General features: G+C 45.5%; 3 protein-coding genes, 1 long non-coding RNA gene, 1 other non-coding gene and 3 pseudogenes across 7 annotated transcripts; 1 reads left to right on the top strand and 7 right to left on the bottom strand.

The window, feature by feature from the left end:
* Positions 1-9,625: 9,625 nt before the first annotated feature.
* EIF5 (eukaryotic translation initiation factor 5) lies at positions 9,626-17,769 on the bottom strand. 2 transcript variants are annotated; one of them, XM_066629331.1, is made up of 12 exons: positions 17,693-17,769; positions 17,349-17,562; positions 15,480-15,759; positions 15,196-15,277; positions 14,575-14,747; positions 14,083-14,194; positions 12,828-12,973; positions 12,520-12,678; positions 11,851-12,012; positions 11,585-11,749; positions 10,670-10,807; positions 9,626-10,010 (listed from the first exon to the last, which is right to left on the bottom strand). In XM_066629331.1, exons 3-12 carry the CDS (start codon positions 15,549-15,551, stop codon positions 9,921-9,923), a joined length of 1,299 nt encoding a protein of 432 aa, XP_066485428.1. In that variant the 5' UTR covers positions 15,552-15,759; positions 17,349-17,562; positions 17,693-17,769; the 3' UTR covers positions 9,626-9,920. The 2 variants fall into 2 exon arrangements, with proteins under 2 accessions (XP_066485428.1, XP_066485421.1); XM_066629324.1 differs by lacking the exon at positions 17,693-17,769 and having other exon boundaries at positions 17,349-17,660.
* On the bottom strand, positions 13,741-13,864 carry LOC136638404 (small nucleolar RNA SNORA28). The gene has a single exon (XR_010793624.1). It is a non-coding gene; the product is annotated as a small nucleolar RNA SNORA28 (small nucleolar RNA).
* A 62,696-nt stretch (positions 17,770-80,465) lies between the features above and the next one.
* On the bottom strand, positions 80,466-80,583 carry LOC136637729 (5S ribosomal RNA; annotated as a pseudogene).
* A 484-nt stretch (positions 80,584-81,067) lies between these two features.
* Positions 81,068-105,371, bottom strand: TNFAIP2 (TNF alpha induced protein 2). 2 transcript variants are annotated; one of them, XM_066629305.1, is made up of 12 exons: positions 105,315-105,371; positions 99,092-99,473; positions 96,570-97,188; positions 94,807-94,921; positions 93,088-93,210; positions 91,942-92,042; positions 91,726-91,824; positions 90,176-90,308; positions 89,426-89,548; positions 85,835-85,990; positions 83,714-83,835; positions 81,068-82,570 (listed from the first exon to the last, which is right to left on the bottom strand). In XM_066629305.1, exons 2-12 carry the CDS (start codon positions 99,456-99,458, stop codon positions 82,429-82,431), a joined length of 2,100 nt encoding a protein of 699 aa, XP_066485402.1. In that variant the 5' UTR covers positions 99,459-99,473; positions 105,315-105,371; the 3' UTR covers positions 81,068-82,428. The 2 variants fall into 2 exon arrangements, with proteins under 2 accessions (XP_066485402.1, XP_066485410.1); XM_066629313.1 differs by having other exon boundaries at positions 105,090-105,370.
* A 37,310-nt stretch (positions 105,372-142,681) lies between these two features.
* Positions 142,682-182,023, bottom strand: EXOC3L4 (exocyst complex component 3 like 4). The gene is made up of 12 exons (XM_066624171.1): positions 181,567-182,023; positions 178,893-179,553; positions 174,780-174,897; positions 169,322-169,447; positions 165,868-165,968; positions 163,265-163,360; positions 154,092-154,203; positions 147,623-147,757; positions 145,201-145,353; positions 144,136-144,257; positions 143,609-143,754; positions 142,682-142,686 (listed from the first exon to the last, which is right to left on the bottom strand). The coding sequence occupies exons 1-12, from the start codon at positions 182,021-182,023 to the stop codon at positions 142,682-142,684; spliced, it is 2,232 nt and encodes a 743-aa protein (XP_066480268.1).
* On the bottom strand, positions 175,285-175,405 carry LOC136637230 (5S ribosomal RNA; annotated as a pseudogene).
* A 22,475-nt stretch (positions 182,024-204,498) lies between the features above and the next one.
* On the top strand, positions 204,499-272,345 carry LOC136652357 (uncharacterized). Its single transcript, XR_010794563.1, has 3 exons — positions 204,499-204,595; positions 205,770-205,841; positions 271,939-272,345. It is a non-coding gene; the product is annotated as an uncharacterized lncRNA (long non-coding RNA).
* On the bottom strand, positions 223,644-223,759 carry LOC136637346 (5S ribosomal RNA; annotated as a pseudogene).
* Positions 272,346-288,358: the final 16,013 nt, after the last annotated feature.

Below are 288,358 nucleotides of genomic sequence, written 5' to 3'. Positions count from 1 at the left end.
GCCGGATCCCAACCCCCATCCCCGGGGCAAGCAGAGCAGCTTCAAGCTGCTCTGCTCTCCTCGGACTTGCGCCACCTCTGGAGGTGGCGCAGGTCCGAGGAGACCCCAGGGGCACACAGCCCTTACCCACGGGTAAGGGGAAGAGCTTCTCCTTGCCCGTGGCTGAGCCGCTGATCGCTGAAAACCTGCGTTGGATGCAGCGCAAGCCTCCTGGCTTGCCTGCTCCAGCGCAGGTTTGGATTGCGCCCTTAGTCATTATTCCTTGAGATGGAAAAAAAAGAAAGAATTGAACATGCTTAAAAAAAAATTAAGAAGTTACTCAGAATTGTTCCAGAGCTTCAAGATTTCCCCTTCTTGCAGTATTGCTGTCAGCCTCCTATTAGTACACTTCAGTTGTCCCCCCTCCCCATTTTCTGCAAAGAAATTATAAATTGTGATTTAAGAACTGCTTCCAGGTTATATAAATTATCACTACATGTTTTGAACAGCCTAGAAAGTTTCTTTTCACCTAAAGGAATATGGAATGTATTCCTGTGATGTGCAAGAAAAAAAAAATTAGCTCTGGGCAAAAGATGATTATATATTTTGTGGGAAGAAGGTAGTTTCTTTGGAAGTTATTTTCTCTGTAACTCTAGTCAGCAATTTTGTTTTAATTGGTAGACAGAAAAAAAGAGAGAAAGAGCGCAAGGGAAAAGAAAGAAAAAGAAAGAGAAATGTCCTTTATCAATTCACATGCAAAGCCTCATGATCAGTGGCATGGCTAGACAGGGGTGCAAAGCACTAAGTTTTGCTGGGAGTCTTACTGCAGCTCTGCCAAGGTGTCACTTCACAGCTCAGAAGCTGAGAGGTGATTGTAGATTCTCCGGGAAAGGGACTAAGGTCTGGATCATCACCTGAACATTGTGGTACAAAAAGGCCAACTTTTGAAGCCCACCTCTGAAACTTTAACATCATTTTGATTCACAGCCATTGGCAAGGTAATTGTTTTTGTCTTGAACACCATCACCTGCTAATTTCTGCAGATCAAACATCGGTCTAAAGCAGCAGAGCAGTCCACGCTGGGCCTTTCTTTCCTAGCAAGTTGGCAACCCCAACAAGGTTGCTCACAAGAATGCATGCAGGAAATAAAAAGAACACAAGCGATCTTTTAAAACAATAGCGAAACTCACTATTAAGAGTTAGTTATGGCAGGAGCCTTAAAACTACATAGGCCAAATGCCGTACAGAAGTTTTTATAGGATTAACAGCACAATCCTATGCATGTTTACTCCGAAGTAAGTTCCATGGTGTTCAACAGGGCTTACTACCAGGAAACGGCATATAGGATTGCAGCCTAGTTTATTTCCAACATTATACAGTACAAAAGCGTTTTTCAAACTGTGGGTCAGGACCCACTAGGTTGTGTTTTCCGGAGGCGGAGTGTGATCACCCCACTCTCACTTTCCCTGACCTGTGGAGCCCTGCAGGCACTCGTGCCCGGCTCCCCGCAGCCAGGGACAGCTGCTGCAAGGACTGGAGGGTGCACGCCAGTCCCTGCAGCCCTGTCAAAAGGGGAAGAGGAGCAATCGCGCACTGCTTCCGGTTTAGCGGAGTGGGGCGTGATCACTCCATTGTCACCTTCCCTGACCCGGGGAGCCCTGCCAAAGGTTGTGCAGGGCTCCCTGCACCCCCGGGGGGCTGTAGGGGGCTTGGGCAAGTGCACCAAGCCCCTGCAGCCCCCGAGCGGCACGATCCCCAGGATCTGCCATCTGCCTCCTCCCTGCCTCCTGGCTGCCCCTGCCCCTTAAGGGTAAAGGGACCAGGACCCTCAGGCTGGGGAGTCACAACATCCCAGTTTGAATACCACTGCCTTTAACCATTGTATAAAAGGGGGAATTTGAGCAGGTGCAGCTTTTTAAACCCTTCCATGTCAAGTTACATCTGCAAAAATTCCCTCTTCCATACAATAGTTAAAGGGATAGGCACTCTGTCCTCCATTGTATCTGGTCACTCTGTACAGATCTGTACTTTTAACAGGCTACTCTGTGTATGCTTTAAACAATAATAATAAATGGGACTTATTACTCCTGGGTAAGTGTGGGTAGGATGGCAGCCTAGGATTGTTTAAAAAAAAAAATTTAAAAATTCCTGCTTGATGATGTCACTTTTGGTCACGACATCACTTCCGGTGGGTCCTGACACATTTTCTTTCTAAAAAGTAGGTCCCAGTGCTAAAAGTTGAGAACTACTGCCATACAACCCTGAAAAGGGAACTGCTCTGCTTGTATTGTACTGTGAATACGCATGCCCCCTAGTGGTTTCCCAGCAGTACCACACCATACATTTTCAACAAGTTTTTCATCTCAAGCACATAAGAACCATTCTGAATCCAGCCAAAGACCTATCTAGTCCAGCTTCCTGTATCTCACAGTGGCCCACCAGATGCTGCAGGGAGCATACAAGGCAACAAGACCTGCATTCTGTTGCCACTTCCTTGCTTCTGGCATTCTTAGGTTCACTATCTTTTGCTCTGAAGAGCTTTGCCATTGCTTTTGGCAGAGTGTTGTGGGTGTGCTTCACCCATTAGGATAGCTGCTCCCAACCTATGGGTTGTGACCCCCCCAGTTACCAGTTCATCCATGGGGTCAACTGAAATGGCAGCTCAGGCAGCAGTGCAGCTCAGGCAGCAGTTTGGTGGAGAGTGCCCTTCTCTGTTCACTTCATGTGCCTCCACTGCTTCTCCTTCCTGGATTGAAAAGGAAAGGGTGGTAGAGAGGAAGAGAACATAAGGAGGGGTGGAGAATGCTGAGCTAGAACATTGGTGAGAGTGGTGCACATCATTTGACATCTGCTTCAGATGTCAGGAGGTCTTGGGCAGGTCCTGGATAAACATTAGCATCCACACAAGCCTGCAGATAACACTGCTATTAAAGGTTCAGGAGCTTGTTGAAAAGATGGCAACCCTAATTGTAGTATGATGAATCAAGTGGCTGTAATATATACCACCCATGCTGCTCTATGCAATTACTCCTTTTTTTCCAGTGAAAGATACTCCTCATTTGTGTGTTAAACTAAAGTTCCTGGCCAAATATGCTCACTTTTTAAATTTGCATTGAGGTTTTACTAATCTGTATACGATTCATGTAAGTGGTCTTTCACTGCACACAGAAGGTATCACAATATATGCCTATATATATTTGTTTTTAATATATAGATCAGTGTTTCTCAAACTGTGGGTTTCTCAAACTAGGTGAGCCAATATCAGGTGAGTCCCCATTTGTTTCAGTGTGTATTTTATTTTTAATGTTAGATTTGATGCTACCATGGTATATGATTGCGATTACGGAAATGTTACAGGTCTGTACTTTTAACAGGATACTATATATACATTTTAACAATGATAGTCAATAGGGCTTACTCCCAGGTAAATATGGATAGGATTGCAGCCTTTGGGATGTTTGGGGAATTTTTTTTAAACAGATCAGCAACTGCTTGGAAGAGTTAGATGGGTTCTCCTTTATTTTAAATCATTTTAAAAGCTTATTGTACACTTTTAATTAACTTAAGATTTATTTGATTTTGTTGTATGGGGTATTAAAACTTTATGGGGTTTTTTAAAACTTTCCTGCTTGATGATATCACTTCCAGGTAAATGACATCACTTCCAGTGGGTCCTGACATGTTTTGTGTCTGAATTTTGTCTCTGAATAATCAATTTCAAGATTTGTATAAATTATGACAGTGTCCATATACAACTACTTGCTTTCCATAATTTTTGTCCTTTTGCTGAACAATGGAAGGATAAGGTGCTATGAGGAAGTCCTGTCCTTTAGAAACCCAACTCAGCCTCATTCTTAATTCTAAGATTTTTCCCCAGCATTGCCCAACTACTTTCAAAGCTTTCATCACAGCAATCAGGTCTAGACACTGGATATTTGAAAGAAAATTAACTCTGGATTTCTTAGGATGCTTAGTTTAGTGTTCAATGTATAACATTATGCATTTAATGGGGTGAATGCTTAATGACAGACCTGCCTAGAACCTGTACCCCTACCCTGTTGAATTACAGACAGCTGTTAATTCTACAGGTCCAAGTTCTTCTCTCTCTAGTGTGTATTCACTTTTATAATCCAGTTTTAAGCAATGCAAAGGTTGCAGACGGACTGGTCTAAATATTTCTTTATGGCATACTTAAATAGCTTTTAAAAAGCTACTTAACTTTTTTAAAAAGTTGTTCAATTTAATGCTTTCTTCTCAGTTGACAGAATTCTTTGAAACTCCAGTCAGTTATAAGATCTGAAGCTGATTCATCTGTGAGTCATATCCGAGAGCTGAAGAAAACTTCAAAGAGGTGCAAACGAGAACTTTTTCCTATTTCTTAGGCAGATGTTTTCCATTTTTAGGGGATGCCACAGTAGCAGGTCCATTTCTTAAACGATCAGCAGCAAGGTGGCAGTACAACCCACCACATGGATCAGATATGTGGGGCCAGAAATGGAAGGATGACTCACACACACACTTCCATGTCAGACAACATCATCTGATGAAAAATTCTGGAGGATTCAAAGGCTTGATAAAGATGTTGTCTTTTTGATTGGTCCTAATAAAAGGTATCAAGAGACAGTAGTGTTTGGTTTAATTCTGAAACAGACACCGCTGAAAAAGCGAGGGTGTCGTGTGTTGGCATCCTTCAGTCTCGGAAGACTATGGTGTCACGCTCTGAATGGTGGTTCTGGAACAGAGTGTCCTCTCCAGTGCGCGAAGCCTGGGTAAAGTAGGTATGGAGGATAGGCTGTTACCCATGCAGCAAATCCCCCCTCTCCACGTCACTGAAATGGTCCAATGGAAAGGCAGAAGCCAATACAGTTGGTTCCAGCGGCGTCGCAGGAGTTGCCAGAACGTGACTGTGTTCAGCCATGAACTGCCTTAGGGACTCCGGCTCCGGATTTTGCCTCGAGGTTGACTCCTGAAGCCTTTCTCATAACTGGATGTAGCCACAAGGCAGTGGAGGTTTGGGATCAGAGTTTTCCTTCTCTCAGATGAGCTGCCTTCCTAGGCTAACGAGTCCCATCTACCCGGTGCAACAAGTGCAACACCCGATATGTATAAATAGCACTCGGGAGCTACATGCACCTCTTTGACATGTAATGTGCGGTTCACGGAAATATGTAGGCTGAACTATTTTTTGCATCACATTTCATACAAAAGGTAAGTAAAAAATGTCCAAACTTTATTATTTCCTGGTATATACTGAGAGTCCACTGGATTAAAATATAAGTTTAATATTCATAGTGAGTAATAAGAATTTAAAAGCCACTTAAATATTGTGGCTCTCAAACATCTGAAGTTTATTGTATGTGGCGCTTATGTTAATCAAGTTTGGCTACTCCTGCCATATAAGCATGGTTCTGCTTATATACAAGGAAAATTGAAATTTTCTACCCAAGCAAGCCAAATCGTATAACTCAACATGCTAAACTACATGTTAAATACACAGCCTAATCCTGAGCTGCCTGGAACACAGGGCTGCTGCGGTGTCAAAAATGGCTTCAGCGGCATCCAATGTACAACCAGGCAGCCTCCACCGGCTCCTTGGGAGAAGGGGACTTTATCGCCTTCCTCCAGGTAAGGAAAGTAGCCCCGCAATGGGGCTACTTGATTCTGCAACAACCCTTGGGCTAGTGCAGAATCAGAGAGCTGAGTCGGGCCACTGAGCTCCACTGGTCCTGCCCTGCTCCCTCCCCATGCCCCCTCCCCGCTCCCCCACCTCTCTCTCCACTACCCAGTGGTTCGGGCAACTGCTAAGTGGCGGAGAACCAGTTATCCCCTGGCGCTAGCTGGCAACCACTGGAGCTCAGCCGGTGCTAAGCCCTGCAAACACATTGGTGAGCCAGCACACAATGCATAGGATTTGGCTCACAGTCTTTATACACCAATTCGCTATGAGGAGCAGAATAACCTTCTACCTCTCGTCATCTGCAACTCTGTTCTTATTCTCCGCAAATACTATACCTGTCCACTCGGGGTGGGGTGGGGGCTCCAGCTACAAGCAGACAGCTGGAGGACAGGTTGCAGGACAGTGGCCTCCTCATAGCAAAGGGAGCACTAGCACTGTTCAGGGGGAAGTGGAAAAGATGCCTAATACCAGGAGGATGGGCAAAGCTACTGAACTCTGCGACCCCACTACTGAACTCTTGAGGTCTCATCACTGGGCTAGCGACCTTCAATACAAGTCAAGAGTCAGCATGCAGTTATCGAAGATATTGTCATTGCCACAGTTTTCAACACTTTGAGGGATATCCAGCATGAAATAGGGTATATTGCTATCACCCAGCCCCAGACTGCAGGTTCATACTTTATAATGAAAGGTGAAGAAGGTCCCCTGGAAACTAACCATGTTTTTTCCATAGGCTCAATGATTCAGTATCCACTGTTTTCCAGGAACCTAACCCTAGTAGATTAACAAGAATTGACCATACGTCACTGGCCTTTACACTCCAACTAGCTTCAATAAACCATCAGGATTATGATGAGTAGTAGGGGTACTTTATCCCTTCCCTCACCTATAAGTCAACCCCACAGATAAGTCGAGGGCAGGTTTTGAGCCAACAAATCATGGAATTTTCTATGGCCCTTGGATAATTTGGGGGTTAAACTTAGAGGGGTGTCTGACTATAGTTTTGTCTGATTTTACCCCAGGCCAGATCCTGAAAAATAACCTACCACTAATTGTTACCCAAGAACTGTAGCCTCTAATTTATTAAAAACATAGTAAAAGATCATAAGATACATTTTTATTCTTTTTAAATTCTGGTCTTCACCACGTTTTTGTAAACACTATCAGAGTAAGTGCACTGTAAACAACATACCAGTAGAACAGCGGTTCCCAACCTGGTATTCATGTATTCCCAGGGACACTCAACAGGACCTTTAGGGGTACTTGAAGAAGAATGGAATAATGGTAGAAAATGGTCATGCTCCAGAATGCCTTGCAAGGACCAGCAAGGCAGGAAGGGAGGTAGCTAGCTGGCTTTGAAAGCCCCACCAATAGCTAGTTTTTGGTCATTAATTCATGTATGAACCAGTGATTGAAAACCAGCACAGTAAAAAAGCTGAAACATAATATGGAAAGTGATCAATCACCCAGAATTTCTCAGCACACTTCTGGTGCAGAACAGTGCAAAGGCAGTCTTCTGTTCCTCAAACAGATAAATAGAGAAAACACTGTGATGAATACCATGAAGTCTGGGTTTTCATAGAGAGGAGATGAGGGCTTGTATTATTACAAACATTTTGCTAATATGAAGGGCACAATTTATTATTGCCAAGGGATATGCAAGTGAAAAAGGTTGGGAACCACTGCAGGAGAACCATGAATCAAATCCACCTTTAAGGTGTCTGGTGTGTTAAGCCAGAAACTCTACATACAACATACAACCCATAACACATAACTAAGTGTGCAATTCAATTCACAACAGATGCAGCTGCATATATTTGCAACCCTTTTTACTCAGAAGTAGACCCACTGCTTTCCATAGGTGTTATTCTTAAGTAATGCTGCATTGAATTGTAGCTTCAAATGGAAAGGGGATCCCATCCTGGTGTTGGAAAAAAAAAAAAAAGACCTCTGCCAAATGCAAAGCCTTTGCAAAAGGGAATCAGGTTGCAGCAGCAAAAGGGAATGGAGGGGAATAAAAGGTTAACTTTGGCTGAAACCTCCCAGGAAAGTAACTATAGCAACTAACCAACTGCCTGCCTAAGCTTAGTGGAGAAAGGAAACTGTTCAGAGTTGAAGGACTGCCCTCTGATTGACCCGGAGATAAGGCAAAGTGAGAATTGGAGCTTGATTACTTGGCAAAAATTTCATGTACTTTACCTGAGTATCTACATAAGTTAACTGACAGTAGATTTTCTAATTGTCTTTTAAATAATCATGCATTCAGGAAATCCTATCAAGGGCTTGTTGCATAGATTTGCTGCCTCCAGCATTTCTCTAGCCCTTAAAGGTAGGGTCTCAGTATTTGGCTCCTGTTCCAAAGCAAAAGGAAAGAAGCTTCCTTTCACGAAATATTCACGAATGGAGATGTTGAGTTATGAATGCAATGGGAGGATTGAGAATCATGGATATGGGATTTGTGGATGGGGGCACTACTGTCCTGTTCCTTCTTGCTACCAATTTACCATTCATTCTAAATGAGGTAAGATATTTGCCACTTGGCAAACAATGAATTTTTTGAAGAAAAAAAGCCGTGGGATGGGGGGGTAGGAGAACACATGCTGAGATTTAAGCTCTCTTCTATTCAGTTTGGAAGCATGCATTATCTTGATCTTATCAACCTATCAGCTGTTATCAGTTGCAAGTGACCTTCCAGACAGGATTGCTGCTTGTGGGGGGGAGAAAGATTCCTTTGGCAATTCCCTCTGCCTTCTCTCTAATTCCCTTGAAATCTGCCACTGTGCATTGGATTAGTTGCTGAAGAGTCTATAAAATTATTTACGAAGAGAAAGGTATACAACAGTCCCATCAGCTGCCTTAGGATGCCATGTTCTGATGTGGGAAAATTGCAGTTTCAGTTATTTAAAAATACTTCAATTATAACTTTAATACACTTTATGAACAACAGCATCTGAACTGTTTTACTTGACCACCAAATTTAGCCCCTCAACCAATTTAAAAATAACAATTACCTTGAACTGAGTTCAGATTGATGGTTTGACTTCCTGGGTTTGATTAATTTGGGTGGTATTTGTTACTTACAACTTTTTAGTTACTGTGCCAGTAATTAACATACTTAACTAAGGGAGTGGGATGGTGAAGTGAAAACATTGTTACTTTTTCTATGCACTTTCCCCCTTCAGAACTTCAATATGTATAAATAAAAGTCATAAGAACATAAGAACAGCCCCACTGGATCAGGCCATAGGCCCATCTAGTCCAGCTTCCTGTATCTCACAGCGGCCCACCAAATGCCCCAGGGAGCACACCAGATAACAAGAGACCTCATCCTGGTGCCCTCCCTTGCATCTGACATAACCCATTTCTAAAATCAGGAGGTTGCGCATACACATCATGGCTTGTACCCCGTAATGGATTTTTTCTCCAGAAACTTGTCCAATCCCCTTTTAAAGGCGTCCAGGCTAGACGCCATCACTACATCCCGTGGCAAGGAGTTCCACACGCTGAGTAAAGAAATATTTTCTTTTGTCTGTTCTAACTCTCCCAACACTCAATTTTAGTGGATGTCCCCTGGTTCTGGTGTTATGCGAGAGTGTAAAGAGCATCTGTCCACTCTGCTCACCCGCTGCATTATTTTGTATGTCTCAATCATGTCCCCCCTGAGGCGCCTCTTTTCTAGGCTGAAGAGGCCCAAAGTCAGTTTAACATTTTCATTAAAGTGTCTCTAAATACAGTTTAAAATGGAAACTGAATTTATGATTAAACCCAGTTTTAATGGAATATGCTAGACTGTGACTCTTAACAGAATCAGGATAAATTAAATCAGGGCATATCTGCATAGCCCCACTCTGTTCTTAGTCACAATGGAATTCAGGAGTGTTGGGATGTATGCATGACAATTATCATGCATCTTTACTGCCCAGAAATTCTAGTACCACTTGGCAAATAAGTGTCAAACATGACAATATCTGAAGATTCCAAAACCAAATCCTTTATTTTCACAACTGTATAAATGTGCTCCAAGTATTTGTCCAGGACAAGTTTAAAAGAAACATGCTGTTTAGCAAACTTGGATCAGTTTGCTGGTATATTAACGCCTCTCATCTGTTAAGCTTAGTTACAATACCAGTCACGGTAAGATACATTTGAGTTCAAGAAGTGTAGCACGATGTTAAGCTATTTCAGCTTGTGTACACATGTTGCACTTCTGGCAAAAGATACAGAGAGGTATGAAGTGTAACACTGGAAACTAGATTGATTCACTTTAAATAGCATCAATATCAATGTCATCATCCTTGTTTGCAGGCTTCACAGTTTCAACTTTAGGTACACTGGCTGTGTTGGAGTACACCACCTGCAAGAACAGAAAGTTTAGTTAAAATCTTAGCATCCTGTTTCCCAAAATGGCCCACCAGCTGCTTCTAGGAAGGCAACCAGCTGGCGACTGCATACTTCTTGCCTGTCACTGCTTTCATACAGCTGGTAGAGGCAAACTATTGCTTTCTAAAAAAATCTAATACACTGATAGACCTGTTCTCCATGAAATGGCCTTGGGCAGATTCACACCATTGATTCCTCCAACTTAACACTGAGTATACTGCATGGACAGACAGTCACTATAGCATTCATGCATGGAGTAGTAACAGGAAAGTCGTATTTAAAACACACAGCTGGCTTAAATAATATTCAGAGGTTGTTTTTGCATTGTAGTCAGACTCAGTAAATTAGAGGCAAGAGAACACAAGGCATGAAGATTGTCAAGACATTTGCCTCTCGTGCTAGAGATGTTGGGTTGAAACCCCACAATTCCAGTTTATGCCGATACATCCTTTTCTACAAGATTTTGAAGACGGCTTACTTGCAGAAAGTCAAGTCAGAGCCAAGAAGGCTTGAGGCAAAAGATTAAGACTATTACTTGCTGCTCGGACCCCAACATCAGAAACTTTTAAAGGCAAGTTTCAGACACAATTCCTTACCTGAACATTAGTTGCTGAAGATGATCTTTAGTCTTACCTCAATATTTTCATCTTCGTCCTCTTCTTCCTCATTACCAGATGATTCTTCTTCAGCTTCTTTCAGCCATTTAATGAACGGCTCTGCTTTGACACGAATTTCTTTGGCAAGCTCTTTAGACACATATTTCTTTGAGGACTATAAAAGAAAATACATCAATATGAGGAATTTATGCATGGATTATATAGATCTAAAAGTTTCCTAATGCTGCTATGACTGTTTTCATAGTATTTTGCTGGGTTTTTTGTAAGGCAGTTTGGTCACCCCGTTGGGGTGAGAATCAAACACCTACAGTTCTAGACATTACCTACCATCTGGTTATCACAGAAACTGGCACCAATTTTACACGCAGGATACCATTAGGTTCATGTAGGACTGTTGGTCTCAAACTTTTTAGCACTGGGACCCACCTAGATTTCACCTAACCTTTAGAAAGAACCAAGTCACCATCAAGGCGACTCACTGGTGGGTCCTGACACATAATTTGGGAAATGCTGCTGTAGAACATTCAGCTATTTTCACCATCAGATTTGTTAGTTTCTATAGGGTCATCAATGAATTTGCCCTTTTGCTCGCATCAAGAAACTATGAATGCCAATTCAATAAATCTCAGTACTTCAGAGACCATCGTGCAGTTCATACCACCAAGATCTTTTCTTATTAACTTTTGCAACTTTATTATAACCATGACCTTCATTCATTAGTTCGATGCAAATTTCTCCACGTCCCCCTTTTAGTCAACATTTATTCTGTTCCCTTCCCTTTTGTGATTTCCTGGGAAATCAAATATGTCTGCCCAATTAAACTTATATTGAGCTATTAAGGCCTCAAAATTTCACAGTGCAGGCATAGACTTTATGGGCCTTTATCTCAGTGGAGAAAGTTAAGACAGATTACAAGATTTAGAGTACAAACCTTTTCTGCCCAACTCAGAATGACCTCTTCTTCCAGAAGATCTGCATCATACATTTCCTTCAGGATATGTGGAATTTTAGAAATCAGTCGAGACTGATGCATAGCTACCACACACTCCATGCCATGAAGAAGATATCGCTGAGCTTTCTTGTTATTATGGCAGAACTATGGAGTGAATCAAAACAGATTAGAGAAACAGGTATATTTGCACACCTATTAGACAAAATACTAGACAGTTTATTATGACCAAAACTTGTAGCACTTACACGCAAGAAATGCCGCCTATATTTTTTTATCTGTTCTCTTATCTTATCATCAAATAGGACTTCAGTCAAAACCAGAGGGCCCATAGCTTTGACATCTAGTCTCTCTGCTTCTGCAACAATATCTTTGTCAGAAGTTTCTATGACACCTTCTTCCTTCTTTTTCTAGAAGAGAAAGCAATTTTGATTAAAATCTTACCTGTCACTGTATTTTCATCATCCTGGTTAGTATCAACTTAAGCTACTAAACTTTGTTACAAATAAATGGTTGCTAACTTTCAATGTGAGGTAGTTAAAGAGCAAGACATTCTGTGGTGGCCATGGGACTCCTGGAACACCTCCTTTCCTGTCTGAGGCTAGTATAGTTTTAACCCTATTTTCAGGTACTAAGTAGAAACTACTTCACAGGATAGTTATCTTTTCTATTAAAATAGAAATTTGTGCTAGTCACACATTTGCAATTTTCATTTTATTGAACTTGCTTTTAATGTAACTCACTTTACTACAATATAGTGAAAAATGTAGGTATACATTTAATACTAGTAGTTCAGTTATCAGATCTGGAGTGCAACAGTTTGTCTAATTATGAAGTTGTGTCACTTCAGTCGACAAGCAATATAGAGAAAAAAGTAATTCAGCAGTTTTGACAAACTGATTACCAACATACTTTACCTTTACAAAATCAAATAGTATGTTGACTCTTTCTTCAATAGTTCTTTCTAGGTCATCAGTCAGCGTGAGGACTTTTGCATGATCACTGATTTCATCCATTCTGCGTCTCTGAGCTTCTTCAGTTGTGTCTTCACCCCAGATCTCATCATCATCATCATCCTAAAAATTCAGAAGGTTAGCAGGAAAGGCCACTTTCCTATAGCAACTCACACACATTTATACATTGGCACTATACATTACTTGCCAAGGATTTTGATATTTGCCACCAGTCAGAAATTTCAGGCACTCTGTAGATCAAATCTACTTACCCCTACATTTGGAGGACTAAGCTCTTCTGGTGGTGCCGACTGTGGCGATGGCATCTCAGTATTGGACACAGAACCATTCTCTTTATCTTTGCCTTTTCTATTCTTCTTGTCTTTCTCTTTCTTGCCTGCACCAGTGTCACTGCTCTCTATAAATATTAAAGAGCCTCCATTCAATGTCCATTTTTGAATCAAGCTGCACTTGAACATTTGCCAATTGCAAAATTTGCCAATAGCTAGCCAACACCTCTGAAAATGGCTTGTGAAGTTCTACCTGCCTATGGGAATCATTCAGCTTTACAGCCAAGGCTTTTAAGCAGGTAATCAAATCCTATCTGGAATTGTTTTGATGAAAAAATCCCCCGAAGAACTTTACTGTGGTATTACACACAGCAAGATGTGTAGCAGTCATTTTACGAAACAAGGCAAGTTTTTCAAGACAATATACCGGTTTAACATGCATACCTTTCCCCCCTTCCTATTAAAAGTGGCTTCCTAGTACCGTTTTGAAGTTTATGAAGCAGCAGGTTCTACAAGACAAAATAAACTTCCCATGCTAGCTTTGCACTGTTATTGAACATGTAGCGTAAACCAGGGTACTGTTTTTGCTAACAAAAGTCTTCAAACAGCAAATACATTCCAAAAATTATCAGTCTCATTAAGTGACATTACTCAGCTATTGCTAACCTTGCAGCATCTCTCTGCTGCACTATAGCCTGGAACACCAGCAAAACCTGGCTAGTCAAAACCTGTAGTATATATTTATGCTTGTATCACAAAGGTGCATAAATTTCGTTGTGCTGTAGCACAATGACAATAAAGTTACTGTTACTACTATATGGAAACAACGCACAGCTGGAAGGCAGCCACCTTATGTCAAGATGGTTTGCTCATGGTGAATACCAGCAGTTAAAAAAATGTTAGAGCCTATATAACAGATGACCTCATCTATAGAGACCACTGGAATAGGTTAGACTACATTTACTATAGCAAGCTTAAATTGAGGCAAACAATTAGGTATTTGCCACAGAGTGTTGCTTGCATAATTGAAAGATGGTAGCTGAATAGTACAGATCAATAAAGCCACTTGTGCTGCGCTACTTTAACCCATTTCTGCCCAGCCCAGAGATGTACACATTTGATCCCTGTTGTGTATATGCAGCATTGGGCAGAAATAGCTTAAACAATTTATAGACTTCAACAACGTTGCCTTCTTTACAGATCAGCACCAGAAAAGAAATAAGCTACAATCACTTACCAGGTGGGTTTTTGAGGATGAACGTGCAGAGTTTATGGTTTGTGTCAAGCATGCCTCGATAGCCACAAGCTTTGCAAGAGTTCCCAATAGTTTGTTTCTTAGGATTGACATGCTGCCAAAAGAGATAAATAATTAATGTCTGCTCTCTCCTAAAACTTGGAGATACAGAAAATAAATGTCCTTCAATTAAAGATCAGCAATACCATTTACATTTGTAGATTACCTTCCCCTATGACCAAACTTAGGTAAAGACCAAAGATAGGTAAAGTTGCTGAACTGCATGCCTTTAATTAATGTTCTGGGAATATCAGTTGGCTGAAATACAAGTTGCTGTGTATCATATAAGAATGTAACATAACAGCCCTGCTTAATCATGCTAGAGTCCATATCTAATCCAGCTTCCTGTATCTCACAGTGGCCCACCAGATGGCTCAGGGAGCATTCAAGACAACGAAATCTCTGCATCACAATATGGTTAAAAGCACCACTTACCAGATCAGTTTCAGGATTCTCACATTCAGGACAGAGAACAAATTTTTTAATGAACCCATCCAACATGTCTTGTAGCTTATTCGCCTCATGAGATCCATTGACAATGTAACGGTCATTCTTAATATCAAACTGGGTCTGCGCTCCCAGCTCACAACCAAAAAATTTGGTGGGATCTTTCAAAAGAACATAAAAAAGTCACAATTTAACATTAAATTCAAGTACCTCAATATATTTGACTATAGAACAAATGGATTAGAACAGGCCTGACTAGAATTTTATTCAGTACGCCTTGTCTTGCACTTATCTGATGACTAACCTTGAATCCTCTACACATACACGAATCTCCTCTACAAACAGTATCTACACATTACCACAGTAACTCCATCTAAGTGTAGTGAACTATCCACATTAACCCATTTTTGCCCAGCCTACAGGTGTACACATTTGATCCCTGTTGCACATTTGAAACGTTGGGCAGAAATGGCATAACTACACAGACTCCATTTTAAGCACAGCATCCGAGTTCACTGGACTGTAGGCTCTGCCAAGACTAGGCTCACTAACACTAGGTGTTGCCAAGCTGTACACACAATTGTGTAGTTTTTCCTGTAAAAAACTTACACGTAGGAGGCCGATTAAGCGCCTTTGCAACGTCAACCATGTTGACTATAACTGTCTTTATCCCATTTCCTTTGCCTTCAACCTAGAAAGAGAAATTAGGTTAGATGCATTAATTAAATCCAGTGCTAAAAGTGACATTTTCTACTAACGTCATCTTCTGCAGGTTTATTCAGAAGCACCATCATATGATTTGAAAGAACCTATGGATTGCAATGCAAATGCCAGATGTTTTAAACTGTACTGAGATTCAGTGAGGGTGTTAGGTTAAATAGCAAAACAGTTACCTTGGCAATCAGACGGGGCATTTTGTAGCGATAGAACTGATCCGAAACACTGCGGTTGACATTGACAGACATTTTGGCTTATTAGTGGCTTTATCAATAAGATGGAGAGATCTTTGATTGCAACTTTTTGGTATCTTCTGTCTGGAGAAGACGTGATGACATAAACGACTGCAAGAGTTCTCGGTCTCTGACATGAAAAAATTTTCGCCACTGAGGCTGTGAGGTTCTTGCTTGTATGCTATATTTCCCCAATACAGGTACCAATGGCTGCGCAACAGCTCTAGAGAAAACAAGAATGTTCTAGTTTTAGCAGCATTGCAGAAACATTTGTGTATTCTGACCCCATGCCAGCAGAGAGGACTTGAAAAGCAGTCTTTTCCTAGCACTTCTACTTAGTGTCGAGTATGACTAAGCTTCCAAGTACTCCAGGAATACTAATGGTAGAGAACAGAACAGGTACTCTTTAGACACAGATTCTGCAAGCTCTTCAAAGTTCATTTTATTTATTTATTAATCTCCTGATCATCTCGCTTTCCAGAAATGCAGATTGAACACTGATTCAAGACAGCTGGCAAAGCAGACACAGAAGAGCAGCATCTGCTTCAGAGACCCCACAGGAGCCCTTATCAGGAGCATAAAAAAAGTCCTGCTCCATCAAGCCAAAGGCCCATCTAGTCCAGCCTCTTGGGTCTCAGTGTCCCACCAGAGGTCTCAGGGAGCACCCAGGAGACCCACATCCTGCTGCCCTCCCTTGCACCAGGCCTTCTGAGGGGAGGTGGCACAAACCCATCCTGGCTTGTAAGCGGTGATGGGCTTTCCCCCCAGAAATCAGCCCAATCGCCTTCTCAAGGCACCCAGGCCCGATGTCACCCCCACATCCTGTGGCAGGGAGTTCCGCAGACTGTGTTCTAACAGCTCCTCCTGAGGTGGGGTTCAAGGACTGCCCCCCACCACGTGACCACCTGTTCCTGCAGCAGCGAAGACAGAAGAGCCTCCACTCTCCACTGCAGAGCGGCGCCAGACCGCCCGCGGAAGCGGCACTTCCTCCCCTCCCCCCCTCTCGGCGGAATGACTCAGAAATGCAGCAATTAAGCACTGAGTCAGCCTCGGAGGAGCCTCCGCGCACGCGCCGCGCCCTCTCCCTGAGTCCCGCCCGGAGGGGGGAGGGAGGGGCGCGCGCCACGCTGCGGGTTTAGGAACTGCGCCACAGAGCGCGTCCTCCACCTCCGGCCCCGCCCCTCCCCTCCCCACATCACGAGGAAGGAGGCGCCCAGGGCCTGGCGGCCGCCATCTTATCAAGCAACGCGGGGGGGAAGGGCCCCTCCGTCGCCTCCCCCCTCCCCGCGGGGCGCGCGCGCCGCTTCCCCACAAACGGCCCCCCCCCCGAAAGAGGCCGACCAACGTGGGAAAAGCGGCGCCTCTGTGGGGTTCCCCTCGGCCCACGCCCCGGTGGGGCTGACTAACCAGGAGCCCCCCCCCGCCCCTTTTGGCGCGAGACCTTCGCGGGCTGGAGGCGGCAGCCCCCTCACGGGGGGCCTCCCGGTCGGGGCTCCCCCATGAGAGGAGACCCCTCCCCCTCCCATCGCCGCACAGCCCCCACCCCCTCATAGCACTCCCCCTCCCCTCCTCTCAGCCCCCACACCTGCAAACCTTCCCATCGCCTCGCACCCTCATAGCCTTCCTCTCCCCAACCGCCTCACAGCCCGACATAGCCCCCCAACCCTGCTCCCATCCTAGCCTTCCCCATCCCCCACACAGCCCCCTCCCCCATCGCTTCTCAGCTTTTCAAACCCTCCCCAACACTCCCCTCCCCCCGTCGCCTCACAGCCCTCCCCACCACCCGTAGCCCCCCGCCCCGCCCCCACTCACCGTTTTCGTCCAATACAGACATAAACCCAACGCTGCTCGCCCCGGGCTGCGACGAAGCCGACTTGGTGCGAGAAAAGGACGGCGCGGCTGCGGGGGGTGAGAGCTCTTCACTGAGACGGCCGGAGGGCGAGGGCGGAGCCGCGGCCGCCGGGCGAGGGGAGGGGTCCGGGCGTCCTCGGGCGGGCGGATCAGCGGGGGCCAGCCGTGCCGGTCGCTGCCGGGAGGGAGAGACCAGTCAGCCCGGGCAGCATTGTTGGGCGCGCGCGCAGCTGCGCAGCTACACCCTGCTGCGGCGGCACGAGGGTGGGGGAGGGGCGAGCCCGCAATGGCCGCCGAGCACCTACCTCTAGAATGTTCTCGCTCCGACTGAGCCGCGCCGCGCTGAGGCCGGGATCAATCGGCCGCCCGCGGCGCCGCGCCGTCGCCTGATTGGCTCGCCGGCGGCCGTCCGTCGACCCCATTGGCCGCGCACCCGCGTCACTCATCGCGCCTCGCCCGCCTGCCCCTCCCCGCTCCAACGCCCAGCTGCTCCCGAGTTCCACCAGCGCCCAAAAGGACATCTCGCGTTGGCGAGGCCAAGTCTCGCGAGATTTGGGCGCTGAAGGGAATGAGTCAGTGCTTGGCTGAAGATGGGGAGCTGCTGAGCATGGCTTCGAGAACATAAGAACAGCCCCACTGGATCAGGCCATAGGCCCATCTAGTCCAGCTTCCTGTGTCTCGCAGCGGCCCACCAAATGCCCCAGGGAGGGGGGAGGGGTGAAGGGGCTTCACAAAGGAGCAACCCCTTCATATATGTTCACATGTGTGTTATACACGTTCATATTAGGTGTGTGCGGTGGACGAAGTGCTTTTTAAAGGACTCCTGTGGGGAGGCTCTGCCTCACCTGCCTCCCCCCCCCCACGTTCCTGTCAGGCTGAGGCAGACAAAGGTGCTTGGGCGAGGCGCACACAGCAGTGGTGCTTTTCGAAGGACTCCTGTGAGGAGGCTCTGCCTCACCTGCCTGACCTGCCTCCCCACCCCCAACACATCCCTGCTTCAGTTCCTGTCAGGATGAGGCAGACAAAGGTGCTTGGGTGCATCACACAGCGGCGATGCTTTTTGAAGGACCTAAGCACCCACAACCCACACGCGGACGTGTAAAAACCCCTCTGAAATGTAGAGGTAACATAAACATCTATTGGGTAGACAGTATATCCTGTTGTTTTTGCTCTAACGTCAAGCTAATTTGGCAGCCATTTGATTATTTCATTTGATTATAATATTTCAAATATTATTTCAAGCTGAAAGGAGGCAGCACACAAATGATTGCTTCACATAAAATTATGACACAAAGGGTGCAATCCTGACATTAGATCAGGTCTGGTGCAATCCTGACTAGCTTAGATCAGCTAGTCACGGAGCCCACCAGAGGACAGGTGACTCTGGATTTAATTTTGTGCGGTACGCAGGACCTGGTTAGAGATGTAAACGTTACTGAGCCATTGGGGAACAGTGATCATGCTGCGATCCGTTTTGACGTGCACGTTGGGGGAAGAATACCAGGCAAATCTCTAACAAAAACCCTTGACTTCCGACGGGCGGACTTCCCTCAAATGAGGAGGCTGGTTAGAAGGAGGTTGAAAGGGAGGGTAAAAAGAGTCCAGTCTCTCCAGAGTGCATGGAGGCTGCTTAAAACAACAGTAATAGAGGCCCAGCAGAGGTGTATACCGCAAAGAAAGAAGGGTTCCACTAAATCCAGGAGAGTGCCCGCATGGCTAACCAGCCAAGTTAGAGAGGCTGTGAAGGGCAAGGAAGCTTCCTTCCGTAAATGGAAGTCTTGCCCTAATGAAGAGAATAAAAAGGAACATAAACTGTGGCAAAAGAAATGTAAGAAGGTGATAGGGGAGGCCAAGCGAGACTATGAGGAACGCATGGCCAGCAACATTAAGGGGAATAATAAAAGCTTCTTCAAATATGTTAGAAGCAGGAAACCCGCCAGAGAATCGGTTGGCCCTCTGGATGGTGAGGGAGGGAAAGGGGAGATAAAAGGAGACTTAGAGATGGCAGAGAAATTAAATGAGTTCTTTGCATCTGTCTTCACGGCAGAAGACCTCGGGCAGATACCGCTGCCTGAACGGCCCCTCCTAACCGAGGAGTTAAGTCAGATAGAGGTTAAAAGAGAAGATGTTTCAGACCTCATTGATAAATTAAAGATCAATAAGTCACCGGGCCCTGATGGCATACACCCAAGGGTTATTAAGGAATTGAAGAATGAAGTTGCAGATCTCTTGACTAAGGTATGCAACTTGTCCCTCAAAACAGCCACGGTACCAGAAGATTGGAGGATAGCAAATGTCACGCCTATTTTTAAAAAGGGAAAGAGGGGGGACCCGGGAAACTATAGGCCGGTCAGCCTAACATCTATACCGGGTAAGATGGTGGAATGCCTCATCAAAGATAGGATCTCAAAACACATAGACGAACAGGCCTTGCTAAGGGAGAGTCAGCATGGCTTCTGTAAGGGTAAGTCTTGCCTCACAAACCTTATAGAATTCTTTGAAAAGGTCAACAGGCATGTGGATGCGGGAGAACCCGTGGACATTATATATCTGGACTTTCAGAAGGCGTTTGACACGGTCCCTCACCAAAGGCTACTGAAAAAACTCCACAGTCAGGGAATTAGAGGACAGGTCCTCTCCTGGATTGAGAACTGGTTGGAGGCCAGGAAGCAGAGAGTGGGTGTCAATGGGCAATTTTCACAATGGAGAGAGGTGAAAAGCGGTGTGCCCCAAGGATCTGTCCTGGGACCGGTGCTTTTCAACCTCTTCATAAATGACCTGGAGACAGGGTTGAGCAGTGAAGTGGCTAAGTTTGCAGACGACACCAAACTTTTCCGAGTGGTAAAGACCGGAAGTGATTGTGAGGAGCTCCAGAAGGATCTCTCCAGACTGGCAGAATGGGCAGCAAAATGGCAGATGCGCTTCAATGTCAGTAAGTGTAAAGTCATGCACATTGGGGCAAAAAATCAAAACTTTAGATATAGGCTGATGGGTTCTGAGCTGTCTGACAGATCAGGAGAGAGATCTTGGGGTGGTGGTGGACAGGTCGATGAAAGTGTCGACCCAATGTGCGGCAGCAGTGAAGAAGGCCAATTCTATGCTTGGGATCATTAGGAAGGGTATTGAGAACAAAACGGTTAATATTATAATGCCGTTGTACAAATCGATGGTAAGGCCACACCTGGAGTATTGTGTCCAGTTCTGGTCGCCGCATCTCAAAAAAGACATAGTGGAAATGGAAAAGGTGCAAAAGAGAGCGACTAAGATGATTACGGGGCTGGGGCACCTTCCTTATGAGGAAAGGCTACGGCGTTTGGGCCTCTTCAGCCTAGAAAAGAGACGCTTGAGGGGGGACATGATTGAGACATACAAAATTATGCAGGGGATGGACAGAGTGGATAGGGAGATGCTCTTTACACTCTCACATAATACCAGAACCAGGGGACATCCACTAAAATTGAGTGTTGGGCGGGTTAGGACAGACAAAAGAAAATATTTCTTTACTCAGCGCGTGGTCGGTCTGTGGAACTCCTTGCCACAGGATGTGGTGCTGGCGTCTAGCCTAGACGCCTTTAAAAGGGGATTGGACGAGTTTCTGGAGGAAAAATCCATTATGGGGTACAAGCCATGATGTGTATGCGCAACCTCCTGATTTTAGGAATGGGTTAAGTCAGAATGCCAGATGTAGGGGAGAGCACCAGGATGAGGTCTCTTGTTATCTGGTGTGCTCCCTGGGGCATTTGGTGGGCCGCTGTGAGATACAGGAAGCTGGACTAGATGGGCCTATGGCCTGATCCAGTGGGGCTGTTCTTATGTTCTTATGTTCTTATGACCCATTTTCCAGCACCGACATAAGGGCAATGCAACTTCGAGGTAAGGGAACAAACATTGCCATACCTTGAGGAGGCCTCTGTAACTGCCCCCCAACTGCAGGATGCAACACATTCCCCAGTGGCACAGCTATGCCAGTGCTGGAAAGTGGGTTAGGATTGCACCCATAATATAATAAATAATGTTGGGTGGGTCATACTGCCATGAATTATAGTTAATTAAAAAAGATTGAGCTCTGTTACCTGACTGCACAGATCCCCCTTTTCCCTGTTCTCTATATTTGAGTCTCCCCTTCCATTCATTACTGTTGTCCTCTCTTTCAACTTTGTCTCTCTTCAGCAAAAAAAAAAAAAAGCATAACCTTTCTAAAAAAGCATAACCTTGGCTCTGTTCACTGTGGCTGCCACCTGACCTGTAAATCAGAAAGGCTATTCACAATAGACCCCGTAGTTTATTTCTTCAGGAGGTTTCTTGAATTACTGGGCCATTAATCCCTGTTATTTATTATAATTTTATGAGAACTGAACAACCTGACCCAAAGTCACTGACTGCCTTGGTCACCATTGCCTCTGGGGCATATGAGAGTTTCCCTTCTGGGGCAAATAGCAATCAAAGGACTGGAGAGGTGTGATCTGGATTGTGACTGTGGATTGTGAGCAAAGGATTATGGGACCAATCCAAACGGCCCCCACACTGGCTCAGCGGCAGCACGCAGTATTGCAAACGTGCAGTAAGGCCATGTTTTGCAAACATGCAGTAAGGCATGCCTGCGACACTACTGAGCTGGCAGCGCAGGTGCAGGTGCAGATGCTGGCTCAGTGCGAGCCTGCACTGAGCCAGCACCGGGCAGAGGAGCGATGACTGCCACCCACAGCTCCAGGCAAAGCTCGGAGTGATGAGGAGGCATTGTGGGGGAGGGCGCAGAGATGGTGGTAGTCCATGCCATTATAACCTATCCCCCTTCCCAGCCCGGGAGACCCATTGGGGATGTCTGGGGATTACATGGGGTAAGGGAGCATAAGCTCCCTTGCCCCAAGTAGACCCCATCCTGCTCTCCAGCCCCATGGGATGCAGCAGTAGCCATTTTGGCGCCACTGCAACCCTGGGCTCTGGAAAGCACAGGATTGAGCTGTAAAGCCCCCTCTTATGCTGTAGTCCAAATCTGAGTGAAGTTTTCTCTGATTGGGGCCAGAACAATATTTTGCAGGTAAAATGGGAATTCAACCCTAAAGACCAATTGCGTAAATATGTCCAGAACATATGCTGGGTTCTTCTGAGATTTTATTGCAGTAAATAAATACATAAATAATATGATGGTATTATTTGTACATACCAAGGTTTTCACAATTTTGGCCACTAGTGTCAAGCTCAGCTTGTTGCTCCTCTAAAGGTTGTTGCCTGGTGCAACTGCTGCCCCTTGCATCCCCTTAGCTATGCCACTGCTCAGGAAACATAGCAATCATGCAGCAATGAATTTGAAGGAGGATCATGGAGAGGGCAAAGGCAGGCTTTTGTCAAATCTGAATCCCACCCTCCACCCTGAATTTATGTTAGGAAAAAATAGTCACAGAACAAGACATTGCCCAAGGATCTCAGTTCTTCTGGGAAGTCCATATGGAAAGAAGTTGTCTGACTTGCATGTCTCTTTTGGTTTGATAGAAAAAACAGAGTTAATAAAAGAGATAATAAACAAGACATGTTTCTTATCTGTATGGAAGACACATAAAAATTAGGCTATTATATGGCTGTACTCCATGGCACACTGATGAAAAAAATGAATTTGGCCATTGCTAGAGAATGTGTGTCTGTCAAATACGCATGTGGTTCTCTTTGAAGCAAGGGAGGTTTGTAAAGAAAAGACACTTCGGGATATCTTAACATGCTCATGAAATGTGTGGTAAAATCAGGTGGAGAAGGGGAAGAATTTCAAGCAATAAGTTAAATTGAATCCTGAACACTTCTATCAGGAAAACCTCTTTGCCGGGAAAGCTGTTGCTGAGTGGCATGGCCTTTGCTGAATGTCTCTTTCACTTTTGTAATGCAACCCTTCTGGTTAATCAATTACAGTTGTGATAAAATGCGGTACTGCCAGTACCATTTTATTGTATGGAACAAGGGGAAATTGCTACCCTAAATTTGCTGCTGGTTGACACAAGAACAGGCTATCCAAAATAAGATTTAGCAGTGCTGGCACTCAGAGTCAACCTTCATTCTACAGTGTAGTGAACTAGTATTAAGTTAAAAGAGCCCTTCTAAAATGTTGGCCTGGCTGCATACCACAGGGACAAATCAGAATGAGCAGACTCTGTAAAGTCTGTTGTTGCTGTTTTTTATAACGTTCACGCAGAATAGACAATTACATAAGTAATTCTGGTTTTGCAGTACTAGCTCACCACTTGACTTGGTCAGAATAATGTAAGAAGCACAACCGCTACAGCTCAGTTCCCCTAGTGCAATGCAGTTCCTTTCCTTTTTAAAACATATTTATAGTGTGTGTATTCAAAATTTCAAAGCAGCTATTCTACTGCAGGGACATTTTTCTGGAAGAAAATCCAACATTAAACCTCTACTCTTCACGGTCTAGTTATCTTCACTGGGACTCGGTCTTGTATTTTAGTCTGGGTTTTGCTGGTTTAGGACACCTGGACTGCACGGGAGTCCCATGCCCAGCAGGGAAGGCCTGCCAGAGTTCACAGCCGTTCAACCCTAACCTGCCCTGGAATAGGCAGGCCAACTGTCCTGTGCCACATGCAGTGTAGATTAGGAGGTGAAAGGAGCGCAACCTGGAGTAAGGGGATTTATGTCCCCTTACGGCAAGTAGTGCCCTAGCTGCCTCAATGGGACTACTTGGACCTGTGCCAGTAAAATCACTGTTAACACCAGGCTGCTTGGGAGGGGGTTAGGACATGACCCAAGTGCCGAAGGCTGGTTCCACCCCCCTCCTGGGCCCAGTCTGCCCACCAGCTCGTCCGTTGTCTGTCATTCCTGCCCCAAAATGCCCCAGTTCCATCCTCCCCCAACCTCTGAAACCCCCCTCACCAGGTTGGCACAAATATATCTTCCCCCCAGCTTAGGGGATGGATTTGGCCTCTATAGACTGATAGGTGTCCTTACGCCAGTCCAGCCAACTCCTGAAGAGGCGCAAACGTGCCTTACAGCACCTTTGCAACACTCCTGGGTCGGAGCAAGAGACTTGCGCCAGCCCAATGCCTCTTCTGGATTGTGCCCCGAGTGCACCTGCCCTGACTTGCGTGTGTGGCACAGGTGCAATAGGTCTGAGCTCCCCAGTCCCAGCACCTGGTGAGGGCCTTTGACTCCTATTTACAGGAAAATCTCCCAGTGTCTTCCTTCCTGCCCTCTTCTCCAACCTCTTGCACCTTTCTTTGTCCCCAGCTCATTTGTTTATTTTCTATCCAAAATAATAAGCACAGTCAGGAACATATGGCAAGGAGGGGGAAAGGGAAACAGAAATCCTGGTGATAACAGGATCTGTGCTCCTACTGGCACGCTCAGGTGTCCTTCTCTCCTTTCAAGTTGGCTCCTTGAAAAATGGTCTGGCAAAAAAAAAAAAAATGTTTTATCCCTCCCCCATGGATTACCTACCTGAAGGACACTGAAGGATAGACAATGTTAAGGAGACTGAGAACATAAGGGGGGGTGCTCATCATGCATCTTGGTACCCAGCATGCTAAACTGCAGTCGATATTGTTACATGGTTGTGACCCTATTCACTGAGCTGTGAGTTGTTCCAGGGGCATAGCATTACGTGGTTCAGGCTTCCTTTGGAGGAGAGAAGGAATCACTTAAACCTTCATTACTCCTCTCAGGTCCCTTCACTTAGCTTTTGCTATAGTCTCTCCCAGGTCAAATCTCATCTCAGACTCTGCCTCCTCCTGAATCTCCAACTCACACTGACCTTTGTCATACGAACTCAGGGAGGAGGGGAGGAATCACTTATGCCTTAGCCACTCCTCTCCGGCAGATGCACTCTCAGGGCCCCAGTGGAGGCTTCCATTCAGAACCATGATGTAGTTATTATGAAGCATTGCCTGTCCTGGTTTATTTGCTTAACAAGAATACTGGCTGGCCAGCATTCCTGACCGATAACTTGTTGCAATATTAAAACCATTTGCCAACACTCTGTATTGCTTATCCAGCATTCTATCCTATCACTCCAAGAAACAGAACTCTGGATGAGGTTATGCGCTAGATCAGGCCCAACGCCCATCTAGTCCAGTGTCCTGGATTTCACAGTGGCCAACCAGATGCCTCTGTGAAATCCACAAGGAGGAATTAAAGGCATACCTCTCTCCTACACTTGTTCCCCACAAGTGGTGCTCAGACATATATTGCCACTGGATCTGGAGACAGCCCCTGTTAAATGGTGCAGCATGGAGCTTGGCAACCTCAAAGATTGATGATGATGTGTGACATCATTGTTGAGTTTCGAGAGCAAAGATGTAACACACTGCCCCGGCACCCAGAACACTGATGTCATAACATCATGTGACACCATGACACGTGATGTCACTTCAGGATTCTCCCTGGAGGATGGGTGCTGGCTGCAGTGGCTTCACACCCCCATTCCTTCTCCTATGAAGTAGTGCCTCCTCAGTACCTCCTCTGTAATTAGGACAATGCCTGTGGGGCAGTCATGCACCCCCCCCCCCATGGTTTAGCTCCTGGAGCAAGTGATCCTCAGGCTCTGCCCTCCTTACAACTCTATTTCAGAAACAGTGTTGGGACACAATCACGATGCCATGCACCAAAAGAAGGCATCTGTGTGCTGACATGGACTTTTTACAGGGAACACTGGGGACAGCATACAGCCATCATTATTACTAGCTATTGATAGATAAGGAAGCAGGGCTGTGAAGAGAGGAGCAAGTTTGATCCTCAATTACACAGGGTCACCAAGGCGAAGGAGTAAGTTTAAAGCCGAAATCCCAACCAACTTTCCAGCACTGACACAGCTGTGCCAATGGGGCATGTGCTGCATCTGGCAGTTGGGTGGCACTCATAGTGGCCTCCTTAAGGTAAGGGAATGTTTGTTCCCTTACCTCGAAGCAGCATTGCCCTTATCTTGGTGCTGGAAATTTGGTTAGGTTTGTGTCCTAAGGCTGCAATTCTATGGATACTTTCCTGAGAGTAAGCCCCACTGAAGACAATGGGACTTACTTCTGAGAAGACAAGCATAGGATTGGACTCTCCTCCATGATAGAATCTCTGAGTGCACCCTTTTGTTTTCTCCCATTTCAGCAAATGCTTACTATCTATCCATAGTCCATGCATCATAATGCTGGGCATTTAGCTAGTCTATATCCTGTCTATCAGAGCTTGCTGGGGCATCCAACAAAATTGCTAACCAATTAAAAAGCAAAACAGGGATACAATTAAAAAAAACCCCAAATTCAAGCATCTTTAATGGGAGAAAACTCTCATTAAAGAAGGAAATTACATTGCTTTGCATTGCATTGTATTGCATCAAAAACTAGATGAAAATGAAAACTAATGTATAAGAAAAACACTATCATACAAAAAGCAAAACAAAAACAGCAAATGAAAATGTCAATTAAGTCCAAAGAAATGCACAATGTGTTATATTTTAAATTTGTTTCTATAGATTTTGCCTGGCACATGTACTTCTTGTAATAAGACTTTTCTGATTCAACAGTTTGACATGTTTTGCTTTCTACTGATACAGTTTTTTTAAAAATGGTGTTTTTGTTGCATACTCATGCTGCTGCCTCATGCCTTTTTTCCTTTCTCTGCAATCTGGGAGGTTCTGAGAAGGAGGGAGAGGAGGATTTTGCCCTGGCTGAACTTAGCTGCTGCAGGACATAGTGGAAATGCAGAACTATTTCATAATGAATCATTATGTGACTGGACCAGGCTGCCAGATTCTTTGCATGATTTACTAATTTGTAGCTCAAATATTTTTTTCAGGCTTTAGGAATTCGTTTCCAAATTGAAAACATGAAAGATGCTTCTAATAAAATACTGAAGATGGATTTTTGTCTTTTGGTTTGCATGCTGCAAAACGACACGCATCCCAGTATGCAATATTTTAAGAGGAGGAGACTAATTAATGGAAGATAAGTTATTCAGAGGCCCATTGTCTTTAGATGATATTGATTGTGCCACATCAAACCTTGGGCTTATTCTCCCTCTCTTCTCTGCATGTGAGGGGAAGAGATTAATAGTTTTAATTTTGAATAAAACACAGTTTCCTGTTACATCTGACATAGAAAACTGTGGTTAGATCAAATAAACCAGTGTTAAACAGTGGCGTAGCTAACAGCCCAATCCTAAAGGCAGAGCCACAATTGGATGCAGTGGCATCAAAGCGGGTACTGCTGCATCCTGCGGGCCTGCAGCAGCTGCCAAAGGTCTCCTCAGGGAAGGGGAATTTCATTCCTTTGGGGAAAGTCCCAAGCTCTTCAATGGGGCATCTCAAGTCTGTGTTGGCTATTTTGGCAGTGCAGAGTTGAGAGACTGTGTTGGACCTTCTGGCCCAACACGAAGTTTAGGATCCAGCGAAGCTGTTCTCCACCAGTCCTACCCCCCCCTCCTGCCCCAGTTCTTCCTCTGCTGCATTCCACATACTTCCCTCCTCCCCAATACTACTTACCACCGGATGGTGCTACTGGAGCATTGGCCAACCCTCCGAGTGGCTGGTGCTGGCTCAGTGCCTATGGCCCCTCCTTTCTGGGTGCCACAGATGTGACTTATGGCACAACCATACCACTGGCACTAAATAACTCAGAATTGGGCTCTAAGGCATCTGCTGCTCAGGGTCATAGAAAATGTTCGCAGTCCCCATATTGCAAAATTAAAATTAAGAAATTTTTTTTTTAAATCACAATATGTATAGTGTTTTTAACACAATGTCTCTTTGGTTGTAAAGAGGAGGCTGAAGTAAGGAGCAAGGCCAAGTGCTGAAAAAAATATCGGGCATGTGGCTATTCAGTGACCTATGTGGGTCACTAGGAAAAAGGCACTGACCATTTGGGGGGGGAGTAGAATAGGGAGTAGAAATGGAGAAGAAGAAAAGCAGAAGGGGGGCAAAGTGGGCATTTATAAACAGCAGGGAAAACCAAGGCGAAAGTGGGAGATGGTTCAGAGATTTATGACAGGAGATACACCAATGTGGAGAAAAACGATAATCAGCTATCTTGAAAGGAGCTGCTTGGTGGGATTCCAGTTACATATATGTGACTGGGTTGCTAAATCATGAGGGACGTGTCCAACCCTGTTCTATGCTTCCTTAGCTTCTTCCTTGGCCCACCTGAGGGGGCCTTACATGTCCCTACAGGTGTGCAAAGTGATTCTCACCACATAGTTTTTCTCTTTATCTAGGGCGCAAGCGAGAGTCAGTTGTGGAAGTGGCATGAGCCCTCAGTGTGTGCACATAACGCACATACAAACCCTCCCTTATGCGGAGTATCCTAGGAGACTCAGGAAGAGACATCAGGAAGAGACAATGTATCATTGACACAGAACTCAGCACTTGTAACGGAAAAAAGTTTCCAAAATAGTACACAAAAATTATAAAGCAGCATTTAAAATAACATCAATGGCAACAACGATGAATTTAAACCTTCTCTGAGCACTTGCACAACAGCAGTGACTACGAAACACTGAACAATAGATGGGGAAAAAAATGGCACTGTGCCAAAGCTGCAATATTGCCAGGCAAAATGAACAGAAAAGGCATAGCTAAAGAGAAGTTCATACGGATTCCCCTAGGAGGGGACGGAGTGTGCTAAACTGACTTCAAGAGAGACAGGGTTCACCACCAAAAAGGACTTGCTCCTGGACAAATCAGAATTTAAACTCTGTAATCGATGGAATATGGTTTAGTGCTGATGGACAGAACTTAATGTCCAGTGGTGGTGGTGGAGGTCATACCAAGAACAGGGATGGCATCTGGGGCCAGCCACATGGGATACTAACTCATTGGAGGGCTCATCTGACTGATCACTGAAGACTCAGTACCCTATGGCAGCAACAGTGAATGGGACCAGAGTCAGGTATTGTCCCAGAGCCCACAGCAAGCTGGTACCAGACATTACCAAAGAAGGAGTTCCCTTATTTATTCTGGATCCAGAGTATTCCTCTTAAGCAGTGCCCAAATGGCAAGGCAGGGCAAAGGAGACCTAGCCGCCCTTTAGTCTTAACATAGCTACTAGTTGTAGAAAGGCTATGGCGGGGGGTAATGATAGTGCTAAATTTGGGCAAGTCAGGAAGTGGGGCTTGTGAATTCATTATTCCCTCATTCTCTCATAATTCAAAAATAGCATGTACTATATGCATGTGAAGTACTGAACATAATGCAGTTAAAGTGGTAATTTCCACTTATGTTTGAGGAGCGTTTTTTGGTTGCTTGTTCTTCTTTTACTCAGTTAATAATTGATTTGAAATATGGATTGTACTATCGTGCAGCTCACTTATCCTGCACAAAGTGGCTGGGACCATTTTTGTCTTCACAACAAAACCCTGTGAGGGAGACTAGGCTGAGAGTGAGTGACTGGTTCTGACTAAACCAGTGAACTTCATGACTTCTGGAGACTCAAATCTGAATTTCCCCAGTCCAAATTCATAACTTTGTTTTTGACATCATGCTGGCTTTCCTTATTGGCCTCTAAGTTTCATGAATTATGTATGATATTCTGAAGAACTGACTTCCACTTTAGAGCACAAAATTGCAAAATGCTTAAAAGGCTCTCTATGCCATTATAGGCATGACCATGTCTATCCAACCTTCCTCCATTTCCTCTGCTCTTTTTCTCTCTATATGCAAACAGAGTTGTATTTACCATGGTAACCAATCCATTGCTATCAAGAAGTCTCTGGAAAATGCGTAATAGATGCTGAACTTTGTTTCTAGATACACTTAGATGTAGCTTGGACAAATCTGCAGTATAAGGGGTTCTAAAAATAGGATTTTCTTAGGCAGAGGCCAGGTTTTGCAGTAACAACTTGCAGAGGCGGTGCATATTTTAACAGAAGTCAGGAAACAGCAGGCTTGTTCATATTTCACAGTTCAGGGTGCAATAGCTATAATCAGGGAGACTTGGGTAGAAGTGCTTTGCAGCTAAAGTGGACCCGCTCCCCCCCACTGCATTGGCATGGGTGCGTCAGTGCTGGAAAGTTTGATAGGATTGGGACCCTAATTTATCATTGTATCAGAGTTCTCTATGCACTGAAAAGCGGTGTATAAATAAACAGCAATAACAACAACTGTGTATGCAATATGAAATCATTTACCCTGACCTTACTTACCTTGACCATATGTAGATCATGTTCAATATACAACAGACAGACAGATAATTTAACATGGTCTACATATCAGAATAATGAGATGGTACATAAAAACATAACAGCCCAGCTGGATCTGGCCATAGGCCCATCTAGTCCAGCCTCCTTTATCTCACAGCGGCCTACCAAATGCCCCAGGGAGCACACAAGACAACAAGAGACCTGCATCCTGGTGCCCTCCCTTGCAGCGGTAGAGATCTGAGGTGGTAGAATTAACTGTACCACTTCAGACTGCAGGTGTGGAATGCTATTTTTGACTACCCCCATGATAAAAATAATCCCTGCTAATAAAAAGTTAGTGCATTGGGGAGAGAGAATGTAGCTCAGATGACTTCCTGAATGCTTGTGGTCAGTTTATAAGTTTGTTTTTAATATGGAGAATACTAAAATATATAATATAATACTTCTCCACTTTAATAATTTAATAAGTTAATAATTTCTTAATATAAGTTAATAATTTCTCCACTTTACAATTCATTCTACACCCCAGAACTCTACATCGACTCTTTCTCACCTCCTTCTGCTGCATGTGTAGTGCCAGTGGGGAAGAAAGAGGGAGAATAATAGCAATGCAGAATGGAACCTGGAACCAGTGGGAACAAATTAATGCTTTTTACCAAAAAGTTTCAGTGAAAGACTTCTAGGTTTTTAAAAGCCATTTCTGCCCAGTATTGAATATATGCAACACGGACCAAATGTGCACACCTTTGGGTCAGGCAAAAATGGGTTAATTAATTTTAACAGGTTTTTTAACCTTTTTTTGTATTTCTGATAGAAACGGACTGACTTGGTTTTCAACCTAGACCTGTACTTAATAAAGAAAATAAAATCTTGCCAGCAGTGACATTGAAGCATTGGAAATGTGTACACTCTTGTCAGCAAGAACGGAGATGCATGACAACTGGAAAGGAGCCAGGGATTTGTCTTCTCCTCTGAGTTAGAATTGTGCAGATGAAATCTGCATCTGAAGATTTCGGCCTGAACTTGGAAAATTCAAGATGTACCTTTTAGTGGCATTATTTAGAAGCTAGGCTGGAAAAAAGCCTGATGTGTATATGATACTGAGTCTGAACATGAAGGGTAGTTTTATTATTTTCATAGTTTGGTTTTTCAGTAGAGTAGGCAGCTGAAGTGTACGGACCAACAAATTTAGTATCACATTTGGACACATCCTAGCAGTGGCATAGCTAGAGGGGGTGCAAAGCACTAAGTTTTGCAGGGAGTGTGCAAGTTTTTCAGCGTGGTGTGCAAGCAGCCCCTCCCCTTTGGAGCCATTCCAGGTGGAGGGAGCAAAATGGAGGCATAGGCACACCTCAGTGAAGCTCCCTGCAAAACTTAGTGCTTTGCACCCCCTCTGGCTATGCCATTGCACCCTCATAGCAGCCACAGTCAATGTGGAGACTGAGGGCCCAATACTATCCAACTTTGCAGCACCAGTGCAACCGCAATGCAGCCCTGAGATAAGGGAACAAATGTTCCCATACCTTGAGGAGGCCTCTGGGACTGCCTTCCCACCACCAGATACAGTGCACACTCCATTGGCATGGCTGCACCAGCTCTGCAAAACTGGATAGGACTGGGCCCTTAGTCATCTGCAGGCCAAGTCAAGCCTGGAAGCAAAGCTTTTTTAGTCCCTTCCCTTTTTTAGAGTTTCAAAATTCTGCAATTCTCCAGACTTCTTTGACTACTCAGAAACTTCTCTCTTCTTTGTAGGTGTTCCTGTTTTAATGTATAAGAGACAGAGAGAGTGAATATCACTTTGCAAAGTTGAGTACCGCATTAATACATTTTAATACAGCGAGTCTTCCCCCACCTTTGGACAGATCTTTTATTAATATTGCCTTGATTAAACTTTAATTCTGCTTAATCATAGCTTATTTTTTATGTATACTCTATACCACTCCAATTATAAGAATAACCACACTGAAACCAAGATAGTCTTCAAAAAGATAAACAATAGTGCCTTTCCCTCTCAAGCCCCATTGATTAAAATTTGCCTTCTCCTACTCCTCAGTGAGTTGCCTGATAATCTTACTGCTGAATCTTACAATAATTAACTTATTAAAACTTACAGCCTTAACTTTGAACTGTTCAGAAACGGTGCTTCTGTTGTGTTCTTCAGCTGTGCTCTTACAGCTGGCTTTTGCCTTATCTATGTGACAGATTTTGGCCGGAATTATCGAGACTTTCAGAAGGCACTAAAATGGTCTGGCCTTGTCGGATATGACTGCTGGAACTGAAGATTATATACCAGTAATCATGAGTGTGTGAAAGTAATACTTCAGTCTTCCAGAGTGCACAGCGCTTGGAGACAAGGAGAATTTTAACAAGAACCTAATTTAGGGAGCAGTTTATTTGATAGTTTGATCACATTCTGTCCTGAAATCCCAGAGCAATATATACACTGTAAAAACAAGAAGCCTAAAGTACCACTGAAAATATAAAAACAGACTGTTAAAAAGATCTAATTTGTTAATTTGCCTTTTAGAAATCTAATATGTGGAATAAAGTCTGCCCCCAATCCACTTCCCCTCTTCTGTGCCCCAATAGCATGGGGGGGGGGGGAACAGTAAGTTTTGCAGGGCATCTCAGTGCCCCTCCCTCTTGCTGTTGGAACATCTCCTCTGCATTGCTCATGCTGCCGGAACAGCTCCAACAGTGATGGGGAGGGACAGTTTACAGGGTGTGTTGAGGTGCCCTACAAAACTTACCATTTTGCTCCCCTCTGGGAACAGCCCTCCCAATATTTTTTTTCTGGTGCTGCTGGTTCCTGATCCTAAGAGCACCCCCCTTATTTTGGTCCAAGGCAGAACCTTTTTTCTGGGGCACATGGTGGCTGTTGTGCGAGAGGTCCAGATCAATCATGAGCTGGAGGCAAAAAGGTTAAAGCTCCCTCCCTTCACAATAATCATGTTGTTTGGCCATTTAAATGCTTTTAAAAATTCATGGAACAGAAGTTATTTGTGACTCTTGGTCATGATAGCCAGAAGGAACTTGTACTCAAACACTCTACCTGAATACCAGATGCTGGGAGACAAACAATAACATCATAAGGCTCAACACCTTCACTGTTTGTGAATGCCCAGAGGCACTGACTGCTGCTGGAAACCAAAAGTTGAATTTCATGAACCTTGGTCCTATCCAGCAAGGCCATTCTTACAGTCAAAACGAACACCCTATACCAGTGTTTCCCAAACTGTGGGTCGGTACCCAGTAGGTGGGCAGCAAGCCAATTTCAGGTGGGTCCCCATTCACTTCAATAGTTTATTTTTAATATATTAGACTTGATGCTACCCTGGTATATGACTGCATCTGGGGAAATGTTACAGACCTGTACTTTCAACAAGCTACTATGTATATTCTTTTAACAGTGATAGTCAATGGGATTTTCTCCTGGGTAAGTGTGGGTGGGATTGCAGCCTAGGATTGTTAAAAATTTTCCTGCTCGATGATGTCACTCCTGGTCATGACATCTCTTCCAGTGGATCCTGACAGATTCTCATTCTAAATAGTGGACCCCGCTGCTAAATGTGTGAGAACCACTGCTCTATACTTTGCAGATATCAAGGTGTAGGGGGCAAAAAGGGCTAAAACATGAAATAATGCAAACATCTCCATATTATTAAGCTTTCCAGAGAACAGATTGTTCCAGATGATTTCAGCAGTCCTGAAAAATGACTTCTGTCCATGCACCTGAAGAAAGGGTTTAGGAGCCCTTTCAGTGCAAGGTTTGTTGTCAGCCTGCTTCTGTTGATTAGTTCTTTCCTCTTTATAGCCTCTCTCTCTCTTTCTCCAGTACTTTGGTGAGTGGGTGGCTTCTCATTGTGTCCTCTGGCAGTGTGCGTGGGTGTGGATGTTTGTCCTGCTCTGATAAGCAGATTCCTGGTCCTTCACCTCCCACTTGCTCCTTCTTGTCTTTGAATTCCTGGCTGTCAAGCTTTCTGATGGGTTGTGATTGGCTCAGAGCCCTTTTTATGCCATGGTACAAAATCAAGCTCTTGGGTCTTTCCAAGCTTCTGAATTCAAGCCTAACTTTTATTCCAGAAGGAACAGCAAAGAAGACCCATTCACCTGAGGAGTTGAGGGGGAGAGAGAAGCAAATAAAATATTGAGCAGATTTTTGCACATATAAATAAACCAAACGATTAAACAGGCCTCTAAAAATAAACAGCTGACACATCCTCCTGGAGAAAAGTAAATGGCCTACTTTGCAGTTTGTTACCCCAAACACTTACCAAATAAAAGCCTGTGTGAGAAAAGGCTATTTTTATCATGGTGTTTGTTATCAAGTTCTGTTACAGCCTTTCTAGAAAACCAGTTTCCAACAATTGCATTCCTTTATCGCAGTTTCATTCTAGTTAAGACACTAAGGCCCAAATCCTAACCAACATTCCAGCACTGGCATAGCAGTGCCAATGGGACCTGTGCTGCATCCTGCAGGTGGGTGGCACTTATAGAAGCCTCCTTAAAGTAAGGGAATGCTTATTCTCTTACCTCGGAGTTGCATTGCCCTTATGTCAGTGCTGGAAAGTGGGTTAGGATTGCACCCTAAGGGCCCAATCCTATCCAATTTTCCAGTGCCAGTGCAGCCATACCAATGGGACATCACTGCATCCTGTAGTGGGGAGGCAATCACAGAGGCCTCCTTAAGGAATGGGAACATTTGTCACCTTACCTTGGGGTTGCGTTGAAGCTGCACCAGTGCTGGAAAATTGGATAGGATTGGGCCCTAACAGTCCAATCTGCTATGCATGTCTTCTCTGAAGTAAGTTCCATTATGGTCTATGGGACTTACATCCAGGTAAATGTAGATAGCAATGGGCTGTAAAGCTCCAATCCTATCACTCACTAGTGTACAACATGCAGCCACGCTGCCATAGAGCACTCTGCATGCTATGGTGGTGGGGAGCAGATAGCCCAAGAGAGGTTTGTGAAAATATTTTTTACTTACACCTGTGTAGTCTGCCTGGCCAGCCACCAATGGTTATCCTTGGACTTATGCCAGCTCTTTTGCTGGTGTACATTCAAGGAAACACTTGGGGACAAGTCCAGGTCAGGAAGAAGGGATAAGATCCACTGCCACCAAGATCCTCCCTCCCCACCCAGAACTACCCCCAGTGCAACCTGCTCCCCATAGTGATGCTCCCCTAAAGTGCTCCTCCCCCACCTTGCATACTACTTACTACTACAGGTGGAGCCTATTTATCCACGTTAGTTCCCTTCCATGACTCCATGCAATTAACAAAAACCAAGTTGTGCTAAATTCCATAGAGTTATGCAAATACACTGCAGCCTGACACTTCCGGATGGAAGGAAACTAAGGCAGCTGTTATCAATCCCCTCCCCTCTGCTTGTACTCAGCCCTCCCCATTGCCAGCTGCCTGGCTTCTTTCACAGTTGGGATGCTGATCTTTTAAGAGTTCAGCCCTATGCATTTCTACTCAGAAGTAAGCCCCATTCCAGTCAATAGGGCTTACTCCCAAGAAAGTGTGGAGAGGATTGTAGGCTAAATCTCATGCTTTGCTTGGTGGGAAGGCTTGCTTGTGTCCGTGATAGCCTGCACCATGGGGGGGGGGGTGGGATGCTTGTGTCAGTGATTGCCTGCACCATCTCAATGGGGGTGGGGCGAATTTGGCAAACACTCCCTGGGTTTTTTAAAGCAATCCCCTCTGTTGCTACCACACCTACCCCTGTGTGAGTGCTTCACCTTGCTGCATGTGTTCTGGCTACAGAGATTTTTGGCCCCCCCCTTCCCCTCTTCAGCCTCTTTGCTGGCTCAGGGGCTCCAGGAGTGTTACTGTTCCTTTGCAAGGGGAACCTCTTCCAGGGCTCCAGGGCTATTTCCCTGCCTGGACGAAGCAGAGCCTTTTTGCAGTGTTTTGGGCTGCCTGGGAATGGAGTGAGACACCAGTGCAGGGCAAAGGAGGCAAAGGTGTGTGTGACTTTTGGTTTGTTGAGACAACTCCACAGATAAAAAATCTGTGGATAAATAGGTTGCATCTGTACTACATGCTACTTATTACTTACACCTTACTACTGTGTAGTGTCTGTGTCTGGAAGCTGCTGGCTTAAGCTTGGAACCTTTGGCTGTTAATGCCAGGGACCCTCTTTGCCTTTTACCACATCTTGCTGTGGCTTTTGCGACTCCATAAGAGGACTTACTGGAGAGGATCATGAGATCCGCTGTTGTAGACCCTCCAAAAGATTCCACCATAAGGCTACAATTCTATGCATGCTTTCCTGGGAGAAAGCCCCCTGGTTACACAATAGGAGTCAGCATTACTTCTGAGTAGACATGAGTAGGATTGGCTTCTGTATTTTGTATTGTATTGGCAACCTTCAGTCTCGAAAGACTATGGTATTGTGCTCTGAAAGGTGGTTCTGGCACAGCGTCTAGTGTGGCTGAAAAGGCCAATCCGGGAGTGACAATCCCTTCCACACCGGGAGCAAGTGCAGTCTGTCCCTGGTCTGTCTCCCTGGCTATGAGCCTTCCTTCTTTGCCTCTTAGTCTCAGACTGTTGGTAAAGTGTCTCTTCAAACTGGGAAAGGCCATGCTGCACAGCCTGCCTCCAAGCGGGCCGCTCAGAGGCCAGGGTTTCCCACTTGTTGAGGTCCATCCCTAAGGCCTTCAGATCCCTCTTGCAGATGTCCTTTTATCGCAGCTGTGGTCTACTTGTAGGGCACTTTCCTTGCATGAGTTCTCCATAGAGGAGATCCTTTGGGATCCGGCCATCATCCATTCTCACGACATGACCGAGCCAATGCAGGCGTCTCTGTTTCAGCAGTGAATACATGCTAGGGATTCCAGCACGTTCCAGGACTGTGTTGTTTGGAACTTTGTCCTGCCAGGTGATGCCGAGGATGCGTCGGAGGCAGCGCATGTGGAAAGCGCTCAGTTTCCTCTCCTGTTGTGAGCGAAGAGTCCATGACTCGCTGCAGTACAGAAGTGTACTCAGGACGCAAGCTCTGTAGACCTGGATCTTGGTACCAAGGATTGGCTATATGTTTAAAAAGTGGTTTAATCGATTCAGATACCTCTATTTGGTTTAGATGAACTTCAGGCAGAATAATATCAACTTCTTTTGCTTGCCATATTCCTCTGTACAATGATTTTATCTTGAGAATATTAATCTTTTGATTTTTGAACATTTAAAAGGTGTTTACAAACAAAATATATATGATTAAAAACCCAGGAAAATTAAACCAAACATGAATCAGGCACTTGCAAGTTGAGCAACTGATTTCTTATTTATGACTTATTTTGAACCTGTTACCACATCACTTTGTGCATTTATGGGTTTGGTTCCTATTCACAAGAACCTAGAAATTGTAGCTTCACCCAAAAAACCTCTCTAATCCATTTTTTGTTTGATTTGGGTTTGATTCCCTGTCCTTGTTCAGTGGTTCCCAAACTAACTGTGGTCATGGTGCCCTTCTTTCCTGGAAGTCTTCCTGGCTCTCCTGTTGTCATCTTGGATCATGTGAGAACTTGCACAATCCAAGATGGTGGTGCTTGGGAGAGCAGGGAAGAGACCACCAGGGACATCCTGTGGCTCCCTTAGGTGCTGTGGCAAATAGTTTGGGAGCCACTGCTCTAGCTGATAGGACATTTCTAACTCTCCTATCAGAGGCCAAGGGGAGTCATTGCCAGTCATTTCCAGATAATTCGAGGCTAGGCAGACCAATGGTCTGACCCACTATGAAAGAAGCTTCCTATGTACTCCACAGCAAATCATACCATGAAGCTGCCATGAGGGTTCTAGTGCACACATAGTGCAGACATGTGTGCTGTATTGCACACATAGAGTAACATTTGGTGGAGCACTCACTGGAAGTGGTTATCCAAGATTTCAAGCAGAGATTTGTCCCAGCCTTGCTCACCGAGCAGGGATTTTCAACCCTTGGAGGGGCAAGGGATTGAACTTGGGACCTTGCTGAAGAAAAGCATGCATCACTATAATCAACACCTTCCCTGACATATTACTTGTACAACAAACATAGCTCTGCCGTTTCTTCAGTCTGTTTCCTCAAGGTGGTCCATCACCATTAACAAGGCAGCATCTTTTCCAATCATGGGCACAAATCATACAGACTCAGAGATGATGGGAAATGAATGTTTTTTGTTTGTTTCTGGACCATAATGAAAAAACTATTCAACGACAAATGGACGTAGCCTTTTCCTTTTTCAGAGCTGAAGCTTGGTTTTTAATTCTGTATTTAAAGCTTTCAGGCAATGTGAATTTCTGACTTTACTGAACTGTGGGGGGACATTTTCATCCAGGCGGAGAATCTAGGTCAGCTGTTCATAAAAATAACCCAAGTATTCATTGAACAAAAGATTCAAACCTCTGGCAGCCCAGGGAGATTATTTCCCCTCTCTACTTTCCTTTGCTTTTAAAAAAGTTTCATCATTATTGGCTCACAAATTTGACATCTAATTTGTTGTGCGCAACCATTACCTTTTATGCGAATGGGGTTGTCACAGGAGCTGCTGACTCAATGGACACCAAGGCAAAAAAAAGCCCAGTAAAAAAATGGTTAATGGTGGGTTTGCATGTGAGCAGAAAATCAGTTCATTCATTTCCAGGAGGAAAAAAGATGCAGCCACAGCCAAAAAAATAATCCATTCAGCTGGCAAGTTAGAGGAAGACTCAGTTCAGATTGTCAGCGTTTGGGGGGGGGGGAGTGGGTTCTTTTGCCTGTGTTCTGATGGCATAATGGGAATAAAATGAACCTCAAAGCTGTGTGGGAAATAACTCCCACCTTCATGATCTAATGTTCTGGAAGGTGTAAAGTTTCTGAGCAAGGTGTTGATCACAGGGTGGAAGAGACAGCATTTTGAGCTCCTTCTCACTCTGCTTGGGTATTTAAGCAGGACCAGTCCATTCATGGAGCTGGCGTGTGGTCGGTCTGTGGAACTCCTTGCCACAGGATGTGGTGCTGGCGTCTAGCCTAGACGCCTTTAAAAGGGGATTGGACAAGTTTCTGGAGGAAAAATCCATTATGGGGTACAAGCCATGATGTGTATGCGCAACCTCCTGATTTTAGAAATGGGTTATGTCAGAATGCCAGATGCAGGGGAGGGCACCAGGATGAGGTCTCTTGTTATCTGGTGTGCTCCCTGGGGCATTTGGTGGGCCGCTGTGAGATACAGGAAGCTGGACTAGATGGGCCTATGGCCTGATCCAGTGGGGTTGTTCTTATGTTCTTATGTTCTTACAGCAGAGTGGCAGGGGGTGCCCACCTCTGACTGCCCATCCACCTCCACTGCTCCTCCTCTTCCCACTTGCTGGACCGGAAAAGGAAGAGGGGATGCAAGGGAGGGCACCAGGATGTAGGTCTCCTGTTATCTGGTGTGCTCACTGGGGCATTTGGTGGGCTGCTGTGACATACAGGAAGCTGGACTAGATGGGCCTATGGCCCGATCCAGTGGGGCTGTTCTTATGTTCTTAGGGGGACAGAGCAGAACAGGAAGTGTGGAGGACAGGCGTACGCTCTAGTTTACCACTCTACTCTCTTCCACACTCCTTCTTCTGCTCCATCTCCCTCTTTGTTTCCCAGTCCAAGAAGTGGCAGGAAGAGAGGCAAGCATTTCGTTAGGTAAAGCAGGTCTTAGGCTGACTCTGAGTTTAAGATTTAAGTAACATCTTTAGGGCCCAATCCTATACAGCTTTCCAGCATTGATGCACCCGTGCCAACAGGGCATGCGCTGAATCCTGCAGTGGGGGGGGGGCAGTCATGAAGGCCTCCTCAAGTCCTCCTCAACATTTTTCCCTTACTACTGGTCTGCATTGTGGCTGCACTGGTGGTGCGGGAAATTTGGCTAGAATTGGGCCCTTAGTTACTAACATATTTTGAGCATATGAAGCTTCCTTATACTGGGGTCTAGCCAATCTTTGTCCACTAGAAGCAGACAGGGGTCTATTCCCGAGCCTTACCTGGAGGTGCCAGGGACTGAACCTAAGAACTTCTGCCTTCAAAGCACATGCTTTACCACTGAGCTAGATGGGAAATACAAATATCTAGATTTTATATGGGACTTTCAAAATTTTAATTATGTTTATATTTAAAGACATATTTTTATTCCACCCTTCCTCTAAGGCAGGGGTGTCCAAACTTTTTGGCAGGAGGGCCACATCATCTCTCTGACACTGTGTCGGGGGCTGGGAAAAAATTAATTTACATAAATGAATATATTAGAGATGGAACTTATATGAATGAATGAAGGTCTTGCAATAGCTCAAGGCCTATAAAAGGCCTTGCACAAAGCAAGGCCAGCTTTTCCTTTGCTGCCGCTGCTGCATCACAGATATGAAACTGCAAGCAGTGGAGTGAGCCCTTGTCCCACAGCTCACTTGAGAGGTTCAACAGTTGGTCGTCATGCTGAGAGCAGTTGCATCAGGCCAGCTTGGGCTCCAGCAAGTCTCCGGAGGGCCAATTGGAGACTGGGGGCTGCCTGAGGGCCGGATTGGGAGTCCTGGAGGGCCGCAAGTGGCCCCAGGGCAGGGGTTTGGGCACCCCTGCTCTAAGGCATCAATTTTCAACCTTTTCCATCTCACAGTACACTGATAAGGCACTACAATTTTCAGGGCACACAATCAATTTTTTGACATTGACAGGGCATGTCTCACTGTGGGTGGGGGGCCTGCATCCTCCAATGGCCTTACTAATAAACGACCCTCTCCTAAACTCCTGTGATGAACTTGCAGATTATTATTATTATTATAACAGTATTTATATACTGCTTTTCAACTAAAAGTTCACAAAGCGGTATACAGAGAAAAATCAAATAACAAATGGCTCCCTGTTGCAAAAAGGCTCACAATCTAAAAAGATGCAAAAGAACACCAGCAGACAGCCACTAGAAAAGACACTGCTGGGGTGCAGATCATTTATGGCACACCAATGTGCTATGGCACACCGGCTGAAAATTGCCGCTGTAAGGAATTCAGGCTGGTATTCATGATCTCTCTGAGTTTTTATTCTTTCTCTGCCAGAGACAAGATGTTGTCCCTCTTTCACTGTTGCAGCTACCACATCTTGATAAGACTGAGCCTTGAAATACGTACATAAAGCTTGACTTACTTGTAAATGGATACAGTATAACTAAAAAGAGGACAATTATAAAACCCCATTTTAAAAACTCTGCTCATGGGACAAGAAATCCTGGCATGTTCACAATGTCGTTATCTGACATGCTCCCTTTTCTTATGAATTCCTGTTTAGACATAAAGCAGTTTCTCTTTTAGGCGGATATTGGGCAGAGGCTAATGTTAAAGAGTCTTTTGTTACTGCCAGGGATCAGTAGAGTGAAATCAGCTCTGAATTGGTAATTTATTTTCTCTGTCACCCTCCACAAGGGATGCTTTGTGCTCTGGTGAATGAACAGACCAAGCAAGGAAGAAGTTGGCAATTTGAATTGCACCGTCAAGATTTTACATATATATAAAGTAAAAAGGTGTAAAATTCCTGCTATTAGAAAAAATGATATTTTTAGCAAAAATATTAAACTTAGCAAATGAAATCAGAAACTAAATTAAATCAGGTCTTTCCAATATGATGCTTTTGTTCTGTATTGGCAACCTTCAGTCTCGAAAGACTATGGTATCGCGCTCTGAATTGTGGTTCTGGAACAGCGTCTAGTGTGGCTGAAAAGGCCAATTTGGAAGTGACAATCCCTTCCACACTGGGAGCAAGTGCAGTCTGTCCCTGGTCTGTCTCCCTGGCTATGAGCCTTCCTTCTTTGCCTCTTTGCCTCAGACTGTTGGCCAAGTGTCTCTTCAAACTGGGAAAGGCCATGCTGCACAGCCTGCCTCCAAGCGGGCCGCTCAGAGGCCAGGGTTTCCCACCTGTTAAGGTCCAGTCCTAAGGCCTTCAGATCCCTCTTGCAGAAGTCCTTGTAGACCAGCTGTTGTCTACCTGTAGGGTGCTTTCCTTGCACGAATTCTCCATAGAGGAGATCCTTTGGGATCCGGCCATCAGCCATTCTCACGATATGACCGAGACAACGCAGGCGTCTCTGTTTCAGCAGTGCATACATGCTAGGGATTCCAGCTCGTTCCAGGACTGTGTTGTTTGGAACTTTGTCCTGCCAGGTGATGCCGAGGATACATAGGAGGTCAATTTAATTGGGTCCCTTCCTTCCCTGGAGAGGGCAGAGTACTAGAATCTTAACATGGTGCCACTTGTAATCTCTACTAAAGCAGCATCATATATACATACATGTACATATATATGTATTTATATAGTATAAATACTCTAGTATAGTATAATATAGGTATTTATATACCACCTTTCTGGTTTCTTTTTTAGACAGCATCAGTCCACCCAAAGCAACAAGATGCACTTTATATCTTTAAGCAGAGGCTTGACAAGCACCTGTTTGAGATGCTCTAGGAGAATTTCCTGCTACAGGCAGGGGGTTGGACTAGATGACCTTTTACGTCAATTCCAACACTATGATTCTAAGGTTGCTTCTTTCCTGTTAGAAATTGGCAACCTTTTCCCAGCCACCTCCAAACTCATATTGTTTTTCTTTCTTCTGTTCATGTTCAAACTGTAAAAAAAAAAAAGTGTTTCAACTCCCAGTGGTCCAGGCAAGTTGGGTGTGACATGAATTCCAGTGGTTTAGATTAGCCAGTAATTATCAAAAGCCATTATTCAGGACTCTTTTGTCTGCTGTCACATGCCAGGCTACAGAAAAGGCTAGAGATTGAGTTTCACATTGCATAACCAAAAGAGCATTTTCATGACAATAGCTTTGACGGACTGCATATCAAGTAAAACATGTCTGTGTTTTCCAAAACCAAATTGTGAAGGCCAATTCACATGACCCCTGTCAAGTGGCAGTATGTACATTGAGTCCTTGTTGGAGCTGGCCACCTAGCAAATGGTTTGATAGGTTGTTCAATCTCCTTGCTTGACTTGTCCACAAACATTGGTGTAATGTTGATATTTTAGTGCACTATGTGCCAATTAACAAGCCGACCATGAATTAATCATATGTTGGTTTTGCACATGGCCAGCTTCAATAACAATTTGCTTAACTCAAACATCACATGTAGCAACTCCAAGCTGTTAAAAAATCATGGAATGAAAAACATCTCCAAATGTTCTTTTATTTGTTAATGATAAAACAGACACATCTCATACACCGGGTGCCTGATTTTAATTTCATTACTGTTTTCCTGTTCTTTGCTGCATTGAGGACTACAACTTTTTTTCTAGTGGATGAGCCTGTTACCGTATTGGCTACTGGGACACACAAGCTCAGCCCAAGTGCATCAGAGCCAAACCAAGTATTCTGGCCCATATAGGCTTTTCACTTGCACTTTACACTTTCAAACTATCTTTAATTCTTAAATTTATATCCTACTTTTATTTTATTTATTATCACATTTAAATACAATCCTTCTTCCAAGAAGCTCAGGGCACTGAGCATTGTTGTTTCCCACTTCCTTTTATTCTTACAACCATCTTGTGAGGTAGGCTAGACTGAGAGACTGGCCCAAGGTCATCCAGTAAGCTTCACAGCTGAGTAGAGATTTGAACCTGGATCTAAAACCAGGAAGTTGCACATACCCATCACAGTTTGTAACCTGTGAAGGACTTTTCTTCTAGAAATCTGTCCAATTCCCTTTTAAAGGCATCTTATGTTCTTATGTAGGCCAGACGCCATCGCCACAGCCTGTGGCAAAGAGGTCCACAGACTAAGTACACACTGGATAAAGAAATGTTTTCTTTTGTGTGTTCTAACAGCCCAATCCTGAGCTGTCCAGTACCCAAAGGAGCAGCGGCCCAAAATGGCTGTCACGGTATCCAATGGCCGCTGGGCGGCTGTAGCCAGCTCCTCAGGAGAAGGGGACATTTGTCCCCTTCACCTCAGTGAGGGAGAAGGCCCTGCAATGGGGCTACTCAAGTTTGCATTGGCTATTTAGTCAGTGCAGAGCAGAGTGGCCCCGTGTCAGTGTCCTTGCAGTGGTGTAGCTAAGGTGGTGCAGGGGGTAGCCATTGCACTGGGCAATAAGCTTTAGGGGGGCAACAACCTGAGCATGACACTAGTGGCCAAAATTGTGAAAACTATGGTAATTTTTGAATAATACCATCATGTTATATACTTGGATTCCTGTGGCTTTGTTAGCTTTTTATATATATATATATATATATATATATATATATATATATATATATATATATATATATATATATATATATATATATATAGGCCGTATATACCTGAGGCCGTAGAAGGCACAGCCTCCCTGGCCTTCCGAGTGGGGTGAAGAAGGCAGGGGGCAAGGAAGGCCCCCTCAATCCCCCCCAGGTATGCCAGTGGGAGCCGGTAAGTTCATGCAGAGGGTTGGAGAGAAGTGGAGGCAGAAAATGGCAGACAGTGTAAGGAACCAGGAGGTGATGGGGAGGGGAAAGTGGATCAGGACAAGGAAGGGAGTGGTATTAGAGGCATTAGTGCAGACCCCCTTACCCTGGGGGCTGGGGGCTAAGAATAGGCCCTCAGTTTGGCTGTACTTGTCGTAAGAGGCGACTAAACAGCCACCGGGTAGATGGGACTCGTCAGCCTAGGAAGGCAGCTCATCTAAGAGAAGGAAACTCTGACCTCAAACCTCCACTGCCTTGTGGCTACATCCAGTTCTGGAAAAGGCTTCAGGAGTCAACCTCGAGGCAAAATCAGGAGCCGGAGTCCCTTAGGCAGTTCATGGCTGAACACAGTCACGTTCTGGCAACTCCTGCGACGCCGCTGGAACCAACCGTATTGGCTTCTGCCTTTCCATTGGACCATTCCAGCGACGTGGAGAGGGGGGATTTGCTGCATGGGTAACAGCCTATCCTCCATACCTTCTTTACCCAGGCTTCGCGCACTGGAGAGGACACTCCAACTTCGCCATACGGCGTCGGCACAACACGGGAAGCAGCAGTTTACCGGTTATAAGTCTTTGCTCGATTGGCGTACAGCATGACGCCAGGGGCTGCTTCCGACGGTGGGAGAGATCATTGCATCTCATTGGGCAGCTACCGCCTGCCTTAAGCTGGGCAGTCCCCAGCCAGTAAGGTGTTGCCTCGCCACGGTCCGTTAACCTCATGGGGTGCGTGGGGTTTAGGGTGAAAACCGACAAGCGGATCGACAACTCTGCACCATGCAACAGAAAACAGAAAACTACTGCCCTAAAGCTGGGCACCTGGAACGTTAGGACAATGACACCTGGCTTCTCTGATGACCTGCAAGAAATAGACGACGCACGCAAAACAGCTGTCATCGACATGGAGCTGAGCAGACTGCAGATGGACATCGTCGCCCTTCAAGAGACTAGGCTGCCAGATTCCAGATCTGTCAAGGAGAGAAATTTCTCATTTTTCTGGCAGGGAAAACCACCAAACGAAACCAGGGAACATGGCGTTGGCTTTGCGGTCAGAAATACCCTGCTGAAATCCATCATCCCACCTACTGTGGGAAGTGAAAGAATTTTGTCCCTGCAGCTCCAGTCATCAGCAGGACCTATCACTCTCATCAGTGCTTATGCACCAACTCTGTCGTCTCCAGCAGAAGCCAAAGACAAATTCTATGATGACCTGGCCACCACTGTCAAGAAAATCCCTGTAAAAGAGCCATTGTTCATCCTCGGCGATTTCAATGCTAGAGTTGGTGCTGATAACAGTTCATGGCCCACTTGCTTAGGTCAGTTTGGCACTGGGAGGATGAACGAAAATGGCCAACGCCTGCTAGAGTTTTGCTGTCATCACGGTCTCTGTGTCAGCAACACGTTCTTCAACACAAAGCCCCAACATAGAGTCTCTTGGAGACATCCAAGATCAAAGCACTGGCACCAGCTCGACCTGATCCTCACCAGACGCTCCAGCCTTCCCAGCATCAAGATCACACGCAGTTATCATGGTGCTGCCTGCGACACTGACCACTCCCTGGTGTGCAGCAGAGTGAAACTGCAAACAAAGCGACTGTATCACACGAAAAAGGAAGGAAGACCTCGCATTGATACCAGCAAGACCCGGGATCAGAGAAAAGTGGAGGAATTTGCACAAGCGCTTGAGGAATCTCTTCCAGGCCCGGCCGACGCAAACGCATCCAACAGATGGGAACATTTCAAGAATACCGTTTACAACACCGCCTTGTCCATATTCGGCAAGAAGACCAACAAGGCGGCAGACTGGTTTGAAGCCCACTCTGAGGAGTTGACACCAGTCATTGAGGAAAAGAGGAGAGCTCAAGCAGCATACAAGGCCTGTCCCAGTGAGCGCAACCTGCAGGTCCTCCGAACTGCTCGCAGCAAAGTCCAACAGACTGCCAGGAGATGTGCTAACGACTACTGGCTCCAGCTCTGTTCCGAGATACAGATAGCAGCTGACACGGGCAACATCAAGGGGATGTATGATGGTATCAAGCCGGCCCTAGGTCCAACACAGAAGAAAATTGCCCCTCTGAAGTCTGCCACAGGCGAGGTCATCCAGGATCGGCCGCAGCAGATGGAACGCTGGGTGCAGCACTACTCTGAGCTATATTCCAGAGAAAATGTAGTCACCGAAGAAGCACTGAACAACATTGAGTGCCTGCCTGTGCTGGAAGAGCTTGACAGTGAACCAACCCTAGAAGAACTTCACGTGGCCCTGGACTCCCTTGCCTTTGGCAAGGCACCTGGAAAAGACAGCATCCCTGCTGAAGTCCTAAAATGCTGCAAAGAGATCATCGTCACTGAGCTGCATGAAATCCTCTGTCTCTGCTGGAGAGAAGGTGGAGTACCTCAAGACATGAGGGATGCAAACATCATCACGCTGTACAAGAACAAAGGTGACAGGGGTGACTGCAACAACTACCGCGGCATCTCTCTCCTTAGCGTTGTAGGAAAGCTGTTTGCCCGAGTTGTACTAAAGAGGCTCCAGGTACTTGCAGAGAGCGTCTATCCAGAATCGCAGTGTGGATTCCGAGCCAACAGGTCCACCACTGATATGGTATTCTCCCTTAGACAACTGCAGGAGAAATGCAGGGAACAACGACAGCCACTCTTTATAGCCTTCATGGATCTCACAAAGGCTTTCGACCTGGTCAGCAGAGATGGCCTCTTCAAGATTCTCCCCAAGATTGGATGTCCACCCAGGCTCCTCAGCATCATCAGATCTTTCCACAAGGACATGAAGGGCACTGTTGTCTTCGATGGCTCCACATCAGACCCTTTTGACATCCGAAGCGGAGTGAAGCAGGGCTGTGTTCTTGCACCAACCTTGTTTGGGATTTTCTTCGCTGTCCTGCTGAAGCAGGCCTTTGGAACTGCAACAGAAGGCATCTATCTCCGGACCAGATCAGACGGAAAGCTCTTCAACCTCTCCAGACTGAGAGCAAAATCCAAAGTCCAGCTGAAATGTCTGCGTGACTTCCTCTTTGCCGACGATGCAGCTGTCACTACCCACTCTGCCAAAGATCTCCAGCAGCTCATGGATCGTTTTAGCAAGGCCTGCCAAGATTTTGGACTGACAATCAGCCTGAGGAAAACACAGGTCATGGTTCAGGATGTGGACTCACCTCCCTGCATTACAATCTCTGAGCATGAACTGGAGGTTGTCCATGACTTTGTGTACCTTGGCTCAACGATCTCCGACACTCATTCTCTCGATGACGAGCTAAACAAGCGCATCGGTAAAGCAGCTACCACGTTTTCCAGACTCACAAAGAGAGTCTGGTCCAACAAGAAGCTGACGGAACATACCAAGATCCAGGTCTACAGAGCTTGCGTCCTGAGTACACTTCTGTACTGCAGCGAGTCATGGACTCTTCGCTCACAACAGGAGAGGAAACTGAGCGCTTTCCACATGCGCTGCCTCCGACGCATCCTCGGCATCACCTGGCAGGACAAAGTTCCAAACAACACAGTCCTGGAACGTGCTGGAATCCCTAGCATGTATTCACGGCTGAAACAGAGACGCCTGCGTTGGCTTGGTCATGTTGTGAGAATGGATGATGGCCGGATCCCAAAGGATCTCCTCTATGGAGAACTCGTGCAAGGAAAGCGCCCTACAGGTAGACCACAGCTGCGATACAAGGACATCTGCAAGAGGGATCTGAAGGCCTTAGGGATGGACCTCAACAAGTGGGAAACCCTGGCCTCTGAGCGGCCCGCTTGGAGGCAGGCTGTGCAGCATGGCCTTTCCCAGTTTGAAGAGACACTTTGCCAACAGTCTGAGGCTAAGAGGCAAAGAAGGAAGGCCCATAGCCAGGGAGACAGACCAGGGACAGACTGCACTTGCTCCCGGTGTGGAAGGGATTGTCACTCCCGGATTGGCCTTTTCAGCCACACTAGACGCTGTGCCAGAACCACCTTTCAGAGCGCGATACCATAGTCTTTCGAGACTGAAGGTTGCCAATACAATACGGGTCTCCCAGGTGGGTCGCAAGCCAATTTGAGGTGGATCCCCATTCATTTCAATATTTTATTTTTAATATATTAGAATTGATGCTATCCTGGTATCTGGGGAAATGCTCCAGACCTGTACTTTTAACAAGCTACTGTGTATATTCTTTTCACAATGACAGTCAATGAGACTTACTCCTGGGTAAGTGTGGGAAGGATTGCAGCCTATGATTGTTAAAATTTTTACTGCTTGATGATGTCACTTCCTGTCATGACATCACTTCTGGTGGGTCCTGACAGATTCTCATTCTAAAAAGTAGGTCCAGGTACTAAATGTGTGAGAACCACTGTTATTCACAATTTGATGCAGAATTTAATTCAGAATGCAGTGAAACAAACCACAACAAATTATTCTATCAAAAGGTATAGGTGCAATCTATTTATCCACAGATTTTTTTCTGTGGATTTGTCTCAACACTAATGGAGTGGGGGAACTGAAAGTCACAAACACCTTTGCCTCCTTTGCCCTGCACTGGCGTCTCACTCCATTCCCAGGAAGCCCAAAACACTGCAAAAAGGCTCTGCCTCACCCAGGCAGGGAAATAGCCCTGGAAGAGGTTCCCCTTGCAAAGGAACAGTAACACTCCTGGAGCCCCTGAGCCAGCAAAGAGGCTGAAGAGGGGAAGAGGGGGCCGAAAATCTCTGTAGCCAGAACACATACAACAAGGTGGAGCTCTCTCTCTCACTCACTCTCACTCACACAGGGGCAATCTTTTCAGGATTGTGCCATAAATCTCTAGATGGTGGAGGCAAAAATGGTCCTTGTGTGATTCTGGAAATTATGGCAATTCTTTGACTATTAATGGACAGAAATTTCAAGAGCCTGTATCTAGAACTCATTATACAAGCCCTGTTACAACAACCAGTGTGGTATGCTGAAGAGGAGGAGAGCAGATTAGGTCCTCTCCACACAACAGTTTATTGGAAAAGCATATAGGCTACAATAGGTTTGGTGGTGCAATCCTGCTTCTCCCCTTCCAAGCTGGTTGATTATACACCCAGGAATTGGTCACATAAACAAGCTAACTGTAGAGTGGAGCAAAAATTAGAGGAGACACTTGAGTGCCATCTAGTGGCTAAAAAAAAAGAGGGATGGAGAGTGAACAATAATTTCATTAATATATATGTATACAGTGTTTCTCAAACTTTGGTTTGGGACCCTCCCAGGTGAGTTGCGAACCGTTTGAAGGTGCGACCTCATTCATTTCAATATTTTATTTTTAAAATATTAGGCTTGATGCTACCATGATATGTGACTGCATCTGGGGAAAGGTTACAGATCTGTACATTTAACAGGCTACTTACTCTCTATACACTTTTAACAATGGCAGTAAACGGGACTTACTCCTGGGTAAGTGTGGGTGGGATTGCAGCCTAGGATTGTTAAAAATTTTCCTGCTTGATGATGCCACTTCCAGTCATGACATCACTTCTAGTGGGTCCTTGAATTTTATCAGGGGGTACAAAGGTTTTTGAGGTTCCTTTTGGAGGAACAAAGGTTCTTTTGGCTCTTTCCATTCTCCATTGGATCATAATTAGATACGATCATTGAATGAGAATTTCTATGAATCCTACTATATCAAACTGTGTAGGCTTACCCGGAATGTGAATGCTAGTCTTCATACAATAAATGCAAATATTTTCTGAGATCTCAGGAAATTTCAAGGTCCCCTCCATTGGCTCCCAGACACCTTTTTAACTCGGGGCCAGGTACAAAGTACTCCCTTCCCCTGCCCATGGGTCCTGTTGTGATCAGAAAATGTAAGAGCCCAGGAAATTTTTTGGCCCTCTCCTTTGGTTCCTGGGCCCTCTTTTTGATTCTGGGCCCTGGTACAAATTCACCCCCCCCTTTACCCTCCTCTCATGGGCTCTGCTTGTTGGATCAGGCCAAAATGCCCTTCTAGTCCAGCATTCTGTGGTCCACTAGTTGTGTCTACAAAGCCCACAAGCAGGAGAGAAAAGCATGCCCTTCTTTCACGCTTGCTCCTTGCAACTAATTTTCAGAGGCACAATGTTTCTGATCCTAGAGGCTAGCAAACGGCCATAGTGACTAGTGACTTCTGCTCTCCAGGTAAACCGAGAGATCCCAGACAATACTGACTCAATGACACTCAAATGTTCATGAACCAGAGGAGAGTGAGAATGAGCCTCTGAAAGGACACACTGCTGAACATATGTGCTGAAGTGGCATGCTCACAACACACTGTTTAGGGTGGGATTCTCCACTATTTGCCAAAATAACACAATGAGGGAACATGGGCTTTTCTCAAGGTCAAATAACAAAGAAAACAAAGTACGAACTGCCACTCATCATAACGTTGAATTAATTTCGCAACTTTTGATTTGGCTCTTGTTTTACACTGTTGACATATTCAGTGGCATAGGTAGCGAGGGGTGGGGGCGGCGGTCCACCTCAGATACCAGCCTTGGGGGGGTGACACCACAAATGACCCAATATCGCTAACACCATGGAGGGTACGAATAACCCCATCATGCTATCTACCGTTGAATGCAGAATTTCCAGCAGAATGCAATGGAAGAAACCGGGGTAAAATATCTCCTTTCCATCAAAAGTTATGGCTGAAAAACCGGAAACAAAAAAAAATGCATGGAGCCCTATGGAATGTGAAACCAAACCCTATTGCGCGTAGTCATACTCGCAAGTAAGTGAACTTGCCTTAGTCTGTTGGAAAGGGCAGGCTGAGAGGAATCCAACGATACCAGAATGGTTCCTATCCAATGAAAGCAGCACCCAAAAAACACTCAAGAAGGAAGTCCCTCCCTCCAAGCTGAGCCCCATGGATAGCAAAAGTAAGCCACACTGTTGTGTTTATTCGCGAGTAAGCAACCGTGGCTTGGCTCCTGGTCAAGTCAGGCAAAGGGGAATGCAAGGCTAGCTGCATGGTCCCCATCTGATGAAAGTGGAGCTCAACAAGTGCTCCAGAAGGCAGCACCCCCCACAAAGGATAAACAGAGGCTTAGGCTGGTAAGGTCAATTTTTATTTGTTTTTAGACTTGTAAAACCAGGTGGGTCCTGATAGTGACATGCCTGAAATATAAGACACTGAACTGGGCACTGGGGAGGGCTGAAAATCTCACTGATATTTTTTTTTTTGGGGGGGGGGGGATGTTATTGCAGGCAGGCTGCAGAGAAAATTCACTTGGTGAAACAGGGTTGGCTTTCCCTTATTTAATTATCTGTTTTTCTCTAATTTAATTATTTATTTTATTTTGCTTAATGATGCCACTTCCAGTCATGACATCACTTCCGGTGGGTCCCGGACAGATTGTCATTCTAAAAAGTGGATCCCAGTGTTAAAAGTTTGAGAACCATTGCCAAAACAGGACAGGCCAATGAAACATTCTTGGGGGGGGGGGGTGTGACACCCTAGTGACCAAAATTCTGGAAATCATGGCTTTTAGGAATAATACCATCATGTTATATCCCATTTGATGCAGAATTTCATCCATTACTTGTGGGGAAATATTCACTGCATTTATTTTCTGGCCCATCCCAGAAACATGCTGCATCTCTCCCCACCATGGTGCTTCTTGCCTACTATTAATGTCACCTGTACTAGGGATCAAACTTGGTCCAACCAGGTGGGCCTCACCTGACATCACTTTTGCACCCCCTTGAACAGATACTTTCATGGTTTTAGGCCCCAATCCTGCCCCTAGCCACCAGCTCCAATGTAGCCATGCCATAAAGGTAAGTGTTTATCCACTGTTGAGTCTGGCTGACCCCCTGAGAGGCTCATGCTAGGGAGAATAAAGAGAGGTGTATTTTGGCTGAAAGCTCTCCATCTCCATTGCTAAATACCCCTCTTTCTTGCCACTTTCATTGGAACCCTCCTGCCTGTGTGGGCTGCTGCAGGTGTTGTCTCTCAGGTAACTCAGGAGAGTGGACAATCAAAATGAGCTGGCAAAGTGTCCACTAGGTGGTGCTCCATGATGCACATAACCCTTTCCAGCTTGAACTGCAACCTCAGCATCAACATCCTGCTCTGCTAACTTTAGAATAATTGTTCATAATTTTTTTTTTTTTTAAAAGGGGTCAAGCTCCAGAGAAGCAAGTGAAGAAATCAGAAGGGCCAGAGGAAGGTGAATGGTCAAAGTCAAGCAGAGGTCAAGATCCAAGCGCCGCAACAGAATATCAGGAAGACCAGAATCAGGAAATCAGTTAAAAACAGATCCAAGACTGCAGTCAGGAAAAGTTAACAGGGCCTGGGTTGATTCCTCACACGAGAGATGAATGACGAAGGGCGCAGTTCTATCCAACTTTCCAGCGCCAATTCAACCGTGCCAATGGGGTGTGCACTGCATCTTGTAGTGGGGAGGGGCTCACAGAAGCCTCCTCAATGGGATGTTTGTTCCCTTATCTCGAGGCTGCATTTTGGCTGCCTTGGCACTGGAAAGTTGCTGGTTCCTGAGAAGACACGGACAAATTAGCCAGCCACTGCAGCCAATTCTTGCAGCTATAGAGGTGGCCCCACAGCTGGCTGATCCAAGCGGCCACCTGATGTGGATTACATCAATTGCAGATTCAAGGGGCTGGTAGATTTAGGATACCTTTCATCCCAAGCCTGCCACCGCCATCTCCCTTCAACCTGCTACTATGCAAACTGCAATGACCTGCTTCCTGCTTGCTTGGGCAAGAAGCAAATCATTCCCCTCTTTACTGTACTCCCTGCACACTGCCATGAAACCAGAAGCCCCACATGTCTGGGTTTCATGGCAGTGCACGAGGAGCACAGTGAGGGTTTTGTTTTTTTGTAGTGCAGAGGGGTCATGCCGCCCCTGGGTGGCACAAATGTAAATCGCCCAGCAACCTAATACACATCGGAAAGCAGGCCACCACTGAAATCTAAAATGCTGCTGTCCTCATTTAGATGGCACCACTAAAGGAGAAGCATCCACTGGTCCCATGGCAACATAGGCAGTCCGTCCCCCCTCCCCAGCCACAGGGACCTTGCAAACCTATTGGGTAGCCCTGCAAGCTGATCCTTCTTTGGTGGTGCCATTATATATGTATTTTTTAGTCCCCATCATCCTGCTGGTGAGAAGAGCCTGGGAAGGGCTGACCTTATGTAGCAGATTGGTGGCAAGATGTCCATCTTTGTTTGCCTAACTGCCACCATTGCCCCTTCTTCTTTTTCTGTTCCCTGGATTGGAAGAGGAAGAGGGAGACAGGCAGGAAGGAGAAATGTGAAGGGGAGGAGAGTGAATTTACTGAGTGAAGATACTGAGAGTAAGAGGAGCAGAGGCTGGCACATCCTTGGGTAAAGGAGATGCATTTGGCATGCTGCCTCAGGCATCAGGTGGTCTTCTGCTGGCCCGGAGCATGGGAATCTGCCATGGAAAGAGGAACATCCACTGATGCTTGCTGTTGTCCAGCAAGCTAGCCAGGGCCTAGGAGGAGCTCTTTAAAGTGCATTGGTGCACAGGCATAAATTATCCTTCCTCAGTGGCAGCATCAGAGAAGTGTTGACAGGGGAACTTGCTCAGCCAAGCAGCCAAGCACTGTCATCACCTCTCCTGCTGTCCTTCCCATCTACATTCAGGCATCCTTGGAAGATCTTGGGACATGTTGTGGTTGCTGGAAATCTGAATGAAACTACTACATATGCTTTACAATCCAATGCTCTGGGGCTGTAAATGTCACACTGCTGCTAAATTCACTGGAGACAGCAGCTCAAATGAACATAAGAACAGCCCCACTGGATCAGGCCATAGGCCCATCTAGTCCAGCTTCCTGTATCTCACAGCGGCCCACCAAATGCCCCAGGGAGCACACCAGATAACAAGAGACCTCATCCTGGTGCCCTCCCTTGCATCTGATCTTCTGACATAACCCATTTGTAAAATCAGGAGGTTGCGCGTACACATCATGGCTTGTACCCCGTAATGGATTTTTCCTCCAGAAACTTGTCCAATCCCCTTTTAAAGGCGTCCAGGCTAGATGCCGTCACCATATCCTGCGGCAAGGAGTTCCACAGACCAACCACACGCTGAGTAAAGAAATATTTTCTTTTGTCTGTTCTAACTCTCCCAAGACGCAATTTTAGTGGATGTCCCCTGGTTCTGGTGTTATGTGAGAGTGTAAAGAGCATCTCCCTATCCACTCTGTCCATCCCCTGCATAAATGGCCCCAGCTTTGCGCACTGACCCACCAACAATGGACCCTGCCTTTTTCGGAGGAGGTTAGATGCCAGCAGGAGCAGTTCATGGGTGGTTTGTGAATGGTTAGGGGTAGAGAAGGTAGCCAGAAGGGATGGATCCTGGTGGAAACCATAAATGCTGGGATGCAGTCCCCTTTTGCAGCCTGACATGCCCCCTTGCTCTCCTCAGACTTATGCTAGCAAAATAGTTAGTATCTGAGGAGACCTATAGGCAACCAGGTGGCCAACCTCTTGCCAGATGGCCACCCCCCCCCCCATAGCATGACCATAGCTGCATACTATGGGCTGATGGGGGGTTAGGGTCAGTGGTGGACCTCCCATTATGTTTGATGGGGCAAATGCCTGAGCCTCTAGGACCCCACAGAAGCCTCTCTGAGGCTCCTGATGGGGTCAGAAACTGTGAGAGAAAGAGAGAGAGAGAGATGCTGTTAGAGATGATATGCAGTTTGGGTTAGCAGAAAAATAAAAACAGAAGCATGTGCAGTGTTTAAAACCACCAGATATTCAAGAAGTCACGTGATTTCTTGGAAGCAGTTGACTTTCTATAGTTGGCTCTGATGCAAACTATAAATTACTCCCAAACACTTACAAGACTAGTTCTGAGTCACTCTTGCAGGCGATGAGGTTTTCCGCAGAGCACTTTTGAATTTCTATTGCTCTCTCTTGCTTTTCAGGCTTTGCAAATTCCCATATTGTGAGTTACTGGGGTGGACGGGGGACACGACTGTCAACATGATATACACCACGGGAGGCCAAACTTACTTAATGTAAGGGGCTCCTACGATAAACTTCAGATATTTGAGAGCTGTAAGAGAGATGTATGAGAACTTCAATATTTAAAAACATTTAAATTCTTAATAATATTTACTCACCATGAACATTAAACTTGTTTTAAACCAGAGGACTCTCAGTTTATAGCCGGTAAATAATTATAAAGCTTGGAAATTTCTTATTTACCTTTTATATCAATTGTGATGCAAAAAAGGGCTCAGCCAACATATTTATGAGAGCCGAGACATCAGATGTCAAAGAGCTACATGTGGCTCACAAGCTGCAGTTTGGTCACTCCTGATATATATCTTTCTGTAGCTGTTGTGAGGTCTCCAAGTTCTCAGAAAAAAGAGTGGGTCCTGCATGCCTGAAGTCAGTTTTGCCCTATGTTTGTCACCCTGAACTCCTCAAAGCCCAGCTGGATCATACCGTGTGTAGACTCATCTAGTGTAACATCTTGTTTCCAAGAGTTGCAAGCCAGATTCTCTAGGAAGTAGTGAGCATTTTGCTTGTTTTCTAAGCTGATCTAAAAGAGGTTGAGTAAGGCTAAAGCTGGACCTTCCTATTTAAAAGTTCCTCCATATAAGCAGCCCCTTATTGCCCCTGCAGAGTAGTACAAAACAAATGCTTCTGTGGAGACGTGTTAGATTTTGCTCTTTAGCTATGTGGGGAATATAAAGCAAAGTCTAGTTAGTACATGAATACTGCCAAGTCAGTCACCCAATGTGGATACTTTCTGGTAAAGTAAGATGCCAGAGCTAATCACTGGCTTCCTGTGCCATCCAAATAGCATCTAAGGAATAGAATGAACCGCTTCTTTTCAGCAGTGAGAGTGGCCAAAGCAAACAAAATGCACCCACAAAAAGCAAACTTCCAGTGACTTGTGTGGCTCTTTCTGTTCAGGTCCCTTCTTTATTTTATTGATTTATTTCTCCACATTTTTATACTGCCCTTCCTCCAAGGAGCTCGGGATGATGTACATAGTTCCTTCCCTGCTTTTGTTCTCACAACATCCCTGTGAGGTAGATTAGGCTGAGAGATAGTGACTGGTCCAAGGTGGCTGAGTGGGGATTTGATCCTGGATCTTCCTGGTCTGTGTCCAACTGCTACAACATCTTGGCTCTCTTTTGATGCAGGCCTATGTTTTATTATTATTATATTTGCAATGTGGTCAAAGGGCTTTTTGACTGTTGCTTTTATTACGATCAGTCCACCTTTCTTTGAAGGAGATTGCAGTGTTTCATGTGGTTTCGCCCCTTTCTCTCGGCAACATAATAATAATAATAATAATAATAATAATAATAATAATATGTGTGTTTGGCATCCTTCAGTCTCGGAAGACCATGGTGTCACGCTCTGAATGGTGGCTCTGGAACAGAGTGTCCTCTCCAGTGCGCGAAGCCTGGGTAGAGTAGATATGAAGAATAGACTGTTACCCATGCAGCAGATCCCCCCTCTCCACGTCGCTGAAATGGTCCAATGGAAAGGCAGAGGCCAATACGGTTGGTTCCAGCGGCGTCGCAGGAGTTGCCAGAATGTGACTGTGTTCAGCCATGAACTGCCTCAAGGACTCCGGCTCCGGATTTTGCCTCGAGGTTGACTCCTGAAGTCTTTTCCATAACTGGATGTAGCCACAAGGCAGTGGAGGTTTGGGATCAGAGTTTTCCTTCTCTCAGATGAGCTGCCTTCCCAGGCTGACGAGTCCCATCTACCCGGTGGCTGTTTAGTCGCCTCTTACGACAAGTACAGCCAAACTGAGGGCCTATTCTTATCCCCAGCCCCCAGGGGATGATGATGATGATAATAATAATAATAATAATAATAATAATAATAATAATAATAATAATAATAATAGTACAGGTATTTATATACCGCCTTTCTTGCTCTTTATTCAAGACTTTATTCAAGGCAGTTTACATAGGCAGGCTATTTAAATCCCCGTAGGGATTTTTACGATTGAAAGAAGGTTCTATCTTTCAAAAACCGCAACATTCAAATGTTTCTTTCTGATCTGGTTTCACATTCTGGCCTCCATACTCCCACACTCAGAGCAGATGGAATAACTCGGCTCAGCTTGTCAGCTGCTTCAAGGTCGCACGGTGCCGGTGGCCTCAAACTGGCGACCTTGTGGATGTTATCTTCAGGCAAATGGAAGCTCTACCCTCTAGACCAGGGGTGTCCAAAGTTTTTGGCAGGAGGGCCACATTGTCTCTCTGACACTGTGTTGGGAGCCGGGGAAAAAAAGAATTAATTCACATTTAAAATTTGAATAAATTTACATATGTTTACATAAATGAATATATTAAAGATGAACTTATATGAATGAATGAAGGTCTTGCAATAGCTCAAGGCCTATAAAAGGCCTTGCACAAAGCAAGGTTGGCCTTTCCTTTGCTGCTGCTGCTGCATCACAGATGTGAAACAATAAGCAGTGGAGGGGAGCCCTCATCCCACAGCTCACGCGAGAGGTCAAACAGTCGCCCTCACACTGAGAGCGGTTGCGTTGCGCCAGTGTGGGCTCTAACAAATCTTTGGAGGGCCAGAGACTAATTGGAGACTGGGGGCTCCCTGAGGGCCACATTGAGAGGCCTCAAGGGCTGCAAGTGGCCCCAGGGCCGGGGTTTGGGCAGCCCTGCTCTAGACCAGACCTCCTGCCCAGACCAGACCTCCTGCCCTTTCTGAGACAGTTAGGCTGAGACAGTGATTGGCCCAAATCCATCCATTGAGCTTCATTAATTGGAACCTCATTCTGGTCATGTCTAGGAGGCTTTCTGAACCTCAGAGAGGGACACATGCCACCTCATGTTTTACGTCTGAAAACTGCTCCAGGTGGTTTTCTGAGCCTGTGATTTTCAGTATCCACGGAGCGTCTGGGAATGGAACACCCGCAGATTAGGAGGCTCTACTTGTACCTGCTAACTAACTAACTAACTAACTAACTAACTAACTAACTAACTAACTAACTAACTAACTAACTAACTAACTAACTAACTAACTAACTAACTAACTAACTAACTAACTAACTAACTAACTAACTAACTAACTAACTAACTAACTAACTAACTAACTAACTAACTAACTAACTAACTAACTAACTAACTAACTAACTAACTAACTAACTAACTAACTAACTAACTAACTAACTAACTAACTAACTAACTAACTAACTAACTAACTAACTAACTAACTAACTAACTAACTAACTAACTAACTAACTAACTAACTAACTAACTAACTAACTAACTAACTAACTAACTAACTAACTAACTAACTAACTAACTAACTAACTAACTAACTAACTAACTAACTAACTAACTAACTAACTAACTAACTAACTAACTAACTAACTAACTAACTAACTAACTAACTAACTAACTAACTAACTAACTAACTAACTAACTAACTAACTAACTAACTAACTAACTAACTAACTAACTAACTAACTAACTAACTAACTAACTAACTAACTAACTAACTAACTAACTAACTAACTAACTAACTAACTAACTAACTAACTAACTAACTAACTAACTAACTAACTAACTAACTAACTAACTAACTAACTAACTAACTAACTAACTAACTAACTAACTAACTAACTAACTAACTAACTAACTAACTAACTAACTAACTAACTAACTAACTAACTAACTAACTAACTAACTAACTAACTAACTAACTAACACAGATGGTATGCTAGGTCAGTTGTCTGGGGTGCCTGTTCTAGTCCCTTGCTACTGGCCTGGCCAGAGGGGCAATCAAAAGAACCCCCCATTGCATCCAGCTGCTGTCAGCCAAGGTACAGGTAGGGTCTTCCAATGAGGTGAGAGAGGACCTGCGGAAGGCACCTTGCTCATGCCAGTTTCAGGTACGCCTTCATGTCAGTTTCAGGTACTCCCATATGTGGGCCATGAGTCATCCTCACTCATCTGGATCTAAAAGTGGGATTAAAAACAGCTCCCCTATACCTGGAGCTGGCTCTTCCCATATTGGCCAACCAGATGCCTCTGGAAAAACTAGTAATGGGACATGTAGACAAATACCCCTCTCCTGCAACTGGTATTCAGAGACATCCTGCTCCTGAACCGGGAGGCAGCATGCCACCAGTGGAGGTAGTCACTGATGAATTGTTCCTCCTCCATAAGCCTGCCTAATCCCTCTTTAAAGGCATCTAAATTAGTGGTTGTCAGCACATCTTGTGCCAGGGAATTCTACCCATTAACTATGTGCTGTGTGATAAATAACTTCCTTTTATCTATTATTATTAACAGTATTTATATACCGCTTTTCAACTAAAGTTCACAAAGCAGTTTACAGAGAAAAAAATAAAATAACTAATGGCTCCCTGTCCCAAAAGGGCTCACAATCTAAAAAGATGCAAAAGAACACCAGCAGACAGCCACTAGAAAAGACACTGCTGGGGTGAGGTGGGCTAGTTACTCTCCCCCTGCTAAAAAGAGGAGCACCCACTTGAAAGAGTGCCGCTTACCCAGTTAGCAGGTGTTACTAACAGGGATAGCAGGGATCTATCCTGAATCTCCAGCCAGCCAGTTTCATTGGATGATCCCAGCTTCACCCATGTGTCATTTTAAAAGCTCATTGTTAAATAATGAGATATACCTCTGGCTGGTTTTTTGCTCGTGAAAGCAACCTGATTCTGGAATGAAATCTGTAGAAATTAAAAAAAATAAATAAAAGTGGGGGGGGGAGGGCTGGCTTTCAATTGAAATGTCATGTATTTCTTAAGTATTGGCACTTTCTACCTGTCATCAGTTATAGGCTAAAATTCATTTTTATTTTACTTTATTCACCTGTTTCTCAAGCTAAGATCTGAGGAAATATTCCTCCTTGTTTAAGGATCATCTTGAGTTTTTCCTTGGAGGGTGGATTCTGAGACTTGAAATTCCTTCTGTGTCAAACGCATAGGAAGATGCTTTATGTTGGTTTCTGGTACTCCCCTATTTGGACCAACAAGTCATCTTTACCATTTGGATCTAAGGGCGCAATCCTAAATGTGCCCTGGGCTGGTGCAAGTCCCTGGCACTGACTGGCCTGGGAGGGTTGCAAATGTGCTGTAAAGCATATTTGCACCTCAGTGGGAGAAAGCCGTGCTGGCGCACAGAGGTGTGCCAACCCACGGGGGCCAGATCCAGCATCTGTGGTGATGAGGAAAGGAAAGTCCACGCTGGCTGAGCTCGGCCAGCGTGGGGGTCTGGGGGAGCCTGGGGGGCGTTGGGAGGCCAGGGAGGAGGCGTTTTGAGGTGGGGGAGGGCAGGTGGGCCTGTGGGCGGACAGGGAGCAGGAGGTGGGGCCAGGATCTGTCATTTATGCTGGACCAGTCCTGGGCTGCTTGAATCTGTGCCACCTGTATAAGTGTCGCAGATCTGAGTAGCCCCATTGGGGCTGCTGCAGTGTTACCCTGGGTAAAGGGAACTTTTCCCTTTGCCCCAGGCTGGCCTACAATAGCCCCAAACCTGCACTGGATATAGCAGAGGCCTGTCGGCCTGCCTGTTCCAGCTCAAGTTAGGATTGTGGTAACACAGGCTTCGGCTGTCTTGCTAGCACTCTGGCAGCACTCTACTCTGCAGGCCGCCAGAGTGTGCTTTCGGGTCATTTTTTTGGCAATCGCTGTCTGTGCAACAGGAATTGCATGCTGGGAGGGGGAGCAGGGCTGGGCTCAATCCTCCCCCAAATCTCATAAGGGGAGGGCTGGGAGCAATGGGTGCTGAGTCAACCTCAAAGACATAAAAAATTATGCAGGGGTTGGACAGAGTGGATAGGGAGGTGCTCTTTACACTCTCACATAATACCAGAACCAGGGAACATCCACTAAAATTGAGTGTTGGGCGGGTTAAGACAGACAAAAGAAAATATTTCTTTACTCAGCATGTGGTCAGTCTGTGGAACTCCTTTCCACAGGATGTGGTGCTGGCGTCTAGCCTAGATGTCTTTAAAAGGGGATTGGACAAGTTTCTGGAGGAAAAATCCATTACGGGGTACAAGCCATGATGTGTATGTGCAACCTCCTGATTTTAGGAATGGGTTAAGTCAGAATGCCAGATGTAGGGGAGGGCACCAGGATGAGGTCTCTTGTTATCTGGTGTGCTCCCTGGGGCATTTGGTGGGCCGCTGTGTGATACAGGAAGCTGGACTAGATGGGCCTATGGCCTGATCCAGTGGGGCTGTTCTTATGTTCTTATGTGCTGTCAGAGTGCAGTTAAAACATGGCAACTGCCCTGGGAGTGGTGCCCATGTGAAAACTTATGAACTTAGCTCCTGTTCTTGTGTGTGAAATGTCACCACGGGAAGTTCTGTGTGTAAAGAAAAGCATCCTGGGTCAGCAGGACCTCTTCCTGGGTTTCGGCCGGCTAAAATTAAGTCCTGCTGAAATGAAATGGAAGAAATATAGCACATTCATTCTGTGTCTAAGTTACAGGTGCCTTTCCTTGGAAGAATTTACAATGTTGGCATTTATTTTATGCCATCTAGGTTCCCCCCCTTTCTTTTTTGTAGTTAGAAAGACTCTTTCATCCATCATCCATTCAAAGACTTGAAATCGGGCACCTGACCTTTTCAAGTAAGTATCAGAGCTGGGGAAACCCCTTACCACCACCCTGATCACGGTGCACACTTTTGGAATCACCAGACAATACATCTGTGTTTCTTTCTCAAATATGTTGAAGAAAAGTTGGAGTTAACTAGAAGGTGGCCTCCATATATGCCCCAAATGGCTTGAGGGCCACTTCTGCCTATCACTTTTCCCATAGAGCTGTGCGATGTGTTTGAATACCACAGTCGAGTGAATAGAGTCCATTACAGGATCCTTTCGACCTGATTGCCAGTCCCCTTGGAGGAGAAAACCACAGTTTCTGACTTTGTGTGTTAATGTCATCCTGGACAGGTTCGGAATGTGAAACGGCTCATAGGACCTGACCCTGGGTTTGTGATAGATCATAATTAAACCTTGCTTGAGTGGAATGAAACAAAAGCATTCTTTTTCTCTATGGAGGCACCCACCTTGAATAAATTACAACACTGGCTGTTATTCTGTGCCACCTGTTGTTTTTTTAAAATTTTCTTTTTGCAGTTAAAAGGATCTTTATCACCCTTCAAATGCTTGAAAGCACCAGAGCTGCCTGACCTTTTTGGAGACTGGTGCATTGCTGGTATCAGTGCCAGGAAGGAAATGTGCCCTCTCCCATTCACAGTCAAGAAAATAACGGAATTTCTTTCCCAGCAAGAGGAAAATGAAGTGGTGGCACAGAGGGAGCAGGTGAGGGACCAGATTGCTTGCTCCCTTGTCTCCTCATTATTGTCATTTCCTCTTTCTGCAACAGAAATGCGCTGCAGGTGATCACTTGAGATGAAAGCAGGCCATCTGCTTGGCAGGTCCAGTCCAAAGCTCCCCACTCCCAAACCTGAGGCAGCTTGATGAATTGCTGCCACATCTCCTTTGTATATATGTGCACCCCCTTTTCCCTTGCTTCTGTAATTTGGAAAAGACAGATGAGAGTAGATGTGGAAGTGTGTGGAGGGCAGAAGAGAGTGAAGGGCTAAAGCGTCTTTTGGGATACACTCTGGGTCACCACTCAGCCTCAGAAGGCATTTGAGAGGCACTTCCACTTTCTTCTGCAACTTCCTTGTGTCTCAGAAGGCCTCTAAGAGGCACTTCCAGTTTCTTAGCAAACCAGAAGCGCCTCTCAGAGGCCTCTGGGAGGCCGTCTGAGGAGCAAGGAAGCTGTGGAAGAAACCAGAAGTGCACCTCAGAGGCCTTCTGTGGTGTGGGGACACTGTGCACGGCTCAGACCACCCACGGAAGTGACTGGAAGGCATCTGGAGATTCTCTGTGGGTTCTCCAGCTGCGGGTTCGGGACCCTCGGTGGTCAAATTTTTGAATCTGTGGATAAAGAGGACCCACTGTATGCAAAAGAGCGGCTCACGGGAAAGGGCATTTCATTGTTGACCTGACCAGGAAACAGTTCTGACCTGAACCTGACAGAAAATGTGTGGCACTGTTTGAACAACCTTGTACAAATGAGGTGTCCATTAACTAAAAGGCAATTAATTAAGGCTATAATTGCTTCCTGGCAGCACGTAACAGTGAAGGTGGCACTGTTGGCTGTTCAAACACTTGTTGGCTCAATGAGATGTCACTCTGTTGCTGCTTTAAACAATAAAGGCTACCCTACTAAATACTGATAGTAGTGTAGATTTATCATGGTTGCAGTATTTGCAGCAAAATGTTCTTTGTGCTGCAGATATTTGAATTCTATTTTTTGTATTGAATTCAGCATTAAATTTTCTTTCAATAGATATATAAACATTTGCATTTAGTGAAACAACATTTCTTAGAAGCCTGCAAAGTTACAAAACATGAGATTTTCAAAGTTTCCACAATTTTTACCGCTGCTGTACATTGAAAAGTGAGTTTGACAACAGCACTGTGAACCACCTTTTCATGCATGTGTGTATGGGCCCTTAAATTGTGTTTCCTTCCCTTATTTTGAACAAATGCTGTAATAAACTGGCTTGTGAGCTCCACCAAATCATGTGAAACCCACTTTCTCTTGACGCTTTCCTGAATCGCTGTGGTATGGCTGTGAATGTGAGTGAATTCTTTGTGAATACAACCCTTTAGCCCCCATACCTATAATAATTATGCCTAAGCATTTATAGTTGGCAACCTTCAGTATTGGAAGACTATGGTATCGCGCTCTGAATGGTGGTTCTGGAACAGCATCTAGTGTGGCTGAAAAGGCCGATTTGGGAGTGACAATCCCTTCCACACTGGGAGCAAATGTAGTCTGTCCCTGGTCTGTCTCCCTGGCTAAGAGGCCTTCCTTCTTTGCCTCAGTCTGTTGGGCAAGTGTCTCTTCAAACTGGGAGGCCTAAGCATACAATTAAAATAATTGCTTGTTGATTCCATTTACTCCTGACTCCATTTCTCTCCTCCCTTCCTCTCCTGCCCTCTGTTGCCTCCTTTGGGTTGATACAGGTTGAGTATCCCTTATCCAAAATTCCAAAATGTTCTAAATTCCAAAATTTGTGTCTATTTTTGTTGTTATTGTTTATCAGCTGATACAGGTACTCTGTTGATGCTACTGTGCTGCTTAGTTACTCTGAACACATTTTTTCACTGTCTGAATGGTATGTCATATTTTTTACTGTTAAGTATGTATGTGTGAACAAGACTCTGGTCCCAAACTCATCACATTATGTATATGCAAATATTCCAAAATCTGAAAACTTCTGGTTCCAAGCATTTCAGATAAGGGGTACTCAACCTGCAACTAGATCACAAGTCCTCCATAAAGTGGATCATGTATATAGATAGTGAACTTTGTAAACTGCTCTTGTTGAAAAGTGGTATCTGAATATTCTTAATAATAATAATAGTGCTCTTGAAATACATACATACATACATTGTTGTTGGCAACCTTCAGTCTTGAAAGACTATGGTATCGCGCTCTGAAAGGTGGTTCTGGAACAGCGTCTAGTGTGGCTGAAAAGGCCAATTCGAGAGTGACAATCCCTTCCACACTGGGAGCAAGTGCAGTCTGTCCCTGGTCTGTCTCCCTGGCTATGGGCCTTCCTTCTTTGCCTCTTAGCCTCAGACTGTTGGCAAAGTGTCTCTTCAAACTGGGAAAGGCCATGCTGCACAGCCTGCCTCCAAGCGGGCCGCTCAGAGGCCAGAGTTTCCCACTTGTTGAGGTCCACTCCTAAGACCTTCAGAACCCTTTAGTATACATACATACATACATACATACATACATACATACATACAGAGATGGGCAAATCAGTTGCGGCTTGACTTGAGCCCACCTCCTTTAACTTGACTTGAAAACAAGTCCTAGCAAGTGGACTTTCCGAGTCACCCAGAGCGTTTTGAGGACTCTAAAAGACTCAAGTGCAGAGTCTTTTCCGTAAAATAGTCAGTGGGAAAAAATGGAGCTGCTTCCGGGGTGTGCATGTGTGTGTCTGAGTTCTCATTTAGTACTCCCCTGATGTCCCATCCCATTTGTAAACAAGCCAGGAGGGGCGAGATGAACTGCGTGAGAGCAAGGACAAAAGCAGCAAGAGGGAGGAGGGTCACATGCAGTAGATGGGAGGTTTACCAGTATAACCCAACACTTTGCAGCTCTACTCAAAAATAGTCCCATTGTGGCCGGCCATTCAATGAGCCTGCTGGAGCCATGTCATGAGTTTCTCCTAGATGGCTAGGAACCACCTCCACCCCTGCCTTCTCCCCTCATTCATCCGGGGGGAAAAGCCTTCATCCAATGATCATCAGTTTCTTTAGAGATGGACAAGAGAGCCCCCACCTGCCTCCCCCCACCTCCTGCTTGATGCAAAACCAAAACATTAACCTTCCCTGCCTCCTGGCTGGAACTTCCCTGCTGCTCACCTGGTCTGAATGATGACCCTACAAGATCTTTCATGCTGTGAAAAAAGTAAGCAGGCATACCCAGACACAGATTCGAGTCTGCATGAATGGGGACTCAGTACTGAGTCATGTGACCTAAGACTCGAAGCAGTGCTGGAGACATTGACACGCCTGACTTGAGTATACATGTGTCAGCAAAAAACATGTTTTTGTGACTCAAACTCGAGTACCTGTCGAGTTCCCATCCCTACCTGCATCCTGCAATTATGTGGGTGGGCTAATCATGTCAGTTTTCCTTCCTGGATTTTTCCTCTAGGAGGGAAAAAAAGACTGCACATTATTGATCTCGCTCATTGTATACAATGAATGTTGCTTCAGGTTTGGGGAATATTTTAAGAATCTTATAGAAGGAAAAATATCCCTTACTGTAAGTGACATTGGAAAACCCTGCATGGATCTCTCTAGAGTCATCCAACTCTGAAAAATCCCCACATTTCCAAACTGCAAACAACACTGGATGAGCCAAATGAATGCCTGGCATGATGAAAGATGTGTACTAACTAAACAAAGGGGCTTTCTTGTCCAAGAGAGAGCAAAGAGACTTTGTTTCTTTAACATTTAATACTGATTATCCTCAGTGTTGTCTTTGTATTTCTGTGGTCATCACAGTGTTGTGGATTGCTGTTACTTGTAAATATTGTATACTGGCAACCTTCAGTCTCGAAAGACTATGGTATCGCGCTCTGAAAGGTGGTTCTGGCACAGCGTCTAGTGTGGCTGAAAAGGCCAATCCGGGAGTGACAATCCCTTCCACGCCGGGAGCAAGTGCAGTCTGTCCCTGGTCTGTCTCCCTGGCTATGGGCCTTCCTTCTTTGCCTCTTTGCCTCAGACTGTTGGCCAAGTGTCTCTTCAAACTGGGAAAGGCCATGCTGCACAGCCTGCCTCCAAGCGGGCCGCTCAGAGGCCAGGGTTTCCCACCTGTTGAGGTCCACTCCTAAGGCCTTCAGATCCCTCTTGCAGATGTCCTTGTATCGCAGCTGTGGTCTACCTGTAGGGCGCTTTCCTTGCACGAGTTCTCCATAGAGGAGATCCTTTGGGATCCGGCCATCATCCAGTGCTGTTACTTACTCAGCACTTAAAAAACAATTTAGAAGAAGAATGTGTCAGATTTAAAAAAAAATGTTTCCTAGCAGGAAAAAACTTCCTTAGCTGCACGAAGGAATTTTTGTGGCCAAAATTCCTCAGACTTCGTTACACATCCAGTATTCTGAGGCTGGGCGACCTGACCAGATCATGTATTGGAACAAAGATTCCCAAATTCTATGCAGGGAAGCCAGTTTCCACTTTCCTCTTTAGTGCAAAAAAACATTTCCTCTCCTTCCCAATGATGAAAAGAGGGCTCGGTCCTTTTCAGATTAGCTCAGCCATTTTCTCTAAGGGTAGGGAAACACCTTGACATTCTTGTACTTGAGCAAATTACACAAGTTTAGCTTCGGAAAACAATATTGCCAGGAACAGCAAGAATCCTACAAAGATAACTCTGCAATTCCTGGGATTTTGGCTAGATCCCAAATTGCAGACTAAAACCAACCCAGCATAGGCTATAATATATAACAATAAACGCAATAACGGAGCAAGACCCTCTGTGCTGAGCAGAATGCATGGAGGGACATAGGAGAAGGTGATCCTCCATGACAGGGGTGCTCAAACCCTGGCCCAGGGCCATTTGTGGCCCCCTTGGGGACTTCCAATCCAGCCCGCAAGAAGCTCCTAGTCTCCTCTGGCCCACTGGACACTTGCTGGAGCCCATGCTGGCCTGAAGCGACTGCTGACAGTGCAAGGGCCGACTCTTTGACCTCTGGCATGAGCTGTAGGCTGAGGGCTCTCTCCACTGCTTGCTGTTTCACATCTGTGATGCAGCAGCGGCAGCGAAGGAAAGGCCGGCCTTGCTTTGCGCAAGGCCTTTTATAGGCCTTGAGCTATTGCAAGACCTTCATTCATTCATATAAGTTCCATCTCTAATATGGTCATTTATGTAAATTTATGTAAATGTATTCAAATTTTAAAAGTAAATTAATTCTTTTTTTCCAGGCCCCTGACACAGTGTCAGAGAAATGATGTGGCCCTCCTGCCAAAATGTTTGGACGCCTTTGCGCCACGAGATCAATTTCAGGCTGCAATCCAATCCATACTTTCCTGGGAATATGGCTTCTTGGCCACAATGCTATTTACATCTGAGTAGATATGCATAGGAGACTATAAAAGAGGGTGAGCATTTGAGCTCATGCTCTTGCGCATGTATTCTTTGATTCTGGGGTGATTCCATAAATAAGCAATAGGAAGGAAATGGTTAAAGATGGCCTGTCCTTCTGTCAATGTGGATTAATTCAGACTTTAAATTATTTACTTAATGACAAGATAGTGGGAGGGGGGCCATTATGTGAAATGGCCCCAAACCGCAGTGAGGGTTGGAGGGCCTATCGAAGCTTTTTTTCCTCTCTACATAGTGAATTGGGGTACATGTGATTGGGCTGCAAATGACACAGGGGGTTAAGCACTAAAGCCCACCAATTCCACATGCAGTTTCAGGCCATTTCATATACCACCCCCCCACTTTGTAGAGTCAATAAATAAAGAATCAAAAGCACACACCTGCATGCATACCTGATTTTGCCTCCACCGGTTAACTTTTTGCTTTAATTCAACAAGAGCAATTCCCTTCTGTACATGCAGCCAATGCAGAGATGCTCATAGCTGGTCCTGTTGAACAGACTGGTTACATCTTTTGATGCCAATGGTGATGTCTAAGCCCAGAAACAGAGCTAAAGGGGGGTGCAAACAGGCACATTTAACTGATGATTGTATTCCCCGAGAGATTGGCTCAGCTTCATTCTTGACCCTCTGCATGCCTGCAATTGCATCAGCTCCTAGCTCTTCTTTCAGCTGCTATAATAATGGGAATCACATTTCCATTATCCATGAAATGTGTAGCCTGGGACAGCTGGTAGTGATTGCAGAGAGCAAATCATGCCTTGTGTGATTTGTGCCTTGTGTGAACCCTTACTCTTGTCCAAGACCCTGGAGAAAACTGAGTTCCATGTTCCTGCAGACTGCCTCTCAGATTGCATCTCCATTTGTCATGCTTGGCTTTTATGCAGTTGTGGGCTTTGGCAAATGTGCTGTGTAGTCAGCAAGAGCATAAGAACATGAAAGGAGCAAGGGTGGAACGAACCAAAAGGCCCCTTCATCCCACATCCTGTTTCCCACACATAGGGAGTGCCAGAGGAGGGGTGAGAGGAGGCTAGTGACCACACTCTCTCCCCAGCAAGACGTTCACCCTGATTACTAGACTCCTGTGATTACTTGAAGGCACTTTTCACATTCCCAGAGTGCTTTTATTTCGTATCATCTATCAATGCAAACAAAGAGTAGTTCCTCGAGGACTGTCTGTCCATGACAAAATTGGAGTTGGCTAGACAAAAGCACTAGGATTTAGAGAAAATATGTTCAGGATGGGTGAGAGTCTTCATCTGATACTGTTATTTCTCTTTCAGAAATCTAGGCACTGGGACAAAGAGCAACCCATTCCTAAAATGCTTGTTCTTTGCCCACGGTGGCCCTCTGTTCACCAGACCCAGAGTGGCCAGCCAGATGCATGAAGAATGCCTACTAGGAGTCCAAACCTATTAGCTCTCAGAGTTCGTGCAGAGTTGGCACCGGTGCTGGTGCTGGGTGTCACAAATGTGCCCAAAGGTATGTCTGCAGCACCTGGAGAGGAGGGGCCACTGGCACTGAGCCTCAGCGCCCTGTGGAGGGCCAGTTGGCACTCCTGCAGCGCTGGCCAGCGGTGAGTATTTGTGGGGCAGGGGGAGGTGGGGGTGGGCAGAGTGCAGCTGGGGAAGGCGGGGTGGGGGGAGGAACTGAGCCAGGATGGGGGTGGACCAGCAGAGATCTGCTCTGCCATATCCTCGCTATTGGGTTGCAAAGCCTGCACAGAATTGAGAAGTCCCATTTCGGGGCCTGGGGCTTTCCTTGGGACAAAGGTACCCTTCCCCCAAGGAGATATCCAGCGGCCCCAGTGGTGCTGCTGGATGCAGGGGTAGCCATTTTGGCACCACTGCACCTGGTGGAGCTGCAGGGGATAGGATTGGGCTGTCAGAAGCATGACAGCAGTAGCCCTCTTCTGCTGTCTCTTTTCTCTACTCCCAGCAACTGGAATTAAGAGGCATACTGAAGTATACAGGTATACCTGCAGCTACTCTGGCTGCTGTTTTTTTTTTTTTTTTTCTGGGCACAATTCAAGGTTCTGGTTTGAGAAACCATTAAGGCTTTTCATGGCTTGGGATCATGGTACCTGTGGAACTGCCTTTTCCCATATGAACTGGCCTAACTCCTGAGATCATTTTTGGGAGGGCTCCTCCAGATGGTGCCTATAGGTGAGGTTAGGTTGGCTTCTGGTTCTAGAAATAGGCTACTTCAGAATGCCAGATGCCAGGGAGTAGCAACAGGGAGCAGGTACAGTCAGTTCTCTTTAGATGTGAATTCACTTATCTGTGAATGGCAGAACTGCTCCCTATTTCTCATTATCTGTGACTCTATTCTCAATATCCACAAGTACTGTGCCATACAAGCTGAAAGTTGTTTGGATTGGGTATTGGCCCATGGAGAATCTTTGGACACCTTTGTGTCCACTTCCAAATTTGCCCCACTATCTTGGGCACCATCTTGAAGACTCCCGCAGAACCTTCACAATCCTGGGGATGATGAGAGGCAGATGATGAGAGGTCTCAGGAAGGCTACCTGAGGGCTGTTCTGGGACTGGGACAAGCCCAAGGAAGGAGCCAAGAGAGAGGTGGAGGAGGAGGATGGGTGAAGCAGCCTCTTCTCCTTTGCTGAACTCTCAGGCCTCGTTGTTGGGCCAGCAACCTTCAATGAGTTGAGGGATAGCCAGTATGGAGAAATCACCATCGCCACAACTGTCAATGCATCGAGGGATATCTAGCATGGAGGAGGACGCATCAGGTGTTGGAGGTGTTGCTGAGCCCCAATCCCATAGACTTCAAGATTCAGGTTCATAAAGTTCATAGAGTGTCTGGTGCAGAGGGTTCCCTAGAACCTAACCCTATTTTCCCCATAGGCTGAATGATTCATTATTTCCTAATTCGGCATCCATTAGGTTTTCCAAGAACTTAGCCCTAGTAGATAATGAGAACTGACTGCACCTTGTGTGCTCCCAGAGGCATTTGGTAGGCCACTGTGATATATAGGGAGCTGGACTAGATGGACCTTTGGCCTGATCCAGTGGGGCTGTTCTTATGACCTTGCTCGACGAACCTGCTGCTATTTTGCCAAACTACTCTAGATTCTTCTCCTATTTGAGGTTTACCCATAGTCTCCAAGATTGTGCTGAGGCACCGCAGCACTCTCCAGGACCAATATTTTCCTATCCATTGCTATGTGTAAGTTTAGGTGTCCTCTCCCTTCCTCACCAACAGCCTTCATAGACATTCCAAGACTCAAGAGTTCACAACTTACTCATTCTGCAGAGAGTTGATTTCCTTCTCACTTAAGGCCGGATGCCATATTAGACTGGCGGTCATTAGTTAGCTCTGGCCTAGTTACACAAATATCATCCGATCCTGTAGTATATGTTTCTTTCTAAAGCTGGGCTTTCAGCTGGATATTCCGACGTAGTTCTTTTGCTGGAGCAACAATGAACAATTTGAAGAAGTGAAATACGAGACGTGTGAGAAGGCCCAAAAGAGCAGAGCCTGTTGCTGTAGGGGAAACTGTCCAACATTTAATAGAGAAAAAGAAGGCACAGTTCACTTCAAGCAAGTGCAAAACAGAACGTACACCGAATGGGCAAGCGTTTGTGTTGGCAAAACTGGCATGACCTGACACAGAATTTTGTAGTTTGTAGCTTCTGTGCCCATCCCCTTGTGCTATTAATAGTTCCAAGAGTCATTCGTAGTCAAGTCATTTCGAAAAGTTTCTGGAGGGAGGGAGGAGATGGGTGCCTGCCCCTGTTCCTAGCCACATATGAGTCCCAGAAGGCATCAAACTGGATGGTCATAAGAACAGAACATGGTCCTCTGAGCATGTGCATTGCAATATGCAAATCAAGTGCAGCAGGGTTGGCTTCTTGTGGTTTGCAGCAGAGGAAGAGCCTGTACCTCAAAGCACCTGAGTCTGCATGCAAAGCACATGTTTTGTGTGCAGAAGTTCCCAGGTGTGTGCATGCTCTCTCTCTCTCGCTCTCTCTCTCACACACACACACACACCAATGATGGTGGTTGCTTGGTATTCTCTATGAATTATTTCACTGTTTTAAAAAGCATGCAATCCAAACTGTGGACCATCACCATCAGGCCACGTGGTAGCAGGCTCCGAGCATGAATAGACTATGCACACTCCTGAGGAGGAGCCAGGCCAAGGCCAGGCCAAGACCTCTTGGCACCTGAGTGTTGGGAGAGTTAGAACAGACAAAAGAAAATATTTCTTTACTCAGTGTGTGGTTGGTCTGTGGAACTCCTTGCCACAGGATGTGGTGATGGCGTCTGGCCTGGACGCCTTTAAAAGGGGACTGGACAAGTGTCTGGAGGAAAAATCCATTACGGGTTACGAGCCATGATGTGTATGTGCAACCTCCTGATTTTAGAAATGGGCTATGTCAGAATGCCAATGCAAGGGAGGGCACCAGGATGAGGTCTCTTGTTATCAGGTGTGCTCCCTGGGGCATTTGGTGGGGTCGCTGTGAGATACAGGAAGCTGGACTAGATGGGCCTATGGCCTGATCTAGTGGGGCTGTTATTATGTTCTTATGAGATGTCATGCCTAATATTGCCCCCCTCTTACACAGTGAGGTATCAGCCTCTGCTCCTCCCACTCCCTATATTGGAAAAGAGGGGAGAAGAGTGGGACAGGTGGGATAAAGCATCTCTTGTCTTCCACATTTTCCCTTTCCCATCTTCTTTCTTTTCCTTTTTCAATCCAGGAAGTGGGAAGAGAGAAAAGAGCAATGGAGGCAAATAGGCAGATGGAGCTGAGCTCTCCCTACCAGTCTGCTGCTTAAGGTGACTGCCTCAGTGGTCTCATTGAGACCTGAGTGGGGCCACTAGATACATATATGTGGGGGCACACATCAACCTCTCACTGCACATAATGGCTGGTTGCACTGCAGTGTGTCCAGCACTATATGGCAAAGGGAGAGCGTGGGGAGTGATGGGAGCCTCCTGTCCAGGACGTTGCTCAAGAGAGCCCGTTTTTGTTGAGACTTTGCGTATCAGACCAGGGATTTTCAACCCATTTCACCAGCAACTGAAACCAGGAAACAGATGCATGTAAACAGGTGCTCTTTTGAGTAAGTTTGAGAGCATGTGTGGGAAAAACACACTAGCAAAATAAAATTAGCAACAGAGCCATAAATATCACAGTGAAAACTTTGATTCAACCTTTGCAATAGCACCCAGAAGACGACCTGTTGGGGTCCTTGTGCTACATGCTGTACAAAAAAGTTTGAAAACTTGCCACTCGCATCCCTAACAGAGATAGGAAAAGTGGTTGACATCAACTATATTATATATAAGATGCAATATATGGAAACCAACAAAAATAATCTCACATTACTGATGATGATGATCATCAGCATTACCTGTACAAAAAGACCAAGGAAGTACAAAGGCTTTACAAAGGCTTATTAGTCTTTAGCGCTCTTTGTCTTTATAACTCTTCCAGGAATAAAAAAGTCAACTCCCTATAAATAAGCTATACAACCAAAGGTACGTTCTCCTCTGATGTGGTTAACAGCATAGGAGGTATAGAATCCCCTTTGCAAAATTAGACCTTTGGTCACAGCATCTATTCATACATATTTTGGTGGAGATCCAGTGCAGTGAAAACAAAAAGATGAAATGAAATGCATGTTTTGGATCCTAAAAGGAAGGTAGCATCATGGAATGCTGACAGGGTTAAAATTCACCAACTGTTACATTGCATGATGATAGCTTAGTGGCAGAGCTGATGCTCTGCAAGCAGAAGATCCCAGTTTTAGTCCTGGGAATTTTCAGAAAGGATGGCTTCCAGCCAGTCTACACAGTGATGTGTAGGACGGACCAATGTCTGACTCTGTATGACATATCTTCCTAGGCTCACAACTGGAAGGCTACGCTGGAATGTACAGAGGTGAATTTTTTCAGTTGGCCAAAGTTGTATTTGTATACAGCATGAACAATTCAGTACCCTCTGGAAGATCAGGAGATCACCGGGCAGGTGATGTGTTGACAGCTATTCCCATGCTTTGACAGCTGGTTGACAGCTCTGGGAAGGGCAGGGCTAGTGTCTGCAGCTGTAATCAATTAAGGCCAATGGAGACTTTGATGGACATGGACTGAAGGGGTAGCTCACAACTGTGCCTTAGGATGATGATGGGACTCTGCGTGAACTGAAGAGATGGCTCACACCCAGGAAAAGTGAATGCACCATTCTGCACCTTTTTTCCCTCCCTGCGCCACCCTGCCCCACACTGCTGGCTAGGGAGGGATTCAAACCTCCAACCTTGTGCTCCACAGCCCAGCACTCTCTCCATTGGGCTATAGCAGGGGTCGGCAACCTTAAACACGCAAAGAGCCATTTGGATCCGTTTTCTGGAAAAAAGCAAACCTTGGGAGCCACAAAACCCTTTTGACATCTAAAATGAAGATAACACTGCATATATAGTTTGCGCTCCCCTCTTATAGGTCCCAGTTATATAATACACTCCCCTCTTAGAGGTCCCACTAAAAATCAGGTCCAGACCCACAGTTGGAGAACAACAGTTTTAGATTGTGCACAGGTGAACTGCTTGTGAAGGATACTGTCATTCTTTACTGTCATTTACTTCTGAACTTCTGTAAATGCCTTTCCACACAATACTACCTCTGAACAAGACCACTTAGTACTACTTAACACTGTACACAAAAGTGCTCCTGAACAAACAAGCTAAGATTTCAAAACTGCATAAAATAAAAGGCATACTAACAGTGATTACTTCACAACCATGAAATATGCTTTGGTGCTACATATACAGTATGTTACATATACAGTATACAAACATATACAGAATACCATCTGGTGCAGGGGTCTCCAAACCCCTTTCAGGTTTCCAAGTGAAGGAAATGGAGCAGTGAGAGTGTGAGTGAGTGACGGGGGAATGCTGAGTGGGGAGTTTGAAGGCTGTAATCCTGTGCACACTTTCCTGGGAGCAAGCACAATGGGACTTACTTCTGAGGAGACACACACAGGATTGTGCTCTGAGCTGGGGAGGAGGAGAGAGCAGCTGCATTCAACTGCTTGCTTTTGCCTTGGCTCCCTGGGGTCAGGGCTGCTTGTGGGAAGGGGGGGTCATCAGGGTGTTCAATGGGACTTACTTCTGAGGGGACACCCACAGGATTGTGCCCTGAGCTGGGGAGGAGGAGAGAGCAGCTGCATTCAACTGCTTGCTTTTGCCTTGGCTCCCTGGGGTCAGGGCTGCTTGTGGGAAGGGGGGATCATCAGGGTGTTCAATAGGACATACTTCTGAGGAGACACCCACAGGCTCGGGCTGCGGCTCCGGCAGGAGGGAACGGGCAGCAGTAGGGGTGGGGGCTCGCTCCGCCAGTCGTTCGCGCTCTCTTCAATGGGGTGCAGCTGTGGCTCCAGAACGTGCAGCGGCAGGGGTGGGGAGCTCCTCCTCGGCGGAGGAGCCGGTTGAGGCTGCAAAACTCCTCAAAGTTCAGTCCCAGGCAGGCTTTTTTTTTTTTTTACCTTTTTTTTTAAGTCCCAGGTAGGACTTAACCCACAGTTAAGCTCCTGGAGTGAGCCCCCTGCTGGAGGCTGTGGGTAAAGATTGAAGGTGGGTCCGACTCCATAGAATCTCTATGGGTTAAATTATCAGGCCTGAGGAGTGATGTAATACTGGAAGGGGACCTTGAAATGAGGAAACAGATCAGGGAGGTGACAAGGAGGGACAGGGTTGTAATCATGGGGGACTTCAATTATCCTCACATCAACTAGGTCAATTTGTGTTCTGGTCAAGAAAAGGAGACCGGATTCCATGACATGCTAAATGACTGTGCGTTAGAGCAAATAGTCATGGAGCCCACCAGAGGACAGGTGACTCTGGATTTAATATTGTGTGGTACTCGGGACCTGGTTAGAGATGTCAATATTACTGAGCCATTGGGGAACAGTGATCATGCTGTGATCCGTTTCGACATGCACGTTGGGGGATACCGGGCAAATCTCTCACAAAAACCCTTGACTTTCGCCGAGTGGACTTCCCTCAAACGAGGACACTGGTTAGAAGGAGGTTGAAAGGGAAAGTAAAAAGAGTCCAGTCTCCACAGAAGGGGTGTCCAAAGTTTTTGGCAGGAGGGCCACATCAGCTCTCTGACACTGTGTCGGGGGCCTGGGAAAAAAAAAGAATTAATTTACATTTAAAATTTGAATAAATTTGCATAAGTTTACATAAATGAATATATTAAAGATGAACTTATATGAATGAATGAGGGTCTTGCAATAGCTTAATGCCTATAAAAGGCCTTGTACAAAGCAAGGCTGGCCTTTCCTTTGCTGCCACTGCTGCATCACAGATGTGAAAGAGCAAGCACTGGAGGGGGCTCTCATCCCACAGCTCACACGAGAGGTCAAACAGTCGCCCTCACACTGAGAGAAGTTGTGTTGGGCCAGTGCGGGCTTCAACAAATCTCCAGAGGGCCAGAGGCTCATTGAAGACAGGAGGCTCCCTGAGGGCCACATTGAGAGGCCTCGAGGGCCGCAAGTGGCCCCCGGGCTGGGGTTTGGGCACCTCTGCTCTACAGAGAGCAAGGAGGTTGCTCAAATCAACAGTAATAGAGGCCCAGCGGAAGTGTATACTGCAAAGGAAGAAGGGCTAGACTAAGTCCAGGAGGGTGCCCGCATGGCTAACGAACCAAGTTAGAGAGGCTATAAAGGGCAAGGAAGCTTCCTTCTGTAAATGGAAGTCTTGCCCTATTGAGGAGAATAAAAAGGAACATAAACTGTGGCAAAAGAAATGTAAGAAGCTGATACGGGATGCTAAGAGAGACTATGAGGAACACATGGCCAGCAGCATTAAGGGGAATAATAAAAGCTTCTTCAAATATGTTAGAAGCAGGAAACCCGCCAGAGAAGCGGTTGGCCCTCTGGATGGTGAGGGAGGGAAAGGGGATATAAAAGGAGATTTAGAGATGGCAGAGAAATATTCAATTTGCAGAGTTCTTTGCATCTGTCTTCACGGCAGAAGTCCTTGGGCAGATACTGCTGCCCGAACGGCCCCTCCTGACCAAGGAATTAAGTCAGATAGAAGTTAAAAGAGAAGATGTTTCAGACCTCATTGATAAATTAAAGATCAATAAGTCACCGGGCCCTGATGGCATCCACCCAAGAGTTATTAAGAAATTGAAGAACGAAGTTGCTGATCTCTGGAATACGCAACTTGTCCCTCAAAACGGCCACAGTGCTGGAGGATAGCAAATGCCACCCCGATCTTTAAAGAGGGAGGACCTGGGAAACTATAGGCCAGTCAGCCTAACATATATACTGGGAAAGATGGTGGAATTCCTCATCAAAGATAGAATCTCAAAACACATAGACGAACAGGCCTTGCTGAGGGAGAATCAGCATGGCTTCTGTAAGGGTAAGTCTTGCCTCACAAACTTTTTAGAATTATTTGAAAAGGTCAACAGGCATGTGGATGGGGGAGAACCCATGGACATTATATATCTGGACTTTCAGAAGGCGTTCGACATGGTTCCTCACCTGAACCATGAGGCTACTCACCAGAAGGCTACTGAAAAAACTCCACAGTCAGGGAATTAGAGGTCAAGACTTCTCCTGGACTGAGACCTGCTTGAAGACCAGGAAACAGAGAGTGGATGTCAATGGACAATTTTCACAATGGAGAGAGGTGAAAAGTGGTGTGCCCCAAGGATCTGTCCTGGGACCGGTGCTCTTCAACCTCTTCATAAATGACCTGGAGACAGGGTTGAGCAGTGAGGTGGCTAAGTTTGCAGACGACAACAAACTTTTCCGAGTGGTGAAGACTAGAAGTGATTGTGAGGAGCTCCAGAAGGATCTCTCCAAACTGCAGAATGGGCAGCAAAATGGCAGATGTGTTTCAATGTAAGTAAGTGTAAAGTCATGCACATTGGGGCAAAAATTCCAAATTTCACATATAGGCTAATGGGTTCTGAGCTGTCTGTGACAGATCAGGAGAGAGATCTTGGAGTGGTGGTGGACAAGTTGATAAAAGTGTTGACCCAAAGTGCGGTGGCAGTAAAGAAGGCCAATTCTATGCTTGGGATCATTAGAAAAGGTATTCAAAACAGCTAATATTATAATGCCGTTGTACAAATCGATGGTAAGGCCACAGCTGGAGTATTGTGTCCAGTTCTAGTCGCCGCATCTCAAAAGGAAATAGTGGAAATGGAAAAGGTGCAAAAGAGGGCAACTAAGATGATTACGGGGCTGGGGCACCTTCCTTATGAGGAAAGGCTACGGCGTTTGGGCCTCTTCAGCCTAGAAAAGAGACGCCTGAGGGGGGACACGATTGAGACATACAAAATTATACATGGGAAGGATAAAGTGGATTGAGAGATGCTCTTTACACTCTCACATGACACCAGAACCAGGGGACATCCACTAAAATTGAGTGCTGGGAGAGTTAGGACAGACAAAAGAAAATATTTCTTTACTTAGTCTGTGGTACTCCTTGCCACAGGATGTGGTGATGGCATCTGGCCTAGATGCCTTTAAAAGGGGATTGGACAAGTTTCTGGAGGAAAAGTCCATTACGGGTTACAAGCCATGATGTGTATGTACAACCTCCTGATTTTAGAAATGGGCTATGTCAGATGCAAGGGAGGGCACCAGGATGCAGGTGCACCAGATCTCTTGTTATCTGTTGTGCTCCCTGGGGCATTTGGTGGGGCCGCTGTGAGATACAGGAAGCTGGACTAGATGGGCCTATGACCTGATCCAGTGGGGCTGTTCTTATGTTCTTATAGATCAGAGGAGGGGAACACTTGGACTCTGCTGGAAGAACACAGAGAAATGGAGGTGGATGTTGAGATTCTGCCTGACAGATCTGCATTGGATCCATGTGAGGACAGACGTGGGTACGCTGCTGGATTGCCCCTAGACCAGGAAGATTCTGTTGTCCTGTGCTTTGAAGCTGCTGTACTTGTACTAAGCTGAGTGAAGTTTTGGGGGAAGAGAAAGCCTCTGGACAAGAGGAATTGCCAGGTAGTGTTTATATAGCAATAAATTCAGTTAATTGCTCAAACTGATAAGGGTGTTCTGTCATTCCTTTATATACTGCCGCTGCTGTTTCTGGAGAAGGGGAAGTGTTAATTAACCAGAAAGTGGGCATGGGAAGGGAGATGGAATATTTTGGATGGGACACCTTCTCTGTTTCGCCTTCCAGTTTACATTTTAAAAAAATGATGTTATGGAGAATTGTTTACAGCTGAACACTGGGATATTACTGGCTTATGCTTATTTGATGCTCATGTTTGGCCACCCTTTTGCTCAAAAAGCCCATTGGGCCAAACTTTTGTTGTCCTTCAACATTTCCAGAGATATAAAATGAAGCTTCCTGGGTGACTTTGGGCCAGTCACCTACCTCACAGGGTTGTTGTGAGGGCAAATGAGGGAAGGACCTAAGTACACCACCCTGAGCTCCTTGGAGGAAGGGCAGCATAAATATGTGAAAAACAAAATAGATAATAAAAGGCAATTAACGAGGTTGTGACTTAATTCAGTGCACTCTGTAATGGAAGATAAGATGCCTTAATAGATTACATATACCACACACCCAAATCACACCCTTCTCTTACATCCTGTAGATCACAATGAAAGCTTTGTTGGTTGGCCACATGCAACGTACAGTATAGTTAAGCCTAGTGAAATCAGTGGCCCTGAGCACATCAACTCCTGTTTTGGATTGTAGAAACAACATCCTGATTCTGGCAGATATTTGTGGGGGGCCTAATTTCTTTTGCATGGCTTTGAGTGCCTGGTTAAGCAATTCAGTCAATTTATATGCTGTGAGGGGAAAAGGTGCAGAAGAGGGGGAGAAAATGTGGGTGGCAACCTTCAGTCTTGAAAGACTATGGTATAAGCCTACAGCATCCGGTATTCCCAGGCGGTCTCCCATCCAAGTACTAACCAGGCCTAACCCTGCTTAGCTTCCAAGATCAGACAAGATTGGGCATGTGCAGGGTAACAGTTGCTGGGGGTAGGGGAGGGGAGAAAAGCACCACTGCTTAATGGATTTCTCTGGCTTGTCACTGAGCTTGGGAACAGCTGTGGAAAACAAGACCTGCAGGTGATGGTTTAATACCTGTGGTGGAAAAATCCAAATTGCATCCTCTGGAGATAAAAAAAAATAATGACAATTAGACACTTTTCGTGGTATCATTTTAGTGGTATTTGCTGGCTGGGGCAGCTGCTGCACTCTGCCAGCCCTGGGACAGAAAGATGTGGATCTCATTTTATTCTGCTGCACCAGAATCTGGCACATCGCTGAAGGCTGCAGCAGAAATCACCACTGCCAGGTATCTGTTTCCACTTTACTTTTGATCAACTGGACAAACAAAACCCAACCCTTTCCATTCAAAATATGTCCCTTAACTGGTGCTGACTTTCTCTAGTGGGGGGGGGGGGGGGGGCGCAGAGTGTCCAGTGATGGTAAATCAGTTACAACTTAAAGCACACAATATGAAAACACACATATATTTTAGACCAAGGTGTCTTAACACAACAAACATTCTTACAGTCTCCATGACACGATAGTATATACAGAGGCACGCTCACATTTACAGCTAATTTTACACAGATACTAAAAACAGTATTAACATTTGTCATCTGCTTTTTGCCCAAGCAGCTCAAGGCAGCTTATATGGGGTTATCTCCTTTGTTTCTCACAACAACCCTGTGAGATAGGTTAGGCTGAGAGGCAGTGGTTGATCACAGCTAAGCAGAGATTTGAACCCAGGTCCAAGTCCAGCCCTCTAGCTCTCACACCATCACACTGGGTGTCATCAAGGTAAATACCGGCTTGCAATGAATACACACTGCTGTGCAAACAATATTTCCATTTGGTTTTCAAAGTCATTTGTTTAGAGTCCAGAAGGGCGTTTCATTCAAAGAAGTGCTCCAGGCAGTTTTTGCTTAAAAATCACAAGTGGGGTAGATGCCTAGGTGCTATTAACAATCCATCTGTTCTTTTTGTCTCCTCCTCCAATTTCACAAAGGGGTTATTTTTCTCTTAGACATATGAATCTCTTACATATGAAAGGTGGAGTCCATTTTCTGTTAAGTGCTTTAACAATACCAAAATGAAGGAGTCTTTTAACATTGTGTCTGTATCACCCATATAAGATACCTTGGAGAGCATTTACCCCCATTTTATAGATGGGGAAACCTGAGGCAGCAAAGGAAATTCTTAAGGCAGCGATTTTCAGTCTTTTTCATCTCAAGGCACACTTGCGAGGTGCTAAAATTGTCAAGGCACACCATCAGTTTTCTTTGAAATTAACAAGGCACACCATGGTACTGATGAGAGGCTCACATCCCCTACTGGCCCTACTAGTAAATGACTTTCCGCCAAACTCCCTTGGCACATCTGTAGACCATTTGCAGCACACTAGTTGAAAATCACTGGTTTAAGGCCTTGCAGGAGGTTGGTTTCTGGCAGAAGAAGCTTTACTCTGCTGTTTAAGACCTTGAGCCACGCAGCCCAGGGATGGTGGGGTGCCTAAGCTATTTTGGAGAATGTGCTGGCACTGTGGATGCTTTGCAGGCAGACCCAGGTTCAATCCCTAGCATCTCCAGTACAGCTAGGAAAGACCCTTGCCTCAAACACTGGAGAGCTGTTACCAAAGCAGTATAGGGTCTGTTCCACTTCTTACTTTTAGTAAATAAAGAATAAGCCACTTTTCCACAATCAGCACCAGTTGAAAACAAAAATTTTGCAACTAAGTGACTCTATCGGGCCATAGGCAGTGGCTGAATTCAGGTCACCCATAACTGGCAAACTCTCAGGCTAAGCATGCAACATTGGACATGCCTGTTGCAAGTGTCTATGAAGCTCTGATGGTGGCGAACAAGGATATGGGAAGGAGTGTGGCATTTACGCGGATGTCCAGCACACTCAGGATGCTTCTTGACTCACTGCTGGATAGGTTGCCTTTGATGTACAAGATGGCAGCCAACTGCTTCTTGCTGTAGAATAGAAAACATCAACCGTCAGTAACACCATCACAACATGGAAGGAGAAGAGACATCACAAAGCACAACCTGACTGTCAATGAATGTTCCCCAATTACAGAAAGTAGAAAGGTAGCAGTGTGCTCAGATGTCCCAGATGCAGCAAAGGTAGCATGGAAATATGATATAAACAAGGAAGCAGCCTCATTCAGCAGGTTCAGGAAGGGTGACCTGCATGATAATTGGGCTCTCCCATATCTTGAACTATGATCAAGATTTGCACATTCTCTCTTCTGTTATTTGCAACTATGTATGTTGTTGGCATCCTTCAGTCTAGGAAGACTATGGCATCGCGCTCTGAATGGTGGTTCTGGAACAGAGTGTCCTCTCCAGTGCGCGAAGCCTGGGTAAAGTAGATATGGAGGATAGACTGTTACCCATGCAGCAAATTCCCCCTCTCCACATCACTGAAATGGTCCAATGGAAAGGCAGAAGCCAATACGGTTGGTTCCAGCGGCGTCGCAGGAGTTGCCAGAACATGACTGTGTTCAGCCATGAACTGCTTCAGGGACTCCGGCTCCGGATTTTGCCTCGAGGTTGACTCCTGAAGCCTTTTCCATAACTGGATGTAGCCACAAGGCAGTGGAGGTTTGGGATCAGAGTTTTCCTTCTCTCAGATGAGCTGCCTTCCCAGGCTGATGAGTCCCATCTACCCGGTGGCTGTTCAGTCGCCTCTTACGACAAGTACAGCCAAAGTGAGGGCCTATTCTTATCCCCAGCCCTCAGGGGACACTGAGATTATTTGCAACTAATAAGTGCTTATTTCTGGACATCATCTGCTTAATGGCAACACTTCCAGCTTAATGATGTCACTTCCAGCCCACAGCTAGTGCCATGAATGCTATTCGTCCTGCTGTAAGAAACAGGTTTGACACCCCTGCTCTAGACTCTGTACAGATGACAAGTGCACTGGCAATTCAGTCTGCCTACTGCCATGATTTCCTGGCTGGGTTGCACAGCTACCAGGCAGTCATGCTGTGGCATGTATCAAACAGAGTGGGTGATGGTGGTGCACTGGCTGAAATGGTGGTGCGTAACTGACCCCCATAACTGTGCTATGCTCATTGCAAGTCACTCTACACGTTCTTTCGCCCATACCTGATATCAGGATATTTACTGGCAAGTCCACCAGCTTCTAGCATGATGGCATTTATGTCTTGGAGCCTGATTATTTCAGCTAGACTCGGAAGGACAGAATCCAGCCACACAGCATTGGACCCCTACAAGAGAAGGCAAAGCATCATATTAAATAATCCATCATGCAGATTCTTGAAGAGTATACATTCTCCCATCCACACACTCAAGGGATGCTCCAATATAGTAGCACAGGGATGGAAAGGACCATGATGTCTGAATATTGCCCCTTCTCTCAAGGCAGAATTTCCTCTACAGGCTCAGTACTCATATCCATGGTATCGAATCAGCTTCATGGCAGGGCAAGGAAATTTGAACTCAGACTTGCTTGGTCAATCCTTTACTTCTCAGATAGGGTGGATACTTACCATTGTCTAGTGCTTTCAATAGTGAGAATATCTTTATTTTTTTAAATAATGTTTAGTTACTAGGAAGGGTAGAAATGGGTAAGAGTCTTGGCCAGTGCCTTGTTTGAACCAAGTGCTCAACTTACACCAAAATCCTCTGCAATGCTCAGGGGTTTCACGGCAGATCAATGAAATCCCCGGGGGAGCCATAGCCCAGTAGCAAAGCATGTTTTGAGCACAGAAGATCCCAGGTTCAGTTTCTGGTATTTCCAGGGAGGGTTGTGAAAGACTCCTCTCTAGACCTCTACAGGCAGTGAAGGCAATACTAAGCTAAAAGGACCAAAGGTCTGACTCAGTATATTGCAGCTTCATTTGGTTATATCTGTTGGAGTTTGGAGCAACTCCTTCTGCTGTCCAGAGGTGGCAGGATGCTGTCCAGAAGGGGTTAAGCCATGGCCCAGTTACCCTACTCTTTATTACCTGTCCTCTTCTGTGACCTTTGTGGGGGTATGGCCCAGACCCTATAATCTTCCCCACATTCTCTCTTCCTCTCTGACCACTGAACTGTTGAGATAGCACACAGCAGGGCTCTGCTGGCTACGCCATCTTGAGCACATGGCATGCAGGGTGAGGCAGCTTTAGGGCCTTGCTATCTTTAAGTTAGCTGAACCTCTGATCATAATCAGATGCTGTAAATATGCTTCTTATGGAACTGTGAGTAAATGACTTCATTTGCAATTTCAACAAGCCATTATCGTTTGTCTTTTATTGATTAGCAGTCAGCCGGGTGTGGGAGCTTCCCTGGGTTGATACCCAGCAAGGGGGGGGAGGTCTGCTGCTGAAGCTACTCTGCTTCCCCCCCCCCCCCAAAAGAGGAAACCACTTTTTAAATTCTTCCAACAATATCCTCTGGGTTCCTTAGCAGGAAAGGAATGCAGAAAGAATTCTAGGAAGGAAGAAAGCTTGAGAAACCCCTTTTCAGAGGAATATTCATTCTGATATTTCATAATGTTTCAGTTTTCCCCAAATGTCTCATGTCTGCCACACTTAATTTTTGGAAATTTGGATTAAAAAAATTTGGATTTTTGTCTCTCGGAGAACCATGACCTGTAAAAGCACCTAGTACTGCAATCTTACATCATTGTCCTCCAACTGAACCAGCTCAAGCTGTGAATATGCATGCAAGAAAAAAAGACCTCAGGCTCCCTTCCAGGCAGATGTTACCATTAAATCCAGAAATATGACATCTAGTTTGACAAAAATATGCTTGCTAAAATGTGTTCACTGTGAAACATTCCCTTACCTTGAGGAGGCCTCCATGACTGCCTACCCAACTGCAGAATGCAGCACATGCCCCATTGGCACAGCTACGTCAGGGCTGGAAAGTTGGTTAGGATTTGGGAATTGGTGCTCAAATCAAATTGGGCATAACCCACTGGGATGAACACACACACACACACACACACACACACACACACACACACACACACACACACACACACAACCCTCACAAAGCCACTTTTGGTTTGACAAATGAATCGGAAGTGGCTTTCCCCAGTATCCACAGCATTTGCAGTGAGTCAAATCTGCACACACTGGATCTGTGGATACACTGTATTTCACTGGGGCTTATTTCCAACTAAACAGGATTGCAGCCTTATACATACAAATGGAGCACCCTACCCAACACCTTCACATCAAGGCTCTGTTCCGACACAGGGCAAGTAATCAGACTTACGTTCGCCGTGCAAAACGTGCGCAAAGAGGAGGCATTTTTTCGGATGAGCTCAGCCAAATTGTTCTGCAGATCTGGGGACTTCAAGCTGACTTTCTTCCTCATAAGTCTTGCAATGTATTCCTGGATCAAGTGGAGGTGAATTTTCTCCATGATAGCCTGTAGCAAAAGAAGCAAGCAGTTAATCCTCCAAGATCAGATGCAGGGTGAGGACAAAAACCACACATTACCAGTGTAATAAAAATGCTATGTCAAAGACTTTCCTAACTCATCCAACCAGATTTTCTTACGAGGAAGTGGTTTCTATGGCCTGTGGACAGATGTTGAGCTATGCCAGAAACAGGGCCTTTCTGGTGGTGGCACCTGCACTATGGAATTCCCTCCCCTTTGAATTGAGAGCAGCTTCCTCATTATTAACATTCTGGTGGGGCCTGAAGACTTTTTTATTCAGGAAAGCCTTCAAGGCACTATAAGGGCTGTTTTATTAAATTTATAAATTATGTCTTTTACTGCGTGCTTTCAGTCTGCTGCTACGTATTTTATCTTGTTTTAATTGTTTTTAAGTGCTTTGTATTTTTAATGTTTATCTGTTGCCTTGCGTTTTAACTTGATTGTTAGCCGCCTTGAGTGCCCTTTGGGGAGAAAGGCAGAATACAAATCTAATAAATAAATAAATAAATAAATAAATAAATAAATAAAGCTTTACAAAGTGTTTTCAAAGTCTGTTCCTAGGAGCACTGGAATTCCTCAATGAGAAGCACAGTGATGATGGAGGAACCTTGTTCATCATTGCCAGTTTTCATCTCCTGCGGTAATGATGAGTGCAGTGGACTGCATGCCCACAGTCTGTTTTTATCAGCAGCTCTGCGCCAACTCTGGGTCAGGACCCATGAGTTGGGTCGCAAGTCAATTTCTGGTGGGTCACATAGCACCTAGCTCAGCAGCCATTGAAAATGCAGAGCTGAAAAGGCAGGGTGCAGAGCTGCTGGGCGGGGTGGGCTCCTGGTGGTAGAGAGGTGCTTTGCCCTGAATAGATAGGAAGATGGGATACTGGAAAGGGGGGAGGGCGGTGTGGTTGGAGAAGGATCCAAGCCTGCGTTCTGCTTTGACTTCCAAGCTGGAATGTTTGGATTCTGAGCTATGCAAAGTAACAGCATGAGTGCGCTGTGTCATGCTACCTTTGGTTGATCGTGGCTTAGGTTTGAAGCCTAAATTGATAGTGTTACTTCCAGCTATGACATCACTTCTGGGTTAATGACATCACTTCCAGTGGGTACCGACAGATTGTCATTCTAAAAAGCAGATCCTGGTGCTGAAAAGCATGCTTTATGGCTGCTTTGCAGCAACCAGTGCCAGTGGAACAAATGTTCTGCCAGCAGGTCAGCCTAATAGGATTAGGTTGTTGGAGGGACTTTGAGGTCATCTAGTCCAACCCCCAGCTCAATGTAGGCAACTACAGCACTCCTAACAGCTAGCTATTCAGCCTTGCTTGCTTTATTTGCTGCAGATTATTTTTAATTAGTAGGAAAGTATTGATCTTTGGTTTGTACTTATTAATGTAATGTACAGGGTGACTTGGGATAAACTAAACCAAGTATCAGGTATTTCAAATGAGTCCTGTTCTAGCATAGTCATCTATTTAAAAAGGGGGGGGGGAGAGAAGCTGTATGAATCGTGTAAGCTTTAATTTTTCTTATCATACAGCAATAATTTTGGGAAAGCGTTTTAGAAACAACAAACATGATTATTGTGAATGTGACTATGATGAACAATGTATCTGTTCATTTGAGGAATACTCAATACATTGAATAAACTTGCTCCATGCGGGAGTTCCTGCTGTTTCCCAATCAGTTCATACAAGGATCCGCATTAGTGCAGTAGATTATTTTAAGAACACAAAAGTAGGAAGTTCAAACAAATCCTTCTCTTGAGAGTTTACATTGGCTTTATGGAACCAACACCAAGTGATACATTTCCAAAGAAAAAGAAACTCCTGTGATATGATGAGAAAATCTGGGTCTTCTGCCAGAATAAATAAATAAAATAATAAAACTTTATTTTTATCCCGCCCTTCTCCCTAACGGGACCCAGGGCGGCTAACAACATATTAAAAAAAACAATAGATTTTAAAAACATTAATACAAGCAGATAAAGACATTTAAAAACACACTACAGGGCCATAAAAACAGTAGTCAGATTAAAAGAGTAAAAGAGCAGATCACCGAGGAATCAAGCCTGTAAAACTAAAAGATGTATAAAAAAGTTAAGAAGGCCAGAAATCAGAAGGCTTGTTTAAACAACAGTGTTTTCAGGCCTCGCCGAAAGCTCTCAAGAGAGGGAGCCATTCTCAAGTCAAGGGGAAGGGAATTCCATAATGTTGGTGCCACTACTGAGAAGGCCCTATTTCTTGCAGCCGCCCCCCGGACCTCCTTGGGTGGCGGCACTTGCAAAAAGGCCTTCTCTGATGACCTGAGATGGCGAGCCGGATTGTACGGGAGTAGGCGGTCTCTAAGATATCCTGGCCCAGAGCAGTATAGGGCTTTAAAGGTCAAAAAGCCCTATATGAGGTCAAAAAGCCCAAATGAGAATATCTCATTTGGCTCAATAGAGCCACCTCTTTAGCTATCTCCCTTGACTAGCCTTGCCTGGCTCTAGATTGGCTGAACCCAGTTGTCTTTTTTCTTCCATCTGTGCTCTTGACCTTTTCATTCTATCAAGATTAATAGCTGGACCAAGTCCAGGAATTCTGGGTCTCTGATAAACAAACTGGTAGCATTTGAAAAGTATGGAGGGGAGCAATGGTAAATGGGAGTAGGGTGCTCAACTCTTCTGGAACCATTTAATTACGTGCACCTGTTTTAATTATTGTTTTTAATTGCTATTTTTGTATTTTTAATTGTTGTAAGCCACCTTGTGTGCGCATGGGGCAAAAAGGCGGGATATAAATTAATAAAATAATAATAATAAATAATAACCTAGTAGCATAGCTATGGGGAGTGATGCAGTAAGTACTGCAGGCACTGCAATGTGCCATGTAAGTGGCCCCTTGCACTCACCAGCAGAGGGCAATGATGGTAGCACTGAGGGCAGCAATGACGGAGGGCATCGATGTTGGAGGACAGCAAAGCACAGCATTGCTGTCGCTGCACAGAATGGCTCTGAGGGCGAGTGGGGGGGCGCTTTCATGGTGCATTGCAGCACCTGCAGTACTTACCTTTCTGCCCACCTCTAGCTATGCTACTGGACTTCCTGACCACCAGCTGCTCGGTCTTTTCTGGACTGAATTGTTGTCTACATGCCCTCATCCAACTGTGCCTTTGTCCAGGAAGCAGAGGAAGGAGCTTTGGGTTTCCTGGAGATAAAGGGTCAGACTAGATGTTTGGCAGAGACCCAAGTCAGGAAGCCAAGGATCTGTGCCAAGTTGCAGGTTAGGGTCTCTGCCAAACCTCTGAAAAGCAGTGGATGCAGGGAGCCATTTCTCCTTTTCTCCTGCTCACGTACAGTGTCTCAGGTCATAGGACCTGGCTGTGAAAAATCCTAAAGTTGGGCTCCAAAAAGCAGACGCTGCCTCCTTTTCAAGAGGCCTTGGCTTACCTGGCGAAAGGGATCTTTGAGAGCCTTAAACATGGTAGTGTGGGAGCTGGTGGTTGTTATGATGTCATCCATAATGTCAGCACAAGAGAGCCATTTCTTCTGAGTGAATTTTTTAAAAAGAGGCTGAGGAAAGTCAAATAAAATACTTAAGTACATCAACCACTGGAACATTTCTGAAACATGTGTTCCCCCCTCCAGTGGTGTAGCTGGATGGGATACAAAGCACTAAGTTTTGCAGGTGTCTGAACGCACTGTGCAAGTAGCCCCTCCCCTTTGAGTCATTCTGGGCAGGGGGAATGGAAGCAAATGCCTCCATTTTGCTCCCACCACCTAGAATGACTCTGAAGGGGAGGGGCCAACTGCACAGTGTGTTCAGATGCCTGCAAAACTTAATGCTTTGTACCCCCTCTAGCTACTCCACTGCTCCCATCATCCTTTTTGGGTGAGCATGTTTAAAAGAATACAGAAAGGAGCCGAAAGATGCTCAAGGTGCTTTGCTCTTACATCATTGTAGAGGGAGAAGGGGGGAACCAGCACACAATCTTTCCATCCATCTTTCTCCTTGTGCATTCAGTTCATCACAACATGTGGTTGGCAGAGGGCGAGAGACAAGACAGACCAGGTTCTGGATGCTGGGCTCTTTTCCTTTCCTTCCTCTAACTATCTGGGCACTGTTTTCCTGGGAGCTACAGACTTGCCATCCCTGATATATAGCAAACCAATAGGTATGTAGTATATTTGCAACATTACCTGCAACTCCAGGAAAAGGCCTTGAAGCAAAACATCAAACCCAGCGCTCTGAATAGCATTAAGTGTGGCAAAAATCTTCTCTTTGATGTCATCCAGTGCTGATGTCTTGGCAGTGCTCTTTTCAGTATGGGTTCTGAAATGAAGAAACGTGAGAAGGATATAGTTTTTCAACATGTGCTTCAAAACTGTTGTTGGATCAGGCTGTTAATAATGTATTACTTGGCAGGGATGCAACTTAGCTTATTATGCAATGGTGTTTTAATTGAGATCCAGTCTGGCTATGGCTTTTACTGCTACTGTTTCCATAACTATCCAAGTTAACTGTTTAAATAAAGCATTTAAGTAACTGCAAGGCAGCCCAATCCTGAGCTGCACAGAGCGTGGGGCTGCCGTGGTGGGAAAATGGCTGCTGCAGCATCCAACATACCCTGGGCAGCCACTGCCACCTCATTGGGTGAAGGGGATGTCCCCTTCCCCAGAGTAAAGGAAGTAGCCCCGCAATGGGACTACTCAATTTTACAGCCGCTCTGGAGCTGCTGCAGAATCAGAGAGCTCTGTGTTGGGCCGCGCAGCCTGACATGGGGCTCAGGATCCAGTGGAGCTGAGCTCCACTGGTCCTGCCCCCTCCCTCCCCACTCCCTCCCCCTGAAACACTTTCTCCCTGCCCTCTGCCCACCCTCACCCCACCTCCCCTGCCCCAGAACGCCACTTCCCCACCTCCCCCCACACCCTCACTCACCTCTCCACCTCCCAGCGGTCCAGGTGACCACTGAGCAGCGGGCCAGCACTAAATCCTGCAAATGTGCCTTACAGCACGTTTGCGCTCCAGCGGTAAGCTGGCGTGCAGAGCTCAGGACTGGGCTCTAAATTTGCCCACCAGGAAGTGTATTTGATTGTCAGTGACTGACTCGAAAATCACAAAGGAAATTTAGTTTAGATATGAGGGGGAATTTCCTAACTGTAAGAGCCATCTGACACTGGAACAGTCTATAGCTCATTCAGGATCAGACTATCCCTCATTGGAGGTTTCAGGTTGAGGCTCTCACAGATGCTGTAGTATTTGCCTGAACTGAGCAGGGGTTAGACTAGATGACCTCCATCAAGTTCCAACTCTAATTTTCTGTAATTCCATGGCAGCCATTTTCAACCACTGTGCTGTGGCACACACTGGTGTACTGCGAATGGTCTGCAGGTGTGCTGCAGGAGTTGGGGGGGGTCATTTATTGGTAGGGCCATTGGGGAATATGAGCCCTCCATCAACAGCATGGTGTGCCTTGTCAATTGTCAAAAAGCTGATGGTGTGCCTTGACCATTTTAGTACCTTGTCAGTGTGCCGTGAGATGAAAAAGATTGAAAATCACTGCTCTATAGCAATGATTTTTTAAAAATAAGTTTTCTAAAACATCTGGTTTTGATCACTGGCAGCAGAAACAAATCTGGTTATCTAAGCTAGATAAATTCTTGAAAGAAATCTTTTTTATGTACATGTACGTTAAAGCCCTAACCCAATTCAGATATTGCAAAATGATAGCACGTAATTCTATTCTTACCGAAAACTGAAACAGTTGTTAATATTTGCAATGATTGTCGCCTCAAAATGTTGGCGCTGCTTGTTTTCCTTCATGAAAATTTCAAGTTCCTTCTTGTAGCTAGAAGCACAGTGTGGGGAGAGCAGAGGAGATGAACAATGATCAGAACCTATGCATCTGAATGCATGAGTTTGCCCACTATACAAAATGTATTCTTGCAAGAACTTGCTCTCCTACCTTTGCAAAAATGTGAAGAGTTCATCCAAAAGTAATGTTGACATTTGTGAGCCCAGATCTGGTGCAATGTCTTTTGCTCGCGTTCGTCCTCCATCAATAACCTGAAGCATCAAATATCAAAGAATCAATACTGCAACTCCTGATCCAGGATTTTCCAGACCACTAGCATTATATATTCGGTAACTAAAATATTCTACTACTATTCTCTGACCTTTCAGCTCCTTTTGGATACTGAACTTTTCAGCCCAATCCAGCTCAGAGTTAACCATGCTTAATCCCACTGTGCAGTCCTATGCATATCTATTTTGTTCGATAGTTCTTACTCCCAGGTAAGGGAATGTAGGATTTTGCTGTGAGTTGTGCATTGGATTGGGGGCTGTGTTTATACAGTATAACAGGGGTGCCCAAACCCCGGCCCTGGGGCCACTTGCAGCCCTCGAGGTCTCTCAATGCGGCCCTCAGGGAACCTCCAGTCTCCAATGAGTCTCTGGCCCTCTGGAAATTTGTCGGAGCCGGATCTGGCCCGACGCAATTGATCTCAGCATGAGGGCGACTGTTTGACCTCTTGCCTGAGCCGTGAGATGAGGGCTCCCTCCACTGCTTGCTGTTTCACGTCTGTGATGCAGCAGCGGCAGTGAAGGAAAGGCCAGCCTTGCTTTGTGCAAGGCCTTGAGCTATTGCAAGACTTCATTCATTCATTCAAGTTCACTCATTCAAGTTCATCTTTAATATATTCATTCATGTAAATTTATTCAAATTTTAAATGTAAATTAATTCTTTTTTACCCCAGCCCCCGACAGAGAGCTGATGTAGCCCTCCTGCCAAAAACTTTGGCCACCCCTCTAGTATAACAAGACACATGAAACATTGTGATGGGAAAAAGAAGGAACTTCAACTTCAAATAATCCTGAATTAATTCAGAATTTGAACCCAGGCCCTCCAGTTCCAAGAATCTGGACTCTGATTACCTCATTGCTTTCCCTACAAAACTACCGGCATTTGAACTGAAAACTGAGAAAAATTAACATTTAAAAAATCAGTCAATACTCTTAAGATATTAAGGTATAATTAAGCACCAGAGATGCTATGAATGCACCAGAGTTCCTTATGCATAAATTTTAAATATCCAATTGCTTATTTTATTACCTGAATAGCATCAATCGGCAGTTCACTGTGAAAATGGCCACCCAGTTTCTCTGGCTCTCTCCCTTTTGACCACTTTGCAACTTCGGCTTGTAAACAGTTGGCCAGAAGGCGTTTAGCAGAATCCTTAATAGGACAAGGAGAAAACACCAAAACAGAAATGAGTATTAATGTGAAGTTAGCTAGCTAGTACTCAGTGGTGTCACTTGATGCTGTGTATGCGCAACCTCCTGATTTTAGCAATGGGTTATGTCAGAATGCCAGATGCAAGGGAGGGCACCAGGATGAGGTCTCTTGTTATCTGGTGTGCTCCCTGGGGCATTTGGTGGGCCGCTGTGACATACAGGAAGCTGGACTAGATGGACCTCTGGCCTGATCCAGTGGGGCTGTTCTTATGTTCTTATGATGGGCGCAGGGGTGCTGACCGCACCTGATAGCACCACCATGAAAGGGTGACACTGAAGGTGCTGCTGCTAGTCTCCAAAATTGGCCTGTTCTTGCAAGAGGATGGGGCCAGAGCGAGTCTGGAAGGGGCAGGGCCATGGAGTGACATCACTGGTGCACTGGGAATGGGCCCTAAGACTTGTAATTTAAAGCTTTTGGAGATGCTCATCAGTCTCTCTGCCTATAGGAGCTGCTTATCTGTGGGCATCTCCAGCCCAACTGGGGGAAGGGTCGCAATGCATTTGATGGTATAATTGTCTGCAAACAACACTTTTGCCTTTTAAAAATTCTGCTGGAGAAGCTGTTTGAGTCCTTGCACAATCCCAGCTGCAATCTCAACCAACAGTCCTCCCACCCTACTTCCACTTTTCTTCAGCTTGCATATTAATCGGTTTTGGCTGGTGTATGGATGCAATGAATTTGTTTTAGGAAGGACAGACTGTGTACCATTAGTTGAAAATGAATATATGAGAAATGTTCATTCCAGCATATGTATCATTGAATTCGGTGGAGTTTATTCCCAAGTAAATGTACTGAGGACAGTATTGCTGTGACAGTCAAATGGAAATGACCAGTTGAAGCTGCCTTATTTTGAGTCGGACCATTGGGCCATCTGGAGTAGTCTTGGCAACAGCTTTCCACCAGCTTGGGACCTACTGCCTGCAAAGCCTATACTCTACCACTATGCTATGGCTCCTTTACTAAAAGAGAGGATGTATAGACTGGGACAACTTCTGGGTCTTTTCAACAGAAACCTGACGCTCCACCAACTGAGCTATCCAAGCTCTATTATTATTATTGACAATTGACTTGCAGAGTGCTTGGGGAACCTCCATGGTGCAAGACACTCCATCCCACCATTACTTCAGCACAGATCTCTGGCTATGGCAATAGTACTGAGGTTACAGCAAATGTAGTGAAAAGAGGAAGGTTGATGTTCGTGCGGCACCCTTCCCTTCCTTCCCCTTTTCTTGTTTTTGTTAGTGAGATCACCACCCCAGTGCCTTCCTTCTTCCAAATCACTCCCCTGTCCTAGCAGAAGAGGAAGGAGATGAAGAGAAGCAGCATGGTTTTTGCCTTCTTTCCTCCACAGGCCATCTAGGGGAAGAGTGATGGGTGTGCTTCTATGCTGCATGGAGAACTTGCACTGAAGCGGCCCATTTCACCCCAACATCTCCCACTGCTCAGCCACAGATGTAATTGTCTACACAAGCTCTTATGTAACCAGGATTGAATAAATCGCTAAGTGATTGAGTAAAGAACAAATAAGGCTCTTACTGCTTCATTAATCAAGTATTGCTCTTCAAATTTTTTGACTTGTTCTTCTGGCAAAAGAGTTTCTAGGCTGGATTCGTTCAGCTCATTCACTAAAACTGGGTGATTTCTTATTTCACTGAAATGAGAAAAAAGGACCATGTATTCAACAGCCATTTCAGTTCAAAGTGATCACTTACTCTAAATAATTGTTCAGAATGAAAAGCAGATGTGAAAACTGATCTACAGGTCCAGCCTATTTATACATGGATTTTTTATACACGGATTTAACAACAACAACAACAACAACAACAACTTTATTTTTACCCTGCCTTTCTCCCCGAAGGGACTCAACAGGAATGGCCCCTGCAAATGAGAAGGAATGTGCTGATTCCTGGAGAAGGGGAAAATGCACCCCTTTAAATCAGTTTAAAAAACTGAACAGTCCTTTAACAATAGCCTCCTTAATGAGAGAGACAGAGGGCAGCTGGCTGACAATCCATCAATCCTTCTCTCTCCAGGTGACCCCTCCCTTCCCCCTGAGCAGGTGAAAGGTGATCACTTTGCATTGGTGAAGGGAGAGACTGAGTGAAGAGCCTTTCTAAGCTCTTGGAGGAGGACTGATCACTGGAACAAAGAAACTTTGTTTTTTTAAATTGATTTGCTATAGTGCATTTTTTTGCCATCCATGTGAGTGCTTGGAATGGAACCCCTGGGAATGAGGCTCAACCTGTATTTTCAAGCCATAGCATACTAGGATCAAATGTGAAAACCACCTGCATCTTGTAGCCAACATTTTCCATTTCTGTCTTGTTCACAACCTTCAACAAACAGTAGATACTGGCAAGTTCTTTCATGAAAATTCAAGATCAATGTTTTGCACTAGTTGCTGAAACACTGGTAAAAAAGGGATTTAAATTGTTTTAGAGACAGTGGGATTAACCCACTTTTCACAGTCAAGAAATCTGATAATACACTTGTTCAAGAAAGGATCAGTTTTCTTTGAACAGGTCAATGAAAAAATGCTTGTTTGAATACCCATATCTTGCTTTTGTTCTGCTTGCAAAAACAGTTACAGATGTGCAGGTGTAGACATTTTCAGACTTGCCCTCATGCCAGTCTTTGCTTAGTGAGCTATCTGAATAAAAATTATAACAATATTCACTGCCATCAAAGCATTCATATACAGTAGGGGTTGGTGGAGACACAGCAGAGAGCCGCCCCTAAACCCTCAGCACCCTAAGTGGCAGTGGTAGTGCTCACTACACCAGTGTTTCTCAACCAGTATCACTAGTGGTACTTGAGATGATGTCTGGTGGTACTCGCAGGATCCCTGGACACCTGTCGCCTGGCAGTGAGACAACAGACAGTGGTAGGAGGCACAGCTCAGTGGGTAGAGCTTCAAAGCATGCTCGAAAAAGCCCTCCCATTCACCATGAGCCTCTTATTACCTAATCCATGCATGTCTACTCAGAAGTAAGTCTCATTATAGTCAGTGGGGCTTACTCCCACGAAAGTAAGGATAGGATTGTAGCCTTATTGGTGTATGTCATGTTGCATCTGGCCTCTCAACCCAGAAGCAACTGGTGATGACATCGTTACCAGTTACTTCGGGTAGTAGTTCCAATAGGTGGACCATGCGAAATGGTACAGCAGAGGACAAATGTTAAACCCTGTTCTACACCATCAAGAGGTAGGTGGGGTTTCATAGGAAGCCCAGAGCAGAGGTTGGCCCCCAGCAACCTGTTTCCAGAACTGGTGCAGAAGCTGGGCAAATGACTACTTACTTTGGATAAAAATTCTGCACCCAGGTGAGGAGGAGATGAGTGTCCTTGTTGCCCAGCTCAAACTGAGCAATTGCTTCCAGCTGACCAGAGAAGTAGTGGTGATAGTACTTTGCGTAAGTACTGCACACCCTAAAATCCTGGGGATAAAGGTGTTTAATATGCTGTACCACTGTGATTAGATCTGATTTCATAGTCTTGCCCATGTGCAGGAAGCAGTGAGCCGTCGTAGAGAGCCCCTTACTCTTATCAAATGGGGGCTCTTTCATTCGCTCGGCTACAGACGCCTGAACCGTTTTTCTCCACTCTTCCTTCCAGTTTCTGGGTCGGGAACAGCCAGCTTTTCCAGATGCCTGGAACGTCTCATCCTCTTTCACCTGTTCTTGTATCGTTTCAACTGCCTCCTGCAGCAACTCGGGTTTTGTCGATGCTATGGTTATGGATGAATGGATGATGCCGAGGAGCACTTGCTTCAAAAACTCATACAGGTCTTCTGTCTCTCTAGTCCTTTCCTCTTCACTTTTGATACCAGAGTCACAGTAAGTATCTTTCTCCATGGCAATGAGATGTCGACTGGCTTCGGAGAATTTCCTGTTCTTAATAAGCTCTCTGATTTGGTCCACTGGCAAAACAAAATAAGAATATCTTTGAACCAACAGCCTTGGGATTCTAATTATATATTTTTTTGTAAAATGCCTAGACATTGACTCAACAGAAGGGTTCTTTTATAAATCTCTGTACCTCTCCCCAGAGATATTGCTTGTTACTTGCAAGATCTTGCAAGGTGACTTGTTCCGAGGTCTGCTGGCCACACGGGAAATGCAACCCAGGTTCATACCCAATGTTATATCTGCTGCATCAGTTCCTGGTGCAGAGCTCTTGCTGGCCTCTAGCATGAGGAATTTGAAAACACAACTCTATGGCACTCCTGAAAGGAACTACAATGATTACCACATCCCTGCACCATATTAATGGGTGCTTCCTGGTTTACTTCCTGATATTAGCACTGGGAAAGAGCTGTCTTGAAACATCCTGAAAAACAGGCTCAGTCTGACTCCAGCATGACTTATTTCTTTGTGAGAGGAATCCCCACCTACACTCTTTTAAGAAGGAAGAAGATCATGCAGTTTTGTAAACCGCAAAATGAAATGCATGCTGCTCTTCACTAACTGACACATCAGAAACCTCACAGCCATGAGCATGTTTCTCTTTACAGAGATAACTCCTCTAGAGGACTCCTCTAGGACAGAACAACTCATTTCAAGCATGGGCTATGGGGTCACAAACACTGACAGTCCTGTGTCAATTTCTCCGTTTATGAAACAGGAAAACTAGTCCAGTTCATTCCATGGTTTTTTGATGTCACGGTAGCATGCATTTCCTTTATGTCATTGTCTGTTGGAATGACATCTTGGGGGGGGGGGGAGTTGTATTAAATATTACAAAGGATGAGAAAATACAATGGGCTACCATTTTCAGGTGCAAGCCTATGTTCGTCATCCTGATAGTCCATCTTTCCACTTGATAAACTATTCAAAGGCAACTTACAAAATAATAGATCACTGTTTCTTAAACTCTCTTGGAGTTTAAGGATAAGTCTTTGTGGGGGTGGGGAGAACAGCAGCGACGTGATCCTGAGGCAGAGGGGCTTTTTAAACATTAACTTACCTGCTGCCAGGATCGTGGGGGGTGCAGGGAGTGATCGCGAAACCAGAAGTGGGTCACGATTGCTTTTTTTACTTTCTACAGGCCGCGGGGAGTCCTGAGGAGGGCTCAGTGGGGCTCCCACACCCCAGCAGCAGGGAGGAGATGTTTAAAAAGACCCACTTCTCCTGCAGCAGCATGATCCTGAAGATCGCATCAGTACCTATCCCCTGACCCTTCAAAGGAAATGGGCAGTGGTTCTCCATCATAACCACAACTGTAATAGAGAATTATAGCACCAAATACAGGGTGACCTCCCCCCCAAAAAACAGAACCCACAAATCTTTGAATAAAACTGTTAATTTTAATTTTTCTTTGGAAAGAACATGACTTTTATGCAAAGCGACCAAGATTTGGGGAATAATCGTACACAGATTGAAGTTTGAGTCCAGTAAGTTTCTTGAAATTTACTGGACCTTTGTAGGATTTAATAAAATTTTTATGGGTTCTGTTTTTTGGGGGGGTCACCCTGTAGTACTAATTTCACTGTTGTTGTTTTTTTTGAAAGCAAAGCAGGATTAAAATGTTTTATGATAAGAATCTTAAGAACAATCACCAACATTAAAAAATTAAACAGCAGTAGAAATAAAACAAAAACCCAGGATGACTGATCCTGCCACCTAAAAGCCGCTAGGGATGGTTCTCTGCAAATCTCCCAGGGACAGAATTACAGAACTGTGGTGCTACCACAGAGAAGGCCTTCCCTCCATCAGTCGATCTGTCATCAGTCTGAAAGATGAGGCACCTAGAGGAAGAGGGTTTTTAATTGATGGGCAAATGCTTCGGGGAGTGTGTGGCCCTTCTGTGTGATCATACTGTACCTGTAACTGGCTTGAGTTCTTCTTTGGGAGAGGCCCTCTCAGTAACCACTTTTTTGTGTTTTCCAAATGAGATGTCAGCAAAGGGAAACATTTTCCACAAGCCTTTCTTGTGCTTCTTTGGCTTCAAGGCAGAAGAGCACATTCCGTTGATTTCCACAGAACACCCAAGAGGGCATCCAAGTACAGGATCCTGGCTGTTGCTTTGAGTTTTCATGCGGTCTGTTGCCTGAGCCTCCTCAGCTGAAGATTCAAGCGACAGGGAGTCAAGTTCCGACTCGGATGACGTTGATGGCTTGGAAGATGCTTCACTTCCAGACCTGCTCTCTTTGGGAGGGCTGCTGAGGAAAAGGGGCATCGTTTTTATCATCTTCCGCCTTTGAGCCTGCAAATCACATTAAGTAAGAAGTTGTCAGTCTCTAGAGTACTTGTAGCCAATTGGCAAACAGACATCATCCCAAATCCACCATCTGGTAAAGCCTTTATTTGAACTAACCAAATAAAGAAAACTTGTAAGCAGCAAGTAGTAGAGTTATCCAGAGCTTGTCATCAGTTTGGATGTTAAACAAAGGGAAAAGCAAAAGAGGATGGGTGAAGTTGGGCATGGGGTGAAAGCCCAGTTCTGTACAGTTCATAACTAGGGCGACCAGTACAAAGTGGGACAGAGTGAATATAGACCTTTAACCAGGAAAAGGGAATTTTAGCAGGTGCAGCTCAACATGGAAGGGTTTGAAAACAGTGGTTGAAGGTGGTTAAACAGTGGTTAAAGGTATAGGCACTCTGTCCCCCTTTGTATCTGGTAATCCTAGTTATAACAGTTTCACAGTAAGCTTATGCAAGTTTATTCAGAGGTAAGTCCCACTGTGGTCAACAGAACTTACACCAATGTAGGCATGCCTAAGACTGCAGCCTTCTCCCACTCCCCCTCATCTTTTGGAAGTACTCTGACAGTTGCGGGACAGGGAGGATGGAAATGTAGCAATGATTCAGCAACATGTGAGCCAGCATTTACAGTCACAAGGGCTGCTTTGGAATACGACTTTTCTTTTTAAGCAAGTCCACATTTTGGTTATTTCACTGGTAATAGAAAACAGGGAAATCTTGACAGGCTTCTTAAAGGAGGGGCATGCCTCTTAATGCTGCCTTAGTCATGTCATAAAAACACTGGCTCTATAATTTTCCAAGGCTCCTCTTCTGCTGGATCCTGTCCCCCGTGTCAGGCTCAGAAGCCTGACACAGGGCTTCCCAAGTTTGCACCAGCAGTTTAGCTAGGCAGACACAAGAAGCCCCATTGTGGAGAGTGGGGCTTTACTCGAGGTAAGGGGACTATTGTCCCCTTCCACCATGGAGACCTTTGGTAGCTTTCCAGGCCCTGCAGGATACAGTGGCAGCCAATTCAGCACCTCTGTGACCCTGTAACTCTGCACCAAGAAGCATAGAATTGGGCTGCCCACTCAAACTGCAACCCAAGGGTGCAATCCAGCCAAAGTGAAGCGGGACCACTGCTTTCAGTGGGCAGGAATTCTTGTTGTTTGAAAGAAACCTGTTCATGAACAGTAGTTCTCAAACTTTGATTTTTGGAGCCCTCTTAAACAGCGTCTCAGGGAGACTTGCAGGCACTTGCACAGAGTGGCACAGTGCTGAGTAGATGGTGGCCATTTATGGTGTACTTATGGAGCCCCTGAAGGAGTCTCAGGGAGCCCCAGGGCTCCTAGGAGCACGATTTGCGAAACACTTAAATCAGCCATTTTCAACCACTGTGCTATGGCACATTGGTATCCCATGAGCAGTCTACAGGTGTGCCACAGGAATTTGGGGCAAGGTCATTTATTAGTAGGGCCAATGGGGGATATGAGCTCCCCACTGGCTGCATGGTGTGCCTTGTCAATTGACAAAAAACTTGATGGTGTGCCCTGGCAATTTTAGAGATGAAAAAGGTTGAAAATCGCTGACTTAAACAGAAGGCTTGTGAAATGTTTGACACATCCCCACACCTTTAGTGATGATGTAACTATGAGGCAATCTTATCCTGCTTTATCCATTAGGAAAATCCTCCATTGCATTAAAAAAATGTAATTTTAAAAAGCAAAAAAAAGGATACAAGAATATGCAGCTGCCATTTCAAGATTTTCATATACAGACATTCCCAACCTCCTAAGCAGCCCCTTTTGAAAAGTCATTTCTAAATGGAGTGGCTGACTTGCTGGAGCATGGCACACCTTCCTCCTTTCTGCTCTGTCTGTGGTCAACAAGTATGATCCGATATGGTTATCTTGTTCTGCCCTGTGATCAGTGGTATAGCTAGAGGGGGTGCAAAGCAAGAAGTTTTGCAGAGAGCCTCAATACAGCGTGCAAGCAGCCCCTCACCTGCGAAGCCATTCCGGGCAGGGGGAGCAACACCTCCGTTTTGCTCCCCTGCCTGGAATGGCTTCAAAGGGGAGGGGCTGCTTGCACACTGCAGTGAAGCTCCCTGCAAAACTTCATGCTTTGCACCCCCTCTAGCTACACCACTGCCTGTGATGCTATGAAAGCTACATGTACTGTCTTCAGTGATGTTTTATTTTACAGCAGATTACAAAGCACACTCTCCCATTTGCCTCCTGTACTTTGTTTTGTGGTGCTATTAGATCACTGCCTTTTTCTGGAGTACAGGACAAGTGTCGAAGGCTTCAGAGCTGTTAAGACCTGACCAGGCATGCTGCAATTTGCTGTTTCCTCTTATGGCTTTCATTGCTAAGCTAACTCACAATCACAGCTCAACACCCCCTTATCATGGAATACTGCCTCCTGGGAATATTTGCATGTGCAGAAGCAGATTGTCATTTACAAAACTTGCAGAATAGTAGAAATTCCCTAACTTCTGAGTCACTTTCCCTGAAATCATCAAGAATCCTCCTATCCAATGCCAGAATTTAGGCTAGTTCAGTGACCATATAAACAAAAATATGAGACACTGCCAAGTGCTGGTTTTGATTTTTCACAACATTTATGCAAAGGAAGAAACCAGCTTGGATTAGGAGTTTGTAAGGGCACCCAATTATTATTAATTTCTATTGCCCATTCCAGCATACAGGTTATTTTACAGGTTTTTTTTTCTCCTGATAACTCTTTTGCAGAAAAACTGTTTGGCTGAGGTTGGTTATGTTCCTGCATGAGACTTCAAGGACTTTAGAACTGTACATAATAGTAAAATGATCATTCATATTACAAATGCTTCTCCTTTGCTTTTTCTTCCAGATGAACAAGGATCCAGGCATTTCCCCCATGTGAGGCTTAAGCTGAGTAGTGCTAAAATGAGCCTATACAGTGGTTCCCAAACTATGGGCCCACTGGTGGGTCATGGACTGATTTTTGATGGGTTGCCAAAGGATAATGGACAGATCAAATAACTAATTGACTCAAGCCCTAAGGTTATTTAAAAAATAATAATCAGATATTGTAGTTGCTAATTACCTTTCACATAGCTCATCTCCTGCAGTTTGCAAGCATATGTAAATACAGGGAGATAAATGTGTGAGGGTCTTTTTTTCTGGATATCATTACTTATATATATTATTTCTTTCTTGATACCCTTTTTAAAAAGTCTGGTAAGCCTAGGTGGGTCCTGATAGAGTATCATTTTAAAAAGTGCGTCCTGGTGCTAAAACATTTGGGAACCTCTGGTCCGTAGTATAATGTACATTATCAACATTGGCCAAGGCTGCAATCCTTAACACACTTATTTGGGAAGAACTAACACACTTATATTGGACTAACAATGAACATATCAAGTTGCCTCATACTGAGTGAGATGATTAGTTCAATTAACCCAATATCAGTTACACCAATAGGGAGAAGTTCTCCGAAGTCCCAGGCAAGAAAAGCTTTTCCCTGAACTGCTTTAACTGGAGAAGTTGAAAATCCTCCATGCAAACCATACACCCTCCCATAGAGCTACAGCCCCACACTACACCCCACATATCCATGACATCAGGCTGTAAAATGTTCATTCAGTTTCTTGCCTGCATCCTCACTTGCAATCAAAACATAGACACATGGCATAAATAGCCCAGAAAAGCAGGTGCATTCTTTAGTTTCACAAGTGAAAAATGGCACAATCCAATGCATGACTACTCAGTGGTAAGCCCCATTGATTTTAATGCGGTTTATTCTCGGGTATTCTCGCTGTATAGGGTTGCAGCCTTAGACTTTAACAAAAAATAAACCTAGAGAGGCTCAAAGTCTATGAGCTTCACATAAGGAAATTGGACCTAGGGCAATTGTGAGTTGGGCTCAGATTCAAATGGGAATCTCCCAAGTCTAACAGACTTTCCATTGAATCATGTCAGATGTTACAATAGACATTTCATTAAAATATCAACAATGCAATGACAGTCATTGGAATCCTTATGACTTATCCAATCGGCATGCATTGTCATTGATATTTGGAAAGTCATTAGACTGTTGGCTAAGTCACACATGCATGCTTATCACCCACTGACTGCCACATCAGTGGTGACCTGCACACAAAAATGTGCCATCACAGGTTAACTGCTTTCAAATCACCTGCCCTCATGCTTTCCAAACACAGTGCTTCTCCAGCATACATTCATGCACTCATCCCTAGCAAAAGCAAATAAAATGAGATCTGCATAAAACCTCCTGCAAAAGTCTGTTGAGACCTCCACACACCTAAAGTTTGTCTCTCCTGAATTTTTTCTTTTCTAATTGACATCTAGCCTGCAGATGCCTTCAGTTAATTCTAATAAAGGATGTTACCAGATCCTGCTTTGGCTTCCCCGTTCAGCAGCAGGATTCAAGGGATGCACACTGATGTGTGCCCCAACTCTTTGCCAAACCCCCTTAAGAACATAAGAAGAGCCCCACTGGATCAGGCCAAAGACCCATTCAGTCCAGCTTCCTGTACCTCCCAGTGGCCCACCAGATGCCTCAGGGAACATACAACACCTGCATCCTGGTGCCCTCCCTTGCATCTGGGCATTCTAACCTACTTTTGAAATCAGGAGGGTGCACATACACATCATGACTTATAACCTGTGATGGATTTTTCCTCCAGAAATCTGTCCAATTCTCTTTTAAAGGGATTCAGGCTGGAGGCCATTACCACATCTTGTGGCAAGGAGTTCCACAGACTAATTGCGCGATAAAGAAATACTTTTTATTCTATCCTAACTCTCCCAACACGCCATTTTAGTGGATGTCTCCTGGTTCTGGTGTTGTGTGAGAAGGAAAAGAACATCCCTCTGTCCATCCTCCACCCCACCAACAAATGACTTGCAAAGATGCAGCAGTGCCGAACACTGACAAGCTTCTGGAAACTGAAAGGAAATGCCTGCTGCCTGTTTCCCATTTTGTTTTATCTGCTTAGTTCCCCTCATCCTTTATTTGGAAAAGAAACTGCCTCGCTCCTTCTGAAGTGCCTGATGGCCAACTGCATAAAAATATCCTTCCCACTGCTACCCCAAACCTGTCCACCTGCAGCACACTCTGGTTCAGGGCTCAACAGCATGTTGCGGGGGAGGGGGGGCTGTGGCAGCACCAGGGCTACAGTGACTGCTGCCCTGGGAAGCATCCCTGGGTGTGCTTGGAGGCAGTGGCGTAACTACAGGGGGGGGCAAAGCACCAAGTTTTGCAGGGAGCCTCATCTCCGTATGCAAGGGCCCCCTCCCTTTCAGAGCCATTCCAGGCAGGGGGAGCAAACCAGAGGCATATTCAGGCCAGATGCCATCACCACAACCTGTGGCAGGGAGTTCCACAGACTAATTACGCACTGGGTAAAGAAATATCCTTTCGTCTGTCCTAATTCTCCCGACACACTATTTTAATGGATGCCCCCCTTTAGCTATGCCACTGCCTCCAGGAGCACCCAGGGATGCTTACCACCACCTCGCACACTGCAGTGAGGCTCCCCACAAACTTAGAGCTTTGCCCCCCTCTAGCTACGCCACTGGTGGAAAGCATCCCCGGGTGCGCCTGGAGGAAAGCACAGGTTCTGGCTGACCTGGTGCCGCAGGACAGGTGTGGAGGCCAAGGTGGGTCCGTGGACCTCCTTCCCAACAAGGCTCCTCGAGGCTCCCCCCTTTGGCTTCCAAGACCTGGTTGCTCCAGCTGGGGGGCTTCCTGGACGGGGCGATGGGGAACTCGGGAGCCCGGGGTGGAGGATCAGACCCTGGAGATGAGCCCCGGGAAGGGGGCCTGGGACTGGTGGGGCGAGGGCAGGACTCACAGGCGTGCGGCTGTTCCGGACGGGGCCAGCGCTCTCCTCTTCCCCGGGCGAGCTGTAGGCGCTGCCTAGTTACAAGAGCGGGCGCAGCGCTCCGCTCTATATAGCAGGGAGGAGGAGGGGGGAGGAGGGACGTTTTGGAAACTCCGCTGGGCAGGAGGGGCTGGGAAAGTCTGAGCACCGCAGTGGGGTTTCCGAGGGTCGAGCTGGGCTGGTGGGAACAAACTCCCCCCCCCTTTACCCACCTCTCATGGGGGGTCCCTTGGCCACTGACTCACTGATCCTTGACCCAGATTGAAAGCACTAGGCCGGTGGCACTCACAACTTTTTGGCACCGGGACTCACTTTTTAGAATGACAATCTCTGGGGTCCCACCTGAAGTGACGTCATGGCTGGAAATGACATCATCAAGCCGGAAAATTGTTGACACCCTCATGCCAACCAAATCAAATCAATCAATTAATCAGTCAATTTAGGCTGCAATCTTATCCACACTGACCTGGGAGTAAGCTTCATTGACTATAATAGGGCTTACTTCTGAGTAGGCATAGGACTGGGTTCTAAGGCTGTAATCCTATCCACACTGACCTGGGAGTAAGCTCCATTGACTATAATGGGACTTACTTCTGAGTAGGCAGGCACAGGCTTGGGTTCTAAGGCTGTAATCCTATCCACACTGACCTGGGAGTAAGCTCCATTGACTATAATGGGACTTACTTCTGAGTAGACAGTTTTAGGCTTGGGTTCTAAGGCTGTAATCCTATCCACATTGACCTGGGAGTAAGCTCCATTGACTATAAAGGGACTTATTTCTGAGTAGACAGGCATAGGATTGGGCTTTCAATAAATTAAAAGTTTGCAACAAGTATAAGTTTAAAAATGTATTTAAAATAAAGAACACTCCTAAACAGTGGCTGATCTGTTTAAAACAAATTCCCCAGACATCCCAAAGGCTGCAATCCTGTGTAAGCCCCATTGACGATCATTGTTCAAAGCATATACACAGTAGCCTGTTGGAAGTACAGACCTGTAACATTTCTCCAAATATAGTCACCTACCATGGTAGTATCAAGCCTAATATATTAAAAATGCAGTACACATTGAAATGAACAAAGACCCACCTGAAATTGGCTCGCAACCCACCTAGTGGGTCCTGACCCAGTGTTTGAGAAACACTGCGCTAGCCCTCACTAGCCCTCATCACATGTTAGGATGTATTCATGAGGGCCAGGATCATGCATGCTGCCCACATTCTGATGGTAGTTTGTAAAGAGTGCATGTGAATGGTTGGCAACCTTCAGTCTCGAAAGACTATGGTATAAGCCTACAGCACCCGGTATTCCCAGGCAGTCCTGGGAATCCAAGTACTAACCAGGCCTGACTCTGCTTAGCTTCCAAGATACAACTGACTCTTTCTCTGGCTCTGTGCAAATGTTCAAACCACCTACACTGAGGGGAGCAGGACTGAAGGAACAGACCCTCTGCCTGCAATATTTGCACATTTAGCATGTGGTCTGAACAGACCCTAATAGGCACAAACTATGAACACCCTGCAAAAAGTAAAGGCAGGGATGGGGGGTGCTATTGCAACCCCTTTTCATTGTACTTGTATCTACTGCCCACTGTTTGAAGATCTACATGAGAAAGCCCTGTATACATACAGTTGCACACATGAAGACTCTGTGCCCCTTTTTGAGGGTTCAGCTCTCTGGCATTGGAAAAAAAAAAAAACATTGGAGAAGGCACAGAAGTGCATTTTAAGGGGATGGGCTTTGTGGAAGGGGACCTAAGCATGGAATATTTGAAAACTGCCTTTCTTCAACTAACCACAGGAAGAAGGTGAGCAACTTGTGGGGAGTGGTGGTGGAGGATCTGGCTGGAGGCCTCCCCTGGTTCAGCGGAATATGGAGAGCTCAGGAGCAGAGTTCTGCACCCCCTCCATGTATTCATCCTAATGTAATGTATTGATAATGCATCAATGTGTTATTAAAATACTGTGCATTATGCATGTGAACAGGGCTACAGCATTCAGATAATGTAATTTAGATAATGGAGATAATGGACAAGCTTCCCTCCCCTGGGACTAGTTCTATGACTGTTTATTCTGACAAGCAAGTCATCATCGGACTTTTTGTAGTCATGAACATTCATCTGTGAAAAAGCCCTGTCTGGCTGAATATGATCACAAGGGTCATAAACAGTGGTCGGGGGCTGCACTTGGTGGTTCTTAAGGAGCATCCTCAGTAGCAGAAGTCACATGAACACAGATGCCAGCGTGGGGATTTCCCATATGTGAGGCCTGGGAATGGAGGTATTTGTTAGTGATTTATGTGCTTTTCTGCTTTTCTGTGCTCATGTTTGATAGAATGGAAGGTCCCAACAGCCTCCTGAGATTCCCCTCTGTTTTTTCATCCCAGTTCTATAATTAATTCTTTTTAAAAACATGATTGAAGAAAGGAAAAGGTAAACAAGCACCAAACATGTCTTTATGTATTCATTGATTTAAAATGTTTATTCTTTACTGCCTTTCACATAACAACTTCAAGATGATGTACATCTGGAAAATGCTGCATACAGTAAAAATGCAGTCATCATCATCATCGGCATCCTTCAGTCTCGGAAGACTATGGTATTGCGCTCTGAATGGTGGTTCTGGAACAGAATGTCTTCTCTAGAGCGCGAAGCCTGGGTAAAGTAGATATGGAGGATGGACTGTTTCCCATGCAGCAAATCCCCCTTCTCCATGTCGCTGAACTGGTCCAATGGAAAGGCAGAGGCCAATATGGTTGGTTCCAGCGGCGTTGCAGGAGTTGTCAGAATGTGACTGTGTTCAGCCATGAACTGCCTCAGGGACTCCGGCTCCGGATTTTGCCTCGAGGTTGTCTCCTGAAGCCTTTTCCCTAACTGGATGTAGCCACAAGGCAGTGGAGGTTTGGGATCAGAGTCTTCCTTCTCTCAGATGAGCTGCATTCCCAGGCTGACGAGTCCCATCTACCCGGTGGCTGTTTAGTCGCATCTTATGACAAGTACAGCCCAACTGAGGGCCTATTCTTATCCCCCAGCCCCCAGGGGTGAAAAATGCAGTAAAATAAACAATATAAAACATTAAGGGAAAGAGAAATGTAATTGCAATGGCAGCAGAAAAAAGCAACAATGAATACAAAGACACTGGAGATGACAAGCAAAAGGCAATCCAGGTCAAAGCAGCAGGCAGACATTGCCAGGTAACTGAAAAAACTCAACTTGATGGCACAATCCTATATTCAGCCTGTGCTGGTGGAGCACATGCTGTTACGTGCTGTCACAAACATGTCATAAAGCATATTGTGACAGTGCACATTTAGGTAGCACCGGTAGGATGATGATGATGATGATGATGATGATGGATGATAATAATAATAAATAGGTATTTATATACCGCCTTTCTGGTCATTGGATTACTCCTCTGACTTTATTCAAGGCAGTTTACATAGGCAGGCATTTCTAAATCCCTCAAGGGGATTTTTACAATCATAGAGGTTCTCTCTTTCAAGAACCAACAACATTTCAGAATGGATCTTCCTGGTTTGGTCTCACTGCTGGCCTCCAGTTCTCCCGTGCAGGCTGACAAGCAGCTCCATCTCTCACATGGAGGGCAGCCAACACGCTTCTTGCTCACACCAAGAGCAGGTGGAATCACTCAGCTTGTCAGCTGCTTCAAGGTCTCACCATTCTGGAATAACTATGTAACATACTATGTTACTATGTTAACATAGTATGTTAAAAGTAAAAGCAATCAAAATGTGTGCTTTAAAAGTGCATGTGAGTTAATGGGCCAAGGGCGCTATCCTAACCCCTGGGTTAGGCCGGCACAAGTCACTTGCGCTGACCTGGGTGTGTTGCAAACATGCCATAAGGCATATTTACACCAACTTAAGAGTTGGGGAGGCCAGTACAAGGAGTTGCGTTGGCCTCCCTGTGCTAGATCCAGGCTTGGTGAGGTATGTTTGCGTCAGTCAAGTTCGGCTGACGCAAGGGTCTGGGGCAGTGCATGGGGAGGGCAGGGAGGAAGTGATTCAGGGCAGGGGAAGGGCAGGTAGTGGGTATTCCTGGGGGTAAGTGGGCGGGGAGTGGGAGGTGGGGCCAGGATTCGGCGGTTATGCCGGATCCTGTCCCCTTCCCGGGCAGCACAGAGTGGCCTCTGGCTGCTCCATTCTCCTCGGATTTGTGCCACCTCCTGAGGTGGTGCAGATCTGAGTAGACCCAATGGGACCGCTGCAGAGTGACATAGGGTAAGAGGAAAGTTTTCCCTTTGCCTTGGATTGTACCAGTTCTGGCCCCAAACTTGCTCTGGATACCATGTAGGCCTGCCAGCCTGCCTGTTCCAGCGCAAGTTAGGATTGGGCTGTAAATGGATCTCAGCACATTTTAGTATAAAATTGCATACAAGACTAGAGTAGATGACCCTGGCATGGGGTCAAATTGGGAGCTATTGGTCCAATTGACTTAAAGCAGGCACTGCATTTGGCCACCAGTGAGTTCATGGTAGAGAGTAGTGTCAATCTGGGGGCTTTCCTGATTCTTAGTTCTGTTTTTAGCTGCTAAACCACACCAGCCCTCATACAAAGAAGAAAAGGAGGCCATTTCTGGGGCAACTTAACATAAATTACATAATAAATTTCCAGTTGCATCAGTTTGGAAATAACAAGAAAGGTAAAACTGATGTGATCTTTTGTAAGCTGCCATGAGTGCCCTTTACCGGGACAGAAAGGTGGGATATAAATTCTATAAATAAATAAATAAATAATTAAAACCAAACCAGGAAACTGGGTATCAAAGAGAGAGAAATGGAATGTCCAGGCTTAAAAATAGGTGACTCAGAAGAGTAAGGATGATTTTTTGAGTCTGGGTGTCCCTGAGATGAAATTCCCAATTCAAGTTCTGGCTGTGGACATGGGCCCAGTTGAAAGGCACTCACTGCGGTTGAGAAGGGGCCAAGCATTTCAAAGATTTGCTTAGCTCCACATTTGTGAATGGATTTTTGCGAGGTGGGGCACTCTGCTATTTCATGCCTTCCAGTGGCCCTAGTTCAACTATACAAGTATGAATGCCATGGGTAGGCACAATGCCAGTGTTGCTTCCTCTCCTTGTGCCTTTTCTATTCTTATTCTGAGGTTGTGAGGCTGGAGGTCTACTATGGGCTGTGAGAGCCATGTCCTCCTGTATGGGGTGGGTGGGGCCAAATATTTCTGACTCATGTCATGTTTTCTAACTTTGTTTGAGAGTGATAGAGAATAGATAGTGAGAGAGACAGAAGAATTCTGTGAAACTCAAAAGTTGATGTAGCCTTATGGCAAACCTATGATTGTCTGGTAAAATATATCTTTTTTTTTTAACAGCTTTGTATCTTTAGAGGTTATTTAAGGCCACAGCATGCTGCTCCGCTCTATATACATGCATGGGGGTGGATTGTACAAACTATTCCATGTCACTTGGTTTAAATAGTAAGTAGCATTCTAAATCACATGAGAAGAGATGGTATGGATAGCTCCCCCCTCTTAAGTATTCAGATCAAAGTAGAGCCAGATTTTTTTGAGGCAGAGAATACAAATTGTGTGACTGGCTAGACTAGCTGATGATATCATTTGAACCAGCCCATTAATAGTTAGTGGCGGTCTTCTGCTACTGGACATGGAGGTTCCATTTGACTGTTAATCTGAGGACCAGCGTTTTGGGCAGGTTGGAAAATAGCTGGAGAAGTCTGTTGCCTTTCTTTCTTGCATATATTCTTCCAAGATAATATGTCTGGTTACTCATGCAAAGAGGATACTGACCTAGAAGGAAAGTTGGCTTGATCCAGTAGAACCCCTCCTATGTTCTTAGGTTCATCAGTACTAGCCTTTCATCATCTACTAGAAGCACGAATGCCCTCTGGGACACCAAGTGCCTCTGGAGCAAAATGCCAGGTAAGGCACTGTGAGTTTAGCATCTGTGCGAGGAGAAGGGGAAGGCAAGATGACCTCTGAGTTTTGGAGAAGGAGAGGGAGGACTCTCTGAGTTGTGAAGAGGAGAGGAGGAGGAGAAGGAGAAGGTAAGTGTACTCTTTCTCTTTGTCTTCTAACCTTAAATCAACCTTAGATCAGCACTGAAATTTAGCTTTACCTTTAGCTTAGCTTTACCTAAATTAGCACCTAATCTAACCAGAGGGAGGGATTCTAAGGTCCAGCAAGTTGGGGCACAGGAGCTAGGTGAGGGCAATAAAAATAAATACGTAAGTGCGTACAGAGGTCTACTCTGAGCAGGAGCAGAGTCCTACTTGTGAGTAAGAGCCCAAGGTACAGGCACTTGGAAAAATGAATAGAGCAGGATAAAGTGGAAAGCAAGTTTTTCTACTTGGATTAAATTAACCCTATACATAACCCAAGTTAAACTTAATCTAAGTTAGAACATAATCTAAAGGTTCAGCAACTGTTACCCTGCACATGTCTGATCTTGTCTGATCTCAGAAGCTATGCAGGGTCAGGCCTGGTTAGTACTTGGATGGGAGACCGCCTGGGAATACCGGGTGCTGTAGGCTTATACCATAGTCTTTCGAGACTGAAGGTTGCCAACCAGTAAATTAGGACACAGGATCTAGGTGAGAGCAATAAATAAATAAAATAAAATAAAATAAAGGTGCACACTTAATAAAAGCAGGATTTTAGCAGGGCTAAACAGGATTTAAACCTTAGTATTAAGTTCTACCAAGCCAAAAAACTCTTAAACCAGTGCAGTTTAAACTCAAATAAAAAACCAGCTTGAGGTTAAAAAACAGTCCAGCCTCAGAGAACTGAAGTAGGAGGGTAAGAACCTAGGAAGGGCCAGTTTCCACCCAGCCAGGGCAATTTAGCATAGTCATTGTCCTTTAGGTCATAGCAATTGACCTTTAGGAGTTAATAAGAGCCCCATTAGGCAAATCCAAGCACCTCATTCAGGGAAATCTCACCTGGGAAGACCAGCCCCTTTTCAATCAGCAAGGAGGGAGGGAGGAGGAGCTAGCTAGGAGTATAAAGCTAGTGCCTGCCACCTCGTGAGCCTCTCTGCAGAAGTGCACGTGGCCTCTGGGACACCCAGTGCCTCAGGAACAAAGTGCCAGGTAAGGCACCGCGAGTTCAACAGCAGGGCGAGGAAGCCAGGACCCCAGATACTGCCCTTTCTCTTCCCTTGAGAAGAGGGCTGCTAACCAGTGTAGGGTTTTTAAGTACCCCTAAATAAAAACAACAAAAAAAAGCTATGCAGTCAGACCACCAGCAGCAGGGTGGGGGCTATCCAATGTTTTGCATCGAGTATAACATGCATGACTATATGCCACTGGGGCATAAGTCATGGGTGTGTCCTCGGTGCAAGGAGCTTCAGGGACTCAGGGAACGTGTCTGCTCCCTTGAAGCCTTGGTGGCCGGCCTGGAGAAGCACAGGAAGGCAGAGAAGGACCATGGGGAGACTTCCGGGGACAATCAGGCTTTGTCCCAACCTCAGGCGTGCAGCTCCTCAGCTGCCCGGGTGGGAAGTCTCGGGACTGGAGGACGTCATCCTGGAGAGGAGGGAAACAATCCCCTATCCAAACGCGCTCAGGATACTCCTCGGTGGGAGGGAGGTCAGCGGCTTCTTGTAGTGGGGGATTCGATTATTAGAAACAGAGAGAGGGGTTTGCGATGAATGTGAGGACCGCATGGCGACTTGCCAGCCTGGTGCGAAGGTTGCGGACATCACTTCTCATCTAGACAGGCTGGTAGACAGTGCTGGGGAAGAGGTAGCGGTTGTGGTGCATGTCGGCACCAACAACGTGGGCAAGTGTAGCTGGGAGGTGCTGGAGGCCAAATTTAGGCTATTAGGAAGGAAGATGAAAGCCGGGACATCAAAGGTAGCGTTCTCGGAAGTGCTGCCTGTTCCACGCGCAGGGCTAGTGAGGCAGGCGGAGATCAGGGGTCTCAATGCTTGGATGAGACGGTGGTGTAAGGAGGAGGGGTTTAGATTCGTTAGGCACTGGGGAACGTTTTGGGACAAGCGGGGCCTCTACAAGAGGAACGGGCTTCACTTGAACCGGAATGGAACCAGACTACTGGCACATAACATTAAAAAGGTGGCAGAGTAGCTTTTAAACTGATCCCTGGGGGAAGGCTGACAGGAGCCGAGGGGCATCTGGTTCGGGACTCCTCATCCCTATTGGACGAGGATGGGGAAGTTAGAGAACAACAAGGTAAAGGCAGAGTAGGAGAAGAAATTGGGAATGGTAGCATGATGGGATGTGATAGACGGTTTGGCAGAATGAGAGGAATCAGGGACAAAGGATCTAATAAGCAGCCCATCCTGGGGCATTCCATGTACAGATGCTTTTATGCAAATGCCCAAAGTCTCCGAGCAAAGATGGGAGAACTGGAATGTCTGGTGACAAGGGAAAACATTGACATAGTGGGCATAATGGAAACCTGGTGGAATGTGGAGAAACAGTGGGATACTACAATCCCAGGCTATAAACTCTACAGGAGGGACAGGGAAGGGCGTGTTGGAGGTGGGGTGGCCATTTATGTTAAGGAAGGGATAGAATCCAGCAAAGTAGAGATTGAAGGTGGGTCGGACTCCATGGAATCTCTGTGGGTTAAATTACCAGGCCTGAGGAGTGATGTAATACTGGGGGCGTACTATCCTCCTCCAGACCAGAAACCGGATGGGGAAATTGAAATGAGGAAACAGATCAGGGAGGTGACAAGGAGGGACAGGGTTGTAATCATGGGGGACTTCAAGTATCCTCATATTGACTGGGTCAATTTGTGTTCTGGTCACGAAAAGGAGACCGGATTCCTTGACATGCTAAATGACTGTGGCTTAGAGCAGCTAGTCATGGAGCCCACCAGAGGACAGGTGACTCTGGATTTAATATTGTGCAGTACTCAGGACCTGGTTAGAGATGTCAATATTACTGAGCCATTGGGGAACAGTGATCATGCTGCGATCCGTTTCGACATGCACATCGGGGGATGCATACCGCGCAAATCTCTCACAAAAACCCTTGACTTCCGACGAGTGGACTTCCCTCAAATGAGGAGGCTGGTTAGAAGGAGATTGAAAGGGAAAGTAAAAAGAGTCCAGTCTCTACAGAGTGCATGGAGGTTGCTCAAATCAACAGTAATAGAGGCCCAGCGGAAGTATATACCGCAAAGGAAGAAGGGCTCGACTAAGTCCAGGAGGGTGCCCGCATGGCTAACCAGCCAAGTTAGAGAGGCTGTGAAGGGCAAGGAAGCTTCCTTCCGTAAATGGAAGTCTTGCCCGAATGAGGAGAATAAAAAGGAACATAAACTGTGGCAAAAGAAATGTAAGAAGGTGATATGGGAGGCCAAGTGAGAGTATGATGAACACATGGCCAGCAACATTAAGGGAAATAATAAAAGCTTCTTCAAATATGTTAGAAGCAGGAAACCCGCCAGAGAAGCGGTTGGCCCTCTGGATGGTGAGGGAGGGAAAGGGGAAATAAAAGGAGACTTAGGGATGGCAGAGAAATTGAATGAGTTCTTTGCATCTGTCTTCACGGCAGAAGACCTCGGGCAGATACCGCTGCCCGAATGGCCCCTACTGACCAAGAAATTAAGTCAGATGGAGGTTAAAAGAGAAGATGTTTCAGACCTCACTGATAAATTAAAGATCAATAAGTCACTGGGCCCTGATGGCATCCACCCTAGAGTTATTAAGGAATTAAAGAATGAAGTTGCTGATCTCTTGACTAAAATATGCAACTTGTCCCTCAAAACGGCCACGGTGCCAGAAGATTGGAGGATAGCAAATGTCACGCCAATCTTTAAAAAGGGAAAGAGGAGAACCCAGGGAACTATAGGCCAGTCAGCCTAACATCTATACTGGGTAAGATGGTGGAATTCCTCATCAAAGGTAGAATCTCAAAACACATAGATGAACAGGCCTTGCTGAGGGAGAATCAGCATGGCTTCTGTAAGGAAGTCTTGCCTCACGAACCTTATAGAATTCTTTGAAAAGGTCAACAGGCATGTGGATGTGGGAGAACCCATGGACATTATATATCTGGACTTTCAGAAGGCGTTTGACACAGTCCCTCACCAAAGGCTACTGAAAAAACTCCATAGTCAGGGAATTAGAGGGCAGGTTCTCTCCTGGATTGAGAACTGGTTGAAGACCAGGAAACAGAGTGTGAGTGTCAAAGGACAATTTTCACAATGGAGAGAGGTGAAAAGTGGTATGTTCCAAGGGTCTGTCCTGGGGCCGGTGCTTTTCAACCTCTTCATAAATGACCTGGAGACAGGGTTGAGCAGTGAGGTGGCTAGGTTTGCAGATGACAACAAACTTTTCCGAGTGGTGAAGACCAGAAGTGATTGTGAGGAGCTCCAGAAGGATCTCTCCAAACTGGCAGAATGGGCAGCAAAATGGCAGATGCGTTTCAATGTAAGTAAGTGTAAAGTCATGCACATTGGGGCAAAAAATCAAAACTTCACATATAGGCTAATGGGTTCTGAGCTGTCTGTGACAGATCAGGAGAGAGATCTTGGGGTGGTGGTGGACAAGTCAATGAAAGTGTCGACCCAATGTGCGGCAGCAGTGAAGAAGGCCAATTCTATGCTTGGGATCATTAGAAAAGGTATTGAGAACAAAACGGCTAATATTATAATGCCGTTGTACAAATCGATGGTATACCTGGAGTATTGTGTCCAGTTCTGGTCGCCGCATCTCAAAAAGGTCATAGTGGAAATGGAAAAGGTGCAAAAGAGAGCAACTAAGATAATTGCTGGGCTGGGACACCTTCCTTTTGAGGAAAGGCTATGGTGTTTGGGCCTCTTCAGCCTAGAAAAGAGACGCCTGAGGGGGGACATGATTGAGACATACAAAATTATGCATGGGAAGGATAAAGTGTTTAGAGAGATGCTCTTTACACTCTCACATAACACCAGAACTGGGGGCATCCACTAAAATTGAGTGTTGGGAGAGTTGGGACAGACAAAAGAAAATATTTCTTTACTCAGCGTGTGTTTGGTCTGTGGAACTCCTTGCCGCAGGATGTGGTGACGGCATCTGGCCTGGACGCCTTTAAAAGGGGATTGGACAAGTTTATGGAGGAAAAATCCATTATGGGGTACAAGCCATGATGTGTATGCGCAACCTCCTGATTTTAGAAATGGGCTATGTCAGAATGCCAGATGCAAGGGAGGGCACCAGGATGAGGTCTCTTTTTATCTGGTGTGCTCCCTGGGGCATTTGGTGGGCCGCTGTGAGATACAGGAAGCTGGACTAGATGGGCCTATGGCCTGATCCACTGGGGCTGTTCTTATGTTCTTAACTACAATTCCCAGGAAGCCTTGCAGGTCTCTTGTTATCTGGTGTGCTCCCTGGGGCATTTGGTGGGCTGCTGTGAGATACAGGAAGCTGGACTAGATGGGCCTATGGCCTGAACCAGTGGGGCTGTTCTTATGTTCGTACTAGCTGTGTGGTGTTTTCTGCCAACTTTCCCCATTTAGGACCCCACTTAGGACCAGTATGTACATTATTTCATCCCTAAGCACATGATTACTGGTAGTGAACTCACTTCTTTGCAATGCTTGGCTTTGAGCTGATGTGCAGTTTTCTGAAAATTCTATTGGGGTCATTTCGCTTGTGATGACAGTCTATTTCCGTCGATGGATATAAAAATGCAGGCATGAATGAGTCCTTGGACCATATCAGCACAGCACTTATTTGTGCATTTAGCCTGCCAGCTCCTTGGGAAAGGGGTCTCTCTCTCTCTTGTTTATGAATCTGCACATTTCTATGTACACTCATGATGCTGTATAAATCTATGTTTTGAACAGTCAAAGACAGCTTTGGATCTTTCATCATAGAGAACAGAACAGTACCAATTGATCTGGTGTCTGAGGCAGTCCCAAATTCCACCATCCACAATCAGAACACATGTACTCCTCCCATGGCTGCCTCACCTTCTATGCTGCTGGTGCCTTTTGTAATTGCTAAGCAGAGAGGATCATGGACACAGAAGAGGTAAGTAAAACTTATTTTCACTTAGCTCCCGTTTGCCTTCACCCCACAATAGGATGCATCTTGTGCCTGGCCTGGATGCATCGACTCAGGTAGCCCCAACTAATCCTTATCAAGTAAAGCAAATTCTTCTTTCATGTTGTTTTCAGTCTCCATGTTTCGGGTTTTCATCCAAGGATGCTCAGCTCTCTGTGTCTTTCCCAGGTTCAGTGCTCTGAAAGCAAATCGAATGCCAGAAATTTTCCACTCATCCCACCCTTGTACTTATGTCTAAAACAGCCAATGTTGAATTAAAGCAAGAATCGGTCATTATATAAGACAACAATAATGTAATAATGGATGAAACAGCTGATCCCTTAACTGGGATCATATGTAATATAGTAATTGATTATACCGTGTAATCATAAGAACAATGTACCTATGTGTATATTATTATGAAAGCCAAAATCAAACTGTGACAGCATGCACTTTCTCCTCCCTTATTGGAATTTGCATGGGTGGAGCAAAAATTAACTATTTAAAGGATTTATACACTCCCCCCTCCCACAGTACCCAGTGCCCTGTTCGCCTTACAATATTCATTAAAATACAAAGATGATAAGGTAAAACTTAAAAAAAACAAAACATTAAAGTGTAAATAAAATGCAATAAACTTTTTTATTTAGGGACCTTTTTATTTAGGGAGGCCTTTTATGCTGACACCAGGGGGCATGGCGCTTTTTGAATGTATTTTAATTTGGGATTCAGGTTTTTATTGTGTTTTATGGTTTTTAATGTCTTATATAGATATAGATATAAAATGTTTTTAACATGTTTTTAATTGTGAGCCACCTTGAGTGTTCTTCATTGGATAGAAAAGCAGGATATAAATTTCTAAAATAAATAAATAAATTAAATAGCGCATCTTGCTGATAACAGTGAGAATGATTTTCTAGTTATTTTCCTGATACTTTATCTAACGTTGTATTTTAGAAGCAATGAAAAAGAAGAAGGAAGGTGACACAGCCCTCCAATCTATTTCTTGTTTTGTTCCCTGGTTAATATATTCTCCGCTTCGTCACTCAAAGATTAGTTCTGCTTCTCCATATTTTCAGGTGCAAACAGTAAGCAAACAAACATTTTAAACTTCGTTATGGAAAATCCCAGAGGGGGAAGAATAATCCTTCAGTGGAATGTTCAAGCAATTAAATTTATTTTTCTAAGCTTTTTTTTTTTTTAAATAACATTAAATCCAGAGAATGAACAAACATTGTGAATGAATGTTTGTTTTTTAAAAAAAGTCCTCAGGATTTCATAATGAGTTGGGTGAGGTGCACTTTGTTTAAAAAGAGAGAGAGAGAAGACTCTTTGTTGATGGGAAATACGTGTCCTGCAGTGCTCCCACATCCATTGCCTTTAAGTCATTTCTGCCCAATGTTCCATATATGCAACAGGAATCAAATGTGTACACCTGTGGGCTGGGCAGAAATGGGTTTTAATCTGCTGGTTTCCTAGAACTGGAGTTTTTTAAAAGGGAACTATTGAAATCCTAGGGAAACTAGTATTGTTTTAGATGTGATTTCATCTGTGAGCTTAAAAAAGAGGAAGAAAAATCATTGCAATTCAAGAACATTAGAAAGAACATTTTATGATAGATAATGAGAAAATCCCCCACCCCAGAGGGCTTTGTTATTAAGGAATTGTGTATCCAGGTGCTGCTCTCTAATGTTTCAGTAGAATAATGTCAATTCATTATTTATTACATTTTCATTCAGCTTTTCTTCTGGGAGCACAGAGAAATACACACAGTTCCATCCCTGCCCATTAAATCTCCACAACAATCTTGTGAGGTAGGTTAGATGGAGAGAGAAAACTGACCCAAAGTTATCTTCACAGCAACTGGAACTGAAGCCTCTTCACTGAAGTCTGACACCCAACTGCATTGGCTCTCCAGTCTCAGTTCCAGATCGGCTCTGCCTCAGTTCCACACTAAGTACCAATTCAGCCTCAGTAAGACTGTAACATGAGACTGTTCTGCTCCTTGAAGTTTGAAATCCATTTGTGAAGTATACCATTTGTATGGTTATGCCCAATACTGCTCTTATCTTCTCAGTGGAAGGCACACCTTTGAACAAATGGGATTTCCAGTGGTTAAAATAATAGGAAACCGTGATCCCCCTAGGAGAGGCTGTGCTCCTTGCAGCCAGCCTAGATAATATCTTTAACTAAATATAGTGATTCCTGAACCACACGTCAAAACTTCCAGGTTCCAGACTTCCTTGGAAGGAAGGAAACATTAGGATACAACCCATTGTTCTGGAGTGTGTCTGCAGGGTCTATACAGTTCCTGGATTTCACACTTGCTTTTTAACAAGCCCTAAGAGCATATTGGCTGCGAAAGCAGCTTCCACACATTTTGCAAATACTGATGGCAGAGGGTCATGGTGCCACAAGCATGAATTCTTCCTTTGACCCAGATTTCAGGGCGAGGGTGTCAGGCCAGCTGCGAATGTGATGGCTTCCCTTCAGCCCAATTCCAGAACGCTGGACTTGAGGCTGAAATCATGAGTCAAATACAGCAGCACGTTCCGAGAATCCCATGTCTGAGGCCCAAAGGCACAAAGACTGTGCAAGATTTTTGGCAAGATCAGCTGCCGGTATATATCCTCAGCCACCATACCTCTCTCCTGCTCTTTCTGGTTCCCCCTTTTCCCTGTGTTTTTGTGTTTGTATGGATCTTCCCTTTAGTTCTCCCTTGTGCATATATGTATCCCCTAGTCTCAAAAGGAATGCTGTGTTCTAAACAGAAGAATGAAGAGTTGAAGATAAGTGATCTGGACATAGAGACACTGGAAATGGTCTCTTTTCTTCCTGGAAATGGGGTGGTTTTTTCTGCAATGGGGCATGGTGAGAGACTGCTATCAAAAGTACTTGCTTGTTTGATTTGTTTTAATATTAGATTCAGTAAAACAATTAACAGAAAAATGATGAGTCCTTAGATAAAGTGCATCTGTAACAGCGCAATCCTATTCCCCACTATTGGTGATGATGCAGCTGTATCTAGTGGTGGGGGAGGGGGTGCTCTGGAGGCCTGGAAGAGGTAAAGAAAACTATTTCCCCTTCCCTCTCCATAGGCTTCCTGATGGCCTATGGGTCTCTTTGGACCTATGTCAGCTATATAACTGGTATAAGTCTGAGGAGGAAAAAGGGGTAGGATGGGTTCAATAAGAGGGGATAGGATCCTGGCAGAAGTCACTCCCACTGGGATCAGGTGCAACACAAAAGACTATTGTGTGGATACACATACAATAAAAGGAAGGGAGGATCAAAGAGATAAATGTACAGCAGAAAGAAGGGAGAATAGAAAATGTGCACTGCAATAGTATGAGCACAAGGTGCTCCCAGTGACAAAGCATCTTGATAATGAAGCCCCTAGGGCAGTGTTTCTCAAATGGTGGGTTGGGATCCAATAGATGGGTCACGAACTCTCTTAGAGTAGAATGTCCATTGTCTTGCCAATGGGGCTTGCTCCTGGGTATATGTGGGTAGGATTGCAGCCTAGGATTGTTAAAAATTTTCCTGCTGGATGATGTCACTTCCGGTCATGACATCACTTCTGGTGGGTCCTTACAGATTCCCATTCTAAAAAGTGGGTCCCAGTGCTAAAAGGGTGAGAATCACTGCCCTAAGTAAACAGGTGAGTTAAGCAACTGTGTGAGTTGAACAGCAGGACAAAGAAGCCAAGGCACCAATAACCCCCATCTGAGCTCCCTAAAATAAATTACAGAAATAAAATACAAAGGAAGATTTAGCATCCATGTAAACAAGCTGCAAAAGCCCCAAAAGAAGCACAAAACAAACAGAATTTGTTATGAAGGTAGGAGGCACATGGGGGGGATGAATGCTAAAACAATTCATATAATGCATGCAGAAGTTCAGATTAATGTGAACAGAATTTATTCATTAATACCATAATAATTGGTATTATCATTGCTCTAGAATTGATCTGGAAATTTGTACTAAACACATCCAGTTGCTGCACAAAGCTAGGTGGGCAAATTATACATCTAGAAATATTCTGGTTGGCCCTTTCAGTGGAATTTGGGCTGAGAAACATGTCTTTCCACACTAGAAATGTCACCTTCCCTTTTGGTTGGCTGCCCAGAGTGGGTTGGAGGTTAAGTACTATAACTTTTGTGTGTAATAATCTGCTAACTAAAGGAAGGGATTAATGTCTTCCTCCCTGATGGGACTGATAATGATAGGAAAAGCCGAAATGACTTACTTAAAGTAGAGCCAGATAATAATGCAGAAGTTATTCTCAGCCGTCCCACTGTTCTCAGTTGTCGCCTAAATACGGAAGTGAAGGAGACATGGAGCAGCCTGGCATGAGATCTACTTTTTCTATGTTTGTTGACATTATTTTGTATAGCTTTATGCATGAGCTGTGCAATGGTAATTTGTGTTTGTGTATGCAGGGCTGGCTGAAGACTGCCTGGTGCTTGAGGTGGAGTGCCAAACACTGTCCCTCTTTTTTGGATGATGTGCCAACCCTTACTCCTCCCACACCCTGTACTAGAAACGGAAGAGGAGGATGGTCTTTTAGTGGAGGTATGGAGGAGAGAATGGTGGGCTACACCATAAAGTGTTCGTTCGTTCGTTCGTTCGTTCGTTCAATCAAATTGAGTATTTAGAAAACAAAATTGAATAAAGTATTTTCAGTAGAAATAAAGTCCAGTTTCTAGCCAATTCTAGCCTAGTAGTAGTAGTAGTAGTAGTAGTAGTAGTAGTAGTAGTAGTAGTAGTAACTTTATTGTCATTGTGCTACAGCACAATGAAATTTATGCACCTTAGAGATACAAGCATAAATATATACTACAATTCCAACAATCACACTCTACACATTCACCCACATTCTATACAACATGCATCATAATATAAAAACAGTATAACAGACCATAATGCCCAGGAGCATGGTAACAACTATATCGCCTTATTCAACGTAATTATGGCTGTGGGATAAAACCATTCAGGAATTGTGTGGTGCTGCTCTAATAGTTCTGTATCGTCTACCCGAAGGCAACAGTTCAAAGAACTTATGAGCCCGATGGAAGGGGTCTCTCAGAATACTATGTGACTTCTGCAGACAGCGAGATGTATGCATGTCCTCCAAAGCTGGTAGATGAAGGTTGATGATGTGCTGCGCGATCTTAATAATTCTCTGCAGAGCTTTTTTGTCCCCTGCAGAGCAATTTCCATACCACACCAAGATATCATAGGTTAGGACACTCTCAATGGTGCAACGATAGTAAGACGCAAGCAGCTGCAATTTGTCTAGTCTTTGATCATCTTCTATGATACTCTAACTTGTCCCTCGTATCCTAGAAAACTCTATCCGCTGTTCCGATTTATGGAGCTGCTATTTACTCCCTTTGCTTGTGTCATTTAATGGATCTGAAATGGACATTGTCAGACAATTACTAACGGGCAGGAATGAGGCTGTATCAATTAATATGGCTAAATTTCTTCACCATGATCATATAAGAATTGTCACCAGAAGCTGTGCTTAATTAATGTATGATGTGGATAATTTTTTTGGACGATTATTTGGGTTTTTTGTATATATGCCAATAAAGATTTGATTTGATTTAATTTGATTCTCTAACTTAATCAGAAGGTTAAGTCATCATGTACATTGCAGTCCATTGTCATTAGCGAGTGTGTTGATTTTCAGAGACAATATGGACTTTTGCCACAGACATAAGAACAGCCTTGCTGGATCAGGCCATAGGCCCATCTAGTAGAAAGACCAGAAATTACTTCCAAGACATTTAATATTAAATGCATATGCATGAAACGGTGGTGTGTTTGTCCCTCAGTCATTTCCACGGCTGCCCTTGAATTCTCTCTCTCTCTGTCCAGTGATGTAAACAGCATAGCTTAGTTTCCATACTGGGGGGGGGGCTCTAAATTTAGAGCAAGGGAAATGAAGTGTTGACTCAGAAGGTCATCCAATGTTTCTGAATCGAGTTACAGGAATCCGACACAGGTTGGGGAATCCCACCAGAGGCATCAATGTTCCCAGTAAGGATATAATTGTCCTTTGGAGATTTCAGAACCACAATGCAAAAGGGACAGAGAGTATGTGAGAGAGTGAGAAATGCTGGCAAAGACTGGAAAGAGTTGCTTAGCAATGGGAGGGAACCTCAGGGCTGGTTTGGAATACACATTTCCAGAGCCCTGCAAGCCTCTGGGATTGTTGATTGTAAGCAACACATTCATTATCTTTGTCCTGTGGGGCACACAGCACTGACAGCCTGAAATATGCATAGCGTTTGGGGCAGCTGACTAGGGGAGGTGTTGATGTGCCGGTGCTGCTGAGATAGGATGGAGAAGGAGGAGGAGGCAGTGTTGGGGCAGATTCCCAAGAAGGTCAGTCTGGAGGCAACTGCAGGCCAAGGTTGCTCTCTGAAGAAGGAAAACATCTGAATGGGAGGAGGACGCAGGTGGGCAGTACCGCTGGCCAGCAGAAAGGAAGGCTGGTAATGGAAGGGGAGCAGAGGAGACAGAGGTGGACAGGTGGACATCTCCGGAGCAAGATTTAGGGCCAACCAAGTGGCACAATCCTTTGTTTGGCTTCTTGAAAGGGATCTTGAGGCCAAACGAGCGTTGGGTTTATTAACAGAACCCACATGAAACAGGCCAGGCATAAGTAGACAAGTTGGAGCCTGTAACCTCTGACATCACTGCATCTCCCTTCATGAAATGATCCAGACCTGGAGGTTAGCTCCCCCCCCCCCCATTGGAAAACTTCCTGTAATGGTCTGCTAAAATTGCAGCAAGCTAGTAGATAGACGTGGGCAAACTTGTCACAAAAATCTGGATAATCATTTCTGAGTGTCAGAATATACAATGCGGCTTCCCACCCCTGCTAGTGCTAAACTAGGCTTGAGTGCATGCTCCTATTTTCTGGTTCCTGCCTATTGTAAGGTATGGCCCCCATTTGTCCTTTGGGACGATGTTGGGGGTGCCATTTACATTTTTGATGAACATAATAATCAAAAATTATTCAAAAGGTAATTAGTTTGTGGAACTCTTTGCCACAAGAAGTAGTTGGCATCTTGCCTGGATGCCTTTAAGAGGGGATTGGACAGATTTCTGGAGGAGAAGTTCATTACGGGTTACAAGTCATAGTAGGTATGTGCAAGCTCTTGGTTTTAGAGGCAAGCTGCCTCTGATTGCCAGATGCAGGGGAGGGCACCAGGCCACAGGTCATGTCTGTTGTCTTGTGTGCTCCCTGGTGCATTTGGTGGGCCATTGTGAGATATAGGAAGCTAAACTAGATAGGCTTTTGGCCTGATCCAGTGGGGCTCTTCTTATGTTCTTACGTGTATCGCCTTTGAATATGAAGGGTCCATTAACTATCATGGTTAGAAGCTACTGAAAGGACTATCATTCATGAATTTGTCTAAAGCTAGTTTACACATACACTTTGATTACACATAGATAACAATAATGTTTGTAATGGGCACTTACTATGGCTGTAGAAAGACCAATGAGTTATCAGATTAAACCACAGAGCACCTAGATTTGTTAAAAAAAAATAATATTTTTACCAAGGGGCAAACTTCAGAGAATCTTTACAAGACCATGAACTCAGGTTTCCATCTTGGAAACCTTCCTAGCTCATGACTGTAATAGTTCTGGTTTTAGTCTATTGAAATTAAGCCTCCTGCCACTATTGGCCAGCTTCTGTCTTACAGAATGCTTACAAACATTCAAGAGTGTCCAGGGCTTCATCTATGAAATTTGCCTGAAGCTGATTTGGGCTATATTAAAGTAGCGCTTGAGTTGTAGGGGAAAGGGTGGCAAGGAGGGGGGCTTAATGAAATCAGTAAACCTAATTCCTGGCTTCTGCCAATTTTAGTCAAAGTAGCCGGCTCCAATAGCCTTCTTAAAACAGTAGCTAAGGCGACCATCACAAAGTAACACCAAAAGGATGTTTGCTTCTGTTTCAACCTACACTCCCTTTCTGGGAAGGCTTGCCTGGTGCCTTCTTTCGTTGCCAGGCCAAGACATCCCTGTTATCCCAGGTTTTCAATGCCCCCTTATGGCTTTTGTCCTCCAAAGAAGTTTTAACTGCTGCTAGTTGAATACTATATAAGTAGATGTTGCTGCTTTTCTTTGTTTTTATGGCCGCTGTTTTCCGGTGATATTCTTGCTTTTTTAAATTGTATATGACATAGTAATTTTTTATCTTAATGAAAACTTTTTTTTTAATCAGAGTGCTTTTATTTTGTGCATTGCCCTGGTATTCTCACTGGCTACAAATTTGTAAAATTGAAAATAAAAAAATAAGAAGGGGGTCTGCTTCCTGTAATCTGAGCTCTGGGTAAAGCACACATTTGTTTGATGGTCTTTTAAAAAACACATTGCTTTTATTGAGACAGTAATTTCTTGACAATAGACGGGGAAATGTTGGCAGTGTGTGTCAGACCTTTGTAGCATACTGGGTGCCAATGCTTAAAGATAAATAATATGAATGAAAGTCATCATAGCAGGAAAAACACTTTTATCGCCAAAGAGTCCTGCTCACAGCAGAATTTATAAACAAAAGCAGCAACTTCTCGGAAGTTTCCGAACATCTTTTTTTAAAAAAAATGAAATCTGTTTCCTTTGTTGAAAGTTCCAGGAGCTTCACAAAAGCCTGTTGGAAATTTCTCAAGACTGTGCCTGGCACAGAACTCATATGCAAATTTCCTTGGGATTAAATCATGGGCCCCTTTCACTGAGCTATGAACACTCCCCAGCGCCTGGGGGATAACAGACTGATTAATCAAGTGCCCACACCATGCACATAGTGGTGTGTAAATAATTTGGGGCAACTGTAACATAGCTTTCTTGCTTAATCACCAAGCAGCTGCTCGGTTAAACGATGGACTGCTGCAATCATTTCAACGGAGTGAAAAGTATGTGCTTTGGATCAAGTACTTATAGTACAAGGGAAGCATTGGCAAGGCTCACAGAGCCCTCAGCAAATCCCTACTGTCATGACTGTGTAGAGCATGTGCAATTTATACCTTGCTGGGGCCTGGGGAATTTACAGTGTCACTGTGCTTTCTCTAGGCAGAGGGAGATGCTACATCTCTGCTGTGAGATTACTCTCAGTGCAGGATGGTGTAGTGGAATAGTAGTGGAAGATCTGGCGAGGAGGTAGAGTGTGGTGTCCACAGTGCCTCTTGCTCTAAGTGAATGCACGGTTAAAGCCCAGGTGGTAGCTGGAGGTGTGCTGCACAGCTGCAGCCACTAGAGGCTAAAGTGAGCCTGGGAGCATATAAACAGCACCTGGAAGAACTAGTTGGTGGGTTGTAGAAGGAGTGTAGGTTGGAGGCAGGAGAGGAGACTGCTTTACTTGGAATCTGTGGACTGGAACTGGACTCTGACTTTTGTTTGCTGCACTGGTGAGTTTCACAAGAGAAACTCATCAGCCTTAAGCGGGCACGAGGCTCAGTGGAGTGGGAATCAGGTGTTACAGATGGATGGAAGAGGGAGAGGGAAAGCAGCTTCCTCCATTCACCTGCTTGCCTTTGTTGCTACTGTCACTGGCATGGGTGGGCAGGAAACCCACTTGTCTGGATGCTCCCAAAGATCCTAGAAGATTCTGGGGAGCATACATCTTGGTAGTGACAGAGTGACTGCTCAGCTGAGTGTATCACTCTGCTGCTGCCACATGAATGGGGCAGTGGTAAGTGGGCCCTTGGCAGCCAGTAGCCCTGCTGTCAGTGCCCAAGCTGGCCAACCTTTGATGCTGATTCTGGTTGTCTAAGAACCTGTACATCATGCTAATTCATGTGAAGTGCTTTGCCCACTCAGAAAGGACTGTACAAATGTTAAGTATTGTTATCTACTTGTATGTCACCTTTCAGCCCTAAAAAGAGCCCCTCATTTCAATAATTTAAAATACAGCAAAATAAAATCACACAAAATAAAAGCAATTGCAACTGAACAAAGAACAAGAGTCAGCTTAGACTACAGACTCAAAGAAGAGGGAACCCAGTCTAAACCCTAAAGAGGGAAACCTTCTAAACCAGTCATTTTCAAGCACTGTGCAGTGGCACACTGGTGTGCCTTGAGTGGTCCACAGGTGTGCCACAGGAATTTGGGAGAAGGTCATTAGTAGGGCCAATGGGGATGTGAGTCCCCCACTGGCAAAATGATGTGCCTTGTCAATTATCAAAAACCTGGTGGTGTGCCTTGACAATTTTAGTGGCTTGTCAGCATGCCATGAGATAAAAAAGGTTGAAAATGGCTGCAAAATGTCTGATTGAACAAAAAAAGTGTTTGCCATGCAGTGAATGACCCACAGTGAGGGGACCAGGCAGGCCTCACAAAGTAGGGAGTTGTGTAACCCCAGTGCCCAAACTAAGGAGACCTACTACAAATATGCACAATCGCCTTTTGTGGAATAGAGCTGGAAATACTAGACCCATCACCCATTTCCATTCAGGAATCTTCTTGCTAAGAATATGTGCTCAGCAGCTTTTCATTCACATCTGAGGTGTGTCCATGTGTGAAGTACATCCAGAAATGTGATCTACTTGAGGAAGCTGGGTCTGTGTGTGAATTGCCATTGTGGATCGGAAAGCAGGACTTTGGAGAAATGATCTGACTCCACCAAAGGGAAATTGTGAACATTCTTTTGACATACTCATTTTTTGCCCAGTTAACTCCATTAACCACATTACATTCACCCAACTCTCGCAGTGGTTTGTTTGTAGGTCAAACAAATGGTTGAGTAACTTCCTACATAATGATCAACCCACACAGAGAGGGGTCTAATCTGCCGAGACGGAATGGGCATTTCGTGTCAGCGGTTGTTCTTTAGTCCATAAATCCACTGAACTCAGATGACTGAAGTTTTGTTACTGAATTCTTGAAGAATGAAAATGGTTTCTGCAGGTTTCTAACTTACTCATCTGGGAAAATTGTCACAATCTCTGTGATGTAATTTCTCATTAACATTACTGAATTTATATCTAGACAAGCTCATTGCTGATCCCCCAAGTGTGTAATGTGCACAAAGAAAAAGGGCACACAGACTTACAATAAGTAGAGTCTCCTTTGGTTCAATGGGAGATATTTAAGCAAGTGTTGCGCTCTTCCCCTGACATTCACAAGATGTGAAAATGTGTAACTCTACCTTTTGACTAATCCATTTGATTAATTCCAAATTGTCTGGTTTTTTCCCCCTAGGCTGCAATCTTAAACTTACTTACTAGGGAGAAAGTGGCATTGAATGCAGAAGGGATGTCTTCTGAGTAAGCATGTATAGGATTGTGCCATAAGTGACTTAGGATCATTCCAAAGTTCATATTTCCTATAAAGAATTGGGCTGCCTGGATGTAGAGTGTTAATTTCGGTTCTGACTCTACCCTTTGACAAATTATCTGGCTCTCACCTCCTCAAATATGTAGTCCAGCCATTTTCAACCACTGTGCCGTGGCACACTGGTGTGCCGCGAGTGGTCCTCAGGTGTGCCACAGGAATTTGGGGGAAGGTCATTTATTCATAGGGCCAATGAGAGATGTGAGCCTCTGTTGGCAGCATGGTATGCCTTGTCAAAAACCTGATGGTGTGCCTTGATCATTTTAGTGCCTTGTCAGTGTGCCATGAGATGAAAAAGGTTTAGTATCTTTTCTAGCTTGTTATCCTTTTTCCTAATTTGTAATTTATGTGTGTTTCTGTATGTAATGCTGGTTTTTTTTAGCATAAGATAGTCACTGATCAGCAATTTATTGTCCGTTCTATTTTGATTTCCTTACATTAGCACAAAAAAATGTCTTTGCAATGGTCAGGGCCAAACCTGACTTTTCAAAACCAAAGGAGGCCCCAAGAATACAGTTTTGCACAGGGCAGGCTCTTGAAACTTCACCATTCATTGCTACTGCAGTGTACTTTTGCATTTCAGAAACGATAGCTAAGTATCAGCTAATTCAACATGAGACTTGGGGCACAATTCTAACCAGGTCTACTCAGAAGTAAGTCCTATTGTGTAAGTCCTAATGGCACTTACTCCCAGGAAAGTGAGGTTAGGATTGCAGCCTTGTACTCATTAACAGCATTATTTCAGGTCATCCCCTGGATTTCTTCTTGGATTTCTTGGGCAAGTCATTTTCTCTACTTCCTGGATCTACTTCCTCCTCTGTCCAGAGAGCTCTTGTTAATTCTCAAGTTCTTGTTCTTTCATGATTACCTAATGTTTTTGCAGGGTCAGGAAAGTGGAACTTGCAACATCACTGCAGCCCTTGTTACAATACTTTGGGACTTTATGAAGTAGTGAGGTAGCACAGAAGTGGTCAGCTGCCATTTCTCACAGCTCCTTCCTTATTTCTGTATGAAAGGACCACTTGATATGGCAGTCATTCTTGAACAACCACTATATTGAGCGCTGTGGAAATTCACAAATCACTAACAAGTTGACTCTCAGTGGCATAGCTAGAGGGGAGGGCAAAGCACTAAGTTTTGCAGGGAGCATACTACCTGCTAAGTATGATTTCTGATCACTCTGCTTGTATAAAGCACATGGGAAGGCTAAGAATAAGGTTTACATAATAATACCTGTTTCTACCACTTATTTCAAGCGTTTCAAGCTTTACATGAAGAACCTCAGAAATCTCGACAACAGCCCTGGAATATATATATGACTGGGTATACTCAGTCCTCAGGTTTTGGAACTAAAAAACTTTCTGACTTGAGAAGAGGTTGAATTCAACCATTTGCAGTGACAGGGCTGCAACATTCAAGGATTATCATACTGCTCACAGGACTTGGTGGTTATGATTGGCAGAGCTGATCATATAGTTTGTTTATCTGCCTATTGGTGTTTTAATTAACAGTCCAATCCTATCCAAATCCCCCTCTGCTGACGTAGTTGCACCACAGGAGTGCACACTGCACTCTGTGGGGATGGGCGGTCTCAGAGGTCTCCTCTAGGAAATGGAACATTTGTTTCCTTGCTCAGAGGTAAGCCTCCATTGCCCTGATGGGTCTACTTGGACCTGCACCACTGGTTCTGCTGGTGCAAGTTCAAACGGATCCAAGTATGTGGATCAAGGCGGAGGGATAGGATTTCAGCAGAGCTGCTGCCGCCAATATCAGCCCTCCTTACGATCCTCGATACACCCTGATCTGCGCCCCATTCTGCCTACCCCCTGCACTGTTCACCCACTGCCAGCCACCCGTGCCAATTTACTGGAGCTGGGGCTCCCACAGAGGCCACTGATGCCCGTCTGCCGCTCCTCTCTATGTGCAGCAGTGGCTAACCTGCACTCCATGGAGTGTCACATTTTGTGACCACCATAATGAATGTTGCATTGCCGAAACACTATTTCTGGTGACACAGCAAGCCCATAAGATTGGGCCGCAATTTTCTAGCTTGTAATTGTTGTCGTCGTCATCATCACTGTACACAGGTGCTTTACTGAATAAGACAACGAAGAGAGAAGTTACTGGGAACGAATTTCTTCTTCTCTGTTGGTGAATACTGTGGTGTGTGCATGTGTACATTAGTAATAGAATTCCCCTGCCATACAGCTGAAGAAGGGAGTGTGCTTGTATAGTGAGACAAGCCCTCTGTTTTTGTTCTTGAATACTTTTTAGTAAACACTGGTGCACTTTAACTTTTGCCCAGTCAGAGGTGTCATCCAGTGTGGTAACTCATGATGGTGTCAGCTCCACAGACCTGTTCCTGTGCTCAAGTGTCTGCTCAGATCATTGCCTCTTCCTCCTCTCTTCACTGTCTGTGGCTGCAACAGAGTTCCAACTTGACATGTGCCCCCGGCAGGTTGCACGTACCACTTCAGCTCAACTGACACCAGGGCTATAATCAAAGGTACGTCTCAAATAAGGCCGGCTCCTTCATGTGCGTTGCACATCTGCACATTCCATCACTGATAGCACCACCATTATAAGCCTCCATGGCCTTGTCCCATTTCTTCACTTTCATAATCAAACACATATCTGCCTATGGTCTTTGGTCAACCAGTTCCCTCACCCAAAGGTGTCCTGTATCTTCAGACACTGTTTCCTTTCCCCTTCACTGCCCCTTACGCTTGGATCCAATTCCCACAATGCCTCTGTGATGCAATCTCCTTTATTCCATTAAATCCCTTTCAAAACTCACTTTTTCCATGAACACTTTGACCTCCCAGTCCCCATGCCACATTGTAACTACCTGTACACTTAAGTAAGCGTGCATGATAAATAACCCCATATTCTACTCCACTTTCCCAGCATCCCCTTCCCACTCTTTCCTCACTGGTCTCTCTCGAATGTTTATCCTCAAAACTCTTGAGTGTGACTTTTCCAGGTAGGGACCTTTTTTTCATTCTTCAAGTGCCACGTACATGGATGTCACTAAAAAATAAATAATAACAAAGCAGTTCCATCATCATGGTCTCCCAATCTTTTGACATACCTTTGAGGGTCTGGAAAGGACAGGGCCAGGAAAAAAACAACAGCCAATTCTCCTAAGGTGTAGAGAACTAAGAAAAAAAATGTGGTTGAGAGGGGGCATGTTAGCCTTGTCCTTTGCTTTTCCAGCAACTAGCTTGAAAGCAAAAACAACGAAGCGAACAACAGTGTTGTCTGCGGGCAACACTAGCAATGGGAAAGAGAACAGGTGGGTCCCCTCCCTGCCCTGCTCTGCCCTCCACTGTGTTCATAAAATTTAGCTAATTCCGCCACAGAACCATTTCATTTCTTCACCTGTCCTCAGTCCCCACTTACGTAAAAGGAATATCGTTCTACTAGAGAGGATAATGATATTCTTCAATCAATTCATGATCAACACTGACAAAACAAACATCCCAACAATGGGGAGGAAGTCTGTTCTCACCCAAGCGCATGATTAAGAATGGGCTCTGAGCTAACCTATGGTGATCATGCTCATCTCTGCTTTTGCAGTAGCTCAGGGACTATAAAGGCTTTGACCTTCCTCTTTCTCATGAAAAATCATTTTTGTTGCCATCAAGATAAATGTCATTCTGTACTAACTTTATTATACCCATCGGAAGGGCAAAACAGTGATTTGCTTTTGAGAACAGACTGTTCTGAAGGTTCACCTCTTTTGTTTATGATTTTAATGCTTCTAATCAGTTTCATGAAAACTCATTACGAGTGCAGGTCAAGAGCTTTCAGAGGAAATAGTACTATCAGCATTAACAATCTGAGCATTGCTTGTACAGCACTGGAATCAATCAGGCTGCATACTTGTAAATATAGTTCTTCCAGTGGTCTTCTGTGCAGACCATATTCTGAGCTACATGCCTATGCTGGAGAACACAAAATGGCACAATTCAGCATGAGATGGTATAAATTCATCTAGTTCTTTGCCTGTACACCTTGGCCTGGATTTCTATGCCAGTCTCACCCAGCCTAACAGGGCATTATAACTGTATATATGAACCCACATCATTCAAATGAGCACTATGGAATAATTATGAATATTCCAACTATCAATCCAGGACACCAATATTTGACACACTACCTAGTAAAGCAGGACCATCTGTGGGAAAGTTGGTCATTATCATCAGGTCATCATCTTTGGTCATCATCATTGCAGCCTTAATCCATTTTTGCCTGGCCCACAGGTGTACACATTTGATCCCTGTTGTGTATCTGCAACGTTGGGCAGAAATGGTCTAAGTAAGGTGGCTGAATGCAAAGGAGGGCAGTGGGTCCTGTGCCTTTAATAGTTGTGTAGCGGGCAAATGTATCAGCATGTATGCACTGCTGAAACAGAGACGCCTGCGTTGGCTTGGTCATGTCGTGAGAATGGATGATGGCTGGATCCCAAAGGATCTCCTCTATGGAGAACTCGTGCAAGGAAAGCGCCCTACAGGTAGACCACAGCTGTGATACAAGGACATCTGCAAGAGGGATCTGAAGGCCTTAGGAGTGGACCTCAACAGGTGGGAAACCCTGGCCTCTGAGCGGCCCGCTTGGAGGCAGGCTGTGCAGCATGGCCTTTCCCAGTTTGAAGAGACACTTGGCCAACAGACTGAGGCAAAGAAGGAAGGCCCGTAGCCAGGGAGACAGACCAGGGACACACTACATTTGCTCCCAGTGTGGAAGGGATTGTCACTCCCGAATTGGCCTTTTCAGCCACACTAGACGCTGTGCCAGAACCACCATCCAGAGCGCGATACCATAGTCTTCCGAGACTGAAGGTTGCCAACTGACTGAGCCGGCAAAGAAATGTTTGCTTGTTTGGCTTGCTGCACAAGAGGTAAAAGCTGTCACTACCAAAATCTCCCTCCCAACGGTACAGCAGCCTTGCCACCTCTCGTCACCATGGGAACAGAATTCACTTCTGCTGAAATTCAGGAAATCCTTGTCTCAGCAGGTCTGTCACAATGCAGGCAACTTTTTTATCCATCAATGATGAAAGACTTGAGGAAACTCCCTGAGAAAAACTCTGTGCGTATGCATTTTCTCTCCAGTGAGAAGCCATTTTGGAAGCTTTTCTCCAAAGTGCTTGAAAACAAATTTGGAAATCAAATATTGTCCCATTTCTTTACCTCCGTCCAGGCTAGAGAGGCTTGCCATTTGTCTCCACATTGGGATCACTGTTACAGGAGTAGTTACTAAAACGAAAGAGCAAGGAACCGCTGAGTGTCTGCTATATAATCCTTGTGCATCGCAGATGGTTCTGGGGCATGTTCTGGGCAGAGATGGGCAACCATCAAAGTGTCCACCCCGAAACACAATTGCACTCCTTAAGCGTGAACTGAGACTGTAACTTAAAACACATGCAACAGTGTTCTGAGACTCAGCATTGCACGGCAAGTAGTTTTCTTGAAAAGCCTCACCTGTCCATTATTTCTTATTTTCTTCTTGTAAGTTTCTAGGGCAGCTCAAGATACATAGGAAGCTGCTCTGGACTGAATCAGCTGTTGGTCCATCTAGCTGAGTATTGCTGTCACTGACTCTCCAGGATCTCTGGCAGGAGGTCTGGTCTAGAGGCTCCGTTTGCCTGAAGATATCCGAAGTTTGAGGCCACCGACACAGTGAATGGCGAGACCTTGAAGCAGCTAACAAGCCCAGGCAAATTATTCCACCTGCTCTTAGAGAGATGAAGGACCTGCTTGTCAGCCTATGTGGGAGGAATCTGGAGGCCAGAAAGTGATAACAGACCATAAATGCCTGTATTATTATTATTATTATTATTATTATTATTATTATTATTATCTCAGACATGCATTTTTCTCAGTCCTCCCTAGAGATACAGGGAATTGAACCAAGGACTTTCTGCGTTCAAAGCAGATGCTCTTTCCCTGAGCCTTTCTCCAGCACACAGTCAAAAAAAGCAACTGCGTTAGAGTGAAAGGCTTAGATCTCAGAACCACATTCAGAAGGAATTTCCCACAAGGAAATGTTCCCAGGGGCATTACTAGAGCGGCACAGAGGTGCAGACCACACCAGGTGACACCACTGGGGGAGTGACACCAAAATGACTTGTGCAGCAAGATCCATCCAGTCCTGGGAGTGCCACAGTCAGCAGCTGGTCTGTAAAACCAGCTTCGTTCTCACAAGAGAAGGGGGATGAAGCAAGACCGGATGTGCCATGGGGGTGACACTGTGAGCGTACAGGGTAACATCAACCCTAGTTATGCCATTGATTGTTCCTATGCCCTCCTTTTCACAGCAGTTCCCTGTGCTCCCCATGGTTTCTTCTGTGCTTGGGACATGAGTGCTGCAGGGGCAGGGAGTAATTCTTCCAAATCAAGCGGAGGCACTCTCCATGCACTTCTGAGTAAATGTATGCAGCATGAGTGGCTAGGGCTGTAACCCTATGCACATTTACCTGGGAGAAAGCTTCACTGAATTCAGCAGGACTAACTTCTGAGTAATCATTTCTGAGCCCTACTTCTGGTCCAAATGTTTTTATATCTGTTGTTTGTGGTATGGCATACCGAATGGTCTGAACAACACAAATCTTTGCTTTTCTGTGGTCTTCTTTGTTTTTCCTTCCACTACACTTACCATACATTTTTGTGTATAAGTTGATCTCATGGATAAATTGAGGGCAAGCTTCAAGCCAAAACCAATGATCCATGGAAAAGTCGAGGATAGAACTTGGGGGTGTATGAAAGTGTTTGAATGGGTAATTTTGTCTGATTTTACCCAAGGCCCAAATCCTGAAAAAAAACAACTTACCAGTAATTGTTCTAAAGCAGCACAGAGAGTGGAGCTACCAGTATTCTCCGAACAGGAAGAAGTTGAAGGGGGGGTCTTTACTCAGCGTGTGGTCGGTCTGTGGAACTCCTTGCCACAGGATGTGGTGCTGGCGTCTAGCCTGGACGCCTTTAAAAGGGGATTGGACAAGTTTCTGGAGGAAAAATCCATTACGGGGTACAAGCCATGATGTGTATGCGCAACCTCCTGATTTTAGAAATGGGTTATGTCAGAATGCCAGATGCAAGGGAGGGCACCAGGATGAGGTCTCTTGTTATCTGGTGTGCTCCCTGGGGCATTTGGTGAGCCGCTGTGAGATACAGGAAGCTGGACTAGATGGGCCTATGGCCTGATCCAGTGGGGCTGTTCTTATGTTCTTATGAAGGAGGTTATTCGAGTTGTAGGCTTTGTGAGGAATATAGTACAGGGGGCCCTGTATCCACGCATTCTGTGCCTGCAGTTTCACTTCACAGACTATGCCCCCCGCACCCTCCAGAGCTGAAGGAAATGCTACTTCCCTGGCCCTTACAATGCCATTTAAAGGCATAAAAATGTCACTTCTGGTTTTACGGAAAAACCACAAGTAGTGTTTTATTTGGACTAAGTTCTGAAGCCTGCAGATGCTGTGGGTGGATGTGTGTGACCTCTGTGGGGCTCAGAAGAGCCTCTGGAGGGTGGGGATGTCCCATGTAACTGCAGTTTCAGGTATCTGTACCTGTACTTCCATAGCTGCAGCTCTCACAAAGACTTCAACATCCACACAGTGGCGTCGCTAGAGTTTGCATCATCCAGTGCAGGATGCCAGCACGTTACCCCCCATGCAGTGGGAGGGGCAACACCGCAGTGGTGGGCGTGGGGATGTACCATCACTCCGCCCCCATTGGTTTTTTGGCTGTACCTTTTGATAGAACAAAGATAGAACACATTCTGCATGAAATTACTCATTGATTGGTATATAACATGATGGTATTTTTCCTCTAAACTGTGATTTTAGTGATTTTGGTCACTAGTGGTGTCACACACACACCCCGGTGTTAACTTACGAACACCTTATTGCAGCAGTTCGCAAACTTTTAGCATTGGAACCCACTTTTTAGAATAATAATAATAATAATAATAATAATAATAATAATAATAATACAGGTATTTATATACCGCCTTTCTTGGTCTTTATTCAAGACTTTATTCAAGGCGGTTTACATAGGCAGGCTTATTTAAATCCCAGTAGGGATTTTTACAATTGAAAGAAGGTTCTAACTTTCAAGAGCCACAACAAATTCAGATGCTTCGTTCTGATCTGGCCTCCATCCTGGCCTCCATCCTCCCACGCTCAGAGCAGATGGAATTAGCTCGGCTCAGCTTGTCAGCTGCTTCAAGGTCGCACGGTGCCGGTGGCCTCGAACTGGCGACCTTGTGGATGTTATCTTCAGGCAAATGGAGGCCCTACCCTCTAGACCAGACCTCCTGCCCACCAGAAGTGATGTCATGGTCCAAGTGACATCATCAGGCAAATTAAAATAAATAATTATAAAAAAATTAAAGTAAAACAAATAATTAAATAAGCAGAAGCCAGCCGTGGTCCACCAAGTGAATTTCCCCTGTAGCCTGCCTGCAATAACACCCCCCCTCCAAAATCAGTAAGTTTTTCAGCCCTACCCAGTGCCCAATTCAATTTAAGAACTTCTGTTTAAACCAGATCATTGGCAGGATCCACCTGGCTTTGCAAGTCTCCAAAAAGTTCACCGTATCAGCTGAAGCCTCTGTTTTGATCCTTTTGGGGGGGGGGGGGAAGCTGCCTTCTGGAGCATTTGTTGAGCTCCAGTTCCATCAGATCAGGACCATTCTGGTGGCTTCACATTCCCCTTGGCCTGGCCTGATCAGCAGCCAAGGCACGTTTGCTTACTCATGAGTAAACGAGACAGTGAGGCTTAGTTTTGCTTTCCATAGGGCTCAATACATTCATCTGCTTGGAGGGAGGGACTTCCTTCTCAGGTATTTTTGGGGGTTGCATTCATTGGATCAGGACCATTCTGGTGTCATTGGATTCCTCTCAGCCTGCCCTTTCTGATGGACTAAGGCAAGTTCACCTACTTGCGAGTAAATGCGCGATATGGCTGTTTCACTTTCCATAGGGCACCATGCATTTTTTGTTCTCCAGTTTTGTGGCCATAATTTTTGATAAAAAGGAGATATTCACTCTAGGTTTTTGCATTGCATTCTGCTGGACATTCCACATCCAATGGTATATAGCATGATGGTATTAGTCCTAACCACCGTGATTTTAGTGTGTCAGCCCCCAGTGCGCATCACCTGGTGCAGCCCGCACCCCCGTACCCCCCCCAGTGATGCCACTGTTTTTTTTCACTTGCTTCCTGTTTGGGGAATACCAACAGTTATGCTGTTTCAGAACATGGTAAAATAGCTCCATTTTTCCCTGCTTGGGCTACTCACCCATGCTGCTTCTTAACCCAGCACCCCCACCTCACCAAGCAGCTGTCTTAGAATCTCTTTGAAAAGGTCAACAGGCATGTGGGTGCGGGAGAACCCATGGACATTATATATCTGGACTTTCAGAAGGCGTTTGACACAGTCCCTCACCAAAGGTTACTAAAAAAACTCCACATTCAGGGAATTAGAGGGCAGGTCCTCTCCTGGATTGAGACCTGGTTGAAGACCAGGAAACAGAGAGTGGGTATCAATGGGCAATTTTCACAATGAAGAGAGGTGAAAAGTGGTGTGCCCCAAGGATCTGTCCTGGGACCGGTGCTCTTCAACCTCTTCATAAATGACCTGGAGACGGGTGAGCAGTGAGGTGACTAAGTTTGCAGACGACACTAAACTTTTCCGAGTGGTGAAGACCAGAAGAGATTGTGAGGAGCTCCAGAAGGATCTCTCCAGACTGGCAGAATGGGCAGCAAAATGGCAGATGCGTTTCAATGTAAGTAAGTGTAAAGTCATGCACACTGGGGCAAAAAATCAAAACTTCACATATAGGCTAATGGGTTCTGAGCTGTCTGTGACAGATCAGGAGAGAGATCTTGGGGTGGTGGTAGACAGGTCGATGAAAGTGTCGACCCAATGTGCTGCAGCAGTAAAGAAGGCCAATTCTATGCTTGGGATCATTAGAAAAGGTATTGAGAACAAAACTGCTAATATTATAATGCCGTTGAACAAATCGATGGTAAGGCCACACCTGGAATATTGTGTCCAGTTCTGGTTACCGCATCTCAAAAAGGATATAGTGGAAATGGAAAAGGTGCAAAAGAGGGCAACTAAGATGATTGCTGGGCTGGGGCACCTTCCTTAGGAGGAAAGGCTATGGTGTTTGGGCCTCTTCAGCCTAGAAAAGAGATGCCTGAGGGGGGACATGATTGAGACATACAAAATTATGCATGGGAAGGATAAAGTGGATAGAGAGATGCTCTTTACACTCTCACATAACACCAGAACCAGGGGACATCCACTAAAATTGGGAGAGTTAGGACAGACAAAAGAAAATATTTCTTTACTCAGTGTGTGGTTGGTCTGTGGAACTCCTTGCCACAGGATGTGATGACGGCATCTGGCCTGGACACCTTTAAAAGGGGATTGGACAAGTTTCTGGCCTTTTTCTGCCATTATGCCATTCTTTTTCAAGTACCCCTAAAGGTCCTGTTGAGTGCCCCTGGGGGTGCATGAACTCCAGGTTGGTAACCACTGTTTTACTGCTATGTTGTTTACAGTGCACTTACTCTGATAGTGTTTACATAAAGGTGGTGGAGACCAGAATTTTAAAAGAATAAAAATATATCTTAAGATCTTTTACTATGTTTTTAATAAATTAGAGACTGTACAGTTCTTAGGTAACAATTAGTGGTAGGTTGTTTTTCAGGATCTGGCCTCTAGTAAACTCAGACAAAACTATAGTCAGACACCCCCCCCCCAGGTTTAACCCCCAACTTATCCGAGGGTCATAGAAAATTATGTGGGTTTTGGCTCAAAATCTGTCCTTATTTGTGTGATTGACTTAAAGGCGAGTCTCTGCAGTGTATTTGAATTTTCCACTTGGTGCTTCTTTCTAATTTCATGCCCTGGGAAACATGGGGTAAAAAGAGACATGACAGTAATTACATCTCTATGTTCGAGGTCCTGCTTGAGTGAATAATGGTCTAGTTTTCTTGTGACACATGCCTCTTTCCTTTCCTGTGTTCTCACACATGACCTGTTACTTCCTGTGTGCCCTTTCCATTTGACTAAATCAAACACACTTGCACTGTTTTGCCTCTTCCAGGTTCATTGCATTCTTGAGCACCTTTATATGCATTTTTTAAAAAAAAGTGTTTTCAGGATCACAAGTCAGAGAAGAAAGCAAGGACTTCCTTTTCAGGGTCACATGCTTGTATCCCATGTGTGAGAGGAGCTGTAAGACTCTACTTACCCTTTTGCAGGCCACATCCTGACCTACTGAACTTCCTCCACTGAGAAGTATAGTATGCTCATGAATATCAAGTGCTATGAAAGCTCTCTCTCTCTCTCTCTCTCTCTCTGTTGTTTCACTACAGATCTTTTGGTGTGCCAGAATATTATTGCAAGAATCCATGTTCAGCAAAATCATGTGGTGAGGTCCTTGCTGGAATATACCAAAGTGGAAGAAGGACTAAATAGTTGAATGCTTCATCATACAACAATCTAATTAATCTTAATCTCCTGGTTCTAGAAGTAGGCCGTCTCTGAATGCCAGATGCAAGGGAGTTGCAACAGGATACAGGTATCTTGCTGTCTTCAGAACTCCCCAGTGGCATAGCTAAGGGGGTGCAGAGATTAGCAGGTGCACCGGGCAGCAAGCTGTAGGGGGTTAACAAGCTGAGCTTGACACTACTGGCCAAAATTGTGAAAAAATTGGTATGTACGAATAACACCATCATGTTATATATCAACAGAAAGGTAATTTAATGCAGAATGCAATGAAGTAAACCGCACTAGAATATCTGTATTCTATCAAAAGTTATGTCCAATTATCCAGAAAATGAAAACACAACTGCCTTATGGAACAAAATGTGGATTTTCATAACTCAAAACTGACCTATGAGACTGATTGTTCTGAGAGCCAATGAAATGTTGTTATGATACAGCAGAGAACCAGTAAGGTGTTAATATGAGTTAACTCTCATTTCCATGTATCATAATACAGTTATCCTGCTGAGTAAAGAGGCATTTTTTCAAATGGTGCTCCTCTTACATTTCGCAAGGGGCGAATAACTGTCCCTCTTCACCCCAGCACAGTGTCTCTAACCAATAAGGGGTACATTTTTTATTTTCTTAATTTAATTTGATTTTGTCATGGGGGGGCTACAAAATGTTCTTTGATCCCAGGTAGCAGATAGATGCCTTAGCTAAGCTACTGACGGGGGTGGAGGTGGGGTGGCGGCAGAGCAAGTGGGTGGCAAGTTTCTGGGAGGAGGAGACAGAATTTTCCCCAGTTTTCACTTTTTTAAAAGCCAGGGTGTGACATCACTTCCGGGGCATCATTTTGAGCTCAGCACCAGGCTACCCGATCATTAGCTACACCACTGGCTCTTCTTATGATCTTAATTAAAGGCTGCCCACAGGGCACAGCAGTGACAGGCCAGAGACCATGCAGAGGCAGAGAGGTATATGAATGTTTCTTTTCCATAGCTGACTCTACACCAGCATGGACCTCTTTGGGTCCACTCAAACTGCTTGAGCTCTTTATGTTATTTATTTTTCACATTTTTCCTACCGTCCTTCGTGCCCTGGGAGGTCTACATGGTTCATTCCCTCCTTTTGTCCTCACAACAACCCTGTGAGGTAGGTTAGGCTAAGAGTTAGTGATTAGGCTAAGAGTTAGTGATTGGCCCAAGGCCATCCAGGTTGCTTCCTGGCTGAGTGGGGATTGAACCTGGATCTTCCAAGTCTAAGTCTAACTCCAGAACCAGGACACTGTTTATATAAGTCAAAGTAGAAGCAAGGGGGGGGCATTTCAGGGCCAAAAAGGAAGCGATCGGTGGAGCCATCACAGCTGATACTGGCCCTCTGCTTATCCTCAGAGGCCTCTAGCATCGCCCCTTGTCCCCTCTGCTACCTTACCAGCTCTGGTAGATGGGGCCTTTGCTGCTGGTGAGCACTTGTGGCTACCACTGATTGCGCTGGTGGCTCGCTAGCTGGTGCTCGCTAGCTCTTTGGTTGATCATCACTTCCATCAGTAGGCTGGCATTCCATTGGTGGGCAGCCCAGTTAAGTCTGGGCTGTAAATTGTGGAGGAGAAATAACTCAATAGAAGTACACGCTCATTAGTATGTATAAGCATACTGCCAGAGGCAATTTTAAAAAAAAAATATATACAGAGGCAATGAACATGCCAATAGATAATTGAAACAGGATTTATTAGTCTAATTAAGACACAAGCAGGATTTTGAAGCAAGCAGAATAATACAGAGTTTACACCACTTCTGCCACTGATGGTACGAAGACAATGGTGGACAAACTTCGGAGGGTGGTGTGTGCAGCCCCTTATATGTTTGTCTGCACTGATAGTGGGCTCAGATATTTCTTATATGTGCTTACATTTAATAATAGCCATGAATACATAAATATCCCATTTAATTAGTAAAAAACAGAAAATACGTTAGAGAAAAAAATAAACTGGGTCCCTCCACTATAGCTGCTGGACATTATATAGTGCTTTCCAAGATGAGATAAGCAGGGGTGGGAAGAAGCCTTAACAAACTGTGGGGGCACTTCCAAGTGCCAATCCATGCTTGGGAACACTAACAAGGCTTAAAGGATGAGCCCAATTAAGGGATAAGAATAGGATAAACAGTGCCCTTCAGAAGCTTCTACCAAGCAGAGAAAATATAGCAGAGCAGGCTGCTAAAAGAGGCTCTTAAAACTTAGAGGACCCTAGAGCAGTGGTTCTTAAACTTTTTAGCCCACTTTTTAGAATGATAATCTGTTGGGACCCACCGGAAGTGATGACATTAATCTGGAAGTCATGTCATGGCTGGAAGTATTGCAGTCTGGTCTAGAGGACTGAGCCTCCATTTGCCCAAAGATAACATCCGAATGTTGCCAGTTCAAGGCCACTGGCACCGTGAATAGCGAAACCTTGAAGCAGCTGACAAGCCCAGCTGAGTTATTCCACCTGCTCGTTAGCCTGCGTGGGAAGAATCTGGAGGCCAGAAAGTGATAACAGACCATAAAAGATCCATCTGAAATGTTGTGGTTCTTGAAAGATAGAACCTTTCTTCAATTGTAAAAATCCCTGCAGGGATTTAGAACAGCCTGCCCATGTAAACCGCCTTGAATTAAAGTCTGAGGAGAAATCTGACAACCAAGAAAGGAGGTATATAAATGCCTGTATTATTATTATTATTATTATTATTATTATTATTATTATTATTATTATTAATCTCTGTTGCCTGGATGCATCCGCTGGGGGCTGGGGATAAGAATAGGCCCTCAGTTTGGCTGTACTTGTAAGAGGTGACTAAACAGCCACCAGGTAGATGGGACTCGTCAGCCTGGGAAGGCAACTCATCTGCGAGAAGGAAAACTCTGATCCCAAACCTCCACTGCCTTGTGGCTACATCCAGTTACGGAAAAGGCTTCAGGAGTCAACCTCGAGGAAAAATCTGGAGCGGGAGTCCCTGAGGCAGTTCGTGGCTGAACACAGTCATGTTCTGGCAACTCCTGCGATGCCGCTGGAACCAACCGTACTGGCTTCTGCCTTTTCATTGGACCATTTCAGCGACATGGAGAGGGGGGATTTGCTGCATGGGTAACAGTCTATCCTCCATATCTACTTTACCCAGGCTTCGCGCACTGGAGAGGACACTGTTCCAGAACACTATTCAGAGCGCGATACCATAGTCTTCCGAGACTGAAGGATGCCAACAAATGGATGCTCTTGGTCCTTAGGACAACAATCTTATATTCCTGTTAAAAGAATCTCAAGGAGAAAGGCTGGCAGAACAGACAATACCAGGCTAGATGGACAAATGGGCGAATTTGAGGCCAGGTCACATGTTTATAATTTTGTGACACAAGGCTCTGCTTTTTGGCCAATTTTTAAATACATTGGATGGTATTTGGAAGTTCAATTTCAGCAAAGAGTCTTTTGTCAGAATTAGATTCTGATGGTTTGTCCATGTGGTCAGCGGTGAATTCTCTCTTGCTTCGCCGCAGTCCTCGGAGGGCAAGAATAGCTATGATATGTTCCTTTCTGTAAAATGCAAGGAAAGTGAATTCTTCATGAATTGAGAGGAAGACAAAAATGCACAAAATGAGATAAATGGTCTACTCTGAACTTCCCTCAATTCATCCCCAAATTGTCAAAGGCCAAAAATAAGCATGAGTGGAAACCTGGAGCATGGGAAATGTTTTTGTCCTGTCTCTATAATCTGGGCAGTTGTAGGAATGTGACTACACCTATCAAGTCAAAACCATTTTTCCCTGTCTAGTGAGAATCAAAGATTGGCTGCTCTGTGTTTGGAACACCTTATTTTACAATCAACCAAGAAAATATACACATACATATGTAGAAAGAAGGAGATCACAATTATCCAAGTTACAGCCATTTATATCAGACCTTAGCACAACCTACCCAATATCTGGATAGTCCCGACACAAGTCCTTGATATGGTCTTTGATTACATGCTTTTTCTTCTCCCCAAGGATTTTAGCAATGTATGGAATGGCAAGAGAAAGCCATTCAGAACTTGAACCCTAAAAATGTGTTAGAACACATGGTTAGCTTTTTCTAATCTGGATTTAAGTTGCAAGTAGTCAGGTCTCACAAATACAAATGTATCACTGTGCAATTTTAAAAAAGTGCTTGTAACCGTGTGTGAGCAGCACTACTAAGCATGCATAAATCAACTGTCAAGGGCCCACCCTTGGCCTCTGCAGTTCTCTCAAACAACCATTATGTCCTCCTGTGACTCACCGTGAATTTTTTTCCATTTGTGCTCTCACCCAAAACTCATAAAGCTTTGGTGATATCCCTAGATATAATGGCTATGATTGTTCTTAGTGGACATGATGTATCCACGTTAAGAATTTTTAAGTCCAGCTGCTTTCAGTGTGAAAGAGTTAAAGGGTTTATTGTGGCACCAGACTAGATGTGACACTGGAGATTCATGCTTGGATTGCCCAACTTTAAAAATTTTTTTTAAAGAGCAGTTGAGGGATATTCCAAATTGCATGAGGGGCATGTGTGCATGCATCTAGTTCCTGGTAAGGAGGACACAGTAGGCAAGACATTAACCCTTTCCACACACAGTTTCCTTGTAAATCCTCTCCAGCAGCTATTTGCTCCATTACGGAAAACAAATGGGTAAAAGAAAACTTGGCTCCCTTGGTTTAGAATTTTCAGGGACCAGAAGACATAGAACTGGCTAGCTAGTTCAAATCAACTATAGTCCACTGTTTCTTGCTCAAACAATAGAACGTTATTATCTTGCAAAGCATATACCATTTACACTAGAGAAATTTGATTCTGGCACCCACAATATAAGCTTTAAAAAACACTGTTTTGACTGGATGCAATCTTAACGGCCACAAAATCTGGAACTGATTCCTTCCTTGGGTCTTTTGCTTTAAATAGCAGACGGCAGTTTCACATCAATCCAGTTATACACCAGGGAAACAAATAGCAGCATGTACCCACCAGGACTGTCATAGCTTGGTCTATGGTTGCAGCTTCTTTATCCATTATTTTGCTAACCTCTCTCCGTTTTGTTTTCCTCATACGGCTTCCTGGCTTGAGGATTTGTGTGATGTATGCCTTAATCACAAATCTGTGAGCTTCATTTAGAAAATCCTGCGTACAAAAAAGCCACAACAGAACCACTAGTTGGCCAGGATGCAAAGGCAGAGCAAGTGCCACAAGACATGGGGGAAATTGTGTCAGTGTTGTGGTGGGGAATGCTGGAAATCTGTACTGTAAATGTTGTGCACTGGCTGATTGGTGAGCTGACGTTGCACAGGCACATGGTATGTCAGGCTTTATTCATGCCACTGTAAGCTTCTCTAATGGGGATTCATAATGGCATGCTGAAAGTACAATCTGCTGTGTGGCACACCAGCACAAATATTCACCATGTCAAAGACACTGTTTGATGGTGACTGTGTGACCCTAGTTCACCAGAACCTCCATTCTTCACACAAACTTGTGGCCCTAGTTCACCAGTACCTCAGATCTTCACACAAACTTGCGATCCTAGTTCACCAGTACCTCAGAGTTTCACAGAAACTTATGACTCTAGTTTACCAGTACCTCAGATTTTCTCACAAACTCGCTATGAAAGTACCTTCCTGAGCAGCTCAGACTCAGGTTTATGACTATTTCAATATGAAAAAGTTATTTTAAAAGAACTTTTGACAGTGCAGTCACAGCCTTCCAAACATACATGTTTTTTTCTTTTTCTTTTCTTGACAGAAAGTTGATTGGGATTGGGCTGTTGGGCTGCAATCCTATGCAGGCCTTAACCTGCCAGAACTGCACTATAAGTACAGATGGCATGAAAGGCAATGTGTCATTTGGAGCAACTGGGCTGTCACCACTAGGTATGAGTGGTCCTTGGCCGTCCCCCAGTGCCGGTAGGTCAGTGTGGAGGTGGGAGGGAGATGGGAGAGGGGAATGCAGAGGGGATTAGTGCAGAACAGGGGGCAGATCATGGCCTGGAGCCAGCTAAATTGGTGGTCTGAGCTGATCTCCAGTTCCAGCACTGGAGGTTTACCTCTGGGTAAGCCTACATATGTTCCCTTCTCTGGAAGAGACCTCCGGGACTGCCTCCCCCCACAGGAGACAGTGTGTGCTCCAGTGGCATGGCTGCATTGGTGAGGGAGGGAAAGGATAGGATTGGGCTGCCTGTTCTTGTAACTGGTTTAGTTTTTAGCATCAGCAACATCATTGTAAACTATCTGAGAAGTTCCCTTCAGAACCTTGCACAGGACTGAAGTTATCTTCTATCCATCTTCTAGCCATGTTCTGTATAAATAAGGAGGAACAGCAATGAACAAGGAGAAGGTATGTGATTACTCACCATCTCTGTCCAGAACGATCCATGATTATATGTTCATACATAGCCTTTTCAGGAACAAATATATGTTTATGGCTGTGCTGAATGACAAGCTTTGGTGCCGCTTACTTTAAATTTAGAACCGTTAAAATAATGAGACCTCAGCTGGAGCAGACAGAGCAAGAGTTCATCTAGTTCTAGTCCAGCAACAGTGGCCAGTCAAACAGTGGCTTTCACAGAAAACAAAAACCCTAAATGGGACATGATGGCAGCCAATAGCCCTTTCATTGTTTGTCCTCATCAATGGCTATTTAGAAGTACATTCTTCTATCTTGACTATTTAACAGTCTTGGCTACCATCCATTGTCACAGCCAGACCTTATAGAGGAGGATATTGCAACCTGCCACCATAAATCCTGGGCTGTTAGTGTGGCAGTTGCTATGCTGTTCTGCAGGTTTTGGCTGCCAGCACAAAGGCCTTGAAGCTACACATAGGCAACCCCAGCCTCCAGAACATCCACTGCCCTCCATAGTCACTGGTAAGTTGGTAGTGGGGACATATTGGGACAGGGAGTAAGCTGGGGGTGATTCTGCAGGGTAGACTCCCTCCCCCATCCTGTTATACTGCACAGAGCCATGTAATGGTAAAGATAGTGAGGAAAAGAATAATAACAGGCCTACAAAATGGAGGGTCAGAAAAGTTTTCCCCAAACTTTATGGTGGTTTGATATGAATTTGGGGTGCCAATTCCAAAAATGGCATCTGTTTTGCCCTATCACACCTAGTTTTGGAGATATAGTATAGCCTCATAAGTGAATGGTTCAAGCAGCTTCCTCATGAGGAAGCCATGGTGTAGGCTTCCTCATGAGGTAGCTGCTTGAACCATTCACTAAAGAGGCTATGCCGGGTCTCCAAAACTAGATGTGATGGGGCTAAACGGTTGCCATTTTTTGGATCAGCACCCCAAATATACCCAGGAATTGGTGTAATGTTTAAGGAAGCAAAATGTGTGTTGGCCTTTGTAATTAAGGCTAAATCGCATTTGCTTCTTGTTAATCATGTATTTACCTTGTGAAAGGGCTCCTTCAGATGTATTAGGTGTTTAGAAAAATCCTCAATGACTAACAGTATTTTCTTAATGAATGACTCAGGAGATTCACTACTTAAAACCCACGCTCTGCTTCGAATTTTCTTAAACATTGGCTGGAAAAGAAAGCAGACAGAAATACAGCAGTGTTATTCAAAGCACTGATTTTGGTTATCATCTTCTTGACACAGAATGGCCAGGAAGCATCCTAAGGGCGACTTCAGGTGTGCCCAAGGGCTTGTGTGCCACTACTAGAATGTTTTGACTTTTTTCTTTTGAACAGCAAATGCGCACATCAGAAATGGCTTTGAAAATCTCCACCATCTCAAAAGCAGTTTACTATTCAACTTGTGGGGCTCCTGCTGAAGAAACACAAAGCCAGAGCCCAGGTGGGTGTATGGAAGCCCATGTGATAATATGGAACAAGCTTGTGGGTCTTTCAATTCAGGTCTGTATCTACTAAGCTGTTTCAGTTGAACCCAAGAACATGTATGTGAAATAATAGAATATTCATTCATATTGACCCTGATACCATTCTCTTCTCCTGTTATCTCCCACATGTCTTTTTGTAGATTGTGAGACCCTTGGGGCAGGGAACTGACTTCTGTTGTAAAGCACCATTCACATCAGGGTTGTGAACTCTTCAGGTTTGAGCTGAATCAGTATCAATCTGCAGGCAACTACTGAAAGCAATCCTGGAGATTTTAGCAGAGCCTCTAGAACAGGGGTCTTCAAACTTTTCGGCCAGAGGGCCGCATCAAATATCTGGTGTGGTGTGGAGGGCCGGAAAAACAATTTAAATATAAAATTAAAATAAATAAATTAGAGATATAACTTAGATGAGTGAATTAGGGCGCAATCCTAACCAGCAGTTATGCTGGTATAGGTGGCCCTGGAGGGTCGCAAATGTGCTGTAAAGCACGTTTGCACCTCCTTAGGCAGGAGCCGCATCGGCGCATCTGAATGTGCCGATGTGCGGACGGAGGCAGAAACCTCCGCTGTGGCTCCCACGCCGCTGCTTGTGTCGGTGCGAGCACGCAAAAGTAGGTGTAGGGGGGCGTGGGGAGGGAGCGTTACTGGGCGGGGAGAGGGCGGGCCTGGGGATGGGCGCGCGGGGAGCCAGGGCGGGGCTGGGACCCGGAGGTGGCACAGGTCCGAGGAGACCCATAGGGGCACGCAGCCCTTACCCATGGGTAAGGGGAAGAGCTTCCCCTTGCCCGTGGCTGCGCCGCTGCTTGCTGCAATCCCACGCCTCCTGGCTTGCCTGCTCCAGCGTGGGTTAGGATTGCGCCCTAAATGAATCAATGGGCTCATTCATTCAACCTCTCTGACCCTCAGAACACCCTCCAGACACAATCAGAGCACAGTTCTGGTTATGTTCAGTTGAGTGGGCCAGAGGCTTTCAGATGACAAGAGGTTGGCCGCGGGCCAGAAAGAGACTTGCTGCCAGCCGCATCTGGCCCCCAGGCCAGGGTTTGGAGACCCCTGCTCTAGAACAGTCATTTTCAACCACTGTGCCATGGCACACTGGTGTGCCACGAATGGTCCCCAGATGTGCCACAGAAATTTGGGAGAGGATCATTTATTAGTAGAGCCAATGGGGGATGTGAGCCCCCATTGACAGCATGGTGTGCCTTGTCAGTTGTTAAAAAACTGATGGTGTGCCTTGACCATTTTAGTGCCTTGTCAGTGTGCCATGAGATGAAAAAGGTTGAAGATCACTGCTCTAGAAGTTACAGGTACATCATGTTGAAAGAAAAAAAATCTTCAGGACCAGATTCATTCACAGTTGGTGGCCTGGCTTTTGCAGTTCCATCGCGCCTCATCTTATGCAATGATCACATTCCAGAGTCAGCACTTTGTTCCTTGTCGGAGCCAATGGTCTTGGTGTAAGGCAGATTCTCATGTTGAGATCTGCTAGTTAGTGTGGGAGCAACCAACACAACCTACATGAAACTGTTTTATGTGTCATTTTCACATGGGATGCATGCAAATGTGCAACTAAAGCTCATATAATGCACTTTGCACACAAATGCAACCTGCAGCTTTGGTTCCTGCATTGCATCAGGAGCGGCGCTGCTGGTACAAGATGGACTTGTGTCAACTTTGCTGAATGAAGTTGTACATTCTATATCCCAACCTTACTCTGCACAGTGGTCCTGCAGCGACCAAGAATGCTAGCATATCCTTTGCCAGCAAAAACAGTGTGCTGTTGTACATTTAGCGTAAACAACCAAAGTGCAGTGGGCCAATGCGTATGTTATGTTGTCACCACAAACTGTTTTTCAGATTTCATTTTTGCAGATCTCAGTGTACTGATAATATTTACAGCAAGAGAAACCACACGGCAGGAGTAACAACCTGTAATTCTTGCTGTTTTATCTGCAGATTGGAAACTAGCAAGGGAAGAGTCTGGTTTTCTGGTATTGAACCATTTCTTAGAGCTTAATGTTAAGGAGTTCTGCTCCGCAACCTCCTTTTCCTTCCCATATGTGTGCCAGCATGGAAGACACTCCAAGTTCTGGCTGCTAATGAGAGGCGACTAAGAAGTGGATAATGCCCTTCATGCACTAACAACCCAATCCTATCAGGCTAGTTATGACAGAAGAACAGAGTTCCGTTGTCAGAACTGATCATATGGCAACATGCACAGTGTGCCACCGGTGACCTTTTTAAAGCTATCAGCACAGGTGGTGGCCTGCTGCCGTAATCAGAGACCTGCTCCAGAGCAGGTAAGCCGTTGCAGGAGGCAGATTATGGGTGGGGAGGGGGAGGAACAGGGCACTCTGGGAAAGGACCTGATGGGTGGATCCAGTGGCAATGGTGCACACAGTATCTTATCCCTTCTTTTGAAAACCTCCCCACCCCTTTTCCCTCCTCAGACATTTTCCATGAAAATAAGGGGCGTATGTCTGGGGTGACCCATAGGCCACCTGATCAATGCAGGAAACAAAGATGCAGGTTGCATTTTTGTGCAAAGTGCCTTATATGGGCTTTAGTTGCACATTTGCAACTAAATGCGCACATCCCATGTGAAAATGTCACGTGAAACAGTTTGCACACGTGTGTGATTGCCACCCCCGTCACAGCACACACTGTGCACTTTTTTTTAGTATGGCTGTATTGGCGCTGGTGGTGGGGGATAGGACTGGGGCCCTACTGACTGATCCTGCTGTGCATTAACCATACTTCTATACTGTCACTGCAGAAAAGTTTACAGCAGCTGGTACAAAATGATGGGGTCATTGTTGTGCCTGTAGTAAAAATTTCAGGCCAAGGTCTTTACACCAACTGTCCAGGTCTAGCTTACCTGGCAAGCAGTGGTCCCCATCCTCCACTGCTCTGCTGAGACTTAGCCCTGCAGTGGCTGCTGTGGGTGTGCCAGAGGTGAAGTCCCAGTGATGCACAGGAGAGGTAGAGACACCGGAGGAGCATATTGGTACTGGAACTCCCTTCCCCAGCTATATCTGAGGCCAGCCTTGCTAAAGAGGGACAGTCCCGGGCAGGTAGCCGCCAGCACTCCCTCCCAAGGCTTGAGCTCCAGGCACCTGAGCACTTCGCCATGAACCAAAGTTCTGAGGTCCGGTTGGAACCCTGCCCAGCATATGGGACCTGGACACCACCAAAACATTACGGTTGTAATTTTTTGCCCAAAGTGAAAAGCTGTGATTAGATTTACGATGTTTAGAAATGAACTTTAAATCACATTACGACAACAGCTTTCACAGAAAAGAGGATGTACTTTTGGGTATGCCTCAATAAACATTTGCAAAACTGCTTCAAAAACACGCTAATTAACTTGCAGTTCATGCTCCACATCCGTCTATAGAGGAGACCAGGTGTCAATAGTAGATCCAACCCAGGAAGTAGTTGCAGATGGCTGAAGAACTTATGTCACTGAGCAAATTTCAAAGGTTTTTACTTAATAAAATTAAGAAAATAAATTTGATGGTTATAGATCCAGCTGTGAGGAATCCAATAAAAGGAATTAAGATAATTTTGCATCAGTATCTAAAATACATACAGATGATTCAGCATTATCAGCAAATATAGCCTGCATACAGATACCCAGTCACCAGACCTACCCTAGTAGTACACACTGCCCTGCCTGCACTGACCTTCTCAGAATTTCTTGTTTACCCCATTCAGGATTTATCTCTTAGGAACAACTTGACCAGCTTACAGTTGGTGCTATCAACCCTAGTATAGGATAACCTAGCCTATACTAAAGAATAGCAAACTTTGGGTCATGACCCACCAGTGGGTCATGCCAAAATTTTTGGTGGATCATGAAATTGGTAAGCTGACAGCTGACAATGAAAATGTATTGAGCCCTATAGAAACTGAAACAGAGCAGTATGTGTATGTTACCTTCCGAGAAGGCAAAAATGCCTTGGTTCTCTCTGAAGTGCAGGCCCAGGGGAGTGCAAGGTCACTAGTATGGTTCTGATCTGATAAACGCAGGCCTCAACCAACTCCTGAGAAGGGAGTCCCCCTCCCCCAAACTGACAAAGAAAATGTATTGAGCCCTTTGGAAAGCTAAACTGAGCCACAGGTGCATGCTTACTTGCAAATAGGCGAGTGTGCCTTGACTCTTATAGAAGACCAAGCGAAGGGGAATGCAAGGCCACCAGAATGGTCCTTATCTGATGTATGTGGAGCTCAGCAAACACTCCATAAAGTGCCCCCCACCATAATAAAAAGGATACAAACAGAGCAGTTGGTGAAGTGAAACTTATGAAAAAAAAATCTTGAATACCTAGGTGGGTCCCAATAAAGAGTCATTTTAAAAAGTAGGTCCCGATGCTGAAAAGTTTGGGAACCACTGATATAGAAGTATGGTTAACACTCGGCAGGATTCTGAGAAGAAAATTCTCTTCACAGGTCTTTGACCAGGTCTTGGAACACAGTAAGCTGTCCTATATTTAGCACTCTCTATTCTGTCTGACAGAAGCTCTCCTAGGATGCAAAGTGTAAGAACATAAGAAGAGCCCCGCTGGATCAGGCCAAAGGCCCATCTAATCCAGCTTCCTGTATCGCACAGCAAATGCCCGAGGGAGCACACCAGACAGCAGGAGACCTGCATCCTGGTGCCCTCCCTTGCATCTGGCATTCTGATATATCCAATTTATAAATGTGTTTCCTATAAGAGCCAGCCCCACACCAATCTCCATGTTTGAGAGGAGGAGGCAGTGGCAGGACACCCTCATCTTGTGCACATGCACATGCAAGTGTGCACGCACAAACCATCCTTGCTGCTGCCAACATCTCCTCCCCCCCCCCCCGCATCCTGGAAAATGCTGCAGGCCACCACCTACTTCTTCCCCTGCACACTCTTCCTCTTCTGCTAGATTTCAAATAATGGAATCGGAGACAGAGAGGTGGTGGAGCAGTAGCAGCTGCAACATAGCCAGCACGGGAAAGGAAGCAGGCAGCCTGGCCAGGCAGAACCCAGTAGAGACAGCCTGTGAGCAAAGGACACCCTTTGCCAATCCACCACTTGCAGCCAGCCAGCCTGCCATCTGAGCCCCATTTCCCATCACCTGATTTTTTTTTTTTTTCAACTGGAAGTCATGGGGATTGAACGGGGATCTTGTGTATGCAAAGCACGTGCTCTACCCCTGAGCTGCAGCTGCTCCTTTATCAGCAGAATCTGCACAGCATAAATAAGGCCTTTCAGGGCTCAGCAAGGTCAGGGGCCCTTCAACCTTCGCAACTACAGTCCAGTGACAGCATCTTAGGCAGCATGTCTGCAGGAACAGCCAGTGGCATAGCCAATGATCATGTGGCCCTGTGCCAAGTTCAAAATGTTGCCCCGGAAGTGATGTCACAACCAGACGTGACATCACGCCTGGGCTTTTTAAAAAGTGGAAATTGGGAGGAACCCACCTCCTCCCCCCAGCAGCTCACCACCCACTTGCTCTGCTGCCTCCCCCCAGTCAGTGGCATAGCTAAGGCATATGCCTGAGGTCAAAGATTTTGTAGCCCCCCCGCATGACAAAATCAAATTTAATTAACTAAATAAATAAAAAGTTATTGGTTCCATACTGTATCATATCAACATCTCATTGGCACTCAGAACAATCAGTCTCCCAGGTCAGTTTGGAGTTAAGCAAATCCACTTTTTGTTCCACAAAGCAGTTGTGTTTTCCTTTTCTGGTTAACTGGCCATAATGTTTGATAGAATACAGATATTCCAGTGCAGTTTGTTGCACTGCATCCAGCATTAAATTACCTTTCCAATGATATATAACATGATGGTATTGTTCATACATACCAAGATTTTTACAATTTTGGTCACTAGTGTCAAGCTCAGCTTGTTGCCCCCCTAAAGCTTGATGCCTGGTGCAACTGCTACCTCCTGCACCTCCTTAGGTACGCCACTGGGAACAGCTACTGTGATGTCTGAACAACTGGATTTCACCAGAGTCCTGCAAATGCATCTCTTACCTGTGTTTCCAGTTTTAATTGATTGAAAAAACATTTCTTGTATCTCAGTATCAGACCATTCAGGATCTCCAGGTCTTTACAGTTGGCATTAAAATTGGTTTGTAATCCCATCCTGTAGTAAAGAAGCCAACATGCTGATAAAATTGCAATGGTATGGACAAATCTACACAGCCTGTGCCCCAAAGGAACCCTGTATTACATTCCTTTTATCAATCAGTTACAGTGTACTGCTATTTAAGGCAGAGTATCAGTCTAGGAACCCGGAGATGAATAATTTTGCTCTAATTTCAGATTAGATTCATAATATGAAGATGGTCAGAGTCAGGTTTTTCTTTTGGGTCCAATCTGTTAATTTTGGCACTGGCGATTGCATTTTCCTGATCAAATCCTCTACTAATACAGCTCTCTTCAAATATCCAAACTGATTTGGCCGCCTCTGTCTTAATTCGAAGACATGATGGGCAGGAGGTCTGGTCTAGAGGGTAGAGCCTCCATTGCCTGAAGATTAACATCCACAAGGTCGCCAGTTCGAGGCCACCAGCACCGTGCGACCTTGAAGCAGCTGGCAAGCTGCAGCTGAGCTGTTCCATCTGCTCGGAGCGTGGGAGGATGGAGGCCAGAATGTTAAACCAGATCAGAGTGTAACACCTTGAATGTAGTGGTTCTTGAAAGAAAGAACCTTCTTTCAATTTGTAAAAATCCCTGCGTGGATTTAATAAGCCTGCCTATGTAAACCGCCTTGAATAAAGTCTTGAATAAAGACCAAGAAAGGCGGTATATAAATACTGTATATTATTATATTATTATGATGTATGCTTGTTGAGAAAAGAAGGGGATGTTTAAAACTCAAATAGCATATTCCTTTAGCAGTTGGCAGCCTGATGAACTGATTACTGCATATCAGCGTTAATTAGCACAGAGTAAAGGACATACATATATGTCTCTGTAATTTGAAGGAAGAGAAAAAAAGACACATTGGAAATAGGGCTGTTGACCAAAGGAAGAAATTGCATTGGATGAATCATCCAGCTTTTAACCAATTAATTGATTGACTACATGCAAATAAATTTTCATATTTCAAAACTTCACTATAGATGCCTTTTAAGATACTGAAGAAATCTACAATTTACAATCCACTCGCAATATACAAACTATAGAGTGAACATTCCCTACAAAAGGAAAAGGCCATTTTTAATATTTTCCCTTTTCGTTCCTTATTATACAAAGGGTTTAAGTTTACTAGAACACCACAGTCCTATGGTGGTGATGGCATCTAGCGAAGATGCCATTAAAAGGGAACTGGACAAATTTATAGAGGAAAAGTCTATCCCAGGTTACAAGCCATGATGGGTATGCGCAACTTCCTGATTTTAGAAGTGGGCTATGTCAAAATGCCAGATGTAAGGGAGGGCACCAGGATGCAGGTCTCTTGTTGTCTTGTGCGCTCCCTGGGGCATCTGGTGGGCCACTACGACATACAGGAAGCTGGACTACATTGGACTTTGGCCTGATCCAGCCAGGCTTTTCTTATGTTTGTATGCTCGAATGCATGTCTACTCAGAAGTAAAACCCATGGAATATAATGGGGCTTACTCCCAGGTAAGTCTGCATAGGATTGCAGCCCAAGTAGAGAGAAATGGAGCTGCTACCCATCAGTACACTCTTCCACTTCCATGTAACAACTACGAACATACAACTTATGTTTGTCCCGACTTATGGAAGGCTGAGTCAGCCATTTGTGCAGGCATGGTCTATCTCTCGCCTGTTCTTTTGTGCCTGCATGAAAGCACCACTCCAACTTACATTGGTTTCAACTTCAGACAAATATCTGGCACTGGACCTGTAAGTCAGGGACTCCCTGCACACCCTGTTGGCAAGGCTGCATCAGTGCTGGAAAGTTGGATAAGATTGGGCCCTAAATATTCCTTTAACTCTCAGCTTCACTGATTAAAATGTCCCCTCAACAATTACTCAAATGAGCTGATTAATGTGCTGTTACCCTCTTGATCTCCTCCATGGAGAACTCGTGCAAGGAAAGCGCCCTACAGGTAGACCACAGCTGCGATACAAGGACATCTGCAAGAGGGATCTGAAGGCCTTAGGGATGGACCTCAACAGGTGGGAAACCCTAGCCTCTGAGCGGCCCGCTTGGAGGCAGGCTGTGCAGCATGGCCTTTCCCAGTTTGAAGAAAAACTTGGCCAACAGTCTGAGGCGAAGAGGCAAAGAAGGAAGGCCCATAGCCAGGGAGACAGACCAGGGACAGACTGCACTTGCTTCCGGTGTGGAAGGGACTGTCACTCCCGAATTGGCCTTTTCAGCCACACTAGACGCTGTTCCAAAACCACCTTTCAGAGCACGATACCATAGTCTTTCGAGACTGAAGGTTGCCAACATGACCCTCTTGCCCAGGGTAAGACATCTTTGTTTAGGGAAAGTGGGAGAGAAGATTGTTGGAAAGAGACATTTGGCATTCATTTCATTTGGGATTTTGAGGGTTCATGTCCAAAGCCTGAAAGCATTGAGATTTGAAAAGTCCTGCAAACAGAAAATAGACCAGTCTACATAGGGGAAAATGTATTTATTATTATTTATTTTATTAATTTATATCCCACCTTTATGCCCCAAGGGCACACAAGGCGGCTTACAACATTTAAAAATACAACATTAAAAACAATAATTAAAACAATTCACAAATAATTAAAAATCTAAAAACAAACCCTGTGGATTCTCATATAAAAAAGCAAGAAAGCCAGCCAGCCTGTCAACAATTAAAAGCTTTCTGAAATAAAAAGGTCTTCAGTCCACGCCGAAATGTTAAAAAAGAGGGAGCAGTTCTCAATTCCAAGGGGAGGGTATTTCAAAGTTCAGGGGCCACCACCGAGAAGGCCCTCTTCCTGGCCACCACCCCTCTCACATCTCTTGGTGGCGGCACAGTCAAAAGGGCCCCCCCCAGATGATCTAAGAGCCCGGGCAGGATTGTAAGGAAGGAGGCGGTCCCTCAAATACCCCGGACCCGAGCCGTGAAAAACGCAATGAAAACACATTATCCACTTGGGAAGATTTGGGTCTTCACCACGCAGGGCTCTCCAAAATCTCATGGTGTCTGAGGTGGCATGTCAAATGCTTCCGCACCCCTACCTACTGATGTGCCAGCCTCTCTTCCTCCCACTCCCTGGAATGCTTGATGCTTGAGGCTTGATGCTTGAGGCTAGAACTCTACCCATCAAGCTTGAGGCTTGATGCTTGAGGCTAGAACTCTACCCTGTCCTCTACATTTCCACTCCATCTCCCAACCCAGGGAATGAGAAATGGGCAGTAAGGCGAGCAGAAGCCACTATACCAATCTGCTGCTGGGAGGCTGTTGCATCACTCAGTTTCATGGTCTTCTTACCGTGCAAACTTAATGCACAAGTTTGCATTAAGTTTGCATAAATAATAAACTCTCTCTCTCTCTCTCTCTCTCTGTGAATGTGTGTGTGTGTGTTTACATTGTCCCTCTAGGTAGACAATGTTAGAAGAACTCATGACTTTCAAAAACCTTTAAATAATCAGTAGGGAGGGAGCAATTTAGTCATGTGCAGGGTGACTAGACATCCTCTTTTTCCAGGACGTGCCCTCCTTCTTAGCCTTGTGACCTGGAAAAGAACTTAAATGTCTTCCTTTTCCTTGTGAGCAGGCGGTGCACAGCCTTCTTGTAATTAATAAATTATATGCAATATAGTTTTAAATTTAATAATCAGTAATTTAGTGTTCAAAACCACATAAAATCAATATAAGAGTGCTTTCAGCTTTTATTTTGTTGTGTCCTACATTTTTCTTCAATGTCCTACATTTTGGAATGCCTTGTCCTCTTTTGCAGTTATGACATCTGGTCACCCTGGTCATGTGCAAGTTTAGGCAAATTCCTTTTTATAAAAAGGAAGCAAAAGAAGGAACAGGACTACACAAAACTTTCAGAATTTGGGTCTAAGCAGTGACCCTGGGATTTTTTTTTTTAAGTTCAACAGCCCTTTTCAAATTGTTATTCTGGAATAATTTCTCTTTCCCTTTAAGAGCCTGGGAATTTTGATCAACATGAGAGAAGCTGAAGGAAGCATTTCAGTGAGACAAGAACTGCACCAGAGCCTCTGGCATTCAGAAAGTGAGGACCACCACACCATCACCAGTATGGCTGCCTGCCCTGCCTTGTCCACCTGGCTATTTAAAGGAGGAGCTGCGCAGGAGCAGAAAGTGGATCAGGGCACAATGCAGGCATCCCAGAGTGCCACCCTCCCCCATCTTTCACCAAAACTTGATCACTCTGCTTCAGCCTCCTTGCGCCCCCCCCCCCCCAGCCATGGCATGTACATTCCTCATTCCATCTCCACTGCCCCTTCACCTGCCTGGCCTAGTTTGAAGAAGAGATCAGATGGACAAGGAGATGGTGATTGAACAATACTGGTGTGCATCGTTTCCCTTACGACTACAGTGTCTTCTTCCCCACTCAGTCTCTCATGTCCATGCACAGAAAAGGGGGGGGGAGGGTTGAAAAGGTCTGGCATTTCTGCAGGTGTGGCCAGGTGATCAACCTTTCTGGGAAGACGCATCGAGCAGAAGACTATCTAGGATTGCACAGATTTGGAGCATGTTTGCTTTAGATCAGTAGATTTCAGACTTTCAATTTACAGGGTGGCGTTTCCACATTCATTTGCCTGCCAACAATCCCCTACATTTTGGCCATGGAACCCAGAGCATTGTAGAGAATTCTGGGGGATGCTTTAAAGGGCACCCTCCATTCTGTGCTAGTGAGCTTTCCTATTGCACTGTTGGAACTGACACCCCTCTGTTGAGTGTTCTAGAGCAGTCTTCTCAAAGAATCTGATACGGTGGACTAGCAATTCCCCCCCCCCCCCAATATGCCAGGGATTGGAAAGTTTTATTCGAATGTGCCAGGGACCAGTACCATATTTGTGCCATATTTTTACCAGTGTTTCTTACCTGGGAATTTAGACCGGCACCCAATGGCTCATGGACTGCACCAGTCTGCAGACCACCACTTTGAATAGCACTGTTCTAGAGCAGCATTTCTCAAAGTTCTCAAACTGAGAAACTTCCTCTCCCTGAGACCCCTTCAGGGGCTCCATGAGTACATTACAAGTGGCTGTTATCTGCCCCTTGCCAGTTTGCTTGCCCATCCCACCCACCTCTCTTGTTCACAGCTCTCCTTCCTCATTCCCCTCCTGTTCTGGCTCTTCACCAGTAACCGTGAGAGCCAGTATTCGGCATTGAGCTCAGCACCATTCCGTGCATGAGCCAGCACTCTGGGGCTCCCTGAGACTCCTGTTAGGAGCATAAAGGGTTCTGGAGACTGAAAAGTTTGAGAACTGCTGTTCTAGAGAATGATCAGTAGTGGTGGGCAAGCTGTCTTTTGGGGGAACTCATCCACCATTACTGATCTCCTCACTGAAGACTCCTAATAAATTCTCGACAAACCCCAGAGCTACCCAGCTGTCCTGATTTATATCATAAGGAAATTATGACTTATAACCCGGGCAAAGGCAAAACTACTTACTAATGTCTGTGTACACTTCTGGTATCAAACAATTGCCACCTTAAGCAGTTTAGCTCTGGATTTTCATGTACCAGTTTCCTTCTTGCTAATAACTGGAGTTGCTCTGCCATCTAGTGGAGTTATCTGTTAGTGTCTAAGATTCTAAAAGCACAGCCAACAGAGTGTGAGAAACAGCTACTACTTAGGGCAGCTATAAAAATGTGCTTATTTCATAAGAATGTGTGTGGGGTGAGTTATACACATGCTGAGTACCGAACATAGAAAACCCTACCCCAAATATGGTCCTGATCTGGATTTTACCCCCCCCCCCCACAGCTGCTATTTGCTCTAGGGAAAAAGTTGTCATTGGGGCTAATGCAGTGTTTCTCAACCAGTGATACTTGTACCATCAGTGGTACTTGAGGTGGTGTCTGGTGGTACTTGTGGGACCCCCAGACCCCCACCAGCGAGACCATCAATGCCACAAGCAGCAGCAAGAAGCTCAGCGGGCAGAGCTCCTGCATGCACTTTTTGTGTGCTTGAGAAAGCCCCCCCTCCATCTGCCCTGAGCCTCTTACTGGCATTTGTCAAGTTGTGACTGGTTTCCCAACATGGAAGTAACTGGTGATGACATCACTGGTGGAGATGGACCACTGGTGGTGGAGGTGGAGGGGGACCATGCGAAGTTGGGGACACACATTGTGCTGTGCTAATGCAAATTTTTTTCCCCTGGCAAGCAGTCTCTGCTGAAAAGTTGATCCTGATAGGGATCATGCCTTTGTCCCAATCTCAGGAGTGTGTGTGTGTGTGGGGTGGTGGTGGTGGTGGTGTTCAGCACATTTTTAAGCTTGAAAAACCAAGCATATGTTCTGAAAGTAATGTCCAGTCTGATGCTCAGACTGCTGTTGAAAAGCCCAAATGAAAGACTGCAGCATGTATAGACCTGGCATCTCCAACTGGTCAGGATTCAGAGGATGAAGGTAGAACAGCAGGGGAGGCATCCACTGGCAGAAATGTGAATTTCTGTGGATGCCAGGCTATGTTCTCAGAGGAACAAATTCCATAGCTAGGGCACTACAGCTGAGAAGATCTGTCTCTTCCCAGTCACCAGCTACCTCATTTCTGATGGCAAAGGTGCCTAGAGATGCAGTGATGCAGATCTCAGTTGATTTGGGAGCAGGTGTTCCTTCAGGTACCTGGGTCCCAAACTGTTTAGGGCAGTGTTTCTCCACCAGTGATATGGATACCACCAGTGCTACTTGAGGTGATGTCTGGTGATACTTGCAGGACTTGCCCAGCAGCAAGATCAGGAATGTGATGCAACAAACAGTGCTAGAAGGCTTGGCTGGGCACGCAGAGCTCCAAACCACACTTGGAAAAGCCCTCCTGTCTGCCCGGAGCCTCTTACTGGTGTTTGTTGCGTTGCATCTGACCTCCCGACCCAGAAGTAACTGGCAATGATGTCATCACCAGTTACTTCCAATGGTACTGGGCAGGAGGTCTGGTTTAGAGGGTTGAGCCTTCATTTGCCTGAAGATAACATCCGAAGGTCGCCAGTTCGAAGCCACCGGCAATCCCTGTGTGGGTGGAGGCCAGAAAGTGATAACAGACTGCAAAAGTTCCATCTGAAATGTGTGGTTCTTGGAAGATAGAACCTTTCTTCAATTGTAAAAATCCCTATGGGGATTTAAACAGCCTGCCTATGTAAACCGCCTTGAATTAAAGTCTGAGGAGAAATCTGACGACCAAGAAAGGCAGTATATAAATACCTGTATTATTATTATTATTACTTCGAATAGCTGGACCATGTGAAATGGTATGGCGGGGGACAAACCTTGAGACACACTGGTTTAGGGCTTTAAAGACAAGTGCCATACTTTGAATTGTGCCACAAAATGGATTTGGAGTCAATGTAGCCATCTAACCATTGGAAAAGGGTGTTCCCAGTACCAGGTAGAAACCTAGCCATTATATTGGACTGTTGTTTCCAGGAAGACTTCAAAGGTAGTTATATGTGCAGTGCACTGCAGCCAGTGAAACTGGAGCTTGCCACCTTCTTCCCCAAGAAGCTATGCTAGTGCTATCACACTGGAAGCCCTAGAGCAAAGCCTTGTACCAGGCCCCTTCAGGTAAACTGGCATTCCTGAAAGATGCAAGTTAAAGCATTTGCTAGGGACGTCATAATGACGCAGGGAACTCTCTCATTTGCAGCCAGGAATGGTAGCTGCAAAAGTAGAGTAGCAGACTTATGGTCCCATCCTTAGCTGCCCGGCGCACGGAGCTGGCGTGGCGCTGAAAATGGCTGCCACAGCATCCTAAGCATGCTGGGCCAGTGGCTCCTTGAGGGAAAGGAACTTCTGTCCCCTTCCACTGGGTAAGGGAAGTAGCCCTGCAATAGGACTACTCGATTCTGCGGTGGCTCTTTAGCCGGCGCAGAATCAAAGAGTCCCGTGTCGGGCAGCTCTGGATCCGGTGGAGCTGAGCTCCACCTTATGGTACGTTTGTGACAATATGTGCAGTTGGTGAGCCGGCACATGAAGCTCAGGACTGGGACCTAACATCAGTACTGGGGGATTCAGGAAGCAGGCCTGACCAGGTGGACCTGTTGTGAATCCTCAGCTAGTGCTCAGCCTGGTTGATCCCTGATGCTGGGAATGTTTACAGCTGTCTGATAGTCTTTACAATCCTTGGGGTGCAGAGAGAGATTTTTAAGGATTGGTCTCCTAACCACCTCCTTTGAGGCAGCTGCAACTGTCGCCTTGCATAAAGAGGCATGAACAATCTCCTGGATTTAGCTAGTTAATCCCCTTCGATTGGATGATATTGGGGCAAAGGGCAAGGACTGAGAAGGCATGTGGTACACCGCATCTCTCCAAGCACAATGTCTGGGTCTACAGGAGCAACAACTAAGAACATAAGACTATAAGAACAGCCCCACTGGATCAGGCCATAGGCCCATCTAGTCCAGCTTCCTGTATCTCACAGCGGCCCACCAAATGCCCAGGGAGCACACCAGATAACAAGAGACCTGCAAGGCTTCCTGGGAATTGTAGTTAAGAACATAAGAACAGCCCCACTGGATCAGGCCATAGGCCCATCTAGTCCAGCTTCCTGTATCTCACAGCGGCCCACCAAATGCCCAGGGAGCACACCAGATAACAAGAGACCTCATCCTGGTGCCCTCCCTTGCATCTGGCATTCTGACACAGCCCATTTCTAAAATCAGGAGGTAGCACATACACATCATGGCTTGTAACCTGTAATGGAGTTTTCCTCCAGAAACTTGTCCAATCCCCCTTTAAAGGTGTCCAGGCCAGATGTCATCACCACATCCTGTGGCAAGGAGTTGCACAGACCAACCACACGCCGAGTAAAGAAATATTTTCTTTTGTCTGTTCTAACTCTCCCAACACTCAATTTTAGTGGCTGTCCCCTGGTTCTGGTGTTATGCGAGAGTGTAAAGAGCATCACAAACTGAAACACATCACACAAAGCCTGCAATATCCTTGCAATGATATCCCTGCCCATTCAGCAGTAAAACAAAAACAAAAAACTGACACCATCAATTAGCTTCTGAACGAAACCCTGACACATGCTCCACATTACTTCTTTAACAACAAAATTAATAAAAATCAAACTTACTTCAGGTCATGGAAATTGTTGATGTAGGCCACCATTAAGGGCACAAACCGAGGACGATCTTTCACTTTGCTGCATTCGAGAAATGCATTCCCAAAACTGCAATGTAAATGTTGATCAATAATGGATGACCTTTTACTGCCCAGCACCACGACCCCCCCCACTGCAGGAGGCAGAGCAAGGAGGCACTAGCAAGGCTGCATCAGCGTTGGAAAGTGGGATTGGACTGGGTCCTCAATCTCCCCTAAGCGTTGAATGTGCTTCTTATAACACTGGACTAAAATAAAGTTATGGAAGACTATAAACTTTTGAAAATGGCATATGTGCTAGAATAATCTTGGGCAGGAAGTATTCCGTCGAATAACTCAGATTCATTATACCTCCTTGTACATTTAAGAATGTGGATTATCTGAGGCTCACTGAACGCAACAGGGGTTAATTACATCTAAAATTCAAATTGAAAGTAAAATAGGAGACCTGGAACTTCAGTCTGATCAGTTAAGTTAATTATGCATTTGTAACTCCAGTTACATTTCAGAAGTGGTAGAAGTTCACCATCTAGACAAGTAATTTTCCTTCTTCTCTGCCATATCTGATAGTGCAAGTATTTAATAGCAAACGACCCACTCTGCTCAGCTCTCACTGCGGTGAAGTTTCAAAGGTTAATGCAAAAAAATGTTTTAGTTTAATTTAGAGCTGATTCAGACTGAAAGCTCCTATTTTGCTTTTAAGTTTTTTGAAGGCACTGGTTTGTGTGATTAGTTCCATTTCACAAAGCAACAAAATGTACAAGAGGAGGAATAGCAATCACACAACAAATTCACATCTATGTCACTGTGGGGTTAGGGAAATTAGACTGGTCCCCCGCATCGACCATTGCTTCCCTGAGAATGCTAATAGGAGATGGAGGTGAAATGTCAATCATGTCTAACCTACATTTTCTTTACTCCCTGCCCTCTTTCTGCTGTAGCTGATTAGGCAGGGTAGAGCTGGAAGATGCATGTTAGCGGTTGCTTAGAGACCAACCAGTCAAGTATCAGTACGGGTCAGGATCAAGGTAGTCAGGTTCTAGGACCTGATCTGATAATTTCGCATTCAGACCACTTTGCTCAATTGTATATGGAGATTCCCTTGAAGGCTGCTCAGAAATTGCAGTTATATGTAACTGTTAAAATGCTAACTGGGACCAGTCCATGGAAGCATACCTTAGAAGCAGTGCCATCACTAGGCTTGGTATCACCCGGTGTGCCAATGGTGTCGCTCCCATGGCTCTGTCCCTTCAGGTCTTGCTTTGGTCCCATTCTCTCATGAGAACAGGGCTGGCTTTGAGGACCAGCCATTTCCCCAGTGCTCTGGGGACATCTGCTCACTACAGCACCTCCAGACTGGCTGGCTTGCCTCAGACCAGCTGCCCCCTGCAATGCTCGGTGCCAACCCTCCTGATGGTGTCACCTGGTGAGGTTTGCATCCCCCACACCTGGCTAGTGACGCCACTGATTGGCAGTGGTTAAAGAGGACCACTGGCTCCTGGTCTGTTTCCAGGCACAACTGTTCATATTTGAAGCCCTACGCAGTCTGGGGCCTGAGGCCTAAAGAATCTCCTATTCCTACATGAACCTGTTAGTGCAATGGGGTAACATGCACAGAGCTTTCTGGGTCCCCTCATGTTCAAGGTGAGGCAGGTGGTAACTATGAGGTGAGGACTATGGTGTCTCACATAGCACCAGGTGGCATTTTTTCAGCACCAGGCAAAGTTTTTTTTTTTTTAAAATTCTTCCAGGCCTTTTATCTGCTCACAAAGTTGATCTGATGCTGCATTGTATGTTTTTTCCTAATGATCACTGTTTTCGATTTGTCTCTTTTATTGCTGCTTTCTCTCATTAGCCATGCTGAAAACAGTTGTTACTGAAGAACAGTGTAGACATGTATAAAATAAACTAGTAAATGGAACAGGTAGGAGTTGCATTCCAGTACAGCAAGGAAGCACCAGATAAACTTAGAGTTGCTGGTTTAGGCAGCCAGAGACTGGCTTCTGCCTTGAAGCTGACATTCCGGTGGGAGAGAAGGCAACAATGGCTCCCCCTGGCCTGGTCCTGGTGAACCCCTTTCCCCTTGAATCTGTTGAATATAATCCCTGCAGCAGAAGGGCAGAAGGACCCATGGCTGCCTTCTCTCCCATAGTCACTGCCAGTAGCATACCTAGGGGGAGATGGTGCATAAGTATTTCAGCCGCCACAATGCGCCATGTAAATTGGCTCCAATGGTGAGTGGGAGGGGCCACTTACACAGTACATTGTGGGTCTTGCAATACTTAACCACCACCACCCTGTAGCTACACTACTGATCACAGCACAAGTATAAGCATGTCTTCTCAGAAGTACCATTGGTTGGGTGGAATTTTCTGCCAGGCAAATGTGTACAGGATTGCAACTACAGAGGTAGGAGCCAATCTCTGACTGCCTAATCTGGCAACCATAGGCTCATGGATCTTCTTATCACTGGTGATGTATTTCAGATCAATCACACCCAAGACTAGCACTGAAAGGATCAAGGGAACCAATTCTTTAATTTTGTATCTGGTTTTTAACATTCAAGAAAGAAGTTACCGTAGTATGAATTCTTTCACTTCTTGTAAGCTGATTTTGAGAACCTCCATCTCTAAGTTTTTGCAAATGTTGCCAGATACCTTTGTATATTCTCCGATGATCTAGACAAAGGGGACAAGGAATTAAGCAAATGCAAAAACAACAGCTTGTTCAGTGTGTCATGATAATTGCTTGACAGGAACCCAATCCTTGTCCTGGGTAAAGCTATCACATAACAAGCCATCTCATCTTATATGAGATGACAGAGCACCTCTAAACTGCTCAGCTGCAAAGTGATGCCTTGGCAGAAGCTGCAAGGCCGAAAGGATGACCCACATGATAACTGGGATCTCCTGTATCTTGAAAGTATGATCAAGATTTGCATATTTTTTCTTCTACCACTTGCAGCTAATGAGTTCCCAAGTGAGAACAAAGTGCTTACTACTGTTTAATGATGTCACATCCTGCTTATTGATGTCACTTCTGGCTCTCAGCAGGCACCATGAATACTCTTTAGCCCACTGTATGAAACCAGTTTGCCACCCTTGTCATGGCCCATCACTGTCCCCAACATTGTCCCTTCTCCGTTCCTTCTCCTTTTCCAGTTCAGAGAGCTGGAGGAGCAGAGGCTGCAACATCACCAAGAAAAGGGGGCAACATTTGATACACAGATTCCAGATGGCCTTGGGCCAGCCCTGCTCATGAAAGGTCAGTTGCTCCCAGAAGTCAAGGTACACTATAAGAGCAGCCCTGCTGGATCAGGCCATAGGCCCATCTAGTCCAGCTTCCTGTGTCTCACAGTGGCCCACCAAATGTCCCACGGACATTTGCCACGGACATAGTGCCAGTTCCTAAGCAGACAGTGGTTGCTTCTCTCAATGATTATCGACCTGTGGCTCTAACTTTGGTAATTATGAAGTGTTTTGAGAGGCTGGTGTTGAAACATTAAGTCTGTACTTACACCCACCTTGGATCCTTGTCGATTTGCATACAGGAGTAATAGGTTGACTGAGGATGCCATCTCTATTGTTTTACATACAGTCCTGCGTCATTTGGAACAATGGGGTACATATGTACGGCTGTTATTCATGGATTATAGTTCTGCTTTTAACACCATTCTACCTAGCAGGCTGTTTTTTAAATGACTAATTTGGGCATACAGCAAGACATTTGTCTGTGGATAAAGGACTTTTTGACAAATAGGCCCCAGTCAGTTAGGATGGGCTCTTATCATTCTTCCACTCTGATATTGAATACAGGAGCTCCCCAAGGCTGTGTGCTGAGCCCCTTCCTCTGTTACCTCTATACACATGATTGTATCCCATCACATAACACCAATAAAATTATAAAATGTTATATATAAAATTATAAAATTTTATTTTATTTTTCTCTGTAAACCGCTTTGTGAACTTTTAGTTGAATATAAATACTGTTAATATAAACAGTATATAAATACTGTTTATATATATAAATATATATATAAACACTGTTATATAAATACTGCGGTATAGAAATACTGTTAATAATAATAATAATAATAAATACTGTTAATAATAATAATAATAATAATAATAATAATAATAATAATAATAATAATAATAATAATAATAATAATAATAATAATAAAATTTGCAGACGATACTACAGTGATGGGGCTTGTTAGCGGGAATGATGAGTCTGCTTACAGGAAGGAGGTACAGGAGTTGTTATTGTGGTGCAAAGAAAATAATCTCTCACTTAACATCAAAAAAACTAAAGAACTTATAATTGACTTCCGGAAAAAGAGGGATGTACACACACCGTTATACATAAATGGTGAGGAGGTGGAGAGAGTTGCTAGTTTCAAATTCCTAGGTATTTACATCACAGAGGACCTCTCATGGACTATTAACACCAGCATGTTGATAAAAAAGGCACAAAAGCGGTTATATTTTCTGAGGAAGCTTGGGAAGTTAAATTTGTCACAGCAGCTGCTTGTGTCTTACTATCATTGCACCACTGAGAGTGTACTAACCTATGATATCTTGGTGTGGTACGGAAATTGCTCTGCAGAGGACAAAAAAGCTCCGCAGAGAATTATTAAGATCGCGCAGCACGTCATCAACCTTCATCTACCAGCTTTGGAGGACATCTATACATCTTGCTGTCTGCAGAAGTCACATAGTATTCTGAGAGACCCCTTCCATCCGGCTCATAAGTTCTTTGAACTGTTGCCTTCAGGTAGACAATACAGAACTACTAGAACAGCACCACACAATTCCTGAACGGTTTTATCCCACAGCCATAATTATGTTGAATAAGGCGATATAGTTGTTACCATGCTCCTGGGCATTATGGTCTGTTATACTGTTTTTATATTATGATGCATGTTGTATAGAATGTGGGTGAGTGTGTAGAGTGTGATTGTTGGAATTGTAGTATATATTTATGCTTGTATCTCTAAGGTGCATAAATTTCATTGTGCTGTAGCACAATGACAATAAAGTGATTACTACTACTACTACTACTACTACTACTACTACTACTACTACTACGGAGCACACAAGACAACAAGAGACCCACATCCCGGTGCCCTTCCTTGCACCTGGCATTCTGAGGTAACCCACTTCTAAATTAGGAGGTTGCACATACACATCATGGCTTGTAAACTGTGATGGACTTTTCCTCCAGAAATTTTGTCCAGTTCCCTTTTAAAGGCATCTAGGCCAGATGCCATCACCACATCCTGTGGCAAGGAGTTCCACAGACTAACTACGCTCTTGTTGCATCACCCTGTAAAATTCGCAATACCCAGCCCCCCAATCTAATTCAAGCCTGCCTTCCTGGTTATTGAAAATGTATAATAACCTATCAAAAGAATTAGTCATGTAAGAGGAACAAAAAACCAAAAACTCTTAAAGAAAAGAAAAAAAATCCACCCCACCTTAAATATTCTTTTCCTCCAAGATTCCTTTCTGACATTATTAAATTGAAATGACTCAACCATTGAAAACCATGCAAATGAAACCCTCCTGGCATCATTATTTCCCAATCCCTAGAGCTAGTAGGGGACTTTTGTTTCTTTCTCACTGTTTAAATGTGGGTGGGTGCCTCTCTGGCTGTAGCCTATATCTCCTCAGTCTCTTTCTCTCTCTCTCTCTCTCTCTCTGAGGCTGCCAAAGGGCGGGAAGCAAGCGGCTGCTAAATGGCTTTTCTAATAAACCTGTTCTTTTTTCTCTTCATTTTAAAAGAACCCTAAAGAAACGAGTTGCCTATTATGTGTGTGATACAATTGACAGCAGGTTTAATTTGTAGCTAGGAAGCGAGTGGTGGCAGTGTTAAAAGAGGTAATAAACTGCATTCTGCTAATACGTTCTATGAGGATGTGACTAACGTAAATTAGCACAGTAGGCAACACCTACATACCAGAAGGTAATATTTCAGTTCCCTTGGACTCAAAGAAAAGGCATGTACTACGCATACTCTAGAAAAATACCGTTTGAATGTCGAGGGACAGCGATGAGCAGCACTGGTCTGGCACAGATTCTGGCTGCTCTTCAGAATTCCACTTCTCTTTGGTCTCCAGATTCAGAATGTTGTCCAAGCAGTTCTTGATCTGCAGCTAAATGTTAAGATGAAAGGAGAAAACTCAGTTCATCCTTACCATATGGAAATATGCTGCTGACATTGAGCCAGACCATCTAGCTCTGCATTGTCTACATCAGTGGTTCCCAAACTTTTTAACACTGGGACCCACATTTTAAAATGACACTCAATTGGGACCCACCTAGGTTTACAAGACTTAAAAAAATATCTAGAAAGAAATATTATTTTTTACTTATTTACACGAAACAATAACCAGAAAAAGATGCTCCAACATTTATTTCCCTATATGCTTGCAAATTTGCAGAAGCTCTTTGCAGGGCAATTCTGATTTTTGAAATTCAGAGCTTGAGGCAGTTGGTTATCTGATCCCTCCATCGCCGGTGTTTTCGTTGGAGGCTCTGCTCAGCTGTTATGGGAACCACCAAAAATCAGGTCACGACCCACCATTGGGGGTCCTGACCCACAGTTTGGGAACCACCGGGCTACATAGATCAATAGCAGCTCCAGTGGCACAGCTGGGAAGCAAACAGTAAGTACTGCATGCACTGCAACATCCCAGTTGTCACTGGAGCTGCAGTGACAGCAATGCACAGGTACCTGTAGTACTTACCGTTTTGCACCCCCTCTAGCTATGCTACTGAACAGCTCCCCAGCAACTCCGGGAATGTGAAGCAACTCTTCACATTCCCAGCCCTACCAAGAGATACCAGTGACCTAGGACCTTCCACATGCAAAGCAGCTGTCCTAACATCTCTATAGCTGCCCCCCAAATGCATATACAGACAGACCTAGCAGTTCCTACTTCCATTTCTTTGTTGTGCTTTCAAACTCTGTTCCAGGAATGTCTGTTCCTTGGAAGTCCGACAGGGACCATTAATGACATAGTGAACCATTTTGAGAACTTTTTGTTGAAAAAGTACATGAATCTTAATTAATAAATAATAATAATCCTGGGGGCAGAATGGGCAGAAGACAAGATGGAGGTGGGCGCAATGGCGTCACTCTGGTTTGCATCACCTGATGCAGGAGGCTAGCATGTCACCCCTATGATGGACCGCCTCCTATGCAGTGGGCGGGACAATACCCTGGGCGGTGGGCATAGTGATGTACCATCGCCCCACCCACTGGTTTTTTTGGCTATATTTTTTGACAGAATAAAGATATTTCAGCGTGGGTTGTTTCATGGCATTCTGCATGAATTTACACATCATAAGAACATAAGAAGAGCCCCGCTGGATCAGACCAAAGGCCCGTCGAGTCCAACTTCCTGTATCTCACAGTGGCCCACCAAGTGCCCCAGAGAGCACACAAGACAACAGGCACAACCTACGTCCTGGTGCTCTCCCCTGCATCTGGCAATCAGAGGCAGCCTGCCTCTAAAACCAAGAGCTTACACATACTTACTATGACTTGTAATCCGTAATGAACTTCTCCTCCAGAAATTTGTCCAATCCCCTCTTAAAGGCATCCAGGCAAGATGCCATCACTACTTCTTGTGGCAAAGAGTTCCACTAACTAATCACACGCTGGGTATATCAATTGATATATAACATGATGGCCTTATTCAAAAATACCACGATTGAAAAAATTTTGGCCAGTAGTTGTGTCACCCCCGTATGCGTCACCTGGTGCGGCCCGCATCCCCTGCACCCCCCTAGTGATGAAACTGGGTGGGCAAATTCAGCTTGGGAGGCGGGAATAGTGGGAGTGCACGCCAAATCCCTGGCCCCTTTCCAGGCCTGATCTGCCTCTGTACAGACCAACACAGAGCTTGAGCCACTGATATCACTGGTGCAGGTTGGAGTTGACCCACTGTAGCTGCTGGGGCTTACTTTGAGGCAGAGAAACAAATGTCCTTTTACCCTGAGGAGACCTCCAGCAGCCAAAAATCCCCTGCGGGATGTAGCTCGGTCTACGGGGATTCAGTTTGGATTGGGCTGTCCATCCCTTTCAAAAAGCCAATGAAACCAGTGGCCATCGCCATATCCAGTGGCAATGGATTTATTAGTTATGGATTTCCAATGAATTCAACACGTGTTCCTTCCCTGCTCTTAGAGGAGCAAAGTGCATTTTTGAGTCAACACCTCAGCAAGAACTACAAAGAGCTTTAGCATAACAGCCTAAAAGAAAAGTATTGTCACTCTGCTTTGATCCCATCAACAAACAGCTTCCTGCTGAATGCATAAAATCCTTCAACAGAGCCTGAAGCACAGGGTATTTTTACGTGTGAGGCTTAAATAGCACACAAGCCTTTCTTATCCTACTTATGTTTTAATTAATAACGCCTATTTCATGCTATTTATGTTAATGTCTAATGTTCATACAGAAGAAAAAGAAGAGATGTTTCCATGCAAAGGAGCATTGTGAGAATGTAGGCATTACAAACAGATTTAAACAAGATCCACTTTTAAGTCGCAAAATGGTCTAAAAATGTACACTGTGTGAGACAGAACTCCAAGCCATATTGGGACTGAAGTCACTGAACTGATGGAAGGTGTACTATTTGAGGTTAGCAACAGAGTGACTCCAAACAAAATCTGAAACTAAGCATGGGATTCAACCAGCCTTCCCATCTGTTCTTCTCATTAGCAGCCTCTTGGAGATGGCTAGATTCAAAAGCCCATTCTCCACAGTGGAGAGTGCTTCAGTGCAAGTGGTCCCACTGAAATCAATTTCGCTTCAAAAGCCATCATGCGGTTGAGGAGTGCAATACTCAGCGGACAGCCACAGATGTGGTAAGTTCTAAACACGTTCTCTTGGGAATCAACTTTAGCCTGAGCAGCTTAGTGTACAATAAGTAGCACTGTTTCATAAGGGATATAGGTACAAAAGATCATCTGTGTTTCAATGTATTTATACCTTTCCAACTTCCAAGTCTAGTAAACGGGTTGTCACCAGTTAGGATGGCCAATTGTACAGGATACCAATGACTGCAGCCTGAAGAAAGAGAGCCCTAGGATGTTCAGAAACTAGAAGGTTATGCAACAGTTGGACACTACAGGGGTGCCATCATGATCAGGTTTCGGAGCAGAGGTGGAGAACAGCAGGGCCCCTGAGAAGAATTTTATTGGGATACCAAGTTTCTTTAGGGGCCCCTCCCAAAAGGGAGGAACAGAGTGGGGAATGGTGGCGACAGGGGCTGGTAGAATTGGGAGGAAACAGGGTGAAGGGGGAGGTGACAGACAGAATAGTCTTTGGCACTCAGGTCTACTGAGGACACCCACTAAAATTGAGTGTTGGGTGGGTTAGGACAGACAAAAGAAAATATTTCTTTACTCAGCGTGTGGTCGGTCTGTGGAGCTCCTTGCCACAGGATATGGTGCTGGCGTCTAGCCTAGACGCCTTTAAAAGGGGATTGGACAAGTTTCTGGAGGAAAAATCCATTACGGGTTACAAGCCATGATGTGCATGTGCAACCTCCTGATTTTAGAAATGGGTTATGTCAGAAGGCCAGATGCAAGGGAGGGCACCAGGATGAGGTCTCTTGTTATCTGGTGTGCTCCTTGGGGCATTTGGTGGGCCGCTGTGAGATACAGGAAGCTGGACTAGATGGGCCTATGGCCTGACCCAGTGGGGCTGTTCTTATGTTCTTAACTACAATTCCCAGGAAGCCTTGCAGGTCTCTTGTTATCTGGTGTGCTCCCTGGGGCATTTGGTGGGCCGCTGTGAGATACAGGAAGCTGGACTAGATGGGCCTATGGCCTGATCCAGTGGGGCTGTTCTTATGTTCTTATGAGTTTCCCAGTGTGGAGCCCATGTCTACTTGCCTGTGCAGTGTCAGCAGCTAGATATAGTAATAGGAAAAACCAAACATACTGCTAAGACTCTGCTAAATGTAGGAAATCATTGCAGAAAATTGGCATCATTGTACTGAGGCTCACACCAGAATGGTGTGAATTGTCCTGTGTATACCAAAATGTACTTCTGCAGCAGCTGTAGCCCTGAAGCTGTGTCCCTGAGCTCCTATACGCTCCTTCACGGCAAACAGACCCACAAGCCAAAGAGCTACTATAGCAGGCCAGTTTCCTCCAAGAAGTGACAGTGTGTTAAGGAGTGTCATGCATGCATTCCTGGGCCTGGTGCATATGACTTGTGGCAGTAGCTGCTACCGTGGGCCTGCAGTGGTGCCCCCATCTTCCCATGTGGGCAGCGAGTCTGAGTGAGATAGGAAAATGTAATATCCCAGGAAATTTCTGCCCTCCCCTTTGGGTCCTGGGCCCCCTTTTTGGCCATGTGCCTGGGTACAAATTACCCCCTTTACCCCCCATTCATGAACCCTGGAGAAGAGCAACAAACTTGGAAAAATAAGGAAGAGCAATGAACTTGATCTTCTGTTCCTTATCTCAGATACCTCAGATATTGAGGTTATTTTATTACAGGTGGGTCCTCTTTATCTGTGAATTTGACCCACCGAAGGTCCTGACCCATGGCTAAGGACCCACCTCCTGGATGCAACTGGAACAAGGCAGTCATTTCTGGGGTGAAAACCAGAAGTGCCCATTAAACACCTCCAGGGGCATTTCTGAGGCCCGAGAAGGCTGCACACAGCCTCTGTGTGCATCAGAAAGCGCCCCCCCCCCCAAAAAAAAAGCTCAGCTCCTGTTGTGTTTGAAGGTCTGGATGCCCTGACCTGAATTTCATTACCTGTGGTTTTCGGCATCCGCAGGTGTTATGAGAACAGAACCCCCTATGGATGCCGAGGTGCTACCTGCACATCATTTTCAGACTCCTTTCTTCAAACAGAGGTTAGAATTGGGGGAGGGGGGGAGATGGCATGGTTAAACTTGGCAGATTTAACAGGAACTTGTAGACCACCACTGCCTTCAGAGCTCCGTAAGACTGAAAACAGAACTTGAGAATTGAGTAAGTAAACAAATAAACAAATAGTTATACAGTCATGGTGAAGCATTTCTTCTGAACATTGCCCTACGTGATCAGATTTATGATTAACCACAACCGGAGGAATGTTAGAATCAAATGCTGGAAGATTCTTTGCTGTTTTCTTGGAGGAGACTCAAATGAACTAACTCACTGGAAGCTGAGGAATGTTCAGTTTTGTTTAATTATATATAATTATTAATTATTAAGAAATATATAATTATTTCTCTATGAGTTATAGGAAACTTTGGGTCACAGCCATGTATGTGTAAACATATTTTCTAAGGCACCAAGTTCATTTGAAAGCTAGTTGGACCCATTCAGCTCACAACATTAAGGCTCTGAAACAAACAGTAAGTATTGTTTCCATTTGTAAATGACTATTGATGTATTAATGAGTCAAGGTTAGCGTAACCTCACGCCCTTCTTGGATTTAAAAACAGCTGAAAATGGGGAAATGGAAATATTACCTTCACAGAATGGATGTAGTCATTTTTCAGTTTCTCCAAAACTTCTGGAGTTAGCAAGTCAGGCAGGTCTTCCATTTTTATTTCTGGTTTAAGATCCGGATGCCCTAAGAAATCATCACTTAAAAAAAAATTAAAAATTATGTTCCTTGAATGTTTAGAAATGTACAATTGATAGTGTGCAGGCAGAATCTAGCTCATATAAGACAATAGGGGTCCTGCCACATGCATGCATAAGAACATAAGAAGAGCCCCGCTGGTTCAGGCCAAGAGCCCATCTAGTCCAGCTTCCTGTATCTCACAGTGGCCCACCACATGCCTGAGGGAGCTCACAAGACAACAGGCAATTCAGTGGTGTAGCTAGAGAGGGGGAGCAACAGAGGGGGAGCAACAGCCTCCAGCTCAGTAACTTCCATTTTGCTCCCATTGTCCAGAATGACTGCAAAGTGGAGGGGGAGGGGTTGCAGTGAATGGTTGGCAACCTTCAGTCTCGAAAGACTATGGTATAAGCCTACAGCACCCGGTATTCCCAGGCGGTCTCCCATCCAAGTACTAACCAGGCCTGACCCTGCTTAGCTTCCAAGATCAGACAAGATCGGGCATGTGCAGGGTAACAGTTGCTGCCAGGCTCCTTGCAAAACTTAATGCTTTGCACTCCCTCTAGCTACACCACTGATGCTATTAACCACACATGCACCGTAAAGGGATGAAGGTCAGAGGTATCTTGAAACCAGCCCAGCCTGTCACAACAGGATGTCCTAGGCCTAAATCAGATTATCGAAATTTGTGAACTATACAATTGAATGTAGCCTGAAGGAGGCTGTGACTTGGCAACCTCCTGTTTTTGCTTCCTGGCTGTGAAGGGTGCAAGAAAGCACCTGAAGGTGACAGCATGTGGTTGCTCATTTACTTTCAGCTTGGAGAACCACTGAGGTTACACCAGCTGGACCTACAGCTAGATCTTCGATGTAAGCACATTGGGGCAAAAAACCAAAACTTCACATATAGGCTAATGGGTTCTGAGCTGTCTGTGATAGATCAGGAGAGAGATCTTGGGGTACTGGTGGACAGCTCGATGAAAGTGTCAGCCCAATGTGCTGTGGCGGTTAAGAAGGCTAATTCCATGCTTGGGATCATTAGAAAAGATATTTCTAATGAGAATTGAGCAGCTGATATTATAATGCCATTGTACAAATTGACGGTAAGGCCATAACTGGAGTATTGGTTCCAGTTCTGGTTGCCACATCTCAAAAAGGATGTAGTGGAAATGGAAAAGGTGCAGAAGAGAGCAACCAAAATGTTTACTGGGCTGTAAACTGGGCACCTTCCCTGTGAGGAAAGGCTACAGCGTTTGGGGCTCTTCAGTCTAGCAAAAAGGCTCCTGAGGGGGACATGACTGAGACATACAAAATTATGCAGGGGTTGAATAAAGTGGATAGGGGGATGTTCATTTCCCTCTCACACACCAGAACCAGGGGACATCCACTAAAATTGAGTGTTGGTAGGGTTTGGACAGACAAAAGAAAATATTTCTTTACCCAGTGTATAGTTAGTCTGTGGAACTCCTTGCCACAGGATGTGGTGATGGTATCTGGCCTGGATGCCTTTAAAAGGGAATTGGACAGATTGCTGGAGGAAAAGTCCATCATGGGTTACAAGCCATGATGGGTATGTGCAACCTTCTGATTTTAGAAGTAGGTTGCTTCAGAATGCCAGATGCAAGGGAGGGCACCAGGATGCAGGTCTTTTGTGTGCTCCCTGAGGCATTTGGTGGGCCACTGTGAGATACAGGAAGCTGGACTAGATGGGCTTTTGGCCTGATCCTGACTCAGGCGAGTGGTAGCATGGTCACTCTTCCCACCCACATGGCAACATTTACTAATCAAGCAGAAACCAAGCATGAGGCTTCACAACGTGCTTTGTGCTGGGACCGGGAATATTTCCTAACAGATGCCGTCCTTTGCAAAATGTCTCCGTCTAGTGAGGAGGGAGGAGGTTAAGCCGTGCTTGGAACTCAGTTTGAAAATGATACTTCACCTATCAGCACAGCAATTGGATGAGTGAGGAGGAGGGAACGAGGCCACTGAGCCCTACAGTAAGATTACACAGCCATGACTTCCTTATCTTTGTTTTTCTCTTTTGCCCTTTCTGAGCACGGTGCTTTCAGCTGGTGCCCTGGAGGCTTCATTCGCTTCATTTCTCATTGGAAACTGAAGATAACAAAACTGTATCCTTTCCAAACTTGCTTCCTGCTGATAAACTAATGCCAAATAATTATTTGGAAGTGATGCAGTTTTTAAAACCATAGTCAGGATGAAATGGATGTGCTGTACGCACGCACATACAGGGGGAGGGAGACAGAGAGATAGAGAAAGAGAGAGAGAGAGAGAGAGTTCTGCACCAAATTTAATGAGAAAAGTGGGATTCTGTGATTTGTGTAACTTGCACAACTAAACATGCTTTCTTATATATTGTATACCAGTAATTTGTTATGTAAATTTTTCCTATTTCACTGCTGATATGGATGAAGGCAAGGAGTTTACACTGAAGACCTGACCTCTGAATCTCTTTCTGCAATTGGTTTAGTTTCTGAAATTTCACTGACCAGTCCCCTATACTTTCAAGCTGTGGTTTTCAAACTCTCCAGGAGTTTGAAACCCACAGTAAGTCTTTGCTGGGGCGGGGGGGGGGGAGGCAGCAGGAGCAGGGGGAAGGCAGCGACGTGATCCCCAGGATCGCGTCGCTCAGGGGGCTGCAGGGACTGGGGTGCACCCTCCAGTCCCTGCAGCAGCCGTCCCTGTGTGTGGGGAGCCCTGCGCGAGCATCTGCAGGGCATCCCAGGTCAGGGAAAGGAGGAGTGGAGCGATCTGCTCTGCCTCCGCAAAAGCGGAATGCGATTGCCCCACTCTCCCTTTCCTTGATCTGGGGCGCCCTGCAGGTGCTCGCGCAGGGCTCCCCGCACACAGGGACGGCTGCTGCAGGGACTGGAGGGTGCACCCCAGTCCCTGCAGCCCCGTCAGAAGGGAAAGCGGAGCGATCATGCTCCGCTTCCGGTTTTGCGGAGCGGGGTGCAATCGCTCCGCTTTCGCTTTTCCTGACCTGGGGAGCCCAGCCGAAGGTTGTGCAGGGCTTCCCGCACCACCAGGAAGCTGCAGGAGGCTTGGGCAAGTGCACCCAAGCCCCTGCAGCCCCCCTGAGCGGCACAATCCTTCCCCCTGTCTCCTGGCTGCCCCCACCCCTTAAGGGGGCAGAGGCCATGACCCACAGGCTGGGGCGTTACAACGCCCCAGTTTGAATACCACTGCTTTCAAGCATAGCTTTTTTACGAGGGCTAGAAGTGTGCTAGTTGGCCACCGCTATAGCTCAAAAGGGAGAGGCTGTACTTCAGTGGTAGAGCACATGCTTGGTACAGAAGGTCCCAGGTTCAGATCTTTTATCTCTTGGTAGGGCTTTCCTTCTGAAACTCTGGAGAGCTGCTTCCAGTCAATGTTGACAACAGTGGCGTAGCAAGCAGGGGGCAGGCAGTCCCAGGTATCAGCCCAGAAGGGGGTACTACATGAGGCCCAGCCAAGATGGCAGCCGTGGGAGAAACAACAGCAGCAACACTAGCCATGGTTGCAGGTACGTAGAGGCTGCTGCCTCCTCTTCGTGTTCCGGTGTCTTAGCTATCTGGCTGACATCCCTGTTCTTTCTCCTTTGGAGGCTCAACAAAAGACTGTAAAGGAGAGGGAATGAGGGCGGCAGCCAGATTGCAAAGCCACCACTGTCACTACCTCCTTCTCTGGGAGAACCAGGAAGTGATGTCAAATGATGTCACCACCCTGGGTGCCGCTGCCTGTAGTGACATTTCTAGGAGCCCTGGAAGTGTTCAAATTGTGTAGGCGCGAGCCTCAAAACAAAATGGTGGCAGCAGCACTGCTGAGACCCAGATGAGGTTGGGTTGCAACCTGATCACTGGGACCAACCAACCCATTGAAGACCTCCACAGCAGACAATCATGGGCTTGATGGACTCATGGCCCGACTCAATATCAAGCAGCTTTCACATGTCTTCAATCACAGTCTGTAGCTTTTTCTGTGCTTAGTATACATAATGTTCTCATCATAGGAATCTTACCTGCGGTATACATTGGTGACCCACTTGAGTACTGCATGGTGTTGATGATATTTTAAGCTATCATCTTTCAGGATGTTTTGCAAATGCAAAGAGAGGGCTCTGTGGAAAGCGGTCAAGTATGTATCAAACACATTATAGTCTGAAGGATAGCACTTCTGTACCCAAAGCTTGATTGTCAACAGATCTTCTTTTATAACGGTTTTGAAGTACCCTAAGTGTATAGAAAGCCAAGCTGAGTTTCCCTCCTTCAATGGGATAGGCACTTTAAGGACTCTTTTTTTCACGCTTTCTTGGACGCTTTCTTTCCATAACTCCCTCCAGTTTCTGGCTGAGCCAAGGCGGGACAAGGGTTGAGAAGAGGCTGCAACCTTTGCAGCCTCAGCATGGGCTTCCCCTTCCTCTTCAATTAAAGAAACCAGAGAGGTCAATGCCTTTGCATCCACCTTGGGGAGAGTCAGTGTTTCTTCCACGGTGTCCTGGATTTTCTTAGAAACAGAAGCATAGAGCAAGTCAACATCCTTGGCCCTCACCGTGAATTCTTGAGAGTTATCTTCATGCTTCTTGGATTCTCTTTCAGCCAGAAGCTCCATTTCCAAATCCTTGATGTTTTCAAATGCTTCCAAAAGCTGCCTTTTCTCAATAAGTTCATTTATTTGCATTACTAAAGAAAAAAAGGAGAAAATGGGGGGGGGGGGTTGAGAATGGGTCATGTCTGTGATGTATTTCCTGCACAGGAGTGATTCGGATGGAATCCTTTGGAACAACACTGGTGGCAAACATTACCTCAAAATGAAAAGTTTGCTTTTCTGCTTCACATATTTTTTAACATGCCCCTCTGGGAAACATTCTCAAATATTGTTCTTATGATAATTTTGTTTAGGGAAGTTCAGCAAGCTTGATCTCTTGCAGAATATATGGTTGGCAAATTGGTTGGCAACCTTCAGTCTCGAAAGGCCATGGTATAAGCCTACAGCACCCAGTATTCCCAGGCGGTCTCCCATCCAAGTACTAACCAGGCCTGACCCTGCTTAGCTTCTGAGATCAGACAAGATTGGGCACATGCAGGGTAACAGTTGCTGCTGCAGAATATAACTCTTAATGTAATTAGGCCGGTTATGACTAAGGAATGGGCTCTTTGGAGTGGTACCCATTTGAGGATTGCACTCCCTCCTTTCTCTCACCTTTTGACTTTTTGGGCATCAGGTGGTGTAGCTAGAGGGGGTTCAAAGCACTAAGTTTTGCATGGAGCCTCCCCGTAGTGTGCAAGCGGCCCTTCACCTTTGGAGCCATTTGCATTAAAACTAGTTTTAACCTTCACAACCTTTCACGGTTTGGGGCCAGGGTACATGAAGGACTGCCTTCTCCCATTTAGACCTGCTTGTCCCCTGAGATCCTTGAGGAGACCCTTCTTTGTGTGCCCCCTTTGACTGAAGCAAGGGGGCAGCAGTGAGAGGAAGAACCTTCTTGGTGGTGGTTCTCCAAATGTGGAACTCCCTCCCTGGTAAATTAAAAGGCTTGAAAACTTAAAAAAAAAAAATTTCTAACAGCTTTTGGTCATGGGAAGGATGGGGAGGAGGAGGAAGTTTCTGACAGTTGGGGATACTGAGCTTGTAATCTAATTTTTTTTTTAAATCTGCTATTTGCCTGATGGTTTAATATTTTAATCTGTTTTTGGCCACTGTAATTTTAATTATTGTTTTTATATACCATATTTTTTTAATGTATGTTTTTAGCCTTTTTGTACTGCCTTGAGCACCAGGCTTTTAGCCTGGGAAAAGGCGGTATAAAAATCTTCTAAACAAATCAATACTTTTTCATGGGTGCAAAGTTTTGACTACAGCAGAAGCCAAACGCTGCGTTTCAAAAAAGCAGATGACTCCAGTTAATGTTCTTATTTTCCTTTCAAGGCGCAGTTGCAGAACTGAGCACCTTCTAGCAGATAGGAGATCAGCACAAAACGGAGTGCAAGCAAAATGGTCGTTCTAGAGCATTGGTTCCTCGCCTTTAGGAGCCTGCGGACCACTGAGACAGACATTGGAATTGTTGTGGACCACATGCAACCCCTTCCATCCCCACTAGACAAAAAAGCCCATGGGGGAGAGTTCATTAACATACTGGAAATGGCAGTTTCAGGGGGTCCATTCTATGCCCTCTCTGGTGGTCCATGGGGAAGCATGTCGCCAAGTGAGTGCTCTTCCACAGACTACCAAAAAGGGTGGAAAATGGACTCTCACGCAGATGGCTCTTCAGCAAGCATTGGACCACAAGAGAGAGCAGAGAACTGACTACCTACAGCCACAGTCAACACTTCAGTGGTCCATGAGGGAGTGCTCAACTGGTGAGACACTGGAAGTAATCAAAGGTGATCATCTTTTTTTTTTCTGAGACTTTGTGAACCAAATCTCAAGTCTCATGGACCACTTGTAGTCCCAGGACTACAGGTTGGGAACCACTGTTCTACAGGCAATTACAGTAAGAGACTAGTTTCTCTGGATACCAGTTATGGGGGGGGGGGGCAAAACAACAAGAGGAGGCTACTGGATGCTGGATCTGATGGACCTGCGGTCTGATCCAGCCAAGCTCTTCTTATGTTCTTAACTATTTTCCTGTCCTGTCACAAAAAGCCAGAATGACCCAGCAAAAGTACAAAGAAAAAGCATCTTCTATCTCTTACCAGACAGTGGTTCTTTCTTGACACAGTCTTGCCCTTTTCCAGACTCCTCACTTTCCTCTGGAACACTGCTGTTAGCTCTCCCTGCATGGTTGCCATCCCTAAATTTGGGGAGTGAAAATTTGGGGAGTGAAAAACGCTTGCTGGCTCTGTCAAAGGCTTTCTCTCCAGTCGATTTGTCTGTCTCTTCTCTCAATGAAAAACGGTTGCGGGATCTGGTGAAGGCTGGCCCTTTCGTCGGTTTCATTTTCATTGATTCTGATCGACCTCTCCTGAAGCTTAGTGTTGTTTTGATACCCCTGATGAAGCTGTTTGCTTTATTTTCTTCTCCTCCATCACTCAAGGGTGAAGAATCTAAGTTGGGAAGACAACTATCATCTTCCTTCTCATTGCATTTTTCCAGAGACTCTGGCTCTGATGTTGATGCCGTTTTTCCATTGGCTTCCCTATTTTCGTTCATGTTGGCTTTGTGCCGATGATGCAGAGGTAGCGACTGTGGTTACCGGGAAAAACCAAAGTAGCAGAGTGAAGCAAAGGAAAAGAAGGGGAAAGAAGGAATTATCTTTGCTGCTATATTGAAAACTTGAGAGTCCATATATACCCTAACTTTAAATATGGTATGATGCCTCTCACATAGAGACAGGACTGGCCCAAGACCTCCATGTTATTGAAAAATTGTGTTGTTGTTGTTAACAATAACACAACAACACCAACACAATTACAGTGGGCCCACTGTACCCATGGATCATGGATTTCATTATCCCTGGGTCCCTGAACCCAAGGGTCGGACCCTTATGGACCCTCTAGAGGCAACGGATGCTGTGCTTCCATCACCTGTGGAGAGTGTTCTGAGGGACAGGGAGGCCACACACAGCCTTAAAATGTCACTTCTGGTCTTTCTGTAAAACTGGAAGTGACCTTCTAAAGCAGCCATTTTCAACCACTGTGCTGTGGCACACTAGTGTGCCACGAGTGGTCCACAGGTGTGCCACAGGAATTTGGGGGAAGGTCATTTATTAATAGGGCCAGTAGGAGATATGACCCCCCCCCCCCCACTGGCAGCATGGTGTGCCTTGTCAATTGTCAAAAACCTGGTGGTGTGCCTTGACCATTTTAGTGCCTTGTCGGTGTGTCATGTGATGAAAAAGGTTGAAAATCACTGTTCTAAAGCCTCTCAGAAGCCTTAGAAAGCCTTTTGAGGGCTGGGGAGGCAGTTTGTATGCATATAGGGCTCCTGTGGATTTAATTATCTGTGGTTTTCCGTATCTACAGGGGTTCCTGAAATGGAGCTCCCACAGATAATGTCAGAGGCTGTAATAATAATAATAATAATAATAATAATAATAATAATAATAATAATAATAGAACAACGAAACAAGCTAAACAACTAGGCACATTGAACATTATACAGTGAAATCTCACCAGTTCTTAAACTCTTGGGTAGAGTTTGAACTATTGAACGTCCAAAATTTCCAGTCCAGGCATCTGGAGGGCTGTGACACCCCTGAGGATGATGAGCCAATCTAAAGGCTTTGTACTGCCTGGACCAGACCATGTGCTGCATATTTCCATTAATGTGTTTATTTTAAAACACTGATATCTCACCTTTCCCCTTTGTAACAAAAAGCTTAAGGTGGCTAAAAACTGTACTGAAACACTAAAATACAATACAAATACAACCACAAAAAAATCTTAGGCAATGCCCACTTGTCCTGACATGTCCTTGTTAGCCCCCAGACTGCTGTCTAGAGAATATGGTAGCCCCTAAATTTAAAGGAGGCGGCCATACCAGCTTCAGTGCATGATGATAATTTCAGCAGAGTACTTAACTTTGTTAAGGTGGGATAGAGTGAATTATTTCATTGCTATAGCCCAGCATGATCCTGACCTGTAAAAACGATGAAATGTACCCTCAACAGTGCAAGGTACAGATGATTTGACTCTCTCCTTTGGCAATGTGTTGAGAGGAGTTAATGTTGGAAAATTGTCAAGGGCAAACAGGTCAAGACAAGACTAAGATTCATTTTTTTTGCTGCACGCTTATTGCCCTGATCTCCAGAGTCAAGTTACTACTTGCTTCGGACCTATAACGTGACCCTTTGTCTGCACGTTCTGCCTTGGGTAAAGCTGGTTCACAGATGCCACTCAACTGCTTACATTTCTGAAATCAGAAGTGTTTGGATTGTCATGGTAACCCCTTTGTAGATACAAAACGTACATTGCAATGTTCTCATAATGCAGTGCGTGGTAGGCCAGTCAGATGCGAAGGAGAACAAGGCTTCAATGACTTTAATAGTTGCAAAGAATTAGGACGGGCAGAAGAATTGACTGGAATCCCCTGCTGCTTTTCACCTCCCCCCCCCAAATTCACTAACTGGTTTAAAAGGCAAAATAAATGTCCCAAAAGGGCACACAATCTACAAAGATGCATAAAAGACACCAACACACAACCCCTGGAAAAGATTTGCTCTCCCCCTGGAAATATTTATTTGAAAAATTTATATCCCAGCTTTCTCATGCCAAAGCAAATGCCCAAGGTGGCTTATGAAGCTCCATGATAAATGTACAATGTATCACAATAAGTTAAAAAAAACCAAACCATCAAAACAAAGCATCGAAACATCAGTTCCAACATTAAAGTAAAACAAAGCAAAACCAGCATACAACTGGGCAGGAGGTCTGGTCTAGAGGGTAGAGCCTCCATTTGCCTGAAGATAACATCCGAAGGTCGCCAGTTCAAGGCCACTGGTACCGTGTGACCTTGAAGCAGCTGACAAGCTGAGCCGAGTTATTCCATCTGCTCTGAGCGTGGGAGGATGGAGGCCAGAATGTGAAACCAGATCAAGAAAGTAACACCTGAATATTGTGGTTCTTGTAAGATAGAACATTCTTTCAAATTGTAAAAATCCCTATGGGGATTTAATAAGCCTGCCTACGTAAACCGCCTTGAATAAAGTCTTGAATAAAGACCAAGAAAGGCGGTATATAAATACCTGTATTATTATATTATTATTACAACGTCAAGCCACGGGGGGTGGGGGTGGACACAAATTGATCCAGGGAAGCAGTCAAGCCACAGTGCCACTGCAAAGGCACAGAGGGCATACACATCCATCCATCAACCAAATGCTAGTCGGAACAGGTATGTTTTGAGCCCTCACTGAAAAGACATGAGGGAGGGAGTAGTTCTTAATTCTCCTAGGAGGGAATTTCATAATTGTGGTGGCGCTATAGAGAAGACTTGCCCCCGAGTCGCCACCCCCCTCACTTGCGATAGGAAAGCCTCTTCAGATAATCTAAGTGGGCAGGCTGGAAGGTGTGGGAGGTGGTCCCTCAGATAGCCTGGACCAGACCACGAAGGGCCTTAGTCCATATCAGCATCTTGAATGGGGACTAGAACTGAATGGACAGCCAGTGTGGCTGCTGAAGCAATGGTCCAACAAATATCAGAGGAGTACTACTTTCAACAGAGCCTCTTTGGCCAGTTAGCAGGATATCAATGTATGGGTAATTGCAGTAGATCCAGGCCTGGCTGTCTAGGACAGGGCACTGGGGTCTTGCCCCTCAATTTGCTTTCACTCCTGAGTGGGAAAAATGCACTCTGAACTCGGAGGTTGACTCCTGGCCTTCTCCCCACCCCTTACTTGTCGCAGTAGCATAGCCAGAGGGGAGAGTGGTGCACTTGGTAGAGCAGTAGCATAGCCAGAGGGGAGGTTGGTGCACTTGGTAGAGCAGGAGCCACAGCGTGCCATGGAAGTGGCCCTTCTGACTTGCCGTTGAAGCCATTTGGGGCAGCAATGGCAAAGAGTTGCTTACACAGCTGCTACTTAACACGCCACCCTCCCCTCTAGCTATGCTACTGACTTTAAGGCAAAAGTGGCAACAGTTTTAGTGGCTCCAGCGATGGTGGAGAAGGGTGACGGCTGGCACTGGGGTTACTCTTGCAGCAATGCAGCTCACCTCACCCTGTTCCTTGCCATCCTCAGCAGCAACAGATCATCTGCTCCTCTCTCTCACACACACTTCGTTTTATTACATTTTATGCTGTTGTTTTGGTTATTTAATACTGTGGCTGCTGAAAGATGTATACATTGCCCCTTTATATAGTTTTTGCATCATAGTGTCATTTTATTTACACCACCTCGAATGCCTAGTAGAAAAGAGCAGGGTGCAAGTCAGTAAAACAGATTACAAAATTGGCCCATGACAGAAGCACAGCTCTCTACCTACCGTATTTATGTTCCTGTCCTATGGTGAAAAATGTCGCTACTGTGACATTGTGGGTTTTTTTTAAAACCCATAAAAACTCTAAAATACACTTACAATAATGAATCTTTAATAGCACTGACTTGGAGAGAGAGTGTAGAAGGATCTGATTCACCGAAAGCAAGCAAGAAAGGGCCTAACAGGAACCAAACAGACACCTGGTTGTACTAGTAAATCAAGACTGGGCAGATACAGGATCCTGCAGCGGTGGCTCTTGGACACACTCACCTGACTCACAATTCCTCCGTCAAAATGTCTTCTTCTCCATAGAGAAAGGATAAGCACCCATCTGCCTTGGAACTGCTATCACTGCTAGGCGTTCAAGGAAGCAAAAAAGACTCCAGTTTCACTTTCTTTTTCTTTAGTTTGTTAAAGAAAATGGAGTACTAGAGAAAGTGAACAAAGGTCCTGGGGAAATTCTGGCTCTGGGCGCTTAATGATTTACAGGCAGGGTATATGAGACGAAATGCTCGTTTGCATAACCGCCCATCATGCAGGTATAAGGAATGTGTGGTTTTCAAGATCGGCACTGCGGTTAGCCAAGAGAGCATTACCTCCCAACTCCAATTCTAGCCCCAGTATTATGTTTCCGTACTTGTGGGTTCAACTTCAGACATACTGCATTGATATTGATACCTCACTTCTAGTAAAAGGGTACATAAGGATATATGTACTCTGCAAGTTTAAACTCATTTGAAACTGCTTCAGCTGGTTTCCTTTAAAGCAGTGGGTCTCAAATGTTTTAGTACCAGGAAACCACTTCTTAGAATAACAATCTGTCGGGACCAACCAGAAGTGATGTCATTAACCTAGAAGTGATGTCATGGCCAGAAGTGACATAATAAAGTAGGAAAATTTTTACCACCCTCCCATACAACAAAATCAAATCAATCAAGTAAGTCAATTAAAATTTACAATAAGTATAAGTTTAAAAATTTCTTTAAAATAAAGAACCTTCCTAACCCTCCCAAGCAATTGCTGATCTGTTTAAAAAAAAAATCCCCAAATATCCCAAAGGTTGCAATTCTATCCACACTTATGCTGGAGTAAGCTCCATTGACTATCATTGTTAAAAGCATATACATGCTGTTGGCATCCTTCAGTCTCGGAAGACTATGGTGTCATGCTCTGAATGGTGGTTCTGGAACAGAGTGTCCTCTCCAGTGCGTGAAGCCTGGGTAAAGTAGGTATGGAGGATAGGCTGTTACCCATGCAGCAAATCCCCCCTCTCCACGTTGCTGAAATGGTCCAATGGAAAGGCAGAAGCCAGTACAGTTGGTTCCAGCAGCGTTGCAGGAGTTGCCAGAACGTGACTGTGTTCAGCCATGAACTGCCTCAGGGACTCCGGCTCCGGATTTTGCCTCGATGTTGACTCCTGAAGCCTTTTCCACAACTGGATGTAGCCACAAGGCAGTGGAGGTTTGGGATCAGAGTTTTCCTTCTCTCAGATGAGCTGCCTTCCCAGGCTAACGAGTCCCATCTACCCGGTGGCTGTTTAATCGCCTCTTACGACAAGTACAGCCAAACTGAGGGCCTATTCTTATCCCCCAGCCCTCAGGGGATATACATAGTATACATAGTATACATAGTAGCCTGTTAAAAGTACAGATCTCCTCAAATGCAGTCACATACCATGGTACTGTAGTGTCAACCAATATATTATAAATAAAGTAAAATGAATGGGGACCCACCTGATATTGGCTTGTGACCCACCTAGTGTGTCCTGACACACAGACTGAGAAATGCTGCCTTAAAGAACCCTAGGAATTGTAGTTTTTTTAAAAGGGCTCAGAATTTCTTATTGTAGATTTCATTCACTCACTCGTTGTCGTCTTTTTCAGTACAGGTCGCTAGAACAGATTCAGATTAAGTTTGAACCTGTACATTAAATTCCAACCTACAGGATTTTGATTGAGTGATTAAGGGGATTGTGCATTGGGGGCCTGGGCTCAACTTCTAGTCTTCCCCCTAAATCAGAGATTCCAAAGCTGGGACATTGCAATGCCCCAGCCAGGAAAGCTCTGTCATTGCCCCCCATCTGCAAAGCATTGTAAAAAGGGGCAGAATAAAAACACTTCCGTTTTTATTCTGATGAGTTTCCTGATGAAAACTAGAAGTTTTTTTTCCTTTTTTGCAGCACTTTGGAGGTGTGGGGAGCAGAGGGGGTCACAGGCTTCTTGGACCCTCCAGATAGCCATAGCGATCCACAGGTAAGTTTAAAAAAACCACTTTCCCCCTGGTATCAGCATGATCATGCCAATCGTGTTGCTGCTTTTGCACTCTCCCAGAAGCACCTACCCCATTTCCCAAACCCCTGGAGAGTTTGGGAACCACTGCCATAAATGGTAAAAGTTAGACCAAGGAGTCCTGGATTCCAACACACACTCAAAATCACAACAAATGAGGAAGAGATAGAGACACGAAGTGTGCCATACAGGATATAGAAAATAGAGGGCTTTCAGAGCCAAAGGTCAGGGGCACCAAAGACCAAGGTTACCTATCTGTATCTGCTGAGATGAGCCTTGTGTTGTTGCAGGGATTGTGGGACTAGTTTGCCAAGACACAGCAAGCTCCTGACAAGAAGGCAGAAATGGGCTTGATGGCCAACCCAGAAGGACTAGTTTCAGGGAGAAAAGCAAGGCAAGGGAGCTGAGATGGCTTTCCCAGGGTAAGGCTTCTTGGGCAGCAGTTCAGCAAGCACTTGAGCTGTGGCTTGCAACAGTACTCATAGGAAAAGGTGGAGGAGAAGGAAGAAGGTGGAGAAAAGAAGAGACCTGGTACCTGTCCTGGACGGCCACCACAGCCATTCTTTGTCTAGAGAATAGAGGAGGATAGAGGAGGGAAATGGGATGCCTGATGCAGCACCAATAAACAACTGAGCGGTCAACAAGAGATGACAACCACCTGAACATAAGAACAGCCCCCACTGGATCAGGCCATAGGCCCATCTAGTCCAGCTTCCTGTATCTCACAGCGGCCCACCAAATGCCCCAAGGAGCACACGAGATAACAAGAGACCTGCATCCTGGTGCCCTCCCTTGCATCTGGCCTTCTGACATTGCCCATTTCTAAAATCAGGAGGTTGCGCATACACATCATGGCTTGTACTCCGTAATGGATTTTTCCTCCAGAAACTTGTCCAATCCCCTTTTAAAGGCGTCCAGGCCAGTCGCCATCACCACATCCTGTGGCAAAGAGTTCCACAAACCAACCACACGCTGAGTAAAGAAATATTTTCTTTTGTCTGTCCTAACTCTCCCAACACTCAATTTTAGTGGATGTCCCCTGGTTCTGGTGTTATGTGAGAGTGTAAAGAGCATCTCCCTATCCACTCTGTCCATCCCCTGCATAATTTTGTATGTCTCAATCATGTCCCCCCTCAATCAAAATCCCCATGGGACAACACAGAGGCTATTGTGGAATAAGCTCATCATGGCCCATACTTTTGTGTCTTGATGGCCTTTGCTAGGCTCATCCTTGGTTGTTTTCTATTACCTAGTGCCCTAAGGTAGTGTCCCGAGGTTCTTGATTGCTGAAGAGGCCTGTGCCATGGTCAGAATATGACTCATGATTGAGTTTACCATGATGTTGATGAGGGAAGCCAAGGCTGAAGGCACTTCTTTTGGGACCATGAATGGTCTTGTTTACCTCAAAGTCAGGAAGTTTGTTTACAAATCTGAACTGGCTGACCAAGCTAGGTGCAGCAAGTAATGGAATTTTCCCAGGCAAGTTTTCTCACAAGCCACCAGTGTTTGTGTGAGTAAGGAGGAGATTGCTCCCAAAAACAATGTTTGCCCTTTGCTCTAAAGGCCAGAAGGTCCTGATGCTTTCTTGCCATCAGCCCAAGCAAAACACCACAAGACTGGCCTGGGTCATGCTCACCTGGCATGCACTCACCTGGCATGCACTCAGCACTGTATACATATACATATGTATACAGTGGGCCCTTGAAATCCACAGTGGATTGGTTCTAGGACCACACACAGATTCCAAAATCCATGGGTGCTGGAGTCCTGAAGTTGGGTAGTGTTGTGGTGCCATAATAACATGCTGTGTCTGTGGCCCACTCACCTCCTCAGAAGGCCTCCAAAACGCAATCAGAAGCAACTTCCAGTTCGCATCCACGACTTCTGGTCACATCCTGGAGGCTTTCTGAGGCAGGGGAGGCCAAAGGAATGGGCCACAGGCCTTCCTGCACCTCATAACACCTCCAGGATGCAATCGGAAGTTGCAGATGCAAACTGGAAGATACTTCCAGTCATGTCCTGGAGGCCTTCTGAGGTGTGGCGAGGCTTCCACAGTTGTTGAAATCCATAGGTGTGAAGCCTGTAGGTAGGTAGGGCCCACTGTATGAATGTGTCAGGCAAGAATGAGGCAGTGTATCAAATGCTGTCCCTTTCACATTGCTAGCAGCAGGGCAGTGCTTGCCCCATATATCCACCACCACTGCTTCGCTCAGCTTTAAAGAGGAGGAGATGGGTTGGCTGGAAGAGGACTTGGTGGACTAGAGTGTTTCTCCACCACTCTGTCCCGCTCTCCTTTTCAAATCTGAATGAAGGGGTTGGTGATAGACAGGTGCTCTCATGCCACTGAGCCACACAGCAGAGACGGACCTGTTGGCATCTGGTAAACGCAGACAGCTTACACCCACTGCCCAAGGTCTCACAGCTTGGCACAGTTCCCGGGGAGTGTGCGTAGCAGCCGTGCTGGAAAGTTTGCTTCGAGGACAGAAAGACAGCACAGACAGCAGGGCCCTTCACCAAACGTGTATTGACATCAGATACAGTGCAGTTCAGTACAGGCATTCAGCGTTGGTCCCATGCAGGGAAGCAGAGCTACTCACTGTCACAATAGTTAGAACACAGCAACAAAGTGCTCCACAGCCATCCATCCAATAACCCCCTCAGTCCACCAGTGGCTGCTATGGCTTTATACAAAAGCTGGCCAATGGGTGCCTGTTTCAGGGCAGGCTTGGGCTAATCCGCTCCACTAGTTTCCACCTGTGTCTGTAGTCACTCTGCAGGCAATCGACTAGCACCTGCTGAGTGACTCAGCACTTCTTGCCTGTAGCAGGCTTTTGCTGCCTCTGCTGGGGCCAAGCTTTGCACAGGCCTCCTGTGCCAAACCCAGGGGCATCCTCCAGCAACTGCCAGCCAAGGGATGGGGCACAAACCTTGACAGGACCAGGCACCCTCATGCCACCCTCCTGCAGCTGAGGTAGTTGCTTCATTTCTCCTCATTATGAGACTGGCCTTGGGTCCATCTTGCCTGGTATTGTCTACAGTGAGTGACAGTAGGTCTCCAGAGTTTCAAGGCAGGGGGGCTTTCTCGGCCGTACCTGGAGATGCCAAGGATTGAATCTGAGACCACCTATATGTAAAACATCTGCTCTACTACTGAGCTATGATCTCTCCTCTTCCCTTGCAAATGTGACTTGGGCACAGGTGTCCATCAGGCACAGCTAGGCTTGTCTTTTCACTGGCCAGTTGCCATCCCTGGCATCCCTGGCCAGGTGCCAAACTCCCACCATTACTATCTCTCTCTACTCTGTCAGACACACATCCTCAGTCTTAGGGTCTAAATATTGCTCAGCTTGTCCTGTGAATCCCTGCTGTAAGACAACAGTAACTGTGAATTTGGAATGCATCCCAGAAACACTCCTCTGGATGCACATGTTGTAGGTGAAAATCTGTAGTAAGAGGCAATTTGTCTTTCAAGCTGATCCCCCATCACTGTTCTTCCTCTTAAGGAACCTAGACAATCTTCCAAGGAGCCCTTTGAGTTTTCCAAAGTACAGTCAGTTTTGTACACTGTACACTGTAAGGGACATAAGTACACTGTAAGGGACATAAGTCAACTCAACCCCACTTCTGTTTTCCTCCTCTTCATTTGCTATATTCCTTGAAATGCATTTCAGACGACTCCATGAGACAGAGACCTATCATTTTATGAATGGATGAAATGGCCTTATATTGAGTCGGGTCAGCGGTCCTGATCAGTATTATCCATGTAGCTCTCCAGTGTGTTTCAGGCTCTAGTGATGCTGGCTAGAGATTCTGAGGCCTTCTGCAGCCATTTGTCCACTGAGCTACAACCCCTTCCCTCTTATCCTTTATAGCAGGGGTGCTCAATAGGTGGATCACGATCTACCGGTAGATCGCAAGGCAAAATGAGTAGATCGCGGAGTGCCGACCCCCCCCTTCAGGTGCCTCTGGGAGGAAATGCCGGGAGTAAGCCCCATTGTACTCAATGGGGCTTACTCCCAGGTAAGTGTGGCTAGGATTGCAGCCTCACAGCCTAATCCTAGGCATGTCTAGTCAGGAGTAAGTCCTGTTATACTCAGTGGGGCTCAAGGTACACCAACATACATTGTACACATAAATTTTATATGTTATGATGGCACGAACATTGTAAAAAAAACTCTGGTAGATCTCCGGTCCTTGCTGGGTTTCAAAGTAGCTCTCGAGCCAAAAAAAGTGTGAGCACCCCTGCTTTATAGAGTGCCATAGAAAGACTGAAATGGGCATCTTGCTCCATAACCGCCATGAAGATGTGCTACTAGCTACTGAGTTACATTTGTAGAAGTCTTTTTGGCTGAGCAAATTCACTGTGACAAATTTTGAGGGTGCCTGTGCTGTTGTGTTGGCAGGAGATCCCAGTTCCCTCTGAGCAAAGTCCCTCCATCATATACACGAGGAGTGAGAACTGTAGGGTGCTGCTGCTGGCATAGGAGAACGGTGGATGAGGATGGGACCATGGATGTTGCAGGAGGCAAGAGTCAACAGGTTCCATGTGCTACTTGCAAAGTACGAGGATGCCCTTTATCCACAAGGCCCTTTTCTCTGTACTTGCTTAGGGGGAGGAAGATGTCGGAGGACACAGCTGAGCTCAGTGGGATGACTCTCTGAGCAATTGCATAGTTTCCTGATCCTGATGCAGGTTAAACCACAGCAATTCTTCTCCATTTGTGTTTCTTGAAAGGGTCTCTTGCTCTCCACCCATCCCTCCTTCCGCTGCTGGTGAGGAGTTGATTTCTCATTCAGAAAAGTCAGCCTCCACAAATGACCTTGTGGGTTTCCATAGTGACTGTTCCTGAATCCAGATCAAATACAGTATGTTCATTTTTAAAGAAGGATAAAAAAAAAATCTGAGGGATTCAGATTCATCCTTGGCTGGAAGATGAGTTCTTTCTAGCTCATAGTATGAGTATTGCAGGAAGGGGGGGGCAAGCCAAGGCTTCTTTTCCAATGTCCCTTACAATGGCACTGGCTCCCCACTAGTGATCTATCTGTGCTGCCAGCGGGACTTCTATGGGTCAACCTTTACTAAATTTAAATATAAAAAGTGTTGTAGATAACCTACAGTCAATACAAACTCTCCCATGTGCTTAGGTACCCTTCATTTTGCAAAACTACATCTGCACGTACCAAAGGTCCAGTTTTAAGTTCCTGGGTTGGAAGGGGGGAAAACCATATTGTACATTCAGAAATCCTCATGTTTGCAATGATATTAGACAAAACGGATTGTCATAGATATTAGATATTAGATATTAGACAAAACGGATATTCAGAGCGCGATACCATAGTCTTTCGAGACTGAAGGTTGCCAACTAGACTAACTAGACAAAACAGGCACTTTAACATAGTGGCCCATCTTTGTATATTGGCCAGTGGTAATCAAGCTGGGCTTGGACCACAAAGATGTGGGGATAACATGCCACTGCATCTTGATCTAGAGATCTATGGCCAGTGACAGCTTTCAGATCAGTATCAGAAGTTCACTCTAGTGTTTTTTACATATTGTAATGTTCTAGGTCCCTATTCCTTTACAATGGACATGGGAATATTAAGCTGTGATTTATGTTCCTAGCAAATTATTCAGATCCCAGCTTTATCACAAGTACAGTTATCTCCCAGGCTATATGACCCAGCTGGTGAACTGTAATTGGCTCCATTCGTCAATCCATTTTTTCTGCTACGCAATCCTGACACTGAGATGGAGTTTGAAAGCTACAGAAAAGTGTGGCTCTGAAACTCTAATTATCGCGTTCAGCAGCCATAATTTCTGGTAGCTGAAAAATCTTTTTTTCAAAAGGAGGTCAACTCTAAAACCTTTTTATGTTGTGGTCCACTCTAGCAGTGCGGACCTCCCCTGCCCCTCGCCGTGGGACAAAGGTCCGCGATAGCCACCTCCCTGAGTACAAATCTGCCCCATCACATACCTGGAGTGCACGGAGCCTTGCGCAACTCCATAACGCACTGAGGAAGCCTACTGAAACTGTGCTTCTGGGAAACCTCAAAAGGCTTCCCACACGGTCCTAGAGGAGTGCAAGGCTCCGCACCTGGGGCATTTGCCCCTTTCATTCAGTGGGAGGTCCGCTGCACTCTAGGATTTTATCTTTCATAATTCGTAGCTATTGGCAGGCAATTAACAGTCAAATGCCCTGTAGACCTCTATGCACCCATTTATAAGAGTCAGTATGTTGACCAGTCCCAGGAAATCAAAGCTGTGAAGTGGCTGTTCACTTCATGTAAGCTATTGTGATTATCTCTAATTTGCTTGGTTTCTTGGACATCTAGCCAGAGTGACAGAGAAGCAACAGAGAAGAAAAAGAATGATTGTTTTAGCCCTCCATGTTCCTGTAATTTGAAGAAATAAATCCCCTCTAATCTTCAGCAAGTTAAACTCACAATGCAACTTTGAAAATGTTTATATCCTACTTATAGTGCCCCACTTAACTCATACCCAGACCAAATGTGTGGTTATGCCTTTGGAATCTCATGCAAGGCTTGGGACCATACATAACAGGCAATGACAGCCACAGCTGTTTACAAATGTGCAAAACACAAGTGCTTGCCAATGGTTTCACAGACAGTACCTCAAGGATGCAACCTCCGAGTGCTTCCCACCCCTGCAGCTTTGGAGATTCGTACTTGGTAAGACAGGTGAGCCTCCATCACATTTATGACAGGTAAGCCTCCATCACAGCAGCCTGCCTCTTCATGGAGATGTCCAGTATGCACCAAGTGTACTAAACAACCCCAACCAACATCCTGGGACCTTTGCCCAATTCTATCCCCCATCAGCGCACAGCATCGGTGACAGAACACCAGCTGCATGCTATGGGGAGGCAACCAGGACAGCTAAGCAAAAACCTTTGTTACCTCCTCATAGGCAGCCTGGCTCCAATGGGTCTCCTCAGACCTATGCCAGCTGCTGCTGCTGCAATGATGAGTACTGCTACGACTACTATTACTTCTACTACTACTACTCCTTCTATCCTTAGCGGGTCCTTGGAAAGCAAGTTGTCCTCTCAGCCCATATGCTGCTGCAGGTACTGCTGGGATCCGTGTATCATACATGAATGCTGGAATAAGCAAGGAAACTCAGAGGATGGCTTGGGGTGGAGAAAGTGGGATAGAATCTTGCTGTGTGCAGCTGCTGCTGATGTTCTCTCCCTCTTGCTCTGTCCTTCCCCTGTCTAGCCCATTCCCCATCCTGAATAATTTCCAGTCCTGCACCAAACTTCCTCTCCAGCCAATCTACCTGTTCCGGCAGGTTGTCTGCGAGTCACTATTGCATGTGCAGAGCCTTTGGCCATTTCCAATGGTGGCTCTTTCACATGGCAGCAGCATGGCTTTGACACCTTCGATCCGGGACTTACAGTGGTAGATCATGAGATCTGCCACCATGAACCCCAGATGGGATGGAGCTGTTAGTCTCTTTGGGCACAATCCTAACCAGGTCTACTCAGAAGTAAGTCCTATTTTGTTCAATGGGGCTTACTCTCAAGAAAGTGTGGTTAGGATTGCAGCCTTAGTTAGCTCTGATTCTTCTTGCAGAGATGTTTGGACAAGGGCATTTGTTGAAAGTCTTTGAAGTCCCACATGAATCCTATGGTTGTGAACTGCATACAATCAATAATTGATTTAATAAAAGGTACAGCCCAATCACAACATCTGATTTATGGCATCAGGACACCTGTTTTGATGTCCTAAATAAGAATGCGTGTACATGCAATGGATGAAGATGGGGGAGCTGTGATGCACTGTACCAGGTGCAGGGGGGTTGGAGATGGCTTTTTTCTGAAGCCCTGGGGAGTTGAGAATCAGGCAAAACTGAGCTGGATGGATTAATATCTGACTCAGATTCATCTCTTCAAAGGAGTGTGCATGTTCTTGGAGTTGAGACCTTGTAGCCCTCACTGCTAACAGAAGTCACATCGAAGAAAGGCCCTTAATGCATGGAAATATTTTTTTTTTAATGCCAAGGAACTCATGAAAAAGCACTTTCTCTTCCAGCCAATGAAGTAGCCTGTTGCATTCATTTCACGCTGTGACTGGTCGATGACTAAACGGACCAGAACTGCTTTTTACACAGTCACCTAAATGAAATGTTTGGGTTTTGCATTTGGAAAACCCCTAATTTGTAAGTGAAACATCTCTCAGTCTACTTCTTTGCAGAACGTGACCTACCCATTCTCCCATCCCAACGATTTCAAGGTGTCACAAGCATACAAATTTCTGGTGTCTTTTGAAAAAATACAATGGGGTGGGAGAATGTGTGTGCTCCCTGGGGCATTTGGTGGGCTGCTGTGAGATACAGGAAGCTGGACTAGATGGGCCTATGGCCTGATCCAGTGGGGCTGTTCTTATGATGGAATGGGTCGGTGTTGAGTAGCCCCATTGTGGGGCCTGAGCCCTTACTCGGGGGAAGGGAACGAACATCCCCTTCCCCTGAGGATATCTCCAGCAGCTTCTACATGGCCGCTGGATACAGCAGTGGTCATTTTGGTGCTGCAGCACCTAGCAGTGCAGGCAGCCATAGAATTGAGCTGCGCTTTACTTACTACCTCCTGCAGGCTGTCTGATTGCCCCTCCCCAATGCATAGCATAGCTCCATTGGTGCAGCTGCATGCTGTAATGTAGCAGGGGATAGGACTGGGCAGTAAGGCGCACTTACCTGGGACATATGCCCCACTGAAAGTGGTAAAGTTTACAACTGCGAAATCATGCTTAAGAAGATGCTGTAAGAGATATCCAGTTCTGTTTTAAAACTGTGATTGAGTAGGGGCTATAAAGGAATCTTAATTACAGGAGCAATAACTGGTTTCATTATCATGACATAAGTTTTTGTCTTCCTGGAGTATAGTTTTATTTCAAAAAATGACAGGGGCACAATATATCACCCACACATGGATGGATGCTGCCCATCCCTCTGGTGTCTTTTGAAAAAATACACATGACAGCTGATTGAAGAGTCCTATCCATCAGAAATTTAAGGCAGCTGACGGTATTTCCCCTCCTCTCTGCTGACATTTCACACATATGATGAATTTCCAGCAAAACATTTACGTCAAACCACTACTGCTACTAGTACCTATTACTACTCACTGCTACTTCTTCATAATAATACTGCTGGGAACTCCCCAGTTATCTTGTGCAGTGAGGCAGTCTAGGGGCAGTGCTACCTGGGCTTGGTTTCCCTTGCAGGATACTGGATGGAGGCTGATGACATTCTTTGTTTAACAAAATACAAGCAGAGCACAAAACTGCAATGCACACATGCAGGAACTTCTTCCATATTTTAATGCTTGAGCAGCTTTGCACCTGAAAAGCACCTGGAAAGAATTCTGGGTAACTTTTAGGGCTCAAACCTAACAGTAACTTAAGCTGGCAAAAGTCTCCAGGTGTTGCAAAAGTGCCATAAAAGTGCAGACTCTCTTCTGCGACCGGGAGAGTCGGCAGGCCAAATCCGGCTTCTGCAGTTTCAGATATGTTTGTGTTGGTAGTGCGCTACTGACACTGGAATCTGGAGAGCGTGGGGGGGAGGGTGTTTCAGAGGTGTTACAGGGCGGGGGGGGAGGACTGTGCTGGGAGGGGGGGTGGGACCAGGATTCAGCACTTAGGCTAGATCCTAACCTCCCCTCTGGAGCACCCCAGCCTTACACTGGGCTGCTTGGATTTGTGACATGTTTAAGTGACACAGATCCAAGTAGCCCCACAGGGTTGGCTGCCATGCAACAAGGGGTAAGGGGAAAGAATTCCTCTCACTCCAGGTTGTGTGGCAACCCAGCGCAACCCTGCTGTGGATGCAATGCAGGCCAGCTGGCCTGCCTGCTCCAGGGCAGGTTAGGATTGGGCTGTTAAATGCTCACCTCCAGCATTTCAAAATTTTGATAGTTCACTACAAGCGTAATCTCAGGTGCTCTGTGATTTTTGTTTAATGGGGCCTTTAGATAACCATTCAAGCTCTGATCTACAATACTTGCCCTCCCTCATAAAATGTTTAAACCATTTCTGCCTAATGTTGCATATACGCAACAGGGAACAAATGTGTACACTTGTGGGCCAGGCAAAAATGGGTTGAGAGACAACTCAACCTAGGTTCCTTCATAGGTAAAGTGTTCAGTGGATAGGAGAGACGCAGTTGATATATCCATGCATAGCAGCTATTTTATTGGTAACACATTTGAATTGGGGGGGAAGCAACCCCCACACGTGGTTGGCACCATTCCTTCACCCTCATACATTCCATTAGTGCTCTGCCTCGTTTACATGCATAACGAATGAGCTGGAAGAATGGACTGTACCAGTTCAGACCAAATGGGTGGTCTGGTCATAATTTTGAATGTTATGCTACATGACAATGCTACATTAAAACAAACAAAAAACAAACAAGACCCCCTGCAAATATAGAAGCAGAACAGTTGACAAAGATCTGGGATAGATTCTGTCTCTGATGTGCTAGACTTAGACTTCTTTACTCAGCGTGTAGTTAGTCTGTGGAACTCCTTGCCACAGGATGTGGTGATGGCATCTGGCCTAGATGCCTTTTAAAGGGGATTGGACAAATTTCTGGAGGAAAAATCCATTATGGGTTACAAGCCATGTGCAACCTCCTAATTTTAGAAATAGGCTATGTCAGATGCAAGGGTCTCTAGACTAGAATGCAACACTAGAATGCAGGTCTTCTTGTTGTCTGGTGTGCTCCCTGGGGCATTTGGTGAGCCACTGTGAGATACAGGAAGCTGGACTAGATGGGACTATGGCCTGATCCAGCGGGGCTCTTCTTATGTTCTTATGACTTTTACGTGCAGGGAAGATTTTTTAAATGTGGAATATCCAAAATTGGACACATGTATGCACATCCTGAGTCTGAGGTGGTGCAGTTCATTCTGCCACTTCATTCTTCTATATGTGTACAGCCTACCCCACACAGAAGAAGGTAGGGCGTAAGAGACTAGACAGTGTCTGATCACGAAAGGGCCCTCATCTACCTGGTGCCACCAGGTCTAGCTTCCTTTTCTATTATTCCAGCTTATTTCTTAACTACCTCAGCTATGCACAGAGCTTTAAAATGATTGACTTGGAATGCCTGTTCAGGTGCTCTGTCTCTGTGATTTTTGTTTGATGGGGCCTTTAGATAACCATTCAAGCTCATTCAGTTCTCTTTGCCTGCTGCTTTTTTCCAGACCACAAGGTGGCAGCATGTTGGCTCCTTCAAGGGCAGACCAGGCGCAAAATACTATACTTAGCAAGCCATCCACCTGATTATAACCCACTTTCTTAGACTTTTATCTTCTGCTGTCGTACACTTTAAAGATTCAGCCCACTAGGCCCACTTTAAATGATGAGTCCTCCTCCTGTGAGAAGCAAAGAAACTCACCACCACATGATTCATTGCAATCTGCCCACTCCTCAGAAGGACGACGACAAAAGGGCAAAGTCAATACTCTTGTGTGTGTGTGTGTGTGTGTGTGTGTGTGTGTGTGTGTATCTGTACTGAGATAGAATAGATTTTAAATTTTTCTCAAATTCTCTGCACATTTCAAACACCTGCAATGTTTTCAGAGGAAATTATACACCAGTTAATAGATCGGGGTTCAGAACCCCATTCAACCCCAACGCTCATTGGAAGAAACTTGGAACTTGGAAGAAAGACAGGATAAATTGGTCATAAAGAGATGTTTGGCTGGAATGGGTTGGTGTGTGCCACTCTCTCAGTTGTCACTCGCTGTGCAGTTGTGTACTTGCAGTCACTTTTGTCATGCTGCAGCTAACGCCAAAGTGTCATGCCTGATGGTTGCATAGCAACGCTCCATAGTTTCTTCGTTCCCGGACAGGCCGTTGATGGGCTTGTGGCCTTGCAGCAACCATTACAAGAGAAGATGGAGGCATCTCCTAGAAGTGGTGGTGCAAAACAAAAAGTGATATTGCAAAATTGTGCGGTGCAGGACTGGCCTGTCCGTGGGATGGCTGCCCCAGGCAATGGTTTAGCAGTGGTCAACATTACCAATGCTGCCTCAGCCTGTCGCTGCAACCCTCTGCCACTGTTTCCATCTCCAGCACTGCTGCTTTCTCTCCTTCTCCCATTTCTCTAAAACAGCAATTTTCAATGTTTTTCTTCTCATGGCACACTAACCATTCTCTATGGTCTTCTCTGTGGTCTTTGTCTCTTGTGAGGTCAATTCCCGCTTCCAGGGCTCTATGGGCTTTGCTGGCAGAGGGAGGGGACAGACAATTTGTTACTATAAGTTGCCCTAGAAACAGAACCACAAAACCCAGATGAGTTTTTCTGTGATTTTCAACACTGTGCTCCAAACTCCTGAGGAACACCTATAGACCTTTAACAGCACTCCAAGGGGAGAGGCCAGGACATGCGCATACATCTTTGGACATGTGGAGCTGATTGGATAAAGTAAGCATTGTCCAAACCAAGACACCAATACTGCTAGGAAGGTAATATAAGAACATAAGAAGAACCCCACTGGATCAGGCCAAAGGCCTTTCTAGTCCAACTTCCTGTATATCACAGCAGCCCACCAGATGCCTCCATACAAGACATGCAAGACAATAAGAGACCTGCATCCTGGTGCCCTCCCTTGCATCTGGCATTCTGAGATAGCCTACTTCTAAAATCAGGAGATTGCACATACCCGTCATGGCTTGTAACCTGTGAACTTTTCCTCCAGAAATTTGTCCTGTCCTCTTTTAAAGACATCTAGGCCATATACCATCACCATATCCTGTGGCAAGGAGTTCCACAGACTAATCACACACTGGGTAAAGAAATATTTTCTTTTGTCTGTTGAAACTCTGGTTGAATCTGGGAAGAAAGGGAATGACAACATACTGGCTAGTGATGCCTTCACAGCACACTTCAGGGCTGCTTTCCCAACTCTCCCTGTATTCAGAACATGGGCAGAGTCTTCATGTTCTAGAACTCTGAGTGGCCAAGATTCTAGAATGGGAGGGAGAAATTCTTCCTGGCATTCAGCAATTTCCTTTGTGGAACAAATGCTAAATATGGGGGAAGCGGCAAGTGTGTCTAACTGGCATGCTAATACAAGGGGACTGACTAGTCACCACACACCTCTCTCTTCCCCCCAATGTGGTCAGGCTTTTTTATTTATTTATTTATTTTTAATTAACACACACACACAGACATACAAACATATAACATACATTTAGGAGTGCTAAATACCATATACCATTACTCATTAACCATACTATATCTCCTAATCTACTACTCATCTACTTCTGCCTCTTATTCGTTTATGCATTTATTTATATAATATATATAATAAATTTTCCCTAATGCCCTGTACTATATTTTCTAAATTTTCACTTTCTATCAAACATAAACTTACTTCAATTACTCATTAATATTAAAACAAAATAATCTAATTACCAAAGTATAACAACATATAAAACAATTCTTCCATCTACTTCTAACCCTTCTACTCATTTATATATTTCTTATATCAAACATAATAGATTTTTCCTAATTCCCTATAATATCTTTTCTAAATATTCACTTTTTATCATCTCAACTAGTTCAATTACTCATTAATATCAAATAATAATAATCTAATGTCCAAATTATAATAAAACCAACAATCTCTTATAATATGTTCTTTATAATAATATACATTCTCCAGTCTAATTCTCCAATCTGATTACATTTTTTTCTTTAACATAATAACCACCTATAAAACAATTCATCCACACACTAACATTCCCAGCAATTTTTTCTAATTCATATATATCAATTTTGTATAAATTTATTTTTTAAGTAAATTTAAACCAGTTATTAACTAAATAAAATCCTCCAATTTTCTTTAACCCTCAGGTTTCTTTTTTTCTTTCCTTCCATTTTTTCTCCTGTAATATCTTTAATAATTTATCTCCATAACAGAATCCAATAAGCCCACACTTTCTTGTATAAGGTATGTTCATTCTTCCAATTAACTGGGATATGTTTTCTTCTTCTTGTTCCAACAAATTTTGTATTTTGTGCACCCATGTTACTCTGTCCATCTTCTCTATTTCAGTCTCCATCAGTGTCCCTTCTAGATCTTGTTGATTTTCCACTCTTCTAATTTCTGTATCCACTCTTCTGATGATGATTTCATCCCTCACCATCATCTTTTCCGCTTTCTCCTTCTGTTTATTTTCTGCTTTCTTCACATCTTCCAACTGCTCCTTGCACACATCTATCTGTTGAGAGAGAGTCTTTAAACTGGCTTGAATCTGCAAGGACCAACTCAACTGCTGCCTTCTCATTGTGAGCAATTTTTCCAAATTTTTGAGGATCATCTGAGTCCAAATATCTGGAACAGGCTCCATCTTGCAATTTCTCTCTAATCCACAAGATGTCCACAGTGTATTATTCTCCTTACTTCCACCACATGTTTTTTCAGTCAGGCATTCTTCGAATTTTTCTTACAGATAACAGTGTGATTAATGGAGAAAAACAAAATGAAAGAAACAGTCTCAAGGAGACAAAACTCTTTCAAATCTAATAAAAATTATGTCCACAAGTAATTCTGGATTTTAGTCCACACACCAAATTATATTTATAGTTATAATCCATGACCGATTTATCTCACTAATAATAATAATAATAATAATAATAATAATAATAATACAGGTATTTATATACCGCCTTTCTTGGTCTTTATTCAAGACTTTATTCAAGGCGGTTTACATAGGCAGGCTTATTTAAATCCCCATAGGGATTTTTACAATTGAAAGAAGGCTCTATCTTTCAAGAGTAACAACAATTCAGATGTTTCGTTCTGATCTGGCCTCCATCCTGGCCTCCATCCTCCCACGCTCAGAGCAGATGGAATAGCTCGGCTTCAGCTTGTCAGCTGCTTCAAGGTCACACAGTGCCGGTGGCCTCGAACTGGCGACCTTGTGGATGTTATCTTCAGGCAAATGGAGGCTCTATCCTCTAGACCAGACCTCCTGCACTACAAAGATAAAGAGTACTTTCAACATCCCTAAAAAGTTTCTCATTAACGTTGTATCTAGTTTCTCTTCAGTGTATCCAGGGCTTTTAGCCAAATCAGTCAATCAAAGCCAGGGACAATATTATCTTAAATTTCCAACTTAAACTTTGTGCTTCATGCTTTTTCTTCCATATGGTATCTTAGCACGGAGCCAGCAGCTTGATTGCAGACACTGCACCTCCCCCAATACTGTCCCTGACAATTAGGTTTCCGAGAAGCCACACCCAGTCAGGCTTTCAAAATCTCTGGTACCTGCACCATTGCATGCATGTTGGCAACCTTCAGTCTCGAAAGACTCTGGTATCACACTCTGAATGGTGGTTCTGGAACAGCATCTAGTGTGGCTAAAAAGGCCGATTTGGGAGCGACAATCCCTTCCACACCGGGAGCAAGTGCAGTCTGTCCCTGGTCTGTCTCCCTGGCTATGGGCCTTCCTTCTTTGCCTCAGACTGTTGGTCAAGTGTCTCTTCAAACTGGGAAAGGCCATGCTGCACAGCCTGCCTCCAAGCGGGTCGCTCAGAGGCCAGGGTTTCCCACCTATTGAGGTCCACTCCTAAGGCCTTCAGATCCCTCTTGCAGATGTCCTTGTATCGCAGCTGTGGTCTACGTGTAGGGTGCTTTCCTTGCACAAGTTCTCCATAGAGGAGATCCTTTGGGATCCGGCCATCATCTATTCTCACAACATGACCGAGCCAACACAGGTGTCTCTGTTTCAGCAGTGATGCACCATGGAAAGATCTTATCTTTCCTGATAAAGATCTTCAGATCCTCTTCAGACCTGCAGTTTTTTGGGGGAAAACAGACTGTCTCTCAGGAGCCCCTGGAGACATGTCTGTTCATGCACTGTTGGTTCCTCCTCCTCTCCCCCAGTGTGGTCAGGCTTGAATGCTTGAGTAAAGATATGCTCATTAGAGAAAACTTGATACCCTTTCAATTTACACTCAGCATTTTTTTTATTCCACCATTGCAGCCATGTCACTGGAGCACATGCTGCATCCTGTAGGGCTTAAGTATTCAATCTGTGCACCCCACCTCCCTAGTGAGTGGCTGGCCTCCAGGAGCATTGGGGGGGGGGGAGAGATGGCAGCAGCTGCTCTGCACATACTGCACATGCTGCCTCCTGACTTACTGCTTTTCTGCAGCTGTGAGCCAGGTGGGTGGGGCAGCATGAGGCTGGGAAGGCATGTGAAACATGGTGGGGGGAGGTGGGAGAGAAGGCTGGCTGGGCAGGCAGGCAGAGGTGCCGCATCTCATCATGGAGCACTCTCCATGTGCAACCTCACCCGAAGGACTACATTTCCCAGTGTGCCCCTCGCTCAAGGCTGCTTGGGAGGGAACGAGCCAGCCTGCTCCTAGTGGGGGGTGTCCAAACGCCCCAGCCTGCGTCCCTCCGCCTTGCCTGGGGGGAACAGGGGTGGCATCTGCATGTTGGGTGTATGTGTGTGAGCAGCCCCCATCTACTTTGGGGTGAGTTGTAATCTTGCTGGGTGTGGCTGCAATCCTTTCCACACTTTCCTGGGAGTAAGCTCCATTGACTCAAATGGGGCTTACTTCTGAGTAGACCTACAAAGGCTTGGGGTCTGTGTCAGCTTAACCCAGGATCTTCACCTTTCTCTTTTTCCTCCCCCTCCAAAAATGAGAAAAAAGCTACTGTTGATGGCTTTGTCTCCAAAAATTGATTAAAAATAAAAATCCCCATTCCCTTTTAGCCATTCCCCTTTTTCCTCCTGCCTCCTTTGCGGGGAGGTACCCTGTTGGCTGCTACTATAAGATAAAAGGCACAATCCTAGCTAGGTCTACTCAGAAGTAAGTCCTATTGTGTCCAATGGGACTTACTCCCAGGAAAGTGGGGTTAGGATTCCAGCCAAACAGTCTCTGGGTCTCAGTTTGCATCAGCTTGCAATTAGCAGATACACACAAAACAAAGTCTTCCCCTCCTGCAAATTCATCACTTCCCCCTGCCTTTCCAAAACCCTCCAGCTGTGCTGCTAACAAACTCAGGGCAAAATACTAACCAGGTCTACTCAGAAGTAAGTCCTATTTTGTTCAGTGGGGCTTACTCTCAGGTAAGTGTGGTTAGGATTGCAACCTCAGAGTGCTGGCAGCCTTGTTTCTCGTGTATAATTATAACACCTTCCTCCCCATTTGGGGGGGTAACTGAGGTGAGGTGTTGTAATGGGGAGCCCTGGCCAATGGCTACAAGGATCAGGGAAGGCACAAGCCAGAAAAGTTCTAGAACCACTGCTGTAGGGGAAGGCAGTGTTATCATGAATCAGGTCTGCAACTTTTAATCCAGTTAACTGGTAGATTAATCAAATAGTGCTTTAACCAGGAAGCCCAACAATCTGCTTCTCAGTCAATTGTCTGGGCTGATATTAGAAGTCAAGTTTGATGGAAGAAGAAAATGGCCTCCCTTTGGGGGCTGTATCCAAAGCAAGGGAATATTTTCGCATTTCAGGCTGACTCCGTTGTGGATGTCTTCCAAGCAATAGCAGCCACAAACAATTGAAGCTGACAGTCTTCAGCTGAAATCAATGTCAATACGTCTTTTAAATGCAGGTTTTCAACATCTCAGATCGGTGTTTATTTTTCAAAACGATTTTGGCTGCCTTACTATAAAAGGGAATGTTTTACATTCCAGTTTCCTGAATGGAGGAACAAGGAACCGCCAAACAGCTATTTCCCTTCAGTAATCCAGTCATTTTTGAAAAGGGTAAGTTACTTCACAATGCCCTTCCTTTTGTGTCTAGCATCTGTGTTGTTAATTTTAAAATTTCACTAATTCATACATTCAAAGCCAGTTGTTAATCAAATAAAAATATTTAATCAAATAACAGTCCCAATAATACAGCACACTGCTGGTGTGTGTGTGTTTTTGCATGCTGCCTCACTCTAAAGAATAACACAGGCCTACAAAATTGAGGGTCAGAAAAGTTTTTTCCAAACTTTATGGTGGTTTGATATGAATTTGGGGTGCCGATTCCAAAAATGGCATCCGTTTTGCCCTATCACACCTAGTTTTGGGAATATAGCACAGCCTCACTAGTGAATGGTTCAAGCAGCTTCCTCATGAGGAAGCCATGGTGTAGGCTTCCTCATAAGGAAGCTGCTTGAACCATTCACTAAAGAAGCTATGCTGTGTCTCCAAAACTAGACATGAGAGGGCAAAACGGATGCCATTTTTGGCATTGACACCCCAAATCTACCCAGGAATTGGTGTAAAGTTTAAGGAAGCAAAATGTGTGTTGGCCTGTGTAATTAACCTTTTCTAAATACAGTATATTAATTCAACACCTAATAAAAAGTAAGTTCCACTGGGTGGATCTAGAGTGGCTCATTTTTGGAAGAAGGGCATGCTAATCCAGGGACTGGTGGGAGGACAGGGAGGAGAAGGAAAGCAAGCTGGGAAAAGGTAGCTTCCCCCCTGCAGAACTGGTGCCTGAGGCAACTACTTCAGTTGGCCTTGTGGCTGGACCATCCCTGAAAATGTTTCATCTCATCAGCATTTGCTCTTTGGAAGCCAACCAGCATCCAAAAATTACAGCCACATTTATGGAACACAAACTCCAACCATCATCTGCAAGTATGCAGCTCTCTTTAAAAAAAAAAATTGCACATGGAAGACCTCTTCCAGATCTACCCACTTAGTCTCTCCATCTCCTGCTGGTCCAGTTAATAATACTGCAGGTTTGTTTGATGGCAAAATGTAATGTGACAATCTGCAGATGGTGCAGACGCCAGGAAACTATCAGAGGTTGAATGTAACTCTGTAGTGGGCTGTGTAATTAACACTAAACAGAGGCTGAACTCTGTTTGTGTGTGGGTTGAGAAGATGGTACTTGTGGCTCTTTAATCTCCCTAACTTTTAGGTTCCAACAGAAACCATTAGAACAGTGTTTCTCAAACTGTGGGTCGAGACCCACTAGGTGCTTCACGAGCCAATTTCAGGTGGGACCCATTCATTTCAATATTTTATTTTTAATATATTAGACTTATTGCTACCATGCTATGTGGCCGCATTTGGGGAAATCTTACAGCTCTGTACTTTTAACAGGTTACTATGTATATGCTTTTAACAATGATAGTAAATGGAACTTACTCCTGAATAATGTGGGTAGGATTGCAGTCTAGGATTGTTAAAAATTTTCCTGCTTGAGGATGTTACTTCCATTCATGCAGTGGCATCACTAGGATTCATGTCACCTGGTGCAGGAGCCCTGCGTGTCACCCCATGCAGTGGGTGGGACTACACCCCAGGTGGTGGGTGTGGTGATGTACCATCACCTTGCCCCCACTGGTTTTTTGGCTGTACCTTTTGTTAGAACATAGATATTTCAGTGTGGTTTGTTTCATTGCATTCTGCATGAAATTACACATTGCTTGATATATAACATGATGGTATTATTCCTTCAAATTCTGATTTTAGTTATTTTGAAAACTTGTAGAGTCTCACACACACACACCCGTGTCAACTTACTAACACCTTATTGCAGCAGTTCTCAAACTTTTAGCACTGGGACCCACTTTTTAGCATGACAATCTGTCCAGGACCCATTGGAAGTGATGTCATGGCCAGAAGTGACATCATCAAGCAAATTAAAATAATTATAAATAATTAAATTAAAATAAAAGAAATAATTAAATAAAGGGGAGCAAGTCCTGTCCCACCAAGTGAATCTACTCTGAAGTAAGTCCTATTGTGGTCAATGGGGCTTACTCTCAGGAAAGTGTGGGTAGAATTGCAGCCTGTGAGCCCAAGCCTATGCATATCTACTCTGAAGTAAGTCCCATAGTGGCCAATGGAGCTTACTCTGTAGCCTGCCTGCAATAACCCCCCCACCCCCCCAAAAAGAATCAGTGAGATTTCCAGCCCTCCCCAGTGCCCAGTTTAAAGTTCTTCTATTTCAGGCACATCAATACAAAACCCACCTGGCTTTGCAAGTGCAAAATAGAAAACTTCACCTTACCAGTTGAAGCCTCTTTTTTTTTGGGGGGGGGGGAGATTGCCTTCTGGAGCATTTGTTACACTCCAGCTCCATTGGATCAGGACCATTCTGGTGTCCTCACATTCCCCTTTGCCTGGCCTGACCACCAGCCTAGGCACATCTGCCTACTTGTGAGTAAACATGACGTGAGGCTGCTTCGCTTTCCATGGGGCTCAATAGACTGCAGCTGGGAGGGAGGAAACTCCTTCTCCCTTTTGTGTCTTTGGGGGCTGCATTCATTGGATTGGGACCATTCTGGTGTTTTTGGATTCCTCTCAGCCTGCCCTTTCTGACAGACTATGGCAAGTATGCCTACTCATGAGTAAATATGCGATACGGCTTACTTTCACTTTTCATAGGGCTCCATGCATTCCCCCCCCCCCCGCTTTATTTGGCTATAACCTTTGAAGGAAAAGAGCGATTTCAATTCTGTTTTTTGCATCACACTCCACTGGACATTCCACATCCAATGGTGTATGGCATGACAGGGTAGCTCTGAAAGCTGCGAAGTTAGCGCATCCGCCCTAGGAAGTGTTACCCCTCGGCGTGTCACCCGATGCGGCCTGCACCCCCCTAGTGATGCCAGTGGCTTCATGACATCAGTTCTGGTGGGTCCTGACAGATTGTGATTCTAAAAAGTGGGTGCTAAAAGTTTGAGAATCATTGCATTAGAACATTGATACAGTGGTGTAGCTAGAAGGGCTGCAAAGCATTAAGTTTTGCAGGGGGGCTCAGTGTGGCATGCAAGCGGCCCTTCCACTTCCTCTTCAGTATCATTCTGGGCCGTGGGAGCAAAATGCCTCCATTTGCCTCCATAGCCCAGAATGGCTCTGAAGGGGAAGGGCCGCATGCATGCCACGCTGAAGCACCCTGCAAAACTTAGTGCTTTGCACCCCCTCTAGCTATGTCACTGTGTGGATACAAAGTTCTAATGGAATCCAGGTCCCCTATTTCCATAAAGTGTTTCTATATTGAGGGGTGGTGATGTGTAGTGGTTAGAGTGCTTGAGAAAAGCAGACTTAGAAAAAGAGACCCAGGTTCAAATCCCCACCGAGCTACGGGTGACCTTGTGCTGTTCACTATCCTTCAGCCTAACCCAACCTATGGGCTGTTGTGAGAAAAAAATGAGGAAGAAGGCCCATGCTTGCTGCCCTGAACACTTTAGAGCAGGGGTCTCCAAACCCCAGCCCGGAGGCCAGATGCAGCCCGCAGCCAGCCTCTCTCCGGCCCATGGCCAACCTCTTGTCTCCTGAAAGCCTCTGGCCCACTCAGCTGAACATGACCTGAACTGTGCTCTGATTGTGTCTGGAAAGTGTTCTGAGGGCCAGAGAGGTTGAATGAATGAGCTCATTCATTTATTCACTTATCTAAGTTTCATCTCTTATTTATTTAAATTTTATATTTAAAATTTTTTTCCCAACCCTCCACACCATGGCAGATATGTGATGCGGCTGCTTTAGAGGAAGGATGGCATGAAAATACACCTATTAATAATACAAGTGGAGCCTATTTATCTGTGTTAGTTCCATTCCATTATTTGGCACAATTAACAAAAAACACGTTGTGCTAAATTCCATAGAGTTACGCATATACACTGCAGCCTGACACTTCCAGATGGAAGGAAACTAAGGCAGCTGTTATCAATCCCCTCCCCTCCATACTCAGCCCTCCCTGTTGCCAGCTGCCCAGCTTCTTTCACAGTTGGGATGCTGATCTTTTAAGAGTCCAGCCCTATGCGTTTCTACTCAGAAGTAAGCCCCATTCCAGTCAATGGGGCTTACTCTCAGGAAAGTGTGGAGAGGATTGTAAGCTAAATCTCATGCTTTGCTTGGTGGGAAGGCATGCTTGTGTCCATGACAGCCTGCACCATGGGGGGGGGGGTATGCTTGTGTGATTGCCTGCACCATCTCAGTTGGGGGGGGGAATTCAGCAAACACTCCCTGGGTTTTTTAAAGCAATAACCTCCATTGCTACCACACCTGCCCCTGTGAGATCGAGATGATCCACCACGTGTTCTGGCTACAGAGATTTTTGCCCCCCCTTCCCCTCTTCAGGCTCTTTGCTGGCTCAGGGGCTCCAGGAGTGTTACTGTTCCTTTGCAAGGGGAACCTCTTCCAGGGCTATTTCCCTGCCTGAGTGAGGCAGAGCCTTTTTGCAGTGTTTTGGGCTGCCTGAAAATGGAATGAGATGCCAGTGCAGGGCAAAGGTGTGTGTGACTTTCAGTTCCCCCACCCTATTTGCGTTGAGACAACTCCGAAGATAAAAAATCTGGATAAATAGGCTGCACCTGTAATTGTGTAATCAAAGAGCATGAGGAAAGAAACCAGAGCAGGGTCACATTATGGTCCACCTGACAAATCTTATTTCTTGACCAGTGCTACTGTTCAAGAAATCCCCCCTTTAATTGTGTTAATTAATCCACCCATTCATTGTACTGCTCCTTAAGTAAAGCAAGACTCTCTGTGTTGATTGTTAATGAAGTCACCATGCTGTGTCTATCAATGCACAGGGGTGTAATTGCATGAAGCACAATGCAGTTTGAATTGAACAGTAAAGAATGAAGTGTTAATAGCACAGGAGGTTGGGTGCCTGACTGCTGAAGTATAGTTACTGGCTACTCTGCAGACACATTCATGTGCAGGGGAAATAACGGCCCTGGAACTCATAAAATCACTGGGGGTTGCGTCAGGGCCTCTGAGAGGAATTTTATTGGGGTACAAGGTTTCTTTTGGGCCGCTTCCCAAAGGAGGAGGGGGCAATGGGGCAGGCAGAACAGGGGGCAAAATAAAGCAGGGGGAGGGTGCTGACAGCCAGAATAGTCTTTGGAGCCCAGGTCTACCAGGCTTCTCAATGCAGAGCCCAGGTCTACCTGACCACGCAGCACTGCCAGCGAGATAAAGTTGTATGGGAAACCAAGCACACTCCCAAGCCTCTCTAAAATCTCTGAAATATAGAAAAAAAACTATTGCAAACAGACTGCTGGCGCATAACATTAAAAAGGTGGCAGAGCAGCTTTTAAACTGATCCCTGGGGGAAGGCCGACAGGAGCCGAGGGGCATCTGGTTCGGGACTCATCCCTATGGGATGAGGATGGGGAGGTTAGAGAACAACAAGACAAAGGCAGGGTAGGAGAAGAAATTGGGAAAGGTAGGGAGATGGGATGTGATAGACGGTTTGTCAAAATGAGAGGATGCGGGGACAAAGGAGCGAATAAGCAGCCCATCCTGGGGCATTCCGTGTATAAATGCTTTTATGCGAATGCCCGAAGTCTACGAGCAAAGGTGGGAGAACTGGAATGTCTGGTGACAAGGGAAAATATTGACATAGTGGGCATAACGGAAACCTGGTGGAATGCGGAGAATCAGTGGGATACCGCAATCCCGGGCTATAAACTCTACAGGAGGGACAGGCAGGGGCGTGTTGGAGGTGGGGTGGCCCTTTATGTTAAGGAAGGGATAGAATCCAGCAAAGTAGAGATTGAAGGTGGGTCCGACTCCACCGTAGAATCTCTGTGGGTTAAATTACCAGGCTTGTGCAGCGATGTAATACTGGGGGTGTGCTATCGTCCTCCAGACCAGAAATCTGATGGGGACCTTGAAATGAGGAAACAGATCAGGGAGGTGACAAGGAAGGACAGGGTTGTAATCATGGGGGACTTCAATTATCCTCATATTGACTGGGTCAATTTGTGTTCTGGTCGCGATAAGGAAACCGGATTTCTTGACGTGCTAAATGACTGTGGCTTAGATCAGCTAGTCACGGAGCCCACCAGAGGACAGGTGACTCTGGATTTAATTTTGTGCGGTACGCAGGACCTGGTTAGAGATGTAAACGTTACTGAGCCATTGGGGAACAGTGATCATGCTGCGATCCGTTTTGACGTGCATGTTGGGGGAAGAATACCAGGCAAATCTCTAACAAAAACCCTTGACTTCCGACGGGCGGACTTCCCTCAAATGAGGAGGCTGGTTAGAAGGAGGTTGAAAGGGAGGGTAAAAAGAGTCCAGTCTCTCCAGAGTGCATGGAGGCTGCTTAAAACAACAGTAATAGAGGCCCAGCAGAGGCGTATACCGCAAAGAAAGAAGGGTTCCACTAAATCCAGGAGAGTGCCCGCATGGCTAACCAGCCAAGTTAGAGAGGCTGTGAAGGGCAAGGAAGTTTCCTTCCGTAAATGGAAGTCTTGCCCTAATGAAGAGAATAAAAAGGAACATAAACTGTGGCAAAAGAAATGTAAGAAGGTGATATGGGAGGCCAAGCGAGACTATGAGGAACGCATGGCCAGCAACATTAAGGGGAATAATAAAAGCTTCTTCAAATATGTTAGAAGCAGGAAACCCGCCAGAGAAGCGGTTGGCCCTCTGGATGGTGAGGGAGGGAAAGGGGAGATAAAAGGAGACTTAGAGATGGCAGAGAAATTAAATGAGTTCTTTGCATCTGTCTTCACGGCAGAAGACCTCGGGCAGATACCGCTGCCCGAACGGCCCCTCCTAACCGAGGAGTTAAGTCAGATAGAGGTTAAAAGAGAAGATGTTTCAGACCTCATTGATAAATTAAAGATCAATAAGTCACCGGGCCCTGATGGCATACACCCAAGGGTTATTAAGGAATTGAAGAATGAAGTTGCAGATCTCTTGACTAAGGTATGCAACTTGTCCCTCAAAACGGCCACGGTACCAGAAGATTGGAGGATAGCAAATGTCACGCCTATTTTTAAAAAGGGAAAGAGGGGGGACCCGGGAAACTATAGGCCGGTCAGCCTAACATCCATACCGGGTAAGATGGTGGAATGCCTCATCAAAGATAGGATCTCAAAACACATAGATGAACAGGCCTTGCTGAGGGAGAGTCAGCATGGCTTCTGTAAGGGTAAGTCTTGCCTCACAAACCTTATAGAATTCTTTGAAAAGGTCAACAGGCATGTGGATGCGGGAGAACCCGTGGACATTATATATCTGGACTTTCAGAAGGCGTTTGACACGGTCCCTCACCAAAGGCTACTGAAAAACTCCACAGTCAGGGAATTAGAGGACAGGTCCTCTCGTGGATTGAGAACTGGTTGGAGGCCAGGAAGCAGAGAGTGGGTGTCAATGGGCAATTTTCACAATGGAGAGAGGTGAAAAGCGGTGTGCCCCAAGGATCTGTCCTGGGACCGGTGCTTTTCAACCTCTTCATAAATGACCTGGAGACAGGGTTGAGCAGTGAAGTGGCTAAGTTTGCAGATGACACCAAACTTTTCCGAGTGGTAAAGACCAGAAGTGATTGTGAGGAGCTCCAGAAGGATCTCTCCAGACTGGCAGAATGGGCAGCAAAATGGCAGATGCGCTTCAATGTCAGTCAGTGTAAAGTCATGCACATTGGGGCAAAAAATCAAAACTTTAGATATAGGCTGATGGGGTCTGAGCTGTCTGTGACAGATCAGGAGAGAGATCTTGGGGTGGTGGTGGACAGGTCGATGAAAGTGTCGACCCAATGTGCGGCGGCAGTGAAGAAGGCCAATTCTATGCTTGGGATCATTAGGAAGGGTATTGAGAACAAAACGGTTAGTATTATAATGCCGTTGTACAAATCGATGGTAAGGCCACACCTGGAGTATTGTGTCCAGTTCTGGTCGCCGCATCTCAAAAAAGACATAGTGGAAATGGAAAAGGTGCAAAAGAGAGCGACTAAGATGATTACGGGGCTGGGGCACTTTCCTTATGAGGAAAGGCTACGGCGTTTGGGCCTCTTCAGCCTAGAAAAGAGATGCTTGAGGGGGGACATGATTGAGACATACAAAATTATGCAGGGGATGGACAGAGTGGATAGGGAGATGCTCTTTACACTCTCACATAATACCAGAACCAGGGGACATCCACTAAAATTGAGTGTTGGGCGGGTTAGGACAGACAAAAGAAAATATTTCTTTACTCAGCGTGTGGTCGGTCTGTGGAACTCCTTGCCACAGGATGTGGTGCTGGCGTCTAGCCTAGACGCCTTTAAAAGGGGATTGGACGAGTTTCTGGAGGAAAAATCCATTATGGGGTACAAGCCATGATGTGTATGCGCAACCTCCTGATTTTAGGAATGGGTTAAGTCAGAATGCCAGATGTAGGGGAGAGCACCAGGATGAGGTCTCTTGTTATCTGGTGCTCCCTGGGGCATTTGGTGGGCCGCTGTGAGATACAGGAAGCTGGACTAGATGGGCCTATGGCCTGATCCAGTGGGGCTGTTCTTATGTTCTTATGTTCTTATGCAAAAAAAAATAGCATAATCGTATTTAGGGTCACACTAGAATGTTCGGTGTCCTGCGTGCACCAAAATGAATTTCTGCAGCAACTGTAGTCCACAGCTGTGTTCCTGAGCTCCTATACACTCATTCATGGTTTTTGGATCCACAAGACGAAAAGCGACTGTAGCAGGTCTGTTTCCTCCCAGATTTGACACTGTGTTAACCCCATCATATTATATACCGTTGGATGCGGAATTTCAAGCGGAATGCAATGCAAAAAACCAGAGTGAAATATCTCCTTTATATTAAAAGTTATGGCCAAAAAACAGGAGAACAAAAATGCATGGATCCCTATGGAAAGTGAAAGTGAGCAGCTTCACGCATTTACTCGCAAGTAGGTGAACTTGCCTTAGTCAGAAAGGGCAGGTTGAGAGGAATCCAATGACACCAGAATGGTCCTGTTCCAATGAATGCAGCCCCCCAAAACACCTGAGAAGAAAGTCCCTCCCTCCAAGCAGTATTGAGCCCTATGGAAAGTGAAACTAAGCCTCACAGTCACGTTTATTCATGAGTAAGCAAACGTGCCTTGGCTGGTGGTCAGGCCAGGCAAAGAGGAATGTGAAGCCACCAGAATGGTCCTGATCTGATTGAACTGGAGCTCAGCAAATGTTCCAGATGGCAGCCTCCCCCCCCCCCCCCACTAAAAAGGATCAAAACAGAGGCTTCAGCTGATACTGTGAACTTTTTGGAGACTTGCCAAGACAGGTGGATCCTGACTGTGATCTGGTTTAAACAGAAGTTCTTAAATTCAACTGGGCACTGGGTAGTGCTGAAAACCTTACTGGTTTTGGAGGGGATGTTATTGCAGGCAGGCTTCAGAGGAAATTCACTTGGTGAAACAGGGCTGGCTCCTACTTATTTAATTATTTATTTTACTTTAATTATTTATACTTATTTATTTTAATTTGCCTGATGATGTCACTTCCACCATGACATCAGTTCTGGTGGGTCTTGGACAGACTGTCATTCTAAAATGTGGGTCCCAGTGCTAAAAGTTTGAGAACTGCTGCAATAAGGTGTTAGTAAGTTGACACCCCTGGGGGTGTGTGACACCACTAGTGACCAAAATAACTAAAATCACAGTTTGGAGGAATAATACCATTGTGTTATATCAATCAATGTGTAATTTCCTGCAGAATGTGTTCTGTCTTTGTTCAATCAAATGGTACAGCCAAAAAACCAGTGGGGGAAGAGTGATGGTACATCCCCACGCCCACCACTGCGGTGTTGCCCCGTGCACTCCATGGGGGGTGATACGCTGGTCTCCTGTACCGGGTGACGCGAACCCTAGTGATGCCACTGTGTGGTTCTCCTCTCCATGCTTGTGATGTTCCAGTGGTTCGAACTGAAGTGTTTGCAGCTTCATGGTTGCATGAAGGATTCACACCCATATCTTTCTGATCCTCACTATTCCATGCTGGTTTGCCTTCAAGACTACATACCGTATACTGAAAGCATTATAAGAGCACATTAAATTAACAAGAGTTGGTTGGGATACTATTTGCATTTTTTCATTTTCATTTTTAATGTCTGCTGGCCACATGCTTGTAGTTTTATCTATGTCCCGTGCAGCTGGTGAAGATTACAGCACCTTTGATAATGTTTCCTAGAATAAACTGATCTACCTGAATTAACTATTTAGTGCTTATTTAAAATCAACCTTTGTTAATACAGAGAATGGAAACTTCAGTATAAGCTTCTTGGGGGGCTTTTAAATGGCCCTGCCACTTGTAGTCTCTATGAAGTGCTAGATATTATCTATAGGATCTTTATTAGTCCATGTTAGAAGGGTTGGGTGGTCCCCCTTTCTTCAGCATTCTGGGAATAACTCAATCATAAGGATGGGGCCAATTATGGATGCCTTCTCCACCCATTTTGCACCCTCCCTCCCAATGGAGAGCAGATTGCATAAGAAATACACATGTGGTCCCAATCCTATCCAACTTTCCAGCACCAATGTAGCCTGTCTAGCATGGGATTGCTCCATGTAAAAGTTGTTTCCATGTTGCAGAGTGGGTGCGCATGTGAAGGGCACTATCAGAATCTCAGCAAGGTACTGGTCGGTCCTCAGCATCCGTGGGAGTTCTCTGCATCCATGGGATGTAGAAAGTCATGGATAAAGAAATCCACGGTCTGACCTGGTTTTTGAGGTGCAGGGAGGTTGCTCATGACCTCCTTGCGCCTCAAAGTGTCTGCTGGAGCCTTCTGTCAGGCACTTCTGATTTTTGCAAAAATCTCTGGTCACATCTGGGAAGTCCTCAGTGGGGCCTCCAGTTGCAGGTTCAGAACACCAGTGGGTCAAATCCACGGGATCTGAATCCATGGATAGTGAGAACCCACAGTATTTGACTTTATTTTGCTCCTAGAAATAGTGGACTTTTCCCCCCTCAGTCCTGCATTGGGCTTTCCTTTTAGCATGATTTACTAAAATGACATTGAAAGAAAAGCTCAGCAAGAGGAGAATGGCCCTTCCACCGCAGCATGCACAAGTGTCAATCATGTCCATTTTATCTGACCCATTGAACCCTTCTTTTTAAACAAATGGATGAATTATTTTTTGTCTGCATAAAAATCTGAGGACAGTCAGTTGTTTTCAAAGAACGAAGCCTGTTTTTATTCGGGGGAATAGAAAACAAACCTATACCAGCTCTCACTTGTCAGGTATTTCTAACAGAATTTTTTTTTTCTTCTAAAACTGTGATTTCAGACTCTTGGTTGGGTACACAGCTTCAGAATTATTAAACAATACACACTATATTGTAGATCACCACATGAACAGGAGCCTTGTAAGAGAAGTGAACAAAACCCACACAGCACTGTGTACAACTCAAATAATTGCTTTGGCAGCATAAGTAGGAAACTTGTAGAGGATTTGCTGCGGTTCCAAATTTCTGTGGGATTTGATTCGGGGTGTGAAAGATGCTGTTTCTGGCAGGCAAAGCCCGCACAAAAAGACAAGATTCCCCTTGGGAAAAAGTACATTTTGTGCTGAAAATTGCACAGTGCAATTTACCTCTCTTGGCCTGCATTTGTTTTACAGCTTCCAGCACGCTGGCCATGCTAGCAATTTTCCTTGCAAGCTTGATGCTAGAATACACTGCTGCCTCCATTGTAATGATTCTGTATGGTGCTGCTCTAGCCACTGCATCTCTACAGTAAGGACCCCCATACACTTTTGAATTGGACACCATTTTTGTGTAGTTTGTCATTTGTTTTTGAATTGTGCTTCTAGCATGCTAAAGGCACACTAGCGACTTTACTTCTGGCTATTTTCAAGCCAAAAAACAAACGCAGCCTTAGTAAACTCCTTGCCAAAAGAGGAAGGGCGTTGAAGGTGCACTGTGGCTTGCCCACACTGGTGCCTGTCCTGGAAGCAAACATTTTTTTTTGCTCCTATTTTATCCCCTTTCAAAAGATTCCTGAAGTAACTAGAAGACTTTTCCTGGAGAACAACATTTCAAGAAGTAGGACCTCTCATTTGGCTTAGCGCTGTCATTTGACTCCTGCTCCTAGTTTTTCACCATCTGATATTCAACATTTTAAAATCCTATAAATGGTACCAATTTCTTTTTATATTATTTGTAGAGCGCAAGTCCTTCTTTTGGCACAAGGAGATAACTGGAGTTGGGGAGAGAAGAGGAAGCAAGAATAAATTGGAGAAGAATTCATGGTGGTTTTAGGGTCCTGTGGCCAAGCCAGTAGCCACCACTTCCAAAGAGTGCCCCTCACTTGAGCAGTTTGACAGGAGCCCAGGTCTACCCATCTGGTAGACCTGGGCCCCACAGTCTCAGGCAGCCACACAGACCTGGGTTCCAGAGTCTTTTCCAGCATACTGTGAAGTCTATCTGGATAGTCACTCCTCCCAGATGGAGTTGCTCTCCTCCCTCACCTGATATAAGTGGCAGCTCTGGTGGCTCCTACCGTACAGTTCCTCCTATGTACAGCTGGCTCAAAGGCAGTTAGAATTGCTTGCCACTGCTCCCAATGGGCACTAAATTCATTTTCATTCCTATCCACTGAAATTCATAGTTAAGTGGAGCTTTGAACCGGAGTCTCCCCAGGCGTCTAATCACTGCACCATACTGATCTTTAATAGAAATGTACCGATCGATAAATACAGCCCTCAGAGTGCTGAATTCTGTGCCCTAATAATACCAAATGCCATGCTTTTCCTAGGTTTGGCTCACAATCATGGAACAAACACACACCGCTCTGCCAATCACGGTGCGAAGACGTGAACCAAAGCCAATCTGAGACGGCATCAACAAACTGGTTCCCAACGGCATCTTGTGCCTGAACCAAACTCCCGCTTCCACCTCTGAATGACAGAGCAGAACTTGCTGTTCCATTGACATGCAGCTGCTGTCATATATACCTTATAAACAAACAGCAATATTGACACCATTAATGCTCTAACGTCGGAGCACAAGCCCCTTCTGCTGTGCTTTAGCTCCACACGGTGCCAAGAGCAGAAGGCTTGCTGCCAAAATTGAAGTCACGCCAGCATTTAATTGAATAGACCTTCTATTTTGCAGTCTGTTAACTGCTAGCTGGGTGAGAAGACAAGCTCGGCACACAGGTAGTACAGTAGTCAGTTTCTTGCAGAAAAGGGGCCCACATCTCCCAGGGATAAAATTCCATCACTTTCTATGCTTTTTGTGGTGTGAATAGTCCCCAGCCTCATCATGCAATAAAAAATGTTATGTTGTGCTCTGTGGTGAAATGGTAGGATTTCTGGAGCCCCTAATTGAAGAACAAAGCATCTAAAGTAAATAGGATGTAGTGCGTAGTATGTTGGATTCTGAGCAGTGATGCTGGGGTGTGGACAAACCCTTCTTTAGCTCTGAAGTACATGGGGCAGGGGTGGGCCCCGGCCATGTTGCTGCCCTTGTCAGGTCTACCTGAAAGTGTTATTATGGAATTGGGTCCTGAGCTTCCTATGAGAAGGAAAGGGTTTGGGGTTCTTGTGCCTGTATTAATTTTGCAGCAGGGCCTTTTCCATGGTGACACCAACCAGGTTCATCTTGATCCCCCTAATGTGTGTTACAGTCTCTGAGCTCCCAATCCTATCCAAAGTTCCATTCTTTATGTAACCTCAATGCAGCCCCAAGGTATAACAAACATTCCTTTATCTTAAGGAGGCCCCATCACCTCAGGATGCAGCTCATGCCCCATTGGCACAGCTGTATCGGCACCGGAAAGTTGGATAGAATTGGACGATGATTCTGCCAACTTGATATGTTTGTTCTTAAATTGCTTGTTGTATTGCAATGTGTATGTAAATTGGACTTGTGTTACCTGGGGCTGGATTATATTATTTTCTCTTTTATTCTTTTATGCTTTGGATGGAAGCCACTTTGGTCAAACCTTTAAGACAAGTGAGATATAAATGTTTAAAATAATGATAATAGAAGAGGAAATTTCAACTGGTGTGGCTAGATGCGAAGGCTGCAGGGTAGTGAACAAAAAGGCTCAACTATCCATCCCGGTCTCAGCATGATTCCACCTTTTGTGAAAGCCCACTGAGTCCTTCTGATTGTTCCTACATATAAATGCTTTTGTAGCACACCTGGATTTTGCCTGCGCAACTGTTGTGCTTTCTTGTGTGGCTTTCTCTAGGAGCCTTTCTCCCTTGAGGATTGCCTGCCTGCGTCCTAGTTCCAAACTCGGTCTTGGTTCAGGTGCTGACCTGGAATCAGCTCTGCCTCTGAAGTGACCTTCTGGAGAATCGGGCCCCAAACCCCATTCAACTTTGGTTCCAATCAAACAGGATCTTGTACAGCGGCTTCCTGTCTGTTCACTGGCAGAGAGAGGGAGAAAGAGAGAGAAGGGGAGGAGGTGGGAAGCCATAATTCAACAGATAGTTAAGGTGTTAGTTGCAACAAGCAGTGGCAAAGGTGAGGTACCAGTGGGTTGTTTGCCCACAAAAAATGAACGCGTTTGTCCCCTGCTGTTAAGAAATGAAAAGGGGCATTGAAGGTGGTGCTGCCTTTCCCCTCACCTTTTCTCACAACTTGAGGGAATGCTGCCTACTCTTGTGGGGGGGGGGGGATTGAGGAAGGTAGCCTGGGAGTTGGCATGGTAACTTCATTTTGCTAGGTTACTCACATGTACTGTACAATACGGGTCCTGATCAGCAATTATAATGTCAAAAACTCCTAGGAACATGCGTTCCTGTGTTTGCTCTTTAAATCTCTGCATTGCTTTAGTGGGGGGGGGAGGAGAGAGAGGCAGGAACGGGTCTCATTCCATGAGATGACACACACCAATAGCTCAGAAAGTGTGGACTTCTAAGAGACTTGTGAAACTGTGAAAGCTGTGAAACTTGAGGTAGGCAGTGTGCTCTTTGCAGAGAGGTGTGTGGCGCCATCCTGAACTCCTTTGCATACAGAATCATCTCTCAGCTGGCAACCCCTCTCTGGACCCTGGCAGGAGCTATAACATTTGTAATGGTTAAAGAACTGGGATGTTCATAGTGAGGCTTCCAGCACAATAATGGTGAGGGTCTCAGCGTATTGCTCCTCCCAGTGAGTAACAGAAGCACAGTCAATGTGAAATTATAAACTGTGCTTGACCAGCATAATTTATGCAAGTTACAGAATTCAACTTTTCTGTTTCTGTTGCAGCATTTGGAATAATTTGGCACAGAAGCTTGATTTTAAGTGCACACAGCTCCACTTATGGGTTTGTAGCAGGCTTATTACTCCCTTTTAGCAACTGTTTTGCCAAATCCCAATCCACTGGGCCTTGTAAACCAGTCCAATCAATCAGAGTTGCCAATAAGCCAAGTCACTGTCCAAAGTCAGGTTCCAGGTAGGTCAGTCCAATCTGTCAGGTTATCCAAATCAAAGTCCAAAGCCAAAATCCAGTCACAATCCAGTCTGATTCCCAATTCCATAAACCAAGTCAGTCAGCCAGTCTCCTCTCCTACCTCCAACCTGCACTCCTTCAAAACCCACCAACCTTTCTGCCTCAGGTGCTCCCTATACACCTGAGGGATCTCCTTATGCTCTAGTGGCTGCAGCTGTGCAGCACACCTCCAGCTACCACCTTGATCCTGCATTTACTCAGAGCAAGGGGCACTGTGGACACCACACCCTATCTCCTCGGTAATATCTTCCACAATTCCAATACAGCAACTATTTATTAAGAGAAACCTTGCAGGCTTGATGATGAAGATGATGATAGGCCATATTACTAGAGCATGTACTCTGCATGCAGAATTCAATCCCTTGCACCATCTCCAGATAGGGCTGGGAAGCCATTTCTGTCTGAAATTTTGGAGAGCTGCTACCAGTCAGTGTCTACAATACTGAGCTATACAGACTACTGTCTGACCCAGTATGTGGCAATTTTATATGTTCATCAGTTCCAACTACTGCATTGTCAGCCTTTTGAGAATTGCTTCTGCAGATAAAGGAAGGTGCTTTCTGTTCCTTCAAAGGCAGGAATTGGAGGAGACAATGGCTCTGAATTGCAGATCAATAGCATTATTGTGTAAGTAGATCAAAGGATGGAGAAGCGGTACCAAAGCTCCCCTCCCTGCAGTTCCATTTCTCCTGTTCACACATGGGTATGAGAATGGGGGAAAGAGATGTACAACCTGCAGCTTGTGTAGGCTTAGCCTCTTTGGAGGAAATAGTCTAGATATTTTTGTGCAAAAATTTTTCAAAAGGCCAGTGGTTTTTTACAGGAACCACATCTTGTAACGCAAGCAATAAGCTTAATTCTTTTCTTCTGTGATTCATCTGATTAATGGTGCCTCCTCCTGCCAGTTCTGAATGGTGTGTATTTAATCCTATTTAACTCCCAGGACATGGTGTGTCATTAGAGGACTAAAAGGCATGATGCGCCAACCAGATGGTGATTCAAAGCGCTCATGTGGGAGGCAAACAATAGCGTGCTTGCCTTTCTCTCTGCTTAATGATTATTCCATTTCAAAGCGCCAGGGACTAGACTGTGAGGAACATGGGCAAGGCCACCCTCCCACTGCACTGTCGTGCAGAAGCGGCAAGGTTTCAAGGACTCCGTGGTGTGACTGTAGGTACTGTGAGTGCAATGATCTGCTTAACTTGCAAAGCTACCAACTGCATCACCAAAGAACAGAACCATACAGACGGGAAATGGGGCAAAAAAAGTCACCCCTGTTAATATCCATTTGAGGAAGAAAACTGGAGAGGAACTGCAAAGGAGGAACTGTCTTTCCAGGTCTTTTGAATAAGACTATTTGCTCAGCATGCATTCATGCATTTCAGTGCATTCAACTTCAGGATTCTGATTTTGACTCTGTGGGTGTTCTGGATAGAAAAGCATGGCTTCTGATGCCATAGCTACACCTTCTTTTGTTGCTGCAGAGCTGATCTCCAGAATATGATCAGGAACCCCAAGATAATCTTGTCACTTGAATCAGGGTAGGAAAAAAACAAGACTGGGTGCAAAACAAGAGACCCATGAGACAGAAGCCCAAAAGAAAAGAGAGGGAACCTTGCAATAAATATGTAATACATGCAATATGGTATAGATGCAGTGCATAGTTACAGAAAAATGGTAGTGCGTATTATTTGTAGCACCAATAATCCAAAGGTATAATATATACAAAATCACTGGTGGTTCCAAATTCTCTTTAAAAGGGCTATCTGAATCCTGGGATCCTTATTCAAAGGGATGTCCATCTGATTTCAGGTGCCTTGTTCATAATGGTCCCCTTGGAAGAACAAAAGTCAATAATTACAAATCCATCATATAATGCTAAAAATATTGTATAAAGTATTATGAATATTTTCAGCTCAACAGGGAGGTTCGGAGAGTTTCAAAGCAGGGAGGGGGGAGGAAGGGGTTGTTCAGAGGAGGGAGGGAGGGGTTGAATCCTGGCAGCAGTGACTTGCGTGGGATGCTATCCCCCTTTTCCCAGTCCATCCTGCCTCTTTCCACTCGTTGAGCTTGTACCAGCTACACAGCTGGTGTGGGACCCAGGAGAACCATAGGTGGCCAGGAGGCCTACCAAGACTTACCTTTGGTTGGCCTTCTCATCTTTCTACTCACCACTATAGCACGCAGCACACACTCCATTGGCATGGTTGCAGGCTATTGCATGTTGGGAGATACGACTGAATTGTTAGTCATATAGTGATTGTTACCTTCAAAGATACTCCTGCAGACCAATCCTATCCTATGCGGGATTGGCTTGTATTGTTGGAGGCTTTTGCGACAGTAGAAGACTCTGGTTGGTTGGCAACCTTCAGTCTCAAAAGACTGTGGTATAAGCCTACAGCACCCAGTATTCCCAGGCGGTCTCCCATCCAAGTACTAACCAGGCCTGACCCTGCTTAGCTTCCAAGATCAGACGAGATCAGGCATGTGCAGGGTAAGGTTGAATGCTATTAGCCAGTTCTGCCGATGTTGGGAAGTGGCTGCCTATGGAATGCGGAGCACTCTGTCAGTGGCCATTTTGGGAGGACTGCCACCAAAGGCGGTAGTGCTCCTTCTCCATTGCCAGATCTATCCACAGACACTGGAGCAGGTAAGGCTGCAAAGTGGGCAAGGGGCAAAACACGGTGGGGAAGGGGAACCGACAGGGGCACAGAGGCTGCAGGAGGAGATGGATCTGGCAGTGATGGCATGCCCTGGTTCCTGTCCCCTCTTTTTACAACCTCCCCACCCCCTTCCTCTCCTCTGACTTCTTTCCTCCAGGGAGACTCACTGCAGAGCGGGAGGCTTATGGAGGGGTAAGGAGATTTAAATCCCATTTCTCTTCTGAACTTTACTCCCAGCCAAGGGGGTTTAATATTATCCCCCTTGGCTGGGAGTAAGTTAGCAGGACTTCCTTTTGAGTCAAGCCATTTCTGCCCAACGTTGCATATACACAACAGGGACCAAATGTGTGTACCTGTGGGCCAGGCAAAAATGCGTTAGACACTCGTGGATCTGGCCTTCACATTCAATTGCAACGGCAAACCTGCGTAGCAGCCCATGATTGAACTGATCCTGTGAGAGAGCAATTTGCCATGCTCCTCCAGGGAGAGGTAATTAAAACCCAGGACCACACTGGAACTCACTGCTTCTCAGAGGATGTAGGACAGTGTGGCAGCAATAGCCTGTCACAGTCCGTTTTGCCCCATGGCAATCCCTCCTTCTGTGAAGGTTTTGTTTGCCACTCATGTGCAGCAGATGGCAGCAGGGTCCTAGGCTGGCACCCCTACCTCCAAGCTGTCAGGCAGAACACCAAATTGAGTAACTTGGACAGACCATTTGAAAAGACCATTTCCTTTGGTGCTGATAGGGAGATGCCTAAGTGGCATTTTCCTTTCGTGCTTGAGTGGCTCTGCAGTTAAAATTCCCCAAATTGAATGATTTCCACCTATCATTCACCTCCGGCACTTTTTTCATATCCTGCCTCTGAGTTTTTGCACTCTCTGGTGCCAGAGGGCTGTTGTGATTCTAAGTCTAAATCTAGGGCTAACTGCAGTGTTCTCTGCACAAAATATTGAACTTTTTCAAATCTTGTTGCCTGGTTTTTAGTTTTCCCCAATGCTGTGCTACTTGGATGGCATTAATTTGAGTGAAGGACAGAAAACTGAATGGGTAGCCTGCTATTTGCGCTCTGCCTGCCTAATGCTTATCTATCACTATTTGACAACCAGGTTTCTATTTAAAGAGAGGTGCGGAATACAATGAATTCCCTGGGGAAGCAATGTAAGTGGGTCATACTTGATCAGAAATACACTGGAGGAGTCCTGCCTCATTCTCACAAAACCTGGATTTCTGCAAAAATTGGGGTTACCAGGTACATGGTGGATTTCCAAGGGAAACTCACAGCAGTTTTTTCTTTCATTCCAGAGCATACCCCATGGAGGAACTGCTAGGACTTTACAGTGGATTCTAGGTGCCAGCACGCACCATTGCAGGGACATGCAGTCAGGGGAGGCAGAGCCTCACCAGACCCAACAAGTTAAAAAAGAAAAAAAGCACAAGTATCTGGTAAATTTAAAAAAAGTACCATATTTCTGCACCACTGTTTTGCCAAATTCCTATCCCTAGCATGTATTTACTGCTGAAACGGAGACGCCTGCGTTGGCTTGGTCATGTCGTGAGAATGGATGATGGCCGGATCCCAAAGGATCTCCTCTATGGAGAACTCGTGCAAGGAAAGCGCCCTACAGGTAGACCACAGCTGCGATACAAGGACATCTGCAAGAGGGATCTGAAGGCCTTAGGGATGGACCTCAACAAGTGGGAAAACCTGGCCTCTGAGCGGCCCGCTTGGAGGCAGGCTGTGCAGCATGGCCTTTCCCAGTTTGAAGAGACACTTTGCCAACAGTCTGAGGCTAAGAGGCAAAGAAGGAAGGCCCATAGCCAGGGAGACAGACCAGGGACAGACTGCACTTGCTCCCGGTGTGGAAGGGATTGTCACTCCCGGATTGGCCTTTTCAGCCACACTAGACGCTGTGCCAGAACCACCTTTCAGAGCGCGATACCATAGTCTTTCGAGACTGAAGGTTGCCAATAATAATAAGTCCAAGCTTCACTTAGAGAATTATGCTCACTTTAAGCTAATTAGCTTCCCTTCTTTCCCAACAATGGCCCTATTTCTGCCCTGCAGCACTGCTGGACCCCACCACCAGGGTAGCTCACCTGTTCAACCTGCAGAGGTCCTCCTTCCTCCCTTCTCCTGCCAGTAGTGCCTCCCACCACTACAGCAGCACCTTGGTTCTCAGCAGGTCTTAGGCATGGCAGCCACATACAATCTCCAGTGTCTCCAGCAGTCTCCAAAGTCCATTCACTCATCAGCAGTTCCAGTAGTCCATTAGTTCCTCAGTCCATTAATCCTTTAATCCGTCAATCCAGTCTCAAGCTTTTCTCCTACTACTACCCACAAACCTTTCCTGCATCAGGTGCTCCTTGAGAATAAGACAGCTAATATTGTAATGCCATTGTACAAATCGATGGTAAGGCCACACCTGGAGTATTGTGTCCAGTTCTGGTCGCCACATCTCAAAAAGGATATAGTGGACATGGAAAAGGTGCAAAAGAGAGCAACCAAAATGATTGCTGGGCTGGCGCACCTTCCCTATGAGGAAAGTCTACAGCGTCTGGGCCTGTTCAGTCTAGAAAAGAGGCGCCTGAGGGGGGACATGATTGAGATATACAAAATCATGCAGGGGATGGACAGAGTGGATAGAGAGATGCTCTTTTCCCTCTCACATAACACCAGAACCAGGGAACATCCACAAAAGTTTAGTGTTGGGAGAGTTAGAACAGACAAAAGAAAATATTTCTTACCCAGCGTGTAATTTGTTTGTGGAGCTCTTTGCCACAGGAAGTAGTGATGGCATCTTGCCTGGATGACTTTAAGAGGGGATTGGACAAATTTCTGGAGGAAAAGTTCATTACAGGTTACAAGTCATAGTAGGTATGTGCAAGCTCTTGGTTTTAAAGGCAGGCTGCCTTTGATTGCCAGATGCAGCGGAAGGCACCAGGACTCAGGCGGTGTCTGTTGTCCTCCCTGGGATATTTGGTGGGCCACTGTGAGATACAGGAAACTGGACTAGATGGGCCTTTGGCCTGATCCAGCAGGGTTCTTCTTATGTTCTTATGTCCTTATATCCCTAGAGCAGCCATTTTCAACAACTGTGCCGTGGCACACTGGTGTGCCACGAGTGGTCCACAGGTGTGCCACAGGAATTTGGGAGCAGGTCATTTATTAGTAGGGTCAGTGGGGGCTGTGACCCACCAGCAGCATGTTGTGCCTTGTCAATTGCAGAAACCTGATGGTGTGCCTTGACAATTCCATGTCTTGTCAGTGTGCCATGAAAAAGGTTGAAAATCGCTGCCCTAGAGACTTCATTGCCTCTAGTGGCTGCAGCTGTGCAGCACACCCTCTACTGAAAGCCCAGGCCTTAACCCTGTATCACCCAGAGCCAAGGGCCACTGTTGACACCACATCCTATCTCCTGTAGGGATCTTGTGCATTTCCATTACAACCATTCCTGTCTTCTACAGTACAGTCAGAACACACATTACAATACACAGGGAAGCAGCTAGCAGCAGATTCACTGCAATTATGGCTGGCTTCCAATGAAAAACGGTCAGGGCAACTGGCTTCCAATGAAAGAAAGCAGGGTGTCTGCATCCTCAGTCACTGGGGAGGCAGCAGGCAGAGTTGCCTCAGTTCTGTTATAAGAAAATCATGAAAAAATCAGGGAGCCTGCACAAAGGGACTGGCACTTTAAAGCACCGGGGAGGCAGCTATCCAGTTGCCTCAGGGGTGTGTGTCACTGAGCTCAGCATGTGCTGCTGATTTGCCATCCTGCACAATATTTATTGGGGGCTCTCTGCTGCCCCCCATGGGATCAGTTGATGAATCTGACCCCAAGCCTTGTTTCCTATCCTGCAGGATGCAAATCCTGGAATGCTTTTAACTGGCAGTAGCCATGCATAGGATCTGTGAAGCTCCATCAGCAGTGAACCTCTCCAGCCCTGTGCCCTGGGACAAAAATCTGCAATGACCGTTGCCGCCTCCCCAAGCAAAAATCCGCCCCCCTACTCACCAGAGGCTCATGGAGCCTTGCACAACCGAGGGCTGCATTGGGGAAGCCTCTCTGAGGTTCTCCGACGCTATAAACTATACTTCCAGGAAACTGGAAGCGCAGTTTGTGACCCTGTTGGGAACCTAAGAGAGGCTTCTTCACGGTCCTAGAGGCCTGTGCCCGGGGTATTTGTCCCATTCGAACTTAATGGCAGGTCTGCAACTGAGCTCCATAACCTTCATTAAGAGAAAGTCATCAAGCCATACAGAAAGATGTAGGCAATGCAGAACTGGTTTTTGGTGATCCTGTGGACAGTGCTGCCTTTTGCTCAGTTTACCTTATAATAATTTATACCTGCTTTTTTGTTTCTTTGTTTGATTTATTCATTATCACTGCTGTTTAGCTGCATTAGGACGCAATCCAAACCCGCGTTGGAGCAGGCAAACCAGGAGGCTTGCACTGCATCCAACGCAGGTTTCCCCTGGGTAACCTGGCCCCAATGGGTCTCCTCGGACCTGCGCCACCTATGGTGGAGGTGGCGCAAGTCTGAGGAGAGCGGAGCGGATTGAAGCTGCTCAGTTCTCCTCGGGGACAGGGGTTGGGATCCGGCATAACCGCCGGGTCCCAGCCCCGCCCCCGACTCCCCACACTCCCACCCCTGTGGCCGCCCATCGCCTGCCCTCCCCCCACCCAGAAACGCCCCCTCCCACCTCCTCCCCACCCTCCCACGCCTACCTTTACTACTTGTGTCAGCGCAGGTGCACTGGCACAAGCGGCAGGGAGGAAGCCACAGTGGAGGCTTCTGCTGGCCTCCATGCGATGGCGCCAATGCAGCTTCCTCCCACGGAGGTGCAAACGTGCTTTACGGCACGTTTGTGACCCTCCCGGGGCTCCTATGCTGGCATAAGTACCGGTTAGGATTGCAGCCTAAGGGGTTCTACATTTTGGACGGAAAGTGAGTAAGGTATCAATAGTTCAATAAATAAGATAAAGACAATTTTCAAAACCAAACCACAGCTTTTCCTTATGTGCTTGACTGAGGGTAGATCAGCACTGAAAGTTCATGTCAATATTATGGCTGCTCCCAGAGAATCCTGGGAATGGTAATTTTGTAAGAGTAATGAGAGCTTTCTGTTGAAGTTCCCTAGACCCTCTTTGCAGAACTACAATTCCCAGCATTGGAATACTATCTGCCTCCCAGCTCTTCCCATTCAAATATGTACAGATTATATCATTTGCATACGAAAGAGGTGCCTAAGTGGATTGTATTGGCCTGGTGTCTGCAAATAAAATAAACATTGTTCTTTCACTGTCCTCAAAATAGCACAAGCAGATGGTAGTGGTCTATTTTTGTGAAACCATGTCAGAACTTTCCTAATTGTTTTCTCTCTCCCCCCCCCCCCACTTACACCTTTCCTTTAAAATTCTTTATTTACAACTCAGGCAATGGTGATTGTGGCATATGGTAGACTTGCACTTCAAATGTGTACTTATGATGAATGCTGAGAATGGTGGTGTCAAGACAAAGCACCTGAAGAGAGGTCTCAGCCCGGAGGAGCTTCCAGTCTAAAATGCAATACAAGGGAGGCAACAACAGAGGAAAGGAAGGGAGATGTCAGCAGGGACAAATAGGGGAAGACTGCATACTTCAGTGAACATAGGAAACTGCCTGACACTAAAGCAGATTTTTTGTTCATCTATTCTTATTATTACTATTATACAGTATTTCTATACCACCTTCCTCACTGACTCTCACAATGAGTGAGAGACTTACAGACCCAAGGCGGTTCACATAGGCAGGCTATCAACAAACCCTGTTTTTGACAAATGGAGTTTTTACAATTACTCATAGAACTCTTCATTGCCAGATGTTTTCCTTCATGGTGTGGTCATCATTCTTTTGCTGTCACATGCCACCCAAGCTTCTAGCAGGGGCAGCCACAAATCGACCATGTGTTATTCATTCTTGGTACCTGAAGTTCACACTCCTCCACCTCCTGACAGCTTATTGCCCTCTCATGGCCCAGTGGTTGACAATGACAGGAACTTCTCATGGCTCCATTCTCTCACAATGGCTTATCAGCTGCATGGATTATCTCATCCAAACCAGGGTTACTGCCACCAGTGGCAGATATCCCCTGCCCCTGGGAAAAGATCCATGATGGCACTCTGTAGCATTCTGTCACCCCCCCCCCCAAGCAAATCTGCCCTCACCCACTTACCTGGAGTGCATGGAGCCTCACATGATTCCAGGATGCACCGGGGAAGTCTACTGAAGCTCACCCGGTCTCTTAAACTGTGCTTCCTAAAAACCAGAAGCACAGTTTCTGACTGCGTTGGGAGTCTCAAAAGGCTTCCTGTGCAGTTCTAGAGGTGCGCGAGGCTCCGTGCCTGGGGCATTTGCCCGTTCATTAAATGGAAGGTCCCATTTAAGTGGGACTGACTCCCACTTAGCTTCTTTGGGCAAGGCATCAGCTTATATTGGCAACCTTCAGTCTCGAAAGACTATGGTATCGCGCTCTGAAAGGTGGTTCTGGCACAGCGTCTAGTGTGGCTGAAAAGGCCAATCCGGGAGTGACAATCCCTTCCACACCGGGAGCAAGTGCAGTCTGTCCCTGGTCTGTCTCCCTGGCTATGGGCCTTCCTTCTTTGCCTCTTTGTCTCAGTCTGTTGGCCAAGTGTCTCTTCAAACTGGGAAAGGCCATGCTGCACAGCCTGCCTCCAAGCAGGCCGCTCAGAGGCCAGGGTTTCCCACTTGTTGAGGTCCATTCCTAAGGCCTTCAGATCCCTCTTGCAGATGTCCTTGTATCGCAGCTGTGGTCTACCTGTAGGGCGCTTTCCTTGCACGAGTTCTCCATAGAGGAGATCCTTTGGGATCTGGCCATCATCCATTCTCACGACATGACCGAGCCAACGGTCATGTCATCATCACGGCATCATCACGGCATCATCACGGCATCAGCTTAACCTCCAGATAACACCTCCCTCTACCCCAAGATTGTTTGCACTGACTAGTAGTGGTTTCTCCAAGATCTGAGAAAAGGGCTTTTCCAGCTCTTCGGCCACAGATTCTCCTAACTGAAAGTAACTGTGATTAAAGGTATGCAAAGTGGATGGTCTGAAAATAAGTAATTTTATACAGACTAATACATGCCTAAAGTAAGTAAATGTATGTGCATTATAGATCTGAAGCACTGTCCAGCCAAAGCAAGCATTTCACAATCCAATCCTATGCATATTGTCTCAGAAGTATGTCCCAGTGAACATAATGGGGCTTACTTACACCCAATGGAAGGATGCCTATGATCATAGCCTCCATACTCCATTGATTTAGAATGGAAAGAGTAAAGGACATGCTTAAGCCTTCCAGTGAAACCAACAGGACTTGTTTAAGTGCTAAAGCTTGGCTTATATTGTGCCTTTTCTTAGTGCTAAAGTTGGGTGATTTGCACAGAGACTTTCATTCTTTGAAAAGAGATCTATACATCTCTTCCCTGGTGCACTTGGAACATCCAGCTGAGGGGGCTGAGTAGGAGCCCAAAACTGAGTGTTCCCAAAGGATATGTGGATTATAAAATTGCAAATCCCACTTTAGAAAAGATGAATGGAATGAAAAACAACACCCAACAAAAACCCAACAGCAACAAAAGCAGCGCAGCAGTGTTCTTTGGAAACTGACGTGTTAGTCATACAGCCTTGATAGGCACTCAGAGCTTCTGAAGAAGTGCGGGGTGAGGATGATGAACAAGGGCAGCTTAGATACCAGCTCAGATGTGGGTTCCTGGGAATCGCAGGAGATCAGAAACAGAGCTGTTGTCCCTTTGAAAAGCCTTAAGTGTCTTCTGTGCCGCTAATGGAGCACAATATTTCAAAAGGAACTTGTGAGTGGGAGATGCGCAAGCTGAAGGCATGGAAACAGTTGCTACATCACCACGCCTCAGTGGTGGGGCTACAGGGCAGCACGGTAAGTACTTACCTCGTCCTGCTCGCCACTGGAGTCATTCCAAGCGGCGACGGCAACAGTCAGGCATTGCTGTCACTGCCTGGAACGGCTCCGACAGTGAGCTTTGTGGTGCCCGCAGTACTTACCGCGCCACCTCCCCGTAGTTATGCCACTGTCACTCCTACACATTGATTATTAAGGGCGCAATCCTATAATGCGCTGGAACAGGCAAGCCAGGAGGCTTGAGCTGTATCCAGCACAGGAGAGGGGCCATAAGCAGCTTAGCCAGAGGTAAAGGGAAACTTTCCCCCTTACCCCTGGGTAAGGGCTGCTGGCCCCAATGGGTCTCCTCGGACTTGCACCACCTCTGAGGTGGTACAAGTTCAAGGAGAGCAGAGCAGTGTGAAGTTGCTCCATTCTCCCCAGAAACGAGGGTTGGAAAGTGGCATGACTGCCGGATCCCAGCCCCGCCTCCCTCTCCCTGCCCGTCTGCCCCCGGGGCCGCCCACCGCTCGCCCTCCCTCCTCCTCCCTGCCTCCCCCCAAGCCTACCTTAAATCCTTGCGTCGGCTCAGATGAACCGACACAGGGCAATGGGAGGAAGCAGGCGTGGAGGCTTCCGTCAGTCTCCGCAGGCCAGCGCTTCTGGGAGCATCAGCCTGGCTTCCTCTTGAGGAGATGCAAACGTGCCTTATGGCATGTTTGTGACCCGCCCAGGCCGGCCCAAGGGGCTTGGGTTGGCCTAACTCGATGTTAGGACTGCGCCCTAATTCTTGTAATAGATGCTGACCATTTCTTTATTATAGAAGATTTACCTGTTAATAGTCCAGGGCAGTGGTTCTCACACAGTTAGCACCGGGACCCACTATTTAGAATGACAATCTGTTAGAACCCACTGGAAGTGATGTCATGACTAGAAGTGACATCATCAAGCAGGAAAATTTTTGACAATCCTAGGCTGCAATCCTACCCACACTTACCCAGGAGTAAGTCCCATTTACTATCATTGTTAAAAGAATATACATAGTTAGTTGGCAACCTTCAGTCTCGAAAGACTATGGTATCGCGCTCTGAAAGGTGGTTCTGGAACAGCGTCTAGTGTGGCTGAAAAGGCCGATTCGGGAGTGACAATCCCTTCCACACTGGGAGCAAGTGCAGTCTGTCCCTGGCCTGTCTCCCTGGCTATGGGCCTTCCTTCTTTGCCTCTTAGCCTCAGATTGTTGGCCAAGTGTCTCTTCAAACTGGGAAAGGCCATGTTGCACAGCCTGCCTCCAAGCGGGCTGCTCAGAAGCCAGGGTTTCCCACTTGTTGAGGTCCACTCCTAAGGCCTTCAGATCCCTCTTGCAGATGTCCTTGTATCGCAGCTGTGGTCTACCTGTAGGGCGCTTTCCTTGCACGAGTTCTCCATAGAGGAGATCCTTTGGGATCCGGCCATCATCCATTCTCACAACATGACTGAGCCAACGCAGGCGTCTCTGTTTCAGTAGTGCATACATGCTAGGGATTCCAGCACGTTCCAGGACTGTGTTGTTTGGAACTTTGTCCTGCCAGGTGATGCCGAGAATACGTCGGAGTCAGCGCATGTGGAAAGCATTCAGTTTCCTCTCCTGTTGTGAGTGAAGAGTCCATGACTCGCTGCAGTACAGAAGTGTACTCAGGACGCAAGCTCTGTAGACCTGGATCTTGGTATGTTCCGTCAGCTTCTTGTTGGACCAGACTCTCTTTGTGAGTCTGGAAAACGTGGTAGCTGCTTTACTGATGCGTTTGTTTAGCTCGGTATCGAGAGAAAGAGTGTCGGAGATCGTTGAGCCAAGGTACACAAAGTCATGGACAACCTCCAGTTCATGCGCAGAGATTGTAATGCAGGGAGGTGAGTCCACATCCTGAACCATGACCTGTGTTTTCTTCAGGCTGATTGTCAGTCCAAAATCTTGGCAGGCCTTGCTAAAACGATCCATGAGCTGCTGGAGATCTTTGGCAGAGTGGGTAGTGATAGCTGCATCGTCAGAAAGAGGAAGTCATGCAGACATTTCAGCTGGACTTTGGACTTTGCTAGCTTGATAAAAGTACAGGTCTGTAACATTTCCCCAAATGCAGTTGCATATCATGGTAGCATCAAGTCTAATATATTAAAATTAAAATATTGAAATGAATGGGGACCCACCTGAAATTGACTTGTGACCCACCTAGTGGGTTCCGACCCACAGTTAGAGAAACACTGGTCCAGGGCCAAATGTTCTTCCTGAATGGGGAGCCAATAGCTAAGAGATATACAGAAATCTTTGTGGAATGTTCTGAATGAAGACATCAACGCACCCTTCCCCAGCTAAAGTTAGTGCAAACCTTGGGGGTGGGGGGATTCTAAGGTCTGGATACCAGCACCAGGAAGGCCTGATGTGTGTCAACCAAGTGAAACAGCCAAATGAACTGGGACCTCAGAATTACTTAGAGCCCAATCCTAGCCAACTTTCCATCACTGAGGTAAGGGCAATGCAACTCCAAACCAAGGGAACAAAGATTCCCTTACCTTGAGGAGGTCTCCACGACTGCCTCCCAACTGCAGGATGAAGCACAAGCCCCATTGGCACAGCTGGGTCAGTGCTGGAAAGTTGTTTAGGATTGGGCCCTTAATGCACAAGTTTATTTTTATTTAATTGTATGGCAAAATGCAGCATCATTAAATTTTGCCAAGTATAAACCTGTAAATATAAGTATAAACGCACAAGTACATAAGTATGTATACTTGTGTATATAAATGCACTTTATAACAAGTACACTTGTGCACTTTATGCACAAGTATATAAATGCACAAGTAAAAAGCTGTGGCAGCAGACAGGAGCAAATACTGACACCTTCCTGCTACTTCATCTGCTTCCTTGGCCCTTGTGATCATTTCTGTTGGTCTGTGCAGCATCTCTATAATTTAAACATTTTTCCCATGAAGGTTTTCTCTTTGCATTTGCCCTTTACAAATAATTAATATTAATCCAGTATGATCCTTTGTTGCAGCTAGACTGCTGGCTCTGCCCAAGATTACTTCTTAAATATAGCACCTTTGTGCCTCTGTGAGGTAGAGAAAATGAAATGAAAAGTGGTGATCTGGGGTGAGTTGACACCTCAGTCACATAGATGCAGAAAGCCATGTCTGTTCCTCTGATGCAATGGATCTTTCTCTGCAGTTGCTAAGATTTTTACTTTAGTTTTGCTGCTCTATTGTGTTGCGTGCCTATTTATATGCACCTTGTCTTTAGTCCCTTTGCTCAGTGCAATAAAAGAAGAGATCAGGGAAGCATGTTCTATCCAAAGCCAGTTTCAATTTGCTTCTGATACTCCATTTGATGAGTCTAAAGGCCTGTATCAGTGGAGATGAATGGGCCAGATTCTGCTTGCGTTACACCAATGCAAGTGATAGCCAGAGCTCTGCATCCTGCACAGCCCACACACACATGCTCAAATTTGTACCAATGTAACCCAGATACTACACAAGGTACACTGCAATCGGAATACTTCAATCTCCACTGCCACCTTCACTGGTACCACTACACATATATTTAACATTGGCAATATATGTATTTAAGCTATCAATGAATCAAGCTATCAATGTATTTTTATTAAAACAGATGGGTTGCCTTCTGTCTCAAAAAGAACATAAGAACAGCCCCACTGGATCAGGCCATAGGCCCATCTAGTCCAGCTTCCTGTGTCTCACAGCAGCCCACCAAATGCCCCAGGGAGCACACAAGACAACAAGAGACCTGCATCCTGGGCCCTCCCTTTCTTAGGCATTCTGACATAGCCCATTTCTAAAATCAGGAGGTTGCACATACACATCATGGCTTGTAACCCATAATGGATTTTTCCTCCAGAAACTTGTCCAATCCCCTTTTAAAGGCGTCCAGGCCAGACGCCATCACCACATCCTGTGGCAAGGAGTTCCACAGACCAACCACACGCTGAGTAAAGAAATATTTTAGGGCAGGAGGTCTGGTCTAGAGGGTAGAGCCTCCATTTGCCTGAAGATTAACATCCACAAGGTCGCCAGTTCGAGGCCACCGGCACTGTGCGACCTTGAAGCAGCTGACAAGCTGCAGCTGAGCTGTTCCATCTGCTCGGAGCGTGGGAGGATGGAGGCCAGAATGTTAAACCAGATCGGAGTGTAACAGCTTGAATGTGGTGGTTCTTGAAAGAGAGAACCTTCTTTCAATTTGTAAAAATCCCTGCGTGGATTTAATAAGCCTGCCTGTGTAAACCGCCTTGAATAAAGTCTTGAATAAAGACCAAGAAAGGCGGTATATAAATACTGTATATTATTATTATTATTATTTTGTCCAACGGCATTATAATATTAGCCATTTTGTTCTCAATACCTTTTCTAATGTTCCCAAGCATAGAATTGGCCTTTACTGCCGCCGCACATTGGGTCGACACTTTCATCGACCTGTCCACCACCACCCCAAGATCTCTCTTCTGATCTGTCACAGACAGCTCAGAACCCATTTGCCTATATGTGAAGTTTAGATTTTTTGCCCCAATGTGCATGACTTTACACTTACTGACACTGAAGCGCATCTGCCATTTTGCTGCCCATTCTGCCAGTTTGGAGAGATCCTTCTGGAGCTTCTCACAATCACTTCTGGTCTTCACCACTCGGAAAAGTTTGGTGTCATCTGCAAACTTAGCTACCTCGCTGCTCACCCCTGTCTCTAGGTCATTTATGAAGAGGTTGAAAAGCACCAGACCCAGGACAGATCCTTGGGGCACACTGCTTTTCACCTCTCTCCATTGTGAAAATTGCCCATTGACACCCACTCTCTGTTTCCTGGTCTTCAACCAGTTCTCAATCCATGAGAAGACCTGTCCTCTAATTCCTTGACTATGGAGTTTTTTCAGTAGTCTTTGGTGAGGGACCGTGTCGAACACCTTCTGAAAGTCCAGATATATAATGTCCATGGGTTCTCCCACATCCACATGCCTGTTGACCTTTTCAATTAATTCTATAAGGTTTGTGAGGCAAGACTTACCCTTACAGAAGCCATGCTGATTCTCCCTCAGCAAGGCTTGTTCGTCTATGTGTTTTGAGATTCTATCTTTGATGAGGCATTCCACCATCTCACCCAGTATAGATGTTAGGCTGACCGGCCTATAGTTTCCCGGGTCCCCCCTCTTTCCCCTTTTAAAGATCGGTGTGACATTTGCTATCCTCCAGTCTTCTGGCACCATGGCCATTTTGAGGGACAAGCTGCATATTTTAGTCAAGAGATCAGTAACTTAATTCTTCGATTCCTTAATAACTCTTGGGTGGATGTCATCAGGGCCAGGTGACTTATTGATCTTTAACTTATCAATGAGGTCTTTTAACCTCTATCCGACTTAATTCCTTGGTCAGGAGGGGCCATTCGGACAGAGGTATCAAGGTCTTCTGCTGTGAAGACAGATACAAAGAACTCATTTAATTTCTCTGCCATCTCTAAGTCTCCTTTTATCTCCCCTTTCTCTCCCTCACCATCCAGAGGGCCAACCACTTCTCTGGCGAGTTTCCTGCTTCTAACGTATTTGAAGAAGCTTTTATTATTCCCCTTAATGTTGCTGGCCATGTGTTCCTCATAGTCTCTCTTGGCCTCCTGTATCACCTTCTTACATTTCTTTTGCCACAGTTTATGTTCCTTTGGGCAAGACTTCCATTTATGGAAGGAAGCTTCCTTGCCCTTTACAGCCTCTCTAACTTGGCTGGTTAGCCATGCGGGCACCCTCCTGGATTTAGTGGAACCCTTCTTTCTTTGTGGTATACACCTCTGCTGGGCCTCTATTACTGTTGTTTGAAGCACTCTGGGGAGATTGGACTCTTTTAACCTTCCCTTTCAATCTCCTTCTAACCAGCCTCCTCATTTGAGGGAAGTCCGCTCATCGGAAGTCAAGGGTTTTTGTGAGAGTTTTGCCCAGTATTCTTCCCCCAACATGCACATCAAAACGGATCGCAGCATGATCACTGTTCTCCAATGGCTCAGTAACATTGACATCTCTAACCAGGTCCTGCATACCGCATAATATTAAATCCAGAGTCACCTGTCCTCTGGTGGTCTCCATGACTAGCTGCTCTCAGGCACAGTCATTTAGCATGTCAAGGAATCCGGTCTCCTTTTCGTGACCAGAACACAAATTGACCCAGTCAATATGAGGATAATTGAAGTCCCCCATGATTACAACCCTGTCCCTCCTTGTCACCTCCCTGATCTGTTTCCTCATTTCAAGGTCCCCTTCCGGTTTCTGGTCTGGAGGACGATAGTACACCCCCAGTATCACTCATCAGGCCTAGTAATTTAATCCACAGAGATTCTACGGTGGAGTCAGACCCACCTTCAATCTCCACTTTGCTGGATTCTATCCCTTCCTTAACATAAACGGCCGCCCCACCAACACACCCCTCCCTGTCCCTCCTGTAGAGTTTATAGCCTGGGATTGCGGTATCCCACTGATTTTCCGCATTCCACCAGGTTTCCGTTATGCCCGGTATACCAATGTTTTCCCTAGTCACCAGACATTCCAGTTCTCCCATCTTTGCTTGGAGACTTCGGGCATTTGCATAAAAGCATTTGTACATGGAATGCCCCAGGATGGGCTCCTTATTAGCTCCTTTGTCTCCGCATCCTCTCACTGTGCCAAACCGTCTATCATCTTGATAGATCTGTGATCATCATCTATCCCATCATGCCACCATTCCCAATTTCTTCTCCTACTCTGTCTTTGTCTTGTTGTTCTCTAACCTCCCCATCCTCGTCCCATAGGGATGAGGTGTCCCGAACTGGATGCCCCTCGGCTCCTGTCGGCCTTCCCCCAGGGATCAGTTTAAAAGCCGCTCTGCCACCTTTTTAATGTTATGCCCCAGCAGTCTGGTTCCATTCTGGTTCAAGTGAAACCCGTCCCTCTTGTACAGGTCCCGCTTGTCCGAAAACGTTCCCCAGTGCCTAATGAATCTAAACCCCTCCTCCCTACGCCACCGTCTCATCCAAGCATTGAGACCCCTGATCTCCGCCTGCCTAGCTGGCCCTGCGCGTGGAACAGGCAGCACTTCCGAGAGCGCTACCTTTGAGATCCTGGCTTTCAGCTTCCTACCTAATAGCCTAAATTTGGTCTCCAGGATCTCCCGGCTACACTTGCCCACGTCATTGGTGCCGACATGCACTACAACTGCTACCTCCTCCTCAGCACTGTCTACCAGCCTGTCTAGATGAGAAGTGATGTCCGCAACCTTCGCACCAGGCAGGCAAGTCGCCATGCGGTCCTCACATTTGTCACAAACCCCCCTCTCTATGTTTCTGATAATCGAATCCCCCACTACAAGGAGCCCCCAACCCCCCTCCCACTGAGGAGTATCCTGAGTGTGTTCGGATACGGGCCTGTCCCCTGGAGAAGGGGTCCCCCCTAGGGGATTGTTTCCCTCCTCTCCAGGATGACGTCCTCCAGCCCTGAGACTTCCCACCCGGGCAGCTGAGGAGCTGCACGCCTGAGGTTGGGACAAAGCCTGATCGTCCCCGAAAGTCTCCCCATGGTCCTTCTCTGCCTGCCTCTGCTTCTCCAGGTCAGCCACCAAGGCTTCAAGGGAGCAAACCAGTTCCCTGAGACCCTGGAGCTCCTTGCACTGAGGACACACCCATGACTTATGCCCCAGTGGCATATAGTCATACATGTTACACTCGATGCAAAACACTGGATAGCCCCCACCCTGCTGCTGGCTGTCTGACTGCATAGCTTTTTTTTTTTTTTTTTAATTTAGGGCTACTTAAAAAACCCTACACTGGTTTGCTGCCCTCTTCTCAAGGGACGAGAAGGGCAGTGTCTGGGCCCCTGGCTTGCTCGCCCTGCTGCTAAACTTGCACAGAGCCTAATCAGGTTCTTATCAACTCCTGAAGGTCAATGACTCTGCTAAATTGCCCTGTCTGGTTGGGAACTGGCCCTTCCTTAGGTTCTTACCCTCCTAATTCAGTTCTCTTAGGCTGGACAGTTTTTTTTAACCTCAAGCTAGTTTTTATTTGAGTTTATTTATTTATTTATTTATTTATTGCTCTCACCAGATCCTTTGTCCCAAGTTACTAAACTGTTTAGATTATGTTCTAACTTAGATCAAGTTTAACTTGGGTTAAGTATAGGGTTAATTTAAACCAAGTAGAAAAACTTGCTTTCCACTTTATCCTCCTCTGTTTTATTTATTTTTCCAAGTGCCTGACCCTTGGGCTCTTACTCACGAGCAGGACTCTGCTCCTGCTCAGAGTAGACCTATGTACACACCTACGTATTTATTTTTATTGCCCTCACCTAGCTCCTGTACCCCAACTTGCTGGACCTTAGATTCCCTCCCTCAGGTTAGATTAGGTGCTAACTTAGGTGAAGCTTAGGTAAAGCTAAGCTAAAGGTAAAGCTAAATTTCAATGTTGATTTAAGGTTGATTTAAAATTAGAAGACAAGGAGTTAGAAAGACAAAGAGTTAGAAAGAGTACACTTACCTTCTCATCCTCCTCCTCCTTCTCCAAAACTCAGAGGTCCACTTGCCTTCCCCTTCTCCTCGCACAGATGCTAAACTCACAGTGCCTTACCTGGCACTTTGTTCCCGAGGCACTTGGTTTCCCAGAGGCCATGCATACTTCTGCAGAGAAACCTCAGAGTGGTACACAACAAAAGAACGAAAATATATGAAATCTCCCTCTTTCACAGCATGGTCCCAATCCATACCGCCCCCCCTGCCCACAGCTGCTATTGAGAGACGGGAAGACAAGCACATAAGGGCTGAGCACAATATTAACACAACATGCAGGCTGGTCCAGCATTTCAGGGATGTACAGTACTGGCAAAGGACTTGCAGTCCAATTCTGGAGGTCCAGGTGGAATTCAAATGACAGGTGACCCAGCAGCTGTGTGGAGCCCAGAAGAACAGAAGTGGGCTTGAGCAGGAACCCATCCTGGCAATGCCACTGACAGCCCAATCCTAAACTTGAATAGGCAGCCCAGTTTTGGGCTGCTCATGGGTCAGCCTGAGGCAAGGGGAGGATTTTCCGCCTCTTGCTCCGTGCCCGCCTGCCCCCGGGAACTCCCGACACCTATCTTCCTCCTGCCCCAAAACACCTCCTTCCAGCCTCCTCCATGTCCTCCCAGTGCCACTCTCCAGACCTCTGCGCCAGCCGAGCTCATTTGACACAACTCACCCATCCCTGAGTCCTGTGTCAGCGTGGGGAGGTTGGCACATGTTTGTGTGCTGGCCTATCTTCCCTTATATTGGTGCAAAAGTGCTTTAAGGCTCTTTTGCAACAACGTTGGGCTAGCGCTAGTGATGGTCCACTCATGAGAGGGGTGAAACAGTCAATTTTGGCAGCAGTAGCAGTAGACAAGTGGTGGGTGCCCTCATGAACCCTGCTAAAGTCTCCTCTGGGTAAGGGAGCAAGCATTCCCTTACTTGGCAGTAAGCCTCGGCAGTGTGTGTGTGGAGAGTCTAGACCAGGGGTGTCAAAGATGAGGCCCGGGGGCTGGATGCGGCCCCCAGAAGCTTTTTACCTGGCCCTCAGGCTCTCAGCTGCTGAGGTGTTACAGCTGAAATGGCAGCCCACATGAAAATTGTGTTTTCCCAAATCTTGAAATATGATCAAGATTTGCGTATTTTCTCTGCAGTTAATGAGTTTTCATATGAGAACAGGGTCTGATTTCTGACCATTAGCTGCTTAATAATGTCACTTTCTGCTCAATGACATCACTTCCGGCCCTCAGCTGGAGCCCCGAATGCTAACTTCTGCCCTCTGTATGAAACGAGTTTGACACCCCTGGTCTAGACAGACCTGTGCTAACTAAATAACTGGTGCAGACCCATGTGGAACCGTGCCGTAGGATCAAGCCCAGGAAGAGGGCTAGGATTTGGTGGCCACAGCTGCCACTGAAACGGTCCCTTTTTGTACCCCATCCATGCATCCCTGATCGCCACCCTGTTCCACCCATCCTTCCTGCTTCCCTCGCCACGTTACCTCCATCATCACTGTCTTTGCACTGCTCTGGAGCATGTGGGAAGACTCCTGCCTTCGTGCTAGAGCTCCAGCATTGTGCATCTTTGTGCACTGCCAAGGCACCTTCTACAACTGGCACTGACTGCTGTTTGGCATGCTCGTTGCCGATGCTGCCCTGAATGGCTTAGACGGCATGTGGGAGGGGCCTCTTACATGGCATGTTGCAGCACTTGCTGCGCCGCCCTCTGACTACACTACTAGCTGAACTTTCTTCTTGATCTTCTTCTGAGGACTGAAAATGAAGGGTGGGGATGAAGGGTGGGGATGGACGCTGGCTCCATTCTGGCTCATAGAGCTCAGCTTTAGAACCTAGTGATCTAAACTGAAGCTATTTGCAATGTGAGCAGCAAGAGACTGAGGATTAAAGCAAAAAGAGCTAAAGAACATTCTTTTCACATTTAAATTGCTCTTACAAAGGCCACAACATAAAGGACAGCAGCTGTGTCAATAGTCTGTAAAGGCAAAATGATTGTTTACGGCCACACCGGTAGTTAGCAAATGTTGAAAGGGCTTGTTTGAAGCCAGCTCCAGCTCTATGATTAAAGTGTTATATATATTCCTTTTCATTGGAGTGTTTATCAGTATGAGTTTCACCAAACTACTTCGTGCACCTGTGAAACGGAAAACTGTAGGGGCTTCCTGTAGTGATGCTGAAAAGCTTGCACAGATTGATGATGATCAGGTGAGGCCAAGGACTACTTCAAGGCCAAATTACATAAAATATGTAGTTTGGCCCTTGAATTCTATTGTAAATAGCAGTTGGACTGTGACCAGAGCATGTGGCAGGAGTCTTTAAACCTTTGACCTGACCAAAGGTGTAACTCACTACCCTGACACCCAGGACAGTGATGTCACTACATCACATGACATCATTACATCACTTCTAGGTTCTCTAAGGGGCACTGGAGGCTTCAAGCCCCTGTTGGTTCTCCTGTGCAACATTGTCAGTGCTTCCTCCATAACGAAGGCAGAACCAGAGGGACAGTCATGTGCCCCCCTTGGCATAACGTCTGGGGCAGGTTCTGTCCTGAGTTACACCTCACATAAGAACATAAAAAAGCCCTGCCACAGATCCATCTAGTCCAGCTTCCTGTTCCCCTGTCTAGTCAGGGGTGGCTTGACCTAGAATGCCACCCAATAATGCCTCAGGTTTGCTGCTGCTGCTGCTTCTGCACTCTAAAAAAAAACCTGTTACCACATTCCTCACGCAGTCTCTTCAACTACAGAAGTGTGGGACTTCCAATTTTAAGTACAGGGACTGCACAAATGGAGGTGCAGCCCTGAAGATGCTGCCCAAAGATGCTGCTCTTTTGCCCCCACGATACCCAAAGATGCTGCCCTGTTGTCCCAGTGAAACCCACCACTGATGCAACCTGCATCATGTCACTTCATGAATGGGTCAACCTTGCCCAAAATGGCCCAACCAGCTGCCTCTGGGGGGCCCACAAACATAAGCGGAAACATACTTCTCTCCCACCATTGCTTCCTTTCAACTGGTATTCAGAGGCACACTGCCATTGAACCCAAAGGAAGCATACAGCCATCAAGACTAGTAGTCATGATAGACCTGTCTTCCATGAATTTATTGAAGCCCCTTTTAAAGCCATCCAAACGTGTGACCATCACCACACCTTGCGACAATGAGTTCCACAAACTAATTCTGCACTGTGCAAAGAGGTTCCTCCTTTTGTCCATCAGAAATCTCCTGCCAGTCAGTTTCAGTGAATGTTCTGTGGTTCTAGTAAAGTGAAAGAGGGAGAAAAGCTTATCTCTGTCCCAGCAATTTGCAACCTTTTTCATTTCACGGCACATTGAGAAGGCGCTAAACTTGACAAGGCACACCATCAGTTTTTGGACAATTGACAAGGCACTGCTGGCTTGGGCTGCTGGCTAGGGGCTCACATCCCCCAATGGGCCTAATAGATAACCCAACACCAAACTCCAGACCACGCATGGGACATCGATGTGCCACAGCACAGTGGTTGAGAATCTCTGCTCTATCCACTCACTCTATATACCATGTATAATTTTATAGGTCTCAATCATGTCCTTCCTGAATGGGGGAGGCCTCATGAGGAAGCTGCTTGAACCATTCATTAGTGAGGCTATACTATATATCCAAAACTAGACATGATCGGGCAAAATGGGTGCCATTTTTTGGAAACGGCACCCCCAAATTCATATCAAACCACCATAAAGTTTGGGAAAAACTTTTCTGACCCTCAATTTTGTAGGCCTGTGTAGTAGTAGTAGTAGTAGTAGTAGTAGTAGTAGTAGTAGTATGATAACAGAAGTATTGTTGTTGTTATGACAGTATTTATTGAGTGGGATCCAAAGGCATTTTCAATGATTGGCTCTGAAACTTTGTCTCCATACCAAGAAGATGCCCATCCAGGAGGCCATACAAAGGTACAATTTTGGACATTTGAAAGAAGTCTGGAGAACAGGAAATGTGTGCCACATGCACTTCCCCTGCTACCCCTTAAGCAAAACCAAAGCTCCTGACAACTGCTACACCATCTGCAAGTCTGTTCAGAAATGAGAAGCTTTCAAAGATAATGGGACATTTTCCTACTAATTAGATCTGCTCCTTCCATGCTTTTCTCTGAAATCTCTTGGGGTTCCCGTGAATCTATGCACTTTTTCAGAGCTGAGTGGCAGAGATAAAGTTGGGTAAGTGATATAGCAAAGATGTCTCTTGATTAGCGACTCATTCTCATGATACACCCTCTACATTCAATCATAAGAGGTTGTTGCCATGGCGACGCCACCCTATCAGTCTGGATTTCAGTCTCCTTGGTGCCTCCTGTTTAAATATCACCTGTTTCGGTTGCCATTTGCAGAAGTGTCCTCAGAAGGCTTAGCTCTTGAGCTTCCACAGCCTCTCTCCAAAAATTATCTTGATGCCGAACATAAAATAAGACTTGATCTTTTTAGAGTTGCATTGTGGATACGTGTTTCGCAGACTTGCAAAGATAGTCACAAATCTGCAATAATCATTATCCTACACAGCAATTCAGTATTCAGAGAATACATGACAACAAAATAGTAAGACTGAGGATCCTACTGTGTTAAAACAACTTACTCTTATTGGTTGCAAAGGTGTACCACATACTTCCAGTTACTATTTTGATGCCTCCAGATGAGTAATTTTTGTGGCCTACTGGGAAAGTCATAAACTGAAGATACAACTGAAGTCTGTTTATCTCAAGCTTTGTGCTTTCAATGTAAGTAAGGGTGCAATCCAGCCCTTGACTTGGGCTGGTGCAAGTCCCTTGCGCCGGCCCAGGAGGCTTGCAAATGTGCAGTAATGTTTCTCCCTGGGAGGAAGCCGGGCCAATGCTCACAGGAGCACCAGCCTGCGGAGGCAAGCCTCCACGCCGGCTTCCTCCGAGCACCTTGTGTTGGCCCTTGCTGATGCAAGGGTCTGAGGTAGGCAGAGGGGGTGGGGAGGAAGCAGGAGGGTGGCATTCCTGGGCGGGGGGAGGGTGGGTGGTGGGCACCCCGGGGGCAGGTGGGTGGGGAGTGGGAGGCGGGGCTGGGATCCCAACCCCCATTCCCAGGAAAAACAGAGTGGCTCCAAGCCGCTCTGCTCTCCTCAGACTTGCGCCACCTCAAGAGTTGGTGCAAATCCAAGGAGACCCATAGGGGCCAGTGGTCATTACCTGGAGGTAAGGGGAAATGTTTCCGCTTGCCTCTGGCTGAGCCGCTTTTGGCCCCTATCCTGCACTGTATACAGCGCAAGCCTCTTGGCTTGCCTGTTCCAGCGCAGGATAGGATAGGATTGCACCCTAAGTGAGTAAGTGAGTAAGGGCCAATCCTATCCAATTTTCTTATGCTGATGAGGTTGTGCCAAATGGGGTCTGCACTGCATCTTGTGGTGGTGGGGAAGTCATGGAGTCCTCCTCAAGGCAAGAGAACATTTGTTCCCTTATTTTGGGGCTCCATTGTAACGGCATCAGTGTTCGAAAGTTGGATAGGATTGGGCCCTAAGCTTTCAACGTAAGTGAGTGTAAAGTAATGCACATTGGGGCAAAAAACCCAAACTTCACATATACATAACATAAGAACATAAGAACAGCCCCACTGGATCAGGCCATAGGCCCATCTAGTCCAGCTTCCTGTATCTCACAGCGGCCCACCAAATGCCCCAGGGAGCACACCAGATAACAAGAGACCTCATCCTGGTGCCCTCCCTTGCATCTGGCATTCTGACATAACCCATCTCTAAAATCAGGAGGTTGCGCATACGCATCATGGCTTGTACCCCATAATGGATTTTTCCTCCAGAAACTTGTCCAATCCCCTTTTAAAGGCATCTAGGCTAGACGCCAGCATCACATCCTGTGGCAAGGAGTTCCACAGACCGACCACACGCTGAGTAAAGAAATATTTTCTTTTGTCTGTCCTAACCCGCCCAACACTCAATTTTAGTGGATGTCCCCTGGTCCTGGTATTATGTGAGAGTGTAAAGAGCATCTCCCTATCCACTCTGTCCATCCCCTGCATAATTTTGTATGTCTCAATCATGTCCCCCCTCAGGCGTCTCTTTTTCTTCCCATATAGGCTAATGGATTCTGAGCTGTCTGTGACAGATCAGGAGAGAGATCTTGGGGTGTGTGTGTGTGTGTGTGTGTGGACAGCTCGATGAAAGTGTTGACCCAATGTGTGGTGTAATGAAGAAAGCTAATTCCATGCTTGGGATCATTAGAAAAGGTATTGAGAATAAGACAGCTAATATTATAATGCCATTGTACAAATCAATGGTAAGGCCACATCTGGAGTATTGCATCCAGTTCTGGTAGCCACATCTCAAATAGGACATAGTGGAAATGAAAAAGGTGCAGAGGAGAGCAACCAAAATGATAACTGGACTGGAGCACCTCCCTTATGAGGAAAAGCTACGGCGTTTGGGCCTCTTCAGCCTAGAAAAGAAACGTCTGAGGGGGGACATGATGGAGACATACAAAATTATGCAGGGGATGGATAAAGTGCATAGAGGGATGTTCTTTTCCTTCTCACACAACACCAGAACCAGCAGACATCGATTAAAATTGAGTGTTGGGAGAGTTAGGACAGACAGAAGAAAATATTTCTTTACCCAGTATGTAGTTAGTCTGTGGAACTCCTTGCCACAAGATATGGTGATGGCATCTGGCCTAGATGCCTTTAAAAGGGGATTGGACAAACTTCTGGAGGAAAAGTCCATCATGGGTTACAAGCCATGATGTGTTATGTGCAACCTTCTGATTTTAGAAGTAGGTAGTCTCTGAATGCCAGATGCGAGGGAGGGCACCAGGATGCTGGTCTCCTTTGTCTTGTGTTCTCCCTGAGGCACTTGGTAAGCCGCTGTGAGATACAGGAAGTTTCACTAGGTGGGCCTATGGCCTGAGCCAGTGGGTCTCTTCTTATGTTCTTATGCTTCCAGGCTGCTGCACAAGAGAGCTGTCTTGCACCACTCCTTTGAAAGGACCAATACTACCAAGGACCAATGGTTGGGTGATTGTAGGGGTACTCAAACTGTGCGTCGCAATGTCTACTTATCTGGGAGTTCTACTGAATGCAGTGGGACTCGCTTTTGAGTAGACACGCCTAGGACTGTATTCTTAGTTTCTTCTCTGTCAACTGCAATACTAATAAGAATATTTGAGTTACGACTTATATTAAATACTTTGTGCCTCAAAGGTTCTTTGAAACAATTTGATATTTTCAATAGTTTAATGCAGTGGCTATCGAACTGTGTTCTAGTGATCCTTAGAGTTTCTCAGAAGGCTGTCAGGTTTCTGCACTGAGGAATACCAGAAGCTGAGGAATGCCAAATATGGTTGTATGCATGTTCATTTTCCATTTAGATCCTGCCTTTCACATATAAAGTTGATATGTTGCTGACGTTTGCTGATGTGACCAACAGAACCTGCAGTTGACTTCAGCTCAATCAGAACAAGCTGTTTGATAAGAATTTTCAATTTAGAAACTTGTAGTTGAAGTTGCTGGCCCCACTGGTTCACACCATCAATCATCCATGATTTATTCTTCAGAAATATGGGCCAAGCCCACACACTTGTTCCTCCCCCTTTACCTTGCATGCTGATGATCACCCTAGCTCAGCAGTTCCCAAACTCTGGGTCTTGGACCCACCAGTGGGTCACAACCCATTTTTTGGTTGGTCACAAAATTGGCAGGACAGATTAGGCTATGTGCATCAAAGGTTAAACAGCCTGTTACTTGGTGGTGGGCAGGCGGGGTTCTGCTGCCCAATCACCATTATAGCCACAGAGGCTTGAGCAGCTAGTAAACTGAAACTTTTTTAAAAAGTGGGTGCCAGTGTTAAAAACGTTGGGAACCACTGCCCTAGCTTATTAAACCATGGCACTTGCAAAGCTGGAACTGTAGATTAATTCTGAGTTACAAAACAAAATGTTAAAACAAATTCAAACTGTGGTTTCACATCCTGGTCTGTAAACCATAGTTAAACAACACAGTGACGTTCCCAGAGAGGGGCACAGTGCTACATTTTGCAGGGTGCCTCAATGTGCCATATAACCTGCCCCTCCCTCTCGCTGTCAGAGCCATTCTAGGTGGCAAGAGCAACGTGGAGGCATCTCCTCCACCTTGCTCTCACTGTCCAGAATGGCTCCAACTGTGAGGGGGAAGGGCAACTTACACATCGCATTGAGGCGCCCTGCAAAATGCAGGGCTGTGCCCCCCCTCTGGGAACACCACTGACACCACAGATCTTGGCTTTGCACTGCCAGTAATAATATGAATAAGAATATTATATTACTTTTTAACAAAATGTAGTGCACAAATCAGTTTACATAGCAAAATAAATTAATAAATGATTAAACCACTATATGGTTTAAGAATAATCACAGCTCTGCAGTGGAACTAAAGAGGGAAAAGGAGTGGAGGAGAAGAGAGCCTGTATTCCTTATTGCAGTAGACTCGCCAGAAGGGCAACGGAAGGGTAAATATTGCAGGCATCAAACTGCACCCTGTAAGTAGCCCCTCCCAACTGGATCTCAAGATGTCATCCATTTCTTGCCAGTTGACTCCTCCATCCTCCACACTTCTCTACATTCCTCCACGAAGTTCCATCAACGGCATTCAAGAGAGTGTTGCAAAAAGGAGCCTCAATCAGCTCGGAAAATGTCACACACTTCTAAAGCACAAGAGCCAAGAGGCATCATGTATTTGCATAGACAACTTCTGGACCACCCCTGGGAACTGCAGCAGGTGCTGTGTACCCAGCATAGAAGCATCTCTATATTAACGATTTCCACTGAGTCGGATTGAAAGGTCAGCGCCACTTGAGGCCCAGCCGTCCTATCACTGTTATTGACTTTTTTGCTTGCCTTGCCGATCCTTCCTCGCTTTCTTTTGCTCTTGCAAACACCCCATTAGGAACAAACGGCTATTTCTGTGCCATCAACACATCTCAGATGACTTTGTTCAGTGCAGTGTATAATTATCCAAACTGTGAAAATGAAGGAGACGCCGGTACTGAAACCCCCTCTGAAAATGACCATGACAAAACGCAAGGTGATATTTATACATGTTGCCGGCACAGCATAGATTTCAAAGTGGGTGGTTGAAGGTTTTCGACTGCAAAGGTGTAGGGAGAAAGTCTAATATGATGGTAGACAGCCCTTGTCAGGTATCCTAGCCTTGCTTAAGTACTCAATGAGCTGGAAGAACTGTGTTGATTGATTTGTGGGCACAGATCAATAATGTGCTTCAACAGCAACCAGTTTGTGTTGTTTTCATGCACTCCAGCTGTCCCTGTTTAGTGGGTCCAGGCTCTGTTTTTGGATCCCTGTCAGTTGTGTAGCTAAGGGGAGGGGGGGCAAAATGGTGAGTACTGCAGGCACCACAATGCACCATGTAAGCAGCCCCTCCCACTTGCCATTGGAGCCATTCCGGGCAGTGACGGCAATGTGCAGTAGATGCTGTTTGGTTTGGTGCGCTCCTGCGCATTGTCATTGCTGCCTGGAATGGCTCCAACAGGAGGGGCCACTTACACAGTGCCTTGTGGTGCCTGTAGTATTTACCATTTTGTCCGCCCTCTAGCTGCACCACTGTTTCCTGTCCCTGGTAAATTAGGGGCAAATTAGGAGCAAATCGGATTGCATCTCCTGCATCTTTTATTTTGTCAGCCAAGGGCACAATTTTGATTAGGACCAAAGGACCGGAAGAGAAGGGTTAACCCTTCCCCCCACTGAAACTGCACAGCAGGAGTACCATCTCTTTTTTCCCTACTCACCTAATAGGAATGGGGGGGGGCAATTTAAGTGTGGGCAGTGATATGGGGGAAGGGTGAATGCCCTGTTGCCACACATCCCAATTCAAATACCACACGTGAATTCAATCCCTGCCTCACATGTAACTTAACCCTATTTGGTCCTTATTTGGGGGATCAAATTTCATCCTAATTTTGTTAGGATGAGTTGAAGATCATTCTTCAGGGTTTCACTACCTGGAACAGGAATTTCAGGATTTCACTACCTGGAATTTCACTAACTTGAGCAGGGCAGGAGAGCCTTTTCACACATTTGTGGCAAATCTGTGCCATTAAAATTACATTGAACAGGAAGGCATAGCCAATGCTGGTTCTCTATGGAGAATGCATGCCTAATACACCTGATTGCAATTGTGCGCCCACTTGTTCATACTTTACACTTTCTTTTTTACATCTGTGCTTAAACCATCTTCCTATCTACCTTTTAAAAAATTAACATGTGAATTGGCACTGAATCTGACAGCACTGTCTTGAATGAAATGCATTCAGAATGCAAACCAACTTTTTTTTTCTTTTTTTTAATTTGACTTTCGTGGCTGAATTACACAAAATAAATCACTTTGTGACTTTATACCAGAGCCTCCTCATTAAACATTTTGCGCTGGAAATCTGCAGACGGGTAAGTTTTAGAAAGCATTATGTATATTCCTATGAATCTGCCAGCTACCCATTATTCAAACCTGCACCTTTTGGCAAAGAATTGCAGGTAATAAAGCTGCCATTGTGAACTCATTCCTATACCACCTTTAACGATCCTTCCTAATTTGCAAAGTGGCAGCATTCCAAGTCACATTATCTAGTCATTACAAGGATTGTTCTGCAGTCTATTATCATTTTAAATATTTCTGGAATGCCAGGCATAGAAACCAGAGTTTGGAGTGGCAAATGGAAGTGTGGAAAAAGTCTGACAGTGAACCAAAATGATAGAACATCTTGGACTCTGTGCTGACAGAGTCCAAGATACTAACCTCCTTTTATGCCCTTTCTCAGGCCATACAGGGAGAATCTCTGATCAAAGGAAGCAAAGACATAGTGGGTCATAGTGGCTCAGTGACTGATGGCTGCTGGCAGGTGTTTTAGATTTTTTCTAAAAAATATGACCTTTCTCCTTGGTCATATAATTGCCCTGCCCTCCTCCACTAGTGGAGGTTCCAGGTAGATCTGTGTTTTCTGTGAGATAGAAGGGAAATATTCATGTGCTTTGAAGGGTAAAGTAAGGTCACACAAATCTATAGATCTATAGACCCAGTTGCACAGATCAGGTAGTTATTAGACAGCATGTGTGACAGTGGTGTACAGAAGCCCCATTGGAGAATGGGATCGGGCAGGAGGCAACAGAGGAAGGAGCTCATGTCAAGATCCTATCTCCCTTTTCCCAGCCCAACATGCCCCCGGAGGTGTCTCAGACTTATGCCAGCTAAATAGCTGGCATAGGTCGGAGACCCATTGGCAGTAAGTACGTACTTTTACTTGCCTCTCCTGGGCTATCTGGTAGACCCCTCCTCCCCATAGTGTGCAATCTGGCAGCTGCATCATGTGAAATGATGGAGAATAGGACTGATGCTCATGTGCACGAACTATTACCTTGTATGCTGACTGGTGAAGATGTTTGTTCTGGCTTCACAAAGGAAAACAGCCTTTTATAAATTCCTCAAAAGGGTAATGGTTTTGGTTTTTAGAAATTATATGTTTGCAGTAAGTTCAGCTTTTATTTTAAACCAGGTTATTTTAATAAGAGACGATTATAGCTGAAACTTTTAAAAAGGATTTAAATACAATTTTTAAAAGCTCCATCTTTTTTATCCACTCTGCTGTGAGGTCGGAAAGCAAATCTCCCACCCACTTAATGTCATATCGTATTTGATTTCCGCATGAAAGAGGTCGTTGGTTGTCCTCAGTCAGTCATAGGCATATAGCTGAGTTGAGAGGCTTGTGATACAGTAACTCAGTGAATGTATATATGAAGTTGCCTGAGAGCCCTCTAAGCCTTGAAAGCTACTTATTGGCATCCTTCAGTCTCGGAAGACCATGGTGTCACGCTCTGAATGGTGGTTCTGGAACAGAGTGTCCTCTCCAGTGCGCGAAGCCTGGGTAAAGTAGGTATGGAGGATAGGCTGTTACCCATGCAGCAAATCCCCCCTCTCCATGTCGCTGAAATGGTCCAATGGAAAGGCAGAGGCCAATATGGTCGGTTCCAGCGGCGTTGCAGGAGTTGCCAGAACGTGACTGTGTTCAGCCATGAACTGCCTCAGGGACTCCGGCTCCGGATTTTGCCTAGAGGTTGACTCCTGAAGCCTTTTCCATAACTGGATGTAGCCACAAGGCAGTGGAGGTTTGGGATCAGAGTTTTCCTTCTCTCAGATGAGCTGCCTTCCCAGGCTGACAAGCCCCATCTACCCAGTGGCTGTTTAGTCGCCTCTTGCGACAAGTACAGCCAAACGGAGGGCCTATTATTACCCCTGCTAATTGGATAAGAGGCACTTTTTCAAGTGGGTGCTCCTTTTTTTAGCAGGGGGAGAGTAACTGGCCCACCTCACCCCAGCACTGTCTTGTCTGCTGGTATTCTTTTTGCATCTTTTTAGATTGTGAGCCCTTTTGAGACAGGGAGCCATTTAGTTATTTGATTTTTCTCTGTAAACCGCTTTGTGAACATTTAGTTGAAAAGCACTATATAAATACTGTTGTTGTTGTTGTTGTTGTTGTTGTTGTTGTTGTTGTTGTTGTTGTTGTTATCCCCAGCCCTCAGGGGAAGCTACCACAGGATGTGCGAGTGACATGCATTTGCACTCCAGTTCACTCTGGTCTTTAGTAAATCTGCAAAAAGCCAGATAAACTTTAGGCTAGATTCCCCAGCAACTTTAGGGTCACTTCCTTTTGTTATTAACATTTGACAGGAAAAAAGCTTTTAAGAAATGTTGAGATTCAAGGGTTGTCATAACAGCAGCTCAATTTACAAAAGTCTACCAAAGAAACTTTTCACAGCATTGTTGAGCATTATTACTTGCTAATGAAGCTATCATTTGGATTCAGGAGTAAAAAGGGACCCGTTTCCTCCCCCTCAATGATCTTGCATAAGTAGAGGAAGGTGGAGCCTAAAGTCTGTGGTGGATCAATGATATCCCACATTTCCACAATCGCTTTTAGTAAAGAACTGGAGAATATTTTCACCAGATCTGAAAAGGATGCAAAATTGGGAGGAATTGCAAAAACAACAGTAGATAGGATGAACTGATAAATTGGATCCCTAGAATATAATAAGATGGAATTAAATGACCATGGTAGAACATTTTAAATGATGAAGAAAAATAAAACAGAGAAGGGTGGGATTGAGCAAATATCACACAGACCCACCTAGGGTTGAACTAGGTGAAATAAGCTGATGAAGGAGTTGTGGGGTGGTTTGGGGTTACTCAGATTATCTAGAAAGGTGTACATAGCCAAAAATATTTTAAGAGTCATGGGGCTAAAGAAATCTTGTGTCCATCTGGTTGTTGTAGATGGAGGCTGAATTTTGGTGAAAGTGATCTTAGTAAGCATCCCTACAAAGGCTTCAATCGCCAGTCCTCATTCCTTGCTCGCTGGCTAATGAGACCCTTTTGAAACATTTATGACCACCTTCACATAGCTCGCAAAGTTCAGGCAGAATCAGGTGGGCAAAGGAAATGCCAGAGACAGTTCTGTGTGCTGTAAGGCTCCCGGAGGGCCTCAGCCTGCCGCCTGTTAATGCAAAATGGCTGTGTCACGCTGTGCAGTGCCTTTGAGAAGGCGCCATTGTTTAGGGTCTTCTTCCTGAAATGTTAATGGCCTTATCTTGCGCAATGGTAGAAACCTTTGGTCTAAAAATATGCCTTCTGCAAGAAGGCGGCTCTGCCTCCAACAGGCTGATGGATTTTTGCTACCCAGTGCAAGCAGGGCAGACAAGGGTGCAGAAGTGGAGGGCATATACTGGTGTGTGATGTATTGTCCTTTAACTTTTGAAAAGGCAAGGGGAAGGAGCATTGTAGAGGCATGTGCTCAGTGCAGTTTTCTTACCTTTAGAGCTCTTGCATTTCATTTTTGAACATGTTACTGGTGAAGCTGCACTTTTCCCTCATGGGGCAACCCAGAGGGAATGTGGGATGTGTTCGTATATACTGTATTATAGAGAGCTTTGATATGAGGCTACCTCAGAATGCCAGATGCAAGGGAGGACACCAGGATGCAGGTCTCTCGCTGCCTTGTGTGCTCCCTGAAGCATTTGGTGGGCCACTGTGAGACACAGGAAGCTGAACTAGATGGGCCTATGGCCTGATCCAGCAGGGCTATTCTTAAGTTCTTAGAGTTATTTAAGCTCTCTATAATAGAGTTAAGGGTTTAGAGTTTAGGGTGGGAGGAATAGTGTGGGGAAGGGGTGGAATAGGGTGGGCAGATCGGGAGCAATGTAGGGAGTTGGCAGGGCACGTCTCAGCTGGGAGAGCTCTGCTGATATCCTAATCCCTGTTTTGTCTCCGACATGCACTCTTTACTCAAGCATGAGTCCGCTAATAGCCGATGCAGTTTCCAGTAGACCCCTTGAGGACCATGCAGGAGCATAGGAAGGTAAATAAAACATTATTTTACTTCCCTCTCCCCTGCCCGGCATGGTCTGCAGCTCTGCACAGGATGCAGCAGAGCCTGTGCCACCACTGCTCCGCCTTGCTGGCAACATTCAGTTAGATTGGACTGTAAAAGCAACAACAAAGAAAAGTCTAAGGGTGATGCTAGCTCCATCCCATAACAGAAGCTGTAAAGCTTAACTACAGCAAGGAAAGCGCCCTATAGGTAGACCACAGCTGCAATACAAGGACATCTGCAAGAGGGATCTGAAGGCCTTAGGGATGGACCTCAACAAGTGGGAAACCCTGGCCTCTGAGCGGCCCGCTTGGAGGCAGGCTGTGCAGCATGGCCTTTCCCAGTTTGAAGAGACACTTGGCCAACAGTCTGAGGCAAAGAGGCAAAGAAAGAAGGCCCATAGCCAGGGAGACAGACCAGGACTGCACTTGCTCCCGGTGTGGAAGGGATTGTCACTCCCGAATCAGCCTTTTCAGCCACACTAGACACTATGCCAGAACCACCATTCAGAGCGTGCCAGGGAGACAGACCAGGGACAGACTGCACTTGCTCCCGGTGTGGAAGGGATTGTCACTCCCGGATTGGCCTTTTCAGCCACACTAGACGCTGTTCCAGAACCACCTTTCAGAGCGCGATACCAGAGTCTTTCGAGACTGAAGGTTGCCAACAACAGAAGGCTTAACTAGTAACGACTATGTTACCATAACTGACACCCTTTTCTTGTTCCTTTCTTGAAGAGTCAGACTGCACAAGAAAGGAGCAAGTAGACAGAACAGGCTCACTGATGCCCCCCCCCCCAAAAAAAAAACTATGTGGGCAACAGTGAGCTCCTTTGCTTTCCCTTATCCTTGTTCCTTCCTTGTGCAGTCTGTTTAAAAGTAAAGGGACTGCACAAGGAAGAAGTGAGGGGAAAGTGGCCACTTGCCTATTTCGTCTTTGCAGTCACTGTTAGTAAAACAGACAGTGCGGTGCACCCCGGGAGTTCTCAGCATGACGTGCACTTACTGTTTCAGAGGATTGCTGGAAGGAGCTGAGGTTAGTAGCTGCTTTCCCCCCCCCCCCCGTTGGGGATGGCATCAGACGGTTGGTGACAGGCAGCCCTTTCCTAAAACCGTGGGCTTCACAGAGTTTTCCTTTCAGAAAAAAAAGATCTGCCAAAGATCTGCAGCAGCTCATGGATCATTTTAGCAAGGCCTGCCAAGGTTTTGGACTGACGATCAGCCTAAAGAAAACACAGGTCATGGTTCAGGATGTGGACTCACCTCCCTGCATTACAATCTCTGCGCATGAACTGGAGGTTGTCCATGACTTTGTGTACCTTGGCTCAACGATCTCCGACACTCTTTCTCTCGATACCGAGCTAAACAAGCGCATCGGTAAAGCAGCTACCACGTTTTCCAGACTCACAAAGAGAGTCTGGTCCAACAAGAAGCTGACGGTACATACCAAGATCCAGGTCTACAGAGCTTGCGTCCTGAGTACACTTCTGTACTGCAGCGAGTCATGGACTCTTCACTCACAACAGGAGAGGAAACTGAATGCTTTCCACATGCGCTGCCTCCGACGTATTCTCGGCATCACCTGGCAGGACAAAGTTCCAAACAACACAGTCCTGGAACGTGCTGGAATCCCTAGCATGTATGCTCTACTGAAACAGAGACGCCTGCGTTGGCTCGGTCATGTCGTGAGAATGGATGATGGCCGGATCCCAAAGGATCACCTCTATGGAGAACTCATGCAAGGAAAGCGCCCTACAGGTAGACCACAGCTGCGATACAAGGACATCTGCAAGAGGGATCTAAAGGCCTTAGGAGTGGACCTCAACAAGTGGGAAACTCTGGCCTCTGAGCGGCCCGCTGGGAGGCAGGCTGTGCAACATGGCCTTTCCCAGTTTGAAGAGACACTTGGCCAACAGACTGAGGCAAAGAGGCAAAGAAGGAAGGCCCATAGCCAGGGAGACAGACCAGGGACAGACTGCACTTGCTCCCGGTGTGGAAGGGATTGTCACTCCCGAATCGGCCTTTTCAGCCACACTAGACGCTGTTCCAGAACCACCTTTCAGAGCGCGATACCAGAGTCTTTCGAGACTGAAGGTTGCCAACTACTGGGCTTCACAGGGTGCAACGGCACCAGAACAGCTACCGCTGCATCCAGCAGCACTGCCGAGGCTGTAGGACGTCTCCTCGGGAGAAAGGGACTTTCATCCCTTCCCCCAGGGAAAACCCCAGACCACACAAAGGGTCTTCTCAAACCTGCGCTGGGTATTTTGCCGGTGCAGACTTGAGAGACTCTGTGTCTGGCCTTCTGCCAGTCCCACCCTCGCCCTGCTCCAGAATGCCTCTACCTGCCTCTGAGGCCGTTACCACTGTCTGGAGTTCTTACCTAGCTGTGGGCAGTGTCTGGCCACCAACTGGTGCTAGGCCAGTGCTGACTCCTCGTAGGGTGTCATATGGCACATTTGTGACACCCAGTGCCGGTGCTGGCCCTACTTAGGATTGGACCCTAAGACCATCAAGGAAAGCTTCCCTCCCCTAAGTGATCTTTCCATGCAATGAGCAACCCCTGGGGAGTATTTGATGTTTTCTACAGTTAACTCGGTTCTGCAGTGATAAGGTTGTCAAACATATCCAACCTCCTGCCTCAAGTGGGTTCATGAACATCTCCCAGAATCCATTACAACATGCAGAGGTTTTGTGGTAGACATGTCAATGTGGAAAGTTGCCCTACAGATAGAAAGTTTGAAAACTGCTAAAGTGAACAAGCTGGGCAGCAATTTTGAAGCTTCTCTTCCCTTTCACATTCAAGTTGACAGGAGAAAGCAAGGCAGTAAAACAGAGGAAATGTGGTAGGACCCTGCAGATTAAATAAAGTCTAAGGAACTGATGCTTATTTTTAGCCAGACTCATTAAAATAAAGTGTCTTATTCATCAGCGAGATGCTAGATGAATTCCAAAGAGGACAAAAAGAGTTGTGTCTCAACCGTTCCTCCCTCTCCAATCCTACACACAGAACTAAATGCCTCCCAAATGTCTTGTTCCCAAAGTGATTCAAAAGGAAGTCTAGGAAATGATTTGCCACATCAGCACAACCTGCTCTTTGGCTGGAAAGCAGCGACGATAATCACATTTCACTTATAGAAAGAAGGGAAATGATCAAAATATCACTGGCGTGAACCCAGACAGCTTCCATGAATATCAAAGTCACTATCTGATAACTGCTTCATTCCCTCTGAGCAAGAAATGTCTGGTTGCTGAGTGTTCCTTCAATGATTACATTATGTGGGTAGAGATAGGAGAGTCTTTAATGAAATCCACAAGCCCACCACCCCCCAAACCCCATCCCAATTTTAGCCTAATCAAGATCTCCCCAGTGTTCTAAAAATCAGTAGTGAGGAGAGCTGGCACAAAAGGTAGAAAATCCAGACTCCCTTCCCGCCCCCAATCATAGAAGACCTGCAAGCATGGCACAGGATCTCTACATCCAATTGGCTCCATCATGAGTTATCAATTTTGATTTCAGCACTGGCAATATTGATTGATTGATTGATTGATTGATTGATTATTGATTACAATTTTAATATACAACCTTCCTCAATAGACTCAAAGTGGTTTTCATAGGCAGGCTGAACATAAATCCATTTTTCAAGGAGATTTTTTTACAAGTATTATTCCAGGAGACAAATCTCATAGAACCTCCATTTCTCCAGGTGTTTTCCCTACATCGTTTTGTCATCTGGGCTGCCAACTCTTGCACTTCCCAAGCTTTCAGAGGCAGCTACAGACCAAGCTACAGACCAAGCTTCTCAAGGAAGTTACCTGGTTTTTATGCCAACTGACTCCTCCACTCCTACGCACAGACATGCCAGCAGCCTCGGGGTCCAATCCTATCCAACTTTCCAGCACTGGTGCAGTCACAATGCAGCCTTGAGGTAAAGGAACAAATGTCCCCATACCTTGAGGAGGCCTCTGTGATTGCCTCCCCACCACAGGACACAATGCATGTCCCATTGGCACAACTGCACTGGCACTGGAAAGTTGGATAGGATTGGGCCCACAGTCTCCTGCTTAGATTTTTCTGGTAAGACAGATTTAAAGGGCAAGAGAAAATGCCATTAGCCACTGTCCACTGTAAATTCACAGTTGTGCCTGCCCTCTGGGTTATATAAAGTGATTTCTAGGGAAGCAGGAAAGTAATATTTGAACAATAATTAAATCATTGCCTGTACTAGAACATGAGGTTTCCCCGATCCCAAACCTCTGGCTTCTGTTAACACAGTGGTTCCCAAACTGTGGGTTGTGGCCTGGTTTTCGATGGGTTGTGAAACTGACAAACCGATAGCTAATAAGGAAAATATATTGAGCCCTATTGAAAGTGAAACTGAGCCACTGTGCATGTTTACTCACAAGCAGGCAAATGTGCCTCAGCTCTTATCAAAGACCAGATGAAAGGGAATGCAATGCCACCAAAATGGTCCCGATCCAAAGAACATGGAACTCCACAAACACTCCAGAGGGTTGTCCTTCCACCATAGTATGTAAAAAGGATAAAAATAGAGGCTTTAGTGGCAGGTAAAGTGAAACTTCTTTTTTTTCTGGTCCTGTAAAGCTAGATGAGTCCCAGCAGACAGTCATTTTAAAAAGTGGGTCCTTGTGCTGAAAAGTTTGGGAACCATGAATAGCACCCAAATGTACTGCATATATCTCACAATCTGAAAAATAGCTGGTTAATATTTTACATGATTCATACATTAAAATACAAGTTCATTAATTAAAAAAGAAAAAAGAAAAACTAAGAATAAAACAAAACAGCCTAGTCTGTTATAATCCATTATTTAAAAAGAGAAGGTTAAGATTGGGCTTCCTTTCATGTGCTATCCTATCTGTCATAATTAATAGGCTTCCTTGTACTCCACCACAATTTCACATCATGTGCTAAATTCAGAAAGGTGTAAAAATAGGTTTAAAAGGTTTAAAAATGTCCTTTTAATGGAAGGGGCAGAGTCTCTCAGTATGCCTGAGGCAATGATTTAGAACATTCTCTTTCTTCAGAGCTTCTGTTGACTGGTCTTCCATTTGTGGATCTCAGTCTCCTAATCTGGCCATCATCCAGTAGCCAAAAGTTTATTGTAATTAACAGCCCAATCCTAACCTCCACCAGTCCGTAGCATGCAGCCATGTAAATAGAGTACGGGTTGCATGCTATGGTGGAGGGAGGCACCTGTGAGAGGAAAATGGAAAACTTTTTTACTTACCTCCTTGAAGACCGACTGGTTGCCTATGGATCTCCTTGGACCCACACCAGCTATTTTGCTGCTGTCAGTCGGGGGAGGGGAAGAGATGTGTTTGGGGCCACAAAAATAAGGATAGCATCCTGGTTGAAAGACCTATCCATGCATACTCAGAAGTAAGTCCCATGATAGACAATGTGGCTTACTCTCAGAAAAGTATGGATAGGATTGTAGCTTCATGCTGCTGCCACAGGGATCCACTCCCTCCAGCCCATCCCTGCCCCTTGCCCTCCCTTTTCCTGCCCCAAACTGCCCACAGCTCACCCATGACCTTTGCCTGCTATGGTTTCAGCGTCAGTGCAGGCATGCGGAGCTGCCTGGCCGCTCTGGCAGCCTTAGCGGTTACACACCATTTACAACAGCAAAACAAAAGTTTTGCCATGGTAAAGAACCCATCGGATTGGGCCTTACAGTAAATCACTTCAAAAGCGGTGTATGCGGGACACACTGTGAACAGCTCTATTCATTTCTCGTAGGATATGGCTGACAGATCATTATCTCCAGAGCTGACCCTATCATGAGGTAGGGTGAAATAGGCCACTTCAGGCAGCAATTGTGGGCAAGTTCTCAGGAATGGCAGAGCCAGTGGTGTTCCTGAGGGGGGCAAGGGGTTCAAATGCCCCAGGTGCCAGGCTTGGGGGTGGTGGTGCCACACTGTCATCCACTCCCCTGTGGTGCTCCCCGTGGCACTCAGTTGGCCGCCAATAGCATTGGTGCACCAATCTGAGGCCATCCCCAAGGGTCTCTCCTGAGTTGTTCTGAGGGTCAGGGAAGCTGTGGTTGGCCTCTCTGGTCCTCAGAATGCCTGCAGGGGAGAAGCAGTGGCACAGGGGGTGGCACCTCCAGGTGTGGGGGGGTGGCATCCCTGGAGTTGTGACTGTGGGTGCCACAGCGAGTAGGGACACTACTGGGCAGAGCAGTCTGTTATAAAAAAAAAATCATTTCCTGGCTTTCTCACTTGATTCAGGGCAGTTTGCAACATTTCATTTAAAAACACAAATTTAATCAGTCACCAAACTCATGACCGCTGTCTGTGGAAAAACTGGTCCCCGCTTGGACCGAAGCTCACTGTTCCACCTCCACGCCGTGGATAGTCCAAGTAGATCTGGGCAGAGGGATGCTCTGGCCAGTCACATTTGTTGCCCAGCATCCCAGAAGGCGCTGTGCAACAGGAGGGCCTTGTCCAAACTCTGGAGCCAGCTCACGGGCTGGGGCCTTAGAAAGCCCTGCCTTAGATTCTTAACACTCATCATTTCCACAAGGCATAATGCATTCGTCCCAATCCCTACTGTAGCTAAACCAAGTGCAAGGAACTGAAGTAACTGCACTTCCCCTCTACTCCTACCTCCAGTTCCCTCCCCTTCCTCTGTGTCTTGTTTATCTGTGAACCGCTTGGAACAGGGACTTGTTCTTCCATTCTTTGTAAAATGCCATGTATGTGGATGGCGCAATAAATAAATACGTACAGTAAATACGTACAATCACACTGCATGTGCCGTCTATGGGCGAAACAAAAGGATATCAAGATTGCTAGTGAAAGGACACAGGGAGCTGATGTTCTAAATAGAACAGCCAATAAAGGTGTTTTTGTCCAGTTCCAGGAACTAATTAGTAGTGACCAGAGAATCTGCTCCATTTTTTCCCCGTCTTCTCAGCTGATGGAGGACCCGATCCTATCCAACTTTCCTGTGCAGCTGCAATGCAGCCCTGAGGCATCTGTGACTGCCCCACCACTGCAGAATGCAGCAGACGGCTCATAGGCACAGCAACAGCAGTGCTGGAAAGTTGGACAGGATTGGGCCCTCGGTAGCACACAGGTTCTAGTTTGACAGTATGCGGAGCCTGCCGTGTATTGGCACCCCACATTCTAATTCATTTGTTTATCATTATCAAATTTGTTTCATTCATTTGTGCACCCTTCAGTCTTTTGCCTCAAATAATCCAGACCACAAATGTGTCACAGTGAGGCAAGCTGATGGAACATTCCAAGACATACCAGGTCTACAGAGCTTGCGTCCTGAGTACACTTCTGTACTGCAGCGAGTCCTGGACTCTTCGCTCACAACAGGAGAGGAAACTGAACGCTTTCCACGTGCGCTGCCTCCGACGCATCCTCGGCATCACCTGGCAGGACAAAGTTCCAAACAATACAGTCCTGGAACGAGCTGAAATCCCTAGCATGTATGCACTGCTGAAACAGAGACGCCTGCGTTGGCTCGGTCATGTCGTGAGAATGGATGATGGCCAGATCCCAAAGGATCTCCTCTATGGAGAATTCGTGCAGGGAAAGCATCCTACAGGTAGACCACAGCTACGATTCAAGGACATCTGCAAGAGGGATCTGAAGGCCTTAGGAGTGGACCTCAACAAGTGGGAAACTCTGGCCTCTGAGCGGCCCGCTTGGAGGCAGGCTGTGCAGCATGGCCTTTCCCAGTTTGAAGAGACACTTGGCCAACAGTCTGAGGCAAAGAGGCAAAGAAAGAAGGCCCATAGCCAGGGAGACAGACCAGGACTGCACTTGCTCCCGGTGTGGAAGGGATTGTCACTCCCAAATCAGCCTTTTCAGCCACACTAGACACTATGCCAGAACCACCATTCAGAGCGCGACACCATAGTCTTTCGAGACTGAAGGTTGTCAACTAAGAAGAGGCAAGCGTGGTGAATAGGGCACGTCACCCTAATAAAAATCCCATAACTGGGGGTGGTGCCATAGGATAGCCAGGTTGGGCACTGGCTGAGGCCCACATCTATCAGGGGACCCACTTTGCCCCTCAAATTCTCAGTGATAGTGGTAGGTCCAAAGACAGCATTAGGGGACACCACAGGGACATTCCCTGCAGAACTTTGTCCCAGGGCCCCCAGCAACCTAGGACCTGCACTGGTATGTAACATGGTGTTAGACTGGATATGTCAGCTCAGGCAATGTCTCCACTCTGAATTCAGTTACCCACACATCCACAGCTTAGCCACAGGTGTGTAATGGCCATAACAGGGAGCTTGGCATGAATTCCTGCAGGTAGAAACCACCAGCACCCTGCTGAAGTCGTCCCCCCCCCCCCCCACACACACACACTATAGTCAAGAGGGAGTTTAAGGGTTTCCCATCTTTGGATTAGCTAATCGGAGAAAGGTAAAATCTTGATTTTTCCAAATCCTATAAAAGGAGTGAGGTACTTTGAACCACTATGTTTTATTCCAGTATTTGCAGAGTTAACTTCTTTCATGCTGACATGCCATTCTCAGACCAAAGATGAACTGCAATGGAGGAAGAGCTTTCTAGGCAGGGCTTATGTCTAGATCAGGGGTGCCCAAACCCCGGCCCTGGGGCCACTTGCAGCCCTCAAGGCCTCTCAATGTGGCCCTCAGGAAGCCCCCAGTCTCCAATGAGCCTCTGACCCTATGGAGATTTGTTGGAGCCCACACTGGCCCGATGCAACTGCTCTCAGCGCGAGGGCGACTGTTCGACTTCTCACGTGAGCTGTGGGATGAGGGCTCCCTTCACTGCTTGTTGTTTCACGTCTGTGATGCAGTAGCAGCAGCAAAGGAAAGGCCAGCCTTGCTTTGTGCAAGGCCTTTTATAGGCCTTGAGCTATTTCAAGAACTTCATTCATTCATATAAGTTCATCTTTAATATATTTATTTATGTAAACTTATGTAAATTTATTCAAATTTAAATGTAAATTAATTCTTTTTTCCCCGCCCCCCCCCGGCACAGTGTCAGAGAGATGATGTGGCCCTCCTGCCAAAAACTTTGGACACCCCTGGTCTAGATAAGTGTGTTAGGTATTACTATTTTCATTTGTTTTTGAGTTCAAGACATGCCTTTGTCTCATTGGGCTTTGTCCATTTCCCTCTTTGTTTGCCTTTGTTAATAGTCTTGCTATCTTTGCAAGTGGTTTGCCTGTTTCTTTCTGACCACAGTTTTTGGTCCTTGCTCCTGGATTGGCTGCTCAGGACTAACACCAGCTTTGCAAAGGGGATGTGTGGGTGCAGAGGAGGGGGCCCAGGGAAGGCTAGTTGGCTTTCTGGATTCAGAACTCAGCGTGTGGTTGGTCTGTAGAACTCATTGCCACAGGATATGGTGATGGCATCTGGCCTAGATACCCTTAAAAGGAGATTGGACAAATTTCTGGAGGAAAAATCCATTACGGGTTACAAGCTGTGATGTGTATGTGCAACCTCCTGATTTTAGAAATGGGCTATGTCAGAATGCCAGATGCAAGGGAGGACACCAGGATGCAGGTCTCTTGTTGTCTTGTGTGCTCCCTGAGACATTTGGTGGGCCACTGTGAGATACAGGAAGCTGGACTAGATGGGCCTATGGCCTGATCCAATGGGGCTGTTCTTATGTTCTTATGGATTGCTCTTCAAACAGGCAGCTTCGGTGCTGAAGGAATCCCATTAACTGGACACCACCAGATGGAAAGTCGGGTGAAGAAGGGCATCCTGGAACTGGATGTTATTATTTATGTGTCAACAATGTGGGTGCAATTATGGTTCTGTGATACAGCAGCATGTTTAACTAACAGAACATTTAGTAATTTTATAGGTCAGTGTTTCTAATTGTATAGGTCAGTGGGTTGGGACTCACTAGGTGGGTTGCGAGCCAATTTCAGGTAAGTCCCCATTCATTTCCATGTGCATTTTATTTTTAATATGTTAGACTTGTTGCTACCATGGTCCATGACTGCATTTGTCTGACTGCAATGTCTGACGATGTCCCCATGGCAACTGCTTGTCCAGTGTTGTGGGATTCTTTTCAGCTTGTACAGCCTGAGGATGTGGACAGACTCCTTTGGAGTGTGAGGCCATCTGCCTGCCTGCTTGACCCTTGCCCAGCTTGGCTGATAAGAGCTGCCCGGGGTGGATTGGCTGAGTGGACGGGGAGGGTGGTCAACTCTTATGGAGGGGATGTTACCACATGCTTTGAAACGGGTGGTAGTTCGCCCCCTCCTGAAGAGGCCCTCCCTGGATTCCACTGTATTAGACAACTACCAGCCAGTCTCCAACATCCCGTTTCTGGGCAAGGTAATTGAGGGGTGGTAGCGTCTCAACTCCAGAGGGTCTTAGATGAAGCAGATTATCTGGATCCTTTTCAATCTGGTTTCAGGCCGGGCTTTGGGACAGAAACCGCCTTGGTGGATGACCTATGCCGGGACAGGGGGAGTGCGTCCCTGTTGGTCCTGCTGGACCTCTCAGCGGCTTTTGATACCATCAACCATGGTATCCTACTGGGCCGATTGGCTGAGCTGGGAGTTGGAGGCACTGCCTTGCGGTGGTTCCACTCCTACTTGGATGATCAGTCCCAGATGGTGGTACTGGGGGATGCCTGTTCGACACCCTGGTCCTTGAGGTGCGGGGTGCCACAGGGCTCAATTCTGTCCCCCATGCTATTTAACATCTACATGAAACTGCTGGGACAGGTCATCTGGGGGTTTGGAGTGGGGTGCCATCAATATGCCGATGACACCCAGCTCTATCTCTCCTTTCCCCTAGACTCCAGGGTGGCAGTTGAGGTCCTGGAGCGCTGTCTGGAGGCAGTAAGGATCTGGATGGGGGCTACCAAGCTGAAATTAAATCCAGATAAGACAGAGGCTCTCCTGGTTCGGAAACCCTTGATGCAGGTGCTGGAGTATCGGCTTGCACTGAATGGGGTTGCACCCCTCCCCGAAGGAGCAGGTCTGCAGCTTGGGGGTCCATCTGGACTCGCAGCTGCTCCTGGATTCCCAGGTGGCAGCTGTGGCCAGGGGGGGCCTTTGCTCAGCTTTGGCTGGTGCGCCAGCTGCAGCCGTACTTGGATCGTGCAGACCTGGCCACAATAATCCATACCACAGTGACATCGAGGCTAGATTACTGTAACACGCTCTATGTGGGGCTGCCCTTGAAGACGGTTCGGAAACTGCAACTAGTGCAGAATGCGGTGGCCCGCGTAGTTACTGGAGGTAGGCGGTTTGACTCTGTCAGCCCGCTTCTCCGGGGGCTACATTGGCTGCCCATTCGTTTCTGGGCCCAATTCAAGGTGCTGGTTTTGACCTTTAAAGCCCTATACTGCTCTGGGCCAGGGTATCTTAGAGATCGCCTACTCCTGTACAATCCGGCTCGTCCTCTTAGGTCATCAGGGAAGGCCTTTTTACAAGTGCCGCCGCCTAGGGAGGTACGTGGGGTGGTGGCAAGAAATAGGGCCTTCTCAGTAGTGGCACCAACACTATGGAATTCCCTTCCCCTTGACTTAAGAACTGCTCCCTCTCTTGTAACTTTCCGGCGAGGCCTGAAGACCGTTCTGTTTAGACAAGCCTTCTGAGTTCCTGGCCTTTTTAACATCTTTTAACATTTTTTAACATCTGTTCACAGGCCTGATCCTTTTCTAATTTGCTGCCCTATGCTTTTATCTGACTAGTTTTTATCTGACTACTGTTTTTATGATATGTTATGTTTTTATCTGCTTTTAAATTATGTTTTTAATTGTTTTAACCTTGTTTTGTAAGCTGCCTCGAATCCCTTCGGGGAGAAAGGCGGGGTAATAATAATAATAATAATAATAATAATAATAATAATAATAATAATAATAATAATAATAATAATAATTTGGGGAAATCTGTACTTTTCACAAGCAACTATGTATATGCTTTTAACAATGATAGTCAATAGGGTTTACTCCCTGATAAGAATGGATAGAACTGCAGCCTTTGGAATATTTGGGGAATTTTTTTTTTTAAGCAGATCAGTAACTGCTTGGGAAGGTTAGGAGGGTTCTTCTTTATTTTAAATAATTTTTTAAGCTTCTGCTTATTGTAAACTTTTAATTTACTTATCTGATTGCTTTGGTACTGTCATATGGGAGGGTGTTAAATATTTGCCTGCTTGATGATGTCACGTCTGGCCATGACATCACTTCCATGTTAATGACATCACTTCCAGTGGGTCCCAACAGATTGTCATTCTAAAAAGGGGATCCTGTTCCTAAAAAGTTTGAGAACCACTGGTATATGTTATTTTTGATTGTATTTTCTGTTATAGGCCTCTATGAATACAAAAAAGCAAGAAACAAGTAGTTTTAATTTTTTAAAAAATCCCACAGGTAATGGCTTATGTGTAGAACAGGAAACATATATTTTTTTAGAGAAACGTTTAATATGCCAGCTCATCAAATCAGATCAATTTTAGGCTTTTAATTGACTAAATACATCTACAGGGTGCACAAAGGTCGGTTATGTACAAATGGTAATTTACAAAAAATTGAAAGAACTACAAAGGAGCAGAATCCAGCAATATATGATTCCATAAAACTTCCTCCTGCACACATGCACACGCTGCGTGTAATATACTACAAAAATATGATGAAACATCTTGAGCTTTTTTTTTTCCTTCCTTTTTAGTTTCTACAAAGCATTTTCATCCAGAAAAAAAATACAGATACCACCATTAGGTTTATTGGACAGACAACACGGCTGTACACAGATAAAATAATGCAACATGTGCCGGTACACACATTGAATGAAAAGATTGTTTTCTTCGAAGTTTTCCCTCTTTCCATTTCACTTCATTGCACAGGATCTCATTCTTTTTGTTGTTGTTTGAAAAGGGAATTATTTTGTAGATCAACCCTTACACCTAAAGCTATTTGCCACTGAAAGGAAGCAAAATGTAAGTCAGGCTATAAAACAAAATAAACTCAGCATCAGTATATATAACCTGTGGAGCCAGAGATCTAAAATATAATGAGGATCCTGCTTGCTGCCTCAAACATAGACACATATGTGAAAATGGCTCCAACATTCATGCATTTTCTTTAGTAGGAAAAGAAAAAGTATTAAGGTCAACCCATTCATAGCTGCGCAATCACTTAGGCCCCAATCAACCTCTCTCCAGCAAAACGACCAAGCAATCTGGGCCTACAGGTGCAGTTTTCTTAACTTGATCTCAGTGAGGCAAAAGCAAGCCCATGTCCACCACTTCCTAAGGATGTGCTTGAAGCAATCCTTCCCCAGTTGATGTGTCCTTGATGCACAACATAGGTCAAAGGATGGGATGGAAGGGGGAGATGCACAGGGAGAGGTCTGGAGCTTTGAAGACATCACTGTCTAGAAAGCTGAGCCGCTCCAAGCCTCCTCCCACAGACGCTTCATGCTCCTGGTCAACAGAGCATTCATTTAGCCATCCAAGGTAAAGAAAGTGGGAGTTTGGGAGATATGCTCCAACATGCATGTGGAAGAGTATCTTCCAAGAGAAAACCCTTTGACAGAGGCACCTGGGTCCTTCTGGCTTCCAGAGAGCACAGTATCTTTTCTACTGGACCTACACTGACTACTTTGGTGGCTGAAGGAACCTCCTGGTATGTTTTGCTTCCCTTTTTTTTGGTCAGAGCAAAGTCCCTCAGAGCACCTAGCAAAAAGAATTAAAGATAGCTGCCAGAGAAGCTTCTGAGATGCTCTTGACCTCTGACTGTAGCCAAGTATTCCAGATATTCTTTGGCTAAAGATATCAGCCAGAAAGTTCACTGGGAGACAGAAGGCTGATGCTCCAAGTTAAAGAGGAAAGTTTAATCTAACACATTACATGGACCTGCACTGCCAGAAGGTACTTTCTGCCATTGCAAAAGCATCATAAAGTGCTTTGCAACAGCGCAAGGCCCAGGTGTGCCAGTGGAAAGGCCAGAGCCTTCCCACTGGTGCCAATGATTGTCAGGAAGCCCACTGTAGCAGGTAAGTCCAGCTCAGGAATAGGGGGGAATGTGGAACGGGGCAGCAACGCTGAGGGGGGTGGACAGATCGGGCTTGGGAGGGGGCCATATTGACGGCACCGGCATGCACCATGTCCAAGCCCCCATCCTGGACCTGATCCGCCTATACGGATCAATGATATCGCTGGGGCAAGTCCAAGTTGATCCGCTGTACTGCTGGGGCTTACAGCTTGTCCCCCTAACCCCAAGGAGACTCCAGCAGCCAAAAATCCCCCGTGGGATGCAGAATAGCCCGTGCCATCACCACATGGGGTTTTTTGTTGGATTGCGCTGACATTCTAAGATAGTTAGTTATAAAACTGAGGCACCCACCTGCAGTGCCACAAATAATGAAGTGCAACTTCACACATACAGTAAGATTGCGACTATTAAATATCTATTAAATATCTACTGCACAGAAAACTTTTAAGTATATTAAAATTTGGTTACTAAGAACATATATAAAACTGTCTTTTAAAAATATTTAAAAATTTTAGAAATGGGCTATGTCAGAAGGCCAGATGCAAGGGAGGGCACCAGGATGAGGTCTCTTGTTATCTGGTGTGCTCCCTGGGGCATTTGGTGGGCTGCTGTGAGATACAGGAAGCTGGACTAGATGGGCCTATGGCCTGATCCAGTGGGGCTGTTCTTATGTTCTTATTTGTCCAGCATGGTAGTGACCATACATATTAGTTATGATCCACACATACTAGAAAGGATCCTAGGAAGAAAATTTAAAGGTCATAATTTAACCCTTGAATGGTAGCTGGACAGTGTTGTGTTAGTCAGTGCTACACGCTGAGGGGAGGGATCTGAAATCCTTCAAATCCCCAGTTTTGGGACCAGAAAATTCCAAAACTATGAGCTTGTTCAACTGACCTGCTTTATTTTACTGAACGTTATATTGCAGAACTTGGAACTATATTTGGTTTAGAGTAGAGAGGGATGTAGGATTTTAGGAACAGTTGCAATGGCATGGGCCCAATTAAATTAAATTATTAATTTACAATGATAGGTACATGTATATTTAATGGTGTGTGTGTGTGTATCCATCTCTTACATGAAAAAATAGCATCAAAAATGATTTGCAAAGGTGTTCTGGTCATTAGGACGGGGGGGGGGGGAGTTAGTGATGTTACAGGCAAGGTCAATAGGAGCCCTACACAAAAGCTTTTCTCCATTCAATCTGAACTGCTTCAAAAACCTTCAGACCAGAGTTTTCCAAAAAGAGCAAAATTGATATATTTTCTTTCTTTTTTTTTTTTTTTACTAAGCATCAGACATGTTATCAAACTGCCTCCAAAACCCCCCCCCCCCCAAATGCTACATTTTCCTTCACCCTTATTTTTCAGGTATTGCAATAGAGACTAGGGAAGGAGAGCTGTGGCAGATGGAAAAATGGAGAGGGGGAAATAGTGTGCAAAAGCGGCTAAAAATAAGAGCTGCACATATTAACAGTGCAATCCTGTGGTCACCTTCATGGGCATAAACCACATTGAACACAGTAGGACTTAATTCTGAATAAACCTGCAGAGGATTGCACTGTTTTTCCCACTGAAATCTTCTCTACAATCCTCTTTGGTCTCTAATTTTATCAGGAAGCTATTTGTACTTTATTCAGCTGAATTCAGAAGCTATTCAGATTCTTCTTTATCAAGAGAATTAGAATCCTGTCTTTAAAAAGGATTCTGAAATTCTCCCCTTTCTGACTATTAGACTAGAATCTTTTGTGCTTCATGGCACAGTTCTGGCCATGCAGATTCCTGGACCAACTCTGATATGTGTGTGTGAAAAACTGCTTGTTCCCTTACAACTGGCGGGCAGTGTGAAGCTTCTGGATTGGCCAGGGAGGGACTGGTACAAATATAGGTTCAAAGGTTTTCTGCTGTTTGGTCACTTGGGCGGTTCCCTGTGTCTGTTACAATGCAGGGCTCCAGCTCCTGACCTCAGAGATTGTGGGGTAGAGATCACTCATTCCAGAAGTAGATTCAGACAGCCTTGAAGGGGAGAGGATCACCCTGACATTCAACTTCAGTAAGCAGATTGTTGAATGATCCAGCACATGGATCATTTAATTTTTGGTCCAAGCCAATAAGGGCATGTGTATAGCACAAATGAAATAGACTTGTTTAAATGGGCACAGGAATCTTAATCAGAGTGGAACATTTTTTTTTAAAAAAGCGTAAATATTCCTACAAATCACCTTAGTTAATATGTAAGAAGATTAAGGCCATTTTCCATTCATTTTACTATTGTTCTTGTTCATCTCTTATATAGTGCTATCAATGTACATTTCTCTATGGATGAGTCACCAAAACATTATATTTTTTCTTTGCCACAAGCTGAAATTTCCACAAGCTGAAATTTTCTTTAGAGTCTAACCCCTACCAATACCCACACTCTGGTATTTACCATGCTCTGGAGAACTTTAATTTTCAGTGGATCTCCAAATACCAGGTTGATGGGATGACATCAAGAAGAAAAGAGTCTTTGTGTGTGTGTGGGGTCACAATGGGGGGGTCACTTTGCAGCGTCAGACTGAACACAAGAATTGGGCCTAACTGGGGTTCATTCTGGAAATATATGCCACAGAATCTTTTATTGGTTTTATACACATTAAATTGCCATGCTGTTCCCCAAATAATCCTCAGAATTGTAGTTTGGTAAGGGGGCTAGCAATTCTTCATTAGGGGTTTCTAGACCAATAGAGATCCTTAGACACAAGACTGTACAAAACTCCCAGGATTCTCTAAGGAAAGAGAGTGACTGTTAAACCAGTGTACAGTAGATAAGGCCACCAGCATTTGTAGCTGTATTCAATGCACCTCAAATATGATTGCACTTCCATAAACACCCTCAGCAGCAATCAAAATAAGACAGAATGGTGTGAGGGATAATATTAATATTAATCTATTTAGTCCAGCCAGTTCCTGTCTTGTCTTCAGACCCAAAAATGTATGTAAAGTCCCAGCAGAATTAGACTGACCTGTGCACAAATCTGCAAACAGAATTCCTCTTTTATTTAAAAAAAAAAACATGTTTTAAAATTTTGTTTTAATGTCATAAAAATAGCAACAATATATTTCCTATTAACACTTTGGAGCAAATTCGGCCTTGATATAAATAGTACCCATCTCTTTTTCCTTTTCTACAGATGGCAACTGGTTAGACCAAGGTGGAATTTGGCCCACGAAACGTGCACAAGTGTAAGCAAAGCCCAGCCAATCCAATAGACACGAAACTAACCCACTCCACAAACATGGATGAACAGCTGTTTCCATCCGAGAAATGCACATCAGTAAAGAGTTCCTTAAACTTTGACTTGTTCTCTTTAAAATACACTGAGTTACTAAAGGGCTGGTTGATTTGAATTTGCACAAAAAAAGAGATTGGGCAAAGGGATAAGTAGAGGTCCCTCTTCTGCACCGCTAAAAGGCGCTCTTGAATTTCCATGTAGCCCAGATTCAAAAGTTAAACTTGTGTCTCTATACAAAAGAAGGTACAGATGGTGACATTATATTACATCTATTATCCATAATATCACAGTGCTAGTTTTTTCAGATGGCTAAAACGAGAGAGGTGTAAGAGATTTAAGGAGCTCTGCCCTGCAGCAATGCAAACCCTTTGCGTTGCTGCTGACACCCTGACAGCAGCCTTACCTTCATAAGGCAATTTCACTTAAAAGTGCTAATTGCAACTAATTGAGTATTTTCTCTTTTTCCCCCCTTTGTAAGTTTCACAATAGTAACTGGAATATATTCCCTAATGTACTCCATTGTTTCCAAAGGAAATTTAAATGATATGAATCCCAGCCTGAAAAGGTACACGTCGAAAGGAACAGTTCTAAAGCCCATGTGCTCCCTGTCACATACTAACTTAATCACAAAAAAAACCTTTTGCTGTATTAAAAAAGATCATTTTGACATGTCTTCAAAATGTGCCAGCTTCTCAATTAGGCTCACACCAAAGCTTCAACTTCCAGCTTGTTGAATGAAGTTCCTTAGTCATCCTTCTCAGTTCTGATTTCCGTGGATTCTGTACTGTCACCCATTTCTTGATGTGGTGAAGCACCTGTGGAGAAATACCTGGTGCTTACTTTTGTATGAACGTATGGTCCTGGGTCTGCTTTACAACAAGGGCTGACACATTAAAACATGGCTGATGTAACGTATCTCTGAAACCACCGCCTCATGAAGTAGCCTGCACAATCAGAGAGCGTTCCTTCGCTCCCTCCTGCCAGAGGCACAGTGAGTGGATGTGAGATACAGGCCCTTTTGAGTGGTGGCACCCAGCTGATGGACCACCCTTCCCAAGGAAGTAAGCCAGTCCCCACTGCTGCCCAATGTTTAGTGGGTAGTGAAAAGCACCCTCTCCTAGTATGCCACGGATGTTTCATGGCTGATTGATGTATAATTTTATTTTTTTATGACACAGACACATGGAATTTCTCTTCTATTACTGTGAACTGTTAGTTGCCTTGAGTCCAGTTCTATTGGAGAAGGATGGGATTTAAACAACGATTAAATAAATAGTTTGTCTGCTGGCTGCTTCTCAGTGCCAAAAGTATCTTTGGGAAGGGCAAATCTGCAATTTCAAGGAAAAAAATATATGGGGGAGACACCTTACTACTTCCTCTTGCTTTCCCCTCAAAACTGTCCCTCCAGTCGCTCTGCCTGGTTACAGAATCTATAAAGCCCAATGTGGACTTCAAAGGAGCTTCTGCTCCCATACAAACCTGCCCATTTTTTGAGATTTTCATTTTCCATTCCAGAAGGTGGAAGGGGGGAAGGGAGGGGGGTGGATTCCAGTGGCAGCAACTTGCTCCAGGATCCTATCCTTGTTCCCTCTCCCCTTCCTTTCACTCCTCGGATATACTGGCGTAGGTCCAAGGAAACCAACTGAGGAAGCAGAGACTCACCCTGAGGTAAGGAAACAACAGACCTCCATGACTGCCCCCAATAGGATTGGATAGGGCCTAATCCTATCCAATTTTCCAGCACCAGTGGAGCCGCAATGCAGCCCCAAGGTAAGGGAACAAATGTTCCCATACATTAAGGAGGACTTTATGACTGCCCCATCACCACTCAATGCAGTGCACGTCCCATTGGCATGGCTGCACCGGCACTGGGAAATTGGATAGGATTGGGCTCTTATGGCCCAATCCTATCCAACTTTCCAGCAACGGTGCAGCCACAGTGTAGCCCCTAGGTAAGGGAACAAATGTTCCCATACTTTGAGGAGGCCTCTGTGACTGCCTCCTCACCACATGACGCAGTGCAGGCCCCATTGGCATGGTTGCACCAGCACTGGAAAATTGGATAGGATTTGGCCCTTAGTTTCCTACACACACAGAGGTTCGTTGAGACATACATAGGTCAGAACAGCCATCCGTGCCACCCAGCACTATTGTGCTTGAAGTAAAGCATCTGTGCCTGAAGTAAAGCATCTGCGCCACAGTAAAGTACTGTGCCTGCACAAAAGTGCCGATGCAGCCTTCTGCAACTTGGACATCTGTAACTCAGACCCCTGCAACTTGGAAAGCCAATGTATTGACTAGAAAAAGGCCAACAGTCTATTTCTGGAGCAGAACACCTCTTTCGCTAGCCCATCCTGGGGTCTCAACTCGGAAATGACAGATGTCTTTGAAGCGACAGGGACTAACTCAAAGAATCAAGAAATCAGGAAATGGAGCACTCACTGAAGACCATCAGCGAAAGAATGAGGATGCCCCCAAATGCCACAGCCTTTTCATTGAGGGAGGTGGTAGCCTTGCACTACTTTGAAAAAGCCGTAATTTTTTTCAGATATAGATTAAAGACATTCATACTTTCAAGATCCATTTGCTGTTGTTGAGCACAGGCCCTCTGAGCAGCAAGAGCCTTTTTCTCATCAGCAGATTTCAAATCATCTGGTGGCCAACGAAGCTCTCCGCTCTCAACGTCCCCCGTCTCAGACGGCTCCACCACAATGGAGGGCAATCTTTTTGACAGCTTAGGGTACTTTTCATGTGCATCTGGAAAAGCCTAAGACAATATGTACAATTTATTATTTTTCAAATTATGTAATTGCATTCTTGTTAGTGTAGTCCAGTGATTTTGAACCTTTTTCGTCTCAGGGCACACTGCCAAGGTACTAAAATTGTCAAGGCACATCACCATTTTTTTGACAATTGACAAGGCACACCATGCTCATATCCCCCAATGGTCCTACTAATAAATGACCCTCCCCCAAACTCCCGTGGCACACCTGCAGACCATTCGCTGCACACCAGTGTGTCACGGCACAGTGGTTGAAAATGGCTTGTATAGTCAAATAGAAACAGAAAAAAAACCCTAAAAGATTTTTTTTTTTTTTTTGCACAGGAGATGGTCTCACTGTATTCCCAGTGGATTTTGCTCCTAGTTCATGTGTGGAGAGGAGATGCCATTTGCATGTTCTGTCTCAGTTTGGAATGGTCATCAGATAAGACCAAAAGGTGGGAGAACAACTGATGAACATGCCGGGTTTTTTGTTTTAATTCCCAGCAAATTTCAAACAAAAATTGATCTTCTTATGCCTCATGACTCTACATCTAAGTTAAAAATACAAAACAATGTTCTAATTGTGGAAAGAGCAGCTTCTTTATGATCAGCAAACATGAAGACAGGTGTGTGCTGCTTAACAACCTTCCACTTAATGACGGACCGCATATATGACGATGATCAAAGCACAACAAAGAGGTTCTTAATGAGGCAGTCAGGTCTCTTGTAGCCTACAGTAGTGTGTCTGTTTACACAACAAAGAGGCTCTTAATACAAAGTAGAGGCAATTGGTCTCCAGTAGCCTGGGCAGCCAGCTAGTGTCTGGCAGGGAGTGTGTGTTTACACAACAAAGGCACTAGATTGGGGTGAATGTTCGCTTAATGACCTAATCGCATAATAATGGGGATCAGAATGTATCCCTGTCATTAAGTGATGCACAACCGTATACAGGTTGAGCTTCATTATTTGCATGGGTTCTGTTCCAAGCACTCACGTGGATGGCAAAAAACGCACTATAGCAAATCAATTTTAAATCAATTTGCAAATCAATTTGCTCCAGTGATTTAAAAACAGCCTTGTTGACCTTTGTGATGTAAGATAAGAGTAATTAAGAAGACAATCCATCAATCAGTCCTCCTCCAAGAACTTAGAAAGGAGCTTCACTCAGCCCCTCCCTTCACCAATGCAAAGTGATCACCTTTCACCTGCTCAGGGGGAAGGGAGGGGTGGCCTGGAGAGAGAAGGATTGATGGATTGTCAGCCAGCTGCCCTCTCTCTCTCTCATTAAGGAGGCTATTGTTAAAGGACTGTTCAGTTTTTTAAACTGATTTTAAAGGGATGCATCTTTAGTCCTTTGTGCTTTACCAGCAGTGCCAAGCTATGATTTATTCACAGTTCCTTTGGGAAGAGTTATTTGCCATGACATGTTATTCAGGCCCCGTCGTTCTGATGAACAATCTTGTGCAATGCAAAATCCAATATTTAATCACCCTTTTTGAAAATGATCCTAAGCTAGGAGCACAGCATCAACTATGATCCTGTTCAATCAACATGGACATTCTATGGAATGCAGAAGGCCGACACGGGATCGACGGGGATTAAAAGTGAAGGCTTTTGAGACAAAATTCAGCTAGTCACTTTGGATAGAAATCACTTTTCTTTGCAACATCTTTAGGACATTGACAGTGCACTCCTATGCATGCCTACTCAGAAATAAGCCTCCTGAGTTAGGTGGGGAGATTTCCCCAAAGCAACTTCCTTCTTTCTGATTTCCCTTTGGCTTGGTGGGGGCAGCAATGCACAGTTCCAGTTATACCCAGTTTTGGAATGAGGTTGCACCAGAAGGGACTGCAGGTTGTTAGGTACTGCACCCCACCCTTGTCTGTGGCATAGGCAGAAGGGGTGCACGGCACTAAGTCTTGCAGGGAAGCTCACCATAGCATGGGAGGCTCCCCTTCAGAGCCATTCCAGGTGGTGGGAGCAAAATTGAGGTGTCCACTTTGCTCCCAGCTCCTGGAATGGCTCTAAAAGAGAGAGGGAGGGGCCCCTTCACACGGCAGTAAAGCTCCCTGCAAGGCGTAGTGCTTTGCACCCTTCTAGCTATGCCACTAGTCCATCTAACTACCATGAGCTCTTACACAGCTGCAGCTTCTGTGTAACATTTGTCATGTCCATCCTAAAGAGTACTCAAGTGTTTCAAAATCTTTTCCCTGCATTAGCAAATGCCCCCGAGTTGCTGACAGTGTCGACAACTACTTTTTCGGAGACAGTTCCCCAAGCACCATCGTTCCGCGTCTTACGATCCTTCTCACTTGGCATTGCCTGTCAATCTAGAGACTTCGTGCAACTCTGCCAGAGAGAGGATGTCTCATTCAGTATGCCTGAAAAGCATCAAGCACATTTTTGGCACTGGTCCAGTGTAAATAAGTATGTGTCGTCTGTCTGACCACCTGTCAAGTGGCAGTGACAGTAATTCTCAATCTCAGAACTGTAGGAAGACAAGAAAAGCCTCACTGGATCAGACAAGAGGTCCATGTAAGGCCAGTATCTTGCTTCCTATAGTGCCTCTGGGGAGCTCACAAGCAGGATGTTTAGGCCACAGGTCTTCCCCTGTTAGCAGCTGTCAGTCAGATGCCTTACTGCCTCTGAGCCTGGAAGTCCTCCATAACCATTGTGACCCATGGCTACCCATGGTTACATAGTCATGTCCACAGGGATGGTGGCCTCATCCCAAGGGGATAGGCTTGCCTCTAAAGCAGTGGTTCTCACACATTTAGCACCGGGACCCACATTTTAGAATGAAAATCTGTCAGGACCCACTGGAAGTGATGTCATGACTGAAAGTGACAGAATCAAGCAGAAAGATTTTAAACAATCCTAGGCTGCAATCCTACCTACACTTATCCAGGGGTAAGTCCCATTTACTATCTTTGTTTAAAGCATATACATAGTAGCTTGTTAAAAGTATAGGTCTGTCACATTTCCCCAAATGTAGTCACATCCTATGGTAGCATCAAGTCTAAATATTAAAAATAAGATCTTGAAATGAATGGGGACCCAGCTGAAATTGGCTCACGACCCGCCTAGTGGGTCCCGACCCACAGTTTGAGAAACACTGCTCTAAAAGGTTGAGATTGGTCATGCCTGGCTGTCAGTCACCTCCCGTAAGGCTCTTGGAGGAACAAAAAGATGACAGAAGACTTACTGCAGACACCTGCCCATAAGTCGACCCCACAGATAAGTCGAGGGCATGTTTTGAGCCAACAATCAAGGAATTTTCTATGATCCTCGGATAAGTCAGGGGTTAAAGTTAGGGGGGTGTCTGACTATAGTTTTGTCTGATTTTACCTGAGGCCAGATCCTGAAAAATAACCTACTGCTAATTGTTACCTAAGAACTGTAGTCTCTAATTTATTAAAAACATAGTAAAAGTTCATAAGATACATTTTTTATTCTTTTTAAATTCTGGTCTTCACCACCTTTTTGTAAACACTATCAGAGTAAGCGCACTGTAAACTACATACCAGTAGAACAGTGGTTCCCAACCTGGTATTCATGTACTCCCAGGGACACTCAACAGGACCTTTAGGGGTACTTGAAAAAGAATGGAATAATGCAGGTCATGCTCCAGAATGCCTTGCAAGACAGGAATGCCTTGCAAGGACCAGTAAGGCAGGAAGGGAGGTAGCTAGCTGGCTATGAAAGCCCCACCAATAGCTAGTTTTTGGTCATCAATTCATCTATGAACCAGTGATTGAAAACCAGCACAGTAAAAAAGCTGAAACGTAATATGGAAAGTGATCAATCACCCAGAATTTCTCAGCACACTTCTGGTGCAAAACAGTGCAAAGGCAGTCTTCTGTTCTTCAAACAGATAAAAAGAGAAAACACTATGATGAATACATGCAGTCTGGGTTTTCATATGGGGGAGATGAGGGCTTGTATTATTAATTACAAACATTTTGCTAAAAGGAAGGGTACAATTTATGGAAATGGGCTGCCAAGGGATATGCCAGTGAAAAAGGTTGAACCATGAACCAAATCCATGAACCAAATTTAAGGTGTCTGGTGTGTTGAGCCAGAAGCTCAACATACAACCCGTAACACATAACTGAGAGTGTGCAATTCAATTCACAGCAGAGAGATGAGATATTTGCAACCCTTTTTACTCAGAAGTAGACCCTCTGCTTTCCATAGGTGTTAATTCTTAAGTAATAGTGCACTGAATTGTAGCCTGGGAAGGAGGGTCCCATCCTGGTGTTTCAAAAAACAGACCTGCTTTGCAAGCACTTGCAAAGCAGAACCAGGCTGCAGCAGAAGGAAGGAGATTAAAAGGTTAACTTTGGCTGGAATTTCCCAGTTGCCATCAAATTATCTCTGCCCTGCCTGCCTGGTGCCTGCCTGCTGCTTGAGAAACAAAACTGTTCAGAGTTAAAAGGCTTTGCCCTCTGATTGACCTGGAGATAAGGCGAAGTGATAACTGGAGCTTGATTACTTGGCAAAAATTTAAGTTTTTTGGCTAACTTAAGCCAGCCAGCTAATGCAGGGGGGGCAGTTTGCTCTGAAGAACCAAAGTATAGCCATTTCCCAAAGGCCTGTGGAATCTGAGGCTTCCTCACTATCAGCCCATATAAAATGCCATTAAACTGGCCTGGGTCATGCTTACCTAACATGCAGCCATCACCAAGTACTTTGGTGGGCCGCTGTGAGAAACAGGAAGCTGGACTAGTTGGGCCTATGGCCTGATCCAGTGGGGCTGTTCTTATGTTCTTAACTACAATTCCCAGGAAGCCTTGCAGGTCTCTTGTTATCTGGTGTGCTCCCTGGGGCATTTGGTGGGCCACTGTGAGATACAGGAAGCTGGACTAGATGGGCCTATGGCCTGATCCAGTGGGGCTGTTCTTATGTTCTTAAGTACACTTGCAGATAAATATGTTGAGCAACATCCAATACACACTTAGCAGGGAGTAAGTTCCATTAAGCCCAACAGAGTTTATTTCTGAATAGACATGTTCTAAGTCTTAAACTGATGATCGGTTGAAATGTTTTAAACCAGGGTACAAAACCAAATGGCTGAATTATTGTCAGATCCTGCTGGATATTTATGTCCCTCAGTCTAGTCTTATGTCAGGTTTAAATCTGCTGACCCTTTATTGGGTCAGCAGACTTAAATTGGAGATTCTTTATTGGAAACTGGGGGAAGGGGTGGCTTGAACCACGGGTCTCAAATACGTGGCAGGCAAAGCAATTTGCAAAAATTATGCTAGCACTTGGAGAATTAGTAACCTTCCAGGGAACTGCTTTGCTACATATCTCAGATCAAAGCTATCAGAAACCATTACTGTTAAATGTACGTATATACTGAAAGGCAGACTTGATTGAACAATGGTATGATGGCATCAAATCCATTTTGCAACGGCAAGTGCAAAATTATTGCAGCTGTAACAAGCTCCATGTTTGAAATCTCACTGCTTCAATCTTAAAATCCTGAATGTATATTTTAAATCAACCACTTGAATGATGCTAAACTCTATGGTTGTGTGCAAGGCAGCTCTGCTGGGGCTGTGTGTTGCATGGAACACAGCTCGCTTCCACTGATATCAAAAGCAATTTAGCTGCTGACTTCTCAGGAACGACAAGCAAAAAAACAGGCTCAAGATTCCTTCCAATATACACGGTGAACCAAAAGTAGGCGGACAGTAAATAAACACAATATAACACAAATGCCATAGTTATAATGAACACCATCGTTATAGTATAACCCTAACACAAACCCTATTCCACCTTTTGATTCACCCTGTATATTAAATGTGTAAAATGTAGAATGCAGACTCTATACTGTTTTACCTGCAGTATGTCTATTTGCTCAAAGAGCAAAACATCTTTGACACAGAGTAGAGAAATAATACTCATTGGGTTTAAAATTGTATAGGATTTGCATACATTTACCTGGCTAGAGGTGCCTCCTTCTTCTTCAGGCTGGCTCAGGGTAAATTCCTCCATAACAGGTTCACGGGTGTTCATTACCTCGGTCATGCTACAAGGATTACAACAGATTGGAACAAATTCTGTTTAGAATTTTTAAACAAAATGTGATAAAAGGTGGTGTCCGTTTCTTGAAACAGCGGCAGAAAACTTAACAGCAGTGGCTTCACTAGGATTTGAGTCACCTGTTGCTGGAGGCCAGCACATCACCCCCATCATGAACCTTCTCCCATGCTGTGGGCAGGACAATACCCCAGGTGGTGGGCATCGTGATGCACCATTGCCCAGCTCCCACTGGTTGTTTTTTTTTGGCTATAACTTTTGATAGAATGGAGATACTGCAACGTGCTTTGTTTATTGCATTCTGCATGAAATTACACATTGAAAGATATACTGTATAACATGATGGTATTATTTGAAAATACCAAGATTTTCAAAATTTTGGCCAGTAGGATAGGGTTAAGGCCCTTCTCTCTTCCCACTGCAATCCCGATCTTCATGGTTTCTCATCCAATTGCTATTAGTTTGAAATACAGAGGTATGGCAGTGTTAAGCACATGCTTAACCGACTGCAGGTTCATCGTCCTTATCCGTGGTTTTCGGACCCGCGTATTTGACACAACGTGGGTCAGGAGGGCCAACCTGTACCTCTCAGATGCAACTGAAACTGTGTTCCGGCCACATCGGGAGGGAGTCTGGTTAGCAAAAAACTTCAGAAGTTTGTTGCTAACCAGAAGTGTGCTTTTAAAGGGTCTGGCAGGCCTTCTGAAGTGCACTTCTGGTTTAGCAAAAAAAAAAAAAAAAGCTGGAGGCCCAGCTTCAGAACACCTCTGGACGATACAGGAACACAATTCCAATTACCTCCAGGGGTCTTTGATGGACCTAACCTTTGGATTCCATTATCTGTCGGATTTGGTATCTGTGGAGGGTCCAGGAACGGATCCTCTGTGGATAACTAGGTCCAAATGTATATCATTTGACCCTCCTTGCAGCAGACCAGCAGCAATTTGTGGCAGTTGTGCCAATGGGCAAATTGGCAAATAAAAATGCAAGGGCAGGAGCCAAATTGACTGGTATCAGCTGTATAAATCCCAACATATTTAAAACAAATGGCATTTCATCAGGGAACTGTTAAAAAAAAAGGTTTTTAAATGTAGTGAGCTCATGATTTCCTATAATTTCTTACACCCTAAACCAGGGATGCTATGGGCCAGGTACAGCCCGTGGAAGCTCTTTATCTAGCCCATGTGATAGTTGGACTCTCAGCTGCTGAGCTGTGCTGAGGTGTCACTGCTGAAAGGGTGGCTTGTGTGTGATAATTGGGCTTTCCCATATCCTGAAAGTACGTATTATCAAGATTTGCATATTTTTCTCTTCTGTCATTTGCAGCTAATGAGTTCCTAAGTGAGGAAAAGTGCTAATTTCGGTCATCACCTGCTTAATGATGTCACTTTCTGCTTAATGACATCATTTCTGGCCCTACAACTGGGCAAGCTTTCAACCCTACCTAACTCCCTTCCCCCATGCTGATGCAGCCACACCACCAGAGCATGCAATGCATCCTGCAAGGAGGGGGGGGCAGCTCTGGATGTCTCCTCAAGGTAAGGGAACATTTGTTCCCTTGCCCAGGGGTAAGCCCTTGCTGCCCCACTGGGTCTACTCAGACCTGTACCAGCTATACAGCTGACACAGGTCCGAGTGGAGCTGGGAAGGTGAACTGAGCCCAGGACGGAAGATAAGATATCGGTGGCACTGCTGCTACTCAAACCACTCCCTTCCTGGCCTTGATCAGCCCTCCCCCCCTCAATCTGCCCTGTTCTTCTGCCTCCTTGCCCAGTTCCGCCCACCCCACCTCCCTCCCACTTTGCCCTAATTTATCAGTGCTGACGGTCACGGACAGACTGCTGGCTCACTGCCACGGCCACATGTCACTTGTGGCAGTGGCCTAGCTGTGCAAAATGGTCTTGTGACAGCAACATTACATCCAGCAGTATAGGATTCCATTATGATTGGGCAACTAGCTCCAAATTACTGGTACACAGAATCCTGGTAATAAATATATAAGGCTGTAATCCAGGGATGCCCAAAACCCGGCCTGCGGGCCACTTGCGGCCTGCTGCAGGTCCCCATCCAGCCCCCACAGGTCCCCCCACCTCCAATGGGCACTCAGCCCTCACCCCAGCCAGCGCTGGCCCGACGCGCGAGCTCCACACCTTGCTTTCCCTCACTGCTGCTGAGCTCAGTGGCAGCGAAGGAAAGATGAGCCCAGCCGGCATGCAGGACCTTTTATAATGGGAAGGTAATGTGAGACTTGCAGGTCTCGCATTAGTTCCCACTATAAAAGACCCTGCACGCTTGCCTGCTAGTCTATTCTTCCTTGCCCATGGGCTGGGCTGGGCTGGGAGCAGCTCCGTTTGGCTCGGCTCCCCTCCCCTCCCCTCCTGCAACCTGAGCCAGGGGAGAGAGAGAGATCAGGAGGGAGGGGAGCCCAGCCCAGCTCACAGCACATCTCCCTCCCGAGGGAGGGAGGGCTGGTTGGCTGGCTGGCCAGGCAGGCAGGCAGCAGCAGCAGCAGCAGCACATGGGCAGGCAGGTAGGCATGCAGCTGGGCAAGCAGGCAGGCAGCCCAAGCAAATGAAGGAGGGAAGGAAGGAGGGTGAGGGGGCAGGTGAGCAGGCGGGTGTATGTGTCTGAAAGTGTGGAAGATCCCCCCTCCATTTGCGTGCGTGTGAATTAATCATAAACTGGCATGAAGATCCCCCCTTCTTAGGGTGAATAGGATCATAAACTGGATTGAATTCATTCATTCATTTTCCGTCTCTAATATATTCATTTATGTAAATTTATTCAAATTTGAAATGTAAATTAATTCTTTTTTTTCCCCAGCCCCTGACACAGTGTCAGAGAGATGTTGTGGCCCTCCTGCCAAAAACTTTGAGCACCCCTGCTGCAATCCTATACACACAGTTCTGGGAGTAAGCTTCATTGGACAAAATGAAACTTTCTTCTGAGTAGATATGTATAGGATTGTGCATATGTTCTTTACAGGATATAGTCCTGCCCAGTTCTGCCAGTTCTGCCCAGCCAACATTTCACCCCCCTTTTTTCTTTTGGGACTGGTTTCCTCCAGTGGTGTAGCAAAAGGGGATGCAAAGCACTAAGTTTTGCAGGGAGCCTCACCACAGCGTGGAAGCATCCTCTCCCCCTCCATTTGGAGCCATGCATACATCTCTTGTTTTGCTCCCCTGCCTGGAAGGGCTCCAAAAGGGAAGGAGAGGAGCCACGTGCATGCCGCAGTTCGGCTCCCGGCAAAACTTAGTGCTTTGCACCCTCTATAGCTACACCACTGGTTACCTTTCAGATTTAGGATCAGTAAACACTGCCAGGAGGATCTCTCTGTCTCACTTGGTGCCATTTGGAGAGACATGGTCAGTGTGCACGTGAGAGAGATAAAAAAACACTTCTTTTTAATTTGTTTCTTGAGCCTAAAGGCCCAATCCTTCCAGCATCAATGCAACCACAATGCAGCCCCAAGGTAAGGGAATGAGCATTTCCTTCCCTTGAGGAGGCCTTGGTAACTGCTCTCCCATGGCTGGATAACAGCGCATACCCCATTATCATGGCTGCACCGGCTTTGGAAAGTTGGTTAGCATGAGGCTGTAGGTCATGGATTGAAATCCCCCTGCTGTAGGCATCCAGACCCCTTCATCCATAAAAGTCTCATAATGTCTCCCATGTATCACCGATATGAGCTTCCATCCATAAACCTTTATTGGCATTAAAAACAATAAATAGTGGCCAACACAGTGGCTATGATACCAAAGAGAAAGTCACAACAAGGGACTAATAAAGAAAAAAAGGGAGGAAACAAGGGAGGGACATGGGATCAAGGTGGGGGTTTTAACTTGGAAACTACGGAAAGAAACTCTGCTACTGCATTGGTGGTAGCCGCAGAGCTGTCACCCAGAAGGACAAGTAAAGGTTCGGTAGAAATACCAGAAAAAGTAGACAAGAAGGGTTTCAGGTGTGAATCTCGGAGGGATTGATGAGCCGGGCAACAAAGTAATATGTGGTCCACTGTGTCCGGTTCTAGGGAACAGAAAGGGCATAATCTGTGGTCACGCGGGATATTGGAGAATCTGCCAGAATGAACAGCTGAGGGAAAGATCTCGCGAGCATGAACGCTCTCCTCTTGATAGGGTTAATTAGATTACTGAAATAATTGAAAGGGCAACCAAGTGAGGGGAGGAGACCAAAAAACTGAGAACAGGTGGGATTAAGAGTGGAAGAGAGTTGGTTAAATTCAGATTCCCAAAGTTTGGATTTGATGATTGAATGGGCCCTATGGAAGTTAATATCTGCGAGGGATTTGGGGGACAGACCTAATGATAATAGCTTGAGATCAATAAGTTTGAACCACTTAGAGAGATAAGAGTCCTTTAGTAGATCTTTCAAGAGGGACTCAGAATGAATGTTTAAGTGTAGGCAGAGGCAGAACTTGAAAGTGAGGGACCACTGATGGTGGAAGGGAGGTGGATCCCTAGTTCAAGCACAAGGGTAGGTATTCTAATTAGTTTGGGAACCCCCAGAATTCGTCTGAGGAAAGAGGCTGCCACTTGGTCCAACACGAGCTTCCGTGTGCCCATAATCGGATTGTTACCAACACCAGCAGTGCAAGCCTGTGCATCTCTACTCAGAAGTAAGTCCCATTGTGTTCAACGGGGCTTACTCCCAGGAAAGTGTGTATAGGATCGCTCTCTTAGGGCCCAATCCCATCCAACTTTCCAGTACTGGTGCAACCATAGCCCAGAGGTAAGGGAACAAGTGTTCCCATATCTTGAGGAGGCCTCTGTGACTGCTTCTTCACCACAGGATGCAATTCATGCCCCATTGGTACGGCTGCACCGGCACTGGAAAATTGGATAGGATTGGGCCCTACTCTTTCCTGAGAATAAGCCTCATTAAATGCAATGGAACCTACTTCTGAGTAGACATGCCTAGAATTGTGCTATTAGTCTCCTAGATGCCCTCCCCCAGTCTCCCAAGCAACATTCTGCATCTGTGAGATTCTGGTGCAGAAAGTAATTTTGATTCCAGTGGCAAAATGTTTTCAGTACAAATAATAATTACTGTACTGCCAAGCCTAGCAGGCTGTTCACGGTGCCGACAGGCATTCAGTTCCATTGCCATGGGCTCTGTGAAGCTTGTCCCTGGGGTTTCCGCCTTTCTCTGCAAGTGGGATTGATATGGAAAATCGGGCACCTGGCACAAATCTCCACGCATGTTCCTTTTCCTAAGTGATGATCTACCACTTGGCACACACCTTTCTCCCAATGCTACAGTATCTCATGCAAAATGGATAAATGAACAAACTAAAATGCCAATTTGACAATAACACCGTAAAGACTACCAAATTAAGTGGATAAAGCAACAGTGTTTATTTTTTTTAAACCCTGATGATAGCCGAGAAGGAGATAGGGTGGAAAAAAGAATGTATCAAGCTAACCAACCACAGCTCAAGGGCATCATAGTAGATTAGTAGCTAATTTTTGAGATGCATGTTTTAGCACTAAGAATAAGTGCTATGCCAAACTGTGGAGTTTGACTTTCCAGTGAGAGTTTCCAGTTTTGTGAGCGGGGAGCTAAGTCGGCCATTGTGAAAAACTGCTATTTGCAGAGACAATGGTGATCACAATGAACACAGTCCCTTCTCCTCTCTTAAAAAGCATTTCGCCAAGTGATGGGGATGGAGGAGATAGCATTGTATACAGTGCTGTGTTGTGCTCCCTGGATCACGTCCTTTGAAGTGGCAGCTGTCATTTAAAGGGAAGCTATCCATAGCACGCATCCTTGGCATCACCTGGCAGGACAAAGTTCCGAACAACACAGTCCTGGAACGAGCTGGAATCCCTAGCATGTATGCACTGCTGAAACAGAGATGCCTGCTTTGGCTCGGTCATGTTGTGAGAATGGATGATGGCCGGATCCCAAAGGATCTCCTCTATGGAGAACTCGTGCAAGGAAAGCGCCCTACAGGTAGACCACAGCTGCGATACAAGGACATCTGCAAGAGGGATCTGAAGGCCTTAGGAGTGGACCTCAACAGGTGGGAAACCCTGGCCTCTGAGCGGCCCGCTTGGAGGCAGGCTGTGCAGCATGGCCTTTCCCAGTTTGAAGAGACACTTGGCCAACAGTCTGAGGCAAAGAGGCAAAGAAGGAAGGCCCACAGCCAGGGAGACAGACCAGGAACAGACTGCACTTGCTCCCAGTGTGGAAGGGATTGTCACTCCTGAATGGGCCTTTTCAGCCACACTAGACGCTGTTCCAGAACCACCTTTCAGAGCACGATACCATAGTCTTCTGAGACTGAAGGTTGCCAACACTATTCATAGCACGACTGAATCACCATCTCTCTTCCTCCTGCTATAGCAGGCAGGGTACACGATGTGGAACGCTGGTGCAGTTTCAACAGAGGAAACCTACAACCTATAATGCCACATGTAGCTCAATCCCTTCCCCTATTTGGGGATGAGGATGAGGGATCCTTCTATGTACTGCACAGTGGAGCACCTTGACAACAGCAGAATAAGCACTTGGCCAAGAGCAGGGAAGCCTGCTAGTTACTGGGCTAGATGGACCACTGGTCTCTCCCAGGATAAGAGAACTTCATCAAGAAAAAAGAACCACAAAGAGAACAGGCTGTGCTCAAATGCCAGGCACTGTGTGGCAGCCTATCAGGGTCTCAGGCTGCATCCTATACACACTGACCTGGGAGTAAGTCTAAATGGGACTTAGTTCTGAGTAGACATGCATAAGATTGCACTGTCACTACACTCCTTTTTGCCATCTGCTGAGGACTGTAAAAATGAGGAAAAGGTCTCAAGCACCTGGGAAGCCACAAGACACTGCTAGTGGGCTGCACTCAGCTTGATGACTCACAAGTAGCCCAGGCTGGGTTGAAAAGAGAAAGTTCATACTGAGTGCTTTAATGAGGCACTGACTTCCTAAGGACAAAACCTGAATGCAGAACCAATCAAGGTCCCACAGCTTGTGATGTGATACTGTCTCCATAAGCCATTCACAGTATGTTCAGGGACATATGCTTAGGAAAAAAAAAAAAACAGCTGGTGTAGATATGCCCAAAATTAGAAAGACAAATGACTCTGGCTGGGAAAAAGTAGAGAATGCCATGCCAGTGTAAGAACAGATGTCAAAATGAATCAGATTCTCTGCTAATGAAATTAGACCTTTTTTCCCACTGAACGTAAGGGGGGGGGGATTTTATGGCACAAGATGGCAGAACGGATTGTACTTTATGCCATTCCAGAAAAAGAACAGAGAACCAGATATGTGGCAGAGAACCAGGTCTAAGCTGAAATGGATCAAAATTGCTCACAAACTCTACAGAAATGCTAACAAAGGGAGGATGGTGAAGAACAGCAGCAGACAACCCCAAAGAAAATAACTGGAAAAACTGTCCGGAAGTTAACAAATTATTTTAAGGCATTTAAAGATTTCCCATCAATCAGGAGGGGATCACAGCAGTGGCATACCACACTACCTCTGTGC

Source organism: Tiliqua scincoides, chromosome 1 (genome assembly GCF_035046505.1).
Source record: "Tiliqua scincoides isolate rTilSci1 chromosome 1, rTilSci1.hap2, whole genome shotgun sequence".
Taxonomy (NCBI): Eukaryota; Metazoa; Chordata; class Lepidosauria; order Squamata; family Scincidae; genus Tiliqua; species Tiliqua scincoides.
Note: the sequence above shows the minus strand (reverse complement) of the source record. Positions and strands in the feature narration are given on the sequence as shown.

Excerpts from the sequence above, each read along its gene's own strand:
- TNFAIP2 (XM_066629305.1), bottom strand. The coding sequence starts at position 99,458 with ATGATAAAAACGATGCCCCTTTTCCTCAGCAGCCCTCCCAAAGAGAGC. Across the intron at positions 91,825-91,941 it reads CTCTTCACATTTTTGCAAAG|CTACAAGAAGGAACTTGAAA; the intron begins GTAGGAGAGCAA and ends CTGTGCTTCTAG. Across the intron at positions 90,309-91,725 it reads AACAACTGTTTCAGTTTTCG|AACCCATACTGAAAAGAGCA; the intron begins GTAAGAATAGAA and ends TCTTCATTTCAG.
- EXOC3L4 (XM_066624171.1), bottom strand. The coding sequence starts at position 182,023 with ATGAACGAAAATAGGGAAGCCAATGGAAAAACGGCATCAACATCAGAG. Across the intron at positions 169,448-174,779 it reads ACTACATCCATTCTGTGAAG|CTGCAGATCAAGAACTGCTT; the intron begins GTAATATTTCCA and ends CTTAACATTTAG. Across the intron at positions 143,755-144,135 it reads CGGGACTATCCAGATATTGG|AAAGGAACATATCATAGCTA; the intron begins GTAGGTTGTGCT and ends TGCATTTTACAG.
- EIF5 (XM_066629331.1), bottom strand. The coding sequence starts at position 15,551 with ATGTCTGTCAATGTCAACCGCAGTGTTTCGGATCAGTTCTATCGCTAC. Across the intron at positions 14,748-15,195 it reads GCTTAATCGGCCTCCTACGT|ATCCCACCAAATTTTTTGGT; the intron begins GTAAGTTTTTTA and ends TTCTTTTGAAAG. Across the intron at positions 12,013-12,519 it reads TACTATTTGATTTTGTAAAG|AAAAAGAAGGAAGAAGGTGT; the intron begins GTAAAGTATGTT and ends TTTCTCTTCTAG.